Source organism: Cervus elaphus, chromosome 25 (genome assembly GCF_910594005.1).
Source record: "Cervus elaphus chromosome 25, mCerEla1.1, whole genome shotgun sequence".
NCBI lineage: Eukaryota > Metazoa > Chordata > Mammalia > Artiodactyla > Cervidae > Cervus > Cervus elaphus.
The window spans coordinates 37,495,338-37,783,695 of record NC_057839.1 but is presented as its reverse complement, the minus strand read 5'-3'; the positions used below and the strand labels follow the sequence as shown (position 1 = coordinate 37,783,695).

The 288,358-nt window shown below is 39.0% G+C and overlaps 2 protein-coding genes across 6 annotated transcripts; one reads left to right on the top strand and one right to left on the bottom strand.

Moving 5' to 3' along the window:
- The first annotated feature begins 94,618 nt into the window (after positions 1–94,618).
- OSMR (oncostatin M receptor) lies at positions 94,619–156,828 on the top strand. Of its 3 annotated transcripts, none has more exons than XM_043887565.1 (18): positions 94,619–94,951; positions 111,025–111,110; positions 119,253–119,425; positions 127,159–127,330; positions 132,491–132,760; positions 134,023–134,146; positions 134,677–134,828; positions 136,958–137,100; positions 140,064–140,217; positions 143,498–143,574; positions 145,559–145,781; positions 148,430–148,609; positions 149,778–149,882; positions 151,555–151,731; positions 152,208–152,375; positions 153,683–153,764; positions 154,284–154,356; positions 154,678–156,828. In XM_043887565.1, exons 2-18 carry the CDS (start codon positions 111,038–111,040, stop codon positions 155,251–155,253), a joined length of 2,922 nt encoding a protein of 973 aa, XP_043743500.1. In that variant the 5' UTR covers positions 94,619–94,951; positions 111,025–111,037; the 3' UTR covers positions 155,254–156,828. The 3 variants fall into 3 exon arrangements, with proteins under 3 accessions (XP_043743500.1, XP_043743502.1, XP_043743501.1); XM_043887566.1 differs by lacking the exon at positions 94,619–94,951 and adding an exon at positions 94,983–95,143; XM_043887567.1 differs by lacking the exon at positions 119,253–119,425 and having other exon boundaries at positions 94,621–94,951.
- Positions 156,829–161,274: 4,446 nt separating this feature from the next.
- Positions 161,275–288,074, bottom strand: RICTOR (RPTOR independent companion of MTOR complex 2). 3 transcript variants are annotated; one of them, XM_043887186.1, is made up of 40 exons: positions 287,544–287,562; positions 287,325–287,372; positions 279,845–279,886; positions 253,278–253,375; positions 233,111–233,175; positions 232,164–232,295; positions 226,134–226,197; positions 220,455–220,581; positions 217,824–217,993; positions 213,417–213,484; positions 210,116–210,183; positions 206,554–206,636; positions 205,135–205,222; positions 204,407–204,497; positions 204,228–204,294; positions 204,017–204,097; positions 202,323–202,423; positions 200,210–200,375; positions 199,818–199,919; positions 199,648–199,694; positions 198,050–198,185; positions 197,459–197,658; positions 196,157–196,283; positions 195,599–195,763; positions 195,354–195,430; positions 194,843–194,921; positions 190,569–190,678; positions 190,054–190,141; positions 188,726–188,818; positions 188,002–188,108; positions 187,305–187,534; positions 184,859–185,867; positions 184,511–184,582; positions 180,947–181,124; positions 179,980–180,064; positions 179,036–179,269; positions 168,303–168,458; positions 167,846–167,969; positions 165,880–166,018; positions 161,275–165,753 (listed from the first exon to the last, which is right to left on the bottom strand). In XM_043887186.1, the coding sequence occupies exons 4-40, from the start codon at positions 253,311–253,313 to the stop codon at positions 165,679–165,681; spliced, it is 5,040 nt and encodes a 1,679-aa protein (XP_043743121.1). In that variant the 5' UTR covers positions 253,314–253,375; positions 279,845–279,886; positions 287,325–287,372; positions 287,544–287,562; the 3' UTR covers positions 161,275–165,678. The 3 variants fall into 3 exon arrangements, with proteins under 3 accessions (XP_043743121.1, XP_043743118.1, XP_043743120.1); XM_043887183.1 differs by lacking the exon at positions 279,845–279,886 and having other exon boundaries at positions 287,544–288,074; XM_043887185.1 differs by lacking the exons at positions 184,511–184,582; positions 279,845–279,886 and having other exon boundaries at positions 287,544–288,074.
- Between the last annotated feature and the right edge of the window lie 284 nt (positions 288,075–288,358).

The window sequence follows — 288,358 nt, the reverse complement described above, 5'->3', positions numbered from 1 at the left end:
TGGATAATAACCAGGATCTAAGTTCTGTCAGGGGAGAAATCAGTGAATAAAATAAATTTAAGTCCAGACTCCCTTGGAGCTGGGAGATTAGAACATTGGGTGACAGCCAGTGCTATAAAAACCTAGAGCAGAACATGTGGGATTGCTATTTTAGACAGGACAGTTGGAGGACACCTCTGAGCAGAGAACATCTCTGGGAGAAGAAGTGTGAGTGAAATAAAGAGGGAGCTTCTGAAAATAGCTGGGGAAAGATAACTCCAGGCAGAGTAAACAGCAAGGACCAAGATGTTAAGATAGGGACTTTCCTGGTGGTCCAGTGGTTAAGACTCCATGCTCCCAATGAAGGGGGCATGGGCTCCATTCCTGGTCTGGGAACTAAGATCCTGAATGCTCCAAGACATAGCAAGGAAAAGAAAAAAAAAATTTAAGTTAAGCAGAGACATTACTTTGTCAACAAAGGTCCATCTAGTCAAGGCTATGGTTTTTCCAGTAGTCATGTATGGATGTGAGAGTTGGACTATAAAGAAAGCTGAGCACCAAATAATTGATGCTTTTGAACTATGATGTTGGAGAAGACTCTTGAGAGTCCCTTGGACTGCAAGGAGATCCAACCAGTCCATCCTAAAGGAGATCAGTCCTGGGTGTTCACTGGAAGGACTGATGCTGAAGCTGAAACTCCAATACTTTGGCCACCTGATGAGAAGAGCTGACTCACTTGAAGAAACCCTGATGCTGGGAAAGATTGAGGGCAGGAGGAGAAGGGGACGACAGAGGATGAGATGGCTGGATGGCATCACCGACTCAATGGACATGGGTTTGGGTAGACTCTGGCAGTTGGTGATGGACAGGGAGGCCTCGCGTGCTGTGGTTCATGGGGTCACAAAGAGTCGGACACAACTGAGCGACTGAACTGAACTGAACTGAAGACAGAAAAGAGGTTGGCATGAGAGGCTGACAGGTTCAGGAAGCAGCCTGGAGACCCTTGATGGGAACCTAGAAAGGTAGGGAAGAGGTGAGGAAGATGGGGCTACATCTCGGGGTGTTTGCATAACGCCCTCCACTCCATGCAAGCATCCGCCACCCCGCACTGTTACTCCCTCTGAAGTTGCCTTCTCCTCTCAACCATGTGCTCTTTGAGGCCAGGGATGGTGTTTGCTCTCTTCGTTACTTGTTGCAAGCTCTTACACTGTGACTCCTGCATGGTAGGTTCTTTTTTTAATTTTTTTGAAATATAGTTGGTTTACAGTGTTGTGTTAATTTCTTCTATGCAGCAAAGTGACTCAGTTATACATAGATAAAGCTTCCTCCATTATGGTTTACCACAGGATAATTAATATAGTTCCCTGTGCTATATGGCAGGACCTTATTGTTTATCCATCCTATATATAGTAGTTTGCATCTGCTGATCCCAAACTCATAATCCTTCCCTTCCCTACCCCCTCACTTGGCAACCACAAGTCTGTTCTCTATGTCTGTGAATCTGTTTCTGTTTTGTAGATATATTTATTTGTATCATATTTCAGATTCCACACATAAGTGGTAGGTTCTTAAAAAATATTCAAATGAATGAATGAGTAGTTGGACTACTTCAGCGGCACAAAGTCTCTTGATTGAATGACAAATTCTCGAGAAGATGGCATGAGCCCATATTACCAGCAGAGAAAAGGAGGCTCAGCTTACTGAAATGACTTTCCCAGAGGCAGAGGTGAGTAACATGGCTGGAATTCAGCTTCCTTGTGATTGTAGCTCCCTCTCACAACATCTGCACTGTCTTCCCTGAACCAAGAAGTAACAAACTCTCATACCCAAATATCTTTCTGCCCATTCTCATTCTCTACGTCTGCTGACCTTGAATCTGAAAGAATATCTCTGGACCATTCCTTAGAGGTAGCATAGCAGGTCTTTTTTTTATAAAGCAGTCCAGGAGCTCGAAAGTTTCTTTTCTTTTCTTTTTGACCCACAGAATGATTAAAAAAAACTGGGACACATGATCTTCAAAAAACAAAATTTCTTGTTTATTTTGAAGAAGTCTGAAGCTATGGCAGTGCTGGCTCTGTAATGTCCATGGAAAAACCCATCAGACTGAGGAGTGACTGTCCCTTTATGCAGAAGTGCATCTCCACTTTGCCACAGCCCTCAATACTCTTTGGTGCCTTGTGTCTGGTCCATTTCAAAAGTTTCGGTTACTTGCCTGGACAAAATGTGACAAAATGTGGTTTCATGCCCTGTAGCACATGCTGCAGAGCTTCAACACTTTGGCCACCTGATGCGAAGTGCAAACTCCTTGGAAAAAACTATGCTGGTAAGTATTGAGGATAGAAGCAGAAGGGGGCGGCAGAGGATGAGATAGTTAGATAGCATCACCGACTCAATGGACATGAGTTTCAGCAAACTCTGGGAGATAGTGGAGGACAGGGAAGCCTGGCGTGCTGCAGTCCATGGGGTCGCAGAGAGTCGGACATGACTGAGAGACTGAACAACAGCAAAGTACAAGCTGTCGGATCCCACGGTGGAGGGGGCTTGAGAACCAGGGCCAGTCCTCTGTGTATTCTATTTCTCTTTCCAGCACATGTAGGTGGTTGAGTTCAGAATAGGATGACTAGGTAGAGTAGGCTAAAAATCAGGAAGTCAGAAAAGAAAGGTGATGCCCCAAAGAGCTGCATGCAGCAGAAGATATAATGAGAAGGCTGCAGGGGAGTCCACATCCCTCCATCCAGCTCAGGGCGCCGGCGTTCAGGTCTTACCTGTCGATAAGCCCACATGGTTTACAATGCCAGCTGACAGAGCCCCTGCTTCCCCCTTGACTATATAACTCAGTGCTCCAGCTGCTGTACACTCTCTAGATTACTGTTCTATCAAAGACATCAATGCATATCAAGCAGAACCGACTCAAGTCATGGTCTGGTTTGGGAGAACTCCAGAAGAGAGCTGGAAGGAATTTTCCATGCCAAGTTATGTAATCCAGGGTCTACCACAAATCCTGGCACACAGTTACTGAATAAATACTTGTTGAAGATGAATGAACCTCGTGCGAGTTACTTTTCCTCCCACTTCATCTATAAAGTGAGGGGTTTTCATTTAGCTACTCTTTAAGATGTTGTAGAGCTCAGACATCCTGTGGTTCCATGGATGTCTAAGTAGTTATAGGCAAAGTGGAGGTCAGCAATAAATACCAGGGTCTCATCCATTTCCTGGGCAGAGTAGAACAGATTTTAATGATGGCAGAAAAAGAATCAGGAAGGTTCTGACTTTCCACTTCTGAGCTGAGATAATGCTATTAGTCACAGCTGTGTTTCTCAGCCTTGGTGTCAGAGCGTGTCGATCCAGAGTTTACACTCTGCATATGAGTGAAGTTTATTAGTTAAAAATGAATTCATCAGAAATTTGCCTCCAGGACTCGAGACATGTGGCTGGAATGGGTGTGATATACAGGTGAAGCCAGCCTGCACAGGCTGGCCAGGTGACTGGGGAAGCCTGGCTGCTAGAATTTAAAGAGCCCTCCCGGGCCTCTTGCTGGATGATTTTCTTCTGTTAGCCTCCTTCAGTGTCTAAATCCCCACTATTGGTCACACCTTTGAGTTAAGGCCCTGAAAGATGGAGTCCAGAAGCTCCAATATGCGAAGAGGGATTTTAAACCAAAATGTTTGCATTCATTACATTCATTACCACTTTGGAAGATGAATTTTCTCCAACAAAAATGATGATATTTGCCATCTATTATTGAGCACTGATCCTGTCCCAAGCCCTTTACACATGATGAATGCTTCTTATTTTCATCCACACAACCCCCACTGTGACAAGTACTATATTTAGCCCTGTTTATAGGCTTGGCAAGAGCCAGAGGTCATACAAGCCTAAGTGGAGTCAAAATCAGATTCCAGATTCTCTGTCTCAGGACAGAACTGACAGACAGCGTGGTGCACAATCTCAAGGCACAGCTGGGTCCACGTTTCCACACGCGTCCCTTTGTACAACCATCACTGAGACCGAGACAGAGAACATTCCCAGCACCCCAGGAGGCTCTTCTCCTGGGGTGTCCCCTCAACCCAGGGAGGTGGTGGCCCAGGCACACTCACGTGGAGGGAAATGATCCAAAAAAAAGAATATTGGGAGGGGGCAGGGTACTGAGGTAGCAGGAGGGAGCTGTCCCTGGGGAGAGCTGAGGGCTTGTCCTCAGGTGCCCGTGGCCCCTGCAGCACACCCGGCTACTGCCTGGTCGGCTGGAACAGCACCTCCAGAGCCTGAGGACCTAAGCGTGCAGAGATTATCGCGGGAATGCAGGTCCTGCATGTCAAGCAGTGCTGGTCTCTCCCACTGCCGGGAATCCCAGTCTCTAACAAGAAACAGAATGCTGACAAGTGGAAAGGAGATGTGTTTGCTGGCACAGAGTCCACGGGGTGGGAAGACGGGCCAATGCAGGGCTCCCACAGGAAGTTTCAAACCCACTTTATAATTCTTAGTTGAGCTATCATCAACTCTTCCCAGATCCAAGGCTGTGTTTTCACTTTGCCGTGTTTAAATCCAGCTTCTCCCTCCTATTGTCTTTCTGTCTGCCCTACAGATCAGGATGCTAGTTTGGAATCGTATAACCTCCTCAGGCTTCTGCACAGCCCTGATTTTATCCTCTATGAGACAGCTCTTCTGCCAGCTGTCAAGTGTTGATCGGCAGCTTGTATTTGATTATTCTTACCAGTTCTTTAACAGTGCATCACCCTATCTCCAGATTTGAAGTCCTAAATAGTTGGCAGGCATTAAAAGACACACCTCAGGGAAACCTGGTAACTTAAACTGCAGGGCAACTGAAGATAAAGAGCTGTATATGTAGGTTTTTGCTGATGGAAAATGAGGAATGAAATTTCGCAAAAGGAGGGAAGGCTGAAGAAAGAGGGAAGGCAAGATGGCGGAAAGGAGACTGAAGAGTGGTAGGAAAGAGGGAGAAGGAAAAGGGAGAAGAAGAATGAAATAAAATAAAGAGCCTGAGAGGGAGAAGGATGAAGGCGATAGTGAGAAGGTATGGAGGGAGGACACAGAAAGGGAAATATTGAGAACAAGTGGAGGAGGGAGATGGCAGATGGAGTTCAGACTTTCAGAAGATAGGAGAGGAGTCTGTAACAAGACTCCTCTTGCTATTTTTGTTAATAGTCTACAATAACTGGGTAGCTGAACACTACCAGGCATCTAAGTCAATGTATGCTTATAGAAAACTAGATGCCAAACATTGCAAATATTAAATACTCTGCCCTGTGATGTCCCTAAATGCACTCACACTTAACAGATAATGGGGTCATTATGTAGATAGATCAGGAAATACATTTGGCCCTTGTCAGTCACGTCCCATTTTACATAGCTAAGAGTTTATAAAAGACGGGAGAGAGAGAGGCAAATAGAAACAGTAGGGTTCTTCTTTACAAATTCAGTTGGAGAGATTTCTTCAGCTCTAACCAGCCATGCTACACCTGGATATGCTGCATTTCCAGAACATTCCATTAAAGGAATCTGGGAAGAATGTAACGCATCTTGAAAAAATTTCTATCTAAGCCATTTAAAATTTTTGTGTCATGTTTATAGGGAGTAAAGTGTTATTTCCTCAGTCATGTCCAACTCTTTGCAATCCCATGGACTGTAGCCCCCTAAGTTCCTCTGTCCATGAAATTTTCTAGGCAAGGATACTAGAATGGATAGCCATTCCCTTCTCCAGGGGATCTTCCTGACTCAGGGATCGGACCCCAATCTGCCACATTATGGGCAGATTCTTCACTGTCGGAGCCACCAGGGAAGCCCTATAGGGAGAAAGTGAAAGTGAAAGTGAAAGTCGCTCATGTCCGACTCTTTGCGACCCCATGGACTATGCAGTCCTTGGAATTCTCCAGGCCAGAATACTGGAGTGGGTAGCCTTTCCCGTCTCCAGGGTATCTTCCCAACCCAGGAATCGAACCAGGGTCTCCTGCACAAGAGGCAGATTCTTTGCCAGCTGAGCTACCAGGGAAGCCCCAATAGGGAGTAAACTCTCTCTTAGAACTGAGCTCCCCAGAATGGTGCATCCCTCCCCTTCTCCTCCATGAGTTCTGCAGGACTCAACTTTTCTTGCATGAGTTTACCATCAAAGTTACAGAAGGCCTCAGAGATCTGTCAAATGTTGGGTCTGTTTGGTTGTTTTGGGGGCAACAAAACATTTTACATTTTAGCATTCATTTACCATTCAATAATGTCCCTTGTTAGTTAAAAGATTCCTACAGTTCAGAAAGTTAAAATTCTACCAATAAAGAAATTCATTTTGAAGCACATAAAAATAACGGTTCAAATGTATAATGATACTCTACTTGCATTTGTCCTACATGTGTAAGTATAGTGCTAATATCATATAAAAAATAAAATTCTGAATCTAGTTATCTAAATTTAAATCTTAGAAAATCTGTTTAAAGAAGGCATCTTAGTGAACTAGAAACACTAGAAATTAGACGCCTTTAGTTTCAGTCCTAAAAGCATGTAACTTCCTCATCCACTGAATGAGTATTATTCTTTGGGTAATTCACATATTTATTTACTCATTATTCATTCCAGAAATATTTTGTTGAACTTAGTACGTGCCAGAATCCACTAATATCTGAAGATGTGGCAAGGAAAGGCTCATTCCTGTCATCCATACTTCCTCATAAAATGTAACTACCTACCTAATTATTTCAAAACTTACTTATGTAATATCTGTCTCTCACATTAAACTATTAACCTTACAAGAGAAATGACTGGGCTATCGTTCACCTTTCTCTCTTCCATCACTAACCCAAAACTTGGCACATAGTATTTACTCAGAGGGCTTCTCTAGTGGCTCGGTGGTAAAGAACCACCCGCAAATGCAGGACGTTCGCGTTTGATCCCTGGGTCATGAGGATCCCCTAAAGAAGGAAATGGCAACCCACTCCAGTACTCTTGCCAGGAAATGCTAGGGACAGAGGAGACTGGAGAACTACAGTCCATGGGGCTGCGGAAGAGTCAGACACAACTTAGCGACTAAACAACATTTACTCAGCAAATATTCATCCACTGTATGCATTTATCATAAGTTAACATTTAAATAGCACTTAAATCCATTATCTCACTTAATCTTGATAACAACCCTGTGAGGTAGGTCCTCTTCTCCCCATTTGACAGTTAGGGAAACTGAGAAAAAGAGAAGTGAAGAGACTTGCCACAGGTCACACAGCATAACTGAAATTAAAATCCAGGCAGTTGTCTGGTGCTAGAATCTGTGTAAGTATCCACTATACTCTATTGTCTATGAATGTATCAGTGAATAAATGAATTCATGAATGAATGAATGGGTTTAAGTAGTTTACAGGCTCTGGACTTTAGGATCATCAATTGTGATATGAAGACATTGGACTTTTCCACCTGAAGTTTAGTATAAGTTCTTTTAACAATTTTCAGATTATCATCAAGCACCCTCCATTTGTTATTGAAAATGGACTATCTGGTGTTCAGGAATGCCTGAGACTAGTGGCCTGTATACACTCTGCTATGCTTTTGCGTTTCTATTCCCGTCACTTGAGTTGTATCTTCCCAAACCTGTTTGTGCCTTTTGTACTTACTGTAAGCACATAATTGAATTAAAAATTATGTAAATGCATAGGATATAACTGGAAAAAGAAGTAAAGCTGTTGTTTCTATGAAAACTATACTGATGTAGATATGCAAGGATGAGTCTTATCTGTATGTCTGAAATTTTTTGAAATAAACAGTGAATTTACTTTCACTATTTCAGCATTTTATTTTAATGCTGAAAAGGCAAGCTAAAAGCTTTGGAAATTTTTTAAATGCAAGAAGTTTCATTTGAAAGTTGCTTCCAAATAATGTGTGGAAGAGACAATGAAGGTGGTACAAGAATTGTAAAACATCCTGAAGGACTTTTCACTCAGATCCCTTTGCCTGTGGCTTTCAGTTCAGTTCAGTTGCTCAGTTGTGTCCGACTGTTTGTGACCCCATGGACTGCAGCATGCCAGGCTTCCCTGTCCATCACCAGCTCCTAGAGCTTGCCCAAACTTATATCCTGAGACTAGTGGCCTGTATACTCTTTGCTATGCTTCTGCGTTTCTGTTCCCTCCATTTGCGTTGTATCATTCCCAAACCTGTTTGTGCCTTTTGTACTTACTCTAGGTACATAATTGAATTAAAAATTATCAAGTTGGTGATGCCATCCAACCATCTCATCCTCTGTTGTCCCCTTCTCCTCCTGCCTTCAATCTTTCCCAGTATCAGGGTCTTTTCCAATAAGTCAGTTCTTCACATCAGGTGGCCAAAGTTTCGGAGTTTAAGCTTCAGCATCAGTCCTTCCAATGAATATTCAGGACTGATTTTCTTTAGGAATGACTGGTTTGATTTTCTTGCAGTCCAAGGGACTCTCAAGAGTCTTCTCCAACACCACAGTTCAAAAGCATCAATTCTTCAGCACTCAGCTTTCTTTATGGTCCAACTCTCACATCCATACATGACTACTGGAAAAACCATACATAGGTTTGATTAGAAGGACCTTTGTCAGTAAAGTAATGTCTCTGCTTTTTAATATGCTGTCTAGGTTTGTCATTGATTTTCTTCCAAGGAGCAAGCTGTCTTTTAATTTCATGGCTGCAGTCAACATCTGCAGTGATTCTGAAACCCAAGAAAGCCTATAGCTTTAGATTCTCACATAGAGAAAGCACTCAGGGACATTAGACTGTAAGGAATCTCAGTCAAGAAACCCATTTTCCTAGATATCCATTTAGACTGATGTTAAAAGGTAAGGGAATGAATGTGCATTTATACATTTTAAGATAAAATGAAGCACTTTGAAATATGTCCCACAGGGAATAGAAGCTTGTGCCTTCATAGAAGTCCTTGAGTGTACCTAACTGAACAGCAGATAAGGGAATGGCTTATTAAAAACCCCTCTGTTTTTAATGTGCCTCTGCTAATTGAGCAAGTTGGGTTTTTTTTTTTTTCTTCTTCTTTCTTTAATTGCATATCCTCTAAGCTTCATGTAGCCTAGGTAATCTATAACCAGACTTCTTAACCATCCCTATAGATAAGGTCTTCCACATACGGGTCCCTAGAGTAATGGGGGTGTGTGGTGGGCAGGGGCTTAAGCTGTTTTTCAGAAACTGAAGTCAGCTCCTGCCCAGTTCAAACAGGTCAAAACTGGTTGGGTCCACCTACTCCAAAGCTGGGACTGCACGGGTGGCTGATGAGTGGCCTTTTGATGCCAAAGAGATAAAAACTCCACCTTCAGGTCATGCTGAGCACCTCCATTTTTGAACATGTATCCCACGAAGACACGCAGAACAATGGTTCACCTTTTTCCCACCTCCAATCCCCTTTCTTGCCTAAGACCACCTGGCTCATGTATCCCATAAGCATATCAAACCCCTCACCTCTGGGGAGGCGGATCTGAGTCTTGCCCTCCTGCCTTCTAGCCTGACTGCCTTGAGGATAAACTCTTGGTTACAAACCTGGCCCTGTTAGCTTTTGGTTTGCCTGGTTCACTAACAACTTTAGGCATGTATGTATCATTCTCTGCTGCTGCTGCTGCTGCTAAATTGTTTCAGTCGTGTCCGACTCTGTGCGACCCCATAGACGGCAGCCCACCAGGCTCCACCATCCCTGGGATTCTTCAGGCAAGAACACTGGAATGGGTTGCCATTTCCTTCTCCAATGCATGAAAGTGAAAAGTGAAAGTGAAGTCGCTCAGTTGTGTCCGACTCTTCACAACCCCATGGACTGCAGCCTACCAGGCTCCTCCATCCATGGGATTTTCCAGGCAAGAGTATTGGAGTGGGGTGCTATTGCCTTCTCCGATATCATTATCTAGGATTCCCCTATTCAATCAACATTTGAGTAGGTGCACATGGATTGCAAGAAACTTCTTCAAAATCTTATGTTTCATCCTGAAGTGTACATGAAATTTGCACCCCATTCTGTGGTAGATATTAATATTGCTCACAAAATATTTCCAGTTCTTCTGGACACATAGTAGGATTGCACTATCCTGCCCCTCTTTGAAGATGTGGGGCTCTATAACATGCTTTGGCCAGTGAGGTATGTGTGGATATGACAAGGGCCATTCCAGATGTCTGTGTGTGTTTTGGGGGGGTGGTTCTCACTCGTGTCTGACTCTTTCTGACCCCATGGACTATAGCTCACCAGGCTCCTCTGTCCATGGAATTCTCCAGGCAAGAATAATGGAGTGGGTTGTAATTCCCTTCTCCAGGGGATCTTCCCAACCCAGGGATCAAACCTGCAGCTCCTGAGCGTCTCCTGCATTGCAGACCGATTCTTTACCACTGAGCCACCGGGAAAGCTCTCTAGATGACTGTGTTAATACCTAATCGTGATTTGCTACAGTTGTCTTTTCCTCCCCTAAGACAACAGGCAAAGTTCTACAGAGAAGCTGCTCCTTCAATCCAGATCCTATAATGAAAAAATGAAACACAGGCCCCAGCTGACTGTCATGGATGTGTTCCGTGAATGAGAAGTAAGTTTTTTGCTTTAAGTCACCAAGATTGGAAATTGTTTGTTGTCAGAGCATAATCTGATCTATCTTGAGTAATGCATATTCCATGATGCATCTGTATTCATTTAAATTTAAATTTGTAAATAATCCCCCTCCAAATCTACACTGAGCACCGCAGAGAGACACACCACCTTGATTTAGTGGCTTTGTGTGCTGTCTCCACTTTTTCCCACATGAGAAGCATACAATCAGAGCCTTTAGGATCCCTTCAAATGCTGATGTTAGGTCATGCTGTGTTTGAGGAGAGACCAGGCACCTCATGAATGTTGTGCCTATGTCGCTTAACTAAACCAAATAAAATTAAATTAATTTGATTGGAGAGCTGTTATATCTGATTATGGAGCAATTGATTAGATTTCCATAGAGTCAATCTGATTTCATTGTTATTGTTCCAGTTGTCTTAAATGAGGGAATTGGATTGCACAGTGATCCAACTGATTGTTTTGGCAATTGGCCTGCCAAATGTTGGCCATGTAGCCAGCACCACTGTTTGACCCTGGGACAGGATGTGTAATTAATTCACTTGAATGTTGAATTCAAGCATTTTTTCCTACAAGCTGCTATGTGTCAAGTACTGTCATATACTGAAAAATATTCATCAGCTGTAAATATTTAAAATGTACAATCTCCCCTGTATACACGCCACACCAAAAGGTCTAAACATTGTACAATGCTATAAACTTTGACTGGGTCAAGCTTCAATTTTAAATTTTTTGTAGGGCTTTGTTCCCTGTAGGGCTTCATTCCAACATTGCATAAGGATCAAAAATGGATTGTTCTTGCCCCTTAAAAACAACTGATTCTAATTCCATTGATTTAAAATGAAACTACTTATGCAATGCTAGAAGAATAAACTCTAGGCTTCAGGGGACCAGTGACTTGTCTACTCTATACAATACTGTGTGCGCCCAAACAACGCCTGAGTTTGTTGTTAACAATATTGGATGACTACATGAATGGATAATTAACTAATGACTGAGGAGTCCCAATATTCCTTTATTTCAGTTATTTTTCAGAAGTGAAGCAATGTAACTTCTAAACATGTGAAGCAATGTAACTTCATGATTAACTTCTTTGGCTTTGCAATTCGTCGAGTCTGAATTTGATTTCTGATTTTGCTGTTGTTGCAAGTTGCATTTTCCAAAGATGGTCACAATAATACCTCCCACTCCACATAGTCTTTTGCAATATGAGCTTGACACTCCCTCATAATGAGGTAGCCAATGTCTCCACTCTATTGAATCTGTGTGAACCTTATGACTGGTTTGAGCAATATAATTTAGCAGAAGTGATGATGCACCAGCTACAGACATAACCCTTAACTGGCTTGGCAGCTTCTGTTTCCTGCCTGTTGGAAGCCAGCCACCAGATAAAAAGCACAATCCTTGGAAACATCAAGGTTCTGATTGAATTCCTGCATGGATAATGAAAACACAAGAAGGAATACATTTTGGGAGAAAATTGGATGGATTCATTATCAAGCATGTAGAATATGCCTTGCCTCTTGGACACATCATTTTAGTAGGGAGTTGACTGTATAGGTTTGAAACTCAAAAGAGAGATATAAGTTGGAAATATAAATTTGGGAGTCAACAGCAAGTATATGGTAACTGAAAACATGAACACAACCGAGAGTATCTTTTTATGAAAGCATATAGGATGAGAAAAGTAAGTGGTCCTGGGGCATAAATATGAGGAACAGAATTATTTAAGAAAAGGGTAGGGAAAGAACAACTGAAAAGAGATAAGGAACAGAGGTAAGAAGGGTAGGTGGAAACCCAGGAGAGTTCTGTACCACAGACACTGGAAGGGGACTTCAAGGAAGGAGTAGGGGTGTCCCAGGTGATCCAGGGACTAAGACTCCACACTCTCAAAGCAGGAGGCCCAGGTTCAACCTCTGGTCAGGAGGTAAGATCTCACGTGCCTTGGGATGACTAAGCCCACACACCACGACCACAGAGCCAACGACACAGCTAGAGAAGAAGCCCATGCACCACAATTACAGGTCCTGTGTGCCGCAACTAAGACCTGACTCAGCCAAATCAATAAATTAATTGAAGTATGTATTTTTTTTGAAAAAGTCTTTCTTCTTAAAAAAAAAAACAGTATGGAGGAAGTTCCTTGGTGGTTTAGTTGTTAGGATTTGGTGCTTTCACTTCTGTGCCCGGGTCCAACCCCTGGTAAGAGAATTAAGATCCTACAAGCTGTGAGGTATGGCCAATAAATGAATAGATTAAAAAAAATTATTTTTTTATTTAATGTAACAACAAATGATACCAAATTGAAAGTCCACAGACTGACTCCTCATCATCAGGCTTTCCGATGCCACGTGCCGCATGAAGAGGCTCTGGAGCATCATCGGTATTCAGCCCAAATAATCAGACTCAGTTAAGTCGTGAAACACATCAGTTTAAATGAATCTACTCTTTCTGCAAGGAGAGCTAAACATGGAGAAGCAAAGTGGGGAGAAGGAACGTTTGAAGGGCGAGCCTGCAGAAACCAGCTCCAGTGATGTGCTACAGAGCTTTGGGCTGTGAAGATGCTAAAGCAACAGATAGACTAGTGAGAAAAGAGCAGACAGACTCAGGCTGGCTTCTGCGGGGCCTCCAAGTACTCCCACAGACAGCTGAGATGGTAATGAATTCAGCAGACAGTGACTGGTGCATGAAGCTGAGGGATTGTACTTACTTGTAAAGCGTGTAAGTGATTTCTGACTAATACAAGATTTTTCAGCTACTGTAACTGGTGACAATTTCCAAAAGAGATCCAGAATTTACAAAGTCTTCCCAGTTAATATCTCTCTTCCACAACTTTCTTCCGAGAGAGGAAAAGGAATTAATGATCTCATTTCTCCTTGGGCTAAATCGTGGCAAGGCAAGGTTGAACTTAGGACTTCCCAAAGTCCTAAGCAGAAGCAATCTTAAGACTTCCACAAATTGCTAAATAATTCAGAGACGACCTCCCCAATACACAAGTCATCTACAGTTTTTAAAGGACTCTCCCATTTCATGCTTGTGACAACCCTGGAAGGAAAACAAGGCAAGTCACTTCCGTTTTACAGATGAGGAAACTCAGACACTAGGGCGTTTGACTTAACCAGTTCCTATCACTAAAAGCAGCAGAGCAAAAGTAGAATTTTCGTTTTTTCTCTCCTGGTCTTCTGGTGAATTCTGTTGGTTGAGATGAAGCACAATGTAGCTTGAACTTCCAAAGCTGGGGCTTGCACAATTACTGGGCTTACACAGTTACTGTGCCTGCAAAGTTCATGGAAAATAACCAAGAAACACATTCTGGGATAGCCTGGGACTTCAAGGTCAAGAGAAATATTCAGTGCTGTTTTAACCAAGTTGTTTGACAGCTAATTTGAGTTGCTGAGAACATGATGATATGCAAATATAGTACTGCAGTTTGATTATTAGCATTGATTATTAACAAATATTTCTTTGTAAACCAAATTTTCCCCGTCTGGTATGAGGGTGGCCTGGGGGCTCAAGAGAGTGTTCCTAAGAAAATGGCCAATGTGTTTGCTTTCTGTGTGTCCCCTTGAAACTAATGAGACCTCCTCCTCAAAGCTGAAATATAATGCAATGCAACTCTGAAGAACATGCAGTCATTTTTCACTACTTTCCCCCTTTCCTTTACCAGAGATCAGAGTTTTGGCATCTTTATTGTGTTATTAATTTTAGTTATGTTGTAAACACAGAGTAAGGAGGTCTTCAACGCTATGATGACTGACAGTATTTAGACAAGTCCAATTAAGTTTCTTGTGTTTGGAGAATCTTGGGAAGATAAATAAATCACTGAAACGTTCATTATGAAAACCACCACTTGGCCATGGTGGTGCTTCTCCTGGGAAAGCGATGAAGATTTACGGCGGGATGAAGGGGACAGCCAGGAAAGGAGTCCCTGCCAGGAGCTGATTCCCATCGTGGACTGAACTGACTGAAGCATACAGTTGAACTCCAAGCATGCCCCGGTTCTCTGTCTCCTCTGACCGTCCCCCACCCCCGGCAATTTTTTTTTTCTTTCTTAGTAAAGTTGTGACCTAAAGATACTTCCTTCACTTATGTGATCAGTACTGGATGGTGGTGAGGAGGCAGTGGCCAGAGTCAGTCAATTGATAATGCTTTGGCCAACACACTCAAATCCTGCTGTTTGATCCCCAGGGCCTCCCACTACCCTGTCTGCCCTTAAAGTGTCTGTCTTCCCTGGTGGCCCAGTGGTTAAAACTCCATGGTCCCAGTGCAGGCCACCCAGGTTCAATCCCTGATCAGGGAACTAGATCCCACATGCCTCAACTAAAAGATTCTGCATGCCAGACCTGGCACAGCCAAAAAAAAGTAGCACCTGTCTTCTCTCAGGACTTCTTTGTACCCCAGGTAGAGCCTTAAGATGAGTGAAACTGATAGGGGTTTTCTTGTTCTTTAGGAATTCCCACTTGGAGCAGTACTCAACCTTCCACGTCCCTTGTTCCTGTTCCCTCCCTGGATTGCAAGGCCATCTGTGAACAATGCTTATGAAGATCTCAGAGGTCACTGAGAAAATCAAAGAAATATGCATGCAAACTAATTATTAAATGGCCTTTAGGAATTACTGTTAACTTTGTTTGTTAATGCCATGGTGGTTATCTAATTTTTTAAAACGTATGCAAGTTGGACATATACTTAGAGATGAAATGGCATAATGTCTGAATTTGGTTTTAAAATAAAGGAGGAAGGGGTAGGTCAGTCAGGATCCTATTAGGACACAGAATCCATTCCACTTATTGTTAACAGAGAATTTAACAGAAAGAAGTATTAACCAGGTCACTGGAAGGCAAAAGAGAACCTAAGATATCATTAAAGTAGCAATTGAAGGAAGTAGTTACTGCCCTAAGGCCGAGGAATAAAGGGAAGTGGTTGCGTTTGGCAACCTAAAAGCCTGACAAAAGGTCCCTACTCAGCTGGAACACAGACCTCTGAGAGGATCTGTAGTGTCTGAGCTCAAGGACGGGTGCTAAAGTCACTCCTGGTCTCCAAGTAATCTGGCAACTGGGCCTGATGCCTTTGAGGAGGGCAACAAGGCTGGTTGTGTGAATGCTGGAGAAACTGCAACTAAATACTACTGTCAGTCTGGAAAGAGACTAGTGCCTCAGGAAACGGTGGAGGTGTTGACAGGAAGCCAACAGGAAGAGGCAAGTCCCTTCCTCCTCCAGCCTCAGTCTCCCTCCAGCACTGTGGCCGACAGGGAGCCAACTGGTAAAGCAGAAATGAGGTTTGAAGAGTCCCAGATTCTCAACGAGGACATGAAAGGTGGGCCTGGAGCTGAGGCAATAGCCTAACAACTAGGATGAGGGAGATACATTAAAGGAGACCGGGAAACAGAGACTAATCATCGAGACTCAGTGGTGCATCCATGAGGGTTGACATCTTGTTCTCTATACTTCTGTATATATTCAAAACTTTTCTATAATATAAATAAAATAATGAAAAAAAGGAGCTGGAAGGTTCACTTTGAAAAAACCTTCTTTTAAACAGACTCACAGACATGAAGAGCAGAGTTGTTGCCAAGACAGAGGGGAGAGGGGAAGGCATGGATTGGGAGTTTGGGATTAGCAAATGCAAGCTATTATATATATATATAATTGAATCACTTTGCTGTACCCGAGAAACTGTGTATACACAGTTTATACCACATTGTAAATCAATGATACTTCAGAAAAACAAAGAAGATTTAAACTGTTCGTATTATTATCATTTTATGGAAAATATAAAAATAACTTTAATGAAAATTAAAACAAATTAAAGATCTACCTACAATTATGTTATCCCCCCAAAAACCCAAATTTTCTATTTTTTCAACAGCATTTTCAAGCAATTTCAGACAGCATTTTCAAGATGTGGTTTATTAAGAATCTCAAACCCCAGGGGTAACTGGCCTCCTCAGTACACTGAGAGTTTTGTTTTAACCATTCTCACCTTTTCTCTATCTATAGTCAAATTTCTACTTTAAGACAGAGTAAGTTCTCAGTCTCTATCTCCATCTAAGGATATGACCTAAAGATAGATAGATGACAGACAGACTGATTGATAACTTGATAGATAGATAGATAGGTGATAGATAGATATCCCTTTAACTTTTCTCCATATATCTTTTATTTTCCTCTCATCATTCCTGCCCCCTTTTTGAATTTTCTCCAGTTAGTCCATGGACATACTGTAATCCACAGGGTTTAGTGGAATCACAAACAAAGGCTATAACTGGACATGACCAGTCAGCCCAAATGGCGCTCTCTGTGTCTCCCAGTTCGAGGTGGGGCATTTTATTCTTTCCAGGGTACAGGTTGCCTCTCAGGCCCAATGTGGAAATGGTCATAATGCCGTTAGATGGCAACTGGAAGAATATGAAGGATTCTATGCAGGCTCCTACCTGTTGAATTTGAACAGTTTAATGTTTCAGAAAGATTGCCCTTGCCAGAATGCAGAGAATGGATTAAAGAGGAGCAAGATTGGAGCCAAAGAGAAGAGTCAGGATTCTAAAACAGTGACCCAGGCAAAGTGGATGATAACCTGAATAAGAAAATGGTAACAGATGGAAAGAACTGACGGGTCTGAGAATGTTAAGGAGATGGAATCAGCAGGACTTAAATATGAATGGGAAGTGGAGCAGTGAGGTAGAAAGAAAAGTCAAAAATGACATCCATACTCTCTGTTGGTGAAATCAAGTAAGTGGTGATGTTCTCATTCACTGAGAAAGAAAATTAGGGCAAAAGGTGGGGGAAGGAGATGTTGCATTTATTTGGGGGAGACTTTATTTTATTTTTTTTAATTTTATTATTATTTTTTTATATTGTAGTGGTTTTTGCCGTACATTGACATGAATCAGCCATGGATTTACATGTGTTCCCCATCCCAATCCCCCCTCCCGCCTCCCTCTCCATCCCATCCCTCTCGGTCTTCCCAGTGCACCAGCCCTGAGCACCTGTCTCCTGCATCCAACCTGGGCTGGTGATCTGTTTCACCCTTGATAGTATACTTGTTTCAGTGCTGTTCTTCTGAACATCCGACCCTCGCCTTCTCCCACAGAGTCTAAAAGTCTGTACATCTGTGTCTCTTTTTCTGTTTTGCATATAGGGTTATCATTACCATCTTTCTAAATTCCATATATATGCATTAGTATACTGTATTGGTCTTTATCTTTCTGGCTTACTTCACTCTGTATAATGAGCTCCAGTTTCACCCATCTCATTAGAACTGATTCAAATGAATTCTTTTTAATGGCTGAGTAATATTCCATGGTGTATATGTACCACAGCTTCCTTATCCATTCATCTGCTGATGGGCATCTAGGTTGCTTCCATGTCCTGGCTATTATAAACAGTGCTGCGATGAACATTGGGGTGCACGTGTCTCTTTCAGATCTGGTTTCCTAGGTGTGTATGCCCAGGAGTGGGATTGCTGGGTCATATGGCAGTTCTATTTCCAGTTTTTTAGGGAATCTCCACACTGTTCTCCACAGTGGCTGTACTAGTTTGCATTCCCACCAACAGTGTAAGAGGGTTCCCTTTTCTCCACACCCTCTCCAGCATTTATTGCTTGTAGACTTTTGGATAGCAGCCATTCTGACTGGCATGTAATGGTACCTCATTGAGGTTTTGATTTGCATTTCTCTGATAATGAGTGATGTTGAGCATCTTTTCATGTGTTTGTTAGCCATCTGTATGTCTTCTTTGGAGAAATGTCTGTTTAGTTCTTTGGCCCATTTTTTGATTGGGTCATTTATTTTTCTGGAATTGAGCTGCAGGAGTTGCTTGTATATTTTTGAGATTAATCCTTTGTCTGTTTCTTCATTTGCTATTATTTTCTCACATTCTGAAGGCTGTCTTTTCACCTTGCTTATAGTTTCCTTTGTTGTGCAAAAGCTTTTAAGTTTCATTAGGCCCCATTTGTTTATTTTTGCTTTTATTTCCAATATTCTGGGAGGTGGGTCATAGAGGATCCTGCTGTGATTTATGTCAGAGAGTGTTTTGCCTATGTTCTCCTCTAGGAGTTTTATAGTTTCTGGTCTTACATTTAGATCTTTAATCCATTTTGACTTTATTTTTGTGTATGGTGTTAGAAAGTGTTCTAGTTTCATTCTTTTACAAGTGGTTGACCAGTTTTCCCAGCACCCCTTGTTAAAGAGGTTGTCTTTTTTCCATTGTATATTCTTGCCTCCTTTGTCGAAGATAAGGTGTCCGTAGGTATGTGGATTTATCTCTGGGCTTTCTATTCTGTTCCATTGATCTATATTTCTGTCTCTGTGCCAGTACCATACTGTCTTGATGACTGTGGCTTTGCAGTAGAGCCTAGATTCAATGCAAGCCCTATCAAGCTACCAATGGTATTCTTCACAGAACTAGAACAAATAATTTCACAATTTGTATGGAAATACAAAAAACCTCAAATAGCCAAAACAATCTTGGGGGAGACTTTAATGTAATGATTCTGGGGGATATCCAGGTAGAGGAATACAACAACAGTTGGGTATATAGTCAGAGAGCTCAGGTTCTGACAGATCTGGGCTGCAGATAAAGATGGAGAGTCATTTTTTGCTTTTGTGATTAGGTGTGTTTGTGCTTAGTCACTCAGTTATGTCAGACTCTTTGCAACCCCATGAACTGTAGCCTGCCAGGTTCCTCTGTCCATGGGACTTCCCAGGCCAGAATACTACAGTGGGTTGCCATTTCCTTCTCCAGGGGATCTCTCTGTCCCAGGGATCAAACCCAGGTCTCCTGAATTGCAGGTGTATTCTTCAACATCTGAGCCACCAGGGAAGCCCTTTTGTGATTTTATTTGTTTTTAATTCCACAAATGTACATAAATATAATGATTTATAAGAAATTAAACAACATATATGAATTGAAATATCTCTTGAATACTCTCTCCATATCCCAGATACTTCCTTAAAGGTATTATTGTTGTTTTCACATATATCCTTCCAGAATGCTTCCTCTGCCTTTATACACATATATGAACCTACAGAACTGTGTTTTGTTGTTTTCAGTCATTCAGTCGTGTCTGACTCTTTGTGAACCCATGGACTGCAGTATGCCAGGCTTCCCTGTCTTTCACCATCTCTGAGAGTTTTCTCAAACTCATGTCCATTGAGTCGGTGATGCCATTCAACCATCTCATCCTCTATCATCCCCTTGTCTTCCTGCTTTCAATCTTTCCCAGCATCAGGTTCTTTTCCAATGAATTGGCTCTTTGCATCAGGTGGCCAAAGTATTGGAGCTTCAGCTTCAGCAACAGTCTTTCCAATAAACATTCAGGGTTGACTTCCTTTAGGATTGACAGGTTTGATCTCCATGTTGTCCAAGGGACTCTTAAGAATCTTCTCCAACACCACAGTTTGAAAGCATCAATTCTTTGGTGCTCAGCCTTCTTTATGGTCCACCTCACACCTGTACATGACTACTGGAAAAACCATAGTTTTGACTATACAAACCTTTGTTGGCAAACTCATGTCTTTCCTTTTTAATATGCTGTCTATGTTTGTCATAGCTTTTCTTCCAAGGAGAAAATGTCTTCTAATTTCATGGCTGCAGTCACCATCAGCAATGATTAGGCTGCCTTAGATCAGTGTCCCCAAGAATTAGACTCTAAGATGGTGACTTGCATGCAAGAGATTTAATGACAGGGAATGAATTGACAGAACAAGGCCTGTAAGGGAGTGAGGGAGTGGGGTGGGCAGAGGAACAAGTGAACTATGATGTAAATCCAGCTGATGTCTCAGCCAATCTCATGGGGGCACTGCAGACACGCCTTCAGAGTCAACCTTTAAGGCAAAGGGACTGACCCACTGTACCTTTGCATTAATCAGTCACTGAATGACAGCCACCCCTAAGGAGAGGATGTACTTTAGAAATCATGGCTCCTTTCCGCTAAGGGCAATTCCTTTATAGTGAAACTCCACTGTGATATTTCCACAGCCAATGCTCCTAATGGTTGGAGAAATAAGTGTGTTGATCCTGAAGTGAGGACCCAGGAGGCTACACCACACAGTCCCCATTATACAGACTCTATGTATAGTTCCAAAACTTCCCTTTAAACCTAAGGGTATTTCCTGGTAATCTCTCCTTTTTAGTAGTTAGGTTAATTTCATTCTTTTCAATGGTTGCATAGTATTCCAAAGGATGATGGACCACAGTTTCTTTAATCTTTCTCTGTTGATGGGCATTCAAGTTGTTTTCAACTCTTTACTGTTAGAAACAATTCTACAGGTCAAATGGATTTCCAGTTTTGGATAGTGATGGAATAAGTCCCTCCCAAAGGATGCCCTTTCCCCTCTAGAAACAATGACAAAATCTGGATATAATACAAAATCTACTATGTGAAGCCACTGGAGAGGGAACAGAAGCAGAAAGACTATAGTGGGGAATGAATGATTAGAGGAAAGAAGTGCTATAATGTCAGTTCCCCATTTCTGCAGCTTTTAGCCCAAGATTGATGCAGTCCATTTGGCATCTGGCAGCCTAGTGGTGAGAGCACTAATGGAAAAACCCACAGTCTTTCTGGCTTGCAGAATCAGAAAAGTGAAGCTGGGAAGCTGTTACTGAAGTGAGTATAGGAATCCTGGGAGGGAAGAGAAAGGAGCCTGAGAAAGGAACCCTATATCCTGTCTAGCCTCATCTCAGTCTGACCTCTGAACCAAGTACACATAGAAAAGAATAAAGCAGCTCGGCTACAGCAAATGATTTGAATCAAGACTAGAGCTGCTGCCCAAAGAAACATAATTTGCAGTCCAAGCCTAGTCAAGAAAATTGCCTGCTAAAGCAAAGGCAATAATACACACTAGAGAAAAGGAACAGAAACCAGAAACTTCATAACTTTACATTCATAATATGTGATACATTCACAAATAACTTGACATATAAAGAATCAAGAAAATGAAGCACATTCTCAAGAGAAAAGAGAGTGAACTACATCTGACCCTGAGATGAAGCAGATGTTGAAACTAACAGATAAGAATGTTAAAGCAGCTATTTTAACTATTCTTGATAAAACAAAAGCAAAATATGTTCCCAAAGCATGAAAACGCAGGAAAACTAACAGAGATAGTTAAACAGTAAAAGGGTGAAAATTCTAAAATGAAATAATAGCTGAAATTTTAAAATTATTGAATGAATTTAATAACCAAATGGAGATGTAGAAAAAGAATAAGTGAACTTGGAAATAACTCAATGATATTATCTATGTAGATGAACAAAGGAGAAAAAAGATTGAAAAAATGAACAAGGGGTCTCTCAGATAATATCAAATGATTAACATACAGTAGTTTCAGAAGAAGAAGAGAGAATAAATAGGGCAGAAAATAATATCTGAATAATGGTCAAAAGTTTCCCAAATTTGTTGAAAAACAAAAACTTAGCTTAGGCAGATTCAACATGCCTTGTCAACACCAATTAGGATAGACACAAACATACTAGCATTGAAATACATCACAGTTAAACTATTGAGCTATTGTCCTAATAAAGGACAAAACTGGAAAGCAGCAAAAGAAAGATGATGCATTACATATAAGGGATCAGAATCCAGTTAAGAAATGAATTTTCATCAGAAACCATGGAGGCCAGAAGAGAATGGGACATCATTAAAGTGCTATAAGAAAAAAAAAAAAAACAAAACTATCAACACAGAATATCTTATCCAGCAAAAATATTCTTCAAAGATAATGGCAAAATAAAAACTATTTCAGATAAAAGAAAACTAAGAATTCATTGCTAGCAGATCTACACTGTGAGAATGCTAAGGGAAGTTCCTTAGCTGAAGGGAAAAGATTCTAGATGGAAATCTAGATCCTCAGAAAAAGGTGAAGAGCATCAGAAATGTTTTTTAAAAAGCCAGAGAAGTGAAAAAGATTATTTTTCTCTCAACTTAAAAAATAAATCTGTTAAATGCAAAAAGTATGACATTGACTTGTGGGATTTATAATACAGGTATATGTAATACACGTAACTGAGAAAAAGGACAGAGCAGAGGTGGATATGGCTCTATATATTTGCAAGTTTTCAATATTTTACACAAAATCTTATTATGTTACCCATGTTAACTGTGAAAAGTTAAGAGTATATACTGTTGATTAGTGATTAATAGTCAACCACTAAGAAAAAAAATGCAAATAAGCACAACTAAAAAGCCAATAAGAAAATCTAAATAAATTTAAAATATTCAAATAATTTTTAAAGGCAATAAATGAAAAGCATAGACTAAAAAATTGAGGAGACAGGTAAAAAGCAAAAAATAACATTTGGTTGGCCTACCCAAACAGATCAATAATCACATTAAATATTAACAGATTAAACAATTTAATCAATAGAAAGAGATTGTCAGAAAGAACTTTAAAACTACCACCTATAAGAGACACACTTTAAATCTGAAGACATAAAGAGGCTCATAGTAAATGAATGGAAAAAATATACGTACTATGCAAATAGAAAGCCTAAGAAGACTGCAGTGGCTATGTGCATATGGGACAAAATGGATTCCAAAATGTGGGTTGAATTGTGTTTCCCAAGAAGATATGTTGAAGTCCTAACCACCCCTGGTGCCTCTGAATGTGATCTTATTTGGAAATAGGGTCTTTGCTGATATAATCAAGTTGAGATGAGGCCATAGTGGATTAGGGTAGACCCTAATCCAATTACTGGGCTTCCCTGGTGGCTCAGATGGTAAAGAATCTGCCTGTAATGCAGAAGACCTGGGTTCAATCCCTGGGTCAGGAAGATCCCCTGGAGAAGGGAATGGTATTTTTGGCTGGAGAATTCCATGGACAGAGGAGCCTGGTGGGCTACAGTCCATGGGGTCACAAAGAGTCAGACACAACTGAGTGACTAACACATTCACTTAATCCAATGACCAGTGTCCCTGTGAAAGTGAAAGTGAAAATCATTCAGTTGTGTCCGACTCTTTGTGACCCCATGGACTATACAGCCCATGGAATTCTCCAGGCCAGAATACTGGAGTGGGTAGCCTTTCCCTTCTCCAAGGGATCTTCCCAACCCAGGGATCAAACCCAGGTCTCCCACATTGCAGGCAGATTCTTTACCAGCTGAGCCACAAGGGAAGCCCAAGAATACTGGAGTGGGTAGCCTGTCTCTTCTCCCAGTGGATCTTCCTGACCCAGGAATCAAACTGAGGTCTTTTGCATTGCAGGCAGATTCTTTACCAACTGAGCTATCAGGGAAGTGTCCCTATAAGAAGAGGAAAATTTGGACATAGAGACATGAAGACAGGGTCCAAAAGACTGTGTAATGACAGAAGCAGAGACTGGATTGACAGATCTACAAGCCAAAGAATACCAAGGAGTGCAGAAAACCATAAGAAGCTGGAAGAGGAAAGGAAGATTTCGTGCTTGGTGCCTGCAGAGGGAGAATGGCCCTGCTGATAACCTTGATTTTGGACTTCTAGCATCCAGAACTGAGCATATAATTTTTGTTGTTTTAAACCACCCAATTTGTGGTACTTTTAGTTAACCCCAGGAAACTGATACATAAGACAAAAGGCATTATTAAAAATAAAGTGGGCTGTTTCATTATAACAACAGGTCAACTCATGAGGAAGGTGTAAATGACCATAAATGTGTATGAAACTAAAAACAATCACAGAATACATGAGATAAGAATAAATAGAATTAAAAGGAAATATTGAAAATTCCACAGCCTTAGATATTTTATCAATCCTCTTTCAGCAATTACTGGAACAACAGACCAAAAAATCAGCAAAGACATAGAAGATCTGAAAAATACACTACCAACCACATAAATATATAAAGGAAAGAAGAGTTGTTAGCCTTGGAACATTCTTTCCTGCTTTCTGCAATTTTCCTGGTGTCCTCAATTACAGTCTTGGTCTTTTTTCTGATATGCAACATATTTACTCTATTTCCCCCTCAAATTTGTGGTTGCAAATGTTTTTAATTTACTTTTTAAAAAATATCTTTCATCTTATATCATTTATGTAGCATTTCTTTTTACTCTTTCTTCTTGGTCAACTATTTTAAAAGTTCTCTTATCTTCTACCCATTTCTCCTTTTTGTTCTGTTTTAAATTTATACTTCCTCTTGTAGATTTCTGGTTTTCTTAAAATAATAGTTGCAAACATTTCCAAATGCTCTAAATATATAGTCTTTTAATCATTTACCACAAGCCTATGAAGCAAGTACTATTATTACCATTGTATAGATGGGGGCATTGAGGCACGGGGAAGTTAAGTAACTTATTCCAGGTCACACAGCCAGTAAATGATGGAGCCAGATTCTAACCAGGCAGTTGAATTCCAGCATCTGTGCTCTTAACTACCAAGCTATGAAGTCTGTGTCCCTGGATTGCCAAATTAAATATTTCAGTTCCCATTTTATAATAACTTTCCTAGTATTTTCTCTTTATCTACTTCCTCATTTTCAAAGGTTTTGTTCATTCTATGACATATTATTTTCATAAATTACTTCTTCTTAACTCTTTTGTCATGGAAAAAAAAATACTTACCACGCCTCCTGTACTAGACTGAAAAATGGCCCTTCAAAAGATATCCATGTCCTAACTTCTAGAACTTGTGGAAACTATTTTATATGGTAAACTCTTTGTAGATGTGATTAAAGATCTTCAGATGGGAAGGTTATCCTGTATAGCCCTCCAGGCTCCTCTGTCCATGGGATTCTCCAGGCAAGAATACTGGAGTGGGTTGCCATCCCTGATCTTCCTGACCCAGGGATCGAACCCAAGTCTCCTGTACAGCAGGCAGTTTCTTTACTGCTTGCCACCAGGGAAGCCCTGGACCACTTGGGTGGGCCTGGAATGTAATCACATGTGTCCTTAAGAGAGAAGCAGAGGCAGATTTGACACACAGAGGAAGGAGAAAGCAATGTGAAGACAGCAGATGGAGATTTGGAGATGCAGGCCTCGAAGACGGGAGTGATGCGGTCACAAGTCACAGAATGCTAACAACCTCCAGAAGCTGGGAAAGCAGTGGAGAGTCTCCCCTAGAGCTTCTGAAGGCAGGAAAACCCTGCTGCCACCTTGATTTTCTAGTGATACTGATTTCAAGTTTATAGACTCCAGAATGTGAGAGGACAAATTTCTGTTCTTTTAAGTCTCCCAGTTTATTATGGCAGCCACAGGAAACACATCCTTTTCTCTCAGTTACACTGTTAAAATTTTTTTCTTGCTGCTTCTTTTAGGAAAAGAGAGAATTTTATTATATCATTTTTTAAAATAGTAAATATAGGCCCATTTTCATTAAATAGTTTCCTACCCAGTTTAGGAGTTTCTTGATAGAACACAGAGGACAGAACATATGTGAACATGTTTCCAGAAATATAAAGTGTGGTTCAATCCCTAAAGATGATCTTCAGAAACTGGTTTTTAATTTTCAATCTTTCCAAAGATCCAGGAAAGCCATAGGGGGACTTTTCTGCCTCTATTTAAGAGATATGAACCATCTCTAACACTGGCATGACCTCTCCATCCTGTTGGGTTGTTAACTCATTGAGGGCAGGAATTGATTCCCCAAACCCTCTGCTATCTGCCCCTGGGTATCTGGCCAGAAACTACACATGGAAGATGAAGAAAAAATGTGTATCAACAGCTGTGTTTTCCTTTTCCTTGCCTTTGTTGAGAGAGAGAGAGAGAGAACTCATGTTTAGGTCCATGCTCCGCACAGCTCTTAGCTCATAAGAGCCCTTTATCAAAGTCCATTAAGATATATAAGGTGTTTGTTCACTATCATCATTAATATAATTATAATAATGTGACTTGTATTATGTTTAAGAGAGCAAGAACAAAAATATTAGATGCTGTGACTTGTATGTGCTTTGAACTTGCCAAATAGCTTTGAAGTCAGAGGAAGCAGTTTGATAATAACAACATCAAGAATTAGAACATATTTTTGAACTTTCAGAATTGAAGGCAGTAGGGGTGGGATATAGAAGTTCAGGAAATGGATGATGGTATAGAGAAAATGGTGTCATTTCAGAGTACAGCTGAATATATAGAGCTAACCCCCTTTCCTCCTCATTTTAACAAACACTTGCTTGGCTGAATTCTACAGCTTCCAGCTCTGCTTCAGAAGGTCTTTGTTGATCTTTACAAGGACAATTAAGTGGCAGGAATGTGTAATATAGTGAAACACTGCCAAAACAAACAGCGCTCTTAAAACGTTACGTCGAAGTGGCCATTGTTGCTGGTGTTTCTGCAAGAATCAGAAACCACTTGCTAATAGCTTAATTCCATTTCTCTGCAGACAAGCCGATCCGATTGCAGAAGAGGGACCCTGTGGTCTGCTGGTTAGAGAAAAGTCCTGGAAGCCTGAGCGGGCCCACAGTTCACAGCATAGCTGAGCAACTGACTCACTCTGAAACCCAGGGTTGCATCGTTTAACCTCACGGGGCTTGTTGTCCATCCAGCTGGAAAATGTGGAAAGATGTGAGGCTGAACTGAAAATCATTTGTGGCCCCGCTGATTTGCTGGACCACAGGGCACAGTTTGATACTGCTGGGATGATTGAACACCAGCCCCGTGGGCTGTGACTGGTAAAGGTACAGCTTGCAAGAAGCAACAAGATTTCATGCTGGTGAGAATCTCCTCTAAAGGAGAGAGAAGCCTCTCTGCAGAATCAGTGGGTGAGGATTTCTAGTCTCTGTCCCTGTCTGGTCTCCGTCAACAATCAGATTTCCCTAAGTGGACCTTCAGTGGGTCCACTTGCCAGTGCATGGTAACTGTGCTCGGCAGGGTAAGTACCCTGCAGTGCTCCTTGCACCTTGCTCCAAGGATCTGCAGAGTCTGTGGGGACTGAGGGTCAGATCAGATTTGCTGAACTAGAGAAGGACTTGAGGGGACAGAGGAGCAAGCCCTGGTTTCCAAACAGGAGCTAACATAAAACACATGTCTTTGAATGGAAAGAAAATTGATTGAAATTTGGTGAGTTAAGTTAAAAGGGAAAACAATTCGAGGAAGGGACTGTTTATCTCATAGGAAATTGACATTTGGTATTGCCTTTGGGTTTCTGAAAGGCAATAAAGTAACCCAGGAATGATGGCTTCCGATCTGGGAACTTACAAAATGTTGGTAGCGCGAGACTGGCCTTTGAAGGTGACACATCTGATAAAACCTGCAAAAGTCTTGATGGGTAATAGATAGTTTACTATAAGCCACAAGGGAATTTCCAAACTGCCTGGGAACCTGATAAATTTTGCTTGAATTGACTCTTATTCCCAAGGCTAATAATATTTGGTTTCTGTTTAAAACACCTTTTAGCTCAGCTAGCAGGTCAAAGGAGAATTATTTTGGGTAAATAAACCATTAGGATAGAAGCAGAAATAACAAGACAAACATGGCTGTTTACTCACTGTTCACAAATCCACATACAGCAGTTAACAGGGTTGAATATATATATCCCTGCATCCCATCATGGATGAGAACTATCGTCTCAGTAAGAGTGGCTAAAAAAACACTCAGAACCCACATGAAGTCTGTCCTCTGCCTTGTGATTCTGGACATGATTTCAGGGCCTGGCTCAACGTTTGAAGCCTCTGATGTGCTGTATAGGATGAGTCGTGTCTGACTATTTGCAACCCCAAGGACTGTATCCTGCCAGGCTCCTCTGTCCATGAAATTCTCCAGGCAAGAATACTGGAGTGGTAAGCCATTCTCTTCTCCAGGAGATCTTCCCAACCCAGCGACTGAATCCAAGTCTCCTGCACTGCAGGCAGATTCTTTACCATCTGAGCCATCAGGGAAGTCCTATGGGATGAGTGCTCGATTCTACCATTAACTCTTGAAGAATCAAGGGAGTGACACTTCTTTGAATATTTGAAAATTTTCATTTTTGGAATTTTTTTTAATACTCAAATCAAGTATACAATGATAAAATTTTAAAGAACGAGGAAAACAAAACCAAAAATGAAATACAAACAAAAACAAGCTTACCTGTATTTTAAATCAATTACAGTCTTAAAAGGAGAGGGAAAAACCAACTTAAACAATTTTTGAACACAGTATCTTTACTATATACCCTTAGAATGAAGATAATAAGAACCGTAAATAAATATGAATTCCAGTTAATTGAACTTTTTGCCACAGGTGAGTGGCTCGGTTAAGTATGAAACTACTCTTGGTATATGATAGGATTAAAATGTAAATATAATGAGGATAAAGGGACCAGATTTCTCATGGTCAGAGAAGGTTGTGCTAGATTAGAGTTGGAAGTATCAGTATGACCTCATGGTTTATTTTATACCTATATCTTTACTGATACATATTTTACTTCTATATGTTTATAGATACATGTGTATATACATTATCTATTACTTATGTCCACTGAGAAGGCCCAGAAGCAATGCCACCACAGTAGCAATGAATACACCTATTGTCTAGATTTTAGTTTCTAAATACCATACCATTCTTCACTAAAGCAGAGTCACTTGAAGACATGACTGATTTCATGACTGGGACATGATGAGCTCAAGATGAGTTCAATATCAAGATGAGTCTGGAATATCTTCTTGTATAATAAAATGTATAAGAAAATCTCAGAGAATAAGGCACAGAAGGAAGTCTGAAGAGTCCCTCTTTGCCAAATCTAGGGTAAATTGAGCATGAAAATACATGATATTTACAGATTACCTATTGAATAAAATAGAAATCCATAAATTCATACTGACATGAATTAATGAATAATTGGAGTAAATGAAGTAGAAGGGAAAACTAATCCCTATTATAGAGTGCCACAAAATAAATATAAAAGGAACAGAGTTTTAAAAATCATTTCACAAACAGCCTTATAAAAAGCAGTTTAGCAAGAATCATCAATAGATGCTAAAACTGGTAAGTGAAAGTTTGAGAAGTTTGATAATGATATATCTACAGAGTCTCAAAATATCTTCTCATAAAATACTTATTAATGACAAAGGGAAATGGTAAATTTAATGAGAAGAACCTGCCAAATACCTCCTGAACCTTTGGAGTCCAACTTACCATTGCCAGTAACGGCACAAATTGACATTATGCACCTACCGATGTGATTTGCTGAGAGGAACACAAGGTGACCTCCGCAGTGCTCCTGCCAAAAACACATAATTTCACTCTCATCATGAGCAAACACTGCAGACACCTGAGTCAGGGTTTCCTCTTTGGTATGCTTATACTTTTCCACGAATATTTCTAGCATTGCATTTATCACATGCACTATAAATATTTGCATTGATGACACTTCTCCTAGACTGTGATTCTTAAGGTCAGCGACAGCTAATATTTCTCTTTGTATACCTGTAAGTATACTGCCTTCCACATATAACCCAATCATCACATATATTATGCATGCATGCTCAGTCGCTTCAGTTGTATCCAACACTTTGCGACCCCATGTACTGTAGGCCAACTGGCTTTTCTGTCCATGGGATTCTCCAGGCGAGAATACTGGAGTGGGTTGCCATGTCCTCCTCCAGGGGGTCTTCCCAACCCAGGGATTGAACCTGTGTCTCCTGCATTGCGGGCGGATTCTTTACCGCTGATATACAATATATATAGTATAATATATAATACATATACTCTATTCATGTTTTTTCCATTTATTTTTATTAGTTGGAGGCTAATTACTTTACAATATTGTAGTGGTTTTTGCCATACATTGACATGAATCAGCCATGGATTTACATGTGTTCCCCATCCTGAACCCCCCTCCCTATACTCTATTCAAATACTTCTTTGCATGGCTTTCTCCCTTGTCTTAGTTAGGAAGTCCAGCTATAATGGCTTATTATTAGTTGGAAAGGAACTTGATTACCCTATAGAAAATTAAGTCTGGACATGCACAGTTCCAAAGTTGGATTACCAGTTCAATGATGTTATAACACAGAGTGATTGCACCACATGCATCTCTGATTTGACTGGTCTTTCCTTCAATTTCAAGATGGTTGCCACTGCTCCTCACATCATGGTCTTCCGTAACAGGACCATAAGAAGTAAAGAAGTAGGTGATTGGCTTGGAAGTAGGTGATTGGCTTGTGTCTTTCAGGAAGATAATTCTTCCCTAAATCCTCAGCAGATTTCCCTTTAAGTTCCATTCACATGTTCACTCCTAGGCAAATTACCAATCATCCCCACTGCCCAGATATATAGTTGTCTGAACAAAACTGGGATTCCATTAAGAAGAAAGAATGGGGGTCATCTACTGAGTGGACAGCATGAGTGCCTGCCCTCCCCTGGTTGGTTGGTTCAGTCACTAAGTCGTGTCTGATTCTTGTGACCCAATGGACTATAGCCCGCCAGGCCCCTCTGTCCCTGGAATTCTCCAGGCAAGAGTACTGGAGTGGGTTGCCATTTCCTTCTCCAGGGGATCTTCCCTACCCAGGGATCAAACCCAGGTCTCCTGCACTGCTGGCAGATTCTTTACCAACTGAGCTACGAGGGAAGCCCCTACTAGGCTGTAAATTCCTTGATGGCAGAAACTGATTCTTATTCATTTTTTTGCACCTCCAGCATCTGACAATGGGTGCTCAATAAACATTTGTTGAATGAATCAAAATGCCCAAACATAGTATAATATAAAAAAAATAGCAAGCATGGACAATAACAACATTACATACTTGTACAGATTCTTATCATCTTGGACCCTGGGTTTTAATTCTCAATTCTGTCCAAGAGGGAAGAGAGGACTGAAGTTATAAAGGTTTTGGTATTTTAGGGTGGTTAATTTGGCAAAAGTAAGATAGAATGTGTGAAGTTTATAGGGAAAGAGGCTGATCTCTCCCTATAACAGATAGGGAGATGTTAAAGCATCTGTTGAGAAGCTTTATATGTTAAAATTTGGACAGCTGAAACTGTGTATCATGGGAAATTTCGGCAAATGATTGCTCAACATTCTGTTCTCCCATCAAGATGTGAACATCCAGAAGAGACAAAGAAACCAACTCTTCTAATTATTAGGACCAAGGAAACCTTTCATAGAAGGCCTGTAATAGACATCCCCTCATACTTTGAATAGAATCAGGCCACAGGCCCATTCCTGAGGCAGTCACTAGAATGAGGAATGCAATTAGTATGGCCAGTTTAGGTTAACCATTCAGGGTGGGGTGGATGCTGATGAGAAAATCTGCATGGCAACTAGGCCAGTTAGGAGTTATTGCCACACAGTAGGTTCAAATGTGTTGAAAGCCTGAACTTGTTTTATTTATTGTGGCAAAAGTAGTTATGAAAGTAAGAAGGAAGAGATACTTTGAAGAGGGAACAGTCATTAATTTAATATGGGGGAGGGGAGAACAAGTGAAAGAAAGGAATCAAAGGGGTTTTGAGGTTGAATTTCTCCTCGAAATTGATCTATAGCAACAGCAGAGAGACGAGGAACCACTTAATATTTCCAGAAACGTGGAAACCATTCCCAGACTTAAAGTTCAGTTGTGGTTAACAATGAGCAAACAAACAAAACCCAAAGTAAGTAATATAGGACTCAGAGCATTTTACTATGTGGCATGGCAGGGGTAAGGTCAACAACAAAATAGAAAATTCTTAATGCAGCTTATGATCATTTCATCTCCCAGAAAGTTGGAAACGTGATAAGCAGCACCATTATCCTGCACCAAATTTTGATCAGTCGAGATAAATTAGCTAAGAAGGAAAGGGAAACCAGGCAGAAAAGAGCAAACTCTTTAAACTCAGGGGAAAGCAGGGAAGGACAGCATGAGCTCAGTCCAACATGGACTTCAATGTTAGCGGGGTGGATTCTCTGAGTTCAGAGAAAACATAGAAGGTAAGAGACCCCCATGAAGACAGTCGGACTACAATTCCACCTGATGCAGTCCAGGACTGGGAGGGGTGGCCACAAAAAGTTACATGGTTGCCCATGGTACTGTCTGATGACCCAGATTTTAAAAGAAAATTCGTTAAAAGATGGAAGGAGTCATCATCGCTTGGTGTATTAAAACCTTGGCTATGGAATTGGATAGAATTGAAGGGCAGGGGGAAAATCCTGGTGCTGACTCTTGGTAGCTGTGTGGCCTTAGTTAATTTGCATAGCTTCCCTGTGCCTTTATTTTCTTATCTTTGAAACTGTGTATAAGAAGTCCTCCCCGAAAAAGAGAACAGTTGGTGGGAATGGGATTTGGTACATCCACTATGGAAAACAGTATAAAGGTTTCTTAAAAAACTAAAAATAGAGTTACCACATGATCCAGCAATCTCACTCTTGGGCATATATCTGGAGAAAACTCTAATTTGAAAAGATACATGCATCTCAGTGTTCACTGTAGCAATTTTTACCATAGCCAAGACATGGGAAACCTAAATGTCCATCAACAGAGGAATGGATAAAGAAGATTGAATATTATATATGTGTGTGTGTGTGTGTGTGTATGTGTGTATGTGTGTGTGTGTGTGTGTGTATATATATATATATAATGGAATATTACTTAGCCATTAAAAAGAATGAAAAACTGCCATTTACAGCACCATGGATGAACATATTAAGTAGTGACATAAGTCAGATAGAGAAAGACAAATATCATGATATCACTTATATGTGGAATCTAAAAAATGATACAAATGAGCTTGATATTATTCCCATGTCAAAGTAGGAAGACTAAGACTCACTGGCCTGAGAGAACTGTTTACAAAACAGGAACAGCCTCACAGACTTAGAAGACAAACTATGGTTACCAAAGGAGAAAGGGAGAAGGGAGTCATAAATTAGTAGATTGGGATTAACATATACATACCACTATACATAAAATAGGTAATCAATAAGTACCTATTGTATAGTACAGGAAATTCAACAATCTGCAATAACCTAAATAGGAAAAGAGTCTGGAAAAGAATAGATGTATTTTTATGTATAACTAAATCATATTGCTGTACACCTAAAACTAACACAATATCATAAATCAAGTATACTACAATATAAAATTTAAAAAAGAAGACCCCCCCCCCAACAGCAGGCTGTTGTAGGACAAAGAAGATAATAAACACAGAGCACATACATGACCATAGTGCTGGGCACAAGGTAAGTGCTCCATGTATTAATATATATATTTGCTGCTGTTGTAAAAACAACAAAAAAGTGGTTATTCCACCATTTTTAATAAAAAGAGAGAAATTAAGAAAACCAGAAACATGCTCCATAATTCCATTTTCCAGATGAGTCTCTCTGGTATGCCAGAGAATTCAGTCAAGGGAGAGAAACACCAAACAAAAACAGCCCCCAACAAGCTTGCCGCAGCTCTTCTTCCCAAGTGGAACCCCTGCTAACAGTTTCTTATTACTTTCAGAACAAAAATTTCAAAAAAAGTTTTATATCTAATTAAAGGCTAAACAGGATACACACAAAAATTTTAGAAGTTGGTCAAATAGGGCATGTGGTGCAGTAAAAAACTGATGACAGAACCAGCAGAACACACACTTAATTCTCCTCCTCCTCCTTTCTTCTTCCTCCCTCCTTCCTTTCTTTCCTCCCTTCTCTTCTTCTCTCCCTGTCTTTCTTGATATTTTTCCCATGTCAGATAGGAAGACGGAAGCACACTGACCTCTGACCACTGGAGACCAGCCAAGAGAGGAACTCACCTACTTATCTGGTGGGTATAGATGAGATCAGCAGGTGGGTTGTGGTGAAATTTCTCTTGGTGAACTGGGAGAACCCAGGGAGGAAATGATGGGAACGCTGCTCACTAGACCCTAAATTTTCAAACAGTGCTTAGACATGGATGCCCAAATAACACACCACTCACCTCAGTGTGGAACTGGAGCCACCTTCTAGAATGCATTATGAAAGGAGACATGAGTGAGCTGGAAAAGGTGACTTAGAGAGCCACGCTGGACTAGACCTACCTCAGTCTGTTTTCTGACAGGTTTACTAGACCAGGAACCAATAAGGAGTGTTGTGGACACAGTGGATCTGGATGTCATGAGGCAGTTGACAAGGTTTCTTACAAAATTCTTGTGAAGAAGTAGAGACTGTGTTCTAGGGGCAAAGAGAATCACGTGGCTTCCTAATTAGCTGGACAACCAGAGACAGAGGATGCAGGGGAGTGGTCCACATCACCCTGGAGGGTGACCCAGAGGCTGGTGTCCAGAGAAATGTCATTCGTACCATCCTACCACACAAGGACACATCCCAATTTCAAGGCAGAATGTGCTTTAATGTTACATGTGTAAGTGAAAATTAACTTTAAAAAATGTTAACATAATAAATAAATAACAAATACAATATAATAAAAATGCAATAATAAAATATGTAATATAATTTATAACATTTAATTATTAAACTAATGTATATTAATAAGAAAAGTCTAGTAATATATCTTTTTGATGTTTCCCCATCTTTTTCAAGAGAAATCCTAATCATCTATGGAAAATGGTTGCTGGAAAAATGGTTGCAATTATTCACCCCTTCCTATATTTGCATCCTTTGCAACAAGACCTTGCAGCATCTCCCATTAAGAGATATCTCTGTCCTTTGAATGAAGCTGTCTTGTGACTTGCTCTGGCTAATAACATAGGGTGGAAGTGATGGCATACCCGTTCCAAATCCAGGTTTTAAGTGGCTGTGTGTGTTTCCACTTTCTTTCTGCCACCACTGTGTGCACAAGCTCGTTGTATGATGAGAAGCACATCATCTGGACACCCAGCTGACAGCCTGCAAACTGCCAGCATGCAAGTGAGGCCATCCAAGACCAAGACTGCCACCCAACTGACTCATGAGCAAGCCCAGTCGAGATGAGACAGGCCTGGGCCACTTCAGCAGAACTTTCCAGCTCATCTGTTGACTCGTGAGCAGTCATAAAAGTTTACTATCTTAAGTCGTTGGGTTTTGAGGTGGTTTGTCATGAAGCAATAGCCAACTGTTAAGGTCCATGCCTGTTCTACTTTATCTGTCTTGCTACTCTGGTGCTCATAATTCTTTGCTTCAGCCATGATCTGAACAAATCACTATGTTGACTTCTCCACAGCTCCGCAAAGGCAAAAGCTCTGCTTGGCCTACCACCTCCTCCCTCAGGCGTCCTTCTTCATCCAGGTGACTACTCCTCCTTGGAGACTCCTGTCAGGCCCCGCTTCTGCCAGGTGGTTCCCAGAGCCCTCTCTCCCCACACCCCTTCCCGCCTCCTGTTGGGTGCCTCTCCTGCTGCATGCTGCTGATGGCCCTTATCTATACCTTTATCACAGCACTCATCCTGGGTGAAAATCATGCATTTACTCCACCTACTGTTCTTGCTGCATTGTGAATTCTGTGAGGAAAAAAAATCTTATCCTTTATCTGTTATTCCAACAAACAGTACAGTTCTTCTCTAGTAGTCGCTAGTGTTCACTGCTCCATTGTGTCCCATTTTTTGTGACCCCAAGGACTGTAGCTCACCAGGCTCCTCTGTCCATGGGATTTCCCAGGCAAGAATACTGGAGTGGGTTGCCATTTCTTTCTCTAGAGGATCTTCTCAACCCAGGGATCAAACCTGGGTCTCCTGCATTGCAGGCAGATTCTTTCCTGTCTGAGACACCAGGGAAGATTCCCCAGTAGTTGATGTTCTATAAATGTTTGTTACATGATATCAATTAAATGTAAAGAGAGAGAGAGAGACAGACAGAAAGAGGGAAGGAGAGACGGAGGATGTGTCTATTTAGCCTTGAAAAAAGACGATATAAAGGGCTGACAAATTTAGTAAAAGATATCGATAGCTTGGGAACAGCTCCAGGTTACCAGTTAGATCTTCACTGGTCCAAACTAACCAGCTGATGAATTTCAGCTCCCGTAGCCATTTCCCCTTAGGAGGTGACATGTGTTCCTTGAAGCAGGAGATGCCACCAATGATGAAAACTCTTTAAGGGTAGCTGAAAAGACACATGAAATCTATCAGGTGGGAACCAAGATCATGCAGTCCTATGTCTGAGGGCCTGTCTCCCATCCACGATTGAGTCACTGATTTGATCATTTTCAGGAATCAGAGGAAAGCAATCCTAGACACAATGTAATGACTGCACAGACAGCATGTATTCATTACTCCAAGGAAAAGACTTCAAAGTGACATGATCACTCTCTTCAGATAACTTTTTTAAGGGTTGCTGTATGGAAAAGAAATTTGCTCTCTCTCAGTCCCAAAAGACAAAGTTAGAACCAATGGAGGCTGAAGTCAGACAGATGTATGGGTGAATTTCTTAATCATTGTGTGTGTATTAGTTACTCAATCGTGTCTGACTCTTTGCGACTCCATGGACTGTAGCCTGTCAGGATCCTTTGTGCATGGGATTCTCTAGGCAAGAATTCTGGAATGGGTTGCCATTCCCTTCTCCCGGGGATCTTCCCAACCCAGGGATTGAACCCAGGTCTCCTGCATTTCAAGAGATTCTTTACCAACTGAGCCACCATAGTGAACAACTCTTGAAAAACAGTGCCATCTTTGGCCTTGGAGATGTCCAAAGAGAGACTAGCCGACAACAATATCAGCAAAGCTGCGAGAAAGTTTCATGTTGTGGGAGTAGATGGAGTCCCCTCTGACAGGCTATTCACCAAAAGACAGTCCCATGTGGAAATTACCACATCCCCACTTCCCACAGGCTACCTGACAACCACCTGCCCAATTGTAAACACACGTGAAGGTGTCTGCCTTACTCTAAAGAGACTCTTTCATGCAAAAGCACCTCTGCCTCAATCACATTTGCTAGGAAATCCCATCTCCTGGCTGGAGTTGACCAGTCTGGAATAGATATTTGACACCAGCCTGAAATTCAAAAATGAAAACTTGAGTACTGAGGGTTGACTGCCTTCTGAGGAACATAGGCAGCTGCTCTGCAGAGAAATACAGTAATAAGTGCTGACTGAGCAACTACTATATGGCAGGAACTGTTGTAGGCACAGGAGAGCCTGCAGGAAAACAATCAAACAAAATTCTTGTTTTCATGAAACTCACATTAAGTAGGGGCCAGAAAACAAAGATGAGAGGCCGATAGAGAGCAAAAGCGCATTCCTGAGTTCCCTAACAGACCCCAGAGACCTGGTTCTATGAGAAACACCAATGGTTCTTCAATAAATGTGGTTTGCTTAGGCCGAATGGAGGTGGTTTCTGTGATTTCCAACCCCAAGACTCTACATGAAATGCATTTGATTCCATATCTATTCTCTTCACAACCACTCTGCAGCAGGGGAATAGGGGAACTTTTAAAGATCAATAGGTCAGAAGCTCATGGAAGAGAAGAGAACATTTTTCTTGCCACCTTTCCATATATCAGTTCTCAGATTTAGGGTCTCCAGGTTTCTAGTTTCCATAAGGAAGACAGAGGGAAGCTGCTTCCCCAGATATTCAGGATGGCAGAGCAAAGGTTACATGATAGGCAGAGTTTTATGATCTCGGCTGCATCCAGGTATTATTATTATTGTTTAATACATCTACATAACAGGGTGATCAGCAAGGAAGTACATTCTCCACCCAGGCTTACAATAATAAATAAAATCATTCCAAAACAAGGAGAAAAAAAAAAAGCTCTTTTCTCCCAAGAGCTTACAGGGGAGAGGCAAGTCAAACAATACAGGACATAGATATGGCCTGAGATGCGTCCAGGGAGTTTTAAGTAGACCGTGTCACCGCGTGGTCGGATTTCCAGGGGCTTTTTGAGAGCTCGAGGGGAGAGCTATTTGGATGAGTACTGGGCTAGCAAGCTCAGCAGAGGGGTGCAGGTCCTAGGACATTGTGTGCCCCGTTCTCCAAGGAGCCTGTGTTCCTCAGGCTTTTAGTTTTGGAATTTTCAACTTATTAAGAAAGTAGAAGAGAGATTAAAAAAAAAAAAAAAACTTGCCATTTTGCCAAATCTGCTTTTATTTTAATGACTCCTACAGTGAGATGCAGATCTTCTTTCAATTTTCTACTTGCTGATTAATTTCCTGTTGACTCTGAAGGTAACTGAAAACCTTTTGGATGAAGTAGAAATAGCCTTACTTGCCAGTGATTCTTGGTAATGGGATGGAGTCGCTCAGGGCAAGCCTTTAGGAGCTTCCTCTGAGCTCTGGGTAGGTAGGTGATTTGGGCACATGTTAATTTAAAATGTGTTCACTCATAAACATATTCAACATAAAGGCACTCTTTTCCCTCTTACAGTGTCCCAGGGTGGGGTGGGGGTGGGGCAAGAGGGAGGTTCAAGTCATGTTCCACTCTGGAGGTCCGTTCTAGTCTAAGTTGTGGAATCAGCTCTGTCTGCCTTCACCCGCTTTCCCAGGCCCCTTTCTTTGACTTTTCCCATCAGTCTTGATACTTTCCTCTCTCTTCCAATGTTCAGGTCTCTATAAAGTTTTATTCATCATACCCAATTACAATCTGCTGGAAATAAAAGACTTTTATGTTAGTCATGTACACTTGAATATGAATTTAAACCCAATTACTTCTCCTGAGGGCGTGCGTGCATGTTAAGTCAGTTCAGTCGTGTCCAATTCTTTGTGACTCCATGGACTGTAGCCTGTCAGGCTCTTCTGTTCATGGGATTCTCCAGGCAAGAATAATGGAGTGGGTTGCCATGCCCTCCTCCAGGGAATTCTCCACACCCAGGGATTGAACCCCTGCATCCCTGTCTCCTGCACTGGCAGACAGGTTCTTCACCACTAGCACCACCTGGAAAACCCCTACCTATTAACCCCTGCATTGGAAAGACAGACAGGTTTAAGAGAAAAGTAATAGGCTGATTGTTCCAAGACCCCACTCTAGTCTTGTGTTTCCTAAGCCAGACACTTCACTTCTCAATTTTGGTTTTTTAAAAAAGTTCTATAACATCAGAGGCTCAATGAGATAACTGTTGAATCTCCTTCGTGTGAATTTTAAAGCTAGCTTTCGACTTGTATTCCCAATGTGAGCAGGGGGCGTCTGAGAAGAGCTGGAGCCTCCCCAGGCCTCTGAGTCAGTCACGCTATGCCAAGCTGCCTTCATCTGGATGTGGGGGATCCCACCGTCCAGCAACTGAGATGTGCTGACTGCAGATTTTCTCTCTGGGAAAGTTCCTGCCAAGATTTTATGCAAGGAAGGTCACGATCGTTCTGCTGGGTATTTACCTGCACTTGAAATTCCTAATACTAACTTTGTAATGCTCACCTAATCCAGTGTGACCGACCTGACGAGAGCTTTAAGCTTTAACCAAATGCGTCTGTGTAGAACCACCAGTCCCCTTGTGTCCCCAGGGGCTCTCCTGAAGGGACAGAAGTTCCCAACCTGGGTTGCACGTTAGACCCCCTGAGGAGCTTCTAAAAGTCCCGTGCTAAGGTCACCTCCTAGACCACTCTTGTCAGCCTTTCTCCCTGTAGTGGACTAGACAGCAAGATTCTGAAAACCCTTGTAATTCTGGTTTTCCTCAGAACTGAGGACCCCTGTTAAAACATCTGAGGTGGAGCTGTGTTTTCTAACCCCTGCCAGGGGTTAAGTAGGGATCTTCTAACCCCTACTCTACCTCACCTCTCTTCTTTTTCTCAAAATCTATTTCATTTTGAGATTAAGGAGTCTCCATTTTATTACTCTGTATTTCACTGGGGAAAACAGACTTTGTGCTGTCTTTCATCTCAACTTCTTGTTTGACCTTGAATAACCCACATGTCAGCCTCCTGAGTGTCCTAGTCCCGCAGATTGTAGGATTTTTTTTGTCCTTTCATATGTTAAATTAAATTCCATTAAGCCATGTTCACCCAACATATCTAAGCATTCCTAGGGGACCTAAGTTTCTGTGGATCCCTCTTGCTTCCCCTAAACTTTTTCTCTCTCTGTCTTATCTCCTGCCACCATTATTCTCTTCCTCATTGTTTTTCTCCATGATTGACACCATCTCCATTCCTTCATTCCCTCAAAGCACCACTAACAAAAGACTCTGTGTGTCACTTTATGAAGAGTTGAGTGCTAAGGAAGGGCATTAACACAGAACAGCAGGCATTGGCTCAAAACTGAAGATCAGGCTTCATCGTTAGGCAGCCATGGAAAATTCCAGTCACACTGAATTATATTTTACTTTTGGGGCCACATCCACTCAAGAGACTTTTTCATCTTTTCTCTCACTGTTAGTCTCTATTCCCCCAAATTCCTGACAATATTTTTTATGCAGAGAAATTTACCTGTCCACATCTTAGACGACACTAGTCTCTGCTGGCTTGAACATGTCCCTATCCTCATTCGTCTGGCTGAAACATAATGGGGTGCACAGTGGTTAGCATAACATCATTCCTTTAGCCAGGTCACTTTTTTGAGCAGAGCCCCACTCCTAAGTCATGACTTCCACGTGTCCGTCCTCCTGGTTTGTTTGCCCTCATTCTGTTCTGAGGTCAAGTCCTTGATTTAATGATCAATCCATGGCTGGGTAGGGCCAGGCCATCCACGATGACCTTCTGCCAGGTGCTGGGTGGGCCAGCAGAGGCATCAGAATTGGGAGGCTGGACCAAGGATGATCCAGCAGCTCCACTTAGGGATGAGCAAATTCAAAAGCAGCTTGGAATCAGCCGGGAAGGGTGGAGTGGTCCATGGTGGGCACTTGGGCCTCCTGGGTTCATATCCAGACACACGGTGCTGTGGCCCTGGGTAAGTTACTAACTTCTCATAATAGTGTGTTGTCATTAACTCTGAGGCTAATAATAGAGGATAGGATAATTTATCCTATCTCATCAATCTGATAGGATAAATGAACAAATACACGCAAAGATCTTGGAATAGTGTCTGGATATTGGTACATGCTCAATCTTACTATGACCCAGGGTCCTACAGCCAGACAGAAAATACCAGATCAAGAGTCCAAGCCTTTCAGTTTCCATTCCCCCATGGGTCTTACTCTGCCAGGCAATAAAGGAGAACATGTAGGTGAGTCCACAAGACCTTGCCAACAAGCTGAATAAACAAAACTAATACACCGGAAACAATTAGGGGCGGCCATTAGGGGATAACAAAAGGGATAAAACAGAGATTCTCGAGCTTGGCTACATATTAGCCTCATCTGGGCGATGTTTCCAAATTCTGATGCCCAGATCACTCCCCACACCATTAAATCAGGATCTCTAGGGATGGGACCCAAGCATCAGTATGTTTCAAACCTCCTAGTTAATTTCAAAATGTAGCCAAGAAGGAAAATCACTGGCTGGAGCAACCATGACACCTCGATGGGCCATCTTAGCTTACAGAGGTGACACAGTTTGCTTCTGATGATGACAAGGGCTTTCAGGAAGGCCTGAACCTGACCAAATCTTATGACTCCTCTTCCAGTCATTATTTTTTTAAGCTATCATTGATTAGGACTTCATTATGTGCCAGACTAGACACTCATCATGCATTACCTCATTGACCCAATACAGCGATCCTATGAGACCAGTCCTATAATTAGCCCCACTCTACAGATGCAGAACTAAGGGTTGGAGAGATGATGTCGCTGAGCCAAGGTAACACAGATGGATCTGGGGCTCAGACACAGGCCTTCCAACCTGGGCCTGCAGGACCAGAGCCTGATTCCCTCTCACTGTTCTGCCCCCAAAGCGTCCTTTTCCAGAAATGCTTTTCTCACATGCCACTCACAATCTGAGGGCAGAACTCTCCCCAACCTCTCACCATCATCACCTCCACCTTCTCCAGCACCATGACCCCAACCCCCATGCTGGTCATTTTTGTAAAATACAGCTTTTTTTTTTTTTTTTTGCCTTTGCTTTAATCCCTCCACCCTAAAAGAGATCAACTGTCCCCTTTCCTTGTCACAAACATTTACACAGTCTTTTTCTTGGTAATTCTCACTTTTAGTTTCATTTATGGTTCCAGCTGCTTTTATACCTAAACTGTTGTATTTCCAGCCTGCTTTGTAGCCATCTGGCCTCCTCCCACTCAGAAATATTTGGCAGAGTTTAAGGCAAACCTTTGTCCCCATCTGCTGTGTTCCCATCTCCAGTCTTCCAGAATATAATCAATCGTCTTAATCAACTTGCTCTGAAAAGTCTTCATCAAAGGAATTTGCATTTTCTTTTCCTTTTAAAGACCAAACTCCTTATCTTACTTATTTCATATATTTCATATATGTATAGAGAGAGAGAGAAAGAGAGAGAGTCTATTGCTGGTTAACAATATTTCCACAAATTTATAAATTTAAGGTTTATGCGAACCCTGCATTGATCAAGTCTGTAACACCATTTTGCCAACAGCATTTGCTTACTTCATGTCTCATTTGGTAATTCTTGCAATAATTCAAACCCTTACGTTATTATTATATCTGTTACGGTGATCTGTGACCATCTTTGATGTTACTATTGTAATCATTTTGGGAGCCACAAACCACACCTGTATTGAATTTAATTGATAAATGTTATATGTGCTCTGACTGCTCCACTGACTGGCCGTCCCTGCATCTCTCTCACTCCCTATTCCCTGAGCAACAATACTGAAATTAGGCCAATTAATAACCCCACAATGGTCTCTAAGTGTTCAAGTGAAAAGAAGAATCACACATCTCTCACTTTAAATCGAAAACAAAAAAATGATCAAGCTTAATGAGAAAGGTAGGTCTAAAGCTGAGATATGCTGAAAGCTAGGGCTCTTGTGTCAAAGGTAGCCAAGTTCTTAATTCGAAGGAAAAGTTCTTAAAGGAAATTAAAAATGCTATTCTGGTGAACACATGAATGATAAGAAAGTGAAACAATCTTATTGCTGATGTGGAGAAAGTTTTAGGGGTCTCGAGAGAAGATCAAACCACTCACACCATTTCCTTAAGTCAATGCCTAATTCAGAGCAAGTCCCTAACTCTCTTCAATTCTGTGAAGGCTGAGAGAGGTGAAAAAGCAGCAGAAGAAAAGTTTGATAACAGGAGTTGGCTCATGAGGCTGAAGGAAAGAAGTCATAACATCAAACTGCAGGGTGAAGCTACAAGTGCTGATACAGAAGCTGCAGCAAATTATCCAAAAGATCCAGCCAAGATCATTAATGAAAGTGCTACACTAAACTAACAGATATTCAATATAGAAAAATTCAATATATATTGGGAGAAGATGCCATCAAGGGCTTTCACAGCTAGGGAGGAGAAGTCAATGCCTGATTTCAAAGTTTCAAAGGACAAGCTGACTCTCTTGTTGGGAGCTAATGTAACTTGTGATAAAGTTGAAGCCAATGCTTATTTACCATTCTCAAAATCCTAGGACCTGAAGAATTACACTAAATCTACTCTTCTTGTGCTCTGTTAGTGGAACAAGAAAGCCTTGATGACAGCACATCTGTTGACAACATGGTTTACATAATATCTTAAGCCCACTCTTGAGATCTACTGCTTAGAAAAAAGATCCCTTTCAAAATATTACTGCTCATTGACAGTGTACATGGTCACCTAAGGGCTCTGATGGAGATGTACAAGACTAATCTTATTTTGCACCTGCTAACACAACATCCATTCTGTAGTACAAGGATCAAGGAGTAATTTTGACTTTCAAGTTTTATTATCTAAGAAATACAGTTCATTAAGCTATGTGAGCCATAGATAGTGACTCCATTGGTGGATCTGGACAAAGTAAATTGAATATCTTCTGGAAAGACTCATCATTCTAGATGCCATTAAGAATATTTTTGATTCTTGGGAAGAGATCAAAATATCAACATTCACAGGAGTTTTTGAAGAATTTGATGACAACTCTCATGGATGACTTTGAGGGGCTCAAGACTTAAGTGGAGGAAATAACTGCAGATGTGGTAAAAATAACAAGAGAACTAGAATTACAAGAAGGGCCTGGGACTTCCCTGGTGGCACAGTGGATAAGAACCCATCTGGCAATGCAGGGGACACTGGTTTAATCCCTGGTCCAGGAAGATTCCATGTGCTGTAGAGCAACTAAGCCCGTGAGCAACAACTACAGACCCAGTGTTCTAGAGCCCAGAAGCCACAACTACTGAGCCTGCACACCACAACTCCTGGAGCCCATGCGTTCCAGAGCCAGCAAGCCACACAAGTGGGCCCCTCTGCCGTAGCTACTGAAGCCTGTGCCTGTACTCTGCAACAAGAGAAGCCGCCACAGTGAGAAGCCTGTACACTATAACCAAGAGTAGCCCCTGATCACCGCAACTAGAGAAAGCCAGCCCAGCAATGAAGATCCGGCACAACCAAAAATTTAAAAAAAAATAAGAATAATAAATTAATTAATTAATTTTAAAAAAAGAAGTGGGGCCTGAAGATGTGACTGGATTTCTGCAATCTGATGATAAAACTTGAATGGATGAGAATTTGCTTCCTACGGATGAGCAAAGAAAGTAATTTCTTGAGGTGAAATCTACTCCTGGTGAAGATGTTATGAAGGTTGTTGAAATAACAAGGATTTGGAATATTACATAAGCTTGATGGATAAAGCGGTTGAAGAGTTTGAGAGGGCTGACTGTAATTTGGAAAGTTCTACTGTGGGTAAAAGCTGGCTTAAAGCTCAATATTCAAAAAACTAAGATCATGGCATCCAGTCCCATCACTTCATGGTAAACAGATGGGGAAACAACAAAAACCATGACAGACTTTATTTTCTCCAGCTTCAAAATCACTGCAGATGGTGACTTGCAACCATGTAATTTAAAGACACTTGCTCCTTGGAAGAAAAACTATGACAAACCGAGACAGCATACTAAAAAGCAGAGACATTACTTTGCTGACAAAGGTTGGTATAGTCAAAGTTATGGTTTTTCCAGTAGTCATGCATGGATGTGAGAGTTGGACCATAAAGAAAGCTGAGCACCGAAGAACTGATGCTTTTGAACTGTGGTGTTGGAGAAGACTCTTGAGAGTCCCTCGGACAGCAAGGAGATCAAACCAATGAATCTTAAAGGAAATCAGTACTGAATATTTATTGGAAGGACTGATGCTGAAGCTGAAACTCCAATATTTGGTGACCTGATGCGAAGAACTGACTCACTGGAAAAGACCCTGATGCTGGGAAAGATTGGCAGGAGGAGAAGGCGATGACAGAGGATGAGATGGTTGGATGGCATCACCGACTTGATGGACATGAGTTTGAGCAAGCTCCAGGAGTTGGTGATGGACAAGGAAACTTGGCATGCTGTGGTCCATGGGGTTGAAAATAGTCAGACATGACTAAGCGACTAAACCAACTTACTGACTGTGGGTAAAATGCTATCAAACAGCATTGCATATTACAAAGAAATCACTTGTGAAAGGAAGACTCAATGGATGTGGCAAATTTCATTGCTGCCTTATTTTAAGAAATTGCCACAGTCACCCCAGCCTTTAGCAACAACCATCAACACTGAGGCAGGGTCTTCCACCAGCAGAAAGATTATAACTTGCTGATGATGGTTAGCATTGTTTTTAGCAATAAAATATTTTTAACTGTATGTACATTATGTTTTTAAACATACTGCTATTGAACACTCCATATACTACAGTATAGTGTAAATATAACTTTTACATACACTGGGAAACCAACAAAATTCTGTGACTTGCTTTATTGCAATATTCACTTTCTTCCTGTGGTCTGGAACTGAACCCACAGTATCCGGAGGTTTGATTGTAATACAATTTGTCAATGTAACCCAGGGCAAAGAGGGGGCAAATCCTCCCCTTAAAACAAAAAATCCTCAACTCTAACTTTTATGAAGTAGAGTTAAATGTGGGCTTCCCAGGTGGTTCTAGTGGTAAAGAACCCAACTGTCAATGCAGGAGACATAAGAGACCCAAGTTCAGTCCCTGGGTTGGGAAGATCCCCTGGAGGAAGGCATGGCAACCCACTCCAGTATTCTTGCCTGGAGAATCCCATGGACAGAGCAGTCTGGTGGACTACAGACCATGGGGTCACAAAGAGTCAGACATGACTGAAACAACTTAGCATGAATTTATTCTTTCGATGAATTTGTAGGAGAGAAAGTGGTCTCCCCGTCCTATTCCTCTGCCATCTTGGCTCCTCCCCCTTAGCATGCATTTAGTATGCATTCTGAGTCAAATGTATGTGGATAAGAAAAATAGGACTTTTTGTGTAATAAAATATTTATATAAGAAGCGAAATGAATCCTTGTTATGATGAGGTGCATTTCATTTTGAACTTTCAAAGAGAAAGTAAGCCTTGAACCAGAGTGGAAGCCCCCTCCTGCTTTTCTATTGGCCAAAGCTCACCTCTATATATACACTGCCTCCCTTAGCCAGTCATCTCAGAGACCAAAACTCACCCTTTTTGCTGTTCAATCAGAAGTTAGCCCAAACAGAAAGGCCATTACACAGAACACAAAACAAAAAAAAGTACTAAAAGATGTAGGACTTAGTTATTTTTCTAGGGTGTGTTGGGTTTAACCTTGGCAAAAGGTATAGAAGCGGGAATATGAAAGTCAACCAGAATTAGTTTCAGCTGTATGAAACAGAAAATTATAATGACTTGGGACTTCCTGGGTGTCCAGTGGTTAAAACTCTGTGCTTCCAATGCAAGGGGTGTGGATTCAATCCCTGGTTGGGGAACTAAAATCCCACATGCCAGGTAGCATGGTGAAAAAAAACAAAAACCAGAATGACTTCAAGAAGAAAAAAGATTCTCTCTCTATCATGATTAAGAAGGCTGGAGGTAGCCAGAGCAAGACTGGTAAGTAATTCACGGGTGTAGGGAAGCAGGCTCCTTCTCTGTGCTACTCTATCACGTGCAATCTCCATTACCAAAGTAACATCATTGTCAAAGTGGCTGCTGGTGTCCCGGTCACTGCATCTATCTTCCAGTCAGTGGGAAGGGAAAAAGGGAGAAGAGAGCCACCTGCTTCTCCATTTAAGGCCACGCTGTGGAGGCTGCACATACACATACCTGCTGACATCCACTGACCAAAAGAGAATCATGTAGCTACACCTAGTTGCAAGAACGGAGAAGGCAATGGCACCCCACTCCAGGACTCTTGCCTGGAAAATCCCATGGACAGAGGAGCCTGGTAGGCTACCGTCCATGGGGTTGCTAAGAGTCGGACATGGCTGAGCGACTTCACTTTCACTTTTCACTTTCATGCATTGGAGAAGGAAATGGCAACCCACTCCAGTGTTCTTGCCTGGAGAATCCCAGGGACGGGGAGCCTGGTGGGCTGCCGTCTATGGGGTCGCACAGAGTCGGACACGACTGAAGTGACTTAGCAGCAGCAGCAGCAGTTGCAAGAGAGGTTGGGAAATGTAGTCTTTATTCTGGGAACTTAGTGTCCAGGTAAAATCAGGCACTTAAATGGGGGAGAAATGTCTATCAGAGGACAACAAACAGCCTCTTGTACAGGTCCAGTGACCTGCTTGCCCCTTTAAGAGAGGGCTCACTGCCCTAGCTCTTGGGAGTGCCATCAGCAGACAGCCTTCAGCCCAGCTCAGCCACAGAGCATGCCTGACCCAAGGGCCTGCCCATGTTCACTGACTGATTGAGGTGGGTGCCTGGAGGCTGGCCTCCCAGCCCAGTGTGGGACAACTCCAACAAGCCATTTTTGCTCCAGAGCCCCGCTAAGGTTGGCTGAGGTTGCTCCTGGGGCAGTTTGAAGTTCAATTTCTCCTTCATCCCAATCCAGCTCCAGCTCTTTCACAGCTGTTGTCTTAAGGACACCGCCTAATAAACTTCCTGTGCCGTAAACTCTGCTTCCCAGGGAATCCAATCTGTCGTGACTAGGGAAAGAGGACTTCCAGAGAAAAGACTATAGGAAGTAAAGAAAAAGAGTCAGGAATTAGGGATGTACATGAGGCTGTTTGTCGGGGTTCTTCAGAGGAACAGAACCTACAGGATGTGTGTGTGTGTGTGTGTGTGTGTGTGTGTGTGTGTAAGTAGAAAGAGGTTTATCATAAGGAATTGACTTCCCCAATTTCAGAGACTGTGAGACCCAAATCTCAGGCAGGCCAAGTCCACACATAAAATGAACCATCAGAGATACCCTCTCAAGGCCCAGGAAGCTCCCTCTGGATCCTCCAAGGATTTCCCTTCACCCCCCAATACACACATGCACACATGCGCTCACACTCACGAATGTACACAGGCCCAGGTGGTGGACTTTTGCACCCACAGTGGTGTAAGCCAGCAAGCTGCCTGATTTCAGTATCCCCTTATGTCCTGTAAAGTTAAAGGACTTTACAGAATTCTTGGGTAAAGAATCATTCCAGGCATTGAATAGTAACTTCAGGAAAGGTGAGAGAAGTCAGGATTGAAGACACACAAAAAGGAGAGTGTCTCCCTCCACCCACGACAGAGATGGCAGCAGCAGCTGAGTGGCTCACAAGGCCCTGGGCCATGTTTGTGCAAACAGTAGCCAAGCCAGGGAAGCTCATTCTTCCTTACTTGTCATGTCCCGGTGAAACAGAAAAGAAGCCATCCCTGGGGATTCAGCAGGAATGGGCTGGGCTGTTGCCCAGCACAACCTCCCGGCTCAAGACTGGTCTAAGTCCATCCATTCTTCAATGATCTTTACCCTTATTTGTCCTTGTCAACTCTTTTTTTTTTTTTTCTGTATCAATCTAAGTATATATTACAATCACTTTTGTCTTTTCTGTTCCATTACTGGCAGCCCAACTAGGAAAGTTTAATATGTACCTAAGAGGGTCAAGGATGGCTTTCCTTCTCACGTGCACTCAAAAAAGTCAATCTCAAGATCCTCTCATTAGAATGTTCTCATAACTTTCCTATCCAAAATATACATATACAACACACATTCTATAAATGTATACTATGTTATACAACATAAAAGACTATATACGATATAGTCTATAAGTAATAGTGGGATATTAAGAAAATATCAATTACTGGCTCTCAAAGTCCTTGTTAGAATATCTCCAAGCTACAACAAAAGAAACTTGGAAGACTCAGGACGTGGTTTAGAGCTGGGTGGCTTGTACTGATCATTAAAAAAAAAAGCCCAGTCCCCCTGGGAAACTAAGACCCAGAGAAATAACATGCTTTCTCCCCAAACAGCAAGTCAGTTGTGGAGTTGGGTTTTGAACACAAGTCTTGACCCCTATGACACATCATAAACATGTTTTCTTGGCTTCTTAATTCCATACAGTAAACCTGTCATTTTCAGAAAAACAGTCTCACATGGAAGTGGGACTTTCCATTGTTTGCTAATGGATTGGCAGACGATACTTAAATTCTCAGCCCGACTTTTCTTCTCATTATATCCACAATGGGGGTCGTCAGCGTCTGGCCAGGCACAGAGAAGGAAAGGATTCCGCTCATGAATCTGAATTCCTCGGAGTTAGCTAAACTGCCCCAAACTTCAAAGATTTGCAATACCTGACATTTTATTGCATTATATAATAGTCATCCCCTCCCCACCCCCTAGCCTCCATCAAAAGTGCAATCATGTACATAAAGAATGACCTTTTTAAAAAAGAAGTTGAGCATTCTTCCTTGAAAAAAAAAAAACAGCTAGGCTTCTGGTGTTGCAAACCAACATAGACCATCACAGCCCCTCCCTCCAGGAAAATTAATAATCCATGAGGGTTTTCAGGAATTGCTAGAAGGATGACACCCACCCTTTCTAGATTTCCCGGAAGAATCCTGATTTCTTTCTGACAAATAAGTTCATTAAGCATGTAATGAAATTTGCTTTGATTTTTAGACCTTTGTAAATGTTTCATATCCATCAAAACATTCATCAGAAAAAAAATAAAATAACCCTGTGTTGGACCTCGCATCCTGATGGTGTGTTCGGAAACGTGGGGGCTGTAACGCAGTGGGAAGAACAAACCAGAAGACGACAGCCTCCAGGCAGAGCATCTCTACCTAGGCCTGGTCACCAGCTCCTCCCACCTGCCCAGTCCCCCGGTCCCTGACTGCAGGCAGCAAACGCTGACGCCCTGCTCCCATACACAGGCATGGGCAGCACCCTAATTTCTCCCTACAAAGCAAATTTCATCTTGCCTTTTGCAGAAGATGCCTCTGACTCATCTTCGCCTCTGAGGGTTACGTGATGACTGGCTACAGGCTGTAAATTCAGCTGAGTCATGAGTGCAGAATCGCCAGTTGTACCCATTCAATCATACTTAACACTCAGAAGTTTTATGAAACCCCAAACACCCAAACACTACTTGAAAGCAGGGTTCAGATCCGATCAGCAGTGGAGGGCATCTCCCCCACTGCTGTTCCCTCTGCCATTTCCCCTGAACCCCGACCAGCCCCTCTAGTTACATCTCCTTTTTTTCCAACTAAAAATAAAGAATAAATTTTTTTCTTTCAGTTTCTAAATACCGTTCTTTTTCTATCATTTAAGTATAGTTGATTTATGATAATTGTGTTAGTATCACATGTATGGGCGTCCCTGGTGGCTCAGCAGTCAAGAATCCATCTCCCAGTGTAGATGACGTGGGTTTGATCCCTGGGTCAGGAAGATCCCCTGGAAAAGAAAATGGCAACCCACTCCAGTATTCTTGCCCAGACAATTCCATGGCAGAGCCTGAAGGTCGCAAAGAGTCAGACACCACTGAGTCAACAATCCGTTGTATAGTAAACTGATTCAGCTTTTTCTTTTTTTTTTTTTTTAGCAGATTATATTCCATTAGCTTCCCACGTAATGCTAATGGTAAAGAACCCACCTGCCAGTGCAGGAGACATAAGAGACACGGGTTCAGTCCCTGGGTCAGGAAGATCCCCTGGAGGAGGGTATGGCAACCCACTCCAGTATTCTTGCCTGGAGAATCCCATGGACAGAGGAGCCTGGTGGGCTGCAGTCCATGGGGTCGCACAGAGTCAGACACAACTGAAACGACTCAGCACGCGAGCATAGGTTATTACATGATATTGGGTATAATCCCCGGGCCGTACAGCAAACCCTTCTTGCTTTTCTGTTTTAGGTTTAGCAGTTTCATTCTTTCCACCTTTCTGTCATCCCCTCTCTCTGCACCCCTGAACCTCCAGTCTGACCTGCATGTAAACGGTGAGCATCACAATCTCTCCCCTCCCTGAAGCTGCTGTCAGCTTCTGGCTGCAGGAATCAGAATCTTGTCGGCAGCCGAGAGCCAGAGAGCCCTGTGTTCCCCACCCTTTCTTCCTGTCACCTTCCCGTTCATTTCCTGTGAGTTCTGACCCTTTCTTGGGAACATTAAATACCCATGATGCTTTTTTATCAGAATTCTAGGAAAGTGGATACCGTATGACTCACACTTCTGCAGTTTAAAGCAGTATTTACTGTATTTAATTGAGCAGATGAATTTTGGGGTGTGTTTTTTTTTTTTTTACTAGACATTCACAGTATGGATTTACAACCATCTGTGTGGAGTCATTCTGGGAAAGAAAAAAAAAAATCAGCACCACTGGTTATAATGAGGCTTTGCCATATCACTAAAATTCTGAGTGAAAACATATGGGATGCTTATCTTTAAATGATCTCATAAATGTCTTTACTTAGGAATACAACAGATTTCTTTTATAATGCTCAGTCTAAAAATAAAACGCCACCCTTGGAAATTATATTCTACCACTCTTGGCTTGATAAAAAAAGGCTTTTACAACTTATATTGTTAGAAATTTTAAAGGAGTCTACAATTTACACAATCATGAGTTTGTTAAATAAGCTATGTAAATTTATGTGGACCAGGGTCTAAATGAATTCAGGCCTAAATAAATCAAACCCTAGCTAGACTGTGATTTAATTAAAAATTGACACTATGACTCATGGCACTTAAGTTTACTGATGTTTATTGCCAAAAGAGGCATCATGGCTGCGACAGAGAGAAATGTGGGAGGGCTGACAGACTCTTCAAGGGTCAAACAGAAGTATCAAGATGAACATGGCATTGTAGGAGTTTCTATAACTGCTCAAATAAATGTCTTCAGAACAGTTTGACAGCAAGTAAACTCACAAGGTAGTCATAAAAATTCACAGATGTACATCTTTATTTTCAGCTTTTATCCCTCTCATCTAGTGTTTGGGGGTTCTAGGTTTCTCTTCATCTTCTTATGAATGTATATTTATATAGATACAGATGTCTTTATATAGAGACCTTATGACTATATTTTATATATCTTTTCAAACTTAATTTTTGTTCTTGTTTTCACTTCTAACACATTACCTTTATATTTTCTCCTTTTTGTCTATTTTATGGAATATACCCTCTGGGACTGGCATCCCTATTTGTTTCTGAGATGCTTGTGCAAGTTTGGTGACGAGCTTCCTTTCTGGAACATACGCAGATCACCTTTCACTTGGGGAGGCCTCTCTTCAGCCTGTCATCACCCACAAGGCCCAGAGGCCACAGCCAGGGTCCCCTAGGCACGAGGCAGGTTTCAGGGGAGGGCAGGTGCAGCAGCAATGTGTCTGAACCAAAACCAGAACGAATGAGCAGACAGGTATGTGTGTGCTTATGGAATACCAGAGCACTATTTGAAACCCAGATTCTCCTAGAAACCTGAGGGCACACGGCCTTGGCAATCACCGATCAGTATCTGACCCCCAGCTCCCAAATGGAGCAGGTGGAAAGGAGGCTGTAGCCCTCCAAAGAGGCGGAGTGAGTGACATCTGTTCCACCCCGGCTATCTCCTCTTTTCTCGGTGCAGCCCACCAGCCCCATCCACAACTGGCTCCTCCCTGGGGTTCCCTCTGAGCAGTACCATTGTGCGATGGATTCTTCCACCAACTTCTCCAAGCTAAGCCTATCCATCCTATTTGTGTTTTAAGGAGAGTCTCTAATGACTTCAGGCAAAGGAGTCAGTAATTTAGGAGTTTCAGGACTCTGGTAGGGTGGGAAAGGGGTTTCTCCCTTAAGACAAAAGGCCCGCTGGTATCCTCCGCACCATCCAGGGGTCTTGTGGACCTGTGCTCCCCACCTCCTTAGAGCAGGGCCCTCTCTTCCTCTGCAACCAGCTGGTCTGAGAGCTGCAGGGCTGCAGGAGGCTGGGAAATACTAGCGCTCTCAGAGCAGGACGAGGAGCTGTACTCGCCCACACCCTGACCTTACTCAGGAGATTGGAGAGGGAGCTGGTGTCCCTTCCTTTCATTCTTCAAGACGAGCTTGGTCCTTCCTCCTCGGATTCTTGAACGACTTTTGGGAGAGTCAGATGGAGAGAAACACGAGATTTAGGACCACATTTAAGATTCTGCAGAATTTTCCTCAAGGATAGCCAAAGCCCAGGGCCTAGAAGCCCCCTCCCTGCCAGCTGCGATCAGGGAGGTGAAGCGGGGGAGAAAGGATACAATTCATAAAATGACAGAGGCACGTGCTGTCAGTAGAGCTGAGCTGATGAACCTGACTTGGGGCGACCGGCAGCCTTTGCACCTTCCCTCTTTTCCTTCCAATCCTCCCATAGAGAGTTGAGCCTGTGCATTAGCCTACGGCGCCACCTAGCCACCCCAGAGGGTACTCGAGAAACACAGTGCCAGGAGGCTTTAGGGGGTTTTTTTGGTTGTTATTTCCACACCCAGAAAAGGGGATTTCCATTTCATTCACGGAGTTCTGGGAAATGGAATTCGTATAAAACCTTTCTTGCACACGATGGAAAACATTTATTAGCGTCTAATGAGAGAAAGTGGCCTAAAAGCAATTGTAATAAAAACTCACAAGGGTAAGAGTTCAGTGCTCTACGCTTGCATTTTTCCCTAGTAACAGCTGTGACTGCAGTTTTTGCTTCAAGAAGTTGATTCTACCTCAAGTTATTGAATCTGCCTTACATTATAGACTTTATTCAGATGACAAAGAGCTACTGTTTCTATTTTCTTTTCTTTTTCTTCTCTCCTCCAGGTCAGATTTAGCTCTGGGTGAGACCTGGGAATCCTGAAGGGAACGGAGGCTCATGAGAGACTGATTCTAGGGGAAACTTGGGACAATATCAGTCAAGGGACATTATGGCAAATTTATGGTGTTACTCTATCCCCTGCCATGTTTTCAGCTGTCCCTGCTCCCACAGACCCAGCTCCAGGAGGAAATTCAGGAGCTTATCAAGAGAGCAGGTACATCCTCACCAAATGTGCCGTAGTCCTGACAGCAAAGCCGGAGCTGGCCTTCCCATCTGAGATGGATAAAGCTCTGAGGCCAACAGACTCAAGGCTGCTTCTAAAGCTTCTGGAAAAAAGGGGAAAAAAAAAAAAAGATGTCTTAATGACTGCATTGGGAATAGGCAGTCTTTGCCTAAAGGCTCAGGAGATCTTGGAGATTGTAAACATGATCTCTGGAGCCAAATGCCTGGGTTCCACATGTGCTTCTCTGTTACTGAAGCCCTGCCTCAGTTTTCTAGATAACAAGTATAATCCTAGTATTTATTTCATTAAGTTTTGGTGAAGATTAAATGAGATAAACTATATAAATGCTTCAGGTAAGGCCTGACACATGGCAGGCACTTCATAAATATTAGCTAATGTTTAATTATCCTAGAATTGAACAACCCGAGTCTTCTTGCACTGAAACAGTTTTTGTTAATTAGCATAGCAAATTGTGCCTATGTAGCAAGTCTCAGTGGCAATTTCTTTGGCTGTCCCCACATTGGCAGCAGATACAGGAGGTATACATACAGCTTTTAAAAAAAATTTTTTTTTAGGGTTTCCCTGGTGGCCCAGTGGTAAAGATTCTGCTTGCCAATGCAGGAGATATGGGTTCAGTCTCTGATCTGGGAAGATCCCACAAGCCTCAAAACAACTGAGCCGAAGCCCTAGAGCCCTGGAGCCACAACTACTGAAGCTCACGTGCCCCAAAGCCCATGCTCCACAAGAGAAGACACCCCAAGTAGACCACCAAGTTTATCTCACTGGATGCTCAAATAATGCTGCTAGCTGATCAGGTTTTGTTTTTGGTTTGTTTTTTTTTTTCCTATTTTTTGCTATTATTATCCCTTTCCAAATCACAGCACCATCTCAGGCTGATTCAACGAATTTTCCTGAACTTTCCTGGTCATATAAGGCTTTCTTTCATTTATTAGTTTGTAAGTTTCTTGAGTGCAAAAATCCTGCCTGGTCACTCTATGCCCCCAAACAACTAAAAACTGTTATATAATTCCCTGGTGGCTCAGTTGGTAAAGGATCCACCAGCAATGCAGGAGGCCACCTGCAGCACAGGAGACCCAGCCTCAATCTCTGGGTCTGGAAGATTCCCCTGGAGAAGGAAATGGCAACCCACTCCAGTATTCTTGCCTGGAAAACACCATGACCAGAGGAGCCTGTGGGCTACAGTCCAAGGGATAGCAACAGTTGGACACAACTTAGCAACTAAACCACAACCACAGTTTTGTATTAAACACCTAGACAGTTTGAAAGTGGTGCTTTTTCTGAATCATAGTAATATGATTAAGAGTCAGACATTATTAGTCAACTAAATTGACATTGCAGTCAAATGAAAACGGGTCTTAACTTAAGGAGCATCTCTTAAGGGTCAGCCTCTAGATATCATCATTGACTCTGGGCCATTACTGTCTTCCACCAATGCCTCACAAGAATCAAATTACAACATAGCATTATGAACAGCCCATTTCTTGGGAAGTGGTAAACTGATGCCTTTTCCCGCAAGGTGAGGACCTGAAGAATTTACCAGAAAGCCTTGACATGGTGAGTAATGCCAATGAAACAGCACTTTATCTCTGGAAGACAGGGGGTACACATTAACATACAAGCCTTTTAAAGCTGCAGCCAAAGTGCAACGCTTCCCCGAACTTCATGGACCAAGATAAATGAGGTTGTGGTCAGGTTCCAGTGCTGGAAAACGGCTTGACAAGTTTCATATATGTTGTGCCTCTGCTGCTGCTGCTGCTAAGTCACTTCAGTCGTGTCCGACTCTGTGTGACCCCAGAGACAGCAGCCCACCAGGCTCCCCCGTCCCTGTGATTCTCCAGGCAAGAATACTGCAGTGGATTGCCATTTCCTTCTCCAATGCATGAAAGTGAAAAGTGAAAGTGAAGGTGCTCAGCCATGTCCGACTCTTAGCAACCCGATGGACGGTAGCCTACCAGGCTCCTCCATCCATGGGATTTTCCAGGCAAGAGTCCTGGAGTGGGGTGCCATTGTCTTCTCCATGTTGTGCCTCTAGGTTTCATTTATTTATTTAACCCTAATTAAACTGTAATTAAACAGCAAAAAAAGAAGATGAATATTAATTTGACCTGAGAGCAAAATATCACACTCTTTCTAATTTTTAATGCTCACCCTGCAGTCATATTGCAGAATTATAGAATCTTATCTGAATTGGATCAATAGCCCTTAATTAAACATTCTTACAATTTTTTTGAAGATGGGAAGACATGGATAGATATAAAAGGCTTTTTGACTGCTACACCATACAGCATTTGCTTCCAGGTCTAGTTGCAATGTTTTGTGTTAGGCATACCCAGAAATACAATCTTCATTGATTTATAGTGATTTACTCATGTAACAGCAATGGCAATCCATGAGATCTTCTGACTTGGGGAACAGATCTTTTTAATTGAAAACTGTGGCAAAGACCGCCTGACCTGCCCCCTGAGAAATCTGTATGCAGGTCAAGAAGCAACAGTTAGAACTGGACATGGAACAACAGACTGATTCCAAATCAGGAAAGGAGTACATCAAGGCTGCATATTGTCACCCTGCTTACTTAACTTATATGCAGAGTCCATCATGAGAAACGCCGGGCTGGAAGAAGCACAAGCTGAAATCAAGATTGCCAGGAGAAATATCAATAACCTCAGATACACAGTTGACACCACCCTTATGGCAGAAACTGAAGAAGAAATAAAGAGCCTCTTGATGAAAGTGAAAGGGAAGAGTGAAAAAGTTGGCTTAAAACTCAACATTCTGAAAACTAAGATCATGACATCTGGTCCCATCACTTCATGGCAGATGGGAAAACGATGGAAACAGTGAGAGACTTTATTTCTTGGGGCTCCAAAATCACTGCAGATGGTGACTGCAGCCATGAAATTAAAAAGACGCTTACTCCTTGGAAGAAAAGCTATGGCCAACCTAGAAAATGTATTAAAAAGTAGAGACATTACTTTACCAACAAAGGTCCCAGAGTTTGAGTAAACTCTGGGAGTTGGTGATGGACATGGAAGCCTGGCATGCTGCAGTCCATGGGATTGCAAAGAGTTGGACATGACTGAGTGACTGAATTGAACTGAACTGAACTGTGGCAAATCAAGCACAGGTTCTTCTTCTATATTGTTATCAGACAATGATATATTGGAGGTGGGAAAAAACCCACTGGCTTCTCATACCTCCACACTGAGCCAACACCCAGCCTCTGACAGGCACCAGTGATCTAATGAAGTGTAATACTGTACAAACGATTTACTTGGCTGAAAGATGTGGTCAAGTACATAGATATATACACTTGAAGATATATGACTTTGTATTGTTATTGTTGTTCAGTTGCTCAGTCGTGTCCAACTCTTTGCGACCCCATGGACTGCATGCAGCATGTCAGGATTCCTTGTCCATCACCATCTCCCAGAGTTTGCTCAAACTTATGTCCATCAAGTCAGTGATGCCATCCAACCATCTCATCCTGCGTCATCTCCTTCTCCTCCCACCTTCAATCTTTCCCAGCATCAGGGTCTTTTCCAATGAGTTGGTTCTTCGCATCAGGTGACCAAAGTATTGGAGTTTTAGCTTCAGCATCAGTCCTTCCAATGAAGAGTTAGGACTGGTTTCCTTTAGGATTGACTGGTTTGATCTCCTTGCTGTCCAAAGGACTCTCAAGAGTCTTCTCCAACACCACAGCTCGAAAGCATCAATTCTTTGGTTCTCAGCTTTATTTATGGTCCAACTCTCACATCCATACCTGACTACTGGAAAAATCATAGCTTTGACTATACAGACCTTTGTCGGCAAAGTAATGTGTCTGTTTTTTAATATTCTATCTATGTTGGTCATAGCTTTTCTTCCAAGGAACAAGAGTCTTTTAATTTCATGGCTGCAGTCATCAGATGCAGTGATTTTGGAGGCCAAGAAAATAAAGTCTGTCACTGTTTCCCCATCTATTTACCATGAAGTGATGGGACCAGATGCCACGATCTTAGCTTTTTGATGCTGAGTTTAATGTCAGCTTTTTCACTCTCCTCTTTCACCTTCATTAAGAGGCTCTTTGTGAATTCAGTATAATTCCAATCGAAATTCCCCCTGGCTTTGGAGAAACTCAGGAAGTTCATTGTATATGTTCATTCATACAATGTCCTTCACTGTATATGAAGGAGCAAAGGACAAGAACAGACAAAACACTCCAAAAGAAGAACCATATGAAAGAACTTGTCTTTCAGATATTAAAATTATTCTAGGGTTAAGGTAATTAAGATAGTGTGGTATTAGTGAGAAAGATATAGATGAAGAAGTACAGCAGAATATAGAGCCCAGAATCAGATCGAGATATATGCAGAGATCTGACTGGCTTTTTCTAGAGCTGACATTACAGATACCCGTGTGCCTGTGATCAGTTGCTCAGTCGTGTCTGACTTTTTGTGGTCCCACGGACTGTAGGTGGCGCTAGTAGTAAAGAATCCACCTGCCAATGCAGAAGATGCAAGAGACTTGGGTTTGATCCCTGGGTTGGGAAAATCCCCTAAAAGAGGGCATGGCAACCCACTTCTCCAATGCATGCATGCATGCTAAGTCACAGCAGCAACCCACTCCAGTAGTCTTCCCTGGAGAATCCCATGAAGAGAGAAGCCTGGCAGGCTACAGTCCATAGGGTTGCACAGAGTCAGACACAACTAAAGCAACTTAGCATGCATGCATGCATGCTTAGCGTGCATGGGCTGTAGCCTCCCAGGCTCCTCTACCCATGGAATTTTTCAGGCAAGCCTACTGGAGTGGGATGTCATTTCATACTCCAGAAGATCTTCCTAAACCAGGGATTGAACCCAAGTCTCCTGCATATCCTGCACTGGCAGGCAGATTCTTTACCACTAGCACCACCTGGAAAGCCTGACAGATCTGACAGATGCCTAGGGAAAATACACTTTTTTTTTCAATATCTAGGTATGGGGAAAACAAATAACCCATATATTTCAAAAATAAAATTTAACTCTTCACATCACACATAAAAGTCAAATTTAGGTGTAGTAAAAACTTAAATGTAAAAGTAGACTTAGAAAATTGAGGAAATAATATAAGGGAAAATTCTATGATTTTCTGGTTTAGAAACATTTATCTGAAAAACTATATGCTACAAAAATATATGTGAAATGAAATGGTCCTAAATATAAGATTAACTATATTAAAATTAAGATTTTATGTTCCTTAAAAGACACCATAATGAAAGTAAGAAGTTAAGTCAGAAACTGGAAGGTTTTTGCAACACAAAGCATTAATTTCCAGAATATATAAAGAGCTGCCATAAATCAACAAGAAAAAGACAAATAACCCAACTGACAAATGGACAAAGTGTTAAATATTTATTTCTCAGAATAGAAATAAACAGACAAAATTAAATGGAAAATGGGCAATAATACTAGAAATTAGAAAAAAATACACAAAACCACAATGATCAGATTACATTTTACAGTTACTATACACACAAGAAGTAAGAACCCTGATAATACCCAGTATTACTGAAAATACACAACAATAGTTACACCGTTTAGGAAAATAATTTGGCATCATCTAGTAAATCAGAAAAGTAGCTAAATTCTCTGACTCTGTAATTCCACCCCAAGGTAGAGTCTCTGGAGATACTTTTGCACTGTGAACCAGGAGAGATGCAGAAGAATGTTTATAGCAGCCTTGTGTGTTTGTAATTGGGAAAAAAAAAAAAAAAACAACTGAAACCAGACCAAATGTTAATAAACAACAGAATGGATGAATAAATCATGGTGTGTTGACAGTGACTACATCAATGAACAAATCAGAAAGCTACACTCATCAACAATGGAATTCAGAAAGGAAACACTGAGTAAAAAAAGCAATTAGTTGCACGAACTCATGCAGAATGATTTCATTTATACAGCATTTAAGAACATGCAAAACTAGACAACATATTGTTTGGGGATTAAAATACATGAGGTAGGGGGAGGAGCCAAGATGGCGGAGGAGTAGGACGGGGAGACCACTTTCTCTCCTACAAATTCATCAAAAGAATAACCGAATGCAGAGCAAACCTCACAAAACAACTTCTAATCGCTAGCTGAGGTCATCAGGCGCCCAGAAAAGCAGACCATTGTCTTCGAAAGGAGGTAGGACAAAATATAAAAGATAAAGGATGAGACAAAAGAGCTAAGGACGGAGACCCGTCCCGGGAAGGGAGTCTTAGGCGGCCTTGCTTGGGCTAGGGTCCGGGCCTGAGTGCCCTGAGGACAATCGGAGGGAGCTTCTGTGAGGTGCCAACTTGAACTGTGGGAGACCAAAAGAGAGAAAATTAACCGGCCGGAACACACTGCCGGCCCTTCGCAGAACAAAGGGACGGAGAAAGTCCCAAGAAGAGGTCGCAGGCTGCGGACCCGCCCAGCCCCGCCGGAGGCAGGAGGCAGTGGGGAGGGGAAGGTCGCGGCGAGACACAGGGCGCAGACACCCGACCGGCGCGGGCGGGGACTGGGGCTGGGGACGCAGAGGGCGGAAGGCGCGCGCACCCGACTGGCGCCAGCGGAAACTGAGACTGGGTCCGCGGAAGGGAGTGAGTGCGCCACACCTGGGGATAGTGCGCCCATCAAGCCCCTCGCTGCCTGGACCGCTCTGACGGGGAAGGCACAGAGAGCAGGCGCAGCTTTTCGCTCCGCGCTTTTGTGTAACACCCGAGGGCTGGAACCTAGCGCAGCGCGGGGCGCGCTCCATATAGAACAGCCGGGAGCCTGAGCAGCGCAGACGGAGAAAGCAGCGTCAGCCCCTCCCGGGAGCGCCAGCCCGCCCCCGCAGGGCCAGCCCCTCCCCGCAGCGCCAGCCCATCCCCGCAGCGTCAGCCCCTCCCAGCAGCGCAACGGAACTAGCTAACTGAGTAAGAGTCCACCTCCGCCCGCCTGTGTCAGGGCGGAAATGAGGCTCTGAAGAGACCGGCAAACAGAAGCCAAATAAACAAAGGGAACCGCTTCAGAAGGGACTGGTGCAACAGATTAAAATCCCTGTAGAAAACACCGACTTCACCGGAAGGGCCCTGTAGATATCGAGAAGTGTAAGCTGGAACGAGGACAGGCTGCCCAAGGTGACACCTAACACATAGACCCATCTCAAAACTCATTACTGGGCACTCCATTGCTCTCCAAAAAGAAGAAATCAAGTTCCACGCACCAGTACACTGACGCAAGCTTCCCTAACCAGGAAACCTTGACAAGCCAATCGTCTAACCCCACCCACTGGGTAAATCCTCCACAATAAAAAGGAACCACAGACCTCCAGAATACAGAAAGTCCACTCCAGACACAGCAATCTAAACAAGATGAAAAGGCAAAGAAATACCCAACAGGTAAAGGAACATGAAAAATGCCCACCAAGTCAAACAAAAGAGGAGGAGATAGGGAATCTACCTGAAAAAGAATTTAGAATAATGATAATAAAAATGATCCAAAATCTTGAAAACAAAATGGAGTTACAGATAAATAGCCTGGAGACAAAGATTGAAAAGATACAAGAATTGTTTAATAAAGACCTAGAAGAAATAAAAAAGAGTCAATTAAAAATGAACAATGCAATGAATGAGATCAAAAACACTTTGGAGGGAACCAAGAGTAGAATAACGGAGGCAGAAGATAGGATAAGTGAGGTAGAAGATAAAATGGTGGAAATAAATGAAGCAGAGAGGAAAAAAGAAAAAAGGATCAAAAGAAATGAGGACAACCTCAGGGACCTCTGGGACACTGTGAAACGCCCCAACATTCGAATCATAGGAGTTCCAGAAGAAGAAGACAAAAAGAAAGGCCATGAGAAAATACTCGAGGAGATAATAGCTGAAAAGTTCCCTAAAATGGGGAAGGAAATAGCCACTCAAGTCCAAGAAACCCAGAGAGTCCCAAACAGGATAAACCCAAGGCGAAACACCCCAAGACACATATTAATCAAACTAACAAAGATCAAACACAAAGAACAAATATTAAAAGCAGCAAGGGAAAAACAACAAATAACACACAAAGGCATTCCCATAAGGATAACAGCTGACCTATCAATAGAAGCCCTCCAGGCCAGAAGGGAATGGCAGGATATACTGAAAGTAATGAAAGAGAATAACCTACAACCTAGATTACTGTATCCAGCAAGGATCTCATTCAGATATGAAGGAGAACTCAAAAGCTTTACAGATAAGCAAAAGCTGAGAGAATTCAGCACCACCAAACCAGCTCTTCAACAAATGCTAAAGGATCTTCTCTAGACAGGAAATGCAGAAAGGTTGTATAAACGTGAACCCAAAACAACAAAGTAAATGGCAACGGGACCACACCTATCAATAATTACCTTAAATGTAAATGGGTTGAATGCCCCAACCAAAAGACAAAGATTGGCTGAATGGATACAAAAACAAGACCCCCATATATGCTGTCTACAAGAGACCCACCTCAAAACAAGAGACACATACAGACTAAAAGTGAAGGGCTGGAAAAAAATATTTCATGCAAATGGAGACCAAAAGAAAGCAGGAGTCGCAATACTCATATCAGATAAAATAGACTTTCAAATAAAAGCTGTGAAAAGAGACAAAGAAGGACACTACATAATGATCAAAGGATCAATCCAAGAAGAAGATATAACAATTATAAATATATATGCACCCAACATAGGAGCACCGCAATATGTACGGCAAACACTAACGAGTATGAAAGAGGAAATTAATAGTAACACAATAATAGTGGGAGACTTTAATACCCCACTCACAACTATGGATAGATCAACTAAACAGAAAATTAACAAGGAAACACAAACTTTAAATGACACAATGGACCAGCTAGACCTAATTGATATCTATAGGACATTTCACCCCAAAACAATCAACTTCAACTTTTCCTCAAGTGCACACGGAACCTTCTCCAGAATAGATCACATCCTGGGCCATAAATCTCGTCTTGGAAAATTCAAAAAAATTGAAATCATTCCAGTCATCTTTTCTGACCACAGTGCAGTAAGATTAGATCTCAATTACAGGAAAAAAATTGTTAAAAATTCAAACACCTGGAGGCTAAATAACACGCTTCTGAATAACCAACAAATCATAGAAGAAATCAAAAAAGAAATCAAAATATGTATAGAAATGAATGAAAATGAAAACACAACAACCCAAAACCTATGGGACACTGTAAAAGCAGTGCTAAGGGGAAGGTTCATAGCATTACAGGCTTACATCAAGAAACAAGAAAAAAGCCAAATAAATAACCTAACTCTACACCTAAAGCAATTAGAGAAGGAAGAAATGAAGAACCCCAGGGTTAGCAGAAGGAAAGAAATCTTAAAAATTAAGGCAGAAATAAATGCAATAGAAACTAAAGAGACCATAGCAAAAATCAACAAAGCTAAAAGCTGGTTTTTTGAAAAAATAAACAAAATTGACAAACCATTAGCAAGACTCATTAAGAAACAAAGAGAGAAGAACCAAATTAACAAAATTAGAAATGAAAATGGAGAGATCACAACAGACAACACTGAAATACAAAGGATCATAAGAGACTACTACCAGCAGCTCTATGCCAATAAAATGGACAACTTGGATGAAATGGACAAATTCTTAGAAAAGTATAACTTTCCAAAACTGAACCAGGAAGAAATAGAAGATCTTAACAGACCCATCACAGGCAAGGAAATCGAAACTGTAATCAAAAATCTTCCAGCAAACAAAAGCCCAGGACCAGATGGCTTCACAGCTGAATTCTACCAAAAATTTAGAGAAGAGCTAACACCTACCTTACTCAAACTCTTCCAGAAAATTGCAGAAGAAGGTAAACTTCCAAACTCATTCTATGAGGCCACCATCACCCTAATTCCAAAACCTGACAAAGATGCCACAAAAAAAGAAAACTACAGGCCAATATCACTGATGAACATAGATGCAAAAATCCTTAACAAAATTCTAGCAAACAGAATCCAACAACATATTAAAAAAATCATACACCACGACCAAGTGGGCTTTATCCCAGGAATGCAAGGATTCTTCAATATCTGCAAATCAATCAATGTAATAAACCACATTAACAAATTGAAAGATAAAAACCATATGATTATCTCAATAGATGCAGAGAAAGCCTTTGACAAAATTCAACACTCATTTATGATTAAAACTCTCCAAAAAGCAGGAATAGAAGGAACATACCTCAACATAATAAAAGCTATATATGACAAACCCACAGCAAGCATCACCCTCAATGGTGAAAAATTGAAAGCATTTCCCCTGAAATCAGGAACAAGACAAGGGTGCCCACTCTCACCACTACTGTTCAACATAGTGTTGGAAGTTTTGGCCACAGCAATCAGAGCAGAAAAAGAAGTAAAAGGAATCCAGATAGGAAAAGAAGAAGTGAAACTCTCACTGTTTGCAGATGACATGATCCTCTATATAGAAAACCCTAAAGACTCTACCAGAAAATTACTAGAACTAATCAACGAATATAGTAAAGTTGCAGGATATAAAATTAACACACAGAAATCCCTTGCATTCCTATATACTAACAATGAAATTAACACATAAAATACATGAGGTAAAACTACGAAGAAGCTTCCCAGGTGACAATGGTGGTGAAGAACCCGCTGCCAGTGCAGTAGACATCAGAGACACGGGTTTGATCCCGTAGACAGAGGAGCCTGATGGGCCAAGTCCACAGGGTTGCAAAGAGTCAGACACGACTGAAGTGACTTAGCACATGAGCACAATGACTCTACGGGCTTTTCTGGTGGCTTAGACAGTAAAGAATCTGCCTGCAATGCAGGACACATGGGTTACATCCCTGGGTCAGGAAGATCCCCTGGAGAAGCAAATCGCTACCTACTCCAGTATTCTTGCCCAGAGAATTCTATGAACAGAAGGGCCTGGCGGACTACAGTCCATGGGGCTGCAAAGAATTAGGCACACAACTGAGCAATTAATACACATAACTATAAAGAAGAGCGAAAGGATAATGAAGATAAAGATCTAGGTAGTTGTTATCTCGGAGAAGGCAATGGCAACCCACTCCAGTACTCTTGCCTGGAAAATCCCAGGGACACGGGAGCCTGGCAGGAGCCTGGTGGGCTGCAGTCCATGGGGCCTCTAAGAGTCGGACACGACTGAGCGACTTCACTTTCACTTTTCACTTTCACGCATTGGAGAAGGAAATGGCAACCCACTGCAGTGTTCTTGCCTGGAGAATCCCAGGGACGGGGGAGCCTGGTGGGCTGCCATCTACGGGGTCGCACAGTCAGACACGACTGAAGCGACTTAGCAGCAGCAGCAGCAGCAGTAGTTATCTCTGAAGAAAGGGAGGAGGAGAAGGAAGGGAAGGAATCCAGAAAGAGTGCTTTGAAGGCTTCCCAAAATATTGGAATATTTTTCTTCTTAAAGCGGGTGGTTGGTAATGGATCTCTATTGAGTTATTATTATTAAAACTTCCCAATTTTTAAAAACTTTTCCTTTTCATACTCACATAGAAACTTCAAAAAGAGCACAGAGAGTTTCTATGTATCCTTTATTCAGCTTCCCCCAAATGACATCAACTTACATAAGCATAGTTCAATGATCAAAACCAGAAAACTGACCTCGGTGCAATGCCATGAAATGAACTGCAAACCTGATTCAGATCTCACTAGCTTTTACCTGTACTCTGTGTGTGTGTGTGTGTGTGTGTGTGTGTGTGTGTGTGTGTATAATATGAAGTTTTATCCCATACATAGATTCTTGTCATCACAACCACAATCAAGATTACAGAACTGTTCCATCACCACAAAGAATCTTGATAGTCACAACCTTCCCCGAACACTAACCCCTGGCAACCCCGTGTCTGTTTTCATTACCATAATTTTGCTACTATACACAGTTTTAAATGTTCTTTTGTATCTATTTAAAATCTTTTAAAAACTTAACTTAGATGGGGGAATTGCTTAGGACCTGTAAAGGTTATCCCAACTATCTCTTCCTGCCCCATGAGGCAAAATTCCCCTGAACCTGTCCAACTGTTCACCCCAACTCATCTCTCTCAACCCTGCCTAAGGGGTCAAGGGGAAAGATAAAGACACTTTTTTCTCCTCTTTAGAGAGCCATCTTAGATTCTGGAGACCACCTTGTCTTCTCCAATCTGCCCCTCCCTCTTGACCTCAAGCCACTGCAACAGGTGCTAACCTATGACAGTCTCTGTTCATAGGGTGAAGGATGAAGTTAGCCCAGCATGGGGAAAGTTACCAAACAAATTAAACACAGATGGAGAAATTGCAGATACACTGAGAGCCATCTGATCTTGACTGACAACCTTGGGTGTTACTCAGCCATGCTTCACAGTTCTCATGTCTTTCTCCCACGCCGACTGGCTCCTTGGGAAGCAGAGTCCCTGGCTGATCTCAGACTCACTACAGGTACAGCCAGTTTACTTTGAAACCCAGTGCTCTAATCCATCTGAACCCCAGCCTTCTGGGGAAAAAGCCATCCCCTACTCTGCGCCTTTTTATGTAAAAACAAACAAAACTGTTTTCCATCTGGGCTCTTGTAATACCCCTGACGCTTACTGCATCTTTCAAACCTGATTCAAAACAGTCTGCACCCCCTTCCTTCCTTCTCCCTATGGTTCTCCTCTTTCTAGTTAGGTGTGTTATGTTTTGCTTCCATTGTATAGCACTCAACCAGGCATGTATAGGCAGACCTTGTTTTTGGCTACAGTCAGTCAGTTCTTGGAATCGTCCTCCTAAAAGGGAATCATGTTTCCTTCTAAGAACAATGCCGTGATTGGAGCCTGCATTCCTAAAGAAAGTCCGGCCACAGTTAAACGAGTTTATTAAAGTGTATTCCTTGGGATATCATCATGTGATTTGATTTCTGTGGACAAATAACTTCAGGAAAGACAGGATTTAACAAAGTTAATCCCTAGCCCCCGCCACTGCAGGAATGCGCAGATCTTTTTTCTGTGAAGTCATTTTTATAGATCTTTCTTGCAGGGAGAAGGAGGAGGTTTCTATAGGCAGGCTACTTGAGTGTAAAACTACCAAATTAGAGCATATATAGGACAATAATGTATCATTTTTTTAAAGCAATGTTAAAAGAACTGAAGGCGTTAGGATTCTCCAACTTCTATAAAACAAGAATAAACATGTGTACGTGATGACTAACTGCAGACCCACCCTCCACGTTGCCGTCTCCCTGTCGGAGCTGACCTGTAAGAAAAGGCTTCTTTGCTCGTCACTCAGGCCTCTTCCACAAGCGTAGATTTCCAAAGCACTTCCCAATAACTGATCTCCAGTTATTAACTACAGTCTTAACTGTAGTTAAGACTCAGATGCTCTCTTGACCTTCTTACCAGGCTCTATTGACCTTCTTATTTCCATTTTTCCAGAGGCAATGAGATTCAACTCCTTTGACATATCCCTTCATATCTCTGGGAAAAAAATGCTTTTGTTGCTACTTTTGATAATTCTGTTTTAGACATTACCCATCAACTTTCCTTTGTGGAGACAGAAGACGTTGCTCTCTTCTATACACACACATACACATACATGTACACACACACACACATACACACAGGGTACACTGTCCATTCACTCATGGTCCCAGTAAAGTTAAAATTAATACTTAGTAAATACATTATTACGTGCTCAGTCACTTCAGTTGTGTCCAACTCTTTGCGACCCCATGGACTGTAGTTCCCCAGGCTCCTCAGTCCATGAGTTTCTCCAGGCAAGAATACTGGAGTGAGTTGCCATTTCCTTCTCCAAAATACATTATTATGATTATACCCAAATGACAAAGTTTAACAATGTAAAAAAAAAACTATGATTGTTTTTTCCATCCATATTTTTCTGTCCTTAAAGATAATATATGTCTTTCTTTTCCATTTGCTTATTTTCCTATGTTCAGTTCAGTTCAGTCGCTCAGTCGTGACCGACTATTTGTGACCCCATGAACCACAGCATGCCAGGCCTCCCTGTCACTAATTTACTTCTGAACACTCCCCCTGTAAATTTCCTCTTGATATATTCAAACAAATTAAGTACTTCATCAATTTCACCTTCTTGAAGATAACTCTTCTAGAGCCTTCTGGCCTGCAATTTTCTGGGTAGAATGATCTCTAACCCTGCCTCCTGTTTTCTTGAAATCTCCCTTTCCTATCACTTTGGCCGTTTCTTTATATCTTTCTTGGATTGGATCTCGTTTGCTTCTATATTGGCTTACTTTCTTGTTTTGGTGGAGCACACTCTTCAGCAGCTTCCTTAGAAACAGTTCGTGGAAGGTAAAGTTTTTGAGAGATCACATTCATTTGAAAAATAGCTTATTTAGTGAAGTGGGGTGTCTTGGGGACCAGAATCCTAGAGAAAAACTGCAGGTGTGGTCAAAAGCCTCCCTGCATTCTGACTGTGATTCTTCTCCCTTCTCCCCACCTTGCACTCCCCTCACTCTGCTCCACTGAATAAGGAAAGTGGACATGAGCAGGGAAGTGGGAAAATGGTAAGACTCTGGCTAGGCAGGACCTCAGAGCCCATCCAGGCCAGTGTACGCCAGAGGACTGCCCGCAAACCATTCATTATGCAAAAAATACAGTTTGGGGGGAAATAGGGATTAATGGCCTTCATTTTTAATATTCTTGGAACATTCACAAGCTTGCAGAAAAATCACAGGTACAGAAGAAGAATATTTGTTTCCTGAACCATTTAAGTCAATGGCCAACTCAAAGCCCCATTAACCACCAAATTCTTTGGTATGTTTTCTACAGACAAAGGGCATTTTCCTATGTAAACAAATACAACACCAAAATCAGAATACTGACACTGATATGTTATTACCACTGAATTCTCAGACCCTATTCAAATTTCACCATTAGCTCCAATCATGCCCTTTACAGCAAAAGAGTCCAGTCCAAGGTCACGTGCTGCACGTGCCATGCCTTTTCAGTCTCCATTACATCTGCAACAGTGCCTCCATCTTTGTTTGATTTTTATGACCTTGACATTTTTGAAAATTACAGGCCAGTTATTTTCCAGAATAATCTTTAATTTGGGTTTTCCTAATGTTTTCTCCTTTTTAAGTTCATGTTTTGCATCTTTGTCAGGGCCATCAGAGAAGTAACGCTTCTGATGACATCCAGTCTATGAGATAGACACAAAATTTCCATTTGCCCCAATCCTGAAATCTATCAGTTTCCTCCACTGTACAGTTGCACTTTTCTCATTTGTAATTAATAAGTATTTTCTAGAAAGGTATTTTGAAAATACATAAACACATCATTCCTTATCAAACTTTTAATCTCCTCATTATTTATTTACTTGTTTTTTATTTTCTTCTGTGGTTTATTACTGACAGTATCATTAATTAATTTTTCAAAGTACCCCTGATTTGGCCAGTGGGAGTCTATTCAAGCCTGGGTCCTTATCGTTCTTTAAATGATGGTATTTGGAGGTAAGACCTTTAGGAGACAATCAGGTCATGAGGGTGAAGCCCTTACAATGACATTAGTGCCCCTGTAAAAGAGGCCCCAGAGAGTTCCCTTGTCCCTTCTGCCACGTGTGGTTATAGTGAGGAGACAGCTGTGTACAAGCCAGGAACTCTCCTCACCAGGCACTCAATCTGCCAGCACTTTGATCCTGGACTCCCCACCTTCCATAACTGTGAGAAACAAATTTCTCACACTTATAAACCACGTAGACTACATTATTCTGTTATAGCAGCCCAAACAGACTAAGACAAGGAATTGAGTACAGCAAAAGGCATGGTGTTAGGGTGGACCAGCAAGGCAGAGAAAGATTCAGGAAGCAGTGCTAAGACATATTTCTTCTTATAAAAGCACATGTCAACCTCTTCTTAATTTCTGAGAGGCTATGGGCTTCCCAGGTGGCTCAGTGGTAAAGAATCTGCTTGCTGATGCAGGAAATGCAGGAGATGTGTGTTCAATACCTGGATCAGGAAGATCCCCTGGAGCAGAAAATGGAAGATCCCCTGGAGCAGAAAACAGCAACCCACTCCAGTGTTCTTACCTGGAAAACTCCATGGACAGGGGAGCCTGGTGGGCTACAGTTCATGAGGTTGCAAAGAGTCAGACATGACTGAGAAAATGGGCACACATACACATTGCAATAAATATCAAATAATTTTAAAGAAAAGCAAGAAAGAGGTATTACAGCAATGGAAATTTGCAGCGGTGATTTTTTTAAACTAGTTGGCAAGCCTCTGATGCTTAGGGCTCAAATGTGCTATTGATCGCTCCGAACCTCTCCAATTCTACACTCACCCACACTACCACCACCCCACCACTTTATCTTTAGTAAGCTACTTGATAAATGCTAATGACAATAGTTTTAAATGGGGAATCCCCTGGCAGTTCAGTGGTCAGGACTCAGCGCTTTCACTGCTGTGAGTCCAGTTCAATTTCTGTTCAGGGAACCAAGATCCCACAAGCCACGCAGCGTGGTCAAAAAAAAAAAAAAAAAAAAAAAAGAGAGAAATGAAATTAAAACAAAAACAGTATTAAATGGCTTGGAATTTAAACATTTGAAACTTGTTGGCAATGTCACAATAGAATGCTACAGTTACAACCCTCAAAATTTGATAGCAGTCTAGGGAAACCAGCATGAAAATGTATCTTGATGCATAAGTAGAAAAGAAAGTTGCTTTGCAGGAAAATGTAGAACTCAAAGGACACTTCAAGTAAGATATTGGGGGAAGGCTAATTTTCTCAAGATGAATAATTCCTTGAAAATTATTCAAGTATAGTAACAGAAAGAGTTTAAGAAACTGGCAGCTGAGCATGAAACCTCTTATTTTGAATTTATTTAAAATGAATAGAATCAAGCTATTCTGATTACTGTAGCTGAAGTGATGTGGTCAGTGCTGAGTTTTATAGATTAATGCCTGTGTGGTTTATGTTCTGATACCCATAGAAAATCATTTGTTGCCGTTATTTGGAATAGTTATAAATGATGTCTTACCAAAAAACAAATTTTCTCCTGAACAGCAATGTATACATTACGCTTTTATTTGTTTTTCTTTTATATTTTCTTTATTACTACTTCTTTCTTTTTTATAAACCACTGTGCCGAGGGCTGACTTTCAGTAGATCTCAGTGAGGGAGCTGCTCTGCTATTTTGCTTATTTAATATGTAAAATATTAAATGACATTTTAATATTATCATTAATATTGCTCCTGACAATGAAATTAGATTTTTTTAAGGAACCCTTATCTTTTACAGATGATACTAAAATATTTGCTATTGAAATGACAGAATGTTTCAGAATTGCTTCAAAGCAATCCAATGGAATGGAAGACAGTGACTAGACATAGAAATGGTATAAGATTGGACAGGAGTAGATCCTTGTTTAAGCTGGGTGATTAAACAATGCATGATACATGGGTTTTATATGCCATTTTTCTTTAATTTTGTATATATTTGAAATTTTCCATAATACAAAGTTTTTAAAAAATAAAATCAGATCTCTTATGTGAGAAGCTGGGGAGCTTTGGCAGTTTTTATGGACATAGTCTCTAAAGGATTGAAATAAATTCATCTCTCTGATGGGTGGAACAGGGAGCCCCTTGAAAAGGTAAAGAAACAAAACTTGGCCGAAGACCAAGGGGAGTTCATCCTAGGGATCTTAACCCTTGGCTCACAGAAAGCTCCAAGGCTGAGCTCCTCCACCCCCTGGAGGAGTGGTGGGCTGCTCTCGCCTCTGAGTCGGGTTTTCCTGTCTCGGCTTAACTGGGAAGACTGATTCGGGAGAAGTCAACTGAGTAAGAAGGAATACACCTATTTTTTAAATAGATTGTCCCAAAAAGGTTTATTCCAGAGGTTTCATATTTTCGTCTGAAGCAATTATACACACTAGCAGAAGCCCTGATAAAACATTGGTGGGAGCCTTCTGAACTTCCTTATTTATCTTTTCTGCAGAAAAAAGCAAAACAAAACTCAAAATCAGATGAATTTCCAGAGGAAAAATGTATCAAAATATTAATACTTTAACATTTAATTGGGTGATTAATTTGAAAAACGTCATATAATAAGTTATTTCAGACTGTTCATTGACTTTATGTTTTTAAATGGCAAAAGAGATTTAGTTTCTTTCTAACAATATATCGGTATTCACACAAGACCTTTTTTTTTTCTAGTGGGGTTTATTTTTGTTTGTTGTAATTCTCATAGAGTAAAAGGTTCAAGAGGAGGAACTGTGAGACAGAAAACTGAAAATTTTGATTACTGAAGGCTTTTTTTCCCCTCCGGTTGCATGCCATGCAGGATCTTAGTTCCCCTGAGACTCATGCCCCCTGCAGAAGCAGAGACTTTAACCACCAGGGAATTTCCAACCACTGAAGGCTTTGAATGCTAAATTTCCATAAGTGCTAAAGGAATCTTTAGTCATCCACCCACACATGAGTGTCTATCCCCTCTCTAGACTACCCTTTCTCTGCAGAAGTCAACTCATTCTTTTTAACTTTTCCTACTTTGTTCTGCAAACTGGCAGTTACTAAACAGGTAGCCATGGGCACCTTTGAAGGCAGCCTTGGAAGCAACACCAGCATAGAAAAGACATCCCACAGACAGTGTCTGGAGCCCAAGAGAAATATTCTAAGCTCAATGTTTACATTGGATGTTGGGCTAGATTTGATTCTTTTTTTAAAAAAAACAACATTAATTTCTTTTTTCTCCCACTCCATGTGTGTGTGCTAAGTTGCTTCAGTTGGGACCAGCTTTTTGTGATGCTATGGACTGTAGCCCACCAGGCTCCTCTGTCTGTGGAATTCTCCAGGCAAGAATACTGGAGCAAGCAGTTTGCCATTTTCTCCTCCAGGGGATCTTCCCAACCCAGGGATCAAACCTGTGTCCTCTGGGGCTCCTGCATTGCAAGCAGATTCTCTACCACTGAGCCATCAGGGAAGCCCAAGAATACTGGAGTGGGTAGTCATTCCCTTCTCCAGGGGGTCTTCTGGACCCAGGGATTGAATCCACGCCTCCCACATTGCAGGCAGATTCTTTACCATCTGAGCCACCAGGGAACAAAGATACTATCTTACCATGTGGACTTTGGACTTGACCAAGTGAATCTCACTGTCCAAAAAATGTGAACAGACATGATGAGAGTAGGAGCTTCAAATGGGCTTCTGTGATCTGCCACTGGAAGGACACGACCTGAGTAACTCTCCATCAGGGAGAACGCTAAAACACACGGAGGAAATCTGAGCCCACTCAAGCCTGAAGCCAAGCCCAGGTGACCAGCAGCCTGAAGCCGAACTATGAGCAAAATAATATAGGAGTTCTTCTTGCAAGTCACTAAACTCCGTGATGGTCTGTTATGCAGTATCATTGCCTCAGTGGTAACATAAAAATCATCCACATACACAAGGGAATTGAAGCCTAAGAGCAGATGCATTTTCTAGTCACTGTGTGAAGCAGTGACTCTTAACCTACTTTAGACTTAGGAACCTTAAGATTTTGATAAAAACCTTGATCTAATTCTTCTCCAAGCTTCCTTGATTCTTTATGTTTCTACCCAGGTTCCCATGTGAGTCCACCTGATTGGCAAAATCTAGAACATGTCTGGACAGCTAGTTGCAAGGGGCTTGGGGACGTGTAGCTATTTAGCTTTCCCGTCACTGGAAACCTAGGAGGAGTTGGCAATGAGACTCAGGGGAACTTACTTGCCAACCTACTCTTTCTAACACACCATCCCAAGGAGGAGTTTAGGGTGGGGTGGGGGAATGAGAAGATGAAGTCAGGGAGAATTAGAAGGACCTGGTAACCCAGAAATTGTGACTAGAGGCAGTATGAAGAAGTGAAGGGTTAATCACTTAGATTAAATGAGGCAGAGGAACGCCATGCAAAAATATAAAGAATCGATTGAACTGGGCAATAATGATATCCCTGGAGATCAGAATAGGGGTCGTTCCACTTGAATGGTGAAAAGATGAAAAGGTAGAGATAATGAATCCCACAGTACAATTCTTTATAGAACCTTGATTGAGAAAGAAGGGGGAAGGATGTGGTTGCCATCTGTGTGTTCTTGTGTAACAGTGAATCATTCCCCACTGGGGGGTTGGTCAAGTTGGAGACTAGGAATAGTCTCAGTGTCTCTCTTCATCATTTTTACATTATCTTTTCCTCATTCTCTGAATGAAGGGGTCTTTTCTTGGGTCTCCCAAGTCTTTTTGTGAGTCAAGGGAAATGACTCTCAAGAGTCCCTGTGTATTTTCTTGTCAGATTGTGTGTGTGCTCAGTCACTCACTTGTGTCCTACTCTTTAAGACTCCACAGACTGTAGCCCACCAGGCTCCTCTGTCCATGGAATTTTCCAGGCAAGACTACTGCAGTGGGTAGCCACTGCCTTCTTCAGGGGATCTTCCCAACCCAGGGGTCAAACCCACATCTCTTGCATTGGCAGGTGGATTCTTTACCACTGCACCACCTGGGAAGCCCATTCAGCATCATTCCTGTCAAAGATTATCTGAGCCCAAAGCTATGAGAAACTCCCCTGAAATGGTTGCCATTGCTAACTGTGCTCTACCTACTCCTGGCCCCACGCAGCCTGTCTCTCATGACTGCCTCCTGACAAGGTCTAACCCTCACTCTTGCTCATCTGCTTTGCCCTACAGTTCATGTTAATTCTCACATTGTGCCCACAGATCTCAGGACTCACAGGTTTTGAAGTTAAACCATTCTTGGCCTAATGGTGTTGTTTGTTGTTATTCATTCACTCAGTTGTGTCCAACTCTTTGCAAGCCCATGGACTGCAGTGCACCAGGCTTCCCTGTCCATCACCAACTCCTGGAGCTTGCTCAAACTCAAGTCCATCGAATTGGTGATGCCATCTCATCCTCTGTCGTCCCTTTCTCCTCCCACCTTCAATCTTTCCCAGCATCAGGGTCTTTTCCAATGAGTTGGTTCTTCTCATCAGGTGGCCAAAGTATTGGAGCTTCAGCTTCAGCATCAGTCCTGCCAATGAGCATTCATGATTGATTTCCTTTAGGATTGACTGGTTTGATTTCCTTGCAGTCCAAGGGACCCTCAAGAGTCTTTTCCAACACCACAGTTCAAAAGCATCAGTTCTTCAGTGCTCAGCCTTCTTTATGGTCCAACTCTCACATCCATACATGACTACTGGAAAAACCATAGCTTTTGACTATATGGACCTTTGTTGGCAAAGTAATGTCTCTGCTTTTTAATAAGCTGTCCAGGTTGGTCATAGCTTTTCTTCCAAGGAGCAATTGTCTTTTAATTTCATGGCTGCAGTCATCATCTGCAGTGATTTTGGAGCCCAAGAAAATAAAGTCTGTCACTGTTTCCATTGTTTCCCTATCTATTTTCCATGAAGTAATGGGACCAGATGCCATGTTGGTAAAGACTGCTAATAACCTCCCAACATCCATTTTCTCTTCTTCCTTTTGGTAAAAGAACCTACAAGTTTACCCTGAGCCTAAACAGACTAATTAGCTTATCAAGCATCTAGATATGACCATGTAATTACGTGCGAACCAAAGGGAATCTCACTCCTTCCTTGTAGGTGGAGAAAGGTGATGGCTGAAGCACTCTTGGAAGCCATGCATTGAGCAGGTCTGAGCTGCCCTATCTAGTCAGACCACTCAGCAGCCCTAGACTGTCAAATAAGGAGGAGATAAAGCCAGGTTTTAGGTAAACCACATATTTTGTTTTAGACTGTACCTTAAATAATACAATGGCCACAAGACCTATCCCAACAACAGCACAGCCGGGCTGCCAACATCTAGGACTGGCTTCACGGTGGCCACTGCATCTTTCTGGTCTGACCTCTGGTCTCATGCTTTGTTGTCTGCCTCCTATCTGACTAAAATAACATCCAAAGATGTCTCTCATTGATTGTGATATTTGGAGAACCAGGGGTATGAATGAATAGGACTTGGTAGGATGCTCCTGGAAGCTCTGTTTCCTTAGAAACAATATACATATTCTCCATGATCCTCTGGCACTCACATCAGTAATTTGCAACAAATACAAGCTCTAACACTTAACAGTAATGCTAATTAACATTTCTGTGTCTCAGTTACAAGACGGAGAAAATTTTGTACCTGTATCCAAAAGTTGCTGTGACAATAGTAAGTGATTACGGTTCAATGATCTTATTTTGCAAATTTTAGAACAAAATATGACCGTGTGAACCAATGCTTGAACCCCTGCCTGGATCTTGGAAAAGTCTACGTCATCAGCTTTACAGGAAACCTATCTCTGCCTACCTTACAGGGTCATGAGAGAATGACACAACATAGCCCCAGGGCCACTCCCACACAAGGCACCTCGGTGCTTATTACACAAAGGTGAGGGCTCCAGACTGACACATGACTCAGGGCTTGCCCAGCAGAGCGGGGCCAGATTTTCAGCCCTTACTCTTCCCTTGGCCAGATGCCTTCAGCATCACACAGGCAAGGCTGCTGATACACCTGTGACATGGTTGTACTTTCCAAAGTGCTGAGACAATGGGGCGGGGGTGAATGGGAACTAAATTCAAGTTCTTTTCTCTCACCAAACTGTTGTGTCTAAGCATGAAGGTGCCTATGCCTGAGAAGAGAGCATTTCTGCCTTCACACAAAGGCTCCATCTCTCTGCCAAACCTTGCACCCACTTTTTACGAATGTGCAGAAATACCATCAAGCTGTGGGTGGCCCAGCACATTACACCAGCACCTGTGGCAGCCCTGATAACTGGCACCAACTAGGCACTCGGCAAATATCAATGTTGCTCCCCAGGGCCTCCCATTCTTTCCTGCCTGTATCATCTTTTCCTTACTTGCTCACTCTTGTATAACTCAGTGTCAAGTTAATTAGCATATTTTCAAGGAAGCACTTGGAAACCTAAGTTGTTCTAGGAAGTTGCTTTCCCAGTGTGTCCCTGGGTTTTATTGGGGTGGGGGGCGGGTTGGAGGTTGGGGGGAATGTGGTCCACACAAGATGGCACCTTTGGGATTTTGTCAGGTCCCTTGGCTGTCTGAATTGGCACACCGGTAGGAAGAAATTTGAGGTTGCAGCCCCTTGGAAACGTCCTGAACTCATTTCAGGTAAAGCCAAGCCAACGGGCTGTTCCTGGCTAGTACCAGAGTCTGGGGGTGGGAAGGTGGGAGGCCAAGTATCAATGCCCAGCCCTGTCAGACAGGTCTTGCCACCTTCATGGGAAGGCTTGAAACATTCCTTCAAGAGCCTGTTCTCTAAAAAGTGGCCACTAGAGGGCACCTGCGGGTCTCTTTCTTTCTGTAGTTTGTCCAACTGTGAACTGACAGGTTTGCTGAGCTGCTTTGGACCAGTTTACTATGCCTGCTGAGATTGAGGGCAGTTATAACAAATCTAGACAGCGTATTCAAAAGCAGAGACATTACTTTGCTGACCAAGGTCCATACAGTCAAAGCTATGGTTTTTCCAGTAGTCATGTATGGATGTGAGAGTTGGACTATAAAGAAGGCTGAGCGCCAAAGAATTGATGCTTTTGAACTGTGGTGTTGGAGAAGACTCTTGAGAGTCCCCTGGACTACAAGGAGATCCAACCAGTCCATCCTAAAGGAAATCAACCCTGAATATTCATTGGAAGGACTGATGCTGAGGCTGAAGCTCCAATACTTTGGCCACCTGATGGGAAGAGCCAACTCATTTGAAAAGACTCTGATGCTGGGAAAGATTGAAGGCAGGAGGAGAAGGGGACAACAGAGAATGCGACGGTTGGATGGCATCACCAACTCAATGGACATGAGTTTGAGTAAACTCCGGGAGATGGTGATGAACAGGGAAGCCTGTCCACGGGGCGCTGCAGTCCATGGGGTTACAAAGAGTCAGACACGACTGAGTGGCTAAACAACATACCTCACAAGTTAGGTTGTGAAGGTGGACAGCAGAGGCTTTATACGTTCACCCACTTTATTTCAGCTGAGTGAGCTACCTCAGACATTCAATTTCTCCATCAAAGGACAGATACATTTGATAATGCAAAGACTAATTTATTTTCCCAATGGCATTTGAGAATTAACTGTTGACCCACATCCTCATTAACACTGGACATGATCAATTTTGTACATTTTTCTAACATGACGGATTTAAAATACATATGGAGAACATCTGTTTTTAATGAGTTTCTGCATTTTATCTCTTCTTCTTATTATTCTTTGCCCTATGAGTGCATGCTCAGCTGTGTCTGACTCTTTGCAATCCCATGGACTGTAGCCTGCCAGGCTCTTCTTTCCATGCAACTCTCCAGGCAAGAAATCTGGAGTCGGTTGCCATTTCCTTCTCTAAGGGATCTTTCGACCCAAGGATTGAACCTGTGTCTTTTGCATTGGCAAGTGGACTCTTTACCACTATGCCACCTGGGAAGCCCCATTCTTTGCCTTATATGGATGTTAAAGCTGATATGTATTTTCTTTTAATCCACAAAGTCTCCCTGTACAAGGAAACATGGTTTCCATCTAGCCCTGTCCTACTGGAATACACAGCCACTTGTGCCCAGTCCTCGTTCTCTTCCAAAGCCTGTGTCTGTCTTCTCACAAGGGCTGTTCGCTCTGCGAAACTGCTCTCCTTTCTTAGTTTTGTGACTGAGCCTGTCGCTATGGTAGCACTGTCTGCTGTAGATGCAAACCTCCTGCAAGGCCAGACCAGGTACGCTTACTTGCTCTGGTCAGCAAATAGATGCTACTCAAAAAGTGTTACGGTTGACAAAGATAGGTTTCAGACTTGGTTTCTCCATCCCAAAAGAATAAATGGAATATAGGTTTCTGACCACAATTAATGTGTAAAACAGGGAGTTTGGCTAGCATCGATGCCAAAGGAAAAATAAGCACTAAAGCAGACAGCTGCCCTCTGCTGATTCAAAACAAACATACCACCATAACTTCAAATTCATAGCCTGTAGCAACTTATTAGGGAATTTTAAGTGTCAGCTCTAGTTTCAGATGACCTAAGGATTTCTTTTCCGCTTTAAAAGAAAGTTTTTCAGATTATACACATTTCTTTTTAGAGAAATACAGGATCACTGAAGACAATTAGCAATTTCTTCAAAGGTATTAAAAAAAATGACCTATCACCCTTCTATTTAAAGATAACTGCAAAGAACTTATCACCTATTTCCTTCTAGTTTATATTTATAGGCACACATATACATGTATAAATATTATGGTTTTTTCAAAATGAGAATCATAAGATTCTGTATCTTGTCTTTTCACTTTTATCACTGGCATCGGCCTGTTATCAAACATATTCTGAAACCTGATTTTCAATGGCAGAATCATATTCTATTACAAAGATATATCATAATTTATTACAATAATAAGCTTCCTTCTGTGTCCAGACAATGTCTTCACCCGCTCAAGCTCCTGTTTCCTCTTCCTGGGCCCATAGGCTGCTTCCACTTCCCAGCCTCCCTTGCAGTTTGGCTGGACCATGTGACTGAGTTCCAGCCAGTGCAATCTGGGTGAAAGTAACTGGCCCTGGCCTTAAAATCAACCCATGCCAACCTCTCGGCCTCTTTCACTGCTGCAAGTACGTGTGGAAGCCACATGTTCCGGATGCAAGGTGATAACAGGGAAGCAGCCTCTATCCTCGACTCACCACTTGGAACAGAAAAGACAGCTCAACTGGCATCAGACTATGACTTGAGTGAGAAACAAACCTCTTTGTGTTGCTGCACAGAGCCCAGCGAAGTAAATATGTGAATGAAAGACCTGCAAGTTGCTTCCAACTTTCCATTACTCTAAGAAAAGAGCGACAAATCGGTGATACGCAATTATGTTGCTAAAATAAGTAAGCAATATAGTATTGGAGTTTTCCTGTTTTAAATAAGCAGAGAGTGATTATTTTCTTCTTCATATTTTCCCATAGTTGTATAGTTTTCTACAGAGAACTATTTTTTTAACTTTTGTAATATTATTGTGTTTTTTTAATGTATTTATTTTTAATTGAAGGATAATTGGTTTCTACCAAACATCAACCTGAATCAGCCATATGTTTACCTGTGTCCCCTCCCACTTGAACATCCCTCCCACCTCCCACCCCTCTAGGTTTTTACAAAGCCCCAGTTTGAGTTTCCTGAGGCATACAGCAAATTCCCATTGATGATCTATTTTACACACAGTAGTGTGTGTTTCCATGTTACTCTCTCCATACCTCCCACCCTCTGCTTCTTCTCCTCCCCCAGCCGTGTCCATAAGTCTGTTCTTAATGTCTGTGTCTCCACTGCTGTTCTGCAGATAGGTTCATCAGTACCATCTTTCTAGATTGCATATATATGTGTTAGTATACGATGATCGCTTTTCTCCTTCTGACTTAACTTCACTCTGTTAATAAGAATGTATGGAAAGAGATAAGCAGCATTATCTGGAGGACAACCCCTGAAGCTGAGGTGTCTGGCCATGGACTTTCTGCAACAGGGCCCCGCTTTCCCATGGGAGGGTCTATGCCCCAACCCAGCTCCCTGTGGGTTAGGGGCTCTAGTTCCCCCAGTTCTAAGAAGCCAAAGTCTAAAACGGCTGCCAGGAGCCCATGTTCTCGGACATGTGCTGCAGAGCCTGCATGTAAACTCAGGCTGGGTGGAACGCAGTTCTGTCTGTTCACTCTAGACAAAGCCTGCTGGTTGACATGTAGAACTCACAGGCAACACTTCAGATCAGGGTCTCATTTTTGTTGTTGCTAATCGTTGTATTTTTTTTAAACTTAATATTTTACTAAGTAACATAATTATATGAATAAAAATTCAAATGATACAAAAAGGAAGAGCTAAAACTCTCCCCTCTGTCCCTCAGGTGTCTTCCCCAGAGGCAATTAATTTTCTTTCTTTTATATCCTAAAGAGATTATAATTGATTATAACTGAACAGAAGCAGAAGATATTAAGAAGAGGTGGCAAGAATACACAGAAGAACTGTACAAAAAAGATCTTCATGACCCAGATAATCACTATGGTGTGATCACTCACCTAGAGCCAGACATCCTGGAATGTGAAGTCAAATGGGCCTTAGAAAGCATCACTACGAACAAAGCTAGTGGAGGTGATGGAATTCCAGTTGAGGTATTTCAAATCCTGAAAGATGATGCTGTGAAAGTGCTGCACTCAATATGCCAGCAAATTTGGAAAACTCAGCAGTGGCCACAGGACTGGAAAAGGGCAGTTTTCATTTCAATCCCTAAGAAAGGCAATCCCAAAGAATGCTCAAACTACTGCACAATTGCACTCATCTCACACGCTAGTAAAGTAATGCTCAAAATTCTCCAAGCCAGGCTTCAGCAGTATATGAGCTGAGAACTTCCAGATGTTCAAGCTGGTTTTAGAAAAGGCAGAGGAACCAGAGATCAAATTGCCAATATCCGCTGGATCATTGAAAAAGCAAGAGAGTTCCAGAAAAGCAACTATTTCTGCTTTATTGACTACACCAAAGCCTTTGACTGTGTGGATCACAATAAACTGTGGAAAATTCTGAAAGAGATGGGAATACCAGACCACCTGACCTGCTTCTTGAGTAACCTCTATGCAGGTCAGGAAGCAACAGTTAGAACTGGACACAGAACAACAGACTGGTTCCAAATAGGAAAAGGAGTATGTCAAGGCTGTACATTGTCACCCTGCTTATTTAACTTACATGCAGAGTACATCATGAGAAACACTGGGCTGGAAGAAGCACAAGCTGGAATCAAGATTGCCGGGAGAAATATCAATAACCTCAGATACGCAGTTGACACCACCCTTATGGCAGAGAGTGAAGAGGAACTAAAAAGACTCTGGATGAAAGTGAAAGAGGAGGGTGAAAAAGTTGGCTTAAAGCTTAACATTCTGAAAACTAACATCATGGCACCTGGTCCCATCACCTCATGGGAAATAGATGGAGAAACAGTGGAAACAGTGTCAGACTTTATTTTTTGGGGCTCCCAAATCACTGCAGATGGTGACTGCAGTCATGAAATTAAAAGACGCTTACTCCTTGGAAGGAAAGTTATGACCAACCTAGATAGCATATTAAAAGGCAGAGACATTACTTTGCCAACAAAGGTCTGTCTGGTCAAGGCTATGGTTTTCCAGTGGTCATGTATGGATGTGAGAGTTGGACTGTGAAGAAAGCTGAGTGCCGAAAAATTGATGCTTTTGAACTGTGGTGTTGGAGAAGACTCCTGAGAGTCCCTTGGACTGCAAGGAGATCCAACCAGTCTATCCTAAAGGAGATCAGTCCTGGGTGTTCATTGCACGGACTGATGCTGAAGCTGAAACTCCAATATTTTGGCCACCTCATGCGAAGAGTTGACTCGTTGGAAAAGACTGTGATGCTGGGTGGGATTGGGGGCAGGAGGAGAAGGGGATGACAGAGGATGAGATGGTTGGATGGCATCACCAACTCGATGGGCATGAGTTTGAGTAAACTCTGGGAGTTGGTGATGGACAGGGAGGCCTGGCGTGCTGCGATTCATGGGGTCACAAAGAGTCGGACACGACCGAGCGACTGAACTGAACTGAACAGAACAAACCCCCCAAAATAACAAATGTGGGTCTTCATATTCTTTGATTTTTAAAGATATTACCATAAAAAATAAAAACAAGTGATAAAAAAACGAATCTGCACAGATAGGTCTAAAATGAAAAACTACAAGCCCTCCCTACACACTACCCCCCATTCTTAGCCCTTCTCCCCAAGAACATTCAGTCACCAAATTTCTTGTAATCCTCCTCCAAACAGGTTCATGCATATATGCCATAAACATTAACAAATTAAATAGATACATGGACATACCACAGATAAATTTCTGACTCTTCTTTCACTTAATTGAATATCTTGGACATATTTCCACAGCAGCTCATAAAGCACATAATCTTCCTTCCTTTCCTTTGAAAGGATGAATCATAGCTTTCAGTAGTCTTCTATTTGGATCATCTTCAGTTTGTTACTAGTTTTTGCTATTACACTGTTTTTCCTACCATCACCCCATTTCCCCCACAATGTTTTTCTAATGAGCATCTGTGTGTTACAATTTTGCAACTATGAATGTTTGTAAGTCTACATTTCCAGCTAAGTGAATATTATTACTTTTTTCTTCCTGAAAAGAAGGGGTATTTTCAAAGGAAATGGTCTATTGTCATTCTTTTCTGAAACATTTATACTTTCATCTTTAGGCATCATGTTCCAATAATTTCTAAGAAAACAACTTTTATGATTATTTTTGCTACAAAATCTAGTAACATTAATTTAATAACATTTTTTTCCTTCTTGGGTTTTTTAAATTAACTTGATTATTTTGTATTGAATTTAAATGAACATTTCTCCCTGGCCTGTTTTCAAAAAATGCCCTGGGAGAATATTGGAAATAAAAGCAAAAATAAACAAATGGGACCTAATGAAACTTAAAAGCTTTTGCACAACAAAGGAAACTATAAGCAAGGTGAAAAGACAGCCCTCAGATTGGGAGAAAATAATAGCAAATGAAGCAACAGACAAAGGATTAATCTCAAAAATATACAAGCAACTCTTGAAGCTCAATTCCAGAAAAATAAATGACCCAATCAAAAAATGGGCCAAAGAACTAAAAAGACATTTCTCCAAAGAAGACATACAGATGGCTAACAAACACCTGAAAAGATGCTCAACATCACTCATTATCAGAGAAATGCAAATCAAAACCACAATGAGGTACCATTACACGCCAGTCAGGATGGCTGCTATCCAAAAGTCTACAAGCAATAAATTCTGGAGAGGGTGTGGAGAAAAGGGAACCCTCTTACACTGTTGGTGGGGATGCAAACTAGTACAGCCACTATGGAGAACACTGTGGAGATTCCGTAAAAAACTGGAAATAGAACTGCCATATGACCCAGCAATCCCACTTCTGGGCATACACACTGAGGAAACCAGATCTGAAAGAGACACGTGCACCCCAATGTTCATCGCAGCACTGTTTATAATAGCCAGGACATGGAAGCAACCTAGATGCCCATCAGCAGACGAATGGATAAGGAAGCTGTGGTACATATACACAATGGAATATTACTCAGCCATTAAAAAGAATTCATTTGAATCAGTTCTAATGAGATGGATGAAACTGGAGCCCATTATACAGAGTGAAGTAAGCCAGAAAGATAAAGAACATTACAGCATACTAACACATATATATGGAATTTAGAAAGACGGTAACAATAACCCTATATGCAAAACAGAAAAAGAGACACAGATGTACAGAACAGACTTTTGGACTCTGTGGGAGAAGGCGAGGGTGGGATGTTTCGAGAGAACAGCATCAAAACATGTATATTACCTATGGTGAAACAGATCACCAGCCCAGGTGGGATGCATGAGACAAGTGCTCAGGGCTGGTGCACTGGGAAGACCCAGAGGGATCGGGTGGAGAGGGAGGTGGGAGGGGGGATCGGGATGGGGAATACGTGTAACTCCATGGCTGATTCATGTCAATGTATGACAAAACCCACTACAATATTGTAAGGTAATTAGCCTCCAACTAATAAAAATAAATGAAAAGAAAAAAAAAATGCCCTGGGAATGTGGAAATTAGCTAGTTAGTTAAGTTGCTCAGTCATGTCCGACTCTTTGTGACCTGAGCTTTATTCCACAGTGACTAAGCATCATCAAATAATTGCTGTTATGTTAGAATTGAATGAAAAAACCTACATCTTAAAAGCTGACAAGACTGGATATAAAGGTGAATAACTTTAGGAAGTTTTCATTTTAGTCTAGATGAAATTTAAACACAAATGGAATCAGATAAAGATATACCTTATCATAACTCCCTCAAATAAATTTTGTTTTTGGCATTTCAACAAAATTCACAGGAAATTCAAGGACAAGTTTCATCAATCCTCCTTTCATTCCCCAAACTCTTTCCTTAGTAGTATTGTGTTATATGAGCTTTCCTGGTGACTGAGATGGTAAAGAATCTGCCTGCAATGCAGAAAATGTGGGTTTGATCCCTGGGTTGGGAAGATACCCTGGAGAAAGGAATGGCAACCTGTTCCAATATTCTTGCCTGGAGAATGCCATGGACAGAGAAGCCTGGCAGATTACAGCCCATGGGTTCACAAGGAGTTGGACACAACTGAGAGACTAACACTGTTACTTTTTCATCATGTTATTAGCACTCACAAACTTTTATTCTAACGTGATGTTTAAGTTAATAGATTAACCTTACACAATTCCAGCAGGCTTTCAGCAGTTTTCAGATTGAAGTCTAAGGCAAAAATATTTGAATCTTTTGAAAAATGGATTGTTTCAGAAGAATATTTTATTGGAGAGAGAAATCTACCCCAGGAAAGTGGGGAAAAAAACAAGTTCTTTCTATTTTCTCCCAATAACTTCATCATTTAGTACTTCAAAATATAACTGTAGGGAGTATCCTTTCAGTCATAGCTGAGTAGCTCTCATTAAACTGCCCCTCCTACATACAACAGTATCAAACACTAGGAAAAATACAAATAAAAAACACATAAAAATCAGTGGAGAACTGACAAAAACAATAAGATTCTGGAAGAGAATTAACACTTGGAACAAGGGAAAGAGTATGGAGTGAGTTTCCCATATTTTATGGCCCTTAGCCTGAGACCCCGCAAGTCTTGTGCAGTGTGAGGGTAACTAAAACTCTGTTAGAAAGTCTACAATATTTCTGGCTTGAAGAACCAGAGGTCAGAGTTTGATGCAAAGACATCATTTGGAAAATAAAGTGAGAAACAGCAGAAAAGAAATAGCTAAAGAAAAAGCTTATATTCTGTGCTTAAACTTACATCACTGATAAACTATGAATCATGACTGTGCCCAAGACAGAATTCAAAACAGCCTAGCTAAAAACAAGCCCCCCACCAAAAAAAAAAAAAAGGCAAAAACAAAACCGTAAATTTGGATTTGCACTGCTACTATTGCAATCAATATCTTGTTTGCAGTTTGAGTCTAACCACATTCTGCAGCTGCTCAGGTGCTCAGTCGTGCCTGACTTTTTGTGACCCTATGGATCGATCGTAGCTCGCAGGTTCCTCTATCCATAGGATTTTCCCAGCAAGAACACTGGGGTGGATTGCCATTTCCTCCTCCAGGGGATCTTCTCAATCCAGGGACTGGACCCACATCTCCTGCATCTCCTGCACAGTAGGCAGATTCTTTACTGCTGAGCCATGGGGAAGCCCCTAACCACATTAACTGCCCATTTAACAAAGAAAATCAATGTCACTGGAGGAATGTAACAGAATCCATTTTCATAACATAATATTTACAATGTCCAGGGTATAATCCAAAAGTACTTGACAATCCAAAAATAAATAAACAAACCAGGACATGTGAAACATTCTCATTGGAGCCACAATTAATATAGCCTGATTCTAAGATGTCTAGATGTTAGAATAACCAAGTAATGCTCTAAAAGCAGTAATTAGAACTATGCTCAAGGAGGTAAAGGAAAATATGCCCAGCATGAGTTAAAGGATAGTAAATATCAGGAAAGAAATAGAAAATATATATAAAAAAGAAAAATTTGAGAACGAAAAATACACTATCATACAAAATTTAGTAGATGAATTTGATAGCAAATCTAAGATGAGAGGAGAGGAGTCAGTAAGCTTAAATGAAGTTTGATAGAAACTTTCCAGTCTAAAAAACACAAAGAAAACAAGTAAAAACAATAAAGTCCCAGGGCATTTGGGACTATATGAAAGGAGAGGTCTAACATATGAGTAATTGGATTCTAGGAGAGAGATGAGAAAGATAAAAGAGTAGGAAAAAATTTCAAGAAATACTAGTTGAGAATTTCTCAAATTTGGTAAAAGACATAAATTTATATATTCAAGAAGCTCAACAAATGTCAAGCCTGATGAATAATGATAATACTTTTTAAAAAATCTCTAAACACATCATTGTCACACTGACAACCAAAAAGAAGGAAAAAATATTGAAAGTAACCAGAGAAAAATGACAGATTATATATAGAGGGGAATAATAATTTGAATAATCGACAACTCCTCAACAGAAACAATAGAGATCAGAAAATCATGAAACAACATTTTAAAAGTTTGAAAGGTAAAAGCTGTCAACTGAATATCCTATACCCAGCAAAAACATCCCTCAAGGATGAGATGAAATGAAGTGTCAGTCACTCAGTTATGTCCAATTCTTTGTGACCCCATGGACTATAGCCCACCAGGCTCCTCTGTCCATGGGATTCTCCAGGCAAGAATGGGTTGCCATTCTCTTCTCCAGGGGATCTTCATGACCCAGGGATCCAACCCAGGTGTACCACATTGCAGGCAGATTCTTTACCATCTGAGCCATCAGGGAAGCTGGATGAGATGAAGTAAAGACATTAAACACACACACACACACAACTAAGAGAGTATATCTCCATATCTGCACTTAAAAATGCTAAAGGAAATTCTTCAGGCTTAGGGAAACAAGAACAGATGAAAACTTGGATCTTTGGGAAGACTGAAGAACACTGGGGTAAAGGTAAACATGTAAATATAAAAGACTGTTTTCCCTCTTAGTTTCTTTAAAATACATAATACCTGCCAGTTTTATCTTGTCATAAACATAATGCATTTTATAACTATAACATAAAGGTCAAGAAGCATGGTTAAATGAACTTGGTAGGTGAAACGGTTTAATATTATCTCAAGCAAACAGTAAAAATTAAAGATGTATATCTTAATCCATTAGGCCATATACCAAAAAGTTCTGTAAAGAGGAACAAAAACCCAAAAGGCAAATTTAAAATAAAATTCTTTTAAAAATTCATATGATGTAAAAGAAGGCAGAAAAGGAGAAACAGAAGGATAAAAAGCAGGGGGAATGAAAGAGAAAATATATAGTAAAGTGATAGGTTTAACTCAATCATATCAATAATTACCTTAAATGTAAGTGTGCTAAACACTCTCTATCAAATTAAAATGCAGAGAATGTACTTTTTAAAAAACTTCCAACTACACGCCCTCAATAAGAGATGCTGTTTAAATATCAATATGAACATGACTATAGATTTATTTTAGGTCAAGTTTAGCAAATCATTTTCAAAAGTTTCCAAAGTTCCCACCTGACTCCCTCAAAGTACTTCCTTCCTGACTGGATTAATGTTCTGTCCTGTAGTATTAATTGCTATGCTCATTTTTATTAATCCACATAACCACAGGCCAAAAGAATAAAAGCAGCTATCCAAGAAAACACAAATTCAACATTATCCCTAAAGCTCATGGAGCAAAAAAAAAAAAAAAAAAAGGATCCAAAATGCTTCCCTGGTGGCTCAGACGGTAAAGAATCCACCTGCATAAGACCTACGTTCTATCCCTGGGTTCGGAAGATCCCCTGGAGAAGGGAATGGCTCCCCACTCCATTATTCTTACCAGGACTTCCCTGTAGCTCAGACGGTAAAGAATCTGCTTGCAATGTAGGAGACCTGGGTTCGATCCCTGGGTCAGAAAGATCCTCTGGAGAAGGGAATGGCAACCCACTCCAGTATTCCGGCCTGGAGAATCCCATGGACAGAGGAGCCTGGCAGGCTTACAGTCCATGGAATCGCAAAGAGTCGGACACAGCTGAGCAACTAACACTACTGCTCTGGTCTGGTTTCTGATGATTTCTGGAATAAGGTGTGAAAACTATTGGAATACGCAGGAGAGGGTGGAATGTGTAGAAAGAATCACTTCTTCAACCAATCTTCCACTAATAATTTAGTTCAAGCAAGAACCTCCTTTAGAACTATTAAAGATGCTGTTATCCCTCACTTAAATCCACTTAACAGACACTGAAGGAAAGCAATTCAAACTCAAGTACTTAAAGGAATCCTCTGAAATTCTAAAATATCAAAGCTCCATGGGGCCCTATAACATTCAACATCTTGCTTTGTCATTGTCAGCTCCCTTTTTTGTTTGCTTTTGATTTTTTAAAAAAATATACATATTTGGAAATGATAACTGTCTCAGGTAATCAAGATTTATTATATATTTTAGATTAGAAACTTTTCAAAATTCCTGTTTTGTTTTTTGCAATATAAGAATACATTTACCAAATAACATTTTAATTTCCATTGTTTTCTTAGAAATAATGCCAATGTCACCAACAATCATAACCAGAGAAGCATGCTTTAAAACCTAAAAGTGAATCTTTACAATATCAAATGTGATAACACCCAAAAAGAAATAGGGAATTCTTATACATGAAGGTAATTGTAAATCATCATCCACTACTTACTTGATGAAGCCACTTTCTTCAGAAAGCTCCCAATTCCTTCAAATTCCATCAGTCTGGTTACCAAATACTACCAAATATGTAATTATAGATATCTGTAGCAGTTGAACAAATAGAATAATAATTTATACTCACAACTTACACACATTATTTCTTAGGTCTATATCTATGTGCATGCTAAGTTGCTTCAGTTGTGTCCAACTCTTTGCGACCCCATGGACTGTAGCCCGTCAGGCTCCTCTGTCCATAGTGATTCTCCAGGCAAGAATACTGGAGTGGGTTGCCATGCCCTCTTCCATATCTAAATCCATAGACAGATCTACGTAATATTCCTGATCCTTATAGAACTGTATTTCCCCTGAGAAACTGGATAGGGTAAGGCTAACTAACACTCCACTAATGCCTCTCCTGTCATAGTGTTGCAGCAAAAATGGAAGTGAGTGAATGGCCTTTGGCACATACCAGCCAAACAGGCCTGCAGGAGTTAAAACAATCTTGGTCATTCTTTAGCTGTTACTACTAACAAACACTTGTAGTTGGGCTTGTCTTTCACAAAGCAAATTACTCTCTGACTCCATAAAGATTATACCCCCACACCTGGCGTTCTTGTTCCCTTACAATCGCTTGGAGCATTCTGCATTTCAGAAAAAAGGCCATGGGCCAATTATTTCAGGGAAACCAGCCTGAGTTGCCTCAGGCCAGCTGTAGCTGTTTTGAAACTTTGCAAAGAAAGAATAAAACTGCCAGACCTTCATGAGGATATAAAACCTTTTCCCCAGAGATGGGGCACAGTACTTGAGGTGCTAGCCTGCTACATATTCCCCTTTGCCAGGCAAAGATAAAGCCATTTTTCTATTTCCTCCAAACTCTGTTTCCGTATTCTTTATTGGTACCACTGGACAGAGGGCCAAGATTTTGGCAACAATAGTTACATATATCGGAGAAGGCAATGGCACCCCACTCCAGTACTCTTGCCTGGAAAATCCCACGGACAGAGGCTGGTAGGCTGGTAGTCCATGGGGTCGCTAAGAGTCGGACATGACTGAGCGACTTCACTTTCATGCATTGGAGAGGGAAATGGCAACCCACTCCAGTGTTCTTGCCTGGAGAATCCCAGGGACGGGGAGCCTGGTGGGCTGCCGTCCATGGGATCGCACAGAGTCGGACACGACTGAAGTGACTTAGCAGCAGCAGCATCCGCAGGTACACATATGAGACTTTCAGGTGAAAGAGGGTAGATGAAGAAGGATGGATCAAGAATCATTCCCAGGTTTTTTGATTTGGTATCTGAGTTAAAGGTTGGGGCATTCACTTAACATAAGAGAATCAAAGGTGGAAAAGTGAAGCATTTGAACTTGAACATATTGATTTTGATGTACAAATAAGTTGGTCTGGAGTTCAGATAAAATAATTGCAATGGAGAGGAAGATTCAAGGGTCTCAGAGCACAAGTGACCATGGAAATCAGGAGCATGGACATGATCATTCGGGAGACTGTGTGGATTCAGAGGAGAGAGTCAACGATGGAGCCTTGGGACAGGCCAACATCTAGGAGACAGATGGAGAATGAAAAAGGGACAGGGAAATGATTAAAGGAAATTTTCGTATATTGAGGTATTTAGGGAAGTCATTCTGGTTTATACACAAGTTAACCTGAATTTAATGCTAACTAAAACAGCCTGTCTCTGATACAGAGAACTCAAACAGGAGCTCTGTAACAACCTAGAGGGGTGGGGTGGGGACGGAGATGGGAAGAAGGTTCAAGAGGGAGGGGGACACATGTATACCTATGGCTGATTCATGTTGATGTTTGGCAAAACCAACAAAATTCTGTAAAGCAATTATCCTTCAACAAAAAAAAAATTCAGAAAAAAAAAACATTGTCCATCTGCTTTAATTATGAAAGAAAAGGGCACTGACCAGAAGAATGTCCATGTTAAAAATAAAGGTTAAATGCATCATTAAATGCCTCCATTCCTGGGATACCAAGGTTGATACTCCTTCAATAACAAGACTCCCTTTCCAGGTGCCAAGGCCATACTAACTCCCTGTGTACATGCTGATCTGTTTTTTTGGTTTTTTTTTTAAACCTTAAAGGAATGTATCCCTGACTTGTTTAATGTTCTTTGCTTTGACAACATATTAAACTGTGCTGAAAACCATACTTCTCTGTACCTTTCTCCTGGCTTCCGCTGCTGGCCAGCGATCCTTGGCGTTCCTTGGCTTGAGGCAGAATAACTCCAATCTCTGCCTCAGGAATCACACGGTGTTCCTCCTGGGTTTCTGAGTCCACATGTTCCTCTTCCTATATGAATAACAGGCATTGGGTTAATCCAGTCTCAACTTGATGAAATTTGAAAAATCTGTATTTCCAAATAGGGTCATATTCTGAAATTCTGGGTGGATATGAATTTTTGGAGGACACTATTCAACCTAGTACATCATTCTAAGGGAATGATTGCAGATTTACAGGTGCTATACTAACTAGTCTCTAGAAAGAGGAGTATGTGCAAGGAATTAGAATGGTGCACAAAATGAGTGAATTTTATGTGGACACCTGTTGAAGGATGTCATCGAGAGAATGTCCCCACTGGTTGACCCTCCAACCCCAGACAATCAGAGCCTCCTTATCCCCTCCCCTGTCCTTGGAATATATGTTCTGCTGGCTGTATCTGTACCAGGAGCCATTTTCAAGGATGCAACCTTGAGAGAACAATGTGTTGTTGAGATCATGGGGTCTATACACAGGACTGAACCCCATTAAGGCTTCTATATAACTTTTAAGATTCTGGCAGGTGGGTGAGGAGATTTGGAGATGTATTCATCTCGCTACCGTGGGAGACAAGACTCCTATGTAAGTTCCTTGCTTATTTAAACTGTCACCTACAAAATCAGTCCTGAATATTCATTGGAAGGACTGATGCTGAAGCTGAAACTCCAATACTTTGGCCACGTGATATGAAGAACTGACTCACTTGAGACGACCCTGATGCTGGGAAAGATTGAAGACAGGAGGAGAAGGGAACGACAGAGGACAAGATGGTTGGATGGCATCACCTACTCAATGAACATGAGTTTGAGCAAGCTCCGGGAGTTGGTGATGGACAGGGAAGCCTGTCATGCTGCAGGCTGGGGTAACAAAGAGTCTGACACAACTGAGCAACTGAACTGAACTGAACTGAACCAATCTGAATAGGTCTGCCTCTCCTTGACCTTTGTGTAAGGGGGCCAATTTAGAATTTTACCAGGGGAACTGGAGGGTCCTGAACCAACAGCAGGGAATATTTTGCAACTTAGTTTCTTTCGATTGTTAGAGGAACCCAAAGCAAGTTAAGACTCACTTTGCAGAAATTCATCACACTCAGTATTTTTTATTTGGCATGGCATCTGCTCTAAGAAACACTCCTCTGTTCCTATAAAGAAGAAATTAACTTTTTTTTTTTTTTACTCTATGAAAAAGTCAATCAGAAAGCCTTCCTCACCCCCAGGACTTGGTTTGACAGAGCTTCCATAGCCAGATGGCTAAACTAATGGACTCTTAAAACTCTTAATGAGAGGAGTGGCAAAGAAAGTACCTTACATTTATTTAGACAAGAGTACCTTTAACTTCATTATCATTAAATATTTACTATATGCACCATGGTCTTAGTGGCATCATCAGACACAACCTGTCTAAAAAGAACTCTTTCCCTGGGATGGCATTGGGAGGAGCAATAAACGTGGACAAACATAAAAGTATTTGGGCTTTAAACATAAAATCATTTGGACAGATTCTGATATTTTGAGCCATTCAGTCAATTCAAGAAATGATTCTAAGATATGATTCATAGGTGGTCCTTCTCCATTACTCCTGAGTGAGTGAATGAGTGAAGTCACTCAGTCGTGTCTAACTCTTCGTGACCCCCATGGACTACAGCTTACCAGGCTCCTCTGTCCATGGAATTTTCCAGGCAAGAGTACTGGAGTGGATTGCCATTTCCTTCTCCAGGGGATCTTCCCAACCCAGGGAACGAACCCAGGTCTACCGCATTGCAGGCAGACACTTTACCATCTGAGCCACCAGGGAAACCATTACTCCTACTTATCCCAATCACTGTGGTACTTTGCAGCACCTGAATCTCATCAGGCTTAGTCGGCCAGAGCCAGGTCCCACGGACAAGACTTCAGAGCTGCAGGGCACCCCTGCGCAACACGCCAGCCCCACCAATCTCCCTCTGGGTCCAAGGCTGGCACCACGGCAGCTGTATTTAGATGGTTTCCATACCAGATGCCAGGTGGATATGCCTTTAGCTAAAACTATGGTGGTGATGGTGGTGGTTTAGTGACTAAGTCTTGTTGAACTCTTGCAACCCCGTGGACTGTGTAGCCTGCCAGGCTCCTCTGTCCATGGGATTTCCCAGGCAAGAATACTAGAGTGGGTTGCCATTTCCTTCTCCAGGGAATCGTCCACACTCAGGGATGGAATCAGGCTCTTCTACATTGCAGGCAGATTCTTCACCGACTGTACCACCAGGTAAGCCCCCATGTAACTATGAAGAGAGGGCAAATATGCATTTCAAGGGCCCTGTATTTGAAATATGTATTTCAAAGATTAAATGGCATTATTAAGAGAAAAAGTAAGCCACGTTATAGCACACATAGCTCTTTGTGTAAGGCTACGGGACAGTTCCTGCAAGGGCAACTGCGTCTGCCAGGGAGTTTCTAGGGAGGAAGGCGAACCAGGATCCTAGAACTCAAATTTTATTGCTCTGAACTCCACACAGTCGGAAGTTTGCCTGGAGCGCTTGTCTGTGCCCAAAGAATCTCTGCCGGGAAGCCTAGGGGGTGTGCCTCCAAGCCGGGATAACAAGTGGCCCCGCGGGATCCCACCGGCTTGGCCCCGCGGGATCCCACCCGCTTCGCTCCGCTCTGCTCCGGCCCGGGTGGCCGGCCTGCGGGGGCCGCAGCCCCCGCCCGGGTGCCCGGCCCGCCGTTTTCGGTTTCCACTTTTCCTTCCCAGGCCTCGCCCACTTCCTTTCCCACCGGTCCACGCCTGGCCGCCGAGGCCCGGGGTCCCGCACCTCTGCAGGGTCCCATCCGCTCTCCCCCCGGGAGACCCAAAGGAAGAGAATTCCTGTGGGTCCCAGGAGTGCCAAGAGTGCGCAGCGAGACGGGAAATTGCAAAAGTCCTCGGCCCTCTGCCCTCCCCCGCGGCTTTCCCGTAACTCCCGCCCCTGGGCGCGCGCCCCGCAGCTGATTCATAGGCCGGGCGCGGGGCCGGCCCTGCACGTCCGCACCCGCCCTCGCCCGGGCCTCGCAGCGCGGCTCGGCAGCCCCGCCGCCGACGACTTGGCCCGGCTCGCGGAGCCCTCGGCCCGCGCGGGGTGAGTACCCGACCGCGCGCGCCGCCCGCCTCAGTGGATTCTCCGCCGGCCCTCGCCGTCTGGACGCGGCCCGGAGTTCAGCTCCCTGCTCTCCTGCTCGGTGCCCCGAGGCCTCGCGTTTGCTTGGGCTGGGGGATTCGCTCTGCCCGGAGAAGGCGTTTCGAGGGGTCCTCGCCGGGGACCCGCGGCCGGGTGCGTAACTACGCATTCTTGCCAGAGCGCACGCCGCTGGGGTCGCCACGACGGTGCCCACCCTGCGTTTACGGTCCCCATCCCACCGCGTCCTTCGCAAGGCAGTCGGGGGATATTTGTGAGGTTAAAATTCCCATTTGACCCACTTTTGCTTCGCTCCCAGCACCCCGAAGTTAATGGGGAATTAATTGCGGTCTCCAGCCTTCCCTCGCGCTCCTTTAACGCCTACCTGACGGTCATACCTCTCTCGATCGGCGACCTCCCTCCACCTCCCTCTATACCTGGAAGCGGGAGGCGCTCACACGCAGGTGCAGCCGAGAAAGTTCCGGGGATGCGGTGGTGTAGACTCCGAGCAAATGGAAGGAGCACCGAGTTGGCTGGTTGGGCGATGGAAGCATTTGCATTTGTAACCGCGCCGCCTCTCACCCTTTCACAGACAGCCCTTTCCGAGGCAAAAAGCAAGGAGGGGTTCAGTAACTTGTCCGAGACCATAGAGCTGGCTTCGGTGGCCGTGACGTCGCGGAGCACTGAGGGCCCTTTCTTGACGGTCCTCGGCCCGCTGGTGCCTCCATCCGTCCTGCCTGCCTGTCCTGTGGCCGGAGGCGCAGTACTCAGGGCCACGGGGCAAGGATGCCTGGTAACTGACAAGCTCGAAGACTCGGAACAAGTTTATTCTCCAACCCAAGAGGGATCAGCGTAGTCAGAGGCTATGATAGAACTGAATGTGGTGTATTTAATTTGAGATAGAAGGAGAGAGGCTGTGGGTCTTATTCTCAAGTCTAAACTGACTTTAGGACGTGGGTCAGGTTAACTTATGGCCTCAGCGTCTGTTTCCTCCTCTACGAAATAATAGTTGTTCACACTATGGACCAGGCACCAAGTACTGTACATATACTAGAGTGATTTAAGCCTCACCATTGAGGTGGGTAACAGTTTTCCCATTCTGATTTTATCAGTGAGAAAACTGAGGTCCAGAGAAGTTAAGCAACTTGTCTGTGGTCACACAGCTAGCAAGTGACGGAATCAGGATTTGGCTTTGGAGGCTGCCTGTAACCACTGTCTGTGCCTCAAACTTTAGGACCCTTTGTGGAGTGCCCCCCGCCCGCCCCCCACGTGTGGTGCTTCATTATTGTAGCACTCTTTCCTGAAAGTGCGTCGCCTCTCCTGAGCTGCTTTAATCTGCCCTCAGAGACCCTTGAATCTGAAGGGCACCAAATGGTCATAGTGGCCAGGGGTTTCCAGACTTAGCTGTGCCTCAGAATTATTTTTGGAGTCTTTAAAAGCACTGGACACCAGCCTCAGTTACCTACTCAGAATCTTCAAGGGCAGGCTGAGTTGGGCACCTCCACTGATAGCTTTCAGTAATGTTAGAATGCCTCCAGGGGCAGGGAGCTCACCACCTAACATTTCACTGTTGGATAGGGCTAATTCTCAGCTGTAACTTGCCTCCTTGTGGTACCTGTTCTGACTCCTGTTGTCTCAGCAAATGTGTCTGAACCTTCTGTATCAACGGCCACCTTGGGAGGAAACGGCTCTTAGGTGTCCAGTGGGGACTGGAGCCACACTGGGGAGAATACTTACTTACACTCTGGGTTTTTCCTTCCACCTCTTTAACCTGAGGGCCTGGGGACAGCTGCAGTGGTGCTCAGAGGTGTTCCAAAGTCTCTGTTGTTTTTTGTAGCCCATTTGTCCTGAAAAAGGAACCAAATCAGGAAAACGATCATGGTTCTGAAAGAGGCGGTGCTGTGATTTGACAGGAAGAAAGAGTGTGTTTTCCTTGTGGGAATGTTGTAGGCTCGAGCAGAAGGAAAGCTGAGCAAGTGCCATCTTACTCACTTCACAGGAACACTGAGCGCTGGCCCTGCTTTCCCTGGAGGAAGTCCTTTCTGACTGAAAAACATATATGAAATGGGGAAATATGAGACAGATAAATAGTTGTGAGAAATTCCCCTCCCTCCAAGCAGGATTCCTCATAGCTCTGTAGCACAGATTTCTTTTACAGAAGCTGTGTCCTTGTGTTCACAACCCTCTATTGGTTTTCAGAAGTTATTTACTCTAGTTTATCTGTTTTATTTTCTATGTTTTAAAAATAATACAAATAATAAATGAATATATATATGAAGTAAAGGGGGAAAATGTAGAACTACCTTTGTTACTCCTATTCTCACTCAGAAGAGGGAAATTTCAGGTTGGTACCTATTATTCCAAGACTTTTTTTTTGGTATACATTTGCAAATATACGTATTTGTGGTGGTTTAGTTGCTAAGTCCTGTGTGACTGTTGCGACTCCATGGACTGTAGCCTGCCAGGCTCCTCTGTTCATGAGATTCTTTAGATAAGAATACAGGAGTGGGTTGTCATTTCCTTCTCCAATATGTATATATACTATATTTTAGTAAATGTAAATGAGATCTTACTATCATTGTGCAGCTTACCTTTTCACCTCCAAGTCTTAGACCTCTGTCATGTCTGTATGTACCTCTTTTATTAATGGCTACATTCTAAAGTAATAATATTTATTCTTATTTCTAATTATGTTAGCTAGAGATATTTATTCACCCTTTCCCTTATTAATGGACTTCGAAGTTAATTAAAATTATTCAGCATTAGCAACAGTGCTTCAGGGAAAATGGGAATTCACTTTTGTGCTTAAGCCCGAGTGTAATATCCTAGGAGAGAGATTTGTGAATCAAACAGTTTATCCATTTTTCAATGTGATAGATAAAACTCTTAAAATTGCACAGCTGACCCCCCAGGTACTATTAATAATTTAAACTCAGCACATGAGAATTTGTTTTCCTCATCTTCTTAACACCGGGTATTATCTTTTTGTGTTTAAATTTTCAAATCTGGTGAATGAGTGAAACTCAGTAAGACATTTTAATTTGCATTTTGCTGATTACTGCTGCAGTTTAATATCTCTAAATATTTAATATCTCTAAATATTTTAAATATCTCTAAATATTTAATATCTCTAAATATTTACTGAGTGAAACTCAGTAAGACATTTTAATTTGCATTTTGCTGATTACTGCTGCAGTTTAATATCTCTAAATATTGATTGTGCGTTTCTTCTGTGAGTTACCTGTGCATGTCCTTTGCTCACTTTTCTATAAAGTTGTTTTCTCTTATTTCCGTTTCCTGCAGAAGTTTTACAGGTATTCACTTTCTTAATCTGTTGTCTTTTATAGAGGATGCAAATATTTCTTCTAGTGTAATGCTCCTTTTCCCAAATTTTTTTTATTGTGGTAAAATACATAATATAAAAGTTACCATTTTAACCATTTTTAAGTCCACAGGTCTGTGTTATTAAGGACATGTATATTGTTGTGCAAGCATTACCACCATCCATCTCCAGAACTCTTCATCTTGCAAAATTGAAATGCTGTACCCATTAAATGATAACTCCCCATTCTCTCCCTAGCCCCTCACAACCATAGTTCTATTTCTGTCTCTATGAATATTCCAGGTACCTCATAAAAATGGAGGAGTCACATAGTCTTTGCATTTTTGTAAGTGGCTTATTTCACTTAGCAAAATGTCCTCAAGGCTCATCCCTGTTGTAGAATGTATCAGAATTTCCTTCTTTTTTAAGGCTGAATAACATTTTATTGTTTGTATATACCACATTTTGCCTATTCATTCATAATGCTTTTATTTTAAATTATCTTTTGCTGCACAGAAGTTTTATTTATTTATTTTTAAATGTACTTATTTTATTTTTGTCTGTGTCGGGTCTGCGTTGCTGCTTGGGCTTTTCTCTAGTTCTGGCGAGTGGGGGCTACTCTTCCTTGCCATGTGCAGGCTCTTCATTGTGGTGGCTTCTCTTCTTGCAAAGCACGTGCTTCAGTAGTTGCAGCTCGTGGGCTCTGGAACACAGGCTCAGTGGTTGTGATACATGAGCTTAATTGCTTTGCTGCATGTGGGCTCTTTCCAGACCAGGAATGGAACCAGTGTCCCCTGATTAGCACGTGGACTGCCATCCATTGTACCACTAGGAAAGTCCTGCAAGGAAGTTTTAGGTGTTTGTGTAATCGACTCTGCAATCTAATGACTTACGTGCTTTGTCTAGGTTAGAAAGACCTTTCTCACCTGAAAATTATTTCTAAGCTTTTATTTTTTTCTAATACTTTCATTACTTGGGGTTTACATTTAGCTTTTCAAAATACCAGGTTTTTGTATAAGATGAAAGGTAAAATGTCACAACTGTTTTTTTAAGTTTTAAGCAGTTGATCCAGTGAGCCTCCGAGTGTTCACTTCTGTCTGACTCTTTTATGATCCCTCAGACTGTAGCCCACCAGGCTCCTCTGTCTGTGGAATTTTCCAGGCAAGAATCCTGGAGTGGGTTGCCATTTCCTTCTCCAGGGGATCTTCCCAACCCAGGGATCAAACCCACATTTCTTGCATCCCCTGCATTGACAAGTGGATTGTTTACTGCTGTACAACCTGGTGTGGGAAAATAGAGTTGATTCAATACGGTCTATTTATAATCATACTACTTTTTTCCAATTCATTTGAATTCTATTATTTACAGCAAAATAAATTCCTATTTATATAAGGACCTGTTTGAGGATTCTTATTTCGTTGATCTATTCTTGTCTCTTCTCTGCCAGTTTCACTCGTATTCACTGCATCACTTCTGCTGTAGCTTCAGTTCAGTTCAGTCGCTCAGTTGTGTCCAACTCTTTGCGACCCCAAGGACTGCAGCACGCCAGGCTTCCCTGTCCATCACCAACTCCCGGAGCTTGATCAAACTCATGTCCATAGAGTCCATGATAGCATCCAACCATCTCATCCTCTGTCATCCCCTTCTCTTCCTGCCTTCAATCTTTCCCAGCATCGGGGTCTTTTCCAGTGAGTCAGTTCTTCGCATCAGGTGGCCAAAGTATTGGAGTTTCAGCTTCAGCATCAGTCCTTCCAATGAATATTCAGGACTGATTTCCTTCAGGATGGACTGGTTGGATCTCCTTGCAGTCTAAGGGACTCTCAAGAGTCTTCTCCAACACCACAGTTCAAAAGCATCAATTCTTCCGTGTTCAGCTTTCTTTATAATCCAACTCTCACATCCATACATGACTACTGAAAAAACCATAGCTTTGAGTGATGGACCTTTGTTGGCAAAGTAATGTCTCTGCTTTTTAATATGTCATAGCTTTTAATATGTTCATAGTTTTTCTTCCAAAGAGAAAGCATCTTTTAATTTCATGGCTTCAGTCACCATCTGCAGTGATTTTGGAGTCCAAGAAAAGAAAGTCTGTCACTGTTTCCATTGTTTCCCTATCTATTTGGCATGAAGTGATGGGACCAGATGCCATGATCTTAGTTTTCTGAATGTTGAGTTTTAAGCCAGCTTTTTCACTCTCCTCTTTCACTTTCATTAAGAGGCTCTTTAGTTACTCTTTGCTTTCTATCATTATGGTGGTGTTATCTGCATATCTGAGGTTATTGATATTTCTCCCGGCAATCTTGATTCCAGCTTGTGCTTTATCCAGCTTGGAATTTCACATGATGTACTCTGCATATAAATTAAATAAGCAAGGTGACAATATACAGGCTTGATGTACTCCTTTCCCAATTTGGACCATCCATTTTTCCATGTGCAGTTCTAACTGTTGCTTCTTGACCTGCATAAAGGTTTCTCAGGAGGCAGGTAAGATGGTCTGGTATTCCCATCTCTCTAAGAATTTTCCAGAATTTTTTGTGAAGTCAAAGGCTTTAACATGGTCAATGAAGCAGAAGTAGATGTATTTCTGGAACTTTCTTGCTTTTTCTATGATCCAACGAATGTTGGCAATTTGATTTATGGTTCCTCTGCCTTTTCTAAATCCAGCTTGTACATCTGAAATTTCTTGGTTCATGTACTGTTGAAGCCTAACTTGAAGGATTTTGAGCATAACCTTGCTAGCATGTGAAATGAACACAGTTGTATGGTAGTTTGAACATTCTTTGGGACTGCACTTCTTTGAGATTGGAATGTAAATTAACCTTTTCCAGTCCTGTGGCCCCTACTGAGTTTTCCAAATTTGCTGGCATATTGAATGCAGCACTTTCACAGCATCATCTTTTAGGATTTGGAATAGCTCAGCTTGAATTCTGTCATTTCCACTAGCTTTGTTCTTGGTAATGCTTCCTAAGACCCACTTGGCTTCACACTTGTGATGTCTGGCTCTCGGTGAATGACCATACCAGCATGGTTATCCAGGTCACTAAGACTTTTTTTGTATAGTTCTTCTGTGCATTCTTGCACCTCTTTTTAATCTCCTGTGCTTCTGTTAGGTCCGCCGACCATTTCTGTCCTTTATTGAGACCATCTTTGCATGAAGTGTTCCCTTGGTATCTGTAATTTTCTTGAAGAGATCTCTAGTCTTTCCCATTCTATTTCTATCTTGTTTCTTTGCCTTGTTCACTTAAGAAGGCTTTATCTCCCCTTGCTATTTTCTGGAATTCTGCATTCAGACGTGTATATCTTTCCCTTTCTCCTTTGCCTTTCACTTCTCTTCTTTTCTCAGCTATTTGTTAGGCCTCCTCAGACAATCATTTTGCCTTCTTGCATTTCTTTTTCTTGGGGATGGTTTTGGTCGTTGCCTCAGTGAGTAGCAGTGCTTACTTTTTCAAACTCTTACCAATGCTAGGTATTAAGTCTTTTAAGTCAGCTTTGCCAATTGGACACCACACAGACACACACAGAGATGTAAACAATTGCAGCTTTAATTTGCATGTATTTAGTTATTAGTGACAGTGTCTAGTTTTCCTTTTTTCTTTTTGGTTATTAATATTTATTTCTCTTTTATATTACATAATCATGTCATCAGTTTTTCTTTGGAGTTTCTTATCTTTTTCTTATTGATTTCTAAGAGCTTTTTATATATTAGGGACATAACCCTGTGACATGAATATTGATACTATTGTTCCCAGTTTGGTTTTGGACCTATTATATGTCTAAAATATTTTCAATGTTCATTTGATTGTTATAGCAGTCTTTACTTTTGCTCCCGGTTTCATGTCACGCTTGACAGATTATACAAATATCCACCTATGTGTTAGTCAAGTAATTTTTTCTTCCATTTTTACTGAGACATAATTAAATAAAACACTTTATAAGTATAGGGTATATGATAATGATTTTACTTACATGCATCATGAAATGTTTATCCCAGTAAGTTCAGTGAACAGCTATTATCTCATATAGATACATAATTAAAGAAACAGAAAAAATTTTTCCTTGTGATGAAAACTCAGGATTTTCCTCTTTTAACAATTCTCATGTATAACATGAAACACTGTTAATTATCTTTATCATGCTTGTATTTATTTATCTTATACATAAATACATCCCATGCATTAATTTATCTTATAACTGGAAGTTTTTACCTTTTGACTGCATTATCCAATTCTCCCTACCCCTAACTTCTGCCTCTGGTAACCACAAATCTGATCTTTTTTTCATAATAGTTTGTTTATGAAGTGTAATCAGCTTTCAACACTATGTTAGTTCCTGGTATGCAACATGCAAAATTTCAATACATTTCTAAATGATCACCATGATTAAGTTTAGTCATCTGTCACTAAAGATATTACATTACTATTGACTATATTCACCACACTGTACCTTTCTGTGACTCATTTATTTTGTAAAAGAAAGTTTATATGTCTTAATTTCCCTCATCTATTTCTTTCCTCTTCCCACCCCTTGCCTCTGGCAAACCACCTGTTTATTTTCTGTATCTATGACTTTGTTTCTGTTTATAAATTACCTGTGTTCATTTTTTAGATCCCACATATAAGTGAAATCATATCATGTTTGTCTTTCTTTGACTTGTTTCACTTATAATAATCTGTAGCTCCATTCATGTTATTGCAGATTCCAAGATTTCATTATTTTCTATGGCTGAGTAATATTCCATTGTGTATATGTGCCACATCTCCTTTATCCGTTTACCTATTGATGAGCGTTTAGGCTGTTTCCATATCTTGACTATTATAAATAATGCTGCAATGAACTAGGGGCACATATATCTTTTCAAGTTAGTATTTTTGTTTTCTTCAGATAAATACTCAGAAATGAATTTGCTTCTTCATAGCAGGCTTCCCTGATAGCTCAGATGGTAAAGAGTCTGCCTGCAATGCAGGAGACCCAGGTTTGATCCTGGGTGAGGAAGATCCCCTGGAGAAGGGCGTGGAAACCCACTCCATTATTCTTGCCTGGAGAATCCCATGGACAGAGGAGCCTGGTGGGCTACAGTCCATGAGGTTGCAAAAACTTGGACAAGGCTGAGTGACTAACACTTTTCACTTTCATGGTAGTTTTAATTTTTAATTTCTTGACTAACCGCCAAGCTCTTTTCCATAGTAGCTGCACCAATTTACATTCCCATCAACGATTCAAGAGGATATGTATACTTATGACTGATTCACTTTGTTGTGGGGCAGAAACCAATACAATATTGTAATGAAGTATCCTCCAATTAAAGCTAAAAATTAAAAAAGAAACAATGCAAGAGGTTTCTTTTTCTCCACATTCTCATCAGCATTTGCATTCTTACAGTTGTGAGGTGATATCTCGTTGTAAGTTTGATTTGTATTTCCCTGATGTTTAGTGATGTTGATCATCTTTTTCTGTGCCTGTTGGCCATCTGTATGTCTTCTTTGGAAAAATGTCTACTCAGGCTCTCTGCCCATTTTTTAATTGTGGTTTTTTTTTTTTTATGTTGAATTGTATGAGTTCTCGGTTTATTCTAGTAAATTTAATGGTCTTGCATTTTTATCTTTGTTCATCTGGATTTTCTTTTGTTGAAGGAAATGAAGCAATACCAATGATGATCAAACTAACATTAATTGGGCTTACTATGTCTATGATCTCATAATCTCATTTGATCCTCATGGTAATGAGATAGGTTATATAATCTTATTTCACAGAAAAGAAAATCAAAGCCCAGGTGGTTTAAGTAACTCGCCCATCATCATACAGTTAGTAAATGCCGGAAGGGGGATTGACTCTAAGTAGTCTTAATGTCAGAGTGCCTGTACGTAACTATTACAGCTTCTTTTCCTACACATGTCTGGGTTAGTACCATTTGGGGGAATAATGTATTTTTTCAAATGAAGAATCACCTTTGGCATTTACCAAATGCCTGCATATTCTTTGGGTCCAGGTTTTGCAGTTCTTTGACTTCACATACAACAGAGACTCACCTTTACTCCTAGCTGAAATCACAACTAAATGTTGCTTTAAAAAAACAAATGAGCAGTGTGTGAGTCAATTGAGCCTCATAACTGAGGACTGATCTTACAAAACTGGTAGAAACACTTACCTGAGTAGGTTTAGAGAGTGAGGGAGAAGTGCTTGAACCCTGGGCATACCTCTGGAGGAGGAAGGGATGGTGAAATTGGAGTGAAATTACCCTGTGGGTTACCAGCCCTACGCTGTAACAGTGGAGGCCCTTTCAAAGGCAGAGTGTTACTTGCTCAGTCGTATCTGACTCTTTACGATCCCACTGACTTTAGTCCTCCAGGCAAGAATACTGGAGTGGGTTGCCATTCCCTTCTCCGGGGGATCCTCCCGACCCAGGGATCGAACCTAGGTCTTCTGCCTTACAGGCAGATTCTATACCATCTGAGCCACCAGGGAAGTCCATTCAAAGGCAGGTCTCTTTTAAAAACAGTAAGAAGAATGAAACCTGGAAAATATGGGGATTCTGTTAAGAAGTGAGCAGCTGTTTGTACTGCCACGTAAAACTCTTCCATAATGTACACACACTGGGCACATGTCCTGTTTCAACAGCTTCTTTCTTTAAAATTGTATTTACATATAACATCATCAGGGCACCAAGCCAGTTTTGAAGAGGTTGGCAACACACCCACATTCTTGGGAAGCAAGTGACTGATTAAGCTGCTTCTCATGGGGATTATTTGCAGTGGGGAAACTTCCCAGGAATAAATATTTCAGTAATGACTGAACAAGAAGTGCTGATGAAGAGGGACAGATTTTTCAAAATCTGTGCTTTTACTACACATGGAGTATTTATACTGAGGGATGTTCAAAGGCCATCTTCTTTTTGCAAAGAGACAAGATTTGAGAAGTTCCACCAAAAAATAGGTAATTTTTCTTTTCTTTCCTCCCATTTTCCCCCGAGAGAAGGAATGTCAGTAAAAGACATGTATGAATTAGGCAACATTTGACAACAGAAAATGTAGACAGGCCTGAAAAGGAATCTGTTTTAATTAAAATTTAATGCAAAGGAGAAGGAATGCAAGAAAATTGGTACAAGTTTTTACTCATTAAATGGATATTGACTGGGTAGCAACTATATTCTGGAACTGTGATAGACAGTGGGGAATAAGATCCAAGCCTGTCCTCAGGCAGCTCATAGTCTGGGTGGGAATAATGGAGATCTGAAAAATAGAAATAAAGAACAGATTTGGTCTATATCCATTAGTCCTGTAGTCCTAATGACAGTTACAAACTGTATGCTACAAACTTATCTACATAAAATAGATAAGCAACAAGGAATTACTGTGTAGCACAGAGAACTATATTCAATATCTTGTAATAACCTATAATGGAAAATAATCTGACTATGTGTGTGTGTGTGTGTGTGTGTGTGTGTGTGTGTGTGTGTAGCCAGACTGCTTGCTACGTACCTGAAACTAACACAAAATTGTAAATCAACTATACTTCAATTTTAAAACACTAGGAATTTTTTTTTTTTAAAGAGAAATAACATATTGCTGGGGGAAGGATGGGGAGGGGAAGGGATAGTTAGGGAGCTGGGGATGGACATGTACACACTGCTACATTTAAAATGGATAACCAACAAGGACCTATCATAATAACACAGGAAACTGCTTAATGTTAGGTGGCAGCCTGGATGGGAGGGGAGTTTAGGGGAGAATGGATACAGTTACGTGTATGGCTGAGTCCCTTCCCTGTTCATCTGAAACTGTCAAAACTTGGTTGATTGCCTATACCCCAAGACAAAATAAAAAAGTTTTTTAAAAGAGAGAACAGATTTGAGTAAGGACAAAGTCATGCAGTTGAGGCAGGAAAGTATTTTTCCTCTGTGAATCCTGCCACTTCGTACTTCCCAGACTTCCTTTTCTCATTGAAAATTGGATGCAGCCTTGCTCCTCCCTCGCAGCTGTAGAGAGAGAAAGCCTATTGAATGAATGGGAGGACTGGGGAGTTAAGCAGAGTTTCGGAGGAAAAACCAAGCCCTGAGGGCCCGTGGTGGGGAACGTGCCAAGCAGCCGGCTGATGCTGGACACACCAGCCCTCATCCTTGAGGTGATGTAGGAGAGCCTAGCCTAGTCCCAGATTTTTGTTTTGATCTGGTAGGGGGGCGTGGTGCACAGTGTGAAGTGCCCCAGAACTACATGCTCCGACCTCTTTCTCTTTTCTGTCTGTCCTCCTCTTGGAGATCATCCAGTCCCTTGGCTTTACACATGTGCACCGAAAACCCCTGGGTTTGTCCCCTGAGCCAGGACCCCTTCCATGGACTCCACACTGTGTAGCTAGCTGGCTTCTTGACATCTCATTTGAATAGCAAGTAAGCATCTCAAGTTAAGATGTCACAAATTCAATCCTTGATACAGCCCACTAAATCATTCTTCTGCTTCTCTGTTAATGGTGATTCCATTTTCCAGGCATGCAGTCCAGAATTCTGAGAGCCACCCATGATGTCTCGGTTTGTCACCACCCCACACGTTCTGCCAGCTCTGTCTGTAAAACCTCTCCCGAGTTTCATCACCCTTCCCGCTGCCGCTGCCGTCCCTCCACCCCCGGGGTCTAAGCCAGCGTCAGTCTCCCATGGACCACGGCCTGAGCTTGCTCCTGCCGCTCTTGCCGCGTTCAGACTCTTCTCATTAAGGGTTCTTCCTGGGTAAGACCACATTACTCCTCTGTTTAAAACTCACCAGCAGCTCCCATCTCACTCAGAGTAGAAGCCAAAGTTTCTGAAGTGTTCTCCCCGCCTGCTCTGCCTTTCTGGGTGCTGTCTGATTTCTCCCGTCACTCACCTCCTTGCCCACTCCAAGCCCCGGCTGTGTGTCCTGTCTGGACTATGCCCAGCGCTCGGCACCTCAGGACCTTTGCACAGCTCACCCCCTCACCTCCGGGCTTTTCACTCTCTTATGGGCGTCTCACAGGGAAGCAGCTGATGCACTCAGAATTGGGTCACCCGAGGAAGACTGATGTAGGAAGGGTGGAGGGGAGCCGCGTGGGCCGTGTGTCCAGTCGCCTGGGGCCTTGGATGAGAGTCCCTGGTGTCTGTGTTTTTCCCACAGTGTCAGGCTCTGTGCCTACAGGAAACCTGTTCACAGGGCATTTCCCAGAGGGGATTCCACAGGAGGGAGGAGCTCCACAGGAGGGAGGAGCTCCACAGGAGGGAGGAGCTCCAGAGGAGGGAGGAGCTCCACAGGAGGGAGGAGCGCCACAGGAGGGAGGAGCGCCACAGGAGGGAGGAGCTCCCGAGGAGGGAGGAGCTCCAGAGGAGAGAGGAGGCCACAGGAGGGAGGAGCTCCACAGGAGGGAGGAGCGCCACAGGAGGGAGGAGCTCCACAGGAGGGAGGAGCTCCCGAGGAGGGAGGAGCGCCACAGGAGGGAGGGGCTCCACAGGAGGGAGGAGGCCACAGGAGGGAGGGGCTCCACAGGAGGGAGGGGCTCCACAGGAGGGAGGAGCGCCACAGGAGGGAGGGGCTCCACAGGAGGGAGGGGCTCCAGAGGAGGGAGGAGCTCCCGAGGAGGGAGGAGCGCCACAGGAGGGAGGAGCTCCTGAGGAGGGAGGAGCACCACAGGAGGGAGGAGCGCCACAGGAGGGAGGAGCTCCCGAGGAGGGAGGAGCTCCCGAGGAGGGAGGGGCGCCACAGGAGGGAGGAGCGCCACAGGAGGGAGGGGCGCCACAGGAGGAGGGGCTCCACAGGAGGGAGGAGCACCACAGGAGGGAGGGGCTCCACAGGAGGGAGGAGCTCCCGAGGAGGGAGGAGCGCCACAGGAGGGAGGAGCTCCTGAGGAGGGAGGAGGCCACAGGAGGGAGGGGCTCCACAGGAGGGAGGAGCGCCACAGGAGGGAGGAGCGCCACAGGAGGGAGGAGCACCACAGGAGGAGGGGCTCCCGAGGAGGGAGGAGCGCCACAGGAGGAGGGGCTCCACAGGAGGGAGGGGCTCCACAGGAGGAGGGGCTCCACAGGAGGAGGGGCTCCACAGGAGGAGGGAGGGGCTCCACAGGAGGGAGGGGCTCCACAGGAGGAGGGGCTCCACAGGAGGGAGGGGCTCCACAGGAGGGAGGGGCTCCACAGGAGGAGGGGCTCCACAGGAGGAGGGAGGGGCTCCACAGGAGGAGGGGCTCCACAGGAGGGAGGGGCTCCACGGGGCTCCCTGGGAGGTTCTCCCTCGTGACTCTTGTTCTGCAGGTTTAGATAAACGCTATTGATTTTACCGGAAGATTTTCAGACAACAGCTAGGACTCCTAGTCCTTCTACAAAACGTCCTGAGTGGTCTGGAGCCTGCAGTATCTGGATGGTGGCTGCCTGGTCACAACACTGGACAAAAGCACTTTGCTCTGTGCAGACAGTGACCACTGGGTCACAGCTGCCCCCTGTCCAGTGTGTTGTGAAACCATCCCTGTGAGAACTGGTGAAAAGAAAACCAGGAGATTTGATGGCAGCTGGAGCTGAGGTCCCTGGCTTCACAACCAGCCATGTGTGAGATGGTGGGAAAGGGCAGGGCTTCAGACAGGACTGCCCTGGTGATTCTACTCAGACCATAGACACACGTCCTTTGTAAATTACCATGTCTTCAATTCTGTTATATGACAACTTGTGTTCTTTAGTTTCTGGTTACCCTTAACTGGTAGGTGGCCTCTAACTCCTAGTTTTAAGTTTCTTTGCCCCATGACTTGTTTAATTTTTGTGACTTGGTAAATATTTGATTTACTGAGACGCCACCTTTTAAGAAGCATCTTAAATAGTCCTTTCATGTGGGGAACACAAAGCAGCATGCGTCCTACCCCTGGAATTACCTACTTTTGAACTGGGGGGATGAGCAAGGAAATAGCAACCCACTCCAGTATTCTTGCCTGGAGAATCCCATGGACAGAAGAGCCCGATGAGCTATAGTTCATAGGGTTGCAAAAAGTCAGACACAATTGAAGTGACATAGCATGCACACTCATCTCACCATGGTGGGTCCTTGTGCTCCTTGTGCAACGTACATGCTAGGAGGATGGGACCCTCTGCCACAGACCAGGACTGGATGGATATTTAAATGCACAGTGAGTGTCAAAACTCCACTGTGGCATTTTCCTTTGCCTTCACTTTGGTTTTCAGCTGAAACTCTTTTCTCTTGAGTCAGTCTTCCTCTCCGGCTTTGATATTCAGTTGTAGTAGGAACCCATCTGAAGTTGCCTGTAGAGATTTCAGCATGGTGTGAGTGACCTGTTGTCAAAAGTTGAAATAGCGGAAAGCAGCGCTTAAAGGATCAGGAAGAAAAGCTGTCGTTTGCAGACTTTTGCTCCTGTGTAAGCAGATCTGACCACTCGAGAGTAATTGAATGGTTTGGTTTACCCTCTTCCTGTCTTCGCTATTGTTCCCATTTCTTGTAAAATGCTGTTTGAAGAAAACAAATGGATAGTGTGGGCAGTGAAAATGGATGATCTGGTTCACAGGACATCTAGCTTTTGATGACCCCAAGCAGACTAGATGGAGGTAAAAGTTGACTTTGAATATTTCCTTGCTTGCCTCTGCGATGAGTCAGAGTTTGCAATAGAAAAGTGAAATTCAGTACTTCCCCTGACTAACGTGTTTATTATTAAGTGAAGAATGTATTAGCCGTCTTGAGACCATCCAGGTTATTCTTCGTGCCTTCACATTGTACAACGGTCAGAGGACCTGATGAATCAGCAGAGCTCTTTTGGCCTGTAGCTCATAACCCTCTTGAAGACAAGAGCACTGGAAGTTCTCTTGAATAATGCCACTCTGCCTGTCCCCTTCAGAGGCATGTGCGCGTTCCTCTCTGGTGACATTTTAAGGAGAGAGACAGGGAAGAGGGGAGATGACTCCCCTGCAAAGAATTAATTCGAATGGAGCTCTTCTGAGACTGTGGCTGGGTTTTTCTGCTTTATCTTTCTTCACCAAACTGTGCCTGGTGTGAAGAGATTGGTGACTCCCTTACCTGTTGCCACACAGCCTCAGCGTCCCATCTGGGAACAGCTGCCCTGGGCTGGGGCGTAACCGGCTGCTTTCTGACCTTGACCAGCCAGGCTGGAGCAGCGCAGGTGACTCACCTCTGTCTGCTGTGTTACTCATCCTCCCTTTGGGTCCAATAGAATAGCCCAGAAATGTACTTTTCATGCTAGAGGCGGAAACACAAAAGAGCAAGAGGAAACACATAAAGTCTTTTGAGGCCTAGGCTCCAAGAGGACACACCATCACTTCTGCCTCATTTATGAGCCAGAGCAAGTCAGAGGCAGCAGGAAAATCAGCTCATTGTGGGGTGGGGGTGAGAGAGGTCTCCAAATACACAGTGACGAGGGGTGTGGATATATGGAGGAAAGGAGAGTGGGAGCCGTTCTAAAATTTACCTATTTGTTTTTATTTGTGTGGCTGCATCGGGTCTTCATTGCAACATGAGTGATCTTTGGTTGCGGTGCGAGGGCTTCTCTAGTTGTGGTGCATAGGCTTAGTTGCCCCACCTTGTGTGGGATCTTAGTTCCCCCGACCAAGATTCTAACCCTCATCCCCTACATTGGAAGGCGGATTCTTAACCACGGGACCCCAGGAAAGTCCCAGAGCAGAAGCCTTTAATGTCATTATCTTCCACAATAGGTTCAAAGAAAACTGCTCACATCTAAAATGAAATTTCTCTTCTTTGTAATTTATCTTTTTCAGGAAACAAGAACCTATGGCTCTCTTTGCAGTCTTGCAGACAACATTCCTCTTGGCATTGCTGCCCTTGAGAACTTACCAAAGTGAAGGTAAGAAGTGAAAGAACAATAAAGAACAAAACAATCACATAGAAAAAAAAAAAAAAGCAAGGTAACTGGTGCTTTGGAGAAAAACGAACAGGTCATTTTTCTTTGGGAATTACTTGGAATTGGTGAGTAGCAGTGAGTAATTTAGTCTCCACCTTTCTGATCTTAATGGCTCATTTTAGTAAGTTACACCTTAACCCTGATTTCCTGACCAATGGAAACTTGTCAGTAGACTTAATCCCTCAGAATTTCATGATCAATATATGATCCATTGGCAGAGGAGTTCCTTCTGTGTTTGGTGTGTTGAAATGGGTTATGTGGTCAGAGTTAGAACAAGTTGGAATGGCGTACATTCATTGAGAGGCCGTTGCCTCCATGGTAATATGCTAAGTGCCGAAATGCTGTTTATGGCTGAAGAATTAGTATTCATCTCTTAGCTACTTACCCAGTGAAGGTGTGTGTGTGTATGCTCAGTCACTTCAGTAGTGTCCAACTCTTTGTGACCCTAAGGACTGTTAGCCCACCACTCTCTGCTCTGGAGAATGGGATTTGTTATATAGTATACTTATTAAAGTACAGTTAATATGAAGTATACATACTATAGTAAATATAGTATAAATATATATGTATTATACATAGCATAAGTGTATATGCTAGGAAATTATATATACTTATTAAAGTACATATACTTTAATAAGTTTACTTTAGCATATACATATTAAAATAATGCAATATATGATGAGCGTTTTTACCTTTAATGTTAATAGTTTTTCTAGAAATAACATCATATTTTATGGCTGCACACTATCCCATCTTAGGAATGGGCCACAGTTTGTTTCCCTAAGTGTGTTGGAACCAGATGGAGAAACTGGTGGGGAAAGTAGGAGAGCCTGTGACTAAGTCTATGGCTATCTGGTTCTAAGCCCGCTCTTTTTGGCCACACTCCATTGCTGTGTTGTCGAGAGCTGGGCCAAGAGCCCTGGGTCCTAGTTGGGTTCTGTGACCTTGGGAAAGTCACTCCCCCTTTTTTAGCCTCAGTTTCCCCCTCTGAAAAACACTGGGACTGGACTGAATCACCTCCAAGGTCTTTTCTCTACCTCTCTGACTTTACCTTGGCATTTCCCTCCATTTCCCAAGGATGTCCTAGATTGCTTTCCACTCAGTTATTTCTGACTGCTGTCTGCTGAGTACCTGAGTCACTCAACACTTACAGAGAGAGTATGTCAATATGAAGAGTTCCTCTTTGTCTAAAGCATCACAGGGCAGCCTTCTAGAGCTTCCCGAAGCACTGGTGATATAGGGTGGGTAACTCACTAATTCAGTAAGCAGTCACAGAGTGTCTCCACTGTGACAGGGGTGTTACAGTCGTGACTTCAGCGAGATGAGTAAGACTTAGTGCAACCTTTGTTCAGCTCACAGTCTGCGGGGAGACAAACGCCAAACAGGCTATGAGCGCATGCTGTGATCAGGGTTCAAATATGGGGTGGGAAAAGCTGCAATGGGAAGAAGAGACCTCCAGGAAGGATGAGTTATTGGTGAGGGGCTGCTGGTCAGGCAGGCACTTGAGATTGTGCCGGTGCTGTGCTGGATCTCTGTCATTTGAGATCTGCTGTGGGTAAGACCTTGTGCCAAGTTCTGGGGACTAGAGTTCATTCCAAGATGCATAAGCCTCTGCCCTCCAGGAAATGTGAATCTAGAAGTGAGACTGACAGCAACAGATGACCCTACCATACAAGCAAGGTGAAATGAGGACTAGGAAAGGTGGGCTGATTTTGTGTGCACTCTGCTTCTCTACACAGTTATTAAAAATAATCCAACCCCCCCCCCCCGCCATTCCATAAGGGTTCTGCCTTTTCATTTTCCTAAATCTCCCTTTAGTTCATTTCCTAAATCTCCCTTTGGTTCACAGGTTTAGGGAGAGAATGAATATCAGCTGTTGCTTTCTGCTGTCTTTAACTAAAAAATTGAGACATTTTATTCATAAAGGAGATAAAACCTCTAATCAAATAATGATAGAGGATGACCGCCCTGTTGGGCTTTGAATGTTCAGGAATCCCAACTTATTTCATTTACCGTTGAGTGAATGGGGCCTGATAACTAATTCCCTCTGCCTAAACTTGTTAAGAATCAGAATTCCAATTTATTAAGTTTCAGTGGGGAGTAAAACATAGAAATATAACTGGAACTCAGCCTTTTGGTGCAAATCAACTCAGAAGACTAAATTATGCATTCTGAAGTGTCATCTTAGTGAAGTGAACTTCACTTATTCCTTATCTTAAAGGAATATTTCTTTTAAAATCTAGCATATTATATGGTTCTTAAAGTTATACATGTTTTCTGGAGAACATTTGCAAAGTACAGAAAAGCATAAAGCAAGAAAATTAAAACCAACACAATGTTGTAAGGTGATTATCCTCCAATTAAAAATTAAAATCACTCAACCTCACCATCCAGAATTAATGACTGTTAACATTTTAGTTTTACTTTTCTTTATAGCTTTTTAAAAACAATGGACGTGCTTTCAAAAATATAAAATGGGTTAGAGTTCAGTGTGCCTTTTTAAATGTATGAAAAAGATCAAGAAAAACACGATTTAAACTTGGCAGTGGAGTGAGAGTGGAATTGGTAGGGAATTCGATGTCTGTATTGGTTGAATATTTTTATCATGATCATGTATATTTTAAAAATAATATTTATTGATGTGAAATTTACATAACATGAAATTACCAATTTATGGTTAAAGTGAACAAATCAGTGGCATTTAATACATTCAAAATTTTTTGCATCTACCACTTCTATATAGTTCCAAAATTTTTTTGTTGTCTCCAAAGAAAACACTGTAATCGTTAATCAATTATCCCCATTCCTCCCTCCCTCGGCCCCTGGCAACCTTCAATCTGCTTTATCTCTCTGTGGACTTAACTGTTTTGGATATTTCATGTGAATTGAATCATGCTGTATGAGACCTTTTGTATCTGGCTTCTTTTGCTTAGTGTAATGTTTTCAAGGTTCACCTGATTTGTAGCGTGTATCAGTACTTCATTCTTTCTTCACTTCAGTTCAGTTGCTCAGTTGTGTCTGACTCTTTGCGACCCCATGGACTGCAGCACGCCAGGCTTCCTTGTCCGTCACCAACTCCTGGAGTTTGCTCAAACTCAGATCCATCGAGTCGGTGATGCCAACCATCTCATCCTCTGTCATCCCCTTCTCTTCCTGCCTTCAGTCTTTCCCAGCATCAGGGTCTTTTCTAATGAGTCCATTCTTTGCATCAGGTGACCAAAGTGTTGGAGCTTCAACTTTAGCGTCAGTACTTCCAATGAATATTCAGGACTGGTTTCTTTTAGGACTAATTGGTTTGACCTCCTAGCAGTCCACGGGACTCTCAAGAGTCTTCTCCAACACCACAGTTCAAAAGCATCAATTCTTTGGCACTCACCTTTCTTTATGGTCCAACTCTCACATCCATACGTGACTACTGGAAAAACTATAACTTTGACTATATGGACCTTTGTTGGCAAAGTAATGTTTCTGCTTTTTAATATGCTGTTTAGGTTTGTCATAGCTTTTCTTCCAAGGAGCAAGTGTCTTTTAATTTCATGGCTGCAGTCACCATCTGCAGTGATTTTGGAGCCCTCCAAAATAATTTCTCAGTGTTTCCATTGTTTTCCCATCTATTTGCAATGAAGGGATAGGACAGGATGCCATGATGTTAGTTTTCTGAATGTTGAGTTTTAAGCCAACTTTTTCACTCTCTCATTTTCATCAAGAGCCTCCTTAGTTCTTCTTTACTTTCTGCCAAAAGGGTGGTGTCATCTGCATATCTGAGGTTATTGATATTTCTCCCGGCAGTCTTGATTCCAGCTTGTGCTCCATCAGCCCAGCGTTTCTTATGATGTACTCTGCATAGAAGTTAAATAAGCAGGGTGACAATATACAGCCTTGACGTACTCCTGTTCCTATTTGGAACCAGTCTGTTGTTCCATGTCCAGTTCTAACTGTTGCTTCTTGACCTGTATACAAATTTCTCAGAAGGCAGGTCAGGTCATCTGGTATTCCCATCTCTTTCAGAATTTTCCACAGTTTGTTGTGATCCACACAGTCAATGGCTTTGGCATAGTCAGTAAAGCAGAAGTAGATGTTTTTCTGGAATTTTCTTGCTTTTTCAATAATCTAGCAGATGTTGACAGTTCAATCTCTGGTTCCTCTGCCTTTTTGAAATCCAGCTTGAACATCTTGAAGTTCACGGTTCATGTACTGTTGAAGCCTGGCTTGGAGAATTTTGAGCATTACTTTACTAGCATGTGAGATGAGTGCACTTGTTTGGTAGTTTGAGCATTCTTTGGCATTGCCTTTCTTAGGGATTGAAATGAAAACTGACCTTTTCCAGTCCTGTGACCACTGCTGAGTTTTCCAAATTTGCTGGTCTATTGAGTGCAGCACTTTCACAGCATCATCTTTCAGGATTTGAAATAGCTCGACTGGAATTCCATCACCTCCACTAGCTTTGTTCGTAGTGATGCTTCCTAAGGCCCACTTGACTTCTCATTCCAGGATGTCTGGCCCTAGGTGAGTGATCACCCCATCGTGGCTCTCTGGGTCATGAGAATCTTTTTTGTATAGTTCTTTGGTGTATTCTTGCTACCTCTTCTTAATATCTTCTGCTCTATTAGGTCCATACCATTTCTGTCCTTTATTGTGCCCATCTTTGCTTAAAAATTTCCCTTGGCATCTCTAATTTTCTTGAAAAGATCTCTAGTCTTTCCCATTCTGTTGTTTTCCTGTATTTCTTTGCATTGATCACTGAGGAAGGCTTTCTTATCTCTCTTTGCTATTCTTTGGAGCTCTGCATTCAGATGAATATATCTTTCTTTTTCGTCTTTGCCTTTAGCTTCTTTTCTTTTCTCAGCTATTTATAAGTCCTCCTCAGCCAACCATTTTGCCTTTTTGCATTTCTTTTTTGGGGGGATGGTCTTGATCACTGCCTCCTGTACAATGTCAGAACTCTCTGTGTGTAGTTCTTCAGGCACTCTATCAGATCTAATCCCTTGAATCTATTTGTCACTTCCACTGTATAATCATAAAGGATTTAATTTAGGTTGTACCTAAATGGTCTAGTGGTTTTCCCTACTTTCTTCAATTTAAGTCTGAGTTTTGCAGTAGGGAGTTCATGACCTGAGCCACAGTCATCTCCCGGTGGTTTTTGCTGACTGTATAGGGCTTCTCCATCTTTGGCTGAAAGAATATAATCAGTCTGATTTTGGTATGGACCATCTGGTGATGTCCGTGTGGAGTCTTCTCTTGTGTTTCAGGTTATGAATAAACCACAAGACGTTTGTCCATTCATCTGCTGATGGACGTCTGGTTTGTTGTCACCTTTTCGCTATTGTGAACAGTGCTGCTACAAACATTTGCATACACATATTTAAGTCTTGCAGTTCTTTAGGATATATATGTAGGAGTGAAATTATTGGATCATGTGGTGATTTTAACTTTCTGAAGAACTTTCAAAATGTTTTCTCCAGTTCCAAAGTCATTTTACACTCCCACCTTGATAGACAAAGGTTTTTATTTCTCTACATCCTCACTGATGCTTATTTCCATTTTTAAAATCATAACCCTCCTTGTGAGTATAAGATAGTATCTCATTATGGTTTTGATCTTCATTTCCTTTATGATTAATGATGTTGAATGTCTTTTCATGTGCTTATTGGCCATTTGTACATCTTGGGAGAAATGCCTATTCAAGTCATTTGTCTGTTTTTAAAATAGAGTTGTTTGTATTTTAGCTGTTGAGTTGTCAGAGTTCTTTATAAATTCTGGATACTAGATGAGTGATTTGCAAAATATCTTCTCCACTTGTAGTTTTTCTTTCCACCCTTTTGACAATGTCCTTAGATGCACAGTTTTTAATTTAGATAAATTTCCATTTGTCTGGTTTTTTTTTCTTTTCTGACTCATGCTTTGGCATCATATCTAGGGACCCAATGCCAAATCCAAGGTCATGGGAGTCCAGACTAAGATTCTAGTTGGTATCCTAACCATTCCCAGCATCTGATCTATAAATTCACAAAGGATGGATATCTTTCTGGGAAAATAGTCGTTGATGGCCAGTAACTTGGATTTTATGGCCATTCTTGTTAACTTTGCTTCCATAGAATGAATTTTCTGAGTTTTGTTTTCTAAACTCTGAGGATAAAACCTTAATTAGATCCTGAAGCTGTCTATCATGTGGACCATTAACAGGGAGAACTTCATGCCTGTATCCACCAAGAATACTTATCAACTTTTCTGGCTAGGTCCAGAGCCCCATCCTTATCATCTGTATCCTGAATTTGGCAGGACATGATGGGACCCACCTCTCAGACATTCCAGTCCATGTGACCTTTGATTGGGCAAGATGTTCCTGCCTTCACAGTTGGGGAGCAGTGCAATAAAGGGGGACAAGGCTTGGTGTTAAAGAGATCCATACTTAAGTTTCATGTCGCTTTGTGTACATTGTTTAAGCTATCGAACTGGAGTTTCCTCATCTATAAAAAATGATTGTCTCAGTTTTACAATGGGCATTTCATGAGAAGAAATATGCAAAGCACCTAGTACCATGCCTGATAAACTTTATGTGCTCAATCTTATTGTTGCTGTTATTTTTTACCTCCCTGTAAGAAAAATACAGGCTTCCCAGGTGACTCAGGGGTAGAGAATCTGCCTGCTAATGCAGGAGATGTGGGTTCCATTCCTGAGTCAGGAAGATCCCCTGGAAGAGGGCATGGCTACCCACTCCAGTACTCTTGCCTGGAGAATCCCATGGACAGAGGACCCTGGAGGGCTGCAGTCCATGGAGTCACAGAGCGTTGGATACAACTGAGCAAGCACATGCACGCTGAGAAAAGCAGCACATGTAGAATGAGTTTGGGAAATTTTTTTTCAGTGTTAGAGATTCATTCCATTTTTATTCTCAAAAGAGGGTAATTTCTTACCATTTAAACTAGGTACCAGAGAGTCTCAGATCACTAGGGGGAAATCCCCAAAGAACTAGAAAAATGAATGCTAAAAAGATGATATGTGCTCCACCATGAACCATCAGCTACCAGTTGATTTTATCAATACACTCTTCATCTTTTCAATACCTTTGCACCATTCCCAGTGTACATAAGATGCCCTCAAACCAACCAGTGAAGCCTCTTGATTCAACAATACACAGTTTTTTCTTTTAATCTGTATGGCATTTCCTCTACTTATGTAAAAAGTGATGTTTTGTTCTTCTCCCAGAATTAGTGATCCCACTCATTCCATCAGGGCAAATCCACTCTCTGGGCTGTTTTCCAGCTCAGCAAATTTGACCTCAGCAAATCTGTCCCATGTTTGAATCTCTCCTCTTTGACAGACTCTATCCCACCATTAAACACTCTAAACTTGCAATCACTCATTATTTCATAGAAGTCTCTTGTGTCTCTCCACTAGGTTCCTTCCTTGAGCTAGAAACCTTGTCACGATTATTTCATTTCACACTGTGTCTAATCTCATCCAAAGAGCCCAGTGAATTCTTGCCGGAGGTGTTTTAAGTTCAGTGCATTGAGATTTAAGCAATAGCCTCTAGAGATGGGACTTGTTCTCACTTTATAGCTGTTTAATAAACTATGAAATATTTGTTTGGGTTTTTTTGGCCACAAAACATATGGGATCTTAGCTCCCCAACCAGTGATTGAACCTATATCCCCTGCACGGGAAGACAAAGTCTTAACCACTAGATTGCCAGGGAAGTCCCCTAAACTATGAAATAGTTCATAACATATTCATTTTAGATGTCCAGAACTATGAAATTTATAGCAAAAAGCCCTCTTATTCAGCCTTGTTATAAATTTCTAAACCATTTAGATTGTTCAATAAAGTATCCTTTTGTGTAGCTGCCAATATATTAATTTGCTGTGTATCATTGAGCAATTCATTTCATTCATCTAGGGCTTAATTTCTTCATCTGCTGAGTGATTTCTAAATTCCCTCCAGCTTTTCAGTGTCTAATTCTAGAGTGTATATGTGAGCAATGTTTTCCAAAGCTAAACAATGATGATATTGAACAGTTTAATTATCTGTGACTATTCAATCATACTCCTATTAAGTGTTACTTCATATCGTGTTTTGGTCTTTCAGTCTTGTCTGAACCTTTACCATTAACTCCTGAATCACTGAGCGTTTCCATCAATTCTACAAAGCAGTGTTTGCATTTACAATGGACTGTCCACAACCTTGATTATCATCAGGAATTAAAAATGGTTTTTCAGATAGAGATCAGTAGATTTAAAGCATCCGAAGTCATCTGGACGGTAAGTATTTTTATTATTGGCTCAGTATTTTAAAAATCCTTTTCTAACACCATGATTTGTCTTGTATGATGTCCTCCCCAAAATCCCAATCTGGAATCATTTTAGCTACTCAGAACAGTTCTAAATAATCTCAGTTCTGTGTTTTTAGTTAAGAGGATCTGGGGCAAATTAACATGACAATTTAATTGCTGTAAAAATAGATCATTTTCTCAGTTCTTCTCTGTTCTCTATGAAAGCTGTTGGGGTCTATCCTTGTGAAGACTGGGTTCCAAAAATCCATGATCAGCCATCTTATTCCTCTTCCTTCTTCCTTCTCTGCCTACCAAAGATTTTCCTAAATCAGATGTAATAGTTTTGCAATTCTCATGTCAGTGTGGCTCTCAGGCAGTTTCTTTACTGATACCGTGCTGAAATACAAGGAAGAAAACGTTCTAGCATTTTCTCTTCTACCCAGCAAAGAGGTCTCCCATGGACCTTGTCAGAGAGTAACTTACCATGTCCTTTGTTGCCTCACATGTGGCTTTTTCTATAGCAAATTAAATTAAGAAAATCCTGAACTTCATACTCTTTTTGCCTTTGAATTATTTGGGATTGATGTTCTCCAGTCTGCTTTAAGTCACAGTTATGTCTGTTTTGCCTGATGCTTTCCCCTTTGCTGCATTGGGGCACTTTGGTGGTTCCTTTCAATGACCATGTATGGTCCAGGGAGCCCTAGTAACCTATGCCCACATCATGATCATTTATGATCATGAGAGGCTGAAGGACAGTGAACTATTTTCTCACTGAAGGGAAACAGAGAATTTGCCTAGAGGGAAGTGAAACGCGGGTGTGTTATTGCTGGGGACCTCTGTTTGCTAGTGGACAGCCACTGTCCTCTCAGGCAGTGGAGGCATGGGTGCAGGGACCCAGAGGGCCAGTTCCCTTAGTAAAGCATAAAGGTCACTAACTTTAACGGTTCCAGTTACTTTTATGATCCATCATCAGCTTTGAGATCTGAATGAGTGGCCTAAATATCATTCTGACTGTTGATTTAAGGTTGATACCAGGTCTATAATTCTACCCTCAAAAGGCAGCTTCCTACTGTGAGAATTATTTTATTTCTTTTTTTTTTTAAGGCCAAACACAGTAGTTTATTTGGGGTTTGTTAGGACTACAGGCCAGGAGACACAGATCTCAGAAACACTTGCATTGTGTTCCCTGGTTTTTTATTTTTATTTTTTAATTTATTGAGATATGGTATAATGAGATATGGTATAATTGCTTTACAATGTTGTATTAGTTTCTGCTGTGTAGCAAAGGGAATCAGCTATACATATACCTATATCTTCTCTTTGTTGGATTCCCTTTCCTTAGGTCATCAGAGAGCGCTGAGTAGAGTCCCCTGTCCTATAGGTTTTGGTTAGCTATGTATTTCTATGTAGGATGTAGATATGTCAATCCCAGTTTCCAAGTTCATCCCACCCCTCCGTTCCCCCTTGGTGTCCATGCGTTTGTTCTTTCCATCTGTGTCTCTATTCTGCTTTGCAAATGGGCTCATCTGTGCCATTTCTCTAGATTGCATACAACAGCAGTGCTTGTATACAGCTGTTCCCTCCCCAGCCCTTCCTCCCGCTGTCCCTTTCATGGGGATAATTTCTGTATTTTCATGTTTTTTGTATTATCAATGGATACACATGTTGATTTGGGCCTAGTACAGTATTGAACAGAGGTCATGTCAAGGCTAAGAATTGCCTAGGGAAAAGAAATTTGAGTGGAGGGCTGGAGGAATTTGTGGAAAACTAGCACTTAACCCCATTATTGAAAGTAACATTAACCACAGACCAGGTGGACCCCTTTCTTTGTTCTTCTAAAAGATAGTTCTTTTTGGTACCATAGTAAAGAAAATAATGGTAGGAAAGCCTGAACCGACAGTTGTTCACATCTGTTTAGACCTTTGATTCAGGTACTAGTTTTCTTTTCAAGGTAAAAAGAGAAACCTTTTTCTTTCTTGCTAAGTAGGTTTCTTGCTGCTGAAATCTACTTGTAACCAACCAAGGCTGGAGGTGTTTGAGGGTAGAGTTTTGCCTTGTCCATTACATGGTTCCCATAACATCCAGCCCAGCCTGACCCCTAGGACAGAGAAAGGTTTGTGATGCTGCTTTTTTCTTTTTTTGTCACTTATTCATTTGACAAAAGATAATCACACCTGCCTATGCCAGATGCCAGGAACAGGTAAAGAAAAATCAGCTTTGACTTGAATAGTTTGCAGCACAGTTGAGAAGATAGTCCAGGACACACACAGCAACACCAAGAAGACAATTTCAGAAAACCTGCAATGACCTACCGCTGACCACGCACACACAGAACTCTCTCCCTTTGCCTGCTGGGGTTGGCTGGTATAGGACCCTCCAGCCCGAGGAGGGAACAGCCCCTCTCCAGCCAGCTCTGTTTCTGACTGGAGCCCTGGGCTCCACATAGGGGTTATGGCTACATGCAATCTTTCCCAGTCATCAGTCGCCATGCATCCCAGAGCAGATGAGGCCATGAGAAGCTGTTGTCTGAACCTCTTGGGCCTGCAGTCAAGGACAGACCTAAGGTCCCCTCCACTTAAGGGTCAGAAAGCCAGCTGAGAGAGGCTGCTTCTATCTGGACCGTAATCTCCCTTCATAGGGCAGGTCCCTGAAATGCAACCTCACTTTTGCCGAGAAGGAGCAGCTTTCTGTTCTCATGGCTCCAATTGTGTGTTCCCAAATAAGCCAATGGATAATAATAAATAAATATATTTGTTTATGCTAAATTTATAAATTTATATTAAATTGAATATGTACCATAGATAAATAAAACAAGGCAAATAGATGGGGAAAAAGCTCCAAAATCACTGCAGATGGTAACTGCAGCCATGAAATTAAAGGTACTTGCTCCTTGAAGAAAAGCTGTGACAAACATAGACTGCGTATTAAAAAGCAGAGACATTACTTTGCCAACAAAGATCTGTCTAGTCAAATCTATGGTTTCTCCAGTAGTCATGTATGCATGTGAGAGCTGGGCCATAAAAAAGGCTGAGCACCAAAGAATCGATGCTTTCAAATTGTGGTGTTGGAGAAGACTCTTGAGAGTCCCTTGGACAGCAAGGAGATCAAACCAGTCCATCCTGAAGGAAATTAACCCTAAATATTCACTGGAAGGACTAATGCTGAAGCTAAAACCAGTACTTTGGCCACCTGATGCTAAGAGCCGACTCATTAAAAAAGAACCTGATGCTGGGAAAGACTGAGTGCAGAAGGAGAAGGGGGGTGACCAGGTGGGACTCAGTGGACATGAGTTTAAGGAAAGTCTGAAAGATAGTGAAGGACAGAGGAGCCTGGTATGCTGCAGTTCATGGTGTCACAAAGAGTTGGACGTGACTTAGCAACAAAATAACAATAACAAATAAGCCGAAGGACAAGCGTCTTGACCCAGGTGCTTGCAGCTGGTCTAGGGACTCTGAGCTGGATCCCGGCTGGCACCGACCACTCAGAACTCACCACATAGTCTCACCTTGGCCTGGGTTCTGCCCTTGGCCTTTCTAGTCACATGCTTTATGGTTCTGTCCATGGCAGGAGAAGGCAGAGTAGAGTAACCACTCAAGCTTGGAAGGAGGCCTGGAGCTTGAATCAGGGAGGAATAAACTCACTTCTTGGGAATGGATCAGTGACCTCACTTGGACATCATGTAAATGCCAGTTTTTCATGACTTACTGATGTCTGCCAGGGCCAAATTAAACTTGCCACTTCAATGAATGAAAACAGCCCAAACACAAGTCATCACATTTTTAAAAGTCACTGAATTGATGCATTCAAGGAAAGTTTTATATCCTTCACAACACGATTATAAAGACCACAAAGCACAACTTTGTGGTTAGACAGAATCCACACAAAGAGGGTCTGGGAGAAGCAGAGCTCATGACATATTAATGAACTGATGAAATCATTTAGCACATAGTTTTAGACTGTGGGCTCAGGTCCAGGCCTTGTTCAAGGCGTGGGGCTATCAATGCTGAGCAAAACTAAGGAGATGGTCACAAAGTTAAGAGTGTCCTAGATGTAAGGAGTGCAGGTTGTTGACAATGGGCTATGGGTTGAGATTAGGCCTGACGTTCTCTAGCAGCTTGGAGGAAGGACAGTTGGAGTCAAAGTAGGAAAGAAGATTAGAAGCTAATTTAGCATGGAGAATGGAGAAGAATGTTCCAGGAAGATCCAGCTGGAGTGAGCAGAGGCCCTGAGTGAAAGGGCCTGGGAGCTTTCAGGCTTGAAAGCATGGGGCACGTGGGGTGGGCGGGACAGGGCCAGACCACATGCAACTCTGGGGGTCATGCTCAGGTATGGTTTTTTATCCTGGGAACAGTGAGAAGGGGTGATGAGATCTGATTAAAACCACTCTGGTTCCACCGTGGGGAGAAGTTGGGAGAATTGGAGGAGGTAAAGTGTGACCAGTTTGAATTGAGCAGTGGGGATGGTCCAGAGGAGAAGGGCCTGGAGTAGGTGATAGCAATGGGGAGGAGAGAAGTGACTGAATTCCTGAGGGATATAGGAGGTGAGATCCAGTCTGTGGCTTGTTTGCATTATGGCAAGGTCACCATGACTGCTATAATGTTCATATTATAGCAAGGTCACTGATTGACTAACAGCCAATTTTTTGTACTGGTTTTTAAATAATGGGGAAAATGTACCCGAGATTGTGCACATTAAATAGTAAAAGTTGCTTGGGTCAGGACCCCAAAACTTGTTAAAAACAATGTTTTATAGGGATGTGCTGTGCTGTGCTTGGTCACTTAGTCATGTCAGACTCTTTGTGACCCCAGGAATGTAGCCTGCCAGGCTTCTCTGTCCATTGAGGATATTCCAAGCAAGAATAGTAGAGTGAGTTGCCATGTCCTTTTCCAGAGGATCTTCCCAACCCACAAATCGGACCCAGGTCTCCCGCATGCAGGCAGATTCTCTACCATCTGAGCTACCAGAGAAGCCCAAGAATACTGGAGTGGGTAGCCTATCCCTGCTCCAGGGGGTCTTTTTGACCTAATAATTGAACTGGGGTCTCCTGCAATGCAGGTGGACTCTTTACCCCCTGAGATACCAGGGAAGCCCTTTATAGGGGTAGGAATACAACAAACTGAAACATTGTAAGCATTTTTTTTTTTTTCAGTTGATCAACAAATTTTATTGTAAGCATTTTACAAATGGGAGTTCTGCTTAGAGTGACAAAGGACATGCATGATTAGACGCCCTTCAGGTGGACTAAGCAGTTCTCCTTCCAGAATAGTGCTTGGTTCTGCCAAGGGCACCATTTAAGGCTGACAGCTGGGGGAGGGGAAGGCATAGTGGAGGGAAAGCCTCCAAGTTTGGTAGCTCCAGGTGGCATGTGGCATATGTATTGCCCCCTCCTCTTCACTGTAGGACTTGTCACTGGCCCTTAAAAAATGGATGCAAACTCAGTTTTCCCCACGAAGGGCAAGGTATCTGTTGTCCTTGTCTTACAGCTGTGGGGGCAGAAGGCAGCTATCCCACTGAGGAGCATCGGTGCTTGGAGTTGTGGTCCAAGAAGAAGAATAAAGCCATTCCCTGCTCTTACGGTACCATATTCAAGTCAGGGGCTTGACCATAGATGAAATGCCACCAACTACCCACAGTAGTTGAGATTAGGCCTTACCTAAGGACACATATAGACTGAAAGTCAGGGGATGGAAAAAAGATAGTCCATGCGAATGGGAATCAAAAGAAAGTGGGAGTAGAAATAATCGTATCAGACAAAATAGACTGAAAAAACCGTTACAAGAGATAAGGAAGTATGGGAGGGAGGGTTTGGGGACAATCAGTTCATTTCAGTCACTCAGTCGGGTCCAACTCTTTGCGACACTATGAACCGCAGCACCCCAGGCCTCCCTGTCCATCTCCAGCTCCTGGAGTCCACCCAAACCCATGTCCATTGAGTCAGTGATATCATCCAACCATCTCATCCTCTGTCGTCCCCTTCTCCTGTCCTCAGTCTTTCCCAGCATCAAGGTGTTTTCAAATGAGTCAGCTTTTCGCATCAGTGGGGGAGAATGGATACATGGATATGTATGCCTGAGTCCCTTCACTATTCACCTGAAATTACCACAACATTGTTAACTGACTGTACCCCAATACAAAATAAAAAGTTTAAAAAAAAAAGAAAGAAAGAAGGTGAGACTTCACTTTACCAACAAAGGTCCGTCTAGTCAAAGCTATGATTTTTCCAGTAGTCATGTATGGATGTGAGAGTTGGACCAGAGAGAAGGCTGAGTGCCAAAGAACTGATGCTTTCAAATTGTGGTGCTGAAGAAGACTATTTTGAGAGTCCCATGGACAACAAAGAGATCAAATCTGTCAATCCTAAAGGAAATCAACCCTGAATAATCAGTGGAAGGACTGATGCTGAAGCTGAAACTCCAATACTTCAGCCACCTGATACGAAGAGCCAACTTATTGAAAGAGACCCTGATGCTGGGAAAGACAAGGCAGGAAGAGAAGTGGGCAATAGAGGATGAGATGGTTGGATGGTCTTACCGACACAATGAACCTGAATTTGAGCAAACTCCAGGAGATAGTGAAGGACAGGGAAGCCTGGCTTGCTGCAGTCCATGGGGCCACAAAGAATTGGACTTGACTTGGTGACTGAACAACAACCATCATATGTAGGGGAGCTTGGGGAGAGGTGGGGGTGGGAAGAAACCAGAGGAAAGAGTAAGAAAAGCTTCATGAAGATGGGTGTAACGGGCTTAGAGGTTGAGACTAATTCCCAGTTCAGAGCAGGGGGGTGGGGGTGGGAGACACTAAACCAGGGACACTACATGGGAAAACCCTGAGATGTAAAGGCACAAAGCTGTTCCAGCAGCATGGGGGCAAACCACCGGTTCTTGAGAGAAGAGTCCTGCAGGGGAGAAGCAGGTTGGAGTCAGACTGCAAATGGCCTTGGATGACAGGGTAAAGTGTAAAAGGAGCCACTGAAGTTTATTGAATTTAGGAGTGAAAATACCAATGTTTTAGAAAGATGAAGACTAAAATCTATGCAGCAAAAGCAAATTACATTTCAACCTGGACAAGCTTCCTAAGAGCACAATGTAAGTTCTGCCTATGTGGTTGACATCTCTGGGTACTGAAGAGTGTGAAGGTGGGAGCTCATGGAAGGCAGTGTGGTCCATGGGGCCACCACATCTGAAAAGACTAGAGACAAAAACTAAGGGGATCATGGGAAGTGATCTATTAACTTCTGGGCGACAGTGGAACTCCTGGGTACCATGAAGGACTGCCAGCTCTGCTGAGGTTTGATCTGATGAATATTAGAAAATTCTTATCAATCTTGCTTATTTTTAAAACGGTGCCTCAATTAATTCTCTAGTTTGCAAGAATTTTCTCAGCATGCTCTTGTGACCAGAACTGTGTGTACACCTTCTTTCTCTGATCTTTTTCCCTAAGACTCAAGTGGTGTCTATTCTGTCTCTCACTTGATTCATGTGATCCCCCTGGAACTGGAGGCCCAAAGAGATTGGGAGCCAAGTTTTCAATAGGCAGGAGGCTATGGCTGGTTCCTTGCTGAACCGTTGGAGTATAGGAACTGGCTGACTGGAAACAGACTGAGCTTGTCCGTATCCTGGAGTTACAGTGGACACTTAGGTGTGTGCTTTAGGATAAGTCCAGCCAAGCCATTTTTCAGGACTTCATGGTTATATGCTTCAAAGTTTTTCTCTTTCTTTCTAGGGGAACTACAGCACCACTGTGATGCAGAACCAAGTCCTGCACTGGAGCTGGGAGTCTGAGCTCCCGTTGGAATGTGCCATACACTTTGTAAGAATGAGGACTATGGTGGATGATGCCAGGATTCCTGTGCCCAGGTTCTGGAGTAACTGGAGTTCATGGGAGAAAGCAGATGGTAAGAAGTGAGGCTGTAAAAGAGTGAGGGTGTTTACTGTCTAATATTTCTTGGGGATCAGTAGTCTATTGGTAGAATTCCTTATTGAGGAACTCCAGGTAGACGCCAGCATTGTTTATATTTGTCTCCTATTGGATCAAAAAGCATGGATGTGAGACTTGCCACTGGGAGATATTGGTCTCAGGATTTCAATATTCTTGCCTGGAAAATTTCTTGGACAGAGGAACCTGGCAGGCTATAGTCCGTGGGATCCACAAAGAGTCGGACACAACTGAGCACATATGCATTGGACCCAAAAAGCATGGATGTGAAACTTGCCACTGGGAGATAGATAGAGGTCTGAGGATTTTCCCTCTGACTTTATTCATTGAGATAACTATGCAAATTCAGACAATGTAGGAATCATTTTCCATATGTGTGAAGTATGTACATTATAGAATGCTGAGTGAACAGAGAAAAATATAAATTGTACATATATTTTTATTAGAACAACACAAAATGTGTATACAACTAGAGTAGAATTTGGGAAGCTTTTTCCATCCAGGACAAGATAGGAAATATTTTAGGCTTTACAACCCTACATTCTCTATCGGGGCTATTCAACTCCACTGTTGTAGCATGGGAGCTGTCATAGGCAGTGTGTAAATGAATGGTTGTGTTCCAAAAAAACTTTATTTACAAAAGGCAGATGGTGGCTGGAATTGGCCCTTGGGCCATAGCTTGCCAACCCCTAATGTAGAGACAAGGGAGGGAAATATGGAAAACTGGAAGTAATTCTTCATTTGAGTAATGAAATCATGGGTAATTGTGTTTTAAATATCTCTTAATTTTGGTTATTTTGTTGTAATTAAAATTTAGCATTCTTCACAATTTCGTATGCTTCAGCTAAGCTATAGGTTAGCTGTAAAGCAATGTCATCTGATGCTCTCGACTATATACCTTGATAGGTTGTCTGAAATTTCCTACCAAGAGAATCATTCCTTAGCTAAGTATTTGTGCAAATGTAACTCAGACTGATAACACTTTAACCCACAAGAGACCCAATGGTTAGTTTAATACTAACAGAATAAAATCTGCTTCCTAGTTGCTGCTTTCAACACTATATGTATTTAGTTGTCACATCTGCCCTAGGAAATACATAAAATTCTCATCCGTTTTTCACAGATGAGGAAGTGGAGGCACAAATAGCTTTAAAAAAAAAAAGTTAAGGTCATCAGGCCACTAAGTGGTGGAGCCAGAATTCTAACCTGGAAAATCTAGCTCCATAGGCCATGCTCTTAACCATCACATCCTATTGCTGAGAGACACACTTAGAGAAAAAGACAGAAAGAGAGAGATTAAAAAGATAGTAACAGAAAAAGAAAGAGCAACATTATCAACAACTTTGGTACAATGGACTAGGTTTCTCAAAACTGTAACCTCCACACTAACCCCAAAATTGATAGAAAAGCTGATTATGCCTGTAAAATTTTTATTAAATTATACTTGATTTATAATATCATGTAAATTTCAGGTGAATAGCACAGTGATTCAGTTATACATTTATATGTATTTTTATCAGATTCTTTTCCCTTATAGGTTGTTATATAATATCGAATATAGTTCCCTGTGTTATATACTAGGTTGTTGTTGGTTATCTATTTTATACACAGTAATGTTTATATGTTAACTTGAAACTCCTAATTTATCCATTCCCTGTACTCTTCTTTCTCCTATATGTTGGGTTTTTTTTTTTTTTTTTTCTGTATCTGTGAGTCTCTCTCTGTTTTGGAAATAAGTTCATTTGTGTCATCATTTTTTCTTTTAGATTCACATATAAATGACATCATACGTTATTTGTCTTTGTCTGACTTTCTTCCCTTAGTGTTACTCTCTGCTGCTGCTGCTGCTAAGTCGCTTCAGTTGTGTCTGACTCTGTGCGACCCCATGGACTGTAGCCCACCAGGCTCCCCTGTCCATGGAACTCTCCAGGCAAGGATACTGGAGTGGGTTGCCATTTCCTTCTCCAGTGATATGCTCTAGGTCCATCCATGTTGTGCAGATGGCATTACTTCATTCTTTTTTATGGCTGAGTAAAATTCCATTTATATATACATGTATGTATATACATATATACACATATACATATATACATATATATATATATGTATATATACCACATTTTCTTTATCTGTCTCTCTGTCAATGGATATTTAGGTTGGTTCCATGCCTTGGTTATTATAAATAGGCCTTCAGGGATCTTTTCAAATTATGGTTTTCTCTGGTGGCTCAGATGGTAAAGCGTCTGTCTACAATGCTGGAGACCTGGGTTCGATCCCTGGGTCGGGAAGATCCCCTGGAGAAGGAAATGGCAACCCACTGCAGTACTCTTGCCTGGAAAATCCCATGGACAGAGGAGCCTGGTAGGCTATAGTCCATGGGGTCGCAAAGAGTCGGACACGACTGAGTGACTTTACTTTACTTAGTTTACTGGGTATATGCCCTGGAGTGGGATTGCAGGATCATATAGTAGCTCTGTTTTTAGTTTTTTAAGGAATCTCCATATAGTTCTCTAAAGTGGCTATACCACAGTGTTGGAGGGCTCCTATTTCTCCACACCCTCTCAACATTTATTATTTGTAGCTTTTTGACGATGGCCATTCTGACTGATGTGAGGTGATACCTCACTGTAGTTTTTTTTCTTTATCATTGTAGTTTTGATTTGCATTTCTCTAATAATGACACCACCCTTATGGCAGAAAGTGAAGAGGAACTAAAAAGCCTCTTGATGAAAGTGAAAGAGGAGAGTGAAAAAGTTGGCTTAAAGCTCAGCATTCAGAAAACTAAGATCATGGCATCTAGTCCCATCACCTCATGGGAAATAGATGGGGAAACAGTGGAAACAGTGTCAGACTTTATTTTTTGGGGCTCCAAAATCACTGAAGATGGTGACTGCAGCTATGAAATTAAAAGACGCTTACTCCTTGGAAGGAAAGTTACGACCAACCTAGATAGCATATTAAAAAGCAGAGACATTACATTGCCAACAAAGGTCCGTCTAGTGAAGGCTGTGGTTTTTCCAGTGGTCATGTATGGATGTGAGAGTTGGACTGTGAAGAAAGCTGAGCACCAAAGAATAGATGCTTTTGAACTGTGGTGTTTGAGAAGACTCTTGAGAGTCCCTTGGACTGCAAAGAGATCCAACCAGTCCATCCTGAAGGAAATTAGTCCTGAATATTCCTTGTAAGGACTGATGTTGAAGCTGAAGCTCCAATACTTTGGGTACCTCATGCGAAGAGTTGACTCATTGGAAAAGACCCTGATGCTGGGTGGGATTGGGGGCAGGAGGAGAAGGGGACGACAGAGGATGAGATGGCTGGATGGCATTACTGACTTGATGGACATGAGTTTGAGTAAAGTCTGGGAGTTGGTGATGGACAGGGAGGCCTGGCGTGCTGCTATTCATGGGGTCGCAACGGACACGGAGCGACTGAACTGAACTGAGCACGGCCCCACCCAGCAGAACAAGTTTTCCCCTCAGTCAGTCTCTCCCATCAGGAAGCTTCCATAAGCTTCTTATCCTTCTCCATCAGAGGACAGACAGACTGAAAACCACAATCACAGAAAAGTAGCCAATCTGATCACATGAACCACAGCCTTGTCTAACTCAGTGAAACTATGAGCCATGCCATGTAGGGCCACCCTTGATGGATGGGTGATGGTGGAGAGTTCTGATAAAACGTGATCCACTGGAGAGGGGAGGGGAATGGCAAACCACTTCAGTATTCTTGCCTTGAGAACCCCATGAACAGTATGAAAACAGTTTGTATGGTGTTAGAGAATGTTTTAATTTCGTTGTTTTACATGTAGCTGTCCAGGTTTCTCAGTATTGCTTATTGAAAAGACTGTCTTTTCTCTATTGTATATTCTTGCCTCCTTTGTCATAGATTAATTGACCATAGGTGAGTGGGTTTATTTCTGGGCTTTTGATCCTGTTCCATTGATCTATGTTTCTGTTTTTGTGCCAGTGACATACTGTGCTAATTACTGTAGCTTTGTAGTATAATCTGAAGGCAGGGAACCTGTTTCTTCCAGCTCATCTTTTCCGTCTTAAGACTGCTCTGGCTACTCAGGGTCTTTTGTGTTTCCATACAAATTTTTTTGTTCTAGTTCTGTGAAAGATGCCTTTGGTAACTTGATAGGGATTGAATTGGATCTGTGGATTGCCTTGAGTAGTGTGGTCATTTTGACAATATTGATTCTTCCAATCTAAGAACAGGGTGTAACTTTTCATCTGCTCCTGTCTTCTTTGATTTCTTTCAAGGCTGATTATCCCTAATCCCCAAAGTACTGGTTCTCAACTGGTTGCACACAGAATTACCTGGGAACCTTAAAACAAAATTCTATCCCTCAGGCCACTCCACTTGGATGACCTCAGTGGTGGCAATGTTAGAGCCCTGGTGGGCCAGAAGCCAAACTGAAGGGCATGAAGTGATCAGGGGGTGATGACAGGTTAGTGATAGGCAGAGGCAGCTCCTTGGGGAGTGGAGGAGTGAGTGGAGAGGAGGTAGGAGGCAGGCATGGAGGATGATGAGTGGGATATACAGAAGGAAGACAGAAGTGAAAGGAGATACTTGGGTGGCTGGGTCTGAGAAGCTGGAAGAGGAGTGATTTACAAGACGATTTAAAGATTATGAGGGACACGTGGGTCAGGAGCTGGGCAGAACCTGGTGGGTGTGAATGTGGCTTTGCTACTTTCAGGGCGAGTGAACTTGAGCTCAATCCTGCCTGTCCCGTTGCAGTAAGGCGGTAAGGATGACAAGAGAGAAAATACATAAGCACTGAACATGGGACCTCCTACATGGCTAGCATCAGTAGAGAGCAGCTACTGCTGTCCTGGAAACCGGCCGATCACCGACAATAATAGGGTCATCCACAGGGCCACAGGGCGACAGTCGCTGTGCTGTCTCAGCAGTGAAAACCACAGCAGTGATGTTCCCGTAACGATAAGAGTGATGATACACAGGACTTTTTTGCACACAACAAAGTTTATAGATTTTTAGGTTCCTATTTTCTCCAGGAGATAGAAAAAGCTAAGGTTATCTGTTGAGAGTGAGACAGGAGGCGACTGGTTTGAATTTGAGCCCAAGTCTCACTGAGCTGTCTCCTCTTGTCTTGCAGCCCAGAATTCACTTGGAGATCATCCATTGTATGTTTTCCCTAAAGACAAGCTGGTGGAAGAGGGCTCGGATGTCACCATTTGTTACATTTCTAGGAACCATCAAGATAACATATCCTGTTATTTGGAAGATGTACTGACATATGGAAAACAACTTGATCAAAGTGTATGGGCATTCGAGTTGAAGAACGTTTCTTTCCTTAGGAAAACTGGGACCAATTTCTATTGTCAGGGCCAAGGTGTTCCAGAGGGCATCGTTCTTTATGTCTCAAGTGAGTGGACCCATTCTCTGTGCCCACCCCCCTTCCCATTTCCCATGGAAGAGATCAAATCTCCTTTCCCAGAAGAAAGATTTCTACTTGTGGCCTCAGTTGACTTTTTTTTTCCCAAGCCTTCTAGGAGAGTCTCTGTCAAAGATACTCTGAAGCAATACTTGTTGGATTTCCTGTTGTTTTCTTGAGCTTACTGAAATTTTAGTCCTAGAAATTGAGTGATAAAAAGGAGAAAGTTCAGGTCATGACCTGGACAGCTGAGATAATATCCTGCCCTGTGTGAGCCACGCTGGAATGACCACAGGATGGCGGGGCGGGGAGGAGAGAGGCTGCAGGTTGGAGGGCCCTAGAGAGGCGGCCAAGGTCATGTCGGAAGACCCGGGTTTGAATCTTCTTCCCGTGGCTGGGTGCGCCGTCTTGGCCAAGTTTCCCCTTCTGCGAACCGGTCTAGTAATGGTAGTTGTGAGGATCACAGGAACACGGGCCACACACACAGGACTTCAGCAGATGAGGCCTTTACTGCTCTTAACTGGGTGGTGGAGGGGAGAGGAGGCAGTGTTGTATTTCTCTTGTCAATCTGTGTATGCTCCCCCCAACCTGCCGTGGCCTCCTGTTTTGTCTTGAAGCCTCTGCCCTCCCCCCACACAGTGAGGCAGTACCTGCAGCTCCTCCCTCCCTGCTTTCCCTGCCACGGGCCATCTCCGGGCTCCTGGACGCTTGCTCACCCAGACCCCTTGTGTGTCCTCTCAGAACAGCAGTGCCTTGGGGACTTGGAGATGCCACATGTACGTTCCTTAGAACTCTCAGCCTTCAGCTGCTGAAGTTAGCAGGTTCCCCAGATCTGGCTTCCTGGCCTCCTAAGCACAGCCCAGACTCTTGAAGCCACAGCATCCAACACGAAACTACCAGGCAACACTGACTCCATTCATTCATCACTTTGCTCATTCTCTCTGCGCGTCGCCAGACTGCTGAGTGCTTACTGGCCAGCTCTGGGGCTACCAGTGCAGACCTCATACAGTCACTCCCGCTGTCCCTGGTGACAGCCCAGCAAAGCACCAGGGAGGGAAGGAGAAGGGGCCAAGATGAGGTACCTGAATGTGACTTTCTGGAGCTGCTGATGCGCTGGCCTCTGTTGAAGTAGACTTTTCAGTGTTCAGAGCAACTCTGTGGCCTCAGATCCCCAAGAGAGCTTTCCATTTCCGTTGTGTTTCAGCAAAGGGCTTCTGCTCACTGTTTCATCTGCTTTTTCTTTGTATGGACAGAAGTGCTTGAAGAGCCCAAGGACTTTTCTTGCGAAACCCGGGACCTGAAGACTTTGACCTGTACTTGGGATCCCGGGGATGACACTGGCTTGATTGGACTGCCTTCCTACACTTTATTTGAATCGTAAGTGAGCTCTGGTTACATTAGTGACAGACTCTCCCTTGTTCGAGGTGCTTGTGACAACATATCAAACATTTTCAACAAATATTTTCAGACCACCTTGCCAGGGTCAGGAAGAAATCCTTAAGGGGTCACAAGTATATAATACTTTCTATCCAAGTTTTGTGAAAGGAAAATGGAGCATAAAAATATTAAGACCATTAGTTGTGAATCTTGATGTGAAATAACTCCATATGGTGATCTAGATTTACCTAATTTCTAACTTTTTAAGAGTACCCAAAGTAGTAAACTAAGGAAAGTTTTCACAACCCACGAGGGGAAGTCAGCAATTCATCCTTACATATTTAACCACATAAATCAAGTTTTTTGAAATAGTATTTTCATCATCAATATTTGCTAGTGATGGATCCATGCTGTTGTGTGGAACATAGTTTGAAAGCCACTGAACGTGTCCCCCCAAGGGATTCAGGGACACACATCTGTGTTGACAAAAGTGTAAACCCTGAAATTGTTGTGTGTGTGTTTTTTTTAAGATTTTCCGGGAAAAAGACACTTTGTAAACACAGAAACCGGTGTGATTGGCAAGTAACTCAAGACTCACAAGAAATGTATAACTTTACACTCGTGGCTGAAAACTACTTTAGAAAAAGAAGTGTCAGTATTCTTTTTAACCTGATCCATGGAGGTGAGACTTGAGTGTAGCTCACTGTGGTCACTGGCATAGCTTTGTTTGACACATTGTGTGATCAAGTAAATGTGCTAGAGATTTCTGCCTAGTTCACATGCTAAGTGAAAGTTTTAGTTTGTAACTATTCTTCCTGCCACGCTTCTCTTCACGGGTGCATGCATGGCCCATGGTCCCCATTATTTGTTTCTGTTGATGATGTAATAAATGCCGAGGAGCTTGCCTCCAGTTCAAACTAGAAATCTGACAATAACTTATGTCATCTCCCATCCCACAGGTCCCTGTCCCGCTCCTTCCACTAAGGAAATGACAGATCTATTTTGTGTGTGCTTGTGGATATATTCTAATTTCTTATGAAATCCTGTTTTTATTTTGTTTTAATGCATATCAGAGATATTAAGCTATATGTAATAATCCTAGTAATTGTTCTTATATAATATTACATTGCTAACACTCATATTATTCAGTGGTGCTGTAGTCCATTTAGTTTCACTGCTATAAAGTATTTCATTGTGTAAATATACAGTATTTTATTCATGCATCTCCTTTGATGGGTTTTCAGATTGTCTCAAGGTTTATGCTCTTGGATACAGTGTTAATAAGAGCATTTTGATATATATATCCAGTAAACACCAATAATGGTTTTGTTTTGAGTGTATACCTGTACCTAAGAGTAGAATTGGTGAGGACTCAGAAAATGTAAATGTTCAACTTACAAGATAGTGCCAAATTCATTTCCAAAGTGGTTGTAGCAGTGTATTCTCTCCAAATCGGTATTGCCGCCAATTCATTTTTGAATTGTTGTCATTTCATTTTTGTCAGTTGAATGAATGGGAAGTGGTATTTTGTGATGGTTTTGATCTGCACATCTCTGAAGCTGGATATCTCTATGTTTTGATTACACCCCCTCCTCTTTTATGAAATGCAGAATGTTTAATCATGCTGTTCATTTTTTCTGGAATGCTTGTCCTTTTACCTTCTTAATTCTATACATCATTTAGATTTCAATTTAATTATCACTTCAGTCAGTCAACTAATTACAGGGTGATGCCAATCCAGTAGGCACTTCAGATCCAGCTGTGAACAGAATTGAGTAATTGCCCCTAATGAGTATATGTGCTGGGGGAGAGGGTGGAGAGGGGGGTGTGGAGACACACAGTAAATATATAAACAAGTTAATAGCATAACTCCAAGCATTGCTAGGTCCTGTGAAGAAGATAAAATTGAGGTAGGAGGGTAGAGAATGCCTGGGGTGCTGCTTCAGTTGGGATGAGGGCACTGAAGGGTAAAGAGGCAGAAAACCTTGAGAGTATTTGGAGCAAAAGGAATGAGCTAGAAAAGGTCTTGGAATGGGAACGTGCTCTAGGTGTTTCAGGGACAGAAAGAATGTCCTGTGTCTCTCCTGTGAGAGAAGGGAGCTTGGAGTGGTGGGCAATGGCCAGGTCACACAGCAGCTCTGGAAGAGGGTAAGATGGAAGGTGCTTTTATTTCAAGATATTCAATTTATATTTTTCAGTTCTAAAATTTCCATTCTTTTTTAAAAACTAGTTTTTTCTCCACTAAGAAGTGTTTTCCTTCTGTTCATTTCAGGTACATTTACTTTTACCTCATGGGTCTGTTTCAAAGTCTTTATCTAATCATTGTAGCTTCAAGGGAGTCATCTTGATGCATGAGTCATCTCGAGGTTGATATCTGTCGATTGACTTTTCCCTTTGAAATTGGTGGCATTTTCTGTTTTTTGGTTTTGTTTTGTATGTCAAATGATTTTGGATTCTATTCTTGCCGTTGTTAAAGTTACTTTGGCTAGACTCTGGATTCTGTTATATTCTCTTTGTTGGGCCACCTCTCCAAGTTTCGACTCCCCTCTACATTCTTCCTTGCTTTTGTTTAATTTTAAGAGTCCTCAGTTTCTTTTTATATTTTTTCAGAGTTTCTGGTATAATTAATGAGAGAGAAAGGCTGTAGTTGGCTTACTCCATCTTAGCTGCAAGTCTGGTTTTATTTGTTATTTTCTCAAAAATAAGCAAAAGTGCTTATTGAGTAAATCATTGAAAAAATGAAGTGCCTATTTACCAAAGTCTTTTTGGATCTATGCTTGAGTTTTTTTATTTTTTAATTTATTTTGGCAGTTCATCCAGTGGCTCCCTATAACTTATTCCCCAAAAATGTCAGTGCTACAAATGCCACCATGACCTGGAAGGTACACTCCATAGGAAACAATTCTGCACTTTTGTGTCAGCTTCAGCTCCTTGGTGAAGGAAAAGTGATACAAGTAAGAGCTTAACTTTCTATTTTCAAAAATTTCTTTATGTCTGAACAGAGACTAGTGAATATAAAATCTCTTGTAATTTTTATTTCTGTGTGGGTTCAAATGGAAGGGATCATCTGTTTACAAGGTCCAGGAATATTACTCAGCCACTAAAAGGAATGAAAAATGCTGGGCTGGAAGAAGCACAAGCTGGAATCAAGATTGCTGGGAGAAATACCAATAACCTCAGATATGCAGATAACACCACCCTTATGGCAGAAAGTGAAGAGGAACTAAAAAGACTCTTGATGAAAGTGAAAGAGGAGAGTGAAAAAGTTGGTTTAAAGCTCAACATTCAGAAAACTCAGATCATGGCATCTGGTCCCATCACCTCATGGGAAATAGATGGGGAAACAGTGGAAACAGTGTCAGACTTTATTTTTGGGGGGTCCAAAATCACTGCAGATGGTGACTGCAGCCATGAAATTAAAAGACGCTTGCTCCTTGGAAGGAAAGTTATGACCAACCTAGATAGCATATTAAAAAGCAGAGACATTACATTGCCAACAAAGGTCCGTCTGGTCAAGGCTATGGTTTTTCCAGTGGTCATGTACGGATGTGAGAGTTGGATTGTGAAGAAAGCTGAGTGCTGAAAAATTGATGCTTTTGAACTGTGGTGTTGGAGAAGACTCTTGAGAGTCCCTTGGACTGCAAGGGGATCCAACCAGTCCATCCTAAAGGAGATCAGTCCTGGGTGTTCATTGGAAGGACTGATACTGAAGCTGAAACTCCAATACTTTGGCCACCTCATGCAAAGAGTTGACTCATTGGAAAAGACTGTGATGCTGGGAGGGATTGGGGGCAGGAAGAGAAGGGGACGACAGAGGATGAGATGGCTGGATGGCATCACCGACTCAATAGACATGAGTTTGGGTAGACTCTGGGAGTTGGTGATGGACAGGGAGGCCTGGTGTGCTGCAGTCTATGTGGTCGCAACGAGTCAGACACGACTGAGTGACTGAACTGAGCTGAGCTGAACTGAACTGAAAAGGAATGAAAGTAGGTCATTTGTAGATACATGGATGAACCAGTCTGTCATACAAAGTGAAGTGAATCAGAAATGGGAAAACAATTATCATATATTAATGCATAATGTGGAATCTAGAAAATGGTGCAGATGAACCTATTTCCTAGGCAGAAATAGAGATGCAGACATAGAGAATGAACATGTGAACATGGGGGTGAGGGGAAGGAGGAGTGGAATGATTTGGGAGATTGGGATTGACATATATACCCTTACTATGTATTAGGTTGGTGCAAAAGTAATCATGGTTTTGCATTATTGAATTTTCTGTTTGATATTAGAATACATTCTTAAATAAATGTGGTTATGATATGCATCATTTTAACATGCACTTCTCACTTTATGTTTTTTGCTAATGACTTATGACTTGCTATTTATTTTATATTTATTTTAGACTAGGGAAATGATGTTAGACAAAAAGCAAATTCAAGCAATTTTCTTATTAGAGTTCAAAATGGGCCATAAATCAGCAGAGGCAATTTGCAACATCAACAACACATTTGGCCCAGGAACTGCTAACAAGTGTATAGCGCCGTGGTGGTTCAAGAAGTTTTGCAAAGGAGACAAGAGCCTTGAAGATGAGGAGTGCAGTGACTGGCCATCGGAAATTTTAATGACCAATTGAGAGGATCATTTTACAACTACAGGAGAAGTTGCCAAAGAGCTCAGTGCTGACCATTCTATGGTAATTCAATATTTGAAGCAAATTGGAAAAGTGAAAAATCTCCATAAGTGGGTGCCTTATTAACTGACCAGAAATAATAAAAATTATTATTTTAAATTGTCATCATTTCTTATTCTATGCAAAAACAATGAACCATTTCTCGATTGGGTTTTGATATGTGATGAAAAGTGGATTTTATATGACAACTGGTGATGACCAGCTCAGTGGTTGGATCTAGAAGAAGCTCCAGAACACTTCCGAAAGCCAAACTTGCACCAAAAATAAAGGTCATGGTCACTGTTTGATGATCTGCTGCCTGTCTGATCCACTACAGCTTTCTGAATCCTGGTGAAACCATTACATCTGAGAAGCACGTTCAGCAAATTAATGAGATGCACTAAAAACTGCAATTCCTGGCACTGGTCAACAGAACAGTCCCAGTTCTTCTGCACGACAATGTTTGAATGCACATTGCACAACCAGTGCTTCAAAAGTTGAATGAATTGGGCTATGAAGCCTTGCCTCATCCACCAGGTTCACCTGACCTGTTGCCAACCAGCTACCACTTCTTCAAGCATCTCAACAATGTTTTGCAGGGAAAACGCTTCCACAACCAGCAGGAGGCAGAAAATGCTTTCCAAGAGTTTGATGAATCCTAAAGCACAGGGTTTACGCTCCAGGAATAACCCAACTTATTTCTTATTGGCAAAAATGTGTGGATTGTAATGGCTCCTATTTTGCTTAATAAATATGTGTTTGAGCCTAGTTATAATGATTTAAAATTCATGGTCTGAAACCACAATTACTTCTTCACCAACCTATATAAAATGATTAGTGAGAAGCTGCTATATAGCCCAGGAAGCTCAGCTCAGTGTTCTGTGATAACCAAGAAGGGTGGGATGGTATGAGGTGGGAGGGAGGTCCAAGAGGAAGGGGGTATATGTGTGTGTGTGTGTGTATATATAATGTATACGTATAGATGATTCATTTCATTGTACAGCAGAAACTAACACAGCTTTGTAAAGCAATTCTATTCCAATTTAAGAAAAAAAAAAAAGATCCAGGAAATTAATCATAAACTTTTAGAATTTAGAGATATTTTTCCTCAAAGAACTAGTTGTACTCCAGGTCTAGATGTTCCATGTGTGGCTTTACAATAAATTGTGCTCACCAGTACTTCTGTCTTCTTCTTCCTCCCCACCTCATCTTTCTTTCTTTTTCTTTTTTTTTTAAATCAAGCAACACAATATCTCCGTCAGGGTGAATGGTGAGTACCTCTTAAGTGAACTGGAGCCGGACACAGAATATATGGCCCGTGTACACTGTGCTTATGCCGACCACTTCTGGAAATGGAGTGAATTGATTAGCCAAAATTTCACCACAGCTGAAGCTGGTACGTTCAGCTCCCTGACATCCCAAGAATCTAAACTGACTGACAGGAGATGGGTGGGCTTCCCTGAGAACTTCTGCTTGTACCAAAAACTCAGGGCAAAGTATTACAGCAGAGGCTGAGTACCATCTTTTTAAAAAAAAAAAAAGTGAATTTAATGCCTAATGAAATGTGGGAGGGAAGACATCTACCTCAGACATTTATTTGCCAAGTTATTTCTACTGAACATTTTCTCTGGGATTTTTAGTTTTCCAAAATGGTTTCTAAGCTCCTGGTATTGCTGGATTCCTGTTGGAATTGGGGCTCTGTAAATAAGTATGAACTTTTCATTCAGGCCTGGGGACAAACAGTAGCATTTGTGCTGAGGAAAGCACTGATCTCATAGAAAACAGCCTTGGGCTGTGTTTGGAAAGGTAGTTATCTGGAAACTTAATCATCATTGTTAGGTCGTTCCAGCGACAGCAAACTGGGAGCCTTCTCTTGATGCTCTCAGAGGTTGTTTCCTCAATAATGACTGAACAGAGAGTTTTCCTCTCAAATAACTACGTTTTAGACCACAAGTATTGCCCAGGAGATGAGACGGCCCAGCCGTGCATTCATCTCCTTCCAATCCCACATAATAGTCATACCATTGCGCAGTTAACACAGGAGGCAGCCTGGGCCCCTAGACCGGGGAGACGCGCCTAGTTTGCAGTTAATGAGCAGCAGAGACACAGCAACAGTAACCAGAGCACCGAGTGTTCAGTGTGTGCCTGACGCCGCGCCAAGGGTTCCCCGTGTTTTCCTCAAACCCTCCCACCGCCGTGCAGCAGGTCCTGGTAGTCTCCTCACTCAGTGGGTGAGGCCCGGAGGCACCGGGAGGATGAGGAGTGTCACAGGCCCCGCCAGCAAGCGGCCGAGTCAGGACTGCGACCCACACCCAGGCCCGCTGACTCCAGAGCTTCCCCCTCACCCAGACTGCAGGCTGCCTGGTGTGTCTCTCGGGGGGTGCTATTACAGCCGGGAGAGCTTGTGGATTCAAATCCGGGCTGTTTTGCTGCCTAAGGAAGGATTATATATATTTATTTGATTCCATCTTGTTATTCCTGTCTGTAGGCTGTGGAGTTTTCTTCTGTTTCAGCCTGGAAGGGACATTTTAAAGCGCTCTGACTGAGGGGGTAGCGAGGGCAGTGCCCCAAAAGGCTCAGAGGTGCTCAGTGGCCTCTTCCCCTCGTCGGCCCCTCGAAGAGTCCAATCATTTTGTTCTAGTCGTATAGACCCCCCAGGAATCCCTGGGGCAGAGAACCCTGTTCCTGATGGTAATGTGGTGTATTCCTCAGTTGTGGGCTTCCCAGGTGGCTCAGTGGGTAAAGAATCCTCCTGCAATGCAGGAGACACAGCAGATGCAAGTTCAGTCCCCAGGTCAGGAAGATCCTCTGGAGAAGGACATGGCAACCCACTCCAGTATTCTTGCCTGGAGAATCCCACGGACAGTGGAGCCTGGCGGGCTACAGTTCATAGGGTCGCAAAGAGTTGGAGACAACTGGAGCAACTGAGCAAAGATTTGCTTTATCCTAATACTTTATACTTTAATATTGCTTTGCTTTGGGATTATTTTTTGCAAGTGTATTCCAAAATTATACCTAAAACTTAGTGGAAAGAAAAAAACTTTGCTTTTTTTAAAAAAAAAAAAAAAAAACTTTGCATTTTTGGTAACTAGTTTTTTAGATTATAATATCGTAAGTCTGAAAATGCTTAACTTTGCTTTTGCAAAGTTAAAATCAGTTGAATCTACTGATGGTGAACCTATATTTTTTCAACTGTGATAACACTTTGCTCAATGCTGGCAGAGTCAATGTTTATATGTATTATAATCCTACTTAAGCAGAGTCACGGTGAGCAGAGATAAATGACCCCATGGGGAGATACTGTAGCGACATAAATATGGATGGAGCACCGTCAGCTATGCTGCTGTTCTCTTTTCATGCAGGTGGTCACGTACAAACCAGCAGCGGAAGATTCTGCCCTGAGCTTGAGGCCTCGTATGGTGCCTGAGTTTTCCAATACGTTTTTGACTTAATATTGGCGTCTCTGATGGCTAGTTTAGCAAATTGAAATCTGCCTCTTAATAGATTTTACAAATATATGGCCACCTTTATGTTGTGCTAGAAAGTGTTAGCAACTACAGGGGGTAAAAAGGAGTCTCTTCAATTTCAGAGATTTCCCTGGTGGCTCAGATGGTAAAGAATCTGCCTGTAATACAGGAGACCTGGGTTCAGTCCTTGGGTCAGGAAGATCCTCTGGAGAAGGGAATGGCAACCCACTCTGGATTCTTGCCTGGGGAATGCCATGGACAGATGATGAGCCTGGCGGGCTACCATCCATGGGGTGGCAAAGATTTTAAAAATATACAGTCACCTTCATGTTGAATAGGAAGTGTTAACAGCTATATGAAAAAAATTTTTCATTTTTTAAAAAATTTGGTTGTTGGGGACTGTAAACTATATTTTCATAAAGCAGAGAATTAAAATTTTATGTTATGTTGCAGATCAGTTTCTTCTTGCACAGAGATATGTTGAATCCAGTCATAAATCACTGGTCTACAGTTTAGTGGCAAGAATAACAAGGAGGCAAGGTCTTCTAGAACAGAGTGGGGAGAGGTGGGCAGTGGGGGGGTTTGCAGCCAGTGACCCGAGGGCCCACACACAGGGAGCTGCCCCAGGCTCAGACCAGGAACTGGGGGATGGGCGTGCATGGGGAGGAGGGGGACAAGGAAGGGGTCCCAGGCTCTGACCGCAGCCAGTGGCCAGCCAGTGTGCAGTCAGGAGAACTGGGCTCCGCTTGAGGGTGTCTAGCTTCAGCCTCCACCATAGGGGCAAGGAAGTAGCAATGGTTTGCTGTGCCTAGAAATTCTAGAAATGGGAAATTTGCCTAACTAATCTAGCACTGGACTGATGCAGGATTCTTGCCTAACTCACCCCCTAGCATTGGACTGACGCAGGGTTCCAAAATTCCTTGGTGGCTTCTAGAAGCTCTGAGGCTTGAGTTTCACAAAGGCCCCCATGTCACGTCCCGTTCCGATGTAGCAGCCCTTTTGTAAAGCACCTACTGTGTGCCTGCCCCTCGTGAGGAGTGAACAGTGTGGCCATGACCAAGTGGGTAGACATCACAGAGAGTGAAAAACCGAGATGTGGGCCTCAGGTCGGACTGGCCGTGGTCACTTTACTGATGGAACTAGAGGAAGGTTGAAAGTATTGCTCCACATCCATGTGTGACCCAAGAGCTTTCCTTTGGTTAATTTCAGCTCCATTGGAGGCGCCTGATGTCTGGAGAAATGTGATGTTTGTGTCAGGACATCCAACGGTGACCTTGTTCTGGAAGGTAAGAGGCCAAAGGTTCAGAAAGACATTTTTGCTTGTCATGTACTTTTCACCGAGACTAGATACTGATGTAGTCTTTTGATTGGGAGGGCTCTTCCCAGGAATCCACTAGAATTTGTGACCTGGTTGGGGAATCCCCGCTCCGCATCCATACCCCTAATCACTGGACCAGTGCCTCCTTCCTCGGCAACCTCTTGCTTTGCCCAGGTAGCTGGTTTCGATGGTTAGAACTGCATCTCCTAACTTCCCCGAAGGCCTGCCCCTAACATCTGCAGGGCCCAGGGCATGAGAAGTGGAGAAATATATACCATATTTAAAAATTATGAATATTTATATTTGAAAGTTATAAGTCAAGCTAAAAGATTGTGACAGAAATCAATTTAGTCCTTCTGTGTTGACTAACATGCCTTCATGACAACGTGGAAGGCTTGGTTTGTGTCGAGATGGTGGTGGTGGTGATTTAGTCGACAAGTCGTGGCCGACTCTTTTTGATCCCATGGACTGTAGTTCACCAGGCTCCTCTGTCCATGGATTTCCCGGCAAGAATACTGGCTATGCTGTGCTGTGCCTAGTCACTCAGTCGTGTGCGACTTTGCGACCCCATGGACTGTAGCCCTGAAGGTTCCTCTGTCCTTGGGGATTCTCCAGGCAAGAATACTGGAGTGGGCTACCATGCCCTCCTCCAGGGGATCTTCCCAACCCAGGGATCAAACCCAGGTCTCCCACATTGCGGGCAGATTCTTTACCATCTGAGCCACCGGGGACACCCCACTCAGAGCTCTTGAATTCCTCATGTTTAGTGCTAAAGCATGGCCATGCTGGGGGAGCTGGCCCCTAGCCAGAGCCCACCCCACTTTTCTTCCCACCTCCACTCTGGTCCTCCCCATCAGGGGGCTTGTTCACACACGTGTGGATGCGCCAGTCTGTATGGGCAGGTTCTGTCCACACACCCCGAGCCAACAGCTGCCCCAGCCTGATCTCAGGTCTGGGGGTGCACACATCAGGGGGCACTATCTGGCTGGGGGTTCAGGCCTTGGGAGTGGGCTTAAGGTTGTATGTACAGAGAATTCTTTGCAACCTGGAGGATCATCTAAAAGAGGGACCGTGGGCCCTGAGTCTGGGGAAGCACAGCTTGGGGGCCAGGGGGTGACCCAGCTGGTGGAGGGAGGCATTCCAGGAGCCCAGCCCCCTCCTGTCTGGGGTTACTCCTGTCTCCCCTGCTCTACTCACAGTGGTGGTGGTGGTTTAGTTGCTAAGTCGTGTCTGACTCTTGCAACCCCATGGACTACAGCCCGCCAGGCTTCTTTGTCCATGGGATTTCCTAGGAAAGAGTAGTGAAGTGGGGAGCTACTTCCTCCTCCGGTGGATCTTTCCAACCCAGGGATCAAACCTGCATCTCCTGCATTGCAGGCGGAATCTTTACCGACTGAGTCCGTACTCACAAAGTGTGTTTTAATCCAGGCTAAATAACCCCCTTCCTCTCGATTCCTTAACTGGTCACCCTTTGGACATGATAGGACTTCCCTGATGGCTCAGATGGTAAAGTGTCTGCCTACAATGCGGGAGACCTGGGTTCAATCCCTGGGTTGGGAAGATCTCCTGAGAAGGAAATGGCAACCCACTCTAATATTCTTGCCTGGAAAATCCCATGGACAGAGGAGCCTGGTAGGCTACAGCTGATAGGGTCGCAAAGAGTCGGACACGAATGAGCGACTTCACTTTGGACATGATATGTTCCTAAGCTCACCCCCAAATGGTCCTATTCTCTACTCAATTTTAGTTAAAATAGAATGTCTGATTTCAAGTGTGGTTTATTTAGAAGGTTATTTTCTGTCTTAAACTGTTTTAATTTGCTGTGTGTGTGTGTGTGTGTGTGTGTGTGTGTGGATAAGGCAATCAAAGGAGAGAAAAGATGAGAAAGTAATCACGCAAACTCTCATTCAGAGGGAAGCCCATGTTGAAATGATTGTCCATATTTTTTTCAGCCTCTATCAAAAGTGCATACCCACGGGAAGATCCTGTTCTATAATGTAGTTGTAGAAAATCTTGATGAACCATCCAGTTTAGAGGCGCGCTCTGTCCCTGCTCCGGCCAACAGCACAAAAGTAACCCTCAATCAGAGCTCTTACCAGATCCACGTCACAGCTCACAACAGCGTGGGCCCTTCTCCAGCTTCCACAGTTGCCGTTTCTGGACATCCTGGAAATGGTGAGTTTCTTTGGTTTTGTTTTTCTTCTCTAGGAACATGTTGATGGTGGTATTTGGTAGATATGGATACATTGGAAAGCGTAGTTTGGAGAGACAAAAGATGTAGCTGCCAAACACTGTCTGTCATTTTCTTTGGGTCCAGGCATGTTAGTGGGTTTCTGGGACGGTCCTCCTTGGTGTGGGAAGATTTCAGCCATGGCTCAGGACATTTCCCTTCCAGGGATTCTTCCACTGATTTGGGAAGTTATCTCAAGTTTTATTCAAATAAATGCAACACAAACAAATAGTCCTAACAGAGTTAGAGTTGGTATGAACATGCTTTGTGGCTTATGGAATATGAGTTGCATTTCTTATATGGCAAAATATTTTGTCAGTCTTGGCCACAAGGAGAACTAACATCATCTTTCGAAAAGGGCTTTGCCAAAGCTGTGGAATAAATGATGATAACTCTCTAAACACTTAGCCTGTGAAAGTCCAAACAAGGTGGAAATGACCTTACATGTATAATCAATAATGGTGTTACTGTCCTTCCTGGGAGAGCTATGAAAGGAGCTTGGTTGCACTAACCCTGCCCCCAGTGGTACACACTCTGAGACACTGCACACTTGGACACACCCCACAGACATCCTAAATTCATCTGTGAACCTTGCAATGATGTCACCCTTCAGTTACTGCTATAAAAATCGTCAGACCCTGCTTGTGGTGTTATGTCGGGTCGCTTTATACCTGTTATTCAGATTAGGCTTACATTTAGGTTAAATGGGCTAGATTGGAGGGTGTTATTATTTTGTCTTATTTACTTTGGTTAAGAACCATCCAGTGTGTGAAGTAAGAAAAAGAAATTGGGATTGTGCCACAGAAGAAAAACTAAGGAGTTACTTGACATAATCTTTGCTTTTGAAGAACTGTATCAGAGAAGGAAGTGAATGGTTGTATTCTGTCTTTATTAGGAACAGAACAGAAAAGGTGGGCATTTCATTCACTCCTAGGGGAGCTGATAGATAAAAGAACACTACCTCCAGTGAGGCTCAGTTCAAACAACTCTACTAAACACTATTATCCGTTTTGGGGTCTTCCCCATCTGTGGGTTCCTACCCCGTCTTCCTTCCTCATGCCCTGCCTTCAGAACCTACTCCATCCCCTTGTGAGGCTCTTTCCAGCCTTCTGATATGGTCCACATTCTTATGTCTCTAGAGTGGATAAAGTCACTGATGTGCTATGAGACAGACCAAGGATGTTCAGCCAATTCATGCTAAAGTGTGAATGACTGAAAAGATTCCCTTTTTCTTTGCCTTTCCCTTCACTTCTCCAGACATATTTGCAAGGTTAGAGAAGCAGCTTGGTGAGAGTTATGCTTTAAGTTTGGGGTGAAATTATAGTCAATGTGAGTAAGCGGAAAATGTCTGCTTCAACAGGAAAGAGATTAGGGTCTCTGATGAAGAAAGACAGAGAAGCTGTGTGGGTAGGATAGACACAAGCCTTCGTGGGGAATCCTGGACCTCATACTTGGGGCTGCACGTTTGTTTGGATGCTCCCAGCTGGATGATAATTTGGTGCTCTGGAAAATTTAATAGCACTCATCAACATTCAGCTGTAATTAGAATTGCCAGATAAAAGAAAAGATGCCTCATCAAATGTGAATTGCAGAGAAACAAGAAGTACATTTAGAGTATTAAGTCCATCCCATGTCATATTTGCTTGTGCCACACTGGCTGCCTCTCTGAACAGCTGCTTGCAGGCCCAGTCCTTGATCAGAGTCTGCTTTCACTCAACTGACCACCTGGGTCCACTGCCTTCTGAACAGTGGAAGGCTGTGGAATCAGCTGTGGAAACAGAAGTTCTCATCCTTCTAGATCTAGACTGACCTGCATGAAGTCAGCAGAGCTGTAGTCCATTGAGACCATCACCTTTTGTCCAATTGTCAGATGTTAGGAAGACTACCCTGGTGCATAAAATACATTGAGGCAGCATCCTAGGTCATAAGTAGTGTCACATGCTTCCATAATCTGACTGAGTGTGTATGTGAATCATTTTTTCCTTTTTTTCTCTGCAGTCACCTCAGTTTCTACCCCTAACATCTTGGAGACAGGAGTTCATTCCAGGGCAGACAGCATTGTGTGGGGGAATAAGCTGACTTATTCAACAGATAATTTTTGAAAGTAGATCAAGTACCAGACACAGTTCTAGGTCAAAGGTCAACTACTTTTTCAGTTAAAAGGCAGAGCATAAATATTTTAGACATTAATGTAGGCACGACAATCATCATTTTCCAATCTGTGTTCTTTAGCCTTTGTTTTTAACAACACTTTAAAAATCTTAGAACTGTTCTTAGTAAAAACAAGCTTTTGAGGCTTGATTTGTTCCACCAGCAGTCCTGCCTGCTGATCCCTCTTAGGAGCTGATGTTTCTTTGGCTCTCTCAGGACAAGGGACATTTGAGGGGCGGGTGTGAATATTTATTGGGAGTGAGAGGTAGGAAAAACCTGATGAAAACATCCCTCCTGCCTTTATCCTAAGCCCTGTCGCAATTACAGAGGGAAGGTTTGGGCCTGCTAGACACACAGCACTTTCAAGCTTATTTTCTTTAGATACTTTTGCAGAATGTCTGATTAATTAAATGTGAAGCATTGCCCTCTTTGTAACATACAGAAAATGTTGAAGAAGGAAGAGTTAATGGTACAGAGGATGGGTTTCCCATGTCTTGGAAACCCCAATCCAGAAATGCCACAGGTTACGTTGTGGAGTGGTGTGACGGTCCCCAGAACCTGCCCTGTGTTCCCCAGTGGAGAAACCTAGGACCCACCACCACAGGCACAGTCATTAGCTCGGGTAAGAAGAACCTTCTGTATTACCATCTCGCTCCATCCACCTGGTTCAACTAGGATTTCTGGACCATCTCAGATACTCTGTGCTCACTGGTAACTCCAAATCCCGCGTGGGTCTTGGAGTTCAAGTTTTGCAGTGACGTGTCCTAAGTTTTGATCTTTATATTTACTTTGCAGAGCCATCCAGATGTAAGGCTGGATAGGTGTTCATAAGGTTCATGAATTCGTTCTAAACCAGCAGTCTCAAATGAATAGCAAAGGAACTTTGTAACAGTCGTCCTGAGCGCTTTTACAAAGGCAAAGATGTGGATTTGGAAGACACAGGAGTAGAGTTGATGGGAGTTGATTATCAACTCCTTCAGTTTCAATGCAACTTGTGGAGCCTGGTCTCTTGCCCGCCACACTGGGTTTGACTTTTCCAGGTTGCAAGTGTAGCAGTTTAAGGAGCCTAGGTTGGTGACTTGAGCAGTGGGTTAGTGGCGCCATCTGCTGGGCACAAGGTGGAGATGTGGGAATTGTCGGTCCAGAGAGTGATGGAGAAGGAAATGGCAACCCACTAGAGCGTTTTTGCCTGGGAAATCCCACGGACAGCGGACAGAGGAGCCTGATGGGCTACAGTCCATGGGGTTGCTAAAAGTAGGATATGACTCAGCGACTCAGCCACCACCACTCCACCACTTGAGGGTGACTGATGAGGCCCAGTGGGGTCATTCGGGTGGCTGGCGGCAATGAGGAGTCTTCCCTTGTCTTGAGCAGTGTTAGAGGTGTGGGGTGAGGAGAAAGTGAGTTACTGGAAGCAGATCTTCCAGGCGCTTGCCTCTCATGGGCAGAGAAAGGGTGAGTCGCTGACGGGAGATTTAGAGTCAAAAGAGAGTTTTACATGGTTTTCTGGTTCTGGTTGAATTCTGCACCCAGTTTTGTGCACACAGATAAGGGCATTTTGAGAGCTCTTAATTGAGAGGATGATGTAGAAAACAGTCCCCCTTTGTCAGAAATGCTGGAGGATTTCAGGGCTCAGGGGAAGGAGGGAAGATGGTAGAGATGAAGGGCAGAAACTCCGAGGAAGAGGATTTTTTAAGGGGACCCAAATTCATTTTTCATCCTTTTCCTTTTCAGAGGTAAAGAGAATGTCATCCTGTGTTATTGACAATCTGTTGACTTTTCTTCTCTAGGTGCTTTTAGACCAGGGGTTCGCTACAACTTCAGAATTTATGAAATTTCTACAAAAAGGATGGCCCGTTTATTAGAGAAAAAAACTGGCTATTTAGAGGAACTGGGTAAGTTTAAAGCATTTACTGTGTCCATGGGTAGACTTGTTCAGGACAACCCAGAGACTCTCTGCTTCAGCTTTAGGAAAATTACAGCATCTTTCCTAATTTTCAGTGTGCTACTTATTCTGACCATTGGGTTTTTTAAAACATTATTTTTAAATCGTAAACATAAAACATTTTCATTAAAGACAATTCATGAAATGTTATGCAAAAGAAGACAAAACTCTTGCTGATTTTACCACCCAAGGGCACATATCCAGAGTTAATGTTTTGTGTGTGTCCTTTCTCAGTATAGGCATACACTTTTATATAAAAATCAGATCTTACTGTATGCAGTTTTGTAAAGTCCTTTTTGACTCACGTCACTAAGTAATACTTAACTTATCAGTCATTATGACTGCAAACTGCCTCATGGTTTGCATATGGCAAATCACCCATCTTTGGACTTTTAGGATGATTAAAATTTCTTTCAATTAAAAACTATAAAATTCACCCTCAATTTTCTTGCAGTCTCTAATAGTCAATCTCTCTCTTTTTCTTGGCCAAATCCCCTTATGCCTTATCTGACTCACCATCATTTTAGCTGAATCTTTGTCCATTGCTCTGATAATGGTTTTCAAATAAAGTCCTAGAGGTAGAAGACTCGAACCAGAACGTTTGAACTTCTTAAATACAGTTTTTAAGACTTTTGGCAGATATACTGTGAAATTGCTGCCCCTTTCAGACATTGTACTTTAATTCCACCAGCAACGTGGGCAAGTTTTGATCCTCTCGTGTGGTTGCTTATTTAGCTTCTTGGCGTCCAGGGTCTCACACCCGCTGGGAGCTGGGCGGCTGGGTCCTTGGTTACCTTGCATCAATCAGACCAGCTCTCGGTATTCTCCATTGAGTGGGTGCTGTCCCAGACAGGCAGGAGGGGTGTTTCTGTGTGTGTTGGCGGACATAGGCCAGGTGTGCACTAGCCTATGTGCTGAAACAGACTCAGGGCAGCCTCAGAATAAACTCTTCCCACACTTGGACAGGGCCTTCCCAGGTGGTGCTAGTGATGAAGAACCCTCTTATCAAGGCAGGAGACCTAAGAGATGTGGGTTCAATCTCTGAGTCGCGAAGATCCTCTGGAGGAGGGAATGTGGCCCACTCCAGTCTTCTTGCCTGGAGAATCCCATGAACAGAGGAGCCTGGTGAGCTAAGGTCCATAGCGTTGCACATAGTCAGACATGACTGACGCGACTTCACACACACACACCTACACTTGGACAACTGTGTGTTACCACTGCCTGGGAACTAAAGCTCTTCAAAGCCACCCTGACCTCTTCAAACATAACCCTTCCTCCTCCTCCCTTCACCCCACATCAGTTCATTTTCCCAAACACTGTTTAGAATTCAGGCATGGAAAAAAGTCTAGGGAAGCCTTTATTTTCTTTTTTGCTGTGTGACCTTGCACAAGTTATTGAATCTCTCTGGGCATCCATTTCTACTTCTGAGAGAGGCAAGGCTTGAATAAGACGAAGCTTGTTTCTTCCCAGCTCTCAGGAACAAAATCAGAGAAAAAGATAAGAGTCCTTCACTTGGCGTAAGCACCTATAGAGTGGGCTGTGGTTCTACCTTCAGTTTACATGAATGCTCTGAAACTGCTTCCAAATTGTGACTCTTACGTTATTGCAACTTCCTTTCTTAGCTCCTTCATACAACCCTCAAGTGGTCCCGAATAACTTGACCTCCCACTCCTTCACTCTGAGTTGGAAGGATTATCCCACCGAATCTCAAACTGGTTTTATACAAGGGTACTATGTCTACCTGAAATCCAAGGCAGGGGAGAAGTGCCACCGGGGATTTGAAAAGACAGTTCTTCCAGGTGACACTTTTTAGTTGTCTTTTACTCTGTTTACAGTTTCAAGATCTCCTTACTTGAAATAATTGGAAAGGCTGCCAGCCATCTCTGATTGTGTCCAGGCTGATTTCTGTGCTCACATGCTTTAATGATCTGATAGTGTCCTTAAATTAGTAGGGTGGACAGGACGATGGGGGCCAGGATTTTAACCTACTTAAAAACAATGTGGCCCAGTATTTTTAGACGCACTTGAAGTACTCCCAACTCCTTAAGAAAACCTACTACTGCTTAGGAAACTTGCTTGCTAACCTCATTTCCTTTTTTTGACTTTGTTAAAGCTTATCGCAATGTACTCTAAGTAGCTCTGGCAAGCTTGGTTTAGAAATGTTGGCAGTACCAAGTCCACAGAAGTATTAATGCCTGACTGTCTCGCAAGATCTTTATTACACTCTTAATCATTTTTATCTTCTTAAAAAAATTTTTTTTTTAAAAAAAAACAGATAATTCAGTATGTTGCAAATACACAATTGACAACCCGGATCAAAAGACATTTGTCATGAAAGACCTACAGCCAGAATCTGTCTATGAGTTTCTCGTCACTTCTTATACAAGTGCTGGTGAGGGTCCCCTGGATGACTTCAGAAAGGTCACGACTCCGGATGAATACTGTGAGTTTTTCCAAATCAAAACTCTTCTCTCAGGAGTTCCTGGGAAACTGACAAATGACACACACAGTTGTGGACTTTGTCTAGATCAGCAATGTTTAAACCTTTCTTCTCTGTCTTTGTCTGTCTCTTTCTTTCTCTAGATGAAACTCATGAAAGGAAAAAAAAAGTTACACAGAATCCCACAACATATGATAAGAGTGAAGCTAATCTGACTGATCTATGACCTAGAAACTTTCTAAGTCCCAGAACAGTTTGAAAATCACAGATAGCGTATTTTAGTATATCTGAGAAATAAAAGTAGAATAATTACCTAGGTTATGACTTAGGTAATTTTATCAGACCCTAACTAGAAGGGGTGCATTACTCAGTTTTTAATGGGTAATAAAATACCTTGTGGTACTGGAGAAGACTCTTGAGAGTACCTTGGACAGCAAGGAGATCAAACCAGTCAGTCCTAAAGGAAATCAACTTTGAATATTCATTGGAAGGACTGATGTTGAAGCCCCAATATTTTGGCTACCTGATGTGAAGAGCCCACTCATTGGAAACGACCTTGATGCTGGGAAAGATTGAGGGCAGGAGAAGGGGGCGACAGAAGATGAGATGGACATGAGTTTGAGCAAACTCCAGGAGATAGTTAAGGACAGGGAAGCCTGGTGTGCTGCAGTTCATGGGGTCGCAAAGAGTTGGACACGACCTAGTGACTGAACAACGAATAACAAAAATACCTCCAAATTTCAGTGGCATACAGAAATAAATCTGTCTTTTCATGCTCCTGGCTTGGCTGATATAGGTTGAACCAGGTGGGACTCCAAGCTTCAGGCACGTTTAGGTTTGTTCCATGTAGTTTTTTAGTTCCCTAAGGCTCAGGTTGAAGGACAGTGGCTCTGAGGGACCAGCTCTGCTCAGAGTGCATCACAGGAACACAAAAGCAAGCCAACTCTAATGAGCACACTCAACTCAGCTACCAGCGTGACCACTAGTCACCTCCCATTGGTCAAACCAAGTCATGGCTGAGCCTGTACGTCAAGGGGGTGGAGTATACTCATACAGAGAGGGAAGTGAAGAATGGGAAGTAATGATCCATTCTGTCAGGAGAGGAAATGAGTTTGAGCTGCAAGTATTATGGGCAAATGCATCCCTGTGTTGGCTGGTTGGTGTCTCATCACCCTGCTCCCCACCAGTCAGACAGCACTCATAGTGAAATCTTGCACAAATAGAGTTTTGAGAAATAACAGACATGTAAAACTTATTCCTTTGAGGGAAAAGCAGTCACTAAAAACATCCCTTTCTTTTCCCTTCTCCAGCCCATATACTGATATACATCATTCTCCCCATGATTTTCTGCGTTTTGGTCATCATGATCGCCTGCTACCTAAAAAGTCAGTGGTAAGTGTGTGGGGAAGGTTTTATCCAAGAAGAGAGTCAAAGAAAAATCTAGAAAGAAATTTAATAAAATAGAAATCACACTGGATCATATGAGGCAAAGTGCTGGAAAGGAAAGGACAAAGAAGATTTGGTAAAAATATGAAAATTTTTGAATAATCTTATCAATAGATGAGCTGTTGACACATCAACAGATGTATAAACAATACATAAGGAAACTATTTGAAAATATTGCAACACTTGTTTAATAGCAACGGCTAATATTTATATCTCACTTTACCATGTGCTTGGCAATGTTTTCAGTGCTTTACATATAACAACTCACTTAATCTTTCCGACACCATCACTACCATAATGATATCCACTGAACCAGTGAGGAAATTAAAGCCTAGGAAGGTTAAAAAACTTGCTTAAGGTTATAGTTACGGGTGATAAAGCAAGGATTCATCTGACTCCAGGTTTCTCACTCTTAACCATTCCATGCTATTGCAAAATTCAGTGTAATTTTCATTGGTTTTCTAGGTTGAAGGACAAGTGTTATCCTGACATTCCAGACCCTTACAAGAGCAGCGTCCTGTCTTTAATAAAATCCAAGGTAAATTCTGGGATATTCTAGGGATACCATGTACTTGTTAAAGACTAACCCAGGGGTTGCGCTATAATAATCATACATTCTTAGACCTCCTCAGGAAGATATAACAAAGCAACAGCCACCTCTGCTCCCCCAGCCATGAAATGAGTGAACACAGCTTTGACTTCTCTCAGGGGCTATCCTTTGGTTTTCAGCATCATCGCCAGTTAACTTGTGACCAGGATAAAACACACAAAGAAGTGAAGCTCTGAGTGCATTTCACATACTTTATATACTGTGATACACACACACATTATCTTTGCCCATTTTCTATTTCTGTTTCAGGAGAATCCTCATATAACAATAATGAAGGTCAACGACTGTGTTCCAGATGCTATCGAAGTTGTAAACAAGCCCGAAGGGAGTAAGATACAGTTCACAGGCACTAGGAAGTCACCCACAGAAACTAAAGGTACTAAGCCTGCCTATCTTGACCTGCTCCCAACAGAGAAGAACTACTCTGGTCCTGGACCTTGCATCTGTTTTGAGAACTTTACTTATAATCAGGCAGCTTCTGACTTGGGTTATTGTGGACATTTTCCAGTAACCCCTCAAGCCCCACACTGTCAGCTGGGACCACTGACTTCACCTGAAAATTTACTAAAGACACTGGAACAAAACTACATGAACTCCCTGGGAGAAATCCCAGCCGGAGAAGCTAATTTGAATTATGTATCCCAGTTGGCTTCACCCATGTCTGGAGACAAGGAGAGCCCACCAACAAATCCACCAGAGCCCACACTCTGTTCGGAGTATAAAATGCAAATGGCCATTCCCCTGGGTCTTGCCTCCCCTCCCCCAAGTGAGAACAGCAGCCTGTCCTCCACTACCCTTTTAGATCCAGGGGAACACTACCACTAAGCTGAGTACCCACTGCATATCCTTATGCTACACAGACACTAGTAGAAGCATAGCTGGCACTACTCCATCACCAGATACCTCGGGGCTTAATCCCAGTGAATTATCACCACTGGAAGATCTGATTTATGTAATTTCACTAGGTTTCAAAGGTCAGAAGCTATGAAATTTAACATCTGTGCTTGGAGCAGGCTTGCTGTGGAAATGGCAGGATCGTGGCAACAGGCTTACCTTGCTCTTGTGTGTTCCACGTTCACCTTTATGACAGCAGACCTGGCACTTGACATAAGAGACAGACCACATCCACTCAGTATTGGACAGGGTGGCTGTGGTCCTTGAAGTTCAGCTTTTAGCAGGAAAGCATTTCCAGTAAGTTTTTCCACACATTTCATATCTCAAGGGTAAATAAAGGAACTAGATTTCAGGTCACAGAATATTCGTTATGGGAGCATAAATTGTCAATGTTAATTTATTCTGGGTGTATTTAATGAAGTCACATATTTGAGACCAAAACAAGATTTTAGCCTTGCTCTGAAGTGGTGACAGGAGTAAGATGAACTCTTCCTATTAGGCCTTATCTAATAGGTAGGACATACAAATGAACTGATGAGATCCCCACAGTTGTCCTTCTGTTGTTTACCATGGTTAAGGAGTGGGGCTGGCACAGAATCCTGCCTCAGTGTCAAGATTATAGCACTCCTACTTAGTGGACACGTCTTCTACAATTTTTGATGACTACCTCAGAATAGAAGAAAATATGTCATTAATTCCATTCACATTTTATGGTTCATTTGTTTTTTGTTTTTTTCCAAGAACTATGATATATACATGACCTGTTTTCAGTAAGCCTCTTTTGGATTCTCCAGTAGGTTGTCTGGGCCAAGATAACACCTTCACTGTCTCCTTATGTTCCTATGATGGTATAACTGTAAAAGGCTATGTGGAGTGGGCGCTCCTTAATGGCTTGGCAGCAGCTTTGTCTCTTTGAACCAATATATGCAAAGCACCTACCTGTTATATAGCAGTGTTCAGTCATGCCTTCTCTCTGCCCGACAACCCTTAATGTTTACTCACCATATTTCTAAATAAGCGTGATTAGGGGCTCCTTTCTCTTTGCTGTGGTGGAGATGGCACTGCTTGTGCCTCTGGTACAAGTGCCCTGTGTCACACCGTTCCGCACTATGAAGAACAAGAGAGAAGGAGCCACAGCTGAAAGGAAGATGGCTGTTAACTGACCTAAATATACACAAACCAGGACTTCTGCTCATGCTTTTCAGCTTTTTCCTTCCATAGAACTATGCTTTTGGCTGGAATAATGGACTATGTACACCTAACACAGTACAAACAAGTATCTTGATTAGTCTGTTTTTGAGAAGACTTTGGGGCCAGTATTGTCATCATTTAGCCTCTTTGTGTCTGTCATGATGCAATGATAAAAATACATAGAAACATCAATGACAGTGATGATTGATTTGTAAGTAGTATCTTTTGTAAAGGTTTTCTTTAGAAAAATAATTCACAAAACCTTGAAGTCATTTCTGTTGCCGTAAGCCTTAATTAAAATATTTCACCACTGCATTATTTTGTGTTTTCTCTACATCAGTGAATTGAAACTCTTGTAATTATCATTAAGTGATAAATCATGTTCTGAGCTTACTAGAAATGTAAATTCCTAGGTGCCACTCTAAATCTCCCAACCAAAATCTTTGTGGCACAAGGCCTGGAATATATCCCAGGCACTCAGATACACAGTCAACTTTGAGAATCACTGACCTAAGTCAAACAAAGATGTCTTTCTGAAATGTAACAACATGCCAATAGGAAATGGCTGGGTTTATATAACTTTCTCCTTACAGTATCACTATGACTCTAGTTTTGGCTCCAAACATTCCTTTCCCATGTCCACAAATAACCAAATAACAGTATTTAGACTATATGCCACTTAACAGCATTGTTTTAAGAAATGTTATTCAGAAACTTTGAAATTTGTGTCAGAATTACGAGGATTAAAAGAAAAAACCAACTCATGGAGAATTTCAAATAAAGATAGAAGCAGGAGTTTAACAAACCATTATGAACTATCCCTGGTAGCTCAGATGGTAAAGAATTTGCCTGCAATGCAGGAGACCCGGGTTTGATCCTTGGGTTCAGAAGATCCCCTGGAGAAGGGGATAGCAAGCCACTCCACTGTTCTTGCCTGGAGAATCCCATGGACAGAGGAGCTTGGTGGGCTACAGTTCATGGGGTTGGACAAAGAATTGGACACGAATGAGCGACTTAACACTACTACTATGTACTATCATCAACCCCAATAGCCACTAAACCATGGTTGTTTTAGTCCATCCATAGTCTTATTCAGTCTTCCCCTTTGATATGATTTTAAAGCAAATCATGGTTTCATCTGTAAATGTTTTTCTAAATTGGCTTTACTTTTTCTAAAACAGCCATAATACCTTTTTAATAATCACACCTGTGAAAAAACAACCGAATCAAAAAATGGGCAGAAGATCTAAACAGACATTTCTCCAAAGAAGACACAGATGGCCAGAAAGCATATGAAAAGATGCTCAACACTGCTAACTTTCAGAGAAATGCAAATCAAAACTACAATGAGGTTATCACCTCACATCAGTCAGAATGGCCATCATAAAAAAGTCTACAAACAATAAATGCTAGAGGGTATGGAGAAAAGGGAACCATCCCCCCATCACTATTAGTGGGGATGTAAATTGATACAACCACTCTGGAGAGCAGAATGGAGGTTCCCTCATAAACTAGAACTAGAACTACCATGTGCTCGGGCTCCTGCTCAGTCGCTTCAGTTGTGTCTGATTTTTTGGTGCTTAGTAACTTCAGCAGTGTCTGACTCTGCGACCCAAAGGACTGTAGCCCACCAGGCTCCTCTGTCCATGGGATTCTCCAGGCAAGAATACTGGAGTGGGTTGCCATGCCCTCCTTCAGAGGATCTTCCCAATCCGGGTATAAAACTCACATTTGCCTGCATCTCCTGCGTTGCAGGCAGATTCTTTACCCACGGAGCCACCTGGGAAGCACTTGTGATTCAGCAGTTCTAATCCTGGGCATGTATCTGGAGAAAATCATAATTCAGAAAGATACATGCACCCCAATGTTCACTGCAGTACTATTTACAACAGCGAAGACATGGAAGCAACCTAAATGTCCATCAACAGAGGAATGGATAAAGATGTGGTACAGATATGCAATAGAATAAAAAGAATGAAATAATGTCACTTGCAGCAACATAGGCGGACCTAGAAATTGTCATACTAAATGAAGTCAGAGAAAGACAAATATGATATCACTTATATGTGGACTATAAGAAAAAACTGATATGAGTGGATTTATTTACAAAACAAACTCACAGACTTCAAAAACAAACTGATGGTTGCCAAACAGAAAAGGTGGGGGGGATAAATTAGGAGCTTGGGATTAACATAAACACACAACTATATATAAAATAATCAACAGGGACCTACTGTATAGCAGAGGGAACTCTACTCAATATTCTGTTAATAACCTATATGGGAAAAGAATCTGAAAAAGAATGGATATATGTATATCTGAATCACTTAGCTATACACCTGAAAACTAAGGCAATATTGTCAATCAACTCCAATATAAAATAAAAAAATTTAAAAATTAAAAACACATGCAAAACCTAGTTAGTAATATTCCATATCAATATTGGGATATTTTGATGGTGGGCGGAACTGGAAATGACCTACAAATAATGCCTCGGCCTGGTGACTGGTCCTCAGCTGCAGGTAGGTAGATGGGAAGCAGGGAACCTGTCACACAGTTCTAGTATCTAGTAGTCACACAGGGTTAACTAGCATTACAGTGATATTGATATGGAATATTACTAACTAGGTTTTAGATGTGATTTTAATTTAAAAAAATTTTTATATTGGAGTTTATTGACAATATTGTGTTAGTTTTCAGGTGTACAGCTAAGTGATTCAGATATACATATATCCATGGACCTGCTGGAAGTGCCTGCTGACATTCCAACACCTGACCCATACTAAGTCTAGTGAAACTTTCTCCACTAGAATGTCATTTATTAAGAAAATCAGGTTGTATTAGACAATATCAAGTATTTCTTCTAAGAACTCTATGGAGACCAGCTGGCTTTCATCTCAAAGAATTTACAAAACATGCTAAGCATTTTGCATAAAATAGGAATTTTAAAACCTTCAAAGAGGGACTTCCCTGGTGGTTCAGTGGTTGAGATTCCGTGATTCCACTGCTGGGGACGTGGTTCAATCCCAGGTAGGGGAAGCAGGATCCAGCAAGGCATGGCCAAAACATAATGACAGCCTTCAAAAAGATATAACTGAAAATATAAAGCCTTCAAAATTAGTAGTTAAAATAGTATGTACAATAACATATTCCCATTTAAAGGACAGTTATCTTTGTCCTCTAAGCATTAGAGAAAGTTTTCATACATTTTGTTTTTTTTTTTTAATCAATGCAGAATTAGTTGCTATGGTCTGAATGATCACCTCCCTCCCCAAATTCCTACATTGAAATCCTAACACCCAGGGATGATGGTATTAGTAGATGGAGGTCTTTGGGAGGTCACTCTCATGAGTGGGACTGATGTTCTTATAAGAGACACTACAGTTTCCTAGTCCCATCAAGCCATCGAGGACATAAGACAAGAGAAGTTTGGGACGTGAAGAGGGCCCTCACCCAAATATGTTCACGCTCTAATTTCAGATTTTCAGCCAAAGAATTGTGAGAAATAAATTTGTTATTTATAAACTGTCCAGTCTTTGGTATTTTGCTATTGTTGTTCAGTCGCTATGTCCAACTCTTGGCGACCCCATGGACTGCAGCATGCCAGGCTTCCCCTGTCTTTCACTATCTCCCGGAGTACTTTATACACCAGAGAGTTTTAAAAAATGAAACAAACTTTCTGAAGCTCAGCTATATTGTCAGTTTTAAAAATGAGCTGTGTGATGATGATTAAGTGTGCTTTTTAATTTGAGGGCCAACTACATTTTTGTTGAAAAACATATATAGAGAAGGCAATATGAAAATGATACACATAAATATGTTTAAAAACCAAACTATTCAAAATAAATCTATTTCTGAATACATTTTACCACATTCAACCAATGATAACAGACCCTAACTTTGACACTGAATTTTATTCTCCAGGATTGACCATTTATTTCCCTTGTGGTATTTTCTTTTGCCACTAGGTGGCTGTTGGCTAGCTTACCTGATCCAGTTTCTGTGAAAGTGAAAGTCGCTCAGGCATGTCAGACTCTTTGCGACCCCATGGACTCTACAGTCCATGGAGTTCTCCAGGCCAGAATACTGGAACGGGTAGCCTTTCCCTTCTCCAGGGGATATTCCCAACCCAGGGATCGAACCCAGGTCTCCCGCATTGCAGGCAGATTCTTTACCAGCTGAGCCACAAGGGAAAGCTGAGTGAAATCGAATAGCTTACACAGAAAAGTTACCATCATACCATCATTGCTCATCCTATGTATTAATCACTAAAGTCAGAATTGTTCTGAAGATAGACCTACTTTATCAAACCTTTCACAATAACCTGAGATTAAAAAATAATAACTGTAAAGACATTTGATTAGATTATGAAGTATTCAGAAAGTATAAATACCTATTTTAAAACATTTGGGACAAGCCACTACTCATTTGAAAAGACCCTGATGCTGAGAAAGACTGAAGGTGGGAGGAAGGGGATGACAGAGGATGAGATGGTTGGATGGCATCACCGACTCAATGGGCATGAGTCTGAGTAAACTCCGGGAGTTGGTGATAGACAGGGAGGCCTGGCATGCTGCAGTCCATGGGGTCGCAAAGAGTTGGACCGGACAGAGCGACTGAACTGAACTGAACTGTTACTGAACCAGATTCTTATCTGTGGTATCTAAAAGTCACTTTTACCTAGAGTTACATGTAACAGCCTCAGTGGTACATAAATCAGCAATGATGTTTTTAAAATGTGAAATAGAACAATGACACAAGTTTAAGAATTTTTAAGTACATTTTATTAAGAATGTATCCCTTTGATAAGATTATGCTTCAGGAGGCTTTTAATGCCCTTGACATAAACTATACACATTATACAAAAACAAGAAAACCACGAAAAAAAATCAAGGTGAGCAAAACCATTTAGGGACAAACCTTATTTAAATTATACACAACTCAATGAAATATTCTTACGGAAAATATATAAATACTTTTCTTTCTATGTTACAGTTATACAATATAAATCAGATTTCAATGTCTGTTCAGTGACCTACAAACACCAGAACCTCCGAATATGTAGCAGCGTATTACTAAATAAAAAAGAAAAAAATTATGTGGTTAGGGAGCATTAAGTCTGAGATTTTTTTCACAGTCCCTTACCACTTTTCAAAACTAATTTACATCATTTGTTTTACAATGCAGCTTTAGGGTTTCTGACAGGCCAATAATGGAACATTTTTCAACTATCATCTATGAAAGTTTTAAATCTCCCCCCTCCTCTTCCCAAAGACTTTGCATTTTGTGCTAAATCAACCTATTAGTGGCAAAATTACAAGATATACTTTTTTGGCATAAATTATATTTTTCAAATTAAATATTTTATAAAGAAAGTCAAACAAAATGTGCAATTTATGCGTGCAGTGGCATAGCTATCCACCTACGTTACAAAAATACTAAAGGGGAGAAAATCCACATTCATTAAAGAAACCTACTATGAATGAAAACTACCCTGGGAACCTAGAACTAAAAGAAAAAACAAATGCTCCTAGAAAGATTCTCACAGATGTTAATATTGTCTGATAAGCACTGCTATTAATTTTACTGGTATGCTTTTATAATCAAACTCTCACTGTAGTGACAGTCTTGAAATGAAGCTGGTAATAATGTAGTTCCTAAATGGAGAGACAAGGGAGACCTTTCCCAACTGACATTTTGGAAGATCTGAAATGTTCTTTTTATTCCAACAGCTCTTATCAAACTCTCTCAATTAACTTTTTTTCCCTAATTTAATGGATTGTTGAATTTGAGACAAAACTGGAAACATAGGATAAAAGGGGAAAAACCTTACTTCCAAAGGACCTTTCCCAAGGTAGTTTACAAAACTCCTCTCACACAAAATTAGCACCTCACTCTCACCATGCAAAGTAATTGCAGTTATAATTTGGATGACAATTTGATTGCTTTTTATTGCTTAGTGATCTGTGCTTTAATGTGGGGATAAAAGGCATCCTCTGAATGGAATGAAAAAAATTTTTTATATAAATAGCAGTAGACAAGTCTAAATAAGCATTCACACCTCACTGTTGAACACTTTGCATCTGTAATATGCCCTGAAAAACTCAGCCTTAATTACTTCAAGCTCTGGATAAAAGAGCTGAAAACTATTAAAGCCACACCATTTCAAAAGGTCTTATATATATGATGTTAGAGTAACTAGTAAAATAAAGTATATACCTCCAAAGAGCCTCTTTTAATGTCAATGTCTTACAGAATGCCCTTATGCTACCAATATTTATTAGAAAATTTTTTATTAGGGAAAAAAGACTTTTTCCCCCTTCAAATCTACCTAAGCATAAACAGGAAGTAAAAGTATAAGAAATTTTAGACCATGTTTAATTACAAATACTAATTTCTAATTTCCTTATTTATCAGTATTTACTTAGTATGTGAAGCTGAAATCTGTTCTTGAAAAAAATTTCAATTAGAAACAATTCACTTTACAATTAGAAATTCACAGTTTATAACCAGCACAACTGCCCAAATTCCTCCAAATTATTCAATAATTACCAGTAGTACAAATTTATATGGACTAAGATTAATTCTAAAATCTTGAAAAACTACAGTATTGACATTATTTTGGTATTTTATAGTCTGGTAATATCTATTACATATAGATGCTTTTCTCAATTATTTCTATTACCACTGACAACATCCCTAATCTTTTCTGCTATAATTTAACATTTTAAACACCTAAGTAAATCACTTGGCACTGCATGTGAGCATTTTTCATCGTAAAAGTCTACTTTTATACAAATAAGTACTTAAAGAAAACGTATTAGACCTGTCAGTGAAACATGGATAAACCAAATAGCACTATACACTTAATATAGACATCTTTTTTTTAGATTACTGAGAACCACAAAGCTCTGTCTCCCCAAACTAAGTGCTAAAGACAAATATTATGATATATACATACATATCTTTCAAAGTAATAATCCAAAAAACTGTTCAGGCTAATAGTAACAAAGACTTCATTTCAGGATGGATGAGTGAGGTGGGGTCCAGGGATGAAGGTGTGTGTTTGTGTGTGTGTGTGTAACAAAAAAGAATTTACTGTTAACTTTTGAGGGATTAAACCACAGATTTTATACTCTATATTAACTGAGGTAGTGTTTAAAAATGAACGTCTAAAATATGTTAATCCCATTATTAATAAGATTACTACATTACCTCCTTTGGAGTTTTTAACCACTATTTGGTCTAGTATCTCTGACATTTGGTTCTCTGGAAGGTAGTTTCATCATCCAAGACCAAAGACCAAGGTGACAGGCAACGTTCTTAGAAGTACTGTTGACATTTAAATAAACACTTGGGTTCAGTGATAAATTAAAGTTAAAAAAAAAAAGCATCTGTTTTATCTTCAATTGGATTTTATGAAAGAAAATCTGAAGAACCACTTTTTAACATAAGCAGCAGCTTACAGCCCTTATCTGCTTTGTTATAATGTAAGTCGCTACACAGTGCACATAAGAACAATTCACTGAAGTGCAGTCAAAGAGGTGTTACGAAGTGAGATGAAATGCTTCATCTCAATTGGAACTTTCAGTGCCAGTAAAGTAAAAAAAAAGAAAAAGTATCTCTGTGAGTTATGCTTTCTAGTTCACAGGGTTCTTTACAGAGATCTCAAAGGACAAGTCCATTATAAAAAAGAACTGTAATAAGGGAAAATACTAGTCCCCATATTGTGACTGTGTCAGAGCTGATGCCTAACTGTAAAAATGGTCTAAACAAATCAATTAAAAAAGGGTCCTAATCAGTCCAGCTGGATTTTTTTTTCTACTTATATATAGACCTCAAAAAAGATCCTTTCATTTACAAGCATTCTAATGATGATGGCCATGCTTTTTTTATATACAAATTTGCATATATGTTTAATTCCTGTAAAGATTTCCAAATATCTTTAGACATACACAAATTAAACAAACAAATAAAACTTTGCCCTCATCAACTTTAACAACTTCACAAATGTGATAAAGGCAACTACTGTACTCATAAACTCACCTATCACTGCATTTAGTCTGTGCAAAACAAGAACACTGATATAAAAATTAAATTACTGCTGCTTTAAAATTTGGTACTTAAGGCTTTTCACTACAATTTTTAATCATAATAATGTTTCACCAAGGATTTTTTTTTAAATAAACTATGGCTCTTCGTTTCCCATGGAATGTATAAATTATAGGCAACCTTATCTTTTCCTTAAGAGATCCAAGGTGTTATTTAATGCTTTCTTTCACTTTAGGTCTAAATTAATAGTGCTTTGTTCAAGTTCCTGTTAAAATGGTGATGTGGGAAGCTAATGGAAATAGAAGTGCACTGAAAACATATGCATTTTATAAATGAAAAATACTCTGAATTATAAAATAATTTTCTGATTTTAATCAGGAACTGTAGTGAAAAACCTTAATCGGTTCAAATAGCCTATAATAACACATTGCAACAAAACTGAAGAGATGGAAAACAAGTAAGAAATTTTATGTAAGTCTAGTCACATAAAAATAACTTATAAGTCCTGGTTGGTGAGGCTCTTCTTTCGCTTTGAGGTTAAAAACCTCTGAAGTAGTGTTATAAACATGAAGAAAAAAGTGGAAGGGCCAAAGATCCCCTTCTAATACCAGCAGTTACAGAACATCCCATTGTGCTAACAGGATGCAGCCTCAGAGACACTGATTCCTGGCTTCCAAAATTAGTTAACAAACAAGGCATCTTTATATTTACCCTAAAAAAGGAATTCAGAGATAACGGTGTGTAGGGTGCTTCTGCATACCGTACTGTTCCACTGTTATTATGCTCTTAAAATGAAAAATAGAAAACCCATGTAGGTACTCAGTGCTTGGATCTTGCATACAATGGTAACTAAAACTCTTAAAACTGTGGTAATGAATAATGAACCCCCAAAGGGGCTCCACAGAGGGGAGAGGAAGTTGTTTTGGTTAGGGAAGTCCGCAGTTCCAACTGTTCATGTACCAGTAATTGCTGGAACAGCATTTAGAAGATACTCCTGTCTTTGCTGCCCAGTCAGCCGGCTTTTTTGAGGCTTTTAGAAGTCCACAAATATGAATATATATATATGTATATATATATATATAGTCTACATCTATATACATCATAAATATGAGGTCAGGATTCAGCAGATGTATCAACTATAGGTTGCTTTGGTGGTGTTGCCAAGACAGCCTCTGCTTCTTCATGCATCTAGGGAAGAAGTGGTAAATTATTAATGACTTTCTAGTGTATCAACAGATACAATCTCAAAACTTTTAGTTTAATTCAAACAAATATTTTTGAAAGATAAAGTTCAGAAGTACAAATCCTACTTACTTGTAAAAACTGTACATCCTGAAATAATTCTTGTATGAACCTCCGACATGGAAGTCTAAATGTGCAGTGTGACAGCAAATGGGAAACCTCAGAGTAAAGGCATATGTCATCAAATGTTTGAGGATACTTCTCTTTAATTCTAAAATGAAAGAAAAGACTAGGATGTGATAAAAATTATAATAATGACTTGCTTATTTTCTTTCAAAATATCATTTTTAAGTATTTTTTTCCTCTGGATATATAGATCAAGTGACATATCTGGGGTGAGGGCAAAAGAATATAAAATAGTAAATATTCCTACTTCACACTTAAATTATAACTATTTTAAGTTTGGGCTATCTCTTAAAATGATAAAAACCCAAATACTTCTTGGAAAGTGAGAAATATTCTTTTTCACTGGCCTGAGAAATTACAAAATGTATTTACTGGCCTAGAATAACTCAAGTATTTTTAAAACGAAGCTTTAAAATAGAAATAAATTTTTAAAGTTAAACTGAAGTGGAACTTTGGGCTCTATCTTTGTATCTTTCAGCATTTACTAGTGGCTCTCGCCTGGTCCAGCACCTCAGAACCAGCAGTGGGTGGGCTAATACAGGTGAAGGACCCTCTACACTTAAAGCTTCTGGCCAGGAAGTCTGCAGTGGGGCCCTTGTATATATGCTACTACATTTTGTAAAGTCCCACAGGAGACCCTGAAGTGCATTTCATTTTTTGAGGACCACAGCTTTAAATAGTGCATATCAAAGATGTTGAAGATGGCCTGAATATTCTTTTATCATGTTGCTGTGATTTAGAAAAGCAAAAAAATTCTGCAACTTTTAAAAGGAGTAAAAATAGGGAAAAATTAAACCAAGAAAATGTCACTTATTTTTATGAATGCCAGCTTTTCTTGAGCTTTATGGTCTCAGAATTCTTCTACTTCTTAAAAATTGTTGAGAAACCCCCAAATCTTATTTTTTGTGTGCCATGAAAGTGAAAGTCACCTAGTCGTGTCCAACTCTTTGTGACCCCAAGGACTATACAGTCCATGGAATTCTCCAGGCCAGAATACTAGAGTGGGGGAGCCTTTCCCTTCTTCAGGGAATCTTCCCAACCCAGGGATCGAACCCCCATCTCCCACATTGCAGGTGGATTCTTTAGTTCTACTTTTGTGGGCCATAGCCATCAATAATTACCATATAAGAAATTAAAATTTATCTAAATTCCATATATATGTGTTAGTATGCTGTAATGAAAGATGGTAACGATAACCCTATATGCAAAACAGAAAAAGAGACACAGAAATACAGAACAGACTTTTGAACTCTGTGGGAGAAGGTGAGGGTGGGATGTTTCAAAAGAACAGCATGTATACTATCTATGGTGAAACAGATCACCAGCCCAGGTGGGATGCATGAGACAAGTGCTCCGGCCTGGTGCACTGGGAAGACCCAGAGGAATCGGGTGGAGAGGGAGATGGGACGGGGGATCGGGATGGGGAATAAGTGTAAATCTATGGCTGATTCATATCAATGTATGACAAAACCCACTGAAATGTTGTGAAGTAATTAGCCTCCAACTAATAAAAAAATTAAAAAAAAAAAAAAAAGAAAATTTAGAAAATTTCAAAACATGTATTAATTCATTTAAAAAATAAAATTACATGTTAACATAAATACATATATTTTAATGAAAAATAACTATATTTTCCAAAACTAAGAGTGAGAAGAGTCATTATTTTACATTTTTACAGATCTTTTTAACATCTGGCTGAATAGAAAACAGTTGGATTCACATACCTGCTTCTGCATTCAATTTGTTATCATATGCTAGTTTGGTTGAAGTAGATGAAAATCTAGGCTCACTAAGATATGCCATGCAGTTGAGAACTACTGATGTAAAGCTAATTGATCAAACTTTTTAAGTATTTCAAGTGTCTTTTTCACCATAAAAAAGCAAAGAATACTCGTGCTCAAAGCTTACTTACGTTAAAAGCCCAGTTTCATGACATTTAGTTGAAACTGAACTACTCAAATTAATGACTAATCTCAGAACTTCTTTGCGAAGGAGTATTCGGCACATTGGTGTATCATCTGGAATTGTTTTAACACCTGAAAAGAAGATAAAAATATTTTATCTGTATCACAATAGAAAACTACTATAACTAATGGAATTTGTTTTAAACTTTACCAAACATACATATAAAATTGAGATAAACTGCACATGACCTGCCAATCATTTTGGGATCAAAATTCTTTCTAATGAAAGCAGACAACTATGTGAGTATGCATCAGCAGCTGATATAGGTATAATAGTTGATTAAATATACCTAAATAAAACTAAGTTGTCATAGATTTGAGACAACTAATGAACAGCACTCATCATTAACAAACAACTAAGTACAGTTATATTAACAAGCTTTGGATTTAAATCTGAAAACTTACCTAGTAGCAATTCTGTACTTTTGGTGCTGCTGGCTGAGCCTTCTTGAGACACTCCATCACTGCATCCAGAAATGCCAGAAAATTTAGAGGGAACTACTTCTAAGGGATTATGGATAGTCTGCTCACACCAATCAGAATATGGAATGTCTTGAAGGTCTGAAGAAATAAATTAATTCAATAAACAGATCAAAACAGCTTAATTCCTATGCTTGTACTGTATACCACAAAGGAATGGTTCCTTGTAATTTCCTTCCAGTCTCTTCAATAATTATTTTCCAAGATGAAGATTTTCAAAGTAAATTTACAGACTGCTCAAATAGTAAAGTGTTAAATTCTAAGACATTTACACATAAGATTTTTTTCCCTAAACTACAAAAATAATAAATATGTGTTTAAAGAATTCATATAAAGATATATATAGAATAAGTGAAGGTCTTTTACCTACCCCCTCTTCCATGCCTCCCACCCTTAAACTAAATAGCCCTCTCCTTAAATATATAAAAATTCCGCTCTTCTGCTATTTTAAATTTCTCTCTCTTGCTCTTTAGGTGTATAAGTGAGATTACACTGTATCTATTATTCTATCACTTGCTAGTCTTACCATTTAATAATCACCAATATAACAATCATAGTTCCCCAGACTTATCAGTTCCTTTCATAGGGTTAAACTTACTATTACTATCCATGCATTGCTAAGGTCTACTCCTAGATGGGATTTTAAAGTCAACTAAACATCTTAGTGTGGCTAAAATGACATCAATATTTTTTATTTAAAAACTGCCTGAGCACTTAAACTAAGTGATTAGAGCAAATAGAAATCAGAAAGTCTTCAGTTATCCTTTTAGGAGATAACACTGGGCAACCCAGAAAATCATGCAACCTTAGTACGCTAAGAAAAGAGATTCAGAGAGAAGACACCATCAGTCAGAAGGTAAGACCTCTTGATAGTTAGTCCTATCCTCTTTCCATTACAGTACATTGTCAGAATAGTAATAAAGAGTTTTTTTAAAAGTCTAGGAAACTAGACCTACATCAACACATACTATTCTTCCTATGCTACTTTCAGTAGAATAGATACCACTACCTCAGCTCACCTTTAAGTACTTCCTAAGATTAATAGTGACATAATATTAAGCAGAATATGTTCTGGTTCCTCAGGATATCAACTCAGCATAGTTTTAATACCTTGGTTACTAAGAAAATCATGCATCTGTCAGGTACTTAAAAGTAACATATGCTACTTAAATTATACACTGATTTTAAAAATAAAACTACTGCCAAAAGATCTGAAAACTAAAGATGTACTTAAAAACCAGTAATGCTGAATAACCAGGTAAGAAATGGCTATGTTATTTTGGACTCAGTAAGCTTCCCAGGAAGTAAAAAGACAAAATATTCCAGCAGGAAGAACAATAAGAAAATTATACTTTCTATGTCAATGTTGTTTGTGAAAGGTTATAAACTTATTCATTTCAGCCTCATCTTCAACCAGTGATGACTCCTAACATTTCTAACCTGTTATAACCACATTTTATTTCTAAAGATATCATCCATTCTTATTAAAAAAAAAAAAAATCACACCTCTAACTAAACAAAGCCAAAAGGATTAGTTTCTCCCACTGTGGTGGTTTAGTTGCTACTCATGTCCAACTCTTGCGACCCCATGGACTGAGGCCTACTAGACTCCTCTGTCCATGGAATTCTCCAGCCAAGAATACTGGAGTGGGTTGCCATTTCCTTCTCCAGGAGATTGTCCTGACCCAGGAATTGAACCTGGGTTTCCTGCATTGCAGGCAGATTCTTTACCAACTGAACTACAAGGGAAGCCTCGCTAGAGTCTTCTTCACATCTTCTCCCACTGGAAGATGTGAAAAAGCATCCTAAGAATAGTGGTAACAGAAGGCTTTTAATCCATGGGCTATCTTTTGTATGAAACTTGCTAAACCATATGGATAAAAATTTTTAATGAAATAATTACATGTGCTAAATGGAAACTTCAGAGAACATGTGGGTAGAATATTGGCACTATTTATTAATCAGTAGGATATGGAGAACCAAAACTTCTTGAAATTGGGAAGCTAGGTGACCTACTTCTTAGGCATAGAAGATAATGTCTAGCACTCTGCTAAAGGCCAAAACTCCATACTAGACTGATGATATTGACTTTTAGGGACATTTATTTTGAAAGCTATTCAATGCAATGAAACTTATACACACTTTTACTCAACACATTTCATGATTATTTTTAATTTGGATGAAGCATTATGTCCATAAATTGAACCTTTTTCTCTGTGTAATTGACATTTAGTTTCTTAACTGTATCTGTTGCTTTTATTGTTTCCTCTCTTTTTAATTAATAATATTCTGTACTGTCCTTAGTTGCTCAGTTGTGTCTGACTCTTTGTAACTTCGTGGACTGCAGTCCGCCAGACTCCTCTGTCCAAGGGGCTTCTCCTGGCAAGAATACTGGGGTGGGTTGCCATGCCCTCCTCCAGGGGATCTTCCCAACCCAGAGATCGAACCCAGGTTGCCCTCACTGCAGGCAGATTTTTTTACTGTCTGAGCCACTAGCTCAGCTTTATTTTATCTTTTAGTTAAAAATGGAGACATGACAGCAATCAGAGCAGAAAAAGAAGTAAAAGGAATCCAGATAGGAAAAGAAGAAGTGAAACTCTCGCTGTTTGCACATGACATGATCCTGTACATAGAAAACCCTAAAGACTCTTCCAGAAAATTACTAGAGCTAATCAATGAATATAGTAAAGTTGCAGGATATAAAATTAACACACAGAAATCCCTTGCATTCCTATATACTAACAATGAAAAAACAGAAAGAGAAATTAAGGAAACAATACCATTCACCATTGCAACAAAAAGAATAAAATACTTAGGAGTATATCTACCTAAAGAAACAAAAGACCTATACATAGAAAACTATAAAACATTGATGAAAGAAATCAAAGAGGACACAAACAGATGGAGAAACATACCGTGTTCATGGATTGGAAGAATCAATATTGTCAAAATGGCTATTCTACCCAAAGCAATCTATAGATTCAATGCAATCCCTATCAAGCTACCAACGGTATTTTTCACAGAACTAGAACAAATAATTTCACAATTTGTATGGAAATACAAAAAACCTCGAATAGCCAAAGTAATCTTGAGAAAGAAGAATGGAACTGGAGGAATCAACCTGCCTGACTTCAGACTATACTACAAAGCCACAGTCATCAAGACAGTATGGTACTGGCACAAAGACAGAAATATAGATCAATGGAACAGAATAGAAAGCCCAGAGATAAATCCACGAACCTATGGACACCTTATCTTTGACAAAGGAGGCAAGGATATACAATGGAAAAAAGACAACCTCTTTAACAAGTAGTGCTGGGATAACTGGTCAACCACTTGTAAAAGAATGAAACTAGAACACTTTCTAACACCATACACAAAAATAAACTCAAAATGGATTAAAGATCTAAATGTAAGACCAGAAACTATAAAACTCCTAGAGGAGAACATAGGCAAAACACTCTCCGACATAAACCACAGCAAGATCCTCTATGACCCACCTCCCAGAATATTGGAAATAAAAGCAAAACTAAACAAATGGGACCTAATGAAACTTAAAAGCTTTTGCACTACAAAGGAAACTATAAGTAAGGTGAAAAGACAGCCCTCAGATTGGGAGAAAATAATAGCAAATGAAGAAACAGACAAAGGATTAATCTCAAAAATATACAAGCAACTCTTGAAGCTGAATTCCAGGAAAATAAATGACCCAATCAAAAAATGGGCCAAAGAACTAAACAGACATTTCTCCCAAGAAGACATACAGATGGCTAACAAACACATGAAAAGATGCTCAACATCACTCATTATCAGAGAAATGCAAATCAAAACCACAATGAGGTACCATTACACGCCAGTCAGGATGGCTGCTACCCAAAAGTCTACAAGCAATAAATGCTGGAGAGGGTGTGGAGAAAAGGGAACCCTCTTACACTGTTAGTGGGAATGCAAACTAGTACAGCTACTATGGAAAACAGTGTGGAGATTTCTTAAAAAACTGGAAATAGAACTGCCATATGACCTAGCAATCCCACTTCTGGGCATACACACTGAGGAAACCAGATCTGAAAGAGACACGTGCACCCCAATGTTCATCGCAGCACTGTTTATAATAGCCAGGACATGGAAGCAACCTAGATGCCCATCAGCAGATGAATGGATAAGGAAGCTGTGGTACATATACACCATGGAATATTACTCAGCCATTAAAAAGAATTCATTTGAACCAGTTCTAATGAGATGGATGAAACTGGAGCCCATTATACAGAGTGAAGTAAGCCAGAAAGATAAAGAACATTACAGCATACTAACACATATATATGGAATTTAGAAAGATGGTAACGATAACCCTATATGCAAAACAGAAAAAGAGACACAGAAATACAGAACAGACTTTTGAACTCTGTGGGAGAAGGTGAGGGTGGGATGTTTCGAAAGAACAGCATGTATATTATCTATGGTGAAACAGATCACCAGCCCGGGTGGGATGCATGAGACAAGTGCTCGGGCCTGGTGCACTGGGAAGACCCAGAGGAATCGGGTGGAGAGGGAGGTGGGAGGGGGGATCAGGATGGGGAATACGTGTAACTCTATGGCTGATTCATATCAATGTATGACCAAACCCACTGGAAAAAAAAAATAAATAAATAAAGGAAATCAGTTCTGAATATTCAAAAAAATAAGATAAAAAAATAGAATAAACTAATTATTTTATTTAATAGTGGACATATTCACTTATTTAATGATTTGTCTTATAATTCCATTGAAATCATAAAAAAAAAAAATGGAGACATGAAGTATAGGATAGATCAGCCTCTAAGAGATTGCATACCTTCTTTATTCCCTGTATCTGGGCATAAGGCTGAATGTAGCCTTATGTGAGAAAGAATAAAAAGCTCTAGGGAAAAAATTATACAAGTCCATATGGGTTAATTCAGAAAAATCATAAGCTAAATTCTTCCTATCAGAAAGTGAAGTCTCCAAATAGAATATATTAAATGCTGAAACAATTCATGAAAAAAATCAAGAATTTCTGTGAGGAGCTCTGATCCACCTGATCATCATTTCTCCTGGGCAGCAAGAACAAGGAAACTATTGTTGGAATGAACAAGGAGATTTTCCTTAGGAACACAGTAAGATCATTCTAATTGAACTATCAGAATTTATGAAAGAATATTATTTCTAATGTAAACAACTTAGTGTGAGTCACCATTAATGGACAGCTTAGTGAATGCTAATCTTACATGTTAGTAAGTACCAAAACTACACCATAAGGCAGGTATCATTATTCCCATTTAGAAATTTAAGAAAAAATTAAAAGTAAAGCTCAGTGAAGCTAAGTATATTGCCCAAGATCAAATAATAAGATGGAAAAGTTTGGCTTTGAACCCAAGTGCTCTTGACACCAAACCTCACACCCTGCTATGTTTACACCAGGGGTCTGAGTATTTCCTGGAGCTCTGGCATTTCCCAGTCTCCTCCATCCCCAGTTGTACATTTGGGCGAGGACAGGGAGATGGGATACCACCTGATGTTCCCCTTACACTGTCATCTGCATACCACTGATCTTTTGTATGGACTATTGAAACATGGGTTTTACAACTAATATTTTTGAAAACCAGCACTGTCTCTTTAGGGCCCTCCTTTACTCAATGTAATCTCTACCCACTCCTCACAAATCTGTCAGTTTAATTACCTGGCCAGACATTCAAACCAATCTCCTTGCTATTATCCTTTATAGCCTGCTGATTTTTTTCCAGTGCTCTCTTTCACAGATGGACTAGTCTAAAACACTAGTCGAACCCACTTTTAGTTGGTTAGCTACAATATGGCAAATGCAGTGGTATACATGAAGTGCACCCCAAAGAAACATATAATGCGGCCAACATTTTGCCTTGCATACTTAACAATACATTGCATACACATCTGAGAAGGTGGTAGACACAGAATACAAATATCTTAATCGCCTTTCCTCTGAGCTTCAACATTTTTTTGAACAACTGCCACTGCCAACATTACCACTGGACTGCAAATTTTAAAGAATGAAAAGTCTTGTGTTCAAGTCCTGATGCCTCTTTAAAATTATCATTACACAGCAGAGGCACGACTTCAGACTACTGCAAACTACAGTAATCCAAACAGTGTGGCAATGGCACAGAAACAGACATACAACATATAGATAAAGGAAACGGAATAGACAATCCAGAAATAAACCCATGAACATATGGTCAATTAATCTAAGAGAAAGGAGGCAAGAATATACACTGGGTAAAAGATAGTCTTTTCAAAAAGTGGTGCTGGTACAACTGCACAGCTACATGTAAAAGCATGAATGTTCAAATGAAATATTAGAACATCCTCTAGCACCACATACAAAAATAAACACAAAATGCATTTGAGACCTAAACTTCTAGAGGAAATCATAGGTGCAACACTGTTTGACATAAACCGTAGCAATGGTTTTTTGGATCTGTCTCCCAGAGTAATTGAAATGGAAAGGAAAATAACCAAAATAAACTTAAAATCTTTTGTACAGCAAACCTCCCCCCCCCACCAAAAACACCACACTTAAAACAAAGCAAAAAGACAACTTACAGACTGGGTGAAAATATTTGAAAAGAATGCTTCTGACAAGGAATTAATTTCCAAAATATACAAACAGCTCATACAGCTCAATTAAAAAAAAAAAAAATCAAAAAGTGGGCAGAAGACCTAAACAGACATTTTTCCAAAGAAGGCATAGAGATGACCATGAAACGGCCAATAAGCACAGAAAAAGATGCTCAATACCACTATTAGAGAAATGCAAATCAAAATGACAATGAGGTATCATCTTACACCAGTCAGAATGGTTATCATTAAAAAGTCTACAAACAACAAATGTTAGAAAAGGTACAGAGGAAAAATGAAACCTCTTATACTGTTGGTGAGAATATAAATTGGTGCAGCCATTATGGGGAATGGTATGGAGGTTCCTTAAAAAACTAAAGAGTCACCATATGATCCTGCAATCCCACTCCTGGCATATACCCAGAGAAAACCATAATTCAAAAAAATACATGCACCCCGATGTTCATAGCAGCACTATTCACAACAGCCAAGACATGGAAGCAACCTAAATGTCCATCGACAGATAAATGGATAAAGTAGTTGGAATATTACTCAGCAATGAAAAAGAATGAGATAATGCCATTTTCAGAAACATGGATGGACCTAGAGATTATCAAATTAAGTCAGAAGAGAAAGACAAATACGTGGTATCACTTATATGTGGAATCTAAAAATGATACAAATGGACTGATTTACAAAACAGAAATAGGTTCACAGACATAAAGAACAAGCTTATGGTTACCAAAGGGGATGGGCAGAGATAAATTAGGAGTTTTGGATTAACATATATACACTATTACACATAAAATGGGTAAACAAAAAGGGTCTACCATATAGCAGAGGGAACTATATTCGGTATCGTGTAATAACCTACAATGGAAAGGCACCTGAGAGAGAATACACCCACACGCACATGTATAACTGAATCACTCTGCTGTATACTTGAAAGTAGCACAACATTGTAAATTACCGATACTGCAATTAAAGAGAAGCAGAGGAATCATTGTTTAGTTATCTGCCACAGATAACAGGGCTTCCCAGGTGGCTCAGTGGTAAAGAAACTGCCTGCCAATGCAGGAGATACAGGTTCGATCCTTGGGTTAGGAAGAACCCCTGGAGGATGAAACAGCAATCCACTCCAGTATTCTTACCCAGAAAATTCCATGGACAGAGGAGTCTGGGGGCTACAGTCCATGGGATCACAAAAAGTTGGACATAAATAAGCATGCATGGATAATAAAGATATCTCCCTTCTGATACATAAATTCCTTAATATGGCCAATAGCAGTGTTTCTCAAACATTAAAGTATACATGAATAACCTGGGCATCTTGTTAAAATGCTGATTCTGATTCTGTGTGGGGCAGAGTTTGAGACGACATTTCTAACAAGTGCTCAAGTGATGCTGATGCTGCTGGTTCACGGACGACTTTGGGTAGAAAGAGCTATGCAGTACCTGTTCTCTGCCTGTCTTTCCAGGCTGATCCTGTTATTTCCTCTCCCTTCACTTTCTGAGCTCCATTCCCATGGGTGTCCCATGCTTGCACCCATCAGAGAAGACTTTTGTTCATGTTCCTTCCTCTCTCTTAAAATTCTCTATACTCCAGTTTTCATTTAGTTAGGTTCTATTCACTCTTTCAACCACTGCTCAAGAGCAATTCTTCAGAAGTCTCTTCTTCGATCTGCCTATTTGATTATGTTTGTTGTTTAGTTGCCAAGTCATGTCCGAGTCTTTCTGCGATACCACAGACTGTTGCCCATCAGGCTCCTCTGTCCATGGGATTTCCCAGGCAAGAATACTGGAGTGGGTTTGTCATTTCCTTCTCCAGGGGATCTTTCCAACCCAGGGACCGAATCTGCATCTCCTGTATTGCAGGAGGTCTCCCACATTGCAATCAGATTCTTAACCACTGAGCCACCAGGAAAGCTCACTAGGTTCTATTCCTTTGCTAATATCAGGCAGCAAGTAATGGTGGCTCAGGCGGTAAAGACTGCCTGAAATGTGGGAAAACTGGGTTTGATCCTTGAGCTGGGAAGATCCCCTGGAGAAGGGAATGGCTACCAGTAGTTTTGCCTGGGAAATCCCACGGACAGAGGAGGAGCCTGGTGGGCTACAGTCCATAGTGTCACAAAGAGTTAGATATGACTGAGGAAAAACAATACTTGGTACCTACCCTTGATGGCACTTGTTGCAAATATGGTTATTATTTTGTGTATTGACTGGGTGGTTGATCAATCCATTTCCTTCTCCATTGGATATACAATATAAGAATAGTGTCTTTTTATTTTTTCCTCTCACAACTGTCTTCTTAGCATATAGAGCAATGCCTGATCCCCAGAGTGACATAATAAATATTAAGTTGATTGCATGAATGAGTAGAGGTTCAGTGTTTTCTTAACAACTAGCCTGCTTCCTTTCACACCTGAGAGGATATCAGTAGTAAATTGTAATCATTTCCCAATTAAGAGTCATTCTCCCCACTTCATATCACTTGAATAACAAGTCAAGGGGTTCTAATGGCTGAGCCAAGGTGAGAGCCTCATTGACGGCAGCAATTCTTCCACAAGTCCCAAACTTGATGCGTCTCAACTTGATTACTATACTGGAGTGGGTTGCCATTTCATTCTTCAGGGGATCTTCCCGACCCAGGGATCGAACTTGGGTCTCCCATGCTGCAGGCAGATTCTTTACTGTCTGAGCCACCAGAGAAGCCCAACTAGCTCAGCAATAGATCACAAATGGATCAGAATTTGCTGGACTGTCTTGTGACAGCATAATTAGAGGGCTGGCTTCCCTATTTCCTGTTTGATAAAGAGAAAACAGTATAGCAAAACTCCACAGTAAGTGCTTCCTAAGTATTTGCTGAATGAGTAAATAAACAGAACTTACAAGAACTAAAACATCATAAATAATGTATAGACAAATGACTTAAAGTAGCATCTTCTTTTCTGTGTACATCAGAACAATACTGACCAAACCTTTCACTCAACAGAAAATGAAAATAATATAGCAGGCTGAGTCCCTGTTCGTAGTGGGAAGTGCCTTGTCCAAGGGTTTGTCAAACCCAGGCCCTACTGGGAGAGGATTAATCTCTCAGCACATCCATAACCTACTCAGTTATCAGTGTGCCGAAATCCATCAGTTGGGAAGATTTTAATCAGACTACCATGGAGAAGTGGAGATGAATGGCCCAGAGAACTCTGGTTATCACTACGTTTTTCTGAGGGTGGCGAAGTGATATTCACCAAGAAAAGGTATCTATAGTTATACTTTAAACATACATATCATATAAAAAGGCTGAATCTGGGTCTGATTCACTTTCTGTCTCACCAAAAACATACTGAGTGCCTAGTATATAAAGCAGTATGTAGCTAGGTGTTAGAAAATAAAAATGAAAGGGCATGACAGACTATACCCTGAAGCACCTTACTGAATGGAATGGGAAAAAATAACCAACAATAATTAACACAAGAGATCTATGTACAAAGGGCAATAAAAGTAAAGAGGAAAAAGTGTCAGTATCTGACTAAGAGGGTCAGACAAAGCTGTGAAGATAAAACATTCCCGTCTCTGAGGATGAGGTGGGCTTGCCAAATGGACTCTATGTGGCTATGTGTGAGCTTACATGTGTGTGAGGAGGGGAAGGTGCAAGAGGGAACAGCATGGAAAACACACTTTTCAAGCCCAGAATCACGAAAAAGAGCATAATCTGTTCAAAAACACCAAATAAGTCAGTAATGGCATGTCAATCACAAGATAGGAGAATGGTGATAAAAACAATCGACAGATCAGAGTCTTGTGTGCGAGACATGAAAAGTCAGTAAAGAACTGTTAACAGACTAATCCAAGGCAACAGTATGAAAGGTGAACTGCAAGGGGACAAAACTGGAGACAAACACTAACACTCCACAGGTAGATGCTGAGGGACTGCACTGAAGCTGAGGGAATGAGGTGGAGAAAGAAGGATGATCAGTAGGGCTGGGAGAGATCTTGTGACTGGAGCAGATTCAAATTCAGGTGGATTCATCCAGACAGACATAATCACTCACCTGAATGACTACATATTGCACTCAGTTGGTTACTGGGCTGGAAACCCAGAATTTCAATACAGACACAATAAAGGCAGTTATCATCTGTATGTTCCTGTAGTCCAGTGTCTTCTGTACTTTCTAAAAACAGAGAAGCATCTGAATGGATTGAATTCATTATTTCCGTAAGACTCATCTGCTGTCGTAGCAAGTGAAAAGAGTTTTTTACAAGACCTCCAGTTCCAGATGGAAGACCTGTGTGTGAATAAATATAAAACATAATCTGAGGAAGATGGCATCACTGACACTTCTTTCGAGGTGCATTAAACTATGTGAAATTTTAAAGAAGGGAAATTAGGGAAGAAAATCAGAACACCTTTTATGACTCAAAATCTAATCTTAATTGGGGAGGAAAAATAGGATAATTTGCTTTAAATTAGGAAAATAATTAACATCAACAGATATAATTATCTTACTTTAACATGAGGTTTTAAATACAAAATAAAAAAATAAAATTATACAATTAGGTATCATTTCAATTCTTCTCAATATCTGCATAAAGAAAAAGTAAATAATTCTGGGTCTAAAGAGGTCCTTGTTAAGAAAAAAATCAAGATTATAAAGCTTTAAATCTGTGGCTGATATGCATATATTAATTAGAATACTACAGCTCATGGCAAAGAGAGATCATGTATATAATTATTTTCTCTCTCTCTCCTCTCTCCAAAAAGGGTAAGTGCTAAATTTTTTTTCATATATTATATGTTTAAAACAGAAACAACTGATCTGGTTTTTGTCTTCTTGAGAGGCTAGGTACTTAGTTCCCCCTCAAAAAAAGTTATGGTTTAATTTTAAATTGACTCAACTATTTTGTTGCCCAAAATTAAGTATATGTGAATTTTTAGTGTCATCCTACTGATAAGAATTTTCTTTTTAATATAAAGAGAACAAAAACCATCCATTACCTCCAGCATCATGGGCAAATACTCTTGCACCTCGATCATCATGTGGAGGTATATTTTTTGTTTGAAAATAAGGAATATCCTTTACCTGAAATAGATATAAGTCACAGTAAGTCCTATTATAAAAAGAAATTCATTTTATGAATATTAGCAAAATTAAATGAAATATAATTTAAATGGAATTACTAGAGCACATGAACCTATAATGAAAAGATACTGAAGGAAGTTATATTACCAAAATTTGACAAAATAACATAAAACCGTTAAGGTCCTTATCTATCCTTAGTTACTTAAATGGATATTAAAATAATTATTTTAGAATTTATCTCCAGTGTTCCTGCCTGGAGAACCCCAGGGACAGGGGAGCCTGGTGGGCTTCCGTCTATGGGGTTGCACAGAGTCGGACACGACTGAAGCGACTTAGCAGCAGCAGCAAAGTGTTTTTGGTCTTCTAGACAAATGTATTCTTAATTCTATCTACCATCTAGAGATTTGTGAGTATTTTGTGGGATTACCACAGTACGTGGCTGCCATGTATGAGATAAGCAGAATCAAAGGATTAAATAAAACAAGGGATATACTGTACATTTCAAACTTAAACAATGTTTTATGTCACTTATATATCAATTAAAAAAAACAGGAATAAGTCAAACATGACTAAAAAGCAAGATTAGGACTTAAAACTTCTATAGAGAATATACAGATAAAGAAATCAAACAAGATGCTGATTTAGTATGAGAAGAGAAAAAGGATAATGTTTTGGGGACTTAGAGGTGCTAAAAAGAGTACAGAATAGTCAAGAAAGGTGGAATAACTCTTATGGTAAGATTTCTTTAACTAAAACTGCCTAAGAATATCACCTTCCCTAAAATTAGTATTTACTCTAAATTATAATTTCTAGTAAGCAACTAATAGAATATGAAAAAGAACAGTAAACTAATTCAAAAGAAACCAAAAGAATTTATGATACCTGGAATATATCATTGATATCTACTGGAAGAGCAAGACCAATATAGTCATCTGAGCTACCGTATGTCGCACTGGACACCATGGACCTCACGGAGGAGGATCGCTGCAGCGTATTTTGGTTAATAGGACTTAATAAATCTTCTTTATCTAGCGAAGCATAACTTAAAGCTTTCATGAACCTAGAATATCATTAAAAAAACTGCATTAGTTTCTTGATTTGTTATAACAATCAGATAAATAACTGTAGTCTATTTTCTTTCATATCTTCAAAAAGGAGAGAAAGCATGTCAAGTACTAAACAGTGCCATCTTATGTACTGAGAACATATAAACACTTGAAAATATTTATCTCCTATAAATTGATATATAAAAGTTCATTAGTAATGTTGACTGTTGACCAAAAACAACTGTTATGGTCTCTCAGGTAAAAGTGAAAAGGTGAGCAATTAAGGTAACGTTCAACATCTAGAAATAAAAATAAAAACAAAAACTGACCTCAGAAAATAGAGGTATTATCCAAATATTAACTTCACAGTCACTTGAGACTGCCAGATTTGCTATCATACAAGTAAGGGCACATCTATTAATTCTATTTAATACTACTTTTATTAAAATAAGCTTAATAACTTATTCTTTTGCATAGTAATTACTTTATCAACATAAGATTTTCTAATATAGCAGACATACACAAAACAGTAAAAATGGTATCTCATATAAATACTACAAAAGATAGTTTATATGAAGCACTGATGTTTCCTCAATACATTCCTTACCAGTGATTCCATGCCATGGACTACTAACATTTCCACAAGATATACCTTCCTTATACAGATTTTCATTCATGCAACAGACATACTAAAATATCTTATTATATGCCTGCTTTGTATATACAAGGCAGTACTCAAGGTTCTACAGTATATGTATACTGCTATTTGAAAATTCAAATCATTTAAAATGTAAAAATGTAGCCTGATAACAAAGATTTTGAAAAGCATACAAAATAAATGTTTTATAAATAGCTACTAAAAGTAACATAGGAAAAACCACTCCTAATTCCCAAATAAAAACCACTCAGAATTGAAATTAACAAATTTTAAAACTAGGGCCGCAGTTTTTAATTTGTACTTGTTTATCTTTCTAATTCCAGAGAACTCTTCAAAGACTACTGGACTGACGGGGAAGAAATTATTGTTATACTTGCCTCCACAATACCTATTTCAATCAGAGTAGCTCCATTTTTACACATCCTTCACATTGGATTTCCACAGAAAAGTTTTTTGAAGAAAGGGGTTCTCTACTTAAAAAGTTAATGCTTTAAAAAATGCTTAAAACCACTGATCTACTCCAATTACCTCCAAGCAATCGAGGCCTACATATTTCAAAATTCATGAATTTTACTATATAGATTTACAACAGTAAACAATTGAGAGTTTTGTCTGCCTTTGTTCTGGATTGATAAGGCTTGCAAAGCTTTTGAATTCCAAGGAGATAAGATACTACAGCATAATTATGGAACTTTTTCCAAGTTCCTTCACTTAGTGCCGGGATTAGATCTCAAGGTTAAGGATTCCTACTTCAGTGTATTTTTCTGCTATGCCTCAAAGAAACACCTCAGAAAGATATGGTTTTTAAGACTGCTGGATTCATGCTAATCATTATACCACAGTATGAGAATGACTACTCTTCTAATTTTATAGGAAAAAATCTTTTCAGCCTCGATCCAAACTATTAAGAGTAAATGTATAGCTATCTTCCATCATTTTCATTTTCTCTGAATTAACCAAAAGAAAGAAGTGGGAAAAGGAAGACTAATATTGACAATTTTTTCCTCCATGGACCCTGGTTAAATATTAAATACTTAACACAGTTTGAAGAGTAAGTGGAAGATTTGATGAACATAAGATTTCTGTTTGGCATTCATTCCTTTGTACAGTTGTTCTTGTTTCTCTTGATTGCTTTTTCTTGTTTTCATTTTTTCCCTCTCCCAAGAAATGAAAAATATATAGCAATCCTTTATAATGCCAATAACCTGGAATTTTACTCTGGGAGTAAAACTTCCATATACCCTTCTCTCATTCTAACAGAGAGTACAGGAAATAAGATCCTAAGAACCCAGACTGATTAGGAAATAGTGATTTGGAGTTGTTGTCATCTCTCGTTTATTCTAATGAATAGTTAAGCAATGAAACTTTTTACCTGTGCTGTAACCAGTTTAGATAGAAATACCTGCTTCAACAAGATAGAATGATTCTAAGTGGGTAGAATAATCTTAACTGGGTGGTCCAGAGTTAACAGCGCTTTTTTTATTGTACTGAGCTGCAAGATGGTGGCGTCCTTACTACTTATTTTGGGTGCTACATTACTGCCCCTGGCTGAATGCTACTAGCTGCTATAATCTGAGTTTTCAAGTATTTTGCTTTAGTATAAAAGTTTCCTCTTTTAGTAATATATTTAAAAAAAAAAAAAAAAAAGTTTCCTCTTTTGCTACCAATTTCAACAGCTGTTCTTTCTTGTCACAGGGTCCTTACCAGTAAAAGGTTTTAATTATTGTTCTATAGGCCTGAAAACCTGATATCCAAACTTGTTAGAATAAACACTGATAAATTTTGAATGTGGGTCAGAGGTACCTCCTTTGAATAAAATTTGTGAATGTCACTGCATAGCTTTATACTAGTGAGTTGTTGAGAGGGATGACGTTGTCAGATAGGTAAGACAGTATTGCATAATTTATGAAATCCTACCAAAGGGAACATAATTTACTATCTGCTGCAAGGAGTCTCTTCTAATAAATGTGTTAACATTACTGAAAGAAAATTCCTTCATAACTTCTTAACAACTTGATTACATAAGAGCCAAATGGATTACATTAAAGAAATAGCTATCAATAATAATAGTGATAATGATGATGATGATAGCTAACTTTTATTGAGTGCTTAATTTGTGCTAGGAACTAGGCTCACTACTTGGCAAATACATCCACTTAATAAATGTAAATGAATAATCAAAAACTACAGAAGATTTTTAGAAGTACTTGACCCAACAAAAAATTAGGTTTTAGAAATTTTTGCAAAAATCAGATTTAGCAATGAAAATCTTTTATAGATAAAATTTACTACTTTGACCAACTTGATATAATCTTTAGATAGAGCAGAAATCTCCCAAATGTTCTTGAGCACAGGCATACTGCAATGCTGAATTCTGAGGACCAAGTAATTCACTGAATGTTCATTTGGTTCCTACTTAGTTATCACAGCTACTTAAACTGAGGGTTTCCCTTGTGGCTCAGTGATAAAGAACCTGCATGCAAATGAAGGAGACGCAGGTTTGATCCCACGGTCAGGAATATCCCGTAGAGAAGGAAATGGCAACCCATTCTGGTATTCTTGCCTGGGAAATCCCAAGCAGAGAGGAAAATGGCGGGCTACCAGTCCATGGAGTCGCAAAAGAGTCGGACACGACTTAGCGACTAAACAACTTAAGCTGGAAAGACTTGTACTGAAATTTTGTTATCTTCAAAAAAAAAAAAAAAAGAAAAGGTCAACTTTTGGAGCCTTAAATTGACCTACCTGAAAAAGTTGTTTGTTATTGTAGGTCTTAAGCTCCTGATTCCCCCGACATGCTTCTTTTTAAAATCGATCCTTGCAGAAGCGAGAAATAAATAAAAAAAGCTTGTGACTTGTGTGTCCTTGCAAAGCATGTATGTTTATTTCCAGGGCCTAAAGGAGTTTCTTTTCCCCCCTCGCAGCTGCAAGAATCCATTTCAAATCATATCCGGGTAACTAGGAGCTTATAGCCTACTACAGTAAACAGTAGGTCAGTTCTGAGGCTTATGTAGATGTAAAACTTAGCTAAGGCTTTACATTTAAGTCTGTTAAAATTCAACCATGTTCATTTTAAAATGTTTATTTGCTCACCTGCTTGGTGTTAACCTGGACTCAAAGCTGTTGGCCTTCATGGTGATGGTATCAGTAAACAGCACATCCTTTGCTGGGGATGCCAAAGCTTCAGAATGAGATAAGGATGGATGCATTCTTTGCTGCTGTAATCTTTTCAGGGTAGCGTAGCCAAAGGCATCTCTAGAACTTGTGTAACTAAAGTTACAGTCTGCTAGACTTTTAATTGTAGCAATAGAGGGTGCTTTAAGGGACTGTGCTCTTCTAGGAAGTGTATGAGAAGAACCTGGAGGCACCAGGGACACTGAGTTTGATTTAGAGAGAGAGAGATGGTTAGACTGTGGCGTCAAATAGTGGCTTGTCTTAACAGTTTTAGTACTTACCACAGTACTCATACTTCCACAGTCTGTGTCCACAGTCGTAGCATCTACACCTACTGTCTCTCGTGAAGGACTTGAACTCATTGAACTTATGCCACTTGTTGTAGTATCTGTATTAAAACTCTGGCTACGTATCTTCATATGTGAGCTCGATGAACTTTCTACAACTAATTTTTCTCGGCTTGTGTTTTCTCTGTGATTCTCTGTACCAAGACTCTTGGTGAATTTTAAGTCATTCTCTCCAATACTTGGAGTACTACCAGTGTCTTCAATGTGCTTATTCCCAACAAATGAAGTTTCTAATTGTAATGTTTTCTGTACTGTGGATATGGGTGTGAAATCATCACTATGATTAAAGTCAACACTGGGCTCTGTAAGCGTTCTGATCCGCCTGTTGCTTGTCTTATTTTCAGATGACAGTTTCCCTCCTTTTGGATCACTGCTGCTACGATGTTTTTTATTAGGCAAAGTAAGAGAATTTAAGATACGATTCTTCACAAGTTTACTAGAAGCAAAGAAAGGGAATGGATTTTTATCCTTTATAGGTCCAGGTCGGTCATAAAATGCTGGCTCTGCATCTTCATTGATGTCGAGGAAAAATGTACTAGTAGAGCTGCTGCCAAACCGGTCATCCTCCAAGATGAACATACCTATGATAAAAGTATTGATAATAAAAGGACATTAAAAAGGACAAATAATTATGGCAACTTTAAGTGACATAGCTGAGGAAATTTCTGTCTAATAGTCACCTGGAAAAAATATTTTCAAAAATAGAGTTAAGATTGGTGAGCCAAATAAACAGAGCTTCCTTGAGATCCAGAATTTGTATTTGAATAAAATATAAAATTATGTCATTATGAAATCTTCTATTATTTCCAAAAAAAAAAAAAAAAACTACAGGACTCATTATGTCACAGCTTATCTAAAGTTTCTTTTGTATCCCAGTAAGTTTCCAAAACCTCCAAATATTCAGGATAAAATTAAAGGCAGAGACGAGACTTGACTATGGATGTTTATTCAGTTGGTACAGGTTCCTGGTGGCTTATACTTCCAATCACAATAGGCAAGAGAAATCAATCTTATAAGAAATGATTGTCCAATCTTGAACAACATACACTTAGAACTGAGTCACAACATTTTAAGTTCATGTTTAAACAAATTACATTTATTTATCATTTTGTCTTAGGTACTAAGAAACTCATCTAAATTCAATGCCTACCTAAAAGATTCAATCCAGGTGACTAATGACATCTACGGGATTGTATTTTATTTTTCTGTTGAATACCTAGAAATGATTTCAAATATATTCTGAACAAAGGCAAAACAAAATCTTAAACTTGCACACTGCCCTGTTTTTCCGTATTATGTCAATTTTAAGATGCACATGTTTCACACTCTAAAATCAGGATGTATCTTGCAATAGGCATCTTTTTTTCTTACACAGTGGTGTGCATATAATTTAGGATGTCTTAGATCTCGTGAAATATGTTTGATAAATATTGCCCTATTCTCTTAAAAAAAAACTGGGTCTTAAATTTTTGCACCTAGCACCGTTTAACACAATGGTGTTTAATGCAATCCATTTTTCATTTAGCTGATTTTTTAAAACTTCATTTAGTTGATTTTTGATACTTCCTTTTAGCAGTTTCACTATTTAATTTTAAAATTTAGTTTTTCTTCTAAAAATGAGTACATCAATATAATATCTCTTAACAAATATATTCTAGCTCAACAACCCTATATATGAAAAATGAACTAAAGAATTAGGTAAAAGATGACAGTAGGTGAATAAACATTTACTTATTAGAAACTGCAAAAAAAAAGGAGGGGGATGGTTCTTCTGGCACATGATTTATTATTTAACTCTGTAAGTAGGAATTTCCAACAGCTATTTAGAAAGCAAAGGGAAACAACAACGTAGGTTGATGGCTATACTCCCTGTTGTGAAAAGATACACATTCTCCAAGAGGCTATTACTGCGAAATTATCTCAGAAAGAAGTAAATTAAGAATGTAAAATTCATTTAAATTTTTACATCGGCAGTGTTAGTTTTGGCTAACTTCATATGATGCTGTCGTAACACTCACTTGATGGTGCAGATTCACTTTCACTATTATGTCTAGAGCTTGTTGACTCCGAGTTCAAACTTAGGGTGCTTGGGACAGATGAGAGTTCATTACAGAGTTGTTCTACATCATCTGGAACCACTGGCCACAGATGTTTACGACTGTGCCTTACAGAATCCCAGTTGTGACATTTTAGAATATCACAGCCTTGCTTGGTTTTGGCTATGAGCCCAAGAACATATACACAGGTCCTGTAAGTAAAAAGTGAAGTAATGACAGTTTAATTTCAAACTGAGATTTCTTAAAGCAGCCATAAAATACTAGTTTGCTATATGTACATTTGCATTTTATTTAATAAGCTATTAAAAATAACATGAAAATCTTCCCAATAAAACTATTAATTACAAGGAAATAATTTCAAAGCATTATAATCAAATAAAAAACATATGTATACACATACATTAGCTTTTCTGAAATAAATTCAGAATATTTAGGCTAATGGAATACTGGACTATTTGGACACATGCTAAACTCTCACTGTTTACTTGCAAGGTAACTGTCAATACTATAATACTAAAAAATAAAGTAATATTAAACAAGGAACTCCTTAAGATGTTTAATTTAATGCATTGAAAAACTATAATCATAAACTATTTTTCTCACATCCACATGTGAACAACAGTATATCCAATAGAGATTTCTGAGTTAAATCACACACCCTCTGACTGAAAGAACTTCACACTGTTTTGCAAGTTTCAGTATATCTGGAATCACATTTTCTTCTTGTAGCAAATTGAGACCCCAATTAGATGAGCCAATATTTCCCTGAAAGAAAGGAAATCACATGACAAATATATTTACGAGAGTAACTCTTAAGAGATTTGAAAAGCTACCTATAACACAAAAAAATCTAACCACATTTGTAAGAAAGAACTGTGTGAAAAAACCTCACATAAGGAACTTTAGGAATTAAAGTTCCATTTGTCTTATCAAGGGGCTTCCCTGTTGGCTCAGATAGTAAAGCATCTGCCTGCAATGCGGGAGACCCAGGTTCGACCCCTGGGTCAGGAAGATCCCCTGGAGAAGGAAATGGCAACCCACTCCAGTACTCTTGTCTGGAAAATTCCATGGACAGAGGAGCCTGGTAGGCTACAGTCCATGGGGTTGCAGAGTCACACACGACTGAGCAACTTCACTTTACTTTTGTCTTGGGGTTGTAGAGTCAGACACGACTGAGCAACTTCACTTTACTTTTGTCTTATCAAGAAAAACAATAGTTTAATTATTTACTTTTTAATATTTAAGTGGGCAGAAACAATCTTGGCTTTAGAATACTAATCTAAGAACAAATTCCAAACAAAATAATTTTTATTTAATATCAATGGGAAAATGAGTAAAAATCTAAAAATTTAGAAGATTTCATAGAAGTGTTTATTACAAACCAAGGCCCAAAGAGATGCTTTCAGTTTTTTAATTTCTTCCCATTTATCCAAATCTGGTGTACGAACATTGTGACAGAGTTCCGTAATAATATTCTGGAGAAGGAAAAAAAAATGCCATATGATTAACAATACATTTTTAACATATTTTCTTATTGTATATTAAAATCTATTTAAGGTTTATATTTAGTAATTTCTATATATTTAGAATCTTAAAATAATTTTATGCAAAATTTCTTAAGAAGCAGCATTAGGACATGGGCTCTGAGCTCATATACTAGAGTTGGAACTTATTAAGCAAGTGGCTTTCAGCATGTTACTCTATCTCCCCATGCTTTGATTTCCTGAACTCTAAAACAGGGATAATAATAGCCTCTGTTTCATAAAGTTTAATGATTTAATGAATTATTACATATAAAGTTTAACAAAGTACTTGGGACTTAGTATTATAAAATGTTAGCCATTAATTATCATTATTTCTTTCAGAAAGAAAATAATAAATTAACAACTAAAGCTTCTCATACTATGGAGGTAATGACATTGAGAAAATCATTTAAATTTTCAGCAAATTAAAAAAAATTAATATAAAGATACACACCTCAATAATCTTCATGGATAATATAAAAATACATGAAATTATGGAGTATATTTACATAAAACTTTTGCTCTTGAGATGAATACTGATATGAAAAGGAACTGAACATCTAGGTTACTACTGTTAAGAAACACACACAAATACTTCTGTAACTATTCCTAAAATAAGAAAATGGTTATACTTATTGAAAAGACCTAGTAGCAAGACATATTCCCAGTCAAAATTTGATGTGCATGCTATACTCAAAGAACAGCTGGTTGCCTAAGCCTCCAATATTTCATGAAGCATATGAGAGTAGTTAGATACTAACAAATAGAAGCTGATACTTTCAGTTTGTTACTCACCAAAGGTAACTGAGTATGTTTCAGGTTCAGTTTAATTTTCCAATGAGAGGAATGAAGAAATTCAATTTTTCAGCATGTTTTTTTTTACTAAGAAGATGAACTTTCCCAACAAACTAGAAAGGAAAAGAACTTGGACCTTGACTGGGTTACTTATTCTACATAGCAAATTACATATGTAGAAGATTGTAAGTCAGGGAAACGTATGCAGGCCTGTTTATGTGTGTAAGGACTACAAGCACAGAATGCCAAAGTCAGTTACAAGATGGAGCTTTAAAAGCAATTATACCACTGACTTTAAGGCTGTTGAGAAGTTTTTGCAAAGATAACACTTTAGTAATATTAACTTTTTTCTATTACTGTAGCTATTTAAAATAAGCAAATTATGTTTTTACCTGTACTTCCAATAAATGACAGCCTGTTTTGTGGTGTACCAGTTGTCCATAAAGATGTACAGGTAGGTAGACATGAGGACGCTGTAATCTAGTATGATAAAAATGACTGATAAACTTACTGGCTCATTGTAAACATACTAATTTACAAAATGACTTAAAATATGAGATAAACAATTAGACAATCACTCAGCATGAATAAAAATATGGAGGTGGAAAGGCATTAGAATTCTTCTAGAAAAATAATAGTTTAGCTGGTTTCAGAGTAATGGTAAGAGACCTAAGACCAGAAAGACAGACGAGGGCTAGAACATGAAGGGATCTAAATGCTCTACAAGTCAGGGAATGCAAGTTATGAATGCCACTGAAATTTTGTACATTCAGTGATGTGCTTTAAAAAGACTTTTCCTATGTCAGTGTAAAAATATCCAAGTACTCAGAAAACTTTAAATAACAACATGATTTTAAATTTTATGTTTGAGGACTAGCAATAAATTATTCCATTAACTGGACTATACCTTTGGTTACTCCGACGAACATAGTTGTCACCATCAATTGGCTTCCGGTAAGTGGTAAGTGCTTCATTAAGCTGTTCTTCAATCAAGTCAACATATTTTGAATTATATTCCTGGAAAATAATATTGTTTAAATTATATATATTACCATAACAACATTTACTAAATCTCTAATATGTTAGTTACCTAGCAAATCTCGGAAGCACAAATAAAAAAGAATGAACATCTTTTTTTTTGTTCAGGAAATTTGAGAAATTTTTGAAGAGCATAGATATAACAAGCTATTATGAATGCAAAAATGTTCTACCATATCCATAAACTTTCTGTTTATACTCTTCTCCCATTTTCTTTTTTTTTTTTTTCTTCTCCCATTTTCAATTAATATTTTGGGGTCCATATAATTAAGTTAAAATTTTTGTTTTTCATCTTATTTGAATTCCTTTCCTCACTAAAAACAAACAAAAAAAAGTTTCTTAATATTAAATCCTGAAGATAGTCACTAGGAATTTTAAAAGGAAATTAACTGAGTTCTATCATTTTAGAACCTTTTGGTGAAAAATAGTATCTCTTTCTTCAATGATTTAAATCAGGTCAAATGTAAAAAATATTTCCAATTAAAACCTGGAAAACTTCTAGTCAAATAATTTAAACTGAGACAGTCAATCACACTACCATCTTCATTGCAAAAGATCTCCACTTCAAACTGTTCAGAAGAAATTGGTAGCATCTCTGAAAAGCAATTTGCCAGTACTTATCCAAATTTTAAATTAATATACTTTTTGACTCAACAATTATACTTTAGAAATTTGTTCAACAAATATATTTGCACAAGTACGCAAAGAATCCAAGAATATAAAGCAAATGCTGTTTACAAAACTAAAAAGCTAGAAACAATCTCAGTGCCCAAAATACAAGAGTGATAATAAGAATTAGGGTACAGTCACATAATTTACTATGTAGCCACTGAAGAGAATTAGATAGCTCTAAATGCAAAGCTCTGGAAAGATATCTCACATATACTGCTAAAGAAAAAAATTAAATACAGTCCTATTTACAGTTGTGAATGAATTCATCTGTATTTTTAATTGAAGAATATATACTTATAGATGTACAAAACATCTTTAAATGTATACAAAATGTTAACAAACATTACCTTCATAAAAGACAGTAAGGGGGCAGGGAGATATTTTTCATTTTAAACCATTTTATACTACTTCAGTTTGATGAGTTACCTTAACTCCCTACTTAGAGACTCTAAAAACTTACTTTTCCTGCTTTTCTTTTAGATTTTTTACTGTGCAAATGTAATGTTAATAGTCTAATTATATTATCAGCAAACCAAATTATTACTACTGCTATAACACTACCATAATTTCCTCTAGACATGAAAATCTCAGTACAAAAATACAAATTAAGGCAAGTATTTTGAGCTTTATGCAGGAATAGTTACATTCATGTGGTACTGTCTGGCCAGTCTTTTTTTGACCAGTGGTAACCATGTGGAACATGCTAGCAAAGGTCAGGGGTATGGTCTGTAACAATGAAATGCAGTGAGTTTCTGGTGTGGATCATCTTGAGGATTCTGCCTCAAGGAGGCAGAGAGGGGCAAGACCCCAAACGAGGGTATACCTCTAGGAGGTACTGTAAGTAAGCAACCAGAGGAGCCACTTCTCTGGTGGAAGGAATCACAGATAAGAGATCTCCAGAGTGAAGTCTGAGGAATTTATGAACAAGAGCCCTGAGTAAAAAGAAAAATCAACATTTGAAATCTGCCCTCCCCAAAGCTAATAGCCCCAGGTAACAACTGCATCAGCTGGGTAAGACTGTCCATGAATTCTCATCCCTTCCTCCATCTCTCCCTCCTGCTCTAAAGCTGGAGAGGCCCTAAATCTGCAGCTGGTAAATGGAGAGGAGATAAACAATAAAAAGTTATGAAATGAACCATACCCCCTCTTTTATTGCAGGTTTCTAAGTCTGTACAAAGCCTGGGCTAGGAGAGAAAGTTTTAAATCAAATGAGTGGATTCTCAGTATGATTCTGGTCTGAATGTTTTATTACCTAGAAAAAGAGTGTCAACTTTACCATGGCATGCTGCAAACTACTGGGAGAAAATCAAACATAGAGGAAAGAGCATCAGGGCTCTGGAATCAAAAAGTGGCCCTGGCTCTGTTATTTTCAAGCTTTGTGACCTAGGATAAATTAGGTTGTTACTCATCTTAGCTTCTACATTTTCCTTCACAAAACAAAAATAATAGAAAACATTTCACAGAGTTGCTGTGAGGATTAAATGAGGTTAATACTTGAAAAGCACTAAGTTTAATGGTAGGCAATCACTATTCACTAATTAATTTCCCATTCGCTAATTCATTTGTGAGATAAGTTGTCTTTGTTTTTACACCTTCCATTTACTGGCGAAACTCACTATAACTGCAAGTTAGCATCTATTTGCAACTTTCTACTGAAATTGCTCTGGCAAAATTCACCAATGACCTGTCACATTCAACAGTGTTTTTTCTAGTGTTTACCTTATCTGACCTCTCTCAAGAATATATACCACTGGTCTCTCCTTCCTGAAGCATCCTTTAGTGAAATCATTCTTATAATTTTTCCTCAGTATCCCCATCCTTTTGTTCCCCTCATTAAAGCAGAGTGTTCTCTAGGGAGCAATTTCCAGTTTTATTTTTTTTTGTTCTTTACGTTTCCCTTGGTGATCTCACTCAATTCAAATTTCAACTACTACTATTCACTGACAACTCCCAAACTGCCATCTTCAGCTCCAGATCCACATTTCCAAGTATTTTCTGGATATCATCACTGGCCATCCCATAGGCAATAGCAGTTCAATTTATTCAAAATTTAGTATCCTCAATCTTGCAAATCACAATCTCTTAATGATGAACCATTATTTACTCAGGCATTCAAATCAGAAACCATAAGAGTCAAGCAGTCCTCATTTATTATATCCAATCAGTTTATGAATTCTGTCCATCTTATTTTAAAAATGCCCAGAAAATGTCTCTCTATCAAACCTCACCACCACTGAAGTTCATGCTCTTACCAATTTTGCTTCTAAACTAGTCTCGGTATTCCTAGATATTTTCACTTTTTTTTTTAAAGTGAGGATAATCTTCTGTTTAGGGAATGAAACTATTATGTCTTTATTTCAGTTTTCCAATTCACCAATTACTGAAAGACTCCATGCCTGAAGTTGTATGCTTTACAGTTACAGTATTTCTTTTCCATCCAGTTTTATTGAGAGATAATTGACATCCAGCAGTGTGTACATCCAGCATAATGATTTGACTTACACACATCTGAAATGACTATCACAATAAGTTTAGTGAACATACATTATTTTATATAGATACAAAACTAAAGAAATAAAATATTTTCCCTTGTGATAAGAACTCTCAGGATTTACTCAACAACTTTTATATATAACATTCAACAAAGCTAATTATATTTATCATTCTGTATATTATATCCCTAGTACTTATTATAAGTATATAAATGTAAGTTTGTCTCTTTTGACTGCCTTCATCCAATTTCCTCTACCCCCACATCCCACCTCTGGTAACTATAACTATAGTTTCATTATTTTTTTTTAAATGAGACTATCTTATGAAATATGGTTCAACACAGACAATATAAACAATGATCTGAATTCAACAGAAGAAAATCTGGGAATCATTTATGTTAGGACTGATTATTCTATGAGCTTCTAAGATGCTTTGATGATTTATAATGCTTCAAGTTAACTGAAGCCACAGTGATGACCAGCTAAAGAAAAGCTAAAGAGATAACCAATACCTTCAAACTAGCCCCTTCTTCCTAGATTTCCCTATTATGTACAATAGCAAGAAGTTTGCTCTCAGATTTATGAAAAGTCTACCCTAAAATGAAGTTTAATAATTAGATTATTATATCTGCCTGGTAGAACTGTTTTATAATCTTCAGTTAGGAAAACTGTTTCAGTTCAAAAGGGCTGTAAAAGGAACCCAAAATAAAAGAAATGATGATGGTAAGTAGGGTTGACAAATGATGCAGTACGTTAAAGCTGAAAGCAAAATTTCAACAGAAAACATACAAAATCAACAGTTCACACTATAAAATAACTGTAGCTTAAAAAATGGATAAGTATGAATATAAATAAGTAACAGAATTTTAAGACCTGACTTCATATGAATATTTAAATATTTAACTTTAATTTCAAAATTCTCAAATTTATTTTCCAAAATAAAAACATACAAACTGAAACTTATTCAACAGAAAATTACCTTGTGCCACTTTTCCAACTGTTTTGTTACATAACCCCTTTCATTCAAATAGGAAAACCCTTTTGGAATGGAGAGAAATCTGTAAAGTGCAACAGGCAACAGTTTAACATTGGGTCTCACAAAAAACTGTTTAAGAAGCTAAAGTATCTCAAACCAAATACACTTAAGCCCAAAGACTTTAAGAATAGTGCCTTAAAGAAGGCAATTATAATTTCAAATACAAATAGTTTTATAATCTTTGCAAAAAACATGAATCCAACCACAGTAAAGAAAATGTTATGAAAAGAATGAGGACACACAGAAATGAAAAAGAAACACTATGGAAAACAATGAAAAGCCAGAGTTTCAGTACTAAAGAATGCCTGATATTCTAAAACAGGCCTCTTTCAGAAGTTAACAGCTAAACTCTTTAGAGTGCTTCCTTTCCAGATTTGAATCCAGCTTTAATACATACTGCCAGAGAGCACACAAAAGAAAACATAACTACAGGAAAAATTTTCTTAAAATTTACCTCAGGAGGAGAAGCAAACCCTTGTCCCCAAGGTGAGATAAAGCTGGCTTCATCTGAATAAGTGCATGAAGATTGGCCTAAAATAATTATTAGGCAAATTAATAACTGCATGAAGATAGTAAATTCTCTACTTCCAAAACCACTATATTACATACATTATAATTTCACACAGTTTTCTATCAAGTTTGAATATTTTCATAAAAACTCACATCTAAGTATTTTATCATAAGATAATGAAACTTTACCTTGTCTTCACATGCTTCATCAAGAATATCAAGGGCCTCAGAAGAAATCGTTTTGTTTTTATCATGCAGCTGGGTCACAAGTAACTCAATTCCCCAATTATTGAAGAATTCAACATTAGCTCTCAATAATACTCTTAAATGTTTTGTTGCATACAGTCTGCAGGCCTATAAAGATAAATGAGAACATTAAAAAAAAACCCAAAAACCAACCACCACCATCAAACTTCACTATAGACAGTCCATCTGACTTTGTTTTAGAATAGTTTTACACTTGAAAAGGGCAGAAAGACTGGAATTGACAGTTCTAGCCCTTGACACAAACATGTTTTTTAGTCCCAGTATAATAAAATACTGTATCTATCTGGCTGCTTCAAAGCATTTCTCTTTATATAAAAATATGGGTACTGTAGTCAAGTTCTTTGGACAAACTAAAATTTAAAAATAAACTCAAATTCCATCCCATAGTCTTAAAATGTATAATTTTACTAGGCTAAAGTTTATAAAATACTGAACTAACTAGTTATGAATTTATAGTTCTACTGCCTATGTTATACTCACATCAGTGGCTGCTGTTAAGATTTTGGAAAGGATGACCCTGGCCAAACCATCTCTGCTATAGTCCAAGCTTGAAACAGTCAGTTTTAGCAAGTGATCTTGATTTTTCAAGGAGCAAAGGTTAAGTAAACTAAAAAAATGATGAAAATAATAAAGGTTACTAGGAATTACTGTACTGATTCATTAATTCAACAAATATTTTAAACTTCCTAATAAGCATTTCTAAAAGAAAGCAGTTAAGAAATATTCCATTCTTAAAAAAGCGTCAGAGCATCAAGACAACTCTAATTAAAATTTTTTGTATTTTAAACAAAACTTTTTGTCTTTTTATACTATTTGTGGGGTTCTCAAGGCAAGAATACTGAAGTGGTTTGCCATTCCCTTCTCCAGGGGACATTTTTTCAGAACTCTTCATGACCCATCATCCATCTTGGGTGGCCCTACATGGCATGGCTCATAGTTTCACCAAGTTAGACAAGGCTGTGGTCCATGTGATTAGTTTGGTTAGTTTCCTGTGATTGTGGTTTTCATTCTGTCTGCTCTCTGACAGATGAGGATTAGAGGCTTGAGGAAGCTTCCTGATGGGAGGGACTGGCTGTGGGGAAAATTGAATCTTGCTCTGGTGGCAAGGCCAAGCTTAGTAAATTTTGAATCCAATTTTCCGCTGATGGGTGAGGCTGTGTTCCTTCCCTATCGTTTGGTCTGAGGCAAAACTATGGTAGAGGTAACAGCAGTAATGGTGACCTCCTTCAAAAAGACTAATGCCAGCAGGCTCTCAGGACTGTTGTAGTAAGTGTCCCTGACCCTGCAGCAGGCCACTGTCAACCCATGCTTCCACCGGAGACTCTAGGACACTCACAGGCAAGTCTCTTGGACTGCAAGGAGATCAAACCAGTCAATCCTAAAGGAAATCAACCCTGAATATTTATTCATTGGAAGGACTGGTGCAGAAGCTGAAGTTCCAATACTTTGGCCACCTGATGAGAAAAGCTGACTCATTAGAGAAGACCTTGATGTTGGGAAAGATTGAAGGCAGGAGAAGAAGGGGACAACAGAGGACAAGATGGTTGGATGCCATCACTGACTCAATGGACATGAGTTTGAAGAAGCTCTGGGAGATGGAGGACTGGGAAGCCTGGCATGCTGCAGTCCATGGGGTCACAAAGAGATAGACACGACTGAGTGATTGAACAACAACAATAAAACTTACCAAATACAGGTGCACGGACTAAAAAGCATAGCCTTTCTGATCACATTAAAAATAAAGTCTAGGTATATATTGAGATAGAATCTAGGAATGCTCACCATTGAAATACGCTGCATTTTTCCAGCATTTTGACGCCATGAGGGTGGCAAGAAAGTGTTCCAATAAATAAAAAGTAGTGTTGACTAAGAGTAGTCAATAAACCATTATTTTGAAGGCTTCTTTCAGGTTTCATTCCAGAAGAGGCATTGAGCCACTGAACAATATCCTTTACTAGATCTTCTAAGTATCCCTGCCCATCCTAAAAGCAAATACATTATGATATTGCTAGAAAAGCAGTTAGTGTCTACAACTAGAAAAATCAACTCAATTAATCAAGTCCAAAACATTTAATAATAATGAAGTTACTAATAACAGACATTAATCTCTGAGTATCTGTTCTTTTTAATCCCATTCAATACAATGCTGCATGAGATGGTATTATTTTCCATTTTACCAAAAGAAAACCAGGTCTTCTAGAAGGCAAATAACTTGCCCAAAGTCACATAAATAGCTAGTGACTAAGGATAAAAATCTAAGTCTGGGCTCATTCTATGTCTCTAAATATAGCTTATACATATTCAAAAATAAAAGGAAGGGGGCAAATTCAGTGAAAAACATGTGCTCTGGAAAATATTCAAAGTGTCTATTACCTCTTCAGACTCAAGAAGAAATTCTGTAAACTGACAACCCACAACTGTGAGCTGCTTGGACTTGGCAAAATCCAGATCCAGATTGGCGTATAACTTACTACTGGGCTTGTAAAAATAAAGTAGTCTTCGTACAAACCTAAGATTAAAATAAAAAATCAGCAACAAAGTAATAAACCAAACAATTATTTTAAAATCTTAACCATAGCTTTTGAATATGTTTTGGGTTTAAACCATTGGGGTAAATGGCAAGAAATTTAATAAACACATTTGGTACATTCTACACACGCACGTGCACACACGCACACACACACACACGAATAATTCCCTTGATTATAAAAAATATCTTCATGAAATAAGAATTTTATGGTGAGATGCCTGATAGAAAATAGTGGAGAAGAAATATGCTAGCAGGAAAAATTCAAACATAACACTTCTAGAAGATACACAGTTGGATAAATATGATGAAACCACCTGGATATAAATTTTCATTCTTCTTTTTCTTTTTGACAAGTATCCATTTTATTTTACTGTTAGATCTTTTTTTTTACCTTATTTTAATCTTGAATATATAAATTTTCTTCTACTATATTTTATGAATTTATACTAGATAACTGCACACAATATGCTACTATACTATGATTTTGTCAGTTTTTCACAATTAGGCAAAAAGTCAACCATAAAAGCTTCAGGTAAAATTTAAACAACTGAATTTATAAAGCAATGGATGATATTTTCATGTTGTAATTTTCAACATTATGTTCTAAGCTTCCATTTAATTTAGTTCAATTTAATTTCTACACTATTATCCAATCTAATAAAGATGCCAGACCCAGGAGTTGGAGAAACAAAGTTGAATGAGACTTCATATCTGTTCTCACAAGTCTGAAAAGTCAGTGCTATGCTTCTTTATCCCAACATTAATTTATGTTCTATACATTTCTCAAAATGTGAAGAGATGATAATAACCAATAATAATACCAATGATATGAACTTCTCAAAAACATGAAGTAAAAGCTCTCTTACTCAAAGAAATCAACACTGGTGGTTGGGTAATCTAAACTCAGAAGGAATAAAAATGCATGGGGTAGTAGAAAACAGCATAATACCCTTTTAAGTACTGTATATGCTATAAACATAAACTGTTTTATGGAAGGTGTGGCCTGTTAAGGGCAGTGTTAAGAGGAAGAAGAATGAATAACCCTCCAAAGTCACATGCGAAAGAAATTAGAATATTTAAAATGCCCATCTCTTTGAGAGGGAGATATTATGCTCTTAACATATCATTCTCATATGTTAGGGCCAGGATTAGTACATGGCTGATAATCTTGATTTGAGAAAACTTTTATCTTAAGTACTTCATTTGTTCCAAAACTAAAATCAGAATGTAAGTAACCAGAAAACAATTAGTTGATGCTTTTTGGTTATAAAACACAAGCTATGTATAAAAATATATATATAGTATGTACCTACTGAATACCAACCATTAAAAAGTAAGAATGTATGTTTAAAACATCAATTATTACTTTTAACAGTTATCAGACATAATATAATTCAAATTTAAGTTCTTTACATTTAAATGCAAAACAGTTCTTACATACCTGTGCAACTGTTCATCTTTATAGTTTCTTAGATTTACATTTGGCCACTAGAAAAAACATAATATGTTATATTACGGACTTATTAATTCCTAAACATACAATTATGATAAATTGCAATGAATAATAAAATGAAAACAATCAAGCCATTACCAAGAAGTATCCTATCATACCTTAAGGATGGTCCCAATAAGATTCCAATTCCATTCAAGATTCTCTTTATGTTGAAGGACTTGGCTATCTCTAAGGTTCATTAGAAGAGCTTCCTCTGTATCCTAAATCACCAGAAAATAATAAGAAAAATTAAGAAAAACTGGCCTTACATCAAAAACAGTTGAAATTTTAAAAACAAAAAGAAAAATTTTTCATTTAGGGAGAATTATCAAGGTTCTTTAAAAAGTTATAAAAACTCAGCTCAACTGCCCAGTCATTATAAAACTTAGAAGCTTTTTGAAAAGTCATATGCATCAATAAAACTGCTAACTCAAGCATGTATATGCCTACTAAAATACAGTGGTTAAGAATTAGGAAATTAAAGTAAAAATCACATCTTCTGCATCAGTACCTTAAGAACAAATATATCTTTCTGAGCTCGGAGATATTGATCCCGTTTCTGATGTGTTGCAATTGCTTTCTGAATAATGTGATCTAAATGAAGGCTATAAGGTTTAGGTCCTCGTTTTTTCATTTCATGGAAGCGTTTTAAACAGTTCAAAGCTGCACTGGCTCGCCTAAATGAGGAAAAAAATTCAATTAATACTGTAGGAGGGATAGCATAATTTTAAAGAGATCACTTTGGTAAATTATTCTATTGAAACAAACATAAATGCAGGCTAGATACTGTTACTAAGAAGTAAATGATTTAATCAAATTTGGAACCACAAAGAAAAAAAAAAAAAAAACAAGAACACTGCTGATTTGTATGAAGAAACACTAATTATTCAGATTCAACAAAACATACTAATTTTTTCTTACAGTGGTGGTGGTACAGTTGTATGTTAGTTTTAAGAAATCCCTCCTCAAGGTCCAAACTGAAGTTTTACATATTTTCTTATTTTAAAACTCTGCTTTTCACATTTAAGGCCTTGATCCATATGAAGCTGATTTTTGTTTAAGGTATGAGGTTGGATAACCAATGATTCCAATATTAACTGAACAGTCTGTATTTTCCCTACTAATCTGCAACTGTAAATGGAATCCTTTTAAAAATTATTTTTAATTCCCTTCTTGTGGTATATAAAAAGTACAGTTTTCAAGAATTTGGTGGCAGTCAAGTCTCAACTTCAGAAATTGTAATAAATACAAACTGGATTCAAAATGTAAAAACCTTGAGATGTGCCCAGATTGGCAAGTATTTTATCAGTAAAGACAGCTTACCAAGCTCAAAAAAAAAATTCTATTATTATTATTATTGGAATTTTGAAGGTAAATTTGAATTCCTGATGAATACTAAAATCCATGGCCAACTTCAGAAATTGTAATAAATACAAACTGGATTCAAAATGTAAAAACCTTGAGATGTGCCCAGATTGGCAAGTACTTATCAGTAAAGACAGCTTACCAAGCTCAAAAAAAAAAATTCTATTATTATTATTGGAATTTTGAAGGAAAATTTGAATTCCTGATGAATACTAAAATCCATGGCCATAAGCTGACTCAGAGAGTTCAGGTCTACCAGGTTTTGAGAAAGTACATTTTTCCATGAAGAAACTACTAAAATAAGAGCTGAATGCTATCAATACCAATGTAAGCCTGAAGTCAGAACTGATGATCCCTAATGCTCTCAGTTTATAATACAACTTCAATCTGTTAAATAATAGTATTCTCATTGGTAGATTTTAAATTAATAAAAAAATACTATTTATTCATAGTGAGGCCCTTATGTGTACTTTTAAGTTAATAAAGCTAACTAAACTTATGAGAATTATAGTATAACTTAACAAAAATTCCTATGAAGAACATTTTAAAACTTCATGAAAAAAAAAAAAAGAAACCTAAATATATAAAATTTTTCTGATCATAAGAGGAAAAAAAAAAAAACAGACATCCCTGGACGAGACACAATCTATCAGATGAAAAAAGATTTCTACTATCACTATACAATCAAGCTCCTCCACCTTACATTTTAAATTATATTTTATTATTAGTCCTCGAATTCCAGCAGAGTTACAGCTGTAATACCATACTTTATAAATTCTGTATTTGTAATATTTCCTTCAGCATTAAGGGTTTAGCTTACTTCAATGCCTAAAGTATGGGAAACTAAATTCCAAAATTTTTCTCCTCAACATTTTTAACCCCATATATTAAAAAAATTACACTTAGTCTTTGTGCTTTAATCTGATACAATTTAGATACTGAGAGAGACTGAATTGTTGCTCAAAACATACAATAGTCCAAAAAACTCACAATCCCAATATTTTTACTGATCCAGTAGAAATTTTATGTCCTTGTCCAGAAACACATGAGAAAAGGTTGACTTTACCAAGCCAAAATACTTTGTAGCCTAAAATACAAGTTATTTTAAAAAACTACAAATTTTCCTCTTATCCAAAGGCTTCCCTAAAAGAATTCTCAGGAATAACCTATATATACTACTTTCTTAAAAAGAAGATAAGGACATCTAAGTGGCTAATAAATATACTAGGCACAAACTTTGCTAGAACTTGGACACTTACAATCTCTTTTCCTTAGGGATATCAAAGGATGCAGCCATATTCATTAGGGTTGGCAGGCAGTGCAAATGATGGCTATGTGAATGAGGAAGAATTGTGTTTGCCTAAAATGAAAAATAGTATTTTATAAAAAGTTGAAAAAGAGTATTTTATGTTATAGATTATCCACAGATATAATGCTAAAGACTGAGATTTTACTTATGAAGTTAATTATTTACTTTCTAATACATACTTACTATTTTTATCTTATTTACTTTCATCAAGGATGACATGTAACAAATACAAGGATACAGGCTCAGATTACATTAATAAAACTCTAAATTCCATAGATCCTTTATCATAACTTTAAATTATAATCTTAAGTGGTACCCAATTAAATTCAATTCTTAAATAATGTAAAAGGATGATAGGTCAAAACTTAGATTCAGTGCTATAATGTTATGCTAAAAGTAGGATTTAAAATGCTGGATGCAACATCATAATTTACGAGTTTACCTCTTAGGTTTAAAAGCCAGCTTCTCAAAAGAGGTTTGTCTCATAATTCCAACAATCTTTAAAATAAGAAACTTGCCTTCTGCTTTCCAAACAAAATCTGCAATATTAATTCTTTCGTAGATGGGCTTAACAGAGCAAGTGGCTAAATAACTTACTGATAAACAAGACAGTTATCATTAAACTGCTTAATTCTCTTTTCCTCACTCACAAAGCTGAACTTCTATATAGACAAAACCCTGCTGATGGAGGGGACCAAACACAACTATAAAAACAAAAAATAATCTGCCAGTAATAACAAGCCGTAACATAATTTCAAAAGATTTGCCATAGGGTTACTTCTTCTTTAATGAGTTCAGAGTGGTTCTTTTTATTTAGTATTTTATTAACTAATGGGCTTCCCTGGTGGCTCAGACGGTAAAGAATACACTTGCAATGCAGGAGAAATCCTTGGGATGGGAAGATCCCCTGGAGAAGGGAAAGGCTACCCACTCCAGTATTCTGGCCTGGAGAATTCCATGGACAGAGGAGCTTGGCAGGCTACAGTCCACGGGGTTGCAAAGAGTTGGACATGACTGAGCGACTTTCACACTTATTAACTAACAGACTTAGAAATATAAATTTCTAACTTGCAAATGATCAAAGTACCCTCACTGCTTCATCTGCTAGGAGTTGGAAATGATCAGATCACTTGGCTAGCTCCTTGTTTCCACAAATTACTGATGTCATAAAACCATGTCCCCTCCAAAAAGATTCCCACCTTTCAAAACAAACCTCAACTGACAAGTTTACAAAGGAGTACATGTTCAAATAAGGCAGTTAAATTTAGATTTTTCCTTCACAAAGTTTTCTAAAATTCAGGCACTGACTATTATCAATTCGATCCCTAGCTGACTGAAGTAATATCTATAGTTTTATAATTTTTAGGAAGGAAGTCATTCTAAAGATTCTAAAGAAAGATATTTATGGACTCAAAATGTCAACAATGAAAGTGAGTATTCAATACTTTTTATTTTTTCCACTTAAATAACTAGCCTATATATATGATACAAAGTATCAAGGGCTCTTTGTAATGTAAAGCTATATATCCAAATAAGTGCAAACTTATGTTTTTGAGATAATGCAAAGTAACACTGTTAAAATAGCCTTGTTTCATAAATTAAAACATTAACGTACAAAACATAATTAAAAGTTGTTAAACTTACCATATGTAAAAGTTCTCCTAAAAGGATGGTGGCTCTAACTGAGATATGGTCATCACTGTTTGTTATTACCTCAACCAAACCCTTTGAAAATAAAAAGAAAACAGCATAGTTGCAAAATAGCACACATGAATGAACACATCTACGCATCATGTTTGTTGCTCTGAAAGAACTGTTAGAGGAAATAAAATAGAAAAAGGTTTATAATTCTTACTTCTAAAAGTCCATTACGAATAAATGCTGAGAGTATCAGTGCCAAATAATTATCCATGAGGTCTGGCCTGGAAATAAATACAGCACAGAAATATTTAAATCTTGTTCCATACACTAGAAAATTTAACATAACAATAGGAACTGTAATAAATCTTTATTATTTCTGTACTTAAATTCTACCTGGATCTGGCACGATGAGGAAGAATAGTTTTTGCCTCAGCTGCTACAAAGCCATCTGAAAGCCTCCAACTGTCTTGGAATCTACCTGGATCTAAAATAAATTTAGACAGAAGAAAATAATACATCAATGAAACACTTTAAACAACCATCAGCTAAACAGGCTATCCATGGACAGAGGAGCCTGGCAGGTTACACTCCACAGGGTCGCAAAGGGTCAGACACGACTGAAGTGATTTAGCACAGCATAGCATACAACCAGGCTATAAATAATTTTAACTGTTGGCTTAAAAAAAAAAAAAAAAAAGACTCAAAAAAGCATACAGAAAAAAGATGATTTCTGTAAATGAAGGGTTTATATAAATCTAACTTTAACTTTCTTCATTGAAGGCTTTAGAGTCATTTAGCTAAAATAAAATTTTAAAAATCAAATAATCTGAGAATTGCAAACAGTTTCTTATTATCTCCTCTCTTCCCTTCTTGATCCATCCTTCTATTATTAATTTCACTGCTAATTTCAGGAGCTAGGGTGATGGAGAAGAAATTAAAATTTCTTTTTAGAAATTCACCTGAGATTTTATTTTTATATTAATTTCATGCCACAAATATGCAATAAGAAAAGAAAATGATATTCAATACTTATTTTAGTACCTTGGAGGGACTCTGCCTCCATTAGGTAAGTCATTAAAAAAATTACAATATATGGACAGTGAATGCACTTCAATACTTACCTACACTGAGCAGTGCTTCTATGAACTCTTCAGTCACAACAGGTAGAGGAAGACGAAATATATCATAAAGCACTTCAAGGAGACCTCGCTGAAAGTAAAAAAAAAAAAATACAGTTCATTTATTTTTACAGAATAAATCTTCACTTAAAAATTTTTAAATGTCCTATTCACAGATTTAAAAATTGGTAAAAACAGAACTACTATATTTTAGAAAACTACTGTATCTGCCTATATTAGAGAAAAGTACTGAATGCTTACTACATATACATGATGTAACTTTTTCAATAAATCTTGTATTATCCCCATTGTACACATGAAGAAATAGATTTAAAGGTTGAAAATAATTTGTCTAAGGTCATGGAGCTATAAATAATAAAATGAGGAGTCAAACCTCAGTCTGGCCAAACTCAAAAGAGCATGTTTTTTTGCTGAGTAAGAAGTCAACTGAACTGGAACCTTTAATTCCCTGCTTATAGATCTTTCCATCCTTAATAACATCCTTCCATGGTTTAGATGCTTTTATTTTTAGTTCACATTTTAAGCAAGGCACCTCTAGCTAATATTTATACTAATAATTAGAAACAGGGGGGCAAATTTTGTTCCTTTGAACATTAAAAGAAAAACGTAGAAGGGGAAAAGGAAGAACCTTGTGAAGAGTTAATTTTTTTCCCTCTAATTTCAATCTGTTTTAGCTGTTTTATACAATTCTTATAATTAATAATTTAGAAAGTGAAGTGTTAGTCACTCAGTTGTGTCTGATTCACTGCACCTCTGCGGACTGCAGCCCACCAGGCTCCTCTGTCCATGGAATTCTCCAGGCAAGAAAACTGGAGTGGACTGTCATTTCTTTACCCAGGGGATCTTCCCAACTCAGAGATAGAATCTGGGTCTCCTGCATTGCAGGCAGATTCTTTACCATCTGAGCCACCAGGAAAGTCATAATAATTTAGGACTATGTCTAATAATTAAGCATATAAATACCCTAATTTTAATCAAAACCACTACTCATAACATAAAAATAAAAGTTAGAAGGTGTAAGTTGCATAACTATTATGTTTACTTTTCCCTAAGTATAGTTTTCTGTATTGCTTGAAACTTTTACAATGAGAATGCCCCTGTGAAATGTCTATGCGTTTTATTAAATAAAGCGTAGTTAATTTCAAAGAAAGAAAAGGCATAATTAATGTCATATTTTAATCTAATTTTAATACATCCATAGTTCCTACAACAGCATTGTTTCAAATGATTCATATTACTATCCTTAGTGTTCAACTAAGTGGTAAATATTTATTCCTGTATTTTTAAAATGTTCTGTGACACAGATTAACAATTCATGAGGAAAAACACCACCTGAAACTTTTCTCCAATTAATTTCCTCCACTAAAATTCCAGGAATGATACAGAGTAATTTTTACCTACCCTTATTTCCATATTTGGAATGCAAAGTACTCCAATTAGAGACTGAATCCCAGAGTTTCCAGGTTTACATAAATTAATAATACCTATAAAGGATAAAAAGAAAAAAAAGATCACTGATTTGAATTTCAAAAGATGTATTCATAATACAAAATGTTACATTTTTCTAAGCTAAATTACATTATTATATTATTTGATCATCATAAGTGATAGTGTATTTCAAATATTCTCTCAATTTTCCAACTAAGTAGAGATTATGAATAATTTTACCATTTAAATTACATCCAAAAAGGTTCTCAAGAAATTCTGGGCTACTCGGCAATAGAAATAAAAGCAAAAGTATGGCTTTCTCTGGGTATATGCTCAGGAGTGGGACTGCTACATCATATGGTAGCTCTATTGATATTTTTAGTTTTTTACGGAATCGCCATACGGTTCTCCAATAAATAGTGGCTGTTTCAATTTGCATTCCCAGTAACAGTGTAGGAGGGGTCCCTTTCTCCACACCTTCTCTACATTTACTGCCTACAGATTTTTTAACAATGCCATTCTGATCAGTGTTAGGTGATACCTCATTGTAGTTTTGATTTGCATTTCCTAATGATATTGAGCATTTTTCCATGTGCTTTTTGGCCATCTGTATGTCTTCTTTGGAGAAATGTCTATTTAGACCTTCCACCCATTTTTTGCTGAGTCATTTCAATTGGGTCTTTTGATATTGAATTGCATGAATCATTTATATATTTTGGAGATTAATCCCTTGGTCAGTTGCATCATTTACAAATATTACATTTACATTTACAAATTACATTTACAAACACTACAAATATTTACATTTACAAATATTACAAATATTATATTTACATTTACAAATATTACAAATATACCTCCCAGTCTGAGGTATGGTTACCTTGGCTGTGCAAAAGCTTTTAAGTTAAATTAGATCCCATTTGTTTATTTGGGTTTTTTGTTTTGTTTTTTTTACTACTAAAAAAAATTTAAAAAAGATCAGGATGTGATTTGGGTAAAAGGGGGTTCTGCCTATGTTTTCCTCTAAGAGTTTTACAGTGTCTGGCCTTAAAGGTCTTTAATCCATTTTGAATTTATTTTTGTGTATGGTGCTAAGAATGTTCTAATTTCATTCTTTTGTATGTAGCTGCCTAGTTTCCCAGCACCAACCACATATTGAAGAAATTATCTTTTCTCCACTGCATATTCTTGCCTCCGTTGTCATAGATTAATTGACCATAGGTGAGTGGGTTTATTTCTGGGCTTTCTATCCTTTTCTATTGATCTATATATTTCTGTTTTTGTGTCAATACCATAACATTTGAATAACTGTAGCTTTGTAGGATAGTCTGAAGTCAGGGAGACTAATTCCTCTAGCTCCATTTGTTCTTTCTCAAAATTGCTTTCACCTTTTGGGGCCTCTCTGTGTTTCCACACAAATTTTTGTTCTAGTTCTGAGAAAAATGCCATTGGTAATTGAGATTGCACTGAATCTGTAGACTGCTTTGGATAGCATAGTCATTTTCACAAACTAAGAACATGGTATACCAAGAGTATGTGGTACATATATACAATGGACTACTACTCAGCAATAAAAAAGAAAAAACTATGCCATTTGCAACAACGTGGATGAACCTGGAGACTGTCATGCTGAGTGAGGTAATTCAGGCACAGAAAGACAGATATGATATTGCTTATATGTGGAATCTAAAGAAAAGGGGACAGGATACAAATGAACTTACTTACAAAACAGAGGTAAAGTCACAGATGTAGAAAACAAACATGGTTACCAAGGGACAGAGGTGGTGATACATTGGAAGACCAGGACTGACATATATACACACTATGTATAAAGTAGATGACTAATAATAACCTACTGTATAGCACAGGGAACACTGTTCAATACTTTGTATTGGCCTATTTGAGAAGAAAATATTTTTTTTTAATGGACATGTGTAACTGATTCACTCTGCTGGACACCTGAAACTGACACAACACTGCAAATCAACTGCAGTCCAATGAAAAATTTTTACAAGAAAAGCAAAAATGAACAAATGAGACCTAATCAAATTTCTAAGCTTTTACATAGAAAGGAAACCATAAACAAAATGAAAAGACAACTTACAGAATGGGAGAAAGTATTTGCAAATGATGCAACTGACAAGGGATTAACTTCCAAAATATCTAAACAACTCATACAACACAGTAACAAAAAAACAAAGCAATCTAAAAAAAAAAGGGAAGAAGACCTAAGTAGATAGGTCTCCCCATAACACATGCAGATGGTCGACAGGCCCACAAAAAGATGTTCAACATCACTAATTATTATTAGACAAATGCAAATCAAAACTACAATGAGGTATCACCTCATACCAGTCAGAATGTCCATCATTAAAAAGTCTACAAATAATAAACATGGGAGAGGCTGTGGAGCAACAGAAACCCTCTCACACTACTGGCAGGAAAGTAAATTAATGTAGCCATTATAGAAAATAGTATGGAGATTTCCTTAAAAACTAAAAATAGAGTTACCATATGATCCTGCAATTCCACTCCTGAGCATATATCCAGAGAAAACCCTAATGTGAAGAGATACATCCACCCCAGTGTTCACTGCAGCACTATTTTAATAGTCAAGACACAGAAGCAACTTAAATGTCCATCAACAGATAAAGAAGATGTGGTATATATATAAAATGAAATATTATTCAGTCATAATATAGAATAGACTAATGTCATATGTAGCAACACAGATGGACCCAGAGATTATTATCATACTAAATGAAGTCAGACAGACAAAGACAAATACCACATGATATCACTTATATGTGGAATCTAAAATATGATACAAATGAACTTATTTATGAAAACATAAACAGACTTGCAAACAGAGAAAACAAACATATGGTTACCAAGGGGGAAAAGAAGTGAGGGAGCAATAAGTTAGGAGTTTGGGATTTATAGATACACACTGCTATATATAAAATAAACAAGGTCCTACAGTATATGTATAGCACAGACAACTATATTCATTATAACAAACCATAATGGAAAGAATATGAAAAAGAACATATATACACATATATCTATATACCTATATAGATATATATCTGAAGCACTCTGCTATACACCAGAAACACATTGTAAATCAACCGTATTTCAGTAAGAAATTAAATTAAAAAAATACATCCCAAAACACAATAAAGAAACAAAAGGAAAGATATTTGAGACTACTATTCTTGCTTATAAGGTATTTATAACATTCTACATTATAGTTTAAGGTAAGAAACTTTAGCGATGTATTCAACTAACATTCTTAAAATCTTTTTTGGTATAGATCATGTTCAAATTTTTTATTTAAATGCCCAGGTTATCATCAGCAATGTTGACTTACAAATGGTCAATTTTAATACTGTGTATTAAACCCCTCTTGGTTCTAATGATAACACACAAAAAAGACCATGTTAACATTTAAATGAGATGCTACAATAAGTTAACATTTGAAAAACTAGTCAAGTTTGTCTTATACAATATAAAGTAACACAGAGGAACTTACCTGCCCATGACCGGAATGTTGCTATGATTCCCATTTTACTGGCTAGAAACCTTGCTTCTCTGTCTTCTCTGTTGGGTGGGGTGGGGGTAGAGTCAAAGAAATTAAATGTTTAAATAAAAAGTAAGCTTTTCCCTATTACTATATCAGAGTAAGAGCTATCACTACTTAATATTTAAATATTTACACAGGAAATTTAAAATACATTTAAAAAAATAAAGACAAGATCTACCTCAAAGCAAATTACTCAATTATGTACTGATCATGCCTTCCCACATGTGAAATTCACGTCTTAAATTATAAATTCTGCTTTCCTGAGTTCTACTTTTCCTGCTTTTCCTAAAAACTATTCAGGAAGCTCATCAACACCTGTAAGCATTAGCAATACCACCAGCTTGCTTAAGAAGCATCTCTGTCAAAAGACTGCCCTTTAGCAAAGAAAATGACCACATAAACCTCTTACTGTTACTGCACGTGTTCTCTTTACTTCAAAAATCTTGTCCCAAACTTATCTGAGCAAGCTTATTCTATTTATTCTACCAAGCAAGCTCAACAAGCCATATATTCGCTGATTATTATTAAATAATTAGATATTATTATTAATTTACTTCTAAGTTCATTCAGGTTGTTGGCAGAATTCACTCTCTTGCTGTTGTACAATTGAGGTTTCGGTTTTCTGTCAGCTGGGGCCTACTGACAACTACTTTCTTCTTTTATAATTGGTATCCAATCATCTCACTTGTTTCTTTCTATGTAATAGTTAATGACAATCAATTAACCAATAGAACTATTTACACTGTCAAACACTGTTCATGTATGGCATATTGCCAGTTTTAATACTTAATTAGCAATCATGTACGTTTATGCTACCTCAACCATCTCTACCCTGTCAATGGTCCATTTCTTTTCCGTGCCGTATTTTTCACTTTTCCAATAAAGTTCTTAACAGTTTAAGAATACAAAAATCCAGAGAGTTGGTAAGGGAAAAAAAACATAAAGAATAAAGAACAGTGAAAGAAAATCAAATTAAATAATGGTAGGCAAGCAGTTTATAAAAGTGGAACGAAATAGTTAAAAATCCCCCCCACACATACAGACCAACCACTCTGAGCTCTGCTGTACTAATCAACACGAGACTATAACAGAAACTAAAATGGGGACACCGGGTGGTGGAAGAAATGAGAATTAGTTAACTGTGTGACTAAGCTTTTGGTGCTCCATATCTTAAAAATGTTTGTGATACACTTGTATTGACTGCCTGGTAACCCATTTTCTAACCTATTCAGTAAATTGGTAGTTTTATTGAAAAAAAACCATAAAACCCATCCATTTCCTTATGCCCTAGCCATAATGTACCCATGCTACAGAAATTGCCCATACTCCAGAAACTTAAAGAAAGCAAAGTATTGAACCAAACAGGAAAGATAGGATTTTGGTGGAATATACTCCCTACCCAACCACAACTCTAAGTACCCTGGTTCATTTCTTACTTATCCTGGTAGGCAAAATTCGAAAAATGCCCCTGTCTTCTCAAGACTCCAGATCCTAATCCCTGGATCCCTATGAATATGTTATCACTGCCATGACTGTGATTAAGTTTATATCATACAACCCAACAGACCTTAACATACGGAGATCATCTGGTAGGTTGGATCTGGAGAGCTTTCTCTAACTGGAGGGAGAAGAGGGTGTCAGAGAGAGATTCAAAGCACAAAGATTCAAGGAACTTCTGTTGTGTTTGAAGATGGAGAGTGCCATGTGCCAAGAAAAGAAGGTGGGCTTTAGAAGCTGAGAGAAGGCCCCAGTTGACAGCAAGAAAATAGAACTTCAGTTGTACAAGAGCAAGGAATGAATTCTGCCAATAACCTGAGTGACCTTAGAAATAAATGGCTTCTTCACTAAAACCTCCAGATAAGAACCATGCCAGATCTCTCACCTACTGAACTGTGAACTAATAAACTGATGCTGTTTTAAACCATTATATTTGTAATCGTTCGTCACACAGCAATAGAAAATGGATACATTCTTCATCAGTAAGGAGAATGCCCAAGAGTCACAGGGTGCCAAGAAAGAAAGGGGCTGAAGAATCTCAATTCATAACTTAGCAAAAATAAAGTCTGAGAAATCTTAACTAGAGAACAACTATTCTTAATTTCTTAGCTCATGAAATGATGTTAGTTAGCATGCAATGTATCCACAGTGATGGAGGTATTTCAAGATACGAAAGCGCTATTTTTAATTCTGGAAAAAAATGAAAAACAACAAAAATATGCCCATTTACAGTGTTCCCAAACTTAGTGGAGGAATTTAAAAAACATGTTATCTCTAAACATAAGTATATCTGCAATTCAACAAACCTACTATGCTACACCTGATAGCATACTTATTGGAATTGTGTCATTGGCAAAACTCCACAGATAGTGTATTATTTGACCTCTAAATCAATTCAAATATAATTATTCCAGCATTCCTAGTGAACACGTACTTTTCTCTCCCAAAAGACTCTGAAAAATCATCCTACTTCGTTTCTGGAAAATAATATTTCTCTCCTTTTATTTCCCTATTAACCTTACTCTCAAAATTCTACATGGCTTATCTTTCTGCATACTCAATTTAAGGCAGCTGTTCATTCTACTCATTATTATCTGACCCTTTTAGTTTTTCAATGTAATTATGCTAAAAATATGTACAATGGTGCTGGAGAAGACTCTTGAGAGTCCCTTCGGCAGCAACATCAAACCAGTCAATCCTAAAGGAAATCAAGCCTGAATATTCATTGGAAGGACTGATGCTGAAGCTGATGTTCCAATATTTCAGTCACCTGATGCGCACAGCCGACTCATTGAAAAAGTCCCTGATGCTGGGAAAGACTGAGGGCAGGAGGAGAAGGGGGCAACAGAGCATGAGATGGTTGGGTAGCATCACCAACTCAATGGACATGATGAGTCTGAGCAAACTTCGGGAGACAGTAAAGGACAGGGAAGCCTGGCATGCTGCAGTCCATGGAGTCGCAAAGAGTCAGACATGACTTAGTGACTGAACAACAACAAATGTACAATAGAGAAATGATTAAAGGTCTAGGTTTCTACTGCCACCTACCTTAGATTTATTAAAATAAGAAACTAATTCCAAGTCTTTAAATTTCCCAAAAGATTACTTTTAATTTTTTAAGCCATAGTTAATTACAAGAGAACTACAATATAACTCCATGAAATAGGAAATTTACTTAAACTCATTTTGCTCTGGCTTGACATACAAATCAGGCAAATCTAAAAGTTTTAACAGCAACACACATGGTACTCACTTTAGCTGTCCTTCAGCTGTATCTGGACTATGTCTGTAGTGAAAATCAGTATAGGGTGCTAAAATTCGCTAATAAAAGGAAAAAGCAAGAAAAAGAAAAGAGTCCTTATTATAAAATGCACTCTTCCTTGAACAAGCTAAAATTCATCCAACTTCTCTGTATCTCTAATAATCCCAACTAGAGCTTATTTGAAGAGCCTATTTCTTCAAACTCATCATCAAGGAATATATTTGAGTGATTTCTTTTAATGTACAATTTTTGAATTTTTAAATTGACAGGTACCGTACCTATTAAACAGTGCATAAATCACGAATGTGAGGTTTGACAGATTTTTCTCAAACTAAACACACTCACTGTAACTAGCATCCTCGGAGCCTCCTCCTTCTCCTCTTTGTTCTCACCCCAAGATTACTACACAGATTTCTAACACTATGAGTTAGTGTTGCCTATTTTTGAACATTATTTAAATGTCTTTTATAAATTCCATTCTTTTTGTCGCAAGTATAAAGAAATCCAAATTATTTTTGTGTATTGTCCTTTGTATTTAGCAACCTTGTTAATAAGCTCATGTATTTCAGAACTTAAACTACTATAACTCATTTACTTAACCCCCCTGCTCTGCACTGATTACATTATTGTGGTCTGAATTTTATTTTAAAATACTTAAGACATTACAAATACTGCTTTTGACAATAAGTAGTCTTTTATATTTAGTCATATGTGTACCTTTTTTTGCCACCCTTCATTCTTTGCATTTCCTTGTCTCAGATCATTTTCGTTCTGACTAAGGATTCCCTTTAACCTTCCTCTGTGTCTGTCTCATTTTTTAAACAACAATAAATATTTATTATCTCGCATAGTTTCTGTGAGTCAGGACTCTACAAGAGTTTAGCTGTGCAGTTATGACTCAAGGTCCATCATAATATCGCAGTAAAAATATTGGTCAGGGCTACAGTCATCTCAAGGCTTGACTAAAGCTGTAGGATCTGCTTCAAAATGGTTCACTCACAACATGCAAACTGTTATCAACAGGGCTGAGTTCCTTCTCATGTGTGCCTTATTATAGGCTGCATTACTGTCTTCATGACATAAAGGCAAGGAATCCAAGAAAGAATAGTGTTTGTTTCTTTAGATTTCCTTGGGTCTTTTTACGTTAGTCTAAAAAATCTTTATTTTACCTTTGTTTTTGAAAGACATTTTCTCTGGGGTGCTGCTGCTGCTGCTGCTAAGTCGCTTCAGTCGTGTCCGACTCTGTGCGACCCCACAGACGGCAGCCCACTAAGCTCCTCTGTCCCTGGGATTCTCCAGGCAAGAATACTGGAGTGGGTTGCCATTTCCTTCTCCAATGCATGAAAGTGAAAAGTGAAAGTGAAGTCGCTAAGTCGTCTCCGACTCTTAGCGACCCCATGGACTGCAGGCTACCCGGCTCCTCCGTCCACGGGATTTTCCAGGCAAGAGTACTAGAGTGGGGTGCCATTGCCTTCTCCTTCTCTGGGGTAAGTGACATTATTTTCTTTTGCACTCTAAAGATGCCATTCTACTGTCTTCTGGTTCTAAAATTTCTGTTGGGAAATTGGCTGTCAGATTTGTTCCTTTGAAAGCAGTCTTTTTATCTCAAGCTGATTTTAAGATTTTTAGTTATCTTGGTTTTCAACTATCTTACCATGATGTACCTATGAGTTGTTTTCTTTATCTTGAGTTTTCGGAGCTTTACGAAGTTTCACCAGTTTTAAAAACAAAGTTCTGACCACAGTTTCTTTGGATATTTGCTTCTGCTCATTCTCTCTCTTCTCCAAAGACAACAATTATGTTTCATTCCTTTTGTTTTGTTCATTTACTTCCTATTACCCACCTGCAAATGCTTTGATCTTTGACTTCTCTTTCAGTTTACTAATGACACCTTCTTGTCCAAAATGAGTCTTTAATTTCATCTAGTTCAGAATTTCAGGTATTATATTTTTTGATGCTAACTCCATTTGATTTATTTTTCATATTCCAATTAGATGGTAAAATTCTCCATTATTTCATCTATTTTCTTATTTTTCTCCATTTTTCTTAGTAAGTTAGTCATGGGTGTTTTAAAATCTTTTCCCTCTGGCTCCAATATCTGAATCACCTGTGGATATTCGTCTATGGAATTCCTTTTGAGTTTTCAATTACACAGTCATAACCTTTTGCATGTATCCTTTTTCATTTACATAGTCAAATTTCTGACTGAATGATGGACACTGTAAATTTGATTAAAGGTTCCAAATGACGTTATCTCCATTAGAAACGGTTCATCCTTTCCCCTGTAGTCAGGTTAGTTAAAGGGAGTGATCAGCTTATTCTAATCACCAAGTTAAACTGAGACAACACTACAATTTTGTTCAGATTTCAGTGTACCTTTGGTTTTCCTGTTTCTAAAGAATGGACCTCCAAAACTGTAAACAGAGATTTTAGCAAACTTTTTTTTCTCTTCAGCAGTGAGAGACTGGGTATTTTTTCTACATACTTCATAAGTTTTGAACTTAAATCTTTAAGTACTCATCCAGAATTGCTTCAGAACTTGGAACTTGTCAAGAACAGGAAAAAGTTATCAAATTAGAGCGAAAATTTGTAAAAATATAATTAATAAAAATGGGGACAAGATTCTCTTAACAGCAGCCTCGAGGATGAAGATAACAATAAAGTAGAAGATAATGATAATTAATGATTTAATATCCAAGGCAATCAGTATTTATTGAATATTAACTAGGTGTCAAGTACTAACTATAACATTTATGTAGATTGGACCGAATATATGTAAAACACTTGGAAATATTACCTAACTTATTATAAGCTTTACAAGAATGCTAGTTGCTATTACTATTACCATTATTATTATAGTATTTATTCTTCACAATAATTAAAGTAAAAACCATGACTTTTATTTTACCTAGTGAAAAATGGATCCAAAAGAGGTTAATAACTTGCCCCACATCATAAACCTAGTAGGCTGTAGAACAAAAAAATCAAAACCAGATCTGTAAAGCCTGAAGTCTATGCTCTCAGTCACTCTGCTATACCAGGGGAATCTTGTTAAAGAAAAAAGAACTAACATTTGTAAAAAAACAAGAGAGAAGCAAAGATGGTAGTGTACTTAAAAAGTTTACCGTATTCTTTGAGGGTTTTTTCATATACACAAAGGCTTTGCTAATCTGCTGTACGATTATAGAGGTAAAAAAAAAAAACCAAGTCTATACACATCTTTTTTATTGTGATCATCTCTCCAATCTTAAAAGCAGTTTCCCCACTTGCTAAAGAAAAAACTTAAAGCAAAATACACTATGAAATATCAAAAATACCAGCTCATTCCCACTGGACGCCCATGAATAACGTATTTAAAATCATTTATTAAGGAAAAAATTGTACTGAAATTTGTTAATGATACAAGCTAATGTCAATTTTATAGTATCAAAATATTTCTAGTAGCCCTAATAAAACCAGAACTATAACATTTAAGACAAGTTTCATAAAATGATCTAAACAGGCAAAACAGGGAACAATAAATCTTTCATAATTTGCATAATTTCACACCCAAATACAAACATAGTAAGCTTACTCTGAATAATGTCTGCAATGGACAACAATGTAATATTGAATATATTCACACAAATAAACTATAAGAATACAGTCTGTGGGAATTCTCTGGTGGTTCAGAGGTTAGGACTCTGCACTCTACTGCCAAGGGCCCAGGTTCAATACCTGGTCAGAGAACTAAGATCTCACAAGCTACAAGGCAAGGCCAAAAATGATGGGGTCGGGGGTGCGGGGGGAAGAAAGAACACAGTTTGTGATAATTTTATTCCAAACTCTACTAACAGCTTATTATAGAAAAATAGCCTTACTATTTTAGACTAACTGAAAAAACAACACTGAATTAGTAAAAACAAAAAACTTAGTGTGTTTTTAAAAAGATATTTATTCTATTTCTTTCAATTGTATATGGCCATTAGTTGCCAACAAGTGCTCCCAAGTTCAGAAAATTTTAGCATGGTTTAATAAATAAATAGTATATATTTAGCAGGAGCTATTCCCACACAATTAACACACTACAGTCCTTAAAAAGAAACTGTCTTCTTAAATAAACAGGTAAATGTCTATGAAACCTTAACTGTGCTCAAATTTGCTCACTCAAGTTTTCACAAATAATAAAAAAATGAATAAACTTCACATGTTGATGAAATATTCTTGAGAATTCTTTCAATTCAATCCAAATTGAATGAGTGATAAAATATTGCTGGAATAAGCCAAACTTATTAATTTAGGTTTAATAATTAATGCTGTGCTGCATCTATTCACTTTAAAATTTCAAATAAAATTTCAAAGTAAGAGTACGTATTTAAAGTCATATTTTAAAATTACAAGAGAATAATAAGTTCCTACCTCTAATTCTACATCAGCTCGTACATACTGTCGGGTCTTTGGATGATTAAGAAGGTGCAAAATTGTAGTTATGAGAGCCTCATTTATTCGACTTAATTGGCAATCAATCACATTTTTCAAGATGGTGTTCAGTCCACCTCGAAGGGCAACCACCTCTGGATTCTGAAGTGCTAAAATAAAAAAGAAAAACTTAACATATTATATCGGGGATAATTAATAAATAATCAGAAATCTGGGGTTTTATTTTAAAACTGAGCTTTCTGACTGAAAAAAACTTTCTACTCATTTAAAAGGACACATGGATAACTTATCTAATAACTGCTTAGTCGCTCAGTCGTGTCCGACTCTTGTGATCCCATAGACTGTAGCCTTTCAGGCTCCTCTCTCCATGGGATTCTCCAGGCAAGAACACTGGAGTAGGCTGCCATTTCCTTCTCCATACCTAACATGATGATGAACACATTTAAAGCACACACGTATGTGTGTGTGCATACAAAGAGAATGCCTAATCTCTGAAGTAAGGGAGGAATTTCTGAGCTTAAAATCTAAAGTGAAATTACAAATCAGCTAGAAGATTTGAAACAAATAAAGGGCTAATCTTTCCCCTATATAAAGAACTCCTGGCAATTGACAGGAAAGAATTATTCAGTAAAACATGGACAAAAACTTTTTTTCTTAGTGTCGCTGAATTGTTTTTTTCATATCCTTTGTCCATGAAAAAGAGTCAATAGTTGCTTACCCTTACATATAGAAAACTTCAGAAAGCGTGCTGGGATAATTGAATAAACATTTGAAAAAAAATTGAGTTTATCAATATTAAACCAGAGTCTATTTCCTGAGAGATTTAAAACTGAAATGTTAACCATGAATTCATTTAAAGCACACACGTGTGTGTGTGTGTGCATACAAAGAGAATGCCTGATCTTTGAAGTGAGGGAGGAATTGACTCTTTTTCATTTTTTTCTCTCCCAATAACCTAGTTTAAGATTTTTTTAAATACATGTGGGAAAAAAAAAACCTTCCCCTCCATTTCTTATTTATCAAAAACGTTCTCATAGTAGTATTTTAATTATTTCGCTTTATGTAGGTATATGTGTGTTTATATATTTAAAATGTTCCTTTCATTTTAAAAATTGCTAAATTTACACATTTTAATGCTCTCAATCTGATTACACTTTATGAGAATTATTTGTTCTTTGAAACAATATTTTAAGACAGAAGTGAATGAGTCTTTTTTGGAGGCAATTAATTCATCAAGTACTTCTATGATTTGTGATCCATCATGTGTTCTACTTTAAGTCAACTGGAAATTAAAATCTTTGAAAATCCATTCATTTCAATAAGATTTTCAATTATATAAAAAGTTTATCTCATACTTTCCAAAACTCCTATTACATTCTCTTCCTTATCCTATTAACCTTTCTCTGATCTTTGCATTTTTCAAACAATAGTATATGTTTCCCTATCTATGTATCTAAAACAATAGTGTCTGTGTATCATTTTCTTCCTCCAGTTAACACAGATTAGATTAAATTATCTTGTTCACTAAGACTGAAAATCATTATTGCTTTCCTTTTGCTTATCTTAAAACTGACTTTTTTTTCTTCTTTTTCTATTTCTTGGGTTCACTCACTATTTTCATTATGTTTTGCATAATTATAAAAGTATCTTCTAATGAAAAGTTAACTTGAGTATATGACTTTCCAGGAATCCCACTTATTGATAGGTAGTCAAGTTTTCATGATTTTTTAAAAATTTCCTTAATCAAACTTCTGACTTTCTCTTTAAACCAACAGGTATCGTGGACAGTATTCTTTAGACTCTCAATTAAAGGCTTGGCTCTTCTGTTCCTTTAAATTTTATTTATTTATTTATTTAATCTAGAATGAATGTAACCTATACCATTTGGGTGGGGAAAAATATGATCTCTTGTCATTTAAAATTATATTTTTTTGGTTATAAGGGAGGTTTAACTTTTAAACTTTAAAATATTTTGATTAGCCATGCATTTCTTTGAGAACTACTTATTTTTCCTACTGATCTGTATATAAATAAGGTCTTTACCTATCATGTTTGTCATATTTACTTTTTCTTTGTTCTGGCATTGCATGTTTTCTTATCCTCTTATAATAAAATCTACAGCTGATGAAATGTTTGATTTCTTTCGATAATTCAAAACTCCCTTTCCTTACAATTATAAAAATAGTCATCCATTTTTCTCCCTCTATTTTCCAAATTTAACTCTTTAATCCCATATTTAGAATTCTTTTTTTTAATGTTAGGGAATTGTTTTTCATTCACATCAAGATACACAGTGTGGTTAACTAATGTCTGAGAATCACACTTTAAGAGATTTTATTCTAATTACTGGAATTTGGACAATTCCTTTATCTTAAATTTCATGATGAGTAAAACTTTTAAAATTTGTAGAATTTAAATGTCTCTTTGAAATAATCTGTTTAAACAGCAAGTCCACTACTTCCCTATCAGGAATGTCCTACTTTTTCATATTCTTATTTTTAACCAATTTTTTCATATTCTTATTTTTAACCAATTTTTAATTTGCATTAAAAAATGTTATATATTCTTTCTAAAATACTGTATTTTTATTACTCAAAGAATAATTCTGACCTAGTTCACAGATAATGGCAATGCATGCTCGAACCATTCTGTCTCTTTCTTGAAGTCCATCATTTCCAACTGCTATTAATGAGTTGGCCACAGAGCTAGGAAACAAGGAAGCATTCACAGTAATCATCTGTAACAGGGAGAAATCAGAAAAAGAAATTATTTCCTAATACATTTTTTAAACCTATCTTGTTCAGACAGAGGTGTTTAAGACCACAGAATATTTTTAAGACCAAGGCATCAATTTTAATCTTCTGCTTCATATGAACATGTCAAAGGGCTAATACAACAGATAGTTGATACAATAAATGTTAATAATCATTACCATGGAAAACAGTGTTGGCTTTTTTCCCATAGTAGTCCAGACTATAAATTAGTTGACTAACAAGATATAATCTTTCAGAGACTCTAAGGTCCTCCAGAATAGGAGCTTATTCTAGAGGAGAAAAGGAACTTTTGTTGTTGTTGTTCAATCGCTAAGTCTTATCTGACTCTTTGCAACCCTATGAATTGCAGCATGCCAGGCTCCCCATGAACAGAATGAAAAGGCAAAAAGAAAAAAAGCTTAATTCTATTTTAAACAACTTTTCAGCAACCAGACAAACGAAACCAGTGGTGACAATAGCTGTCAACGTACTTCTGTACTATTACATTCCTGACCCTTTCTTCATATATAATCACCACTACATCCTATCAATTTATCTCATTAACCCAATTCTTTTCACTTTCAAACTCTGATTTGGGCCCTCATTCTTTCTTATTTTGACTGCAGTAAAATGAAACACAATAATCCCCCATCTCTAACTATCATTTGTTGCCACACTGAATGGCAAAGTTTAATAATCCATATTCTATTTTTTTTTAAAGTCTTCATTTTCTTTCGGATTGTTGTGGCGACTGCTCTCAGCTTTTAGAGGCCACCCTTAGATCCTGGTCATGGGGAGCTCACTTATGATTATTTGCTATTTCAGAGCAGGCAGGAATCCCTCCATAATCTATTTCTAATATTTCAAAAACTGTGCTGGAAACATTATACCCCTGGTGATAAAAACTTTTGTTGAATCTCACTTTAAATGAAAAGTTTAATTGGCAATAACATTTGGAATACTGAAAACAGATAACATATATCTTCCATTTGGAAAACAAGGAAAAATTATGTAGTTGTTACTGTTTAATAAATAAAAGACTATTTGTTAGATGAAGTATTTCAAAACAACAGGTCCTTAGAGTGGGAGTAGATGAAAATTTTTTTTTCAGTTTGGGTGGTAATAAATATTGGGGATAATCAACCTGTCCTAGATGTAACTATATTCAGAATTCTTCTGAAAAATAAGACTTGTATCATGACACAATTAGAGGATACAATATAACTAAATTAATACAGTTAGGTCCTTTAGAGATTCAAATGATAGATCTATGTTGGGTAGAGTACTTGTAAATGTATGACAAGGTTCATATGAAATTACAGAATATTGCTCCATGACATAAAATATACAAGTGTGCAATAATTTTTCTATAAAAACTTCCACATTTGTTTCTAAACAGTATCTTTCATTAATTAAAAATGTTGGAGAAGAAAGGAAAATGGTATAATAAACTGATCTTTCTGGGTGAGAAAATTCTCATATCCTATGACTATAATTTGTATTTTAATACTTACGGATCTATTATTACACTTATAAGGACTATAAGATGTATGAACATATTCTAAAAAGAGCTGGCTAGAAGCCAGGCCAACTGGCTTTCAGGGCCAAATCTAACATTAATAAACCGTTACCTTGGGAAATCAGTCCTCTTAATGCCTTAGTTTTCTCATTTGTAAATGAGGATGCATATGATCCAATGATTTCTAGAATTTCAAATATTAAATTCTAATCTATGAATCTCAAGTGTAGTGCTATAAAATGGGCATCTGTAATTTAAAAGTTTTTACAGATGAAACCATTCTTATTTTCCAGGAAAAAAATACATGCAAAGAAACTCTTAAATTCTGTATAAATTGGAGGATGTTTTTCTTACAAATCAATGAGCAATCAGTGAGGGAAAAGTCATTCAATTTAATATCTGTTGAAATAAAAGTTTAATCATCTCTTGATAGAACAGATATATATATGTAACAAATATAATATCATAAGTATGTAATAAATTTGTAGAACTGTTATAAAGGAAATTTCAGAAACACTGACTTTTCTAGCGGAAATATTTATAATTTCAGCTAAGACTGTAAGATGAATATAATGTAGAAAGGGGTGGAAATGAAAAGAGTAGGACACAGGGAATGATCATAACAGTGGTGAAAGGCAGCTTGTCTAAAGCTAATGGCATAATGAGATAGGTCATAACTAGCTGGCCAAAAAGTGAGCTCTGAATGTCAAGATGAGCAGGTTGTGCTTAATACCAAGAGGATTCATGAGCCAGTGCAGGTTTGGAAATTTGGAAAACTGGGTTTTTCACTCTGGTTTAGCCAATATCTTGCTGTGTATCAAGGGCAAGTGATTCCTTTAACTGAATCCCTTTCAACTATTTTTAAAAAATCTGTGATGTATTAAATTCATGAATGTTGAACGTGAAAGTCGCTCAGTTGTGTCCAACTCTTTGTGACCCCATGGACTATACAGTCCATGGAATTCTCCAGGCCAGAAAACTGGAGTGGGTAGCCTTTCCCTTCTCTAGGGGATCTTTCCATCCCAGGAATCAAACCCAGGTCTCCTGCATTACAGGCAGATTGTTTACCAGCTGAGCCACAAGGGAAGCCCAGTAAATTCATACTGTATGAATAAAGAAATGATGTATGAATAATAGCATAATTAGGCAGGAAGTAAGAGCTTCCCTAGTGGTTCAGTTGGTAAAGAATCCGCCTGCAATGCAGGAGACTTCCTACAATGCAAGAGACCTGGCTTTGATCCTTGGGTCAGAAGATCCCTGGAGAAGGAAATGGTAACCCACTCCAGTATTCTTGCCTGGGAAATCCCATGAACAGAGTGTCCTGGCAGAGTACAGTCCATGGATTCACAAGAGTCAGATAGGACTTCGCAACTAACCCACCACCAAGAAGAATTTAAAAGAGTAGCAAGGGCTGCTCAGTGGGAAGATAATAATAGAAAATGAGAGAGGTAAGAATCAGGAAGGATTATCTGGATTAGAGAGAGGAAAAAAAAAAATTAAACACATTGGAAAAAAAAACCAGCAAACAAAAAAAATCCCTAAATGAATGAAACAGGTGAAAAAGAAGAAAAAGTAACATGGGTATTCTGAATTATTCATAAAGCAAGTTATCCAAAAGCAACAGGTGTTTTTGCTTTTCCTTTAAAATATAAAAGATTAATTGTTGTTTAGTCACTAAATTGTGTCTGACTCTTGCAACCCCATGGACTACAGCCTGCCAGGTTCCTCTGTCCATGGGATTTCCCAGGCAGGAACACTGGGGTGGGTTGTCATTTCCTTCTCCGGGGATCATCCCGACCTGGGGACTGAATACAAGTCTCTGGTACTGCAAGTAGATTCTTTACCACTAAGCCACCCGGGAAGCATACAACATTAATACTTTCACTGAAAACTTAAAAACTGTTCTAAATGCAAACAAAAAACCCACAGTTGACCTAGCAATTATATTATTAACATTAATTTCTACTAACTCAGTTGCCAAGATGTTGCTGCAAAAAAGAAATACATGCTTTGATTGTTAAAAGTATTAGTGAAATTATAGTTCCTCTGGCCAATAGAGGCCACTGTTCAGTCAGCAAGCATGCTTTCCCTTTTAAACTAACTGCTTTTAGCTAAATCAAGGAGCCCCGCGACACAACTCTCGCTTTGAGCCTGTTTTTACTACCAGGTACAAGCAATTTTCCTGTCCTTGGATCCACAAATGATACCTGCCTCAAATTACTCTGTTCTTTAAAAGATAACAAAATTATATTTTTGTTATGGCATTACTAAATTGTTTCAAGGGTCTGTTTATTTTTACTGGGCTATTTACAGATTAAATGGTAACTTACAAAAAACACTGAACAAAACTGAAAGAAAATACTTAGTGAATAATTCAAAGAAGCTGAATTGAATCCATTTGGGTTTGTGTTTTCACCTGAATGCAGTTTCTAAGGCAGCAACTGTCAAGTTGTGGTACAGAAAACTGACAGTCCCTAGGATATTTTCAGAGATTCTGCAAAGTCAAAACTATTTTCATAGTAATTCAAAAATATTATTTGTCTTTTTTACTCTCACAAGTACATATGGAATTTTTCCAGAGGCTTCAATGCACGTGAAATCACAAGAGATTGGATACAGAAGCAAATATGACAATCCAGCTATCTTCTATCAGGACAAACACTACAGAAATTTGTATAAATCTAAAATAATGCCGCTCTAGTCATTAATTTTCTTTTTGAAAAAGTTATTTTTGTTTACTTATAATGAGTTTATTTTTAATATATTAATATACTTTTAAATTTCTCACTTTAAATTCCTAGTAAGATAAATACTGACATACATAACTCAAATAACCAAAGAGTTATTCTAGGTTTTTCAGAAACATATTTTGTTTTTTTATCTTGAATTCTCAAAATTACTGCAGTAGGAAAGATTGTATGAGTAAGTAAGGAACCATAAATCTAATTTTTAAATTTAAATATGAAGAGTCAAATCATGATGCCAACATAACAATTTTTACCCTATAACAAACTTTTTTTAGAATCTATCTCCAATATCATGCTTAACTAGAACTACAAGTTTCTTTGAAGACAACTCATCCATTTGCTTCTTCCTTACTATGCTCACCTGTGGGTACTATTACTAACCATAAGCTGGACAACTGGAAGAAAAAGGAAAAAGAGGGGATCAAGTTAATGCACAAACTCAACATTCTGCAATTCTGGAACATGTGCTGAATTCAAAAGTAGGGAAAGAGGAGAAGAGCTAAAAAATGTTAACTGCTAATTTTAGATATTTTTACATTAAAACAAACATATACTGCATGAGCCTTACAAATTTTTAAGATGAAACATGATACTTCAGAATGAAAGAGGATAAAATTCTTACATAAGCCTTACCCTAACCAAATTAACTCTCAATTCAGTCTATTCCTCTGCCATTTGGGTATCATATTAACAATTAAAAAAAAACTCTTGGAAAGCCTATCATTAGAAGCACTATGGATTATCCTCAACATCTTCTTTTGCAGAGTTTAGATTTTGACCTTTTATTCTGTACAATGGCCTGAATTCTTTACTGCAACTGTCTACTGATGTATCCAAATTCATCTTCAAAACAACCAGCTGGCAATTCCTTTGACATTCATTTAAACTGATTTAACCCCAAGTATATAATTAAGATAAAACAGGGGCGCCACACAAGTAATCCTCTTTCTCCAATAACATATCAGAGCAATAATTTCTTTATATGTCTAATAAAGGAAGAAATATTCTTTACAATGGACATTTTATAAAAAAAAAAAAATACTATCCCAGCTATACCCAATCACATAGAATAATTACACAAAATATCTATGCTTACCTTGAAGTCTGATAGACCTTATTTAACTCCTATCATTTCAACAAAATAAAAATGTTTAATGAGAATTCAGTCTTTAAATTTTAACAGATTTCACAAGACAGTCTAAATCTAAAACTGTAAAATGCATAACATGAAAACCATAAATCTGCCTTTACTCTCAGACATGGAGCCTACCTTTCTGACTAATCGAAGTGCTTGTGTCCTCTCTACCTCGTTGCTCTGCTGTATGTCAATGCACCTAAAGAATATATAAAATATTTAATTATTGATAAAAATCTTATTAAATTTTTGTATAATACCATGATCAGACAGACCCATTTTCATGTCAATACAGTATTTTTAAATGTTAATATATTTAATTTTTCAGTACCAGCAGATATTTAATTTAATATCTCCAGTGATAAATACTTGTTATAAATCAAAACTATTTCATTTAAAACTCCAAGAAAGAATATAGTAAGTAATTTACAGAATTATCTACATCTATACAGAAATAAACATATTTAAAAAGCAAAATATCAGAAATCTACTGAAAGAGATATTCACCTATTTTTGATAAAAGTTCACAGATATTTTTAAAAAACTGTGAAGGAAAAATATTTCAAGCCTACGTTTTAGTTTAATTGTGATTTTAACCGCAGCCTAAATTTTGCATGTTATGACTACACTAAAAGTCTTACATTAGTCATAATAACTTTATTTTACTAAAATATAATTTGAAATGTGAAGGGACTTCAAAAATTAATGCTCAAATATCATTTAACTGACATTTCTCTGTAAAGTTCATTAAATTATTCAATTTCTAAAGAGCTTTGGTTTATGTGGCAGAATAATTCATTCTTACTTATGTTTAGACAGTTCACTATTCTAATCAACATATTATATATTTATAAATAGATAACTTGCTATTCAAAAAGCATTTCTGCTATCTGAATATAATTAATCTAAAACAATTTTATCAAAAAGTAAACAGACACAGAATTCTATTTCTGGCCACAAAAGATCTGAACAATCCTCCTGCCAAAGATAACTATAAAGGTTAAATATGTTACTTTATAAAGCAACTGCGAAAAGGGCAATGGATAATAATCCCTGGAAAAAAGCGCAAGCTCCATATTCACTCGGGTTTTGTATCTGGGTACACTTGTCAATTCCCAGTTTTAAGTGAATAGGGTCCTAAAAAAAAAAACAAAAATCTTGCTGTACTGTGTAGAGAGACTGAACTCTGGCGCACCCAAAGTGGCTGGGACTTGGGGGAAAAGTCTCAGAGAAAAGAAAATAGAAGAGTAAGCAAGAATCTGCATGCAATCTTCTTTCCAAGATATTTGCCAATTTCTATGTTATGCAAATGCAGGGTTAAAGTCCAAAAAACCAAGCAAAAGGCTACAGCTGAGCAGCCAAAGAACTGAGCAGACATTTTAGCAGGTATATAATACTGTAAGAAAGCTGTTAGGGCTCAAGGCTGATCAAGATGAAGAGGTTCTGCTAAATATTCACATTTTCACTTGAGATTCTCAATAGACACTTCCTACCCAAGGCAAGGGAAAAAACAAATTTTAGCAGAATCAGTGTAATAAATCAACACTCCAGAATAAAGCATAAGTCTATAAATAACATGATCCAAGAGCCAAAACCTTTTAATATACAACGTTCACATCCAATCACGTAATAATATGAAAGATGTTTTAAGACAATAAAAAAAAAAAAAGAGGTCAAGTAGCCAAAATCCAAGAAAATAACACCAGAAACAAAACTCAAATGATTCACATATTGGAATTGTTGTAAGAGATCTACAAATAACTATGACTATTATGTCCAAGAAAATAAATAAAGCAGAGATCTAGAATGTTTAAGTAAGAGTAAAATATAAATCACAGAAATATAGTAACTTAAATTCAAAATTCAAGAGACTGATTTACTAACACAATGGAAGAAAAAAAAAGCACAGGTTAGCAGAAAGCACAAAGGTTAGCAACAACGAACACTGAAAACAATGTTACAGTCAGGGCGTCAGAGACACGCGGGACAGTGTAAAGATTCCACACTGTATAGCTGGAGTATCAGGGGATAGGAGGGAAAAGTAACAGAAAAGTCTTTAAAGTAGCCAAAGGAGAAAAAGACATTATCACCTAAAAGAAGCAAGGAGAGAAACTACTTACTTAGAAACAAAATCCAGAACACAGTAACTTAAAGCACTGAAAAATAGTAACTGATCAAAAAAAATAGCCTTCAAGTGGGAAGGTAAATAGAGGATTTATAGACAAAATATGAAAGATTTCAACTCCAGTATACCTAAACTACAAGAAAACAGTAATGGGAATTCAAAAAAGTGACCCAAGATAGAAGTGTAGAAATGCAAGAAGGAGGAATACTGGAATGAGTAAATAACATAGGTAAATATCAAGAGTTCCAATTTAACACAATTAACAGGACTGTCCTGTGGGTTTACAAATATATATATAGAAATAAAAATGTAACATGACAAAAGACAAGAGGGGAGATTATATGGTCAAACTGTAAGAGGTTCTGGCTGTAATAAAAGTGATAAACCTTAATATACCAAGGATAAATGTAATCTCTAGGGCAACTGCTAAAGAAGAAAAGGCTTTAAAGCCAATACATTAATAGAAGAGGAAAAAAAAAATATCTTGACCTTTCCCCAAAGAAGCAAAAAAGGACAAATGCAAGACCAAAGAATAAATGTGACAAGCAGAATATGAACAGCAAGATAGTCAAGTCAAATATATGTGAAAAATAATAGCAAGATGACAAACTCATAAACATAATTACATTAGATAAAGCCCATAGACCCTGCATATGAAAAACCACTAGACATAGTCTAAATATGCCAATCAAAAGACAAAAATGGTCAAATTAAATTTTTAAAAAATACTTATGATGTTAACAGGAGAGAAACTTAAATTTTTAAGAAAAAGAAAAACAAAGTGAAAGGACAAAAAAGGATATATTGTGCAAACCCTAAATAAAAGAAATAAAAAGAAAGTTAGTATAGCTATCTTAGTATCAGATAACAAGAACACTCATAAAAGAAGTATTACTAGAAATAGACACATTTTTGTAACTATAAAACAATTAGCCCAAAGAGAAGGTTTAACAATTCTAAATATGAATGCAATAACAAAGCTTCAAAATATATAAGGAACTGACAGAGGAAGTAGAAAATCTGAATAGTATTATGCCAGTAAACAAATAAAAAAACTGATGTCATAGTATTAAAACTTCCTTAAAAATAAAAAACCACAGGCCCAGACAGATTCACTGGTGAATTCTACTGATCATGTACGGTAAAAAACAGTATATTAGATAAGTTTTTATAAAAATTCTTCCAGAGAATATATATAAAGAGAGAAATATTTCAAAAGTTGTTTTATAAACATACTCTTGATACCAAGATCAAACAAGATTAGAAAAATAGAAAAAATAGGCCAATACCTCTCATAAGCATAATTGCAAACATTTTTCCACAAACTATTAGCAAATCAAATATAATTAAAAATAAAATAAAAAGACAATGAGCAAATGGTGTTTACCTCAGGAATGCAAACAAAGAACATAAAGAAATCCACTAAACATCTACATCAAGTATCATAAACAATGGCAAAAGCCGAACAATTTCAACTTGAGTTCAGGAGCAAAACAATTATCCAATTACCATTTCTAGTCAGTGCAATATTCTAACCAGCACAATAAGGAGGAAAAGAAAAACCTAAGAATTGGAAAGAAAGAAATAAAATGGTCATCAATTGCAACTAATACTAATGTGCATAGAAACTCTAATAAAATAACCTTAAAAACAATTAGAATTAAAAAATGAATTTAGCAAGATCACTGAGATAAGAATATACCAAAAGAAAGCCCTACAATTATTTTTCCACATGTTAGCAGAGAGAACTATGGAAAAAAAATTTTAATTACATTAACACTATCATGCAATAAATGCTTTAGGATAAACCTAACAAATGTGTGCAAGACCTCTGCTAGAAAACTACAAAATGTTGAGAGAATTTAAAGTTCCAAATAAATAAACATTGAGAAGATTTGATATTAAAATGTCAATTCACCCCAAATTTATCCAGAACTTCAATGCAATTACTATTAATACCTAGGAAAGTTTGACGGAAATGGACAAGCTGATTCTAAAATTCTTGTGGAAATAAGGAACTCAAAATAACCCAGAAACTTCTTTCCTCAAGGAGGACTTACACTAACAGATAACAACTTACTGTCAAGCTACAGACACTTAAAACTGGGAGAAACTCGAACTAGAACAGACAAACAGGCCAAATAAAGAACACAGGGAAAGCAAAAATAGATCCATGCTTAGCAATTATCTGACTTACAACAAAAATGAAACTAATTTAGAACACAAAAATCTTTTCACTAAATGCCTCTAATATTTATTGGATATTGATAAAAATGAATCATGACCTGACAATTATTTCAACATATAAGGAATAAACTCTTCAGAAGAGATCAAAGAGACCTCTCTTCCAAAGAAGACCAAACTCATTAACCATAAAATAAAAGACTGCTATATTGGATTTTATTAATTAAGAAGAGTAAGAAGACAAAGTAAACCGACTAGGAGAGGACATTCTCAATTAGTATACTCGAAAAGAATCATATCCAGAAGACATCAAGAACTCCTACACAAAAAGATAGACAATCCAATTTACAAATGAGCAAAAGACAAATAGGATATCCAAACAGTCAACAGGCAAATGAAAGGGAAACGGAAATTAAAAGCACAATGAAACTCACAATGAAAACCACAGCAAAAAAGGTATAATTAAAAACTGAAAATAGTAAATGCTGGTAAGAATATGGAGAGACTAGACACTCAAGTATTTCTGATAGGAATGGAAATGAGTACAACCACGTTGGAAAACTGCATGGCAGTGAAGGTGAAAGTGAAGTCACTCAGTTGTATCTGACTCTCTGCGACCCCATGGACTGTAGCCCACCAGGCTCCTCCATCCATGGGATTTTCCAGGCAAGAGTGCTGGAGTGGGTTGCCATTTCCTTCTCCAGAGGATCTTCCTGACCCAGGGATCGAACCCGGGTTTCCCACTTTGTAGGCTTTACTGTCTGAGCTGCCATGGAACTTATTACTAAAGTTAAATATACATAAAAACTTATCACCCAGCAATTCCACTCCTACATAGGTACCTAAAAGAAATGAGTACACAATATCCACCAACAACTTGTCCAACAAAGTTCAGGGCAGCTTTATTCAAAATAGTCAAACACTGAAAACAACCAAGAAAAAAAAATCAACAGAATAAATAAATTATACTCTATTTATAACATGAAATACTACATGGAATTTTTTTTTTAAGATCAACATGGATAAACCTCACAGATAACATTAAGGAAAGAAAAGAGTAACATGTACTTCCAATATATGATACTCAAAAATAAGAAAATCTAGTCTAAAATGAGAACAGTCAGAGCAATGTTTACTACTGATTGGGGGACACAAGAGAACTTGATTGGGATACTGAAAATGTTCCATATCTTATTTGGGATAATAGGGTACTTGGTTGTACCTATTACAGGCTTTACACTAAAAGCCTGTAAAATTACAGGCTTTACACGAAAAATCTGTATACTTTATGATAGGTATGCTAAAACTTAATATATGATTTAAAAAACATAAAAAATGGAAATAGAACTGCCATATGACCCAGCAATCCCACTGCTGGGCATACACACCGAGGAAACCAGAATTGAAAGAGACACATTTACCCCAGTGTTCATCGCAGCACTGTTTATAACATCCAGGACATGGAAGCAACCTAGATGTCCATCAGCAGACGAATGGATAAGAAAGCTGTGGTACATATACACAATGGAGTATTACTCAGCCATTAAAAAGAATACATTTGATTCTGTTCTAAAGAGGTGGATGAAACTGGAGCCTAATATATAGAGTGAAGTAAGCCAGAAAGAAAAACACCAATACAGTATCCTAACGCATATATATGGAATTTAGAAAGACGGTAACGATAACCCTGTATGCCAGACAGCAAGAGAGACAGATATATATATATATATAAAACAGTCTTTTAGACTCTGTGGGAGAGGGCGAGGGTGGGATGGTTTGGGAGAATGGCATTGAAACGTGTATATTTAAAAAATAAATAAAAAACATATAAAAACAGAGGGCTGTAAGAAAATTACCTAGCTATTAAATAGTCCACTTTCAATTTTAGCACCTTCTGCAGAATACTGGAGTCTTGGATGAGATACCGAAGAGCTCGAAGTCCTGCTGCCCGCACTTCCTTTGCTTCATTCAATAAAGCTAACCGCAAGCTGTGTGAAAACAAAAAGTCATGCTACATGAGTTTCAAATACACACAAAATTGTGGTATCAAATACTTCCTCAGCTGAAATAAGCAAAGCTACTCGTCATTTTACATATATAAAAATTATTCACTGTAAGCCATGGCACTTCACTAATGCTGTTTTTTAATTTGTGCCTCTTTGGTATATTCCTACCTTCTGTAGTTTATAAAAACAAAGGGAAATTATATATGCCTTTTCCAGGCTGTATCACATATGCCTTTACAATCTATCACTCTCTATTCTCCTACCTGTTTCATTTGTTTCAAAGAATCATTGGTTTAAGCCAATAAATAAAAATGCTTTATAATGACAGTAGGAAGAGACTATTTATACCAATTTTAATTCCTAAGCATACCAAAAAGATGGCTATGAAACTGTAACACTGCCTTTCTTGGTAGGCTTGAGCAAATCAGGTTTGCCATAAGCACATGTTGTCTTAGGTGAGATGTAGAGATAATCATACAGGTTCTTCTTGCTCTTGGGAATAACATGAGAACTTTTACTCGTGTTTAATTTAGAAGTTAAGACTGTAGAAGTCCAGGTACTTTTCAACATGAGTTTTGATTATTTGTATTTGAAAATTATAAAATACCAATAAGAACAATAGGATAACAGTTCAAAATGTTAAAAATGCTGGAGATCCTGTATTTTTCTAACATTCACACAACTCTTTCTATAAAATCAATACAAGGTGCTACAGTAACCTATTTTTAGTTTAAAATTACTAAAACTGAAATTACTAAAATTCAGAAGGTATGAAAAGGGAACTGAACTATACTTACCAAATTATGATATCCTCATAGTTAAAACCCAGTTTTTCTTCACTGTGGCCAATATCACAAAGCAGCTGTCAGAAAAATAAAATAAGTATACAAAAATGCATTATGTTTTTGCCTACTTACACACATTACTTTTTCATACAGGAAAACAAGATCTTTGTCTTTAATAAAATTTTTAAAAATATATGTATGATTCAACTGCCAAAATATGAATATTTATATCTATCATCTAATTGTTTTTCTGACTTGACATTTCTAGATTTCGTGACTTTGTTTGAAAACTAAACAATTATTTTCTATTATTCTCCGTCCCCCCGCCCCCGGCATACTTCTACTGTTTTTAAAACTATTCTTTCAGTGGTTACCACTGAGATTACAACATGCATTTTTTTTAAATTACTATAGTCTAACAGAAGTTACTAGTTTACCATGTCCTCAATAAAAAGACTCTTTAAACACTTCATTTCCATTTATTCCTCTCACCTTTCCCTTTGTTTTTGTTTTTTCTACCTATCTTTTAAACCCTATAAAGTTACTTCTGTTTTCAGTTAGTTCAATTACCAATTTATATTTACTCTCAAATTCACAGCATTTCCATTATTCTTCACTCCAGTGATACCTTTATGGGGTCTTCTCTCTTCTCCATAATGAACCTTCAGTTCATTGTTGTTGATCTGTTTTACTGGTGTCTTCATTTGTTTTATAGTCAAGGTTGCTGGTAATGAATTCAGAACAATTTCAAGATGGCTTCCATTGTTTGTTGAGAAGTCTGATATCAGTCTTATTACTGGCTCCTAAGAAGGTCATATTCTTTTTTTTTGTTCTCTATCTTTTGATTTTCGCATTCTAACTGTTCAAGTGTGGTTTTATCTGTATCCCTGCTTAGGGAAAACATAAATTTCTGAATCTCTAGGTTGATATATTTTATCAGTTTTAAAAAACTCTGCATATCTTCAAAGTTACTTTTGGCCAATTCTCTCTCCCCTTTTTCTGATAACCCAAATGTTTGAAAATCTTTTTGGTATAGCACAAATCTCTAAGCCCTCGTTTTCTGTTTTCTCCTTTATCTTTCATTTCTGTCCTTTAGCTGGGTATTTTCTATTATCTTGTCTTCTGATATGTCTAATCTTCTATTATACCTATCCAGTGAGTTTTTAACTTGACATAATGTGTTTCCATTTGCTTTGTACACATCCAATATCATAATAAAAAATCATTTTTCACCTATTTTCTCCAGTTTCCTCTATGTTCTTGATATATTAACCACACTTTAAATATCATCTAAATGGATATGAATGACGTAGATAATCTCTGAGTCTGTTTTTATTATTTGTTTTTCCTTTTGTTCTGGTCATGCAGTCCTATCTTGGTGGATTCTATAATCTTTGTACATAAAAACTTGCAGAGATTCCTGATGACATCTTTCTCCACAAGGGGTTCACCCTTCTCTCTCTTCATGAGGCCAATGGACAACAGCAAGTTCAGATTAGGCTGCTGCCCTGGTAAGACTGAGTCATCCTCTGGTTTTCCCTTTCATCCCCTCCTTCCCCCAGGTTTCAACTAAAAGTTTGCTGTTCATGAGACCAATCTCAAGAGAATGACACATCTCATTTTTGCTTTATAAAAACATGAGGAGCTCCACCTTGATTTTCAAAGGTTTTCTACTTAGGATTTTAAGTTTCCCATCCCAGGATTCAACATATGTACTGAGGAAAGAATCTCCTTTACTTGATTTCCATAGGTATCCATCAAAAGCTCTGTGCTGTTTTTTCCATCTTTCAGCAATAGTACTCCTGGGATGAAAGTATGAATTTTTAGATTCCTGTCCACATTCCACATTAGTCAGTACTTCCCAGGTAAATATTGTTGGAGAAGTTAGCTCATTTCCACAAGATTCTTCTCTGAAGTCTTGGTTCCTACACCACTTATAGTCTGAGTAACTGCCTGATGCCTTCACACAGGCTCTCCTTGTTTTTGACCCAGTCTGTTTTGAAAATTTATCTAAAAGCTATATGCATACATGCTAAGTCACTTCAATCATGTCCAACTTTTTGCAACCCTATGGATTGTAGGATGCCAGGCTCCTCTGTCCATGGGATTTTCCAGGCAAGAATACTGGAGTAGGTTGCCATTTTCTTCTCCCAGGGATCTTCCCTAACGGGGGATGGAACCCGTGTCTCTTATGTCTCCTGCCTTGGCAAGCAGATTCTTTACCATTAGCGCCACCTGGGAAGTCCCATAAAGTTTCTCAAGTTATTTACTGGACCTAACCGAAAAGAATTAAAAAGAAAATCAATCATTTAAGTAACATGAAGTATCAGAAGGGTCTTCAAGTGCTACTGTTAATCTTCCTAAGTATGAAGTTACAAGGACTTCCCTGGTGGCTCAGATGGTAAAGAATCTGCCTGTAATTCAGGAGACCTGGGTTTGACCCCTCAGTAGGGAAGATCTGCCAGAAGGGAATGGCAACTCACTCCAGCATTCTTGGCTGGAGAACTCCATTGACAGAGGCACCTGACATGCTACAGTCCATAGGGTCACAAAGAGTCAGACACAACTGAGCGACTAACACACACACACACACGAAGTTACAAACATCTTATTTAACCAAACAGAAAAAACCAAAGTGACCAGCACAACTGCCTTTGTGAAAAGCACAATACTGTAGCAAACAAAACCTAATGATATAAATTCACTATCCTACTGGTAGGATCCTTGTAAAATTTCCTGTCCAATTTCCTCTTCAGAGACAAAAAAAAAACCAAACAAAAACAAAAAGAGATGTGCAAATAGAACAGGGCCTGGGCCGGAAAGAGGGGAGCGTGGTGAGGAGCAGAGAATAGACTGTGTGTCCACAGGGCTGCTGCGAGGTGATCCTGGCTTTCTGAGTGTGGGTGGCAGCCATGTGGCCCCAAGACCGAATCCGGAGATCCAGGGCCCACCCACTTCTGTTCCACACCGCCTCCCACTGCCCAGTGGCTGGGGGCTTCCCTTCTCATCACGCCTGGTGGCTGTCTGCATCAAGACATCCTGGAGAGCTGGCACCTGTGTCTACAGAGGGAGGCATAAGGTGGATGTGCCAGGTGAGACATTCAAAGGGACCATGGCTTTGGGGAGGCAGTTCTGGGAACCCAGGTCTACTGGCTCTAGGCCAGGAAACCTTGAACTTTGGCCTGCTTGGTCAGGATGCATGTCCTCTCCCCAGGAGATGTGGCCTTGGAGCCATGTGTTAGAGCTAGAGTGCCTGGGTGTGTGTCTGCTTCTGCAGCCAAGATTGTCCTAAGAGTGCCTACTTTTGTAGATAGTGCTGTGGTTTTAGAGGTGTACCCATGTGGCGCTAGTGGTAAAAAACCTGCCTGCCAATGCAGGAGGCATAAAAGACGGGGGTTTGATCCCTAGGTGGGAAAGATCCCCTGGAGGAGGAAATGGCAACCCACTCCAGTATTCTTGTCTGGAGAATCCCATGGACAGAGGAGCCTGGCAAGCTAAAGTCCATAGGGTCACAGAATTTGACACCACTGAAGTGACAACAAACAGGGGATCGGTTCAGTTCAGTTCAGTTCAGTCGCTCAGTCATGTCCAACTCTTTGAGAACCCATGAACTGCAGCACGCCAGGCCTCCCTGTCCATCATCAATTCCCGGAGTTTACCCAAACTCATGTCCATGGTGATGCCATCCAACCATCTCATCCTCTGTCGTCCCCTTCTCCTCCCACCCTCAATCTTTCCCAGCATCAGGGTCTTTTCAAATGAGTTGGTTCTTAACATCAGGTGGCCAAAGTATTGGAGTTTCAGCTTCAGCATCAGTCCTTCCAAGGAATATTAAGGACTGATTTCCTTTAGGATTGACTGGTTGGATCTCCTTGCAGCCTAAGGGACTATCAAGAGTCTTCTCCAACACCACAGTTCAAAAGCATCAATGCTTCGGCACTCAGCTTTCTTTATAGTCCAACTCTCACATCCATATATGACTACTGGAAAAACCATATCCTTGACTAGATGGACCTTTATGTTTAGGAATACAGGAACCTTAGATACTGTAACATTTTCACAGCAGGGAGAGACTACAAAAATGATCACTTTATGTGGTAGGAAAATGCTATATAAATAGGTAAATAGGCAAAACAAGCTAAAAAAGCTTTCCTTCACAGGGCTCTATCCAAAATGATTATACCGGTATTCCTATAAAATTCTTAAAAAGTCTGAAATATGATAAACAAAGCTTTAAAGGGTCAAAGAATATGAAAAATTTATTGTTTTTATCGTGTTCTGCTGTATCATATTTTAAGTACTTTAATACTGAGAAGGATAAGACTTTTTACACAGCCATATAGATTTAAAATAAGAATGTAAGATTTCCTAAGCTTTGGGACAAGAGAGGACATTTCCATACCTCTAAAAAAGCAATGGCATACTAAAATTAAAAGTTAAATAATATATTCTGCTATGTCCTAAGTCACTTCAGTTGTGTCCGACTCTTTGCGACCATGGCCTATAGCCTGGCAGGTACCTCTGTCCATGGGATTTTCAAGGCAAGAATACTCAAGTGGGTTGCCATTTCCTCCTCCAGGGAATCTTCCCGACCCGGGGATCAAACCCAAGTCTCTTATGTCTCCTGCATTGACAGGTGGGTTCTTTACCACTAGTGCCACCTGGGAAGTCAATATTACTAGTAAATAATATATTATTCAAAAATATTTATAAAAACATGACAGGCAAAAAGGTTTAGGCCCTGTATTAGTTTGCTAGGGCTGCTGTAACAAATAAGCAAATTGGGTGGTTTATACAAATAAATTTACTTTCTCATGATTCTGGAGGCTAAAAGTTCAATATCAAAGTGTCTTGACAGAGTTTTTTGCTCTTAGGGCCTCACTCCTTGGCTGGTAGATGGCTATCATCTCTCTGTGTCGGCACATGATCTTTCCTCTGTGTATGCTGTGTTTTTATCTTATCCGTTCACCAATCACACTGGATTAGGGACCACCCATAGGATTTCATTTCACCTTAATTACCTCTTTAATGGACCAAGCTCTAAATGGAGACACATTCTGAGGTACTGGGAGTTAGAACTTCAACAAACAAATTGGTGAGGAGGTTGGAGGGGGGACGTGCAGCACAATTCAACTCGTAACACCCCACCCTCACAGTAAAGTAATACAGGCAGGTGCTTAGCATGTGAAAGTCTAAACAAATTGCAAAAAGATTAATAAGAGGCAAAGAAAATGCACAAAACAATTTACTGAAGATAAATAAACATATATCCTATTTCAAAATCTGAATCAAATACACTGGAAAATGCTATTTAAATAAAGTTTAACAAACAGGCAAGAAATTGTCTTTCAACATGATTATACTAAATAAAAAAACACATTGCTGATGGAATTATAAACTAAACACATATGGAAAAATAAGCTGGAAAAATGCAACAAAATCAGGACTTACTTTTGATCATTTCTACTAATAAAATAATTTAAAAAGTAAAGTAGGTTCTTTCAGATGTTCAAGCTGGATTTAGAAAAGGCAGAGGAACCAGCGATCAAATTGCCAACATCCGTTGGATCACAGAAAGAGCAAGAGAGTTCCAGAAAAACATTCATTTCTGCTTTATTGACGACGCCAAAGCCTTTGACTTTCCAACAAACTGTGGAAAACTCTTCAAGAGATGAGAATACCAGACCCCTTACCTGCCTCCTGAGAAATCTGTGTGAAGGTCAAGAAGCAAGTTAGAACTGGACAAGGAACAATGGACTGGTTCCAAATCGGGAAAGGAGTACGTCAAGGCTGTATATTATCAACCTGCTTATTGAACTTATATGCAGAGAACAACATGCGAAATGCCAGGTGGGATGAAGCACAAGCTGGAATCAAGATTGCCTGGAGAAATATCAATAACCTCAGATATGCAGATAACATCATCCTTATGGCAGAAAGCAAAGAGGAACTAAAAAGCCTTTTGATCAAAGTGAAAGAGGAGAGGGAAAGAGCTGGCTCAAAACTCAACGTTCAAAAAAGAAAAAGATCATGGCATCCGGTCCCATCACTTCATGGCAAACAGACACAGAAACAATGGAAACAGTGACAAACTTTATTTTCTTGGGCTCCAAAATCACTGCAGACGGTAACTGACACCATGAAATTAAAAGACACTTGCTCCTGGGAAGAAAAGCTATGACAAATCTTGACAGCATATTAAAAAGCAGAGACATAATTTTACCAACAAAGGTCAGTCTCGTCAAAGCTATGGTTTTTCCAGTAGTCATGTATGGATGTGAGAGTTGGACTATAAAGAAAGCTGAGCGCCAAAGAATTGATGCTTTTGAACTGTGGTGTTGGAGAAGACTCTTCAGAGTCCCCTGGACTGCAAGGAGATAAACCAGTCAATCCTAAAGGAAATCAGTCCTTAATATTCCTTGGAAGGACTGATGCTGAAGCTGAAAATTCCAATACTTTGGCCACCTGATGCAAAGAACTGAGTCATTGGAAAAGACCGTGATGCTGGGAAGGACTGAAGGCAGGAGGAGAAGGGGATGATAGAGGACGAGAATGCTGGATGGCATCACCAACTCGATGGGACATGAGTTGGAGCAAAATCCAGGAGTTGGTGATGGACAGGGATGCTTGGTGTGCTGCAGTCCATGGGGTCTCAAGAGTCAGACGTGACTGAACTGACTGAACTGAAAGTAGGTTCAAGCACAAGATCCTCATGACATGATTTACAACAATAAGGAACTAGAAATAAATGTTCATAAAGGAGAAACCTTTGTAGCAGTATTAATATTACAGAATACTGAAACACAAAACATGCTAAGTCACTTCAGTCGTGTCCGACTCTTTGTGGCCCCATGGACTGCATCCCACCAGGCTCCTCTGTCCATGGGATTTTCCAAGCAAGAATACCGGAGTGGGCTGCCATGCCCTCCTCCAGGGCATCTTCCCAACCCAGGGATCAAACCCACATCTCTTACATCTCCTGCATTAACAGGTGCGTTCTTTATCACTAGAACCATCTGAGAAGACTGGAAACACAAAGAACAACCTGCATAATGTATCAATGAGTTAGGGAAAATATTATTTAAAATATACATTTCTTAAAAAAAAAAAAAAGGTATATACTTTTTTTTAAGAAGTCTACACATCACCATTTTATCACCAAAAAACAAAGTACAATCACAGGTGATTTATTTTTTCTTTCTGTGCTTTTCTGTATTTTATAAATGTTTACAATGATTATCTATTACTTACATAATTTAAGAAGGATTATATATATAGTATTCATAAATAATAACAGAAGTAGCATTTATCAACTATTAATCATGTCAATCCTAGAAAGGAAGTAATATTTTAGTAATAAAGACAACGAGACTAGACATGGTACTAAGACTTCCAAACACCACGAAGCTATGATTAAACAGTAAAGCCAGAAATGAAACCAAACCAGTCTGAGTCCAGAGCCTGTTGAAATGTGACTCTACTTTTGTATTAACATTATTTTCATACAAAAAGCAAAAACAAACACATACACACAAAAAAACAAAAATTTACATGGGGGAGGCAGTGGATTTAAAAACAGAATACCTGAACATTATCATTTCCCCAGCCTCAAAAATGGTATGAATCAAGAATCTGGAGAACCATACTCTTGGCTATAAACACATAAAATGAATTAGTGAATTTATTATATTTTTCTAGAACAGCTAGCAAAAAACACATACAAACACTGCCCATTTCAAAGGATTAACAAATACATAAAAAGACTGCATTATTTAAAGACTTAAAGATAAAAATACTTAAAACTGCATTACTAGAAATATGGAGTATTTGAGATTTCACAAATATTTTCGATTACTATCACTGTCACTGTATGGTATCATATATTAATAAAAGAGAAAATTAAAAGGACATCTTATCATGGTGTTATCACTTAGATTTTAGATATGTTCTAATCCATAAACTTAACAGAAAAATGAAACTCAGAATCTGTTATTAAAACATAAAATATTGTGCTTCTAAAATGGGGAAAATGTTAGCTTCTTAAAACAACTCCATTTCTAAAAAGGCAGTGTTTCTATTCTTCTGCTACATCATGTTAATAAAATGAAATGCTTTGAAACTCAAAAATAAAGTATAAAAAATCTTATCCGGTCAAGACTTAGTTTCTCACCGAAGTACGTACTTGGTTCTCCTTTCCTGCATTTTCTTTTTCACACTTACTAGATATCCTTGCCGAAAACTATAGACTCAGTGAAACATAATTTCAAAATTATCCCCCTTCTCAAACCACAAAATATATGACTGTTCACCATTAAACATTTGCTAGAATTAGCAGTTTTGAAAGGTGAAAAAAAAATTTTGTCTAAGTTATTATTTTGATTTCCTAAAAGAACACAAAATTTGGAAATTATTTAGAAAGGAGTTTCATTTTCTGCTACCTAATATAAATGTATTTATACTGAAAGAAATGTTTCTGAGAAAAATGTCCACTCAGCTGGAAAATGGAAAATCACAAGTAACTTAAAACAGTTTTCAGTGAAATGTATTTGTCATAATCATCTGCCTATTCTCCAGGGATAGTAACAGATATTAAGGCTATCCTTTCAACAGTGGCTAAATTGTGCTTTCATATTGTTTGAAGAGGAACTAAAGAGACTCTTGATGAGGGTAAAAGATGAGAATGGAAAAGCTGGCTTGAAACGCAACACTAAAAAAAATAGTATCATGGTATCCAGTCCCATCACTTCATAGCAAACAAAAAAAGTGGAAACAGTCACAGATTTTATTTTATTTATTTATTATTATTTTTTTTTAGTTGGAGGCTAATTACAATATTGTAGTGATTTTTGTCATACACACAGATATTATTTTATTGGGCTCCAAAACCACTGTGGGAGGTGACTGCAGCCATGAAATTAAAAGACGCTTGCTCCTTAGAAGGAAAGCTATGACAAACCTAAACAGCACATTAAAAAGTACAGATATCACTTGGCTGCCAAAGGTCTGTATAGTCAAAATTATGGTTTTCCCAGTAGTTATGTACAGATATGAGAGCTGGACCATAAAGAAGCCTAAGCATCGAAGAATTGATGCTTTGGAATTGTACTGGAGAAGACTCCTGAGTCCCCTGAACAGCAAGGAGATCAAACCAGTCAACCCTAAAGGAAATCAACCCTGAATATTCATTGGAAGGACTGATGCTGAAGCTGAAGCTCCAATACTTTGGCCACCTGATGTGAAGAGCTGACACAACAGAAAAGACCCTGAGGCTTGGAAAGACTGAAAGCATAAGGAAAAGGGGGAAGAAGAGGATGAGATGGTTAGACATCATCAACCACTCAATGGTCATGAATTTGAGCTAACTCCAGAAGACAGTAGAGGACAGAGGAGCCTGGGCTACACTGTCCATGGGATCACAGAGAGTTTGACACAACTTAGCAACTGAACAATTGTTTCCAGATATATAGAAGAGGTTTTAGTAATCAGTCTTAATCAAAATATCCCTTTTGAATTAGAATTATCCCAAGTGGAAACTAAACTTTCTATATGTAAATAATGCACATATATCAGGAGTAAGAAATTAGAGAAGACACTGATAAGATTCTAAATTTTCGACTATCAAAGAAACATAACACTTTTACTTTTAATCACCAGGAGTTCATCTATTGTTAAGTTTCAAAATATTAGGAATAACTTATTTTAATAAAAAAAATTTATAGTGATTTACTCTCTTACCAATCACCTCCCAATTTAAATAAACAAATCTTACAAATCAAATCCTTTTACTTTTAACTCTAGCAAAGAGGTGGGCAGAAACAGCAAGAACAACACTGAATTGGTAAATTTAAATAACAGGAATTTCATTCTGCCTCAACTACTGACTGAATTACTAATTAACCTTCAATCATTAAGTAACAAATTTTTTCAATTCCATCTTAGCTATTATTGGTAACTTCCCTTCTCCTGTGTAAAATATTAAAATGTAACAATGCCTGCCCTATTACACAGGTTTGTTAATAGTAAGAAAAAATTACTGTTTGAGAAATCATTGAAAAATCTTTCAAAATACAAGAAGTAGCAACTTAATAGTCACTTAAAATGCTAAATTATTAGACATCACACATTTCATTGGCATTCTGTTGCTTCCCACCCCATGTGTTTTTATGATTATCAGTCACAAAATACCTAGTTTAATATCACTAAATAGAAAAAAATATATATCACTAAATAGGATCAGAGTTCAGGCAGAAGTTGTAAGAGAAGGCTAACCTCTTATTATTGAAAGCTGTAAAGATGATGTATCTTAGTCATATGGAAAGTGTTTGAGAATGAAACTAACCTAAAAGAAAAGAGGTGAGAAATGGAGAGAGAGAATACAATTAACATATTTTCAATCCTTAGGTCATTCCGCCTGAAATTAAGATTTTACTTTTGGTCTTGCTCGTCATGAAAGCAAATAACTTCCTTTTTAGCCCAGTTGAATTAGGTTTGTTAAATTTGTTACTTATACATCAACTTAAGCATTCAATACCATCCGAAATTCACAACTATTTCATGAGCGTAACTATTAAGCTTTTTAATATAAACAAAAATATTGCTACATGATATCTTATATCTAAATGGGGTATGGGATTTCCCTGGTCCAGTGGTTAAGACTCCAAGCATTCACTGCAGGGGGCACTGGTTCAATCCCTGGTCAGGGAACTAAGATTCCATATGCCACATGGCACAGACAAAAAATAAATGAATGAATGAAGAGGTGAAGGTTTCGATAACATGTCACTGGTATAGTGAAGGACAGGGAGCCTGTAGTGCTGTAATCCATGGGGTCTCAAAAGAATCAGACAAGACTCAGCGACTGAGCAACAACCCTGGTATGTTCTGCTTAATAAAATCCATGTGCAGCATCAGTCAATCCATTTGTTATCCTTAACTCACAGAACTTCCTTACAAACTAAGTATCTCTGACAAATATAAAATACTCAAAGGTGGCTATCAACAATATTATATTTTGATAAAGTCAGAAGTCTTAACCATTTCTAGGTAATAAAAATCCCTGAGATGCTTATTAAAATTATTAACTTTAAAAAACATAATGATCAGCTAAAACTGGACAGTTAAATGCTATGACCATTTTACTTACAGGGCTTTGAGGGTTAACTGAACAGTTCTCCTAAAGAAACAACAGAGAGAGTAACCCAAACTTTAAAAAATCTTGCCACAAATTAGAATTCCACAGCATAGTCTTTTTAGAGGGTAATTTATAAGTAGGTTTTAAAATAAAAAGTACAAATGCTCTTGGCTAAATAATCACACTTTTAACATTCTATTCTGCATGAAACAGTATGTAAGAGTGTTACTAATGCATTATTTAAAATGGAAAAAGAAGTAGGGAATACTTGCATTTTCTAATGATGGAATGATTAAATTACAGTATATGTATTATGCATATGTATATATATTTGGACGCATAAACATATATATGGATGGATAGATATGCACACACACATCTATCAACACACATATGCAGCTACAAAAAAGCAGTGGATCTACACTTACAGAAAAAGAAAGGGCTCATGATATCCTGGGAAGTGGAAAAAACACAAACCACAAATCTCGAGATCTCATTAAAAAAAACCCTTATGAGCACATATAATAAATGTTAAATAAACTGAGCATTATATCAGACACTTCTAGTTTAGCTTAATTCTTACAACATAGTAAAATACACACACATACACATTTATAATTATGCCAAAGAAGAATAAGAATGAATACCCTCTAGTGGTAATTTCTGAGAAATAGTCCTTTTGTTGGGGTGAGGAGGTGGATGGGAAAGAGATGTGCGACAGGAGTTTCACTTTTTACTGTATATTGTTTAATATCACTATTATTTTTATATTTAATTTATATAATTTTGAAGCTTTTTTAAACAGAACAAGATTCCTCTGGAGCTTTTCATATATGAGATTAAATATACGCAAAGTTAAAATGTAAAAGAGCTAAAATATTTTCACCTTTAAAAACAGGTCTTTAGATTATCAGCATGTTGTCAGTTTTAAAAATAGAATGCTAAGATTATTTTCATCAGCAGCCTGTTATACACAATACTTTAGTGAAATGATGTCAGAAGGCAAGCATGGGTGTGTGACATTCACATGGTCCTAGGATCACATCACTGGCACCCTCTCTTCATACCTTAAAAGGAGGTTTAATTCTAGAGATAAAGCCCACCCTCTACAGCATTTCAGCCCCATTGATCTACTAAATTAACTTAATCCTAACAGGCAGGGCTATACTTAAAACAAATGTTAATACAACAGAAAACTCTTATTCAAACTGCAAAATCATTCCAATGTAATACCTTTAATTAAACACTTGCAATGTGCCAAGATTTGGGGAAGAGAGGGATATAAGAGTAAAAAAATAAATACTACATATTTCTTATGCTTAATAAACTCAGTTTAAATAAGAGCACAACACAATAAATAGTAATGATAACAAAAAAACATAAAATTCAGTAGACACGTATAACCTATTACAAGAACACAATGAAGGATGACCAACTAATTCCTGTCTAACTAGTCTCCTGGAATCATAACCCTTTTTCTTATTTTCTTATTCTGCAGAGCTATTCTTAGAGACTTCTAAGAATTTCTAAATATTACACTGTAAGTTAATGAACTTACAGATTGTACCCAAAAAACACCAACTCTGTAAATATTTTTTAACCTAGCTTGAACAAAATGGAATTCAAAGATACATTTTATTATGATTTAAATTCAATAAGCATTTACTTTGTGCTCAGTATTTGGAGAAATTTTATAATAAAACCTACAGACATTTATTTAAAGTACTGGCTCTTAACTGAGATGATTCTGTCCCCTAGGAAACATTCAGCAATCCTTGGAGACATTTTTGCTTGTGACAACTGGTGGAGGTGTCCTACAGGCATCTAGTGGGTAGAGGCCAGAGGTGCTGCTAACACTACAATAAACAAGACAGCTTCCCCAAACAAATAATTATCTGGCCCAATAAGTTGACATTGCTTAAGCTGAGAAACTCTGTTACAGTAACAGCTTACCAATCTCCAACTCAAGCTATTAAACAGACTCACCTTTTTATAGTCAACAAAAATTCCTGAAAATAACAAAAAAATGAAAAAGAAAACAAAAAACAAACCCTAAGTTGTAAAGCATTATCTGGTATGGAGCACATATTATGTGCCAAGCACTGTATTGGGACCTTGCCTCTAACTGCAGCAAAACTATCTCTGAGTAAAGAAATCTGTCCAACATTGCCTTGCTAGTTAGGGTCAGAGATGAGCTATTAAGACCTCACTCACTTGATCTGAAGCTCCCACTTTTCTCACTGTTATCACCAGGCAGTCAAAGCTGATTTTACCAAGTCCCATGTTTATGGACTTTACTAGTGGAAAAGCCTCTCACACCCTGACCCAATGGTTAGGCTCTCATATTCCAGAAAAATTCTTGTAAGTTTGCTTATCTGATTGTTAAATCCATAAATAACTTAAAACAGAAAATAAAAGGGCTGCTACAAGCTGATACCAGAGCCAGAGAGAAATGTGAAAACTGTACACAAAGGAGATGGCAAAACAAAAGATAAAAGTACAAGAAGCTCAAAAGCCTAGGGCCTTCAAAAGCCTAGGGATTTTATTACAGAGACACGTCATTCTATACAGTGATACGATGGGGCAAAGGAAGGAAGAAAATAGAGAAGGAAGGAGCACTGAGGGAAGGAGAGAGGGGAAGGTGTACGGAAGGGTGAAGAGAGAGGAAATGAACCAGGGAAGGAGGTAAAAAGAGGAGTAGAAGGAGAAAGCAGAGGGAAAGAGAAACACGAGATGAGCCTGGAAGAACACAGATCAAAGAAAGACCAAGTGGAGGGAACAACTTCGTGAAAAACCATGGGAAAAATTCAAAAGGAAACAAAGAAATGGAGGGGGGAAAAGGGGAAAGAGAGCAAATGACCTTAACCCATAAGAAATGGAGATCTAGACAGAAATATATGGAGAACAGAGAAGGGAAAAAGAAATCTATCCAACAGATTACAAGAAACATGTTTAATTCACTCCTAATTCAGAAAGTTCTATACACACACTGTCTATGTTTAGTAGTTATTAGCCACAGACAGGTGGCTATAAGCACAGAAATTTGTTTTAATCTGAACAGAGATGTGCTATAACATACACAAATAGCACAACAATTATATCAAAGAAATTCTCACACTGTTAAGCAAGTTCTAGGACCCACAACAGATTTCCTAACCTGGGCGTCTTGCAAAGGGACTGAGAACTCCCAGGGAATTTGACCTTGGAGACCGGTGGGAGACTGAGCCACTGGGTGCAATCTCAAAAATGACAAAATAATCTCTGTTCATTTCCAAGGCAAACCATTCTATATCACAGAAGTCCAAGTCAATGCCCCAACCACTAATGCCAAAGAAGCTGAAGTTGAACAGTTCTATGATCACCTATGAGACCTTCTAGAACTAACACCAAACAAAGATGTCCTTTTCATCATAGGGGATTAGAATGCAAAAGTAGGAAGTCAAGAGATACCTGGAGTAACAGGCAAGTTTGGCCTTGGGAGTACAAAATGAAGCAGGGCAAAGTCTAACAGTTTTGCGAAAAGAACACACTGGTTATAGTAAACACCCTCTTCCAACAACACAAGAGAAGACTCTACACATGGACATCACCAGATGGTCAACACCAAAATCATACTGACTGTATTCTTTGCAGCCAAAGATGGAAAAGCTCTATGCCGTCAGCAAAAACAAGACCGCGAGCTGACTGTGGCTCAGATCATAAAATCCTTATTGCAAAATTCAGACTTAAAGAAAGTAGGGAAAACCACTAGACATTCGGGTATAACCTAAATAAAATCCCTTACGATTCTACAGTGGAAGTGACAAATAGATTCAAAGGATTAGATCTAATAGATAGAGTGTCTGAAGAACTATGGACAGAGGTTTGTGACATTTTACAGGAGACAGTGATCAAGACCATCCCCAAGAAAAAGGAATCCAAAAAAGGCAAAATAGTTGTCTGAGGAGGCCTTACAAATAGCTGAGAAAAGAGACGCTAAAGACAAAGGAGAAAAAGCAAGATATTCCCATCTGAATGCAGAGTTCCAAAGAATAGCAAGGAGAGATAAGAAAGCCTTTCTCAGTGATCAATGCAAAGAAATAGAGGAAAACAACAGAATGGCAAAGACTAGCGATCTCTTCAAGAAAATTAGGGAACATTTCATGTAAAGAGGGGCACAATAAAGGACAGAAATGGTATGGACCTAACAGAAGCATAAGATATTAAGAAGAGATGGCATTTAATGCAAAGAACTATGTGACCCAGATAACCAAATGGTGTGATCGCTCACCTAGAGCCAGACATCCTGGAATGCAAAGTCAAGTGGGTCTCAGGAAGCATCACTATGAGCAAGCTAGTGGAGGTGATGGAATTCCAGCTGAGCTATTTCAAATCTTAAAAGATGATGCTGTGAAAGTGCTACAGTCAATATGCCAACAAATTTGGAAAACTCAGCAGTGGCCACAGGACTGGAAAAGGTTAGTTTTCATTCCAATCCAAAGAGAGACAATGCCAAAGAATGTTCCGCACAAGTTCTGCACAACTACACTCATCTCACACGCTAGCAAATGTTCAAAATTCTCCAAGCAAGGCTTCAACAGTACATGAACTGAAAAATTCCAGATGTTCAAGCTGGATTTAGAAAAGGCAGAAGAACCAGAGATCAAATTGCCAACATCCACTGGCTCATAGAAAAAGAGAGTTCCAGAAAAACATCTACTTTTGCTTTATTGACTATGCCAAAGCCTTTGACTGTGTGGATCACAACAAACTGTGAAAAACTCTTCAAGATGGGAATACCAGACCACATTACCTGCCTCCTGAGAAATTTGTATGCAGGTCAAGAAGCAACAGGACCACACATGGAACAACTGACTGATTCCAAACAGGGAAAGGAGTATGTCAAGGCTGTATATTATCACCCTGCTTATTTAACTTATACGCAGAGTACATCATGCGAAACGCCGGACTGGATGAAGCACAAGCTGGAATCAAGACTGCCAGGAGATATATCAATAACATCAGATATGCAGATGATATCACCCTTATGGCAGAAAGCAAAGAGGAACTAAACAGCCTCTTGATCAAAGTGAAAGAAGAGTGGAAAAAGCTGGCTTAAAATTCAACATTCAAAAAACTAAGAACATGGCATCTGGTTCCATCACTTCATGGCAAACAGACTCAGAAACAATGGAAACAATGATACTTAATTTTCTTGGGCTCCAAAATCACTGCAGATGGTGACTGCAGCCATGAAATTGAAAGACACTTGCTCCTTGGAGGAAAGGCTATGACCAACCTAGACAGAATATTAAAAAGCAGAGGCATTACTTTGCCAACAAAGGTCCGTCTAGTCAAAGCTATGGTTTTTCCAGTAGTCATGTATGGATGTGAGAGTTGGACCATAAAGAAAGCTGAGCGGCAAAAAATTGATGCTTTTGAACTGTGGTGTTGGAGAAGACTCTTGAGAGTCCCCTTGGACTGCAAGGAGATCAAACCAGTCAATCCTAAAGGAAATCAGTCCTTAATAGTCACTGGAAGGACTGATGCTGAATCTGAAGCTCCAATAATTTGGCCACATGATATGAAGAACTGACTCACTGGAAAAGACCCTGATGCTGGGAAAGACTGAAGGCAGGAGGAGAAGGGGATGACAGAGGATGAGAATGTCTGGATGGCATCATTGACTCGATGGACATGAGTCTGAGCAGCTCTGAAAGTTGGTGATGGACAGAGAAGCCTGGCGTGCTGCAGTCCACGGGGTCGCAAACAGTCGGACAAGACTGAGCAACTGAACTGAGCTGAAAACACACACACTTATCTTCCAAGATTTAGTACGAAAAAATATTAAATATCTCATTGATATTTCATACTAATTACATAAAATGATAAGTTGGATATAGTGTATTAAATAAAATTATTAAAAATAAGTTCACACTTCCTTTTACTTTTTCAGTGTGACCTGCTAGAAAATTTAAAATTACAAAAGTGGCTCACATGTGTCTACTGTATTGTACTTCTCTAGAGTTTAACACCGCTTTAGGACTCATTCTCCAAGCTAGGCTTCAACAGTACATGAACCAGGAACTTCCAGATGTTCAAGCTGGATTTAGAAAGCATAGAGGAACCAGAGATCGAATTGCCAACACCCACTAGATCACAGAAAAAGCAAGAGAATTCCAGAAAAAATCTACTTATGCTTCACTGACTAAAGACTTTGATGATGTGGATCACAAAACACTGTGAAAAATTCTTAGAGAGATGGGAATACCAGACCACCTTATCTGCCTCCTAAGAAACCTGCCTGCAGGTCAAGAAGCGTTAGAACTGGACATGGAACAATGGACTGGTTCCAAATTGGGAAAGGAGTACGTCAAGGCTGTATATTGTCACCCTGCTTATTTATACACAGAGTACATCATGCAAAATGCTGGGCTGGATGAAACACAAGCTGGAATCAAGATTGCCAGGAGAAATATCACTAACCTCAGATATGCAGATGACACCCACGCTTATGGCAGAAAGCAAAGAGGAACTAAAGAGCCTCTTTATGAAAGTACAAGAGGAGAGAGAAAAAGCTGGCTTAAGTTCAACATTCAAAAAACTGAGATCATGGCATCTGGTCCCATCACTTCATGGCAAGCAGATGCAGAAACAATGGAAATAGTGACAGACTTTATTTTCTTGGGCTCCAAAATCACTGCAGATGGTGACTGCAGCCATGAAATTAAAAGATGCTTGCCCCCTGGAAGAGAAGCTATGACAAACCATGACAGCATATTAAAAAGCAAAGACATTACTCTACCGACAAAGGTCCATCTAGTAAATGCTATGGTTTTCCCAGTAGTCATGTTGAACCATAAAGAAAGCTGAGTGCCGAAGAATTGATGCTTTTAAACTGTGGTGTTGGAGAAGACTCTTGAGAGTCCCTTGGACAGCAAGAAGATCAAATCAGTCAATCCTAAAGGAAATCAGTCCTGAATATTCATGGGAAGGACTGAAGTTGAAGCTGAAACTCCAATATTTGGGCCACATGATGCATAAAGCCAATTCATTAGAAAAGACTCTGATGCTGGGATAGATTGAAAGCAGGAGAAGAAGGGGACAACATAGGACAAGATGGTTGGAAGGCAACACCAACTCAATGGACATGAGTTGGGGCAAGCAAGGCAACACCAACTCAAAGGACATGAGTTGGGGCAAGCTCCAGGAGATGGTGAAGGACAGGGATGCCTGGCGTGCTGCAGTCCATGGGGTTGCAAAGAGTCGGACACGACTGAAGGACTGAACAAAAAAAGGACCCATTCTGGTGCCAAAGTGAAATAACAGAAATCACTGCCATTCTTACATTCATTCTTCTTTTAGAATCCCAGTTGTAAACGATATGGAAGTACGTAACTAGATGTCAACCTGATTATGACATGAACCAGGAGATCAAACAAGACATAAACCTCTATTAACTGTTTTTAACAGTTAAATGAAGGCAAGTGCTAAGACATGTTACTATTAGACCTGGGTGAAGAGTGATGACATAAAACTGGAAAATTTAATAGAGCAAAATCAGGAGATGCAATTTGTAACCTTGAAATAACTCTAGGTCTTAAAAACCTGACATTACCTGAGTAGTACACTAAAGAAACATATTTGAAGATTTTTGATACATTCATAAAAATGAAACATTCAACAAGGACATTTTTGAAAACCCCTTCAAAGGGCTTATTCAATGTTTTTGAAAGTTTTTTAAAAAATCACTGTCCTCACTCATACAAGATAATTTTCTCATGTTACATAAAAATAAATCCCAGAATGTTTCATTAAGAAAAAAATAAATGTATATTTCAGTAACTACGAAAAGAAAAAAACGAATCTACTTTTTATTTATTATATAACACCTTACTGGAAAAAAAAATTTTGTTACATAGTGACTATATTCTTACCCCTTCTATTTGTATGAAATAAAATCAAATTCAAGCCACAGTCTAACTACCAAGTAGCAAAGAATTAAACATTTTGGAAAGATTAAAACAGCGTGACTCAAATTTTAATGTACACCCAAATTCATCTGAGATGGTCATTAAAATGTAGATTCTCATTCAGTAGGTCTGGGGTGGGGTTGAAAATTGTCCATATCAAACAAACTCCAAGGTGACACCAATGTTGCAGGTCTACGGATCACACTTTTAGTAAGCAGCTAAAACACTTCTTCCTACATTTAAAATGTATAAGGCACTGTACTCAATATTTGTAACAGCCTATAAGGGAAAAGAATCTGAAAATGAGTATATATAATCTGAATCAAATGCTGTACATCTGATACTAACATGATGCTGTAAATTAACTAAACTTCAATAAAATATAAAAATAAAACATAGAATAATTTATATTTAGTAAAGTAAAAATGTAAATTTTCCCAAAAGGAAGCATTCTATTTTCTATTTGTGGCATCACCTCGAATAACAGGTATTTTAGTGTTTCCATGATTTGGCTGTTCAGCATTACCAGGCTCCCAACCATACCAATCCATCTATAATACTTGGGAATTCTTGGTGGCTAATAGAGATCAGGTTAATATTTATTTGGGATAAGTGCCCTAACATTTATGTTGAGTTCTGAGATCCAGATAATGGGAAGAGAGTATCAGGAAAAGGAGAGGAAGTGGTAATATCTCTCTGGAAATTATTACATCTATGAAATGCAACACACCATACTCATGTACTGACATATTTATCATATGATACCACAAAAAATGAATATTAAAAGGCAACAGAATTACATCCTTATGTGACTAATAGTGGAGACTGAATTACTGATTTCTCAGTGATTTCTTTTCCCTTTATTCTCTGCTGAATCTACCAAATATTTGACAACAAACATCAAGTACTTCTCATTATTCAAATATACTTTTAAAATTAAAAACATATGACAAAAATCCATGAGAAAGGGCCAAGGAAACACTAATATTGAGGGAATACTGAAGAATTTCTTGTTAACGGTGGTTAAGATATATCTTTTAAGTACAATAAGGAAAAAATAACTTAGGATGATAATGTAAAGACTGAAGTTACTTACCTTAGTGAAGTTATTCAGATGGCCTAGCTTTCTCATATTTGATACTCCTTGCAATTTGGCCACATTTTGGAGAATCTCCCTTAAGTTATCAGAAGGTTCTAGAACAGATAAAATAATTTAACATAATTTTAAAAGATTAAGATAATTTTAAAATAATTTTATTTTCCCTAACAAAACACATGAAATGTGCAGTATTAAAACTTCACAACTTTGACTCGGTTTTTTTAAAGTCTTACATTCTGTCTCTAACCTACCTACTTAGGAGACTTCAAAGTTTATGTGGATGACTCACTGAATGACCTTCACCTTTCTACTACATTTATACCTGTGGTCCAACTCTCTACATCACCTGCAACTATTTAACCACTAATTCTAAAATTTCAACCCCAACTGCAAGAACACCTTTCACTTCTGGCTATAATGTAGTAACAGAAACCATACAGTCTTATTTGAATCAACCCAAAAACTGAAAAAAACATATAAAACAACAGTTCTCAAAACACTGGACATTAAGAAGTAAAGAAAAATAATCATTGAGAAATGAAAAAGAAAACAAAAATGCTTTACAACTGCCCTCAGTTTACTGTCATTAGAGTGTTTCCAGGCCTTGGTGCCGAGAGGAGATACCCAGGCAAACTGAGTTCAAGAGACAGCTCAGAGTCCAAGGAGAACAAAGAGCATCAGAGAACAGCGCACTGTACAGAGAGAATACTGAACGTCTGCAAAAGGACCCTTTGTGCAGCCGTTACAGCAATAGCTGGTGCATGTGTATGAGGAAATTATCACTCGAAAAAATTAAAGGGATGAGCATCAGTGTTTACACAAGACAGGGAGCAGTGCTTGTTTCTAACGGCCATACTGAAAACCTTAACAGTGCATGGGGCATTGGACAGAGTATTCAGAAAAGTCTTGGCTCAGTGGTAGAGAACAATCATGCACAGACTAAACATTTCTTTGATTCTACCTAACAAATCTTTGGGCTTCCCTGGCAGTTCAGGTGGTAAAGAATTCGCCTGCCATGCAGGAGGCCCCATTTTGATTCCTGGATTGGGAAGATCCTCTGAAGAAGGGGTAGGCTACCCACTCCAGTATTCTTGGGCTTCCGTGGTGGCTCAGATGGCAAAGAATCTACCTATAATGTGGGAGACTTGGGTTCGATCCCTGGGTTGGGAAGATCCTGGAGGAAGGCATTGCAACCCACTCTAGTATTCTTGCCTGGAGAAACTCCATGGACAGAGGAGCCTGGGAGGCTACAGTCTATGGGGTCACAAAAAGTCGGACACGACTGAAGTAACCAAGCACACAGCACACAACAAATCTTCAAAGGAAGACTTGAAAGAATCAAACTGTTTCCAAATAACTAAAATGTCTCAGACCAAAGCTCAGTAATAACCATAAAAGAAAAACAGAAAACATCTAATGAAGCAAAATTTACAATGACTAGTATCCAAATATCATCAGACATGCAAAGAAGCAGGAAAACATGACTCATAGTAAGCAGAAAAACTAATCAACTGAAAATTACCCAGAACCGACACAGATATTATTAGGTTGGTGCAAACATAATCGCGGTTCGGGGCTGTGAATTTTAAATCATTATAACTAGGTTCAAACACATCTTTATTAATCAAAATAGGAACCATTATAATCAACACATTTTTGTCAACAAGAAATAAGTTTGTTTATTCCTTTGGCGCAAAAACCCATGCTTCAGGATTTGATAAACTCTTGGAAAGCATTTTCCACATCCTGCTGGTTGTGGAAGCATTTTCCATGCAAAAAGTTATCAAAATGCTTGAAGAAGTGAATCAGTTGGCAAGAGGTTAGATGAATGCAACAGATGAGGCAAAACTTCGTAGCCCAATTCGTTCAACTTCTGAAGCATCAGTTTTGAGACGTGGTCGGACGTTGTCATGGAGAAGAATTGGGCCCTTTGTGCTCACCAATGCCAGCTCGAGGCTTTGCAGACTTCAGTGCCTCTCTCATCAATTTGCTGAGCATTCTTCTCAGAATGGTCTCAGGGGTATTTAAAAAGCTGTAGTGAATCAAACCAGCAGCAGATGGACAAACGGTGACCATGACCTTTTCTGCTGTTAAGTTTGGCTTTGGGAAGTGCTTTGGAGCCTCTTCTCGGTCCAACCACTGGGCTGGTAATTGCAGGCTGTCATATAAAACCCACTTTTAGTCATGCATCACAATCCAAAAAAAAAAAAAAAATGGTTCTTAGTTGTTGCACAGGATATAGGAGAAGACGACACTTCAAAATCATTTTTTTTGTTTGCTGACTAGGCACCCACTTATCAAGCTTTTTCACCTTTCCAATTTGCTTCCAATGCCAAATAACCAAAGAACGGTCGATACTGAGTTCTTGGGCAACTTCTCATGTAGTTTTAAGAGGATCAGCATCGATGATCCTCTCAATTGGTTGTTGTCAACTTCCGACAGCTGGCCACTGCACCCCTCGTCTTCAAGGCTCTTGTGTCTTCTGAAAAACTTCTTGAACTACCACTGCACTGTACGTTCCTTAGCAGTTCCTGGGGCAAATGTGTAACTGATGTTGCAAGTTGTCTCTGCTGCTTTATGACCCATGCTGAACTTGAATAAGAAAATCACTCAAATTTACTTTTTGTGTAACATCATTTCTCTAGTCTAAAATATAAACAACAAGTAATAAATCACTAGCAAAAAACCAAAGCAAGAAATGTGCATTAAAATTATGCATAACATAATCACATTTATTTAAGACTATTTAAGACTATTCCAATATCAAATGGCAAAGTCCAATATCAAATGACAAACCTCAATTACTCTTGCAACACCTAATAGAATCAGCAGAAAAGGACATTAAAACAATTTTTATAACTGTAGTCTATGTGTTCAAAACCTTAGGGAGAGGCATGAAAAGTGTAAAAAGCACTCAAACTGAATTTCTGGAGATGAAAACTATAGTGTCTCAGATGTAAATATCCTGGATGAGATAAAAAGCGTAATAGCTTTTATAGAAAGTAAGAGTTGTGAATTTTGAAGACAAAGCAATAAGAATTATCAAAAATATAACACAAAGGGAAAAAGGAAAAATGAAAAGACCATCAGCAAACTATAGGGATTCAAGCAGCTTAACAACATTGCAATATGTGTAACCGGAGTCCCTAAAGAAAAAAGTTTGGAATAGAAGAATTAATTGAAGAAATAATAGATGAAAACTTTCCAAGTTTGACCAAAGTAAGCCAATAAATCCAAGAAGTTCAGTCAATCCCAAGCACAAGGAAAAGGACCAAAACTAGACCAAGGTACACCATAATCAAATTACTCAAAATCACTGGTAGAGGAGAAATCTTAAAAGCAACCAGATTAAAAAAACACTGCATGGAGAAGGAAACGGCAACTCACTCCAGTATTCCTGCCTGGGAAATCCCATGGACAGAGGAGCCTGGTAGGCTACAGTCCATGGGGTTGCAAAAAAAAAAAAAAACACTGCAGCCATGAAATTAAGACACTTGCTCCTTGGAAGGGAAGCTGTGACAAACCTAGACAGTGTATTAAAAAGCTGAGACATCACTTTGCTGATAGAAGTCCACATAGTCAAATTTATGGTTTTTACAACAGTCATACACAGATGTGAGAGTTGAACCATAAAGAAGGCTGAGCGCGGAATTGATGCTTTCAAACTGTGGTGCAGGAGAAGATTCCTGAGTCCCCTGGACTGCAAGGAGACCACCAATCAATCCTAAAGGAAATCAATCCTGAATATTCATTGGAAGGACTGATACTGAAGCTCCAATACTCTGGCCACCTGATGAGAAGAGCCAACTCGCTAGAAAAGACCCTGTTTCTGGGAAAGATTGAAGGCAAAAGGAGAAGGGCGTGGCAAAGGATAAGATGGTTAGACAGCATCACAGACTCAACAGACATGAATTTGAGCAACTCCAGGAAATAGTGGAGACAGAGGAGCCCAGCATGCTACAGTCCATGAGGTCTCAAAGAATAGGACATGACTTAGTGACTGAACAACAAGGACAAGTTACATACAGAGAAATAAAGAGAAGAATGACAAATTTCTCTGGGAAAACAAAGCAAATGAGAAGACAAGGGAACACCTTTAAAATACTGAAAGAGAAAAAAAAAAGCTTTTAAAATGCAAAAACAACCCTTAGTTCACCTGTTTTACGAAATCAGGCCAAAGCCAGAAACTGCCCTGTGGTTGACAATCTACCAACCCTTGGATACAGTGTCAATATTCAAGTTATTTTTCTATTAACATATTTAGCATCCTACTTGCTTTAAACAAAAGCACAATCTAAAAAAGAAAAAATTGTCACATTATTGGTATTTTACTTTAAGACCCGTTATGACTTTCCTTTGAGATTTTAATCTGTTAACATAAACTAAGGAGCTATTTGTTTTGAGTAAGTGTTTTTCTCAGCAAATGAAACATCACATTTCTACAAATTTAGCTTGCATCTGCTTCTCTCCATTCTGTTATACTCAACGTGAGCCATGACAATCACACATTGGTTAGTGTCAAACCACTAAGCATATTACATATCCGAGCTATCTCCAATCGCTTTGAAATTGCTACATACTAAGATCAAACCCCACCAGGGTCTCCCTGGTGGCTCATATGGTAAAGAGCCTACGCCTGCAATGTAGGAGACCCAGGTTCGATCCCTAGGTCAGGAAGATCCACTGGAGAAGGAAATGGCAACAAAACTCCAATATTCTTGGCTAGAAAATCCCACAGACGGAGAAGCCTGCAACCACGGGGTTGCAAAGAGTCGGACACCACTCAGTGACTAAGACACAAGACCAAAATAGTCAATCTTATGGGAAATCAATCCTTAATACTCATTAGAAGGACTGATGCTGAAGCTGAAGCTCCAGTATTTTGCTGATCTGATGTGAACAGCCAACTAACTGGAAAAGTGCTTGATGATGGGAAAGATTGAGGGCAAAAGGAGAAGATGGTGTCAGAGGATGAGATGCTTGATGGCATCTCAGATGCAATGGATGTGAATCTGGGCAAACTTTGGGAGATGGTGAGGGACAGGGACCTGGCATGCTGCAGTCCATGGAGTCCCAAAGAGTTGAACACAAGTGGGCAATTGAACAACAAGATCATTCATTTGATTTCAGAACATTTCCTACAAATACTAGATATATTTAACTCCAATGAAATTTGATCTAATATTAGATGGTTTAGGGTATGTCTTTATAATTAGTAACTCTTTCATCTTAAACATGGAATGAAAACAGCTTATCACTGTGTGGTATCAGAGCTCATATTAAAAAAAAAACTGCAAGGAACTATGAATAGATCACTATTAGTAATATCTTTTTGTTATAAATGGTACCTGTTTGGAGACACTGAAAAAGAAAAATTATAAGTAAGCCAATGATTTTTAAATGATTTAACTATATTTGAGAACATAATACAATTTTTAACAACACTTGCACTAATTCAGAACCTATAGCAGTTTGCAAGTCAGAGTTTACTAAAAGCCAGTGTGAAATTCACCTACTGTAAATACATAATTTAACCAACTTATATCAATTTATAATTGAGTAGTCAGACATCAAACAGTTTCACTAAAGTGAGGACCCAGTTTCTGCTATGTAATATGTGATAGGACTAATACTTACAATGATTAGGTTGAAGATATAGTTTTCAAAAAGGCTTGCATATTTCTAATTATTGCCTATTTTCTAGGTACAAACTGATTGCAGACATTTTTGAAAAGCCACAATTTTGTGACAAAAATAAAACCTCAAGTCTAAACTCACTCACTCAAGAAGTATTAACTGAACACCTACTATGGTCAAGTACTGTTTTAGGTACTGGGAATAATACATCAATGAACAAGAGACATCATTTCTTACTGGACCTTACATACAATTGGAAGAAAATTGAGGATTAACAACAAAAAAAGCCACAAAATGAAAACTGACAGGTAGTCAGAAGCCAATATCGTGTCAAATGTTTGCCTAATAAATACCGATATAAAATGAACCGACTACACTTTAATGCACTGTTGTTGTCAATCCAAATCAAAACAAATCAGCCTTTCTTCTTCTTTCCCCTCCTCATCCCTTTGTCTTATATATAATTACCATCTGAGCCACCAGGGAAGCCCATACAATTACCAGGAACCCCCAAACAGAACTGGAATATGGAAGAACTTCAAAGTTTCTTCATATTTCCTCAAAGACAGAACATGTTTCCTTCCAGAAACTCATATTTCTTCCCAGACAAATTCAAAAATATTAGGGCCATTTTAAACATCAAATACTACCTATGCTCATATGTTACAATGTTCTTATGGGGATCCATAACTTCAAATAGAAGGGTAAATTTTCCCTGGTTAAGTGAGAAGTCCCTGGTTTCTTCTTTATGTGCTAGATCAGGAGTACCTAAACATTTTAATTAAAAAGACCCAGGCAGTAAGTATTTTAGGCCATACAGTCTGTTCTGTTGTAACCTCAATTCTGTTGTAATCAAGAAAGCAACAGAGAAAATAGGTAAGTAAATGAATGTGGCTATGTTTCAATAACACTGGCTCATGAGCTGTCAACTGTCAACTCCTATGCTAGAGAGTCAGAACTTAAAACTACAGGAGCAAGCTGAGATCAATGGGCTTTTTATTGGGGGTGCGGGGGATGGTGCACAGAGGAGAGAATTTAAGGAGGAGTTTACCTCTCTTATTTCTTACTACTTTCAGTTAATGTTTCCAATTCAGCCTCTCAAAAACTGTGCTGTGTGAAAGGTATAAAGCACAAATGAAATAATCCACTAGGATTTCCCTGAAGCTCAGTAGTTTAGCCCAGAGTTGCATTAAGGAAAAAAGAGAGGGGGGAAAAATGTGGCTAGAAAAAAAGACAGAAAAAAAAAAATGTGGCTAGAAAAAAAGAGAAAAAAAAAAATGTGGCTAGCTGGCAATGATGGCCAACCATTCAAATGCAAGGAAGCAAAACACAAAAGAACCACTAAAATTACAGTTGCTCTTTTCCTCTTATTGTGTAACTTGTAGTCCTATGCATGTTCCCAGTGACTCTCTGGAAGTAATGAAATAACTATAGTCAATATTCAGCAATTTAATATTATTTAAGCACAAACATGCATACATAGATACAAATATATATACAGAAAAACACCAAAAGAAAACTACAGTAAAGAAACCTTAATCTCTATACATCTATAGACACATACATATATATATATATATATCATTCCCCCATTAGCTTAATTCTCCGTATATCAACATATACATACATACACAGATGTATATATATATACATGAGTAAGCATGCATTTATTTTTAAATGTTTCCAATATATACTGCTTTGTAATATGCTGTGATAAATCATATTATTAATAATATCCTTACCTGTCAATAAATACACAGCATAAAATTGATACTTTAAATTTTGGTTCAAGTACACAGAGTAAATTAATGACCAAATACTAGTGGCATACATTTATCTGCGAGTAATAGAACAATTCTAAAATAAAAAAGAACTGGATTTGAATCTAGCTTGCTGCTGCTGTTGTTTAGTTGCTAAATTGTGTCTGACTCTTTGTGACCCGACAGACTGTAGCATGCCAGGCTTTGCTGTTCTTCACTATCTCCTGAACTTGCTCAAATTTATATCCATTGAGTGGTGATGCTATCTATATCTATATCATCCTCTGCCAACCCCCTCTCCTGTTGCTTTTAATCTTTTCCAGCATCAGAGTCTTTTCCAATGAGTCTGCTCTTCGCATCAAGTGACCAAAGTATTAGACTCTCAGCTTCTGCATCAGTCCTTCCAATGGATATTCAGGGTTGATTTCCTTTAGGACTGACTGGTTTGATCTTTCAGTTCAAGGGACTAAGAGTCTTCTCCTGCACCATAATTCGAAAGCATCAATTCTTCAGTGCTCAGCCTTCTCTATGTGCCAACTCTCGTATCTGTACATGACTACTGGAAAAACCACAGCTTTGAAAGATATCTAGCTTAATCACCTACAAACCATGTATCCTTGACTAAGTTATTAAACCTCACAGGCACCACTTTCTTATACTGGGTTGGCCAAAAAGTTCGTTTTGGTTTTTTTCCATAAAATGTTAAGATTATAGTGAATAAGTAAGTGAAAGTCGCTCTGTCACGTCCAACTCTTTGGGATCCCATGGACTCTGCAGTCCATGTAATTCTCTAGGCCAGAATACTGGAGTGGGTAGCCGTTCCCTTCTCCAGGGATCTTCCCAACCCAGGGATCGAACCCAGGTCCCCCTCATTGCAGGCAGGTTCTTTACCAGCTGAGCCACAAGGGAAGCCCAAGAATACTGGTAGCCTATCCCTTCTCCAGTGGATGTTCCCGACCCAGGAACTGAACCAGGTCTCCTGCATTGCAGGTGGATTCTTTACCAACTGAGCTATCAGGGAAGCCCAAGGTTATAGTGAATATATTATACTAATTACCTAACCTTGAAGGCACTGTTTCAAGGTGTGAGGTACAACTTACTTAGCAGAGCGCCTAGCCCATAACAGATATTCAAGAAAATAGCAGCAACTATATTTCAAGTTAGTTATCATCTGCTTACAAAAACAATTTTTATGGATCAATTACGTGAAAGTTATGCGGCCAGCCCAAACAAATGTTTAATTCACACATTAGTGTGTCTAAATTCATGAATTTTGGCTACATATTTTAGCGTATTACTTTTATGATCCAAGATTTGCTCATTTTTGAAGTAAAATCCTTTGATTTGCCTTCTTAAAAATGGCAGAGTGATGAGGAGCAGAGTTGGACAATATTTTCTGTGATTTATTTGTGAATATACATGAACAAATGCTAATAAGCATTAAGCTAGAAAAATTGGATGCATAAGAATAACAAAATTAAATGTGACTACATAAATCTGATGTGTATTACTTAATTACATCTTAATATTATCTATGTTTATTGTGAGCAGACATAAAGGATTAAAAATACATGGCAATACCTGTAGCTAGTATTTCCTTTGTAAAAGCCAGCAACAAATCTGTCTCCTCCATCAGCAAGGACAGTGAAAGTACATCTTCTCACCCTTACCCACAGGTCCAAAAGGTAAGGAAGCACTGCTGCAAATTATTTAACATTTTCTGAAATTCTAACAATTATTAATATCAAAGAGTTATATAATTTAGGAGAGAAAAGATCTATCGAAATGATAACATCCTGGGAAAACGGCCTTCCTTTTACCTTTAACGCAAAGGGACTAAAAACTTCTTAGGAGACCCTATTCTATTTTTGATAGAGTAGTAGAATATTGCCCTTTATACTGATGCCAAACTCTGTCCCTTTGTAATCTTCATCCATTTGTTCTGGTGTAACAATCTGGAATGCAGAACAGGAAATATCTACCCTCAGTACTGAAAATTATCATTTTTCCTCATAAGCAACTGAAGCAGACAATAATCTTTTAATCACTGTTGTATTTTAAATATAAATACTGTAATAGAGATGGGCAAGGAAAACCTATCAATTACTTCTGCAAGTAAATCAGTTTAGTTACAAGCTCCTTAAATGTTAGATTCATTATAGTAAAAATTCAATAGCTTCATAGGGCTACTTTAGAAGAATGACGGACATGAAGTACCTCTTGAGAGGGAAAAATTCGTTTAGAGGCAAGACTACAGAGAGAGCAAGATGGCACTGGGATTCTTTAGCCAGGCATGCCCCTTCTTTCCCTACCTGATTTGGAAGAAATTCTCATTCCTCAGAAGTCTTACTCAGATGTGTAAAGGTTTTCCTTAACCTGCAAGCACCCCTCTTTATGTTCTCATGATACATTCTTCATACCGCTATCACAACAGTTATGACAGAACACGTATCTGATCTAAGTTCTAATTTACACCTATCATGCCAGTGTGACTAATACCACCTCCTTTCACTCCCCGAAGTATACTTGGCTGTACTGTAAATGATACGACCACCAGAGGTATGGTTAGTTAAAACTCAACCACCATTTGTATATTTTCTTACAACTAAATCTTTTCTCTATCTCCTTTTCCCAGAGACTGAAAGAGAATAGTTTTGTTGGGTTCTTGTTCCAACATCCTGGGAACAATATAACAGGAACACATTTTCCCCCTCTAGATGGTATTTAGCCATTTTATTACTTATATAACTAAACATACAATGATATCCTATAAAGTACAGTTTTGATTTATCTTGGGAGTACCTTTAGATTTCTAAGTTTTCTGTTGGTTTTTTTTTTTTTTCTTTCTTTTGGTTTCTTTTGGTCATGCGGCATGTGGGATCTTCCCTAAGCAGGGCTTGAACCCATGGCCCCTGCACTGGGAGTCTTAACCACAGGATCACTAGGGAAGTCATCTAAGTTTCATTCAATTGTACATTTCAGGGTTCACTATGCCAGTACACTATGCCAACTGCTTAGATGAGAAATATTACTAAATATAAGATATGGTCTCAGGTCTGGAGATGAACATGAAATGGGAATAGGTGTATATATATGTAATACTTACTAGTAATACTCTGGGAAAACAAAAAATTTGATAGACTTCACTAGACTATAAGACAAGTACTACAACATATTTTGCTAATATTTTTACATGAAAAAATTTGTTTTCATCTCCATACCAACCACACAAGGTAGATGCTAATATTATCATTCTCATGTTAAAAAAATGAACATTAGTTCACTGGCCTAAAGTCACATAAATACCAGATATGGTAGTAAGATCTGAATCTAAGTTATCTGACTCTAGACTCTGTCTTATTCCACATGCAATCACCCTGCATATGCAATTCTTCTTTCATCAGTCTTCAGTGTACATTCCAGTTTGTAATTATAGGATAGTCTGACCTTTAGTTCACTGTTATGATACCATCCTAATGGCATGATACACAGTATCATGTCTGATACACAGTAACCACCCCAAAAAACATTTACTGAATAGGTGCCCCACATCACACTGTGAATATTAAAATGTAAGAATTTATAATGGAAATGCTATCTTGTGATTAATTATAAAAATGATAATAACTATAGTAGAGATGCATATAAAAAAGGAGCAAATAAGAAAGATCACACTGCTTTAATGTATCTGTTTTTCAATTACTACTGATCTGAAAAGGAATCACACTATCTAAGGTAAGAATAAGCTTATTTAATATGATTAACAATGAACTGCCTTGACCTTAACTATTTACCTTATTACCTAATTATCTTCTAATCATTTCATCATCATCTATTTTTACATGGTAAGTAATTTGTGAATTTTTAAAGATTTTCTGGTAAAGATAACTTAGATGTTTGTGGTAGAAAATGAAGAAGAGTTGGGGAAAAAATATGAAGTACTTTCTTAAGAGTTCATCTCTTTCCCTTTTTTACAGTAAAATTAGAGATCAGAATACTTAGGCTTACTAACACTTGCTATGAGATAATTCCTGTACAAAATAGTAACCAAATTCACAAAGCACTTTCACTTTGTGAACACATACAAAGTATACACAAAAGCCATTTACCGGGCTACAAAAAAGATTCAAAGAAATCTTGGTCATCACATTATTTTATTGCTGTTTTTCTGCAGAAAATCTATGAAAAGTACTGTCTGCAATAAGAACATTTTCTTAGATGGTGAGTAACTAAAATCAATTTCCATATAAAGATTACAATCACTGGATGTTCTGCTAAAACTTCTATGTCTTAGTCTGTTAAATCATTAGGTTTCCACAGTCCTCTCGTCAGAAATCTTTCATCATAAGAAAAAAGTTGTTTCTCTCTGAAACAATTCACTATGTAAATGACCTTGCCAAAGAACAGAACAGCTGTGCCTAAAAGGTGAGACAATTGTTATATACCCCCAGCCTATTAGATGTATTTACAAACTCAGATGTACATTTTGCTTATACAGCTATTTTCATGTTTCTGTTTTTCTCTATGAAACGACTATTTATAGATAGGATCACTTGTCTGACAGGTGGCTTCTATGAATGTAATTAAGGACTTCCCTCTCAGAGACTGAGGAGCAAAGGGTACAAATACACTGGCTGCAGGACACAATTTGAATGTGAGTTAGAAAGTTGAAAAATGCTATTAAATGTTATTTTCTAACCTTTCCATTTGTATTCTTGGTTTCACACCTTACTAATTCCAGTATTTCCATCATCAATTACTCACTATTTCTAACTGACCTGTCTTTCTTCTGCCCAATGTTTCCGATTTTTAATGTGATATTACTTCCACCAAAACTCTCTGAGACTCAAGTTAATTAATTCTTACCTCACCTTCTAAATTCTACCAATTAGGTATCTAGGCCACCATTCCAATGAAGTTGTCCTCTACAAGTTCACTATTTGCCCAATGCAAAGGCTTTTTCTCAGCTCTTCAAACTCCCTGACTTTTCTATTATAGTACTATTGGCCAATGATAACCAAACCTACCTTCTTTCTCTTGGTTTCTAAAATCACACTATCTTGGTCCTTCCTCATAGCTATTTCTCACTGTTGCTTATGTACCTCTCTTAAAGGTTTGCATTCCTTCCTCCTATTTTATACTCTTTAATATTATCAAAAATTCTATCATTTGCCCTTAGGTTTCTGTTTTCATTGTGTCCCTAACACTAACAAATTCAATTTTAACCTTTAAATAAACAAAGCCTCAATGTTTCAATTCTACATTTTATCTTCATTATTCTACATTTGTTAAAAAAACAAATCTGTCTTCATGTTTGGTGATCTGTCATCTCAAATTCAGTATGTCCTGTAATCAAATTAATTCACCCTTTAAAAAAAAAAAACAACAACTTTCCAAAATTTCCTTCTATAGCCAATAGTAATAATGTCTGAACTAGAAAATTACATCCAGGACAACAGATACCACTGAGACATCTTATACAGACTGTATCACAGTAGTATCTTGTTTTCATGTACTACTAAGTTCTGAATCAGTGCCCTGTGGATATTACCACATGTAGTATCCTGTTTATGCTTTTTATGGCTCAGTAAAATCATTTATACACATCAAAGAAGACACACCTCATCAAAATTATCGAGACAAAAACATATTGACTAATCTGGAGTCCCAGGCATGAGGGAAACACATGATACATTAAGCTTTTTCATAAACCTTGGTCAATGGTGATTTTAATTATGCAAAAATGCCATAATATACAATTGTTTTGTGTAATACAAATGTAAACAAACTCTCTAATTAAAAATTTACTACTTGTTATTCTTCCATACATTTCACTCTGGCACGCATAAATAATTGAATTAGCACCAATAATCAAAATCTAAAAGTAAATTTACAAATGTTGTTTGAATTTAACCTTAAAAAGCTCTGAACTATTACAAATATAACAATATAAAACAATATAAAATATAAATATAACAATATAAAGCAGTTCTTTGGTTATCTCTTGCGTGAACAGGACGTCTGAATATGATCACACTGACTGCTAATATTTTTATATTTATTTATGCTTTCTGATAACGCCTTTAAATATAACTGCTTTACATACTTCTACTACAGGACCTTCAGAAGAGCCTTTGTCTGACATGCTGGTTAGACACACTGAGATAATACAAATTCTGGTCAGGTTTTGCTGCCAAATAAGTTTAGGTCAGGTTAGGTTTTGTCAGGTCACTTTATTTACAAAAACAGCTTTCATTTTCAGAGTTTTTGGTGTTTCAGAACTGTGGATAATAGGCTATGGATCTGTACAATTAATATTACCAACATCCCAGACTCTGCATTCTTTTCTACAACAAAGTCATCGAAACTGTCTTTCTCTCAGTGACACAAAATATGTGCCAATGTTGAAGTATAAATTTAGATCTCCTTAGTCAAGTTGAGTAAAGTTCAATAAGGAAAAAACTTGTCACCAGAGAGAATTTAATCCCCAACAAATAACTTTTCTATCAATTCAGAATAAAAATTTACTGATTAAAAAAAAAAAAAAAAAACCACTGGAAAGAACGACTTCTGCTTCAGGGCAGCTACCTGGCTACTAAAGTACATCTGTGAACTACCAAAATGAGTACTACCTCGCAGCAAGTTAGAAATGTAGAATCTTGCACCCTCCCATACCTACCCAATCTGACTCATTCAATCAACATCCTCAGGTATTGCATTTGTACATTTATGCATAAAAAGCTAACCTAACAGGCCCACTGCTTTTCCTTAAAAAGGTCTGCTTACCAGGTTAGTTGTTGGCTTACATCTGGAAACAAACTCAGGGAATGTTTCTACCATCCTAACTGGTAAGAGTGGCTTCCTGGCCCTAAACCATTTATGCAAACAGTATGGGTTTATGCTGACCATCTGCTTTCATTCTGTGAGTCTGGATACACTTAGAACACTTATTCAACAAAGGCAGAGAGCAAAGAAAAGTATTTCTAGATAAAGCTGAAAAATAAAAGGAGACTTCCCTGAGACTCTGAAGCCAACTGCAGGTGTCTCTGGAACCTAGATACATTCTTTTGCACAATCAAAAAAATCTCAACGAGAGAATTTTAATTTAAAGTATTCCTTGGCCTACCATATTCCCAGACAAGAAGCAGAGGCAAATTCAACCATTAACCACCACTCCAACTAAGAATCCACCCTTACCCTGGTTATAAACACAGAAGGAAAGATGAAAACAAGTCAGTATCAACAGAAACAAACAAAACAAAAAACTAAAAAGACTTTAAATATTAGAATTACCATATACATAATGCAAACAATGAAATAATATTTTATATCTCTAAAGTGGTGGGGGGGGGGGCACTTCCCTTGTGGTTCAGTGGCTAAGACTCCACGCTCCCAATGAAGGGGGCCCAGGTTCGACTCCTGGTCAGCGAAGAAGACCCCGCATGCCACAACTAAAGATCCCGTGTGCTGCAATGAAGATCCTGTTTGCCACAACTAAGACTCAGTGCAGCCAAATAAATAAATACTAAAAAAAAAAAAGAAAATACAGCAGGGGGTTTGGAAAACTTGTTCCATTAAGGGTCAGACTAAATATTTTGGGCTTTGAAAGCTATAAATATAAGGTCTCTTTTATAAGTAATTAACTCAGTAACAGTAGCACCAAAGCAGGTATATACAATATTAAATGAGCATGTCTATGTCTGAATAAGATTATTAGAAATGCAGCTCTGTAAGCCTTACATCACAAGATCTTCAAGCTACAACTTGCAAATTTTTGGTTTAAAAGAAAGAAAGGACCAGAAACATAAGATTCAAAATTTACAATCATTTAAGCAGAACTTCTTAAAATAAAAAGAGCATGATTGAAATTTTAAAAACTCAATGGGGGGATAAAAGTTACAGTTGTGGGGAGAACTAATGAACTGAAAGATGTATCTAAAGATATTATATATCACTAATGAACTGGAAGATGTATTTGAGGATGATACGTATATGATCCCCAAGAAAAAAGCAGACAAAATACATGAAAGAATTTAAAAAACAAGAATGATAATAAGAAGTCTAACATGCATTTAATAAGAATTCCTAAACAAGATAAGAAAAAATGTAGGAGATACAATACTCAAAACCTCAAAGATTGAGAACTTTTCAAAATTCTTCAAAAAACTTAGAATCAGGACATACAATGAATTTCAAAATAGTACAACCAACCATCTAAACACATTTTTCCCCAAGATATTTAAAGGCAAAAGAAATAATAATCTGAAATGACAAATTATGTAGAAAGAAAAGCAATGTGATATATATTAAAAAAAAAAAATTAAACCAAAAGTGTATGAATCCTGACTCAAAATTTCCTATCTGTAGGAAATCTGAACCCTAAATACTAGATGATCTAAAGAGGATTACTGCCAATTTACTTAGTTGTGCTAATAGTATTGCAGTTAAAAATATTTAAAGTCCTTATCCCTTAGAAATACACAGATGTATTTACAAATGAAAATAATATATGCCTAGGTTTGCTTTAAAATTATCCACAAAGAAAAAAGGAAAATATACAAATGAAGTAAGACTGCCCTATATGTTTATAATAGTTGAAGGGGGATAAGGAATATATGAGGGCTCCTTATATTTTCTTACATATTATGACCGAAATTTTTCATAATAAAATATTTTTAATGAAAGTCTGATAATCCCAAGTATGTGGATCAAAAACAACTCTAACATATCTCTACTATGATATATAATTTTTTTCATATAAGCAGTAATTCTACACCAAATTATACTACCTACAGTAACTTATGTATGAGTACCAGAATTCATATACAAGACTATATATAAAATTACTCTTTATAAGAGCAAGGAACTACAAATGACCAAATGTCCAAGATTAAAAGAATGAATAAATCACTATTATTTATTTAATAACATTTACCTTCTGGGTTTTCACCCTAATACTTGACAGACACTATGCTAGGATCTTTGAACAAACTTTTTCATGTTATACTGTAATAATCTTGTAAATGCCAGAGTATTACTAGGTTGGTGTAAAAGTAATTACAGTTTCAGACCCGAATTTTAAATCATTATAACTAGGCTCAAACACATCTTTATTAATCAAAATATGAATCATTACAATCAACCCATTTTTGTCAAGAGAAATAGATTCGTTTATTCCTGTAGCATAAAAATCAATGCTTCAGGATTTAACAAACTCTTGGAAAGCATTTTCCATGCAAAATGTTGTCAAGATGTTTGAATAAGTGGTAGTCAGTTGGTGAGAGGTCAGGTGAATATGGCAGATGAGGCAAAACTTTGCAGCCCGATTCATTCAACGTTTGAAGCACTTGTGCGACATGTGGTCAGATGCTGTCATGCAGAAAAACTGAGCCATTTTCTGCTGACCCATGCAGGCTGCAGGGTTTGCAGTTTTCAGTTCATCTCATTGATTTACTGAGCATACTTCTCAGATGTAATGGTTTCGCTAGGATTCAGAAAGCTGAAGTGGATCAGGCTGGCAGCAGACCACCAAACAGTGACCATGACCCTTTTTGGGGCATGTTTGGCTTTTGGAAGTGCTTTGGAGCTTCTTGGTTCAACCACTGAGTTGGTTGTCGCTGGCTGTTGTATAAAATCCACTTTTTGTCACACGTCACAATCCAATCCAGAATGGTTCATAGTTGCTACATAGAATAAGAGAAGATGACACTTCAAGATGATGATCTTTTTGACTTGTGGTCAGCTCATTAGGCACCCACTTATCAAACTTCCAATTTGCTTAAAATGTCGAACAACCAAAGAATGGTCAACACTGAGTTCTTAAGCAACTTCTCGCATAGTTATAAGGGGATCAACTTCAATGATCTCTCAGTCGGTCGTTGTCAGCTTCCAATGGCCAGTCACAGCTCACCTTCAAGGCTCTCGTCTCCTTTGCAAAACTTCCTGAACCACCACTGCACTGTACATTCATTAGGAGTTCCTGGGCCACATGCACTGTCGATGTTGCAAGTAATCTCTACTGCTTATGACCCGTTTTGAACTCAAATAAGAAAATCACCTGAATTTGCTTCTCGTCTAACATCATTTCCATAGTCTATAATACATATAAAATAAACAGCAAGTAATAATTCATTAGCAAAAAAATGTAAAGCAAGAAATTCACATTGAAATGATGTGTAATATAGCCACATTTAAGAATGTATTCCAATATCAAACGGTGAAGATCAACAATGCAAAAGCAAAATCACTTTTGTACCAGCCTAATATAACCCTTCCCACAAAAAAGAAAACTTAGGTTCAGAAAATTAAATATCAAGTTAGGCATTTCCCTGCAGATTACGGAGCAAGAATTTGGATCAAGATCTTCCCTATTACAAACTGAGTTTTCATTTCACAGAATAATTATGAATGTATATTTTCAAAAAAGAAATGTCAGTTTTCTAAGCAAAATAGTTTAATTTGATAGTATTAAAAATATTTTTTTCACAGCATCATAAAAGTAAATTGTGGTTAATGCAGACCTGCACAAATTACCAGTAAGGTCTGAAGTAATACTGTTTTAATTTGTAATTCCTATTTTATCTCTGCATGAGTCTGTAAGCATATAATAAAATCAACTGGGGTAGAGGAAGCAGGGTTTGACAAGTTTATCTCAAACAACCTTCTTAATATTGTTACAAGTCTCCTCATCACTGATGTACCTATAATATTTAGAAAGCCCTTTTCTTTTTTTAAGTCTCACAACTTTAAGTGATCTCTAAAGTTTCTGCTACCTCTAAACTCTCAGTACTTACTAAGCTTCAAGCTTCCATACCAATAAACTTCAACTACACTATTTCCTGCCTACCTCTTCTGGCTTCTAGTTCTCCACTCTCCCTCTCCCCAAGCACGTTCTATCTATGGTTCCTTCCTATCTCTGGGCCTTGGTATTATATACTCTTTCCACTTGACTCCCCCTACATCTTCACTTGCTGTCTCCCTGTTAGTCCTGGATTGACTAAATATCAGAGTTTTCCCTGACAATCCCCCAACCACCTATCAACTCCCTTTTGCATACTCCAATTTTACATTATTTTGAGCATTTATTTCTACTTAAAATTCTGGGTTGACTTGCTTTTATCTATGTTCTCCCTACTAGAACATAAACTTCTTAGTGGAAATAGTCAAGGTTTTCACCACTGAATCACCAGCAAAAGAAAATTACCCAGCACATAGTAAAGGTAAATAAATATTTGTCAACTATGACTAAGGGAGGCAGGAGTAAACAAATTACATCAATATTACAAGAAAGGTAATATACAGTATATTATAGAAGTTCAAATAAGGAAGATATTCAACCCAGCTGAGAAAGTAAACATTAACTCTGTAGAAAATGTGTTTCTAGTTAGAGTGAAGAGAACAGTTTGGAAAACGATAGAACTAGAATAGGGATAGTAGTTATGAAGTCAGTGCAATCACCCAAGAAAGAAATGAGGCCTCTGTAATGGTACGGCAATAGAAACGGAAAAAAAGATTTATCCAAGGAGAAGGAAATGGCAAACCGCTCAGTATTCTTGCCTGGGAAATTCCATGGACAGCAGAGCCTATTGGGGTATTGTCTATAGGGTTGCAAAAGAGTCAGACATGACTTAGCAACTAAAATAACATATTTTGTTTTATTTTTAATTTTATTGAAGTATAGTCTATTCACAATGTTAATTTCTGCTGTAGAACAAAGTGAATCAGTTATAAATATATGTATTCTCTTTCATATTTTATTCCATTATGGCTTATCACAGGATATTGAATAAAGTTCCTAGTGCTTATAAAAAATAAAAAAGTTTTCAGTATTTCAAAGATAAAATCATTAACATCTGGTCACAGATTTGACATGCAGAAAAAGGACAGAGGTCAGAATGTCTCCTCGGTGTTCTCTTGGGTGATTTGGCCCATTAAAGTAATGCGCTGAAGACCCAGATGGAAAATACAGAAAGATTTTTATAAGAGTAAGGTAATTATTAAGTGTGAAACATAGAAAGCTTGATATACATGACCACATGATTAAGACACTTGAGTAAGCTGTTGAAAAAATTGGTCTGGAGCCCTCAAACTAAACACAAATTTGATGGTCATTTATTCAGCCAATAAATGATTTATGGTCACTTATCAAGCACATATACTGGGGCTGTGCCAGGCATGGAAGATACAATGGTGAACACCACAAAGTGCTTGTCCTCACAAAACTTACATTCCAGGGAGATAATAAATAATACTGCAATTGGCAACAGTGACAAGAGCTATGGAAGAAAACAAAACCAAATGGAAAATGATGGAGATGATGGTTACAAAAGATGATCAGAGAAGGCCTCACTGATAAAGTGGTGATCAGAGAAGGACTCACTGATAAAGTGGTATTTGAACAGAGTTAAATGAAGTTAGAGAGCAAGCCTACTAAGATTAGGGGAAGAATAATCTAGACAGAATGTAATAAGTACAAAGGCTCTGAGAAGAGAATAAGAGTAGGAATGAATAAAGAGTGGCTGTTTTCCCAAATATAATGAACAAAAGGAAGACTCAGGAAATGAGAATGGTTGTGAAGAAGTCACTAATTAGATTATAATGGCAGTCATCACATATAGTGGTTGTGTATTTTTAAGAAAATCTATTTTGTCACATATATTCTGGTATTTAATAACAATGCTAAAATACAGCAGATGCTCAATGAATTCTTTTCAAATTAATGAGTGAATAAATCAAATGGAATTCCCACTACGTTTGAACCCAATTTATATTTAACCACTTCCTGAACTCCAGTTCATCCCAAAGAAGAAACCAAATAGCAGTCTCAAAGTCTATATTATAAGCTTTAGTAATCTTCAGCAGCAGAATTTTTAAAATAGTTTTAACAGTGACATCATCGCTAAAGCAAGTACGTGCCCTTTCAAGAGGACTGCTTAGAAGGAAAACATCTACTTCATAACAAACAATTTCTAGACTGTCTGCTAAACAACACATCATTTGATAAATGCTTCATACAATTGGTAATGTTTTGATAAAATATCATTTAGACCAAGTTCTGATCATGTTAGCGAGCCAGCAATTTACGACAGTAGCTCAGCTCTATGCTAGGAAAAGTCATTAAAAATAGTCTGGAAACAAAACTAAGTACCAGTATTACAAGAGCAGTAAATAATATAGTCCCGAAAAGCATGGTTAAAAATATAGATTTACTGCATTTAACCATTCCTAATTAATAAAATCAAACAAGCAATCACTCAAAATTCACGACTAAAAACAAGCATTCTTTTGGTAACTAATAATCCACACAGTTTAAATCTGGTTCAGTGAACTAAATATTCTAGACTCAGAATAAACAAGGATATCCCAAGGTTATTAAATGTTCCCACCTTCAGGGAATTACAAAGTCACTGTTTTCCATCCTTTCAAAGAGTATATGCATAAGAATATTTTAAGTGGAGTGAATATTAGTATCTTTAAAATTACAATGTTTAGAAAACTCACTTCCTCAAAACTTCTTCACCTTCAGTATAGTTGAATATTGCTTCACTTTCACATTTACTCTTGTTTCTGCATACTGAAATAAGTAAAATGTTATTTTATTTTACTCATCTATACTAACAGAGAAGACAATGGCACCCCACTCCAGTACTCTTGCCTGGAAAATCCCATGGACGGAGGAGCCTGGAGGGTTGCAGTCCACGGGGTCGCTAAGAGTCCGACACGACTGGGCGACTTCACTTTCACTTTTCAATTCCATGCAATGGAGAAGGAAATGGCAACGCACTCCAGTGTTCTTGCCTGGAGAATCCCAGGAATGGGGGAACCTGGTGGGCTGCCGTTTATGGGGTCGCGCAGTCGGACAGGACTGAAGCGACTTAGAAGCAGCAGCATCTATACTAAGCACATGTTGCCAAATTGCTGTCAAGTATTTAATCAATTTCCTATGCAATACTCTCTTCTACTTTCTTGCGGATACACACACCAAGAGATGGGCAGTAGAATCTTCCTCACAAAGCACTGCCAACTCAGAGGAAAAAAACCTAAAATTCAGTAAAGGATTGAGTAAAACACAAATAAAAAACAATTACAACTTATCTTAAATCAAGAAATAGGAAACACTATCAAGTATACACAGGAAAAGAAAAACTAGTCCATTTCTATAGCATGTCTTATTACAGTAGAGTCACCAGAAGACTAGAAATGGAATAAGAGAAATAGAAATCAATGAAAGAAATTGAAAAAACAAGGGAAAAACAGAGAAACAATCACATGAAGATACTTTGTAACTATTAATGAGGTCTTCCACTGAAAATATTATTGCAGTGAGATCCAAGAAACGCTTACCATCTACCCTTTTTCTCCATAAAAATACTAAAGCCAATTTTCATAATCATTCAATCAATTTAATTAGGTCAACACAAAACTTTCATTGGATTGGAATTCTAATTTTTCCAACTTTCTAACTGGTAGCTTTGAACTCCATATAGTGATCTATTAATTTTTCTTTAAACAGTCATTTTGAAAAAAATTAAAGAAAAAAATTCACCTATCCAGATGTGTTAATGCCTAAAATGTATCAAAAGGTCAGACTGAAGAGGAAAAAAAGACATATTTAGAAAATGATTTTAAAAGTTTTTTTAAAGTTGGAATTAGTGGAATTATTCCAAATTCTATTTAATCATACAAATTCACTTCCCTTTCAAATTAAAAAAATCCTATATATCATGATACACCTGACACACATAAGCAGACTTGGATTAAAATAACTTCGACTTTACATACAACACAGTGATACAACATACTATTGAGCAAATGAAGTTAAATACAAAAGGGTATATGTAATGCAGGGGAAAATCGCACAAACTTCAAAACAGGCAAAACTAATCTATCGTATTAGAAGTCAGAATAGTGCTGTCCTTGATGGGGGAAGTAGTGTCCAAATGGAGACAGAATGGAAACTTCTAGGGTATTGCAATATTCTGATTCTTGACCTGGGTTCTGATTATCAACATGTTCAATTTGTTAACTTTCATAGAACTGTAAATTTATGACAACTCTCAGATCTACATTTTCTTCAATTATAAATAACATTTACTGCTTTCTTACTATAGTAAATATTTTAACAACAACAAAAAAGAGGTTTTAACAGCTCCACACAGTTTTTCAATACTGTACTCTACATTACCCCCATTCTACAAACCCAAAATGAATATTAAAATTCTTTTTCTTATTCTGCTCTCAGTAAACTACTTTGTCTTTTATTTATGCCCTATTTGTCTTGATTTAACCACATCCACTCAAAGCTGAAACAATGTCCCATTTTTTTTTTACAGTTCACACTTAAAACTCTCCCTCTTCTCATCTCCTTTGCTTTAGCTGACCATGTAAAAACACCTAATATCTATTTATATCTACCTGCCAACTATAATATTTTACAAACATTTCACTAACTCCTCCAATGGAGATGAAAAAATATGCTCAGAAAAGGCACTTTGTCCAAAGTGAAAAAATTCCAAGAGGCAAGGTTCCAAAGCTCAGGTGCTTACAGTTCCAGACTGTCTACGTATCAAGCAATTGTTTAGTCAGTAAATGGTCTCCTACTCCTTTGCGAACCCCAGGACTGCAGCTCGCCAGGCTCCTTTATCCATGGGATTTCCCAGGCACGAATACTGGAGTGGGTTGCCATTTCCTTCTCCAGGGGATTTTCCTGACCCAGGGATCAAACCTGTGTCTCCTGCATTAGCAAGTGGATTCTTTACCACTGAGCCACCAGGGAAAGCATGTTATTCAATGTTGTCCACATTAGTACCACATACCACACTGTCCATATTAGTAAGCTACTATTTTATATATTTTTTACCTTATTATCTATCTTATACATATAATCCTACTATTCAAATTGTAGACATATATAATAACTTTATCAACTCATATCTCACCTACCTTGAACTATGCTATGAAGCAATTACCTGTCTTGAAAACAACCAAGATGCAAAAGAAAGCACTCCAAAAGATGTCAATAAAAATTTAAAGTATATATCATCAAAGTTTACTCACTACAGTTCATGTTATTGACAGTAAAGCCCTTTAATTCCTATAATCACAACCTATTTATCCCTATTTTCCATATAATGTTAACAAGTACAGTTACAGTTTCTATTTTACATCACAGTAACATAAAAAAAATTTCTAAAGTAACTTCAAGTATGCTAAAAATAGACATAATATTTATACACACACATACTTCCCCAAAATCCACTAAAATTCAAGTACCCCAGGTGAATATTTAGTGGCAATAGACTTATTTTAAAAATAATTATACTTTTTTGAGACACTTTTATAATATAGAAATAATTAATGATCTAAGTAAGAGAAATTTCCTAGGACTCAAAAATTAAATCAAAACTTTATTAACAAAACAACTATTACAAGAAACAATAATATAGCAAAAGGTAACTGCTACAGTTTATCCAAATCTCTTAAGCTTCTTATTTCCTTTTGAAAACTAACCAGCATTTTTAAAAATTTCTTCATTCTGCCAGGTAAAACAATATATACTTACATATTCAAAACAATGTGGAAACATGAACACACAACACTGAATTCTCCCATGACAGAAAAGGGCTATTTTAAGGTTTTATTAAAAATACAAAGTGATTTAAACTTTAAGACTATGCCAATCTAAAATTTAGCTCATTACAAAGTTATAAAATTTTATGTTAAGAATTATTCCTACATGAAGTACAGAATCCTATACAATATAAGAATTAATCCAATCCACTTTATACAACATTATAGTATTCAAAAATAACACAAATTACAACCTGTAGTAATAAAATCACAAATCACTCTAAATAAACCAGGTATAAAGCTATTTGCATTCAAATACCCCACTATCATGACTTTATACTAGCGATCTGTGACAGATATGAATAAAATCATATCTACAACATACTGTTAAATAAAACATTCCACAATATTCCACTTGCTACCCCAGATAGTGCCACATAGCTAGAGGTTAGAGTTCATAGCTCACCTACCTCCAACCACTGGAGTCTTCTCACTCTTTCTGCGACTCTTATTCCCCTCAGTTTTTCTTTTTTTTTTCTTGGGGGAGGGGGTTGGTGGTGATGGGGTTGTGGTGAAGGTTAGGGAGTATATTATACAGAATTGTGAGTGAAAGAAAAACCAAGGGAATTAAAAGTTTTACTATATGAGGGATGAACATTAAGCATGAAAATAACTAGCAATATTAAGATGTGATTTCTCAAAATATGAAATTATAGATAAAAAATATATATGTATACACATCTAAAAACAGTTAAATACACTTTTATCTGGCAAGCTGTTTCGTCTAAGTAACTAAAAGTACATTACTTGGCAATCTTCTTTGTTTACAGCTTCTGTGTCTCTTCACTATTTATTCATTGTAAGAAACACATGAAATTACACTGGGTTCTGAACAAGATTACTTGCAATCCCTGCAAGTGGCAATTCAACTCTTGTTTTGCTCCTTTTAATGGAGTGTTAGATTTCCCCAAACACTGTTCATCCTTTACCCAAATAACCAGAGGGTAGGGTGTCTGGATTTGGCAACGAAACAGTCCATGTTTTTCAGGATAATCTTAATTTCAAATATTCTCTCTCACCATCAGGTCACATGTTTAAAGTCAGAAACGTTTAATACGTTTAAAGTCAAAGTCATTTTAATGTGGAAAATAATAAAAACACTTCTAGTATCTACTTCCAAACTGCATGTATCTAGAAATAAGTTTGATACAAATTTACAGAGCCCTTTGAGCATGTAATATTAATGAAGGGGAGATATACTACAAAACAGTGGAAAGAAATTATTTATGCTTAGGTTTGGAATGCAGCCAAACATCTATACACTCATAATCAGAAGCACACAATTACTTTACAACATGCCTAAAATCTCTCAGTCTAGTCAAGCACTACCTTCAAAGGTTTGAAAAGCGCTGGTCTGAAATATAATCAGCCTTCAGTAGATTTATATACAAAGCTCATCACCAATTTTTTCTCAACAATACACCAGCAATATGTTAGTTCGGAAAAGAAAGTACAATTTTTATTTAAACACTACTCTTTTATGCAAAGGTCTTACAGGTGTCAACAATTTGATGAGGATTCCCCTCTAGGTCATTCCTTATCTATCTCCCATTTTTTCCCTGAATTCCTCTAGCTTTGGATTCCTTTATAAAGATAACTGGCAGGTGCTTCAAATACTATGTTCTGATACAGGTATATCCCAACCATAATATAAACTCTGTAAAGCCAAGTATTATGCCTTCCTGATTCACATTAACATTTACTACAAAAATATGCTCACTTAACATTAACAAACCATTACAAATCCAAATTCTTCAACATTTTAGGATAAACAAAATGGCAAAGTAATTGAAGGGGCCAGATTCTTTAAAATTCAGGTAATTAAGGTTAAAAACTCTTATATATTGCTTACTAATCTCAACTGACTGCTCGAACAGGTATGTTTGAAGCCTTGGTACATCCTCAATTTTATTATATTTTATATAAATTTTGTCATTACTAGTCACATCACTCAGTTTATGCAATATGTCTGGCTAGACAACTCCGTAAGAGGAATATTAAGAATGTACTTAAGTTTAGGTTCTCTTTGAATCTGATGATTCTGAATGCACGAATGTTATATCTAGCTAGTTTTACATGATTATTTTCAATTTAGTTTGGCATCTTTATAATCTTCTGAGTACATTCATCCTAGCAATGTAACTTTGAAGCAGCTATCCAGCTTTAACCCGGGCACAGTAACAAAAGAAGCACAGATAATACAGAACAACGGATGATCCAAAAGCATTAACAGTCAACTCTCACTTGGTCATCGGTGGATTACCTAATAAATATTTCAGCCTGTTTACATCCACTATTCTAAGAGCATTTGCTTAAGAAATAAAAATTGATGCTAACAATTCAAATGAAAGATACATCAATCTACAGTAGGGGATGAAAGAATACAAAATCTTCCCCAACTACATATAAAGTTATTTATATATTTAGAATTCTTCCACTATTATTTACCTTTTTATGAACTATAGATAACTGAGAGTGGACTGTATTCAGCTTGGTGATAGAGGTACAGATACACAGGCATGCAAACCATTCACTCACCCCACTGTGCTTTTCACAGCCCTATTTTCAGTGGCCTGAGACCTGGGAGGGGGAGGAGGCAGCAAGTCACTGCAGATGATCACTTAAAAGGAAATTGAGAGTTGACTATAATTTACATTTAAAGTACTATGAAATACCATACTCCTACATGTACTCATTGCTGTTTATGGGAATCCTTCTCACAGTAATTTAACAAGTGATTTAACAAGACTTTCTCTTTAACCTTTCGATATCCCAGAAACACCCTGATATCTGAGAATCACAAAGACTGAAGGTGAAAGGGCTATGCATGTAAAGTAGTATGCATTTTGGAGATCAGGAAACTGAAGCCTAAAGAGGTTAAATAAGCGTGCCAAGATCAACCTCAGATTAAGGGAGAGAACTGAGTTCTCAAGAACTCAATTTCAATGCTATAGCTCACCGTGCCTTCAACCCAAAGCTCTCCCCTTGGCTAAAGATCATAATCTTGCTAATTTTTAAGCTTTCTTCTCTTGTTGGCCTCTTTCCTTTTATAGATCCCTGTGCTGTGACATACACTCTAATCAGCATATACTCTAACATTCAGATCTTTAGCTTTTTCTCCATTTACATTCTTCCTCCTCTCAAGCCCCTAAAGGAGAGAACAATCAGATCACAAGTTAAAAACAATTACAAAAACATTCATGCCAGAAACTGCTGCTACCTCTTACACATCTCTGACAGAATCAACTATCTGAAACTCAAAGTGCAAAGCTGAACTCAATATCATCACTTCCAAAACAATTTCTCCATTTCTTGGCACCAATGTTTTCACTGTCAAGTCTGCAAATTTAAATACTCTTTTATTTCTACTCTCCTTCATATTGTGCCCCTTTTCTCATCTCTCTCTCTCTCCATTCTTCCTTACAATACATGTTTCAGTTATTATTATATGATATATGCTGAGGAAGATGCTTAAGATCCAGTGAAAAAAGAACTGAGCAAAGAACTTAAATAAGGCAAGAGTAAGTGATATTTAGAAAGGAATAAACAAAGATGTGGAAAAGTAGAGGAGGAAGCAATGAATTCCCACTGGGATGATAAGGATTTTCCCAGAAGTGGCATATGACATAGACCTTAAAGAATCAGGATTTTCTCTAAAGAGTGCTGAAAACAACCTATGCAAAGTAAACAGAAACTGCATGCCATGTGCAAAGAATAACAGTCTTCTCTGACTAAAGCAGAGAGTCACAATCAAAGGCACAACACAATCCCCAAGGAGAAACAACATGAATGGGGAATGTAGGTGCTTAGACTAGCAAATTCTCCACAACCCCTCTTTGAGAAGCACTGTGTGAAAAGAAGGGAGTGCTTTACCCAAGTGAACTATGTGGAGAGACAGACTGACTGAGAATAGTATGGTTAAGATAGTATAGAAGAAAATAATTCTGGAATCACGACAGGCCTTCAATGCCAAGCTAGGAAATCTGGACTTTATACTGTGTGCAAAAATGAAACTATTAAATGTACATGTATTGTTGTTATTTTAAATAAGAGAAATGAGAAGATCAGATCTAGATTTCAGGGAAATAATCCTGGCAATCATATAGCAGAGAAAATGAAAAAAGTGAGAGAAAAGAATATTTTACTGTCATCCAAACCAGATAATGAGGTCATCCAAATGATATAATGTGCAGGAGACCAATGACAGTGAAAATAGGAGAAGCTGGATTCAGTAGGTATTTCAGAGGCAAATTGGGGAAACATGGCAAATGGACAAACTGGACAAGCAATAGGTCTCTAGCTTGAATACCAAAGGATGGTGGTGGTACCAAGAAAGTGAAAAATGGGTAAGTTTTGGGGTGCAAAATTTTATACACCACAATCTGAGACAATTACCTACCACACATACACGCTAATAAGTTTCGCAAGTTTAGAAGAAAAAGTATGAATAAAAATGTAATTTTTGTAACCATCTCAATTCATGGATTTTTTGAAGCCATGAGTGAAAAGGCTGCAGAAGGTAGCATCAATAAGAGAGGACAAGAAAGTCAAGAACAGAACCTTAGGGTACACTTGCTTAAGGAGCTGGAAGACCAGCCAGTAAACAGAGAAAGAGTGGCATGAGAGTTAAGGAGAAGAACCAGAGTTTTAAGACTAGCAACAGTGTAGTAGCTAGAAGTGCATAATCTGCAGTTAGTCACTCACTAGTTATTCAGGTAAGGCTGAATAACTTAACTTTCAGAGTTTCAGTCATTAGAATTTTAAAAGCCTGTATCTTTAACTGTAAAACAGGGATAAGAGAACCTCAAACAGTCGTTGGGGCTTCCCAGGTGGTGCAGTAGTAAAGACTCTGCCTGGCAATGCAGGAAACACAAGAGACAGGGTTCTATACCTAGGTAGGGAAGATCCCTTGGAGAAGGAAATTTGAGAAGGAATTTCCACTCCAATATTCTTGCCTGGAAAATCCCATGGACAGAGGAGACTGGCAGGCTACAGTCCATAGGGTGACAAAGAGTAGGGCATGACTGAGCATGCACGCACAGAAAGAGTTGTTGAAGATTAAGTAAAATAATACGTTTTACCGTCTGGAACAAAACTATTAATACAGTAGTAGTACTAATAATAGAATGGGGAACTTAAAAATGCCAATGAATTTTGCATGAGGTTACTAGCATCCTTTAAGAAAACTACTTACGTACAGGGGGAGAGCTGTGCTCACAAGACTGAAGGAGTTAGGAAAACTGTGGGTGAGGATAAACTATTCTGTGTGTAGAGCCTGTGAAAAAATGACTGTTTTAAAAATCTTTGTCTTTATTGTTCCATATGTCTCACCATCATCCCATGCCTAGCAAAGTGATCCATAGGAAGAACACAACAAATGTTTGCTGAATACGAGAAAATTAACCTAACAGGAAGTAAAGAAGCAAGAAATTTTCCACAAAGAATCTTAGGGGAAACAGAATTAGGAGCATAAAATTCTTTTCCAGTTTAGTCTTGGAAACGAAGAGAGATGCTTTATCCTCTGATTTGAGAAAACAGAAGGTAAGTATAGGTGAAATATAAAGGGGAGAAGACAAGTAGATTCAAATAGACAGCTTCTATCTTCATAATAAATAAATAAAAGAAATAAAATCCTCCTCTACGCAGAGTAGGAGGATTTCACAGTTTAGAATTTGGAGAAAAAAATTAGTGGGTTCATCCATTTCAAGATATATTCAACTTAATTTGCCTCCAATACCCTGGTGTAGTGCCCCATCATCTCTTAGATTCTACCAGTGGCCTACAGAGTAGCTCCTCTTCCTACTGTCTTTACTCTCCCCAAGGTGTGGTATATTCTCCTGACATGAGAGCCCACATTTCCTTCCACTATGTCCACTACTATTTTATGAGAAGTCAATCCCTCTGTGAAGCTGCCTCTGAGCCTCTCCTCAAAGTGTTAATCATTCTCTCCTCTAGGCTACTTCTATTCCTTGTACAGTTTGATTATTTACTTTTCCATATTGCAATCACCCCTTTATATCTGTTCCAGTAAACTCCAAAAAAGGGAGTAATATCTTCCTCAACTTTAGTCCTCCAGCACTTAATTCAGCATTTACTATATAAAAAGCCGTCAAATGTTTGTTTCATCTAACTGAAGTGATTAAACATGAGTTTAATCCTAACTAGAAAAAAATCGCAAAACACAAAGTGTTCAAATCTGCATCATTCAGATAACCTTCTGGCTTTTCTAAGTATTAAAGAGCAGCTAAGACAGTCAACCTTTTCATTCCTACTTAATGGAAAAATAAAAGGATTGAATGGTCAAAAATATGTAAGACTCAATACTTAATAAATTATATTCTGATAGTTATATTTGAATATACATGTTTCCATGTCCTAGTAATTCACCTTGAACACAATAATTAAATTATACTAGGAAGGGTTTCTTATTCCAGGAAGAATACTCTCTCTTCAAGTTATTCAGTACCAGGAAGAGATGCCCTAGTGGACTGATTTAAAAAAAAAAAGACTATCCTTGCAGTGGAAGTGGTTAAGGGAAGCATTTCAGTTTCAAAATAAATTTTGGCATGCAAAACAGAGAGAGTATTTAATGATACCAACAGCAGTTATCAGGGACTTTCACAATTAAGTAGAGTAATTGCCTGAACAAAACTTACAGCAACAATTACCAATAAATCAACTATAGATTCTCCTACAATGAAGTTTCTGAACTCAAAATTAACCCATAAACAATTTTTAACTGAAGCACTTTCATACAAACCACAACAGTAACATCAAAACAAAAACTAAAGAAACTTAAACCTCTCCTGGGCTTCAAGAAGTTTGCAAGGATGGCCAAGTCTCATTACCAAGAAATTTTCTGGAATCACGGAGAAAAACCATAAAGTAGAATATTTAATATTTTTAAATAAAATACCATATTTTATCTTAAGTACATATAATAATAGACTGTTCTTTACTTAGACATAATACTGGTAATGTCACAGTTTTTTTTTACAGTTGTTATATTCAAGGACTTACAAAGTGCTGTATGTCAATTATCTCTCAAGATAGAAAAGAAGAAAAGAAGAAAAAAATGATCACAGTAGGGGTGGGGGCCTAGGAAACAAACTACGTGATGGGGACATACAAGAGTTTCTTATAACTTACTATATTCATGTATTCACATATGATTTATATATTTTGAAGCTTTTCTTAACAAATTGAAAAACAATAAAAAAGAACTCCAGTTCAGAGAGATTATACCCAATTAATTGTATGTCTCAAAAAAAATGAAAGCTTCAATACAGTGATTCCTGGTTAATAAGTTTATAATATTCAAAACAATCATCTGAAATACTTTAAATGTGATATCAAGAAGTTTGATTTCATAGTTTAGGAAAGCAACTAACATTTAGTTAACATCATTCACAAAGTCCTAGGTCCCATTCTGAGTACTATATGGCCTAGTTCATTTACTTCTCATATTCTTATCAACCTTCAAGAATAACCTGAAGTTAGGTTTTTTTTGAGCTGAAGAAACCAAGAGTTAATGAAGGTTAAATAAACTGCCCCCACTCACCCAGCTGAGATTACAACTCAGAACTATTTGATTTTATACTACACACTGATGGCTCCTCTAGAAATTACAATGACCATGGCCTCTATTTTATAATGAACTTTGTTAGACAGCTACACAATGACTTTCTCAAAGGTTACATAAAAATAATGACAATGAGAGCAAACACTGCCTTAGCATTTAAGAAATTTTTTCGGTTACTCAAACTTTATCTAAAACATGCCGTAATCCAATCCACAAACAGCTGCCCTTCAGCTGCAACCCAGACTGCCCCACAGTTCTCAAATGATTACAGAAGCTTAATTCCTCATGAACTTTCTTCATGTTAGATCCACAAGCCTTCTGCTAACAATGAATGTTTGTCAGAATAGCAATTTCTCAAACAATAGAGTCACTATACAATGAATCTAACTCAGATTATTTTTCTTACTCAAAACTTCCTTAAGATTTAGGAAAAGTTCTCACATGTCCTCTCACTCTTAGTTGCATATTGCTTTTGCAATCAGTTTCAACTAGCTGTGCATACTTCATTCTAAACTGAAATACATCTTGTCAGGGCAAGAGTTTTCTGCACTTTTTGTACTGATATTATCCTAGAAACACCTATAGACACAGATGGTTACTAAACACTCAAGGAATATAGCATTCTAAATAGTAAATATACAGCTATCTGTGTACTTGAGTAAAACTGGAGTAAACAAAAGGTATCAACTCAAATTTGTACATAAGCTCTTTTACTACCTCAAATTTTGACTCCAGACAAACCACTACATATAGGAGATCAGCAAAGTCAATTTAAAGCACAAGTATAATTCATTTTCTAGTACCACATTCAAACATTTTTAATGCACAAATTAGACCCAAGATCTATCGAAGGTCGTCTCACCTTCATCTAAAACATATATGCACATATATAAATAAAATCACTGAAACTACATCTTTTACAAAACTCAAATGCTAAATTGAGGCCTGTGGGAATCTTGCTTATTTTGTTAGGAAATTTACTAGAAAATCATGTATTTCACATAGACTTTTCATATGCGTGTTATAGTCAAGTTTCCAAACACACAAAAGTCAGAGGTTTTACACCTCTCTACATTAATATTCAAACCCTATCTGCTGAAAAAATGTTCTAATTTAGTGCATTAGTGATCTAATTAGTTGCCATTTCTATTACTTAAGCCCTATTTTATTGTAGAAACTCCGCAAAAGTACCTTGTTCACCCGAAACTAAGTCCCTGAACTCTCGGAATAAAATATTGTTACAAAAATCTATTGTAGCTAAATTAAAAACTAGCCTTTCAGTCCACAAAACAGTAATCTTACATTATGATATACAAAATAAAACAAATTAGAGAATGCGCTATGCTTTAAATAGAAATGATCCTCAACAATGAGCCCGCATCTAACAAATACTGTAAATAAGTTATTATGTCAAGTAGAACGTAGTTTAAAATTTTTATATAGAATGTTTAAAAAAGACTTTTTTTTTAAACTTCCTAAAGTGTTTTTCAGATCTCAAAAAGGAAACTGGTTCTATACAGCTGAATCAGGTTACACGCTAAGTTACAGCGGGTGTGAAACGACTTCATCGGAATCAATAGACTCAATCTTGTTTACCGTGGAAGAGGAAAGAAAAACCTTATATATAACTACCAAATCCTCGGCGAGATATTGTCGAATAAACTCCAGTTATGGTGACTGATGAAAATATACTGGCCAGTAGCCGGATTAGGTCCTTAAAAACATAACCCGGGTTTACCCAGTTCCGAAGGTGTAAACAAACCCGTCGCCACTGCAGAAGGTAAACAATGAACCTGCAGCGAGGGTGAGGGGGCGGTCTTTGCCAACTACAGTCTCAGCGTCCCGGGAAAGGGAAACAAGAGGGAAACACACACACTTCGCAGAAATCATGGGCTCTGGGTTTCGCTACCGACTTATCAATGCTGCGGGTCCCCCGGGGCGGTGGGCAAGGAGAAAAGCATCACGCAGTCGGAAAGGACCGAGCAGGTCCGGCTTTGGCGCTGGGGGACGGGGAGGGCAGGATGTGGTCGCTCTTCCCTCAGACATCCTCTAGCAACCTAAATAACAGCCTCCACCTCCCTCCGGCCGCCCCTGGGATTCAGCTGCTTGAGCTCCGGGATAGGACGACTACGCTCCCCCCCCGCCCCGGGGTCTAGAAAACCCAGAGGGTCTGCGACTCCGCTGAGTCCCGCCGGGTGCTCCCGGGCACCCGCAGCACCCAGAGGCCCGGAAAAGGGCTTGAGGAGAGGAAAGCGGGCACCGGGAAGGGGGATGGGTCCGGGGAGACAGCCCCCGGCTTGCTCCCGCGGGCCGGCAGGCGGGGCTCGGGTTCTGTCTCTCGTACCCCCGCGGGTCCCGTGCGGGGTCGGTCCCTGCCCGCGGCCCCCAACCCCGGCTCCTCCCCAGGAAGACGCCCTCGCCGGAGCCCTGCGTTACCTCGGGTCAGATCCAGCGGGACGTTCTCCTCGCCGCTGTCATTCCGCCCTGCGCGAAACAGACACATAGCCCCAATTAGGATTCGCTCCCAGGCCAGCGGTGGCAGCCCTGGCTCCGACCAGCGCCCCGGCTCGCTCCCCCCGCCCAGGGCCCGGGGGAGGCAAGTGCCAGGGGTGGCGGTTGCCGGGCGGCGAGGGGTGAGGGCTGCAGCGGACTTACCTCGTATTCGGAGGTTCTTCAGCGAGCGGCCGCGGCCGATCGCCGCCATATTGACGGGTTTCAGTCACAACACCGGAAACCTCGCCCAATCGCGCGAGAACCCCTTCCCCTCCCCGCGCGCCGCGCCTGCCCCCCGCGGCATCTCTCCCGCCCCTCGGCGGCGGCTGGCGGCGGGCAGCGGGTGGTGCCGGCTCACCCGGGGCGCGGAGTATTCCCGACTCGGGATCCCGATAGAGCTTTCGACGCGCTGGTCTCAGAACCGGAGGGTGGAAGGCGCCGCGACGTGCTCAGCACGTCCGCCAGGAGGGGGCATTTCCCACGAGGGGAATCCCATTGATGCGAATTTGCAGCGTGGAAGATGCTTCCCGTCCAGCCGCCGCGGAAACCGTAATCTAAACCGACGCTAGGTGGGAGGAGGCCGTGATGCGCCGGACTGGCCACCTGCTGAAACCATCCTGGATGACTGTTTTCAAGTCCTGAAATAGACAGCCCTTCTTCCTTATTCATCAATTAAGACGATTTTATTAAAACAACAATACAAAAAAAAAAAAAAAACACTGCACTGTTTTAATGTAACTAAATTCTGCCTAGAATAGCTTTGCTCCAACCAAGTTAACACATAACAAAGTTTGTTCTCCGACCTCGCTCAGACCACCGTGCTAGCAGCCTTGCATTTGATCTTCAAAGACACACTCAGCCAGGCTGGCTTCTTTAAGTGGAAGTGGTCGGGTGGAAGTTTTGTTTTTGACCGCCTGGAGCAGAACCCGAGAACGGGATGAAGAAGTCAGGGGTGCAGGGTGGTGGTCCCTGGCGGT

Excerpts from the sequence above, each read along its gene's own strand:
- OSMR (XM_043887565.1), top strand. The coding sequence starts at position 111,038 with ATGGCTCTCTTTGCAGTCTTGCAGACAACATTCCTCTTGGCATTGCTG. Across the intron at positions 148,610-149,777 it reads AGGCACAGTCATTAGCTCGG|GTGCTTTTAGACCAGGGGTT; the intron begins GTAAGAAGAACC and ends TTTCTTCTCTAG. Across the intron at positions 149,883-151,554 it reads TGGCTATTTAGAGGAACTGG|CTCCTTCATACAACCCTCAA; the intron begins GTAAGTTTAAAG and ends TTCCTTTCTTAG.
- RICTOR (XM_043887183.1), bottom strand. The coding sequence starts at position 287,592 with ATGGCGGCGATCGGCCGCGGCCGCTCGCTGAAGAACCTCCGAATACGA. Across the intron at positions 196,284-197,458 it reads AAATGCAGCGTATTTCAATG|TTTACTTAACCTTTGCTCCT; the intron begins GTGAGCATTCCT and ends TCATTTTTTTAG. Across the intron at positions 181,125-184,510 it reads ATAACAAACAACTTTTTCAG|GTTCATGAAAGCTTTAAGTT; the intron begins GTAGGTCAATTT and ends ATGATATTCTAG.